Below are 288,358 nucleotides of genomic sequence, written 5' to 3'. Positions count from 1 at the left end.
ATTCACCCTGCTGATGGGGTACAACTTTACTTGTTTCGGAAACACATCTAACACTACAAAAATATATGTACAACCACCTCTGGATACTGGGAGAGGTCCAAACAAGTCCCACTAATACCAAAAACGATCTACACATCCTGAGAAACAATAACAGTCTATACCGACAACTGACAATAGAAGAAAATTACTAGATACAAAAGCCTAAAAAATGTAATAAACGAAAACACAACACTTTGCAACAACACACTCTTCACCGCTCTGAGAAAACTGACCAAGGACACATAACAGGAAGCACACACAATCAAAAGAACCACTTCCGCATCACACGCAGAGACATAAATAAGGAACAGAAGTAGTCGTAATTCGCGCTACAATTTTCATAGCCTGTCTCGCCACATGCGACGCACAGGAATAGCAAGAGGGCGTAATATTCTTGATCAGAAATAAAGTGCGAAAGTTTTGTTTTTCTGTGTATAAAAGCAGCTACATACCATCCAACAAATGTGAGTACACTAATAGATAAGTAACGTTTTTTGACTAAAGTTCAGTCTTGATCACATCATGTATGTTTTAATGATATAGGTAACCGGTTTCGGTTCTTTCTACAAAACCATCATCAGACCCATGGCTCCCTTAGGATGGTAGGCGGAGCTCTCCTCGCTGCGTAGCGCTGCGTAGCAGCGAGGAGAGCTCCGCCTACCATCCTAAGGGAGCCATGGGTCTGATGATGGTTTTGTAGAAAGAACCGAAACCGGTTACCTATATCATTAAAACATACATGATGTGATCAAGACTGAACTTTAATCAAAATATAACAATTAATTGATCACCACTTTCCAAAAATGTTTACCAAAATTGTAGATAAGTAACAGCTCAGTACACACCAAATAACTGGATTCCACAACACTACCACAACCCCAAGTGTACATTGCTGACATACGAAGTTCACCTTTTAGTATTTTGTTTACTAACAGCTGCTCACACGGTTCCAGATGACATGATGTTCGCTGAGTGAAAAACGGCAACAGAAAAAAAGCCCACAGAAAAAACATGCTGTAACATACAATGAATAAGGTAGTATGAAAGTATCCACGGAAAACTATATTTCAAAAAAGCAAGTAGTAAAAATGTAATAATGTGCTAATGTGTTTGTATAACCATGCTATTTTCTGCATGTTTTAGACTAAAAAAAAACACTTATGATGATGATATTTGTAGCCGAAGCTAGTTTGGGAGAATAAAGAAATAAACGATTAACAAGGTGTTTTGCATCAAGGCAGACTCAATTTCTGACCCCCTGTCTCTTAACAAAGGGGACTACTAGTTTTCTACCTCCTACTTGGAATCTCAACTCACATTCTTCAAAAATTTGTTCACCTTTGAACGCATTCAGGAAATCCACGCCGACAAATAGCTCTACATCCAACCTGCGAATGAGAAGAAAGGAATGTTCTACCATTACTCCCCTAACTGCACTGGCATCACTACTTGCTGTCGAATAGCCTTTGACAACTTTGCAGTAGCACCAAATATTTGCACTGGGGACACTTGCCAGATTGCCATATCTTCTTTTTCTGGCAAACTCGGAAAGTACTCTTCCTTAATTCCGGAAATTTCCGATCAGCTGTCCACTAACACCTGACTTACCACTCCTCCAAGCTGTACCTCGACAGTAGGCTCACTATTTGCGACTAAGGGAATGGATTCCTCCTGTGCTTTCAAATCGTCAATTAACTGTCGTTGGCCAAATTCTGGAACAGCTCTTACATTTTCGGATTGAAATTTACCAACCTGCCAATCCGAAGAACCTTCAAGCAATCTGTCGTGAAGCGACAGTTCGCACATATGCTCAACTTCTGCTCATTCAGAGCGAGATTTGAGGAGCTCAATTTCTCCGTCATTTAACGTTAAGGGTTGTCCACATAGCATACCTCCATCAAACATTAGCTCAAAAACAGCGTCGTTCTCTCGTTCTTCACTGCTGGCATCTCCCTCTAATGCTTCCGCAATTGCAACATTAACATTACTGTCCGTACTGCCAGATTCCATATTTACTCTTGGACGCTATTGTTCCCACACCCTTTGACTAAACGAGATGTTACTATTTTTATTGCCATCAGGTCTGGGTGCTGTCTCTTAAAACATGGCCGTAGCCACGACTACATAGTGATGGTTTCCTCGCGCTATCGATTTGTTGGTTTATTATTTCGAATACTGAAGCGATTTCTCCTGCATTGAAGGAACGACATACAACGCAGAGAAGGCATTTTCGTGAGATATTTAAATACGTGTGCGGCATTTTTCTCCGTTTTGCTATAATTGATGCGTGATACGAAGTACATACAATGGTTGTTATGGGTGGGGAATGGGAAGCAATTGTTTATATATTCATTTCACAAGCTATAACCTCTAAGACGATGTGTCAGTTGTTACAGATACCATTTGAAAAAAAATTATTGTTGATAACTTAAGTAAGCAGTATTGCAGTCTTACGAAATGGTGACTATAGCAATGGTCATTGGAAATAATTTAGTTTCGTGGCCAAAACACCACTGAACCCTTTTTACCCATCATAAAATTACATTTTACCCCTCAGGGGTAATTAACCCCTGCTTGGTAAGGTGTGAGCTATAAGAGTCAGACTGGAGACTGCGCCAGACTGTCTATGCGGCAGACGTTTTCACCTGCGAGAGATCAGGCAGCTAGAGCCTCTCAATATGGACGTGTACTATTTTCCATGAAAATTCTTTTGTAATGAGTAGCCTCTGTTCCTCTATGAATCAATGGTGTGCCTACAATCACTAACACTAATGTGTTCAATAATCCAGTTAGATGACTACTTAACCCTTTCAGGGGAAGTGGTTCCGTTTGAAGCCATCTACAATTTTCTCATTTTGTGGCAAAAGGGCAGTGGCTACATTTGGGGACATCATTCAGCAGCCTAGTTGGTGCTGCCCTCTAGCGGCTGTCACTGGAACCACTTCAAAATCTGTAAATATTAACAAGTAGTGAGGCGAGTCGGATAGCCATTTTTGTACGCTGTGCGCGGACGTCTTTGTTCTCAAATTGTGACTGTATTCTTCTGTATTAGGTAACTTTTATGCATGTATTAAATGCAGAATACTGTTCTGTTTACATTAATACTATATGTACTGCAATAGTAACCAAAATAAGGCATTTATTTCCGTGAATGTAGTGGTGGTTCCATTTGAAATCACTGCTCCTGTAACGGCAGCATTAGTAGGGGTCAAAGCTGATAAGCTTGGATATATTTGTGGTTTTCAGATGTATACTGGAAAAGTTGAAGGCATAGTGGGAAAATCCTTAGGAGAGAGAATTGTGAGAGACATGTGTAAAGGCTTGGAAGGAAAGAGATACCACATATACTTTGACAATTTTTTTTACCAGTGTCAGACTTTTACAGAAGCTGAAAGATGACGGACTTTTTCCCTGTGGAACAATTAGATCACACAGGAAAGGACTTCCTACGCTAAAAACAGACAAAGAGCTGCAAAGAGGAGAGTTTGACTGGTCAGTTCGTTTTGATGGCATTTCCAGCGTCAAATGGAAATACAAACGTGTAGTGATGTTTTTGTCTACAACTGATTCGTCTGTATGTATTGAAGAAGTCAGCCATAAAGAAAATGATGGAAAAATCACAAAGGTACCTTGACCAAAAATAGTGAAATCATATAACGCAAATACGGGATGTGTCGATAAGGCAGATAAGATGAACAGTTTTTTATGCAATAGACAGGAAATCACGAAGGTGGTGGCTAAGATTATTTTGGTATATAGTTGACATTTCTATTGGAAATGCATTTATTCGGTTTAGATTATGTAATCCAACAGCGAAGCAAGTGCTAAAGGATATTCGAAGACGTGTTGCCACAGGCCTGGTAAGCAGTAATGTCTTCAAAGACAGTCCTGGCCATCCCAGTACACCGTCAGAACCATCTGCAAAAAAATTCAAAACTGTTGTTCCCCATGAGAGACGTATATCGGAAGCAAAACATCTGCCAAAACATGGAACCTCAAGGCGCTGTGTGCACTGCTGCACAAAGAAAGAACCCCACAGAAGCGGATGGACATGTAGTCACTGCCAGGTAGCCTTATGCTTATCTGCAGAAAGGAATTGCTTTTTACTGTATTATCAAAAGTGATGACATTTAGCTGGCAGTGGCTCCATTTGAAACCACCCTGTATGTGTTCAGTTTATGTATAGTTCATTTAATTTTTACATTTTTCTGTCTCACTGTATGAAAATTAATACAATAAAAACAAGGAAAAATTATTTTTTTTAATTTTGCTCCAGAAAGGGTTAACCCGCAAACAGAATAATTACACTTTTTAAATATTTTATTGTCCTAAAAGTTTCCATCCGTGTGTTTACCTTGCTCTATCACAGGTAGAATTTTTTTCGCTATAAATTTCGAAGATTCTCACATCTGCGATTTATTTTCATGCCCTACTTTCTAAGAAAATCAGCAGAATATCCACAACAATGCAAGACAGTCTTATGTTACAAAAACATAACTACGAAGTATGTAGCGAACGAAGTGCACAGAAGAACTGAAGTAAATGGTACTCTCTGTTTTGGCGGCAAGCGTGGTGTTATGCTGTTAGTAACTGCAGCAATATTTTAAAACTGCTTGATGTCTAAAGTATGATAAAGAGAATTTACGCTTGCAAACCGTTTTGGATCTCTCTCAAAAACACGATGCCGAGATTTAGCAATCACGTAGACCCATTTATCAGGCTCAGACATTAGTTCACTTGCCGTGCACAATGCTACAGCTGCAGACCAAGCCGAGATTAATAATAGGTATAATTGTTCCATCATGTGACGTATTGTTTGGCTTTGCTAACCACGTGGTGGAACAAAATTCATATTTGTGGACCACCGTCTCACTAAGCTTCGTCAATTTGTAAACTGCTGTAAAGCGTGTGTACACGCAAGCGAAATTGTCGCACATCCACTTCAATTCCTGGAGTAAATTTCGGCGTATCAAGTAACCAATGGCAGAAAATAAGAGTGTAAGAGGTCCAGTATTTTCAATAGATTTACAGTCAATATTATTTCAGACTTACGTGCAAATACACAAATATGCACACACGGAAAAATAATCGCGATACCAAAACATAATTAATGTAGAGCAATGAAATTTCGGGACTACATTTGTCTAGATAGAATATTACTGATCATCACCATCATGAAATTGGCGATCGAGGACCCTGTAGATCATGCGCCGACCTCGCAGTGCTCCTCCATACAGGACGATCTGGTGCACTTTGGATCCAGTTGTCACTGACTTTTTAGCTGGCTAAGATCTTTCTGTAGCTCGACCTCCCATCGCTTCCTGGGTTTTGGACGGGTACCATCAGGTCTTCCCATAAGCCGGTCGTGGTGGCCGAGCGGTTCTAGACACTACAGTCTGGAACCGCACAACCGCTGGGGTCGCACGTTCGAATCCTGCCTCGGGCATGGATGTGTATGATGTCCTTAGGTTAGTTAGGTTTAACTAGTTCTAAGTTCTAGGGGACTGATGACCTCAGCAGTTAAGTCCCATAGTGCGCAATGGGGTCTGCCAAGCTTATTCTCCACGCTTTCAGTTTTTGAACGATGTTCGGTTGCCTCATCAGATCACACAATTTTTGGCAGTTTCTGCGTCTGCACGAGCTACCTTCCTGGAAGGGTTTTAACTGATTTAACTGATTAACTGATTAAAATTAACATGACAAAATCACAGGTAATCATAAACGCAATTTAATCCACTGTAATCGTGAGGGAGACGAAAATTTAATAGTCATGGGTGACTGGAATTCGTCAGTAGGAAAAGGGAGAGAAGGAAACATAGTAGGTGAATATGGATTGGGGGAAGAAATGAAAGAACAGGCCGCCTTGTAGAATTTTGCACAGAGCAGAACTTAATCATAGCTAACATTTGGTTCAAGAATCATAAAAGAAGGTTGTATACCTGAAAGAATCCTGGAGATACTAAAAGGTATCAGATAGATTATATAATGGTAAGACAGAGATTTAGGAACCAGGTTTTAAATTGTAAGACATTTCCAGGGGCAGATGTGGATTCTGTCCACAATCTATTGGTTATAAACTGCAGATTGAAACTGAAGAAACTCCAAAAAGGTGGCAATTTAAGGAGATGGGACCTGGATAAACTGAAAGAACCAGAGGTTGTAGAGAGTTTCAGGGAGAGCATAAGGGAATAATTGACAGGAATGGGGGAAAGAAATACAGTAGAAGAAGAATGGGTAGCTCTGAGGGATGAAGTAGTGAAGGCAGCAGACGATCAAGTAGGTAAAAAGACGAGGGCTAATAGAAATCCTTGGGTAACAGAAGAGATATTGAATTTAATTGATGAAAGGAAAAAATATAAAAATGCAGTAAATGAAGCAGGCAAAAAGGAATACAAACGTCTCAAAAATGATATCGACAGGAAGTGCAAAATGGCTAAGCAGGGATGGCTAGAGGACAAATGTAAGGATGTAGAGGCTTGTCTCACTAGGGGTAAGATAGATACTGCCTACAGGAAAATTAAAGAGACCTTTGGAGAGAAGACAACCACGTGTATGAATATCAAGAGCTCAGATGGCAACCCAGTTCTAAGCAAAGAAGGGAAGGCAGAAAGGTGGAAGGAGTATATAGAGGGTTTATACAAGGGCGATGTACTTGAGGACAATATTATGGAAATGGAAGAAGATGTAGATGAAGACGAAATGGGAGATATTATACTGCGTGAAGAGTTTGACAGAGCAGTGAAAGACCTGAGTCGAAACAAGGCCCCGAGAGTAGACAACATTCCATTAGAACTACTGATGGCCTTGGGAGAGCCAGTCATGACAAAACTCTACCATCTGGTGAGCAAGATGTATGAGACAGGCGAAATACCCTCAGACTTCAGGAAGAATATAATAATTCCAATCCCAAAGAAAGCAGGTGTTGACAGATGTGAAAATTACCGAACTATCAGTTTAATAAGTCACAGCTGCAAAATAGTAACGCGAATTCTTTACAGACGAATGGAAAAACTGGTAGAAGCGGACCTCGGGGAAGATCAGTTTGGATTCCGTAGAAATGTTGGAACACGTGAGGCAATACTAACCTTACGACTTATCTTAGAAGAAAGATTAAGAAAAGGCAAACCTACGTTTCTAGCATTTGTAGACTTAGAGAAAGCTTTTGACAATGTTAACAGGAATACTCACTTTCAAATTCTGAAGGTGGCAGGGGTAAAATACAGGGACCGAAAGGCTATTTACAATTTGTACAGAAATCAGATGGCAGTTATAAGAGTCGAGGGGCATGAAAGGGAAGCAGTGGTTGGGAAAGGAGTGAGACAGGGTTGTAGCCTCTCCCTGATGTTATTCAATCTGTATATTGAGCAAGCAGTGAAGGAAACAAAAGAAAAATTCGGAGTAGGTATTAAAATTTATGGAGAAGAAGTAAAAAGGTTAAGGTTTGCCGATGACATTGTAATTCTGTCAGAGACAGCAAAGGACTTGGAAGAGCAGTTGAACGGAATGGACAGGGTCTTGAAAGGAGGATATAAGATGAACATCAATAAAAGCAAAACGAGGATAATGGAATGTAGTCAAATTAAGTCGGGTGATGCTGAGGGAATTAGATTAGGAAATGAGACACTTAAAGTAGTAAAGGAGTTTTGCTATTTAGGGAGTAAAATAACTGAATATGGTCGATGCAGAGAGTATATAAAATGTAGACTGTCAATGGCAAGGAAAGCGTTCCCGAAGAAGAGAAATTTGTAACATCGAGTATAGATTTAAGTGTCAGGAAGTTGTTTCTGAAAGTATTTGTATGGAGTGTAGCCATGTATGGAAGTGAAACATGGACGATAACTAGTTTGGAGAAGAAGAGAATAGAAGCTTTCGAAATGTGGTGGTACAGAAGAATGCTGAAGATAAGGTGGGTAGATAACGTAACTAATGAGGAGGTATTGAATAGGATTGGGGAGAAGAGAAGTTTGTGGCACAACTTGGCTAGAAGAAGGGATCGGTTGGTAGGACATGTTTTGAGGCATCAAGGGATCACAAATTTAGCATTGGAGGGCACCGTGGAGGGTAAAAATCGTAAAGGGAGACGAAGAGATGAATACACTAAGCAGATTCAGAAGGATGTAGGTTGCAGTAGCTACTGGGAGATGAAGAAGCTTGCACAGGATAGAGTAGCACGGAGAGCTGCATCAAACCAGTCTCAGGACTGAAGACCACAACAACACAATCGTGAGCCGCGAGGGACTAGCCGAGCGGTCTAAGGCGTTGCAGTCATGGACTGTGCGGCTGATCCCGGCGGAGGTTCGAGTCCTCCCTCGGGCATGGGTGTGTGTGTTTGTCCTTAGGATAATTTAGGTTAAGTAGTGTGTAAACTTAGGGACTGATTACCTTAGCAGTTAAGTCCCATAAAATTTCACACCCATTGGCACACCCATTTTTTTGTAATCGTGAAATCCTGGTATCTTAATAATCGGTGTAAGCGCGTGAGTGTTTAATGCAAGCACACGAAAGTGCTCGACTGGAGACAAATCTGGTTATCCAGCAGGCCAAGCCATCACGTCGACATTCTATAGAGCATGTTGGGCGAGCGTTATTCTGTTGAAAATCACTCCCTTGAATGCCGTTCGTGAATGGCAGCACAACAGGTCGAATCACCAGACTGGAATACAAATTTGCATTCAGTGCGCGTGGGAAGCTACGAAAGTGCTCCTGCTGTCATATGAAATCACGCCTCAGACCATAATTCCAGGTGTAGGTCTAGTGTGTCTAGCATGCAGACAGGTTGACTGCAAGTCCTCAATTGGCCTCCTTCTTACCAACACACGGCCGTCGCTAGCACCGAGACAGAACCAGCTCCCATCAGGAAACACAACAGAACGTCTCCCTACCCTTCAATAAGCTCTCACTTGACACCAACTAAGTCCCAAAGGGCACTGTTTTTGGCTGGTTAAATGCGGGCTATACCGTGTCTGGCTTGGAGCTGGCGCTGAAGTAACTGGTTGTCAACAGCTCGTTGTATCGCTGTGGTGCCAACTGCCGCTCACATTGCTGCTGCAGATGCAGTCAGAGCCATACACCAGACGTGATGGTCTCCCTCGTGGACGTCCGAAGAGTGGTGTTCTTGTTACCATACATTCTCGTGGTCACCGCTGACAGCAAACGTGTACAGTGAAACCATTCCTGCCAAGTCTTTCTGCAGTATTGCAGAAGGAACATCCAGCTTCTCGTAGCCCGGTTATATGACCTCTTTGAAACTCAGTGGGCTCTTGGTAGCCTTACAGGCATTCTTGACTAACACAAACTCACCACTCCAAATCTGAAAGGTAATTAACTCTCCTGGTCTTTACAGGGCTCGTTTAAAGCAAACATTTTTTGCATCCTCATAGTGGTGCCACCAGTGCCAGATTAAGCAACGGCAGCGAAATTGTGGTAGACATCATCTTTGAAATGTAGAAATATGCCTACCACTTTTCGTTTATGTCACACAACTGCTTCTTGGTGCTGCGATTTTTTTCCGTCATTGTATTTTAATAAATTCAGGAAATCAAAATTCCGCTAACGAAAATAAGGACAGAATTTCTTATTTGTATCACATACTTAAGAGCCAAAGAAACTGGCACACCTGCCTAACATCGTCTAGGACCCCCGTCAGCACGCAGAAATGACGCAGCACGACGTGGCATGGACTCGACTAAAGTCTGAAGTAGTGCTGGAGGGAATTGACAACATGAATGCTCCGGGCCTTTCATAGATCCGCAAGAGTACGAGGGGGTGCAGATCTCTTCTGAACAGCACGTTGAAAGCCATCCTAGATATGCTCAATAAAGTTTGTGTCTGGGGAGTCTGGTGGCCAGCGGAGTGTTTAGACTCAGATGTAAATGTCAGGATGTGGCAGAGGTGGAAGTGGGGTTAAAAAACAACAAGTGTTAATTTTTCAACTCCGATCGGCAAACTGCCTCCCGTTTATTGAAATAAAAACATTTACTGATGACCTAGCCGGGGTACATTGTGGGAGTTTAGCGGCCCTGAGGCGCAAACAGATTGAGCCAGGGCTCGAAAAGTGCACGGAGGCAACCGTCCAATGGGTCTGATCTTGTCGGGGGCCCGTCAGTAAAAGAGAGCGATCCACACGCCTCGTTCGCGCAGCTCGGCGCGGTGGGCGCTCATACGTGATCTCCTGGACCTTTCTGATTGGCTGCTGTAGGAGCTCTGCGTAGGCAAGCGACGCTTCCCTAAGCGTCACTCCGTCAGCAGAAAGGTTGTTTGTTCGTCGAGCACGTGAACAAGCCGTGGGATAGAGGCACATGCTGGATAAATCTGATGTGTCGCCAACCCAGGGCCCGTGCACGGCTTTGTGAAGATGCGCTGCCATCCATAGCTCACGCATTTAGGAAAAATGTTCCCTTTTCTTTTATTGAAAATAAAGGACTCCAGTACTCAGTCTGTCAGCACCTGTACACAGAAGAGTGTTCCTGGAACCGTTCTGTAGCAGTTCTGTTTATATGAGGTGTCGCATTGTTCTGCTGGAATTGCCCAGGTCCGTCGGGATGCACAATGGATGCGAATGGATGCAGGGATCAGACACGGTGCTTACGTACGTGTCATCTGCCAGAATCGTATCTAAACGTATCAGGAGTTACATATCACTTCAACCGCTCACGCTCCACACCATTATAGAGCCTCCACCAGCTTGAACAGTTACCTGTTGACGTGCGGAGTCCATGGCTTCATGGGTTGTCTCTATACCCGTACAGCTCCATCCACTCAATGCAACATAACACGAGACTTTTCCGACGAGGCGACAAGTTCCCAGTCATCAACAGTCCGATGTCGATGTTAATGGGCCCAGTGAGGCGTAAAGCTTCGTGTGGTGCAGTCATCAAGTGTACATGAGTCGACCTTTGGCTCCGAAGGCCCATGTCGATGATGTTTTGGTTCGTTCGCTGACAGCTGCTAATGGTTCAGCATTGAAATCTGCAGCAATCTGCACTTCCGTCACGCTGAATGATTCTCTTCACCCGTCGTTGGTCCAGTTCTTGCAGGACCTTTTTCCGACCGCAGTGATGTCAGAGATTTGATGTTTTATCGGATTCCTTATATTCACGGTACATTTGTGAAATGGTCGTACGGGGAAATCCCCACTTAATCGTTGCCTCGGAGATGCAGTGTCCCATCGGTCGTGCGCCAACTATAACATCACATTCAAACTCATTTAAGTCTCGATAACCTGCCATTGTAGCAACAGTAACCGATCTAACAACTGCACCAGACACTTATTGCCAACCACAGTGCCGTATTCTGCCTGTTTACTGTTTGAATATGCATACCTATACCAGCTTCATTGGCGCTTCGTTATATCATCCTGCTATGCGGATTTGTTCGTTCATTGTCATGGCTTTCCAACCACGTTAGATGTCAGAATTCTTTAAACCAATATCATAAGACGGCATGTAATTCCCTGTCATGATATTTACATAAGGGGCAGTCAAATGAAAACGAGACAGATAGAAAGGAACTATGTAAACTATTCTTCTTCTTTCTTTCTTCGTTTGGGTCATCTAAGGACCACCTGCCAATTTCAGTGCTTCCGTCTTGGTTGTTCTTTATTTTTCCTCCAGTATTCTTTCATCTTTCCAGTCTGTACCCTTTTTCTCTCCTCAGATCATTTTGAGCCTGTCTTCTTCTCCCTCCCGCCTTGGAACCCTTCCTTTTTTAACACTTTCCTCTTGAAAATCTCTCTTTGTGTTGCATCTTTTCACTTACGTTGCTTTTTGCCAAATATTTCCTAACTTCTTGAATCCAGGCTATTGTTGACTTCTTACCCCAAAGATACTTAAAAATCTGTTTCGTTAACCTGTAGCTCTTCATTCTGTATAAGAGGGCCAAAAATAACAGTCGCCTCTTTCGTAGTGTTTCATCTATGTTTTGTATGTTACGATGAACTTCTTCATTGTTTCTTAATTTCCATACCTCTTTTTTTTTGTTGGCCCAAGTATTTATCGAAAGATTTTTCTTTCTATGACTTCAAGTCTGTGTAATTTGTAGTTCAATACTAAACATTCACTTGCTTAAAGACATTCCGGTTTTACTACTGTGTTGTACTGCTGTATCTTCAAATTTTAGTCAGACAGCTTTTGTTGCAGTCATTCCTAGTTATTCCATAAGCTCTCTCCATTATATGTACTCTTTCTTCTACAGAGTATTTCTCTGAGCCCTTTCCTTGCATAATTTCTCCCAAATATTTAAAATTATTTACCCTATTAATCTGGTCAATATCTGTTGCTAGGGATTCCGGAGCCTTTTTTATATTTGTCATAAATTTTGTTTTTTCTACAGGTATTCTTAAATCTGTTTTGTTGGCAATTTCTTGTAAGAGATTGATTTGTATTCCAGCATTTGTTAGGTTTTCAGAAAGAATGGCAAAATCATCCGCAAATGCTATACAGTGAATTTCAATACCTTTGTTTTTAATTCCAAGTCCTATTGGTGATAGATTCTGTTATCTTAGTTTTTATTTCCATTCACTTACTGTTTTCTCTAGTATGGAGTTAAAGAGGAGTGAAGACAGTCCATCATCTTGCCTTACACCTGTTTTTATATTCAATGCTCTCGATATTTCACCCCGAAACTTTACTTTTGATTTTTTGTCTTTGAGCGTTTCAGGAATAAGGTTTGCTAATTTAGATTTGATGTTAAATTCCCTGACCACTTCATCTAGTGTTTCCCTATCAAACGAGTCAAATGCCTTTTTAAAATCTATAAGTGTTACAACTATATATTCGGAGTTTGTAGGTCTGTGACGAATTATGGACTTCAGGTTGAAAATCTGTTCTGAGCAGGATCTGCCGGCCGTGGTGGCCGAGCGGTTCTAATCGCTACAGTCTGGAACCGAGCGACCGCCACGGTCGCAGGTTCCAATCCTGCCTCTGGCATGGATGTGTGTGATGTTTTTAGGTTAGTTAGGATTAAGTAGTTCTAAGTTCTAGGGGACAGATGACCACAGCAGTTAAGTCCCAATGTGCTCAGAGCCATTTGAACCATTTTTTCTATGGGACTGATCACCCAAGCAGTTAAGTCCCATAGTGCTCAGAGCCATTTGAGCAGGATCTTCTCTTTCTACATCCACTCTGATATTCTCACAAAAAAAGGCTACCAAGTGTCTACTTTGTTAAGTAGTATTGTTGAAAATATTTAAAACACACTGGCAACAAAGATAAACCTGTGCAGTTATTTACATTCATCTTATTACCTTTCGGTGCAAGGGATGGATGAGAGCCACTTTCCAGTCTTTTGGTATCTTTTCAATTTCCAGTATTTCTTCAAATGTGAGCTGAAGGTTAGTTACAAGTTTTGGTTGAGATAATTTAATAAGTTAAGTTGTAGTAGAGTCTTCTCCACTAGCCTTGTTGTTTTTCAGGGTACTTATTGCTTTTTTTTATTTCATCAGCTGTAGGTTGTGGATCTGCTTCTGAATTTTCACGGAAATCTGGAAATTCTAGTTTACAGTTTGGTTTTTTACAGTTCAACAACTTTTCAAAGTACTTTCTTAGTATTTCACAATTGTAGCTGTCGCTTAGACCTACTTTACCATTTTCACCTGTGAAGCAAATCCTTGGAGCTTGGTAGCCCTTTAGACGATTTTTAAACATATGATAGAAATTCCGGGAGTTATTTTTTTACAAAGATGTTTCGTGTGTCAAGACGTTGTGATGTCTCAAAAGATCATTTAGCACTGTTTATTATTCTTGCTCTATCTTTCCTTTGCATTCAAAATTCATCAAAGTGTTCAGGCTTCCCAGAACGTTTCCCTTTCTTGCACTGTTTTGTTCTTTCTGTAACTACTTCTTTACAGATTTCACTCCACCAGACATTCTTCTTTATTTTTGTTGTTCCAATTACATTTTTCGTTGCCCTGTTGATTTCTTTTCATATTTCCTCCTACTTCCCTAATTTAGTTACTTTAATCTCTTCCTGAAAATTTTTTATTACCTCTATGGTGATGTCGAGTCTGTGTGTATTATATTTAATTATTTTTTGCGGTCTTTTTTGGTTACTATTGGGAATAAGTTTCAGTTTAATTTTAGTCAGGTAGTGATCAGAATTAAATTCCCTGTTTCTTGCTACCTTTACATTCATGGTTTCTTTAAAATTGCATTTAGAAGTAGCCACGTGATCTAACTGGAACTTTGCTAGCATTGGATTCGGTGAGATCCATGTTTTTGCCTTTCTTGGTAATTTTTTGAAGAAGGTTGACATTACCTTCAACTGAAATGTTCTACAAAGACTGATTACTCTTGTGCCATTTTATTTGTTCTTTTATGGGCTAGATAATATCCTATTATTTTCTGAAACGATTTTGCCCTTCCTATTTATGCATTAAAATCTCCTGTTACTATAACAACATTTGATTTTGGTATTTTTTATATTTCATCTTCTAGAAGTTCCCAGAATGCTTCTACTTTACTCGGATTCTTCTTATTGTCATCGCTGATTGGAGCATGACAATTAACAAAGGTATACTGTTTATTGTTGCATTTTACTTTGAGAACAGATAGTCTTTCGGAACTGGATTTGAATTCTGTAATGTTATCTACTATATTGTTATGAACATAGAAAGCAGGACTAAATATTGGTATGCTTTTCATGATTTTTATTGCTGGGTTACCCTTAAAAATTCTGTGGTTTTTAGTTTCTGTAACATTTTCATCCAAAAATCTTGTTTCTTGAACGACTAAAATTTGTATTTCATGCTTATCTATGACACTTTCAAGTTCTTTTTGTTTACTAATTTTTGGTAATGAGTTTACGTTCAAGGTGACAGCAAAGAACTTCCTTTTGAACTTGAATTTGGAAGGATACCAAGGATGCTCCGACTCTTCCTTAATGCAGATGTTGGGACTCTCCAGGAGAACCCTAGGACCCGATGCATTGCATAAAGCAATGGTGGATTTCTCTTTCGAATTACCACCTGGGGTAGTGTTTTCTTCTAGCGGACTTTTCGTTCTGCAATTGAAATTGTACATTGTGCATGGTAGGAAATAAATTCCAAGGTAACACCGGATTTTTAGTCCCAAATTATTATTTTTCGTGGTTTTCTCCATTAGGGTATTCCGCTTTTTCTGCCGTTGGGAGTTAGGATTCCTCTTCCGCCTTTGGGACCACTGACCTGGCTTCACCTGTAGCCCTATTCAGGGGCCCCTCACAGGGTGTTACCATCCGGAGCGAGATGGACCCAGGTTTTGTTTATGAGGTGTTGCGCCTCCTTCTCTTCCTTCCTCGTCACTTGCGAGATGAGGACCCGGGCTTGGGACTGTAGTAAACTATTTATTACCTTTAAAGTATAGGCCATGACTGTTAATATATCTATCTCACTATAAGATAAGGCGGTCAATGCCTTTGTAAGAAAATGTTTGCTGTTGCCTACGGAACCATGACTTTACCCAAGTGTACACCACCTTCCGAAGCTAATCGACGTTCACGGACGTCTTTCTTCATGTTTCCAAAGATATAGAATTCGCATGGGGAGAGTGTGTAGGGAGCTTTCAGCGAAACATCTGCAGCGTAGTCGAAAAAACCTTGGCAAAACATAGGTGTGCATTACATTGCAGCAGAATGATGTCGTCCTTCAACATCCCTGGTCATTTGAACTTGATGGCATGGTTATATTGTTGCAGTGTGACCACGTACCATTGTGGTTTGCTTGTGAGCTGTGTTCCAGAAAGCCAATGTGCATCAGGCCCTCGCATTCACAGCAAAGTGTTATCGTAAATTTTCCGGGGCTGACGTGCACGGCTTTCAATTTATTCTGTTGGAATGAATCCATGCGCATCTATAGCTGGCTCCCACGATTCCTCCCTGGCTCAAAATGATGACACCATATTTCATCTCCCAGGACATTATGGGACAGATAACGATATAATTCATCATGACACTGTTCAAGCTGCTGCGGTGATGACGATACTCTGTTCAACTTCTACTCCTCCACCAGGCTGTGGGGAACAGTCTGCGTATAGATGTTTTGTGATGATGTCGTGAGCAGTACCGTGAGTCCTTCCCAAGACGACTGCGTGCCTTTCACCATCCGCCGCAGGTCATTGCTGACGGTAGCCTTCACCGCAGCAGCGGCAGAACGGGAAATGACACGAAGAGCCTGTCCTGACGAACTGCTGTTTTTCAGTGACACCCAACCTTTTCTAAATCGTTTGTTCCATACCAAGTGGTAGTATGGACCAAAATAAGAAAACAAATGTTCAGAAAACATGCACTCTAAAACACATATCTTAAAAGTTACGAGCACTTGGTCATTAGAAGAGTTGTGTTTCAAAATAGCAAAGATGAAAAAGTGCTCATAGCTGTTAAGGAATGCATTTTAGAGCACATGTTTACTCGGCTTTTTTCCTTGTTTTTGTCCATACTACTAGTTCCCAAAATATGGGAAGCAAAGAACTTGCAGTAGAAGAGACTTGTTCCACAGTTAACGAAGTTGAAAAATTGCTCGTACCTCTTAAGATATGCATTTTCGACTGTATGTTTACTGAGACTTTTTGCTTCTAGTATGGTGTACTTTCTACTGAATGCTTTTACGCCATTAATTATGATACATCCTGTATAGAAAGCTACAGGGTACATCCAATCATTGGTGAAGAAACCTAAAAGGTGCACCCTATCAGTAATGGCAGTGACATAAACGTCTTGAAGAAGCAGAAGGACGCAGTAAGAAGAAAGAACTATGTTAAAATGCCTCAGTTTCTACCAATATCTAAGACAACTGGTGGATTTAGATCAGTTCTAATTACAGCACTAGTGGTCCTGTGGGCAGTTGTGTCATTAGACGGAAATGCCGCTACCATAACCCGACCAGTAAAGAATTCTCGAAACGACAGGAGAATCTACAGGAATCTAAAAGGCGTAATGGATGATATATGCTGTCACTGTTGGTAAAGAAATATATTTGAAACCATGTAAGTAAGAATACGCACTGTTTATTAAAACAAGTTTCTTAACCATACTACGAGACAGACCATTTACCAATAAAGATCTGCTCAAATTCAACAAAGAAACTCAAAATCCCAATATTTCATGACGATGTGTAAAAGAAATGTGGGATCGTAAATGTAGATTTTGGAAGAGGACCTAAAACACACTGAATTTCATATGTTGGCAACTAAAAAAAATGGAGTAACGTGTTTCGCTTTGAATTGCATGGGAATTTATGGCAGCCACAAGTATTGTACCGGTAGCAACGCTGAATTCTACGATTTTTGATGCCATCACGACTTTGCTTCATCTGCTTCTGTGGTCATTTCTGTGCAATGTGTCTCCTGACGAATACATAAAGACAAGCAGTGTGTTCACAGCCACATCAGTAGAGGTCTGGCTGTGACGACGTTAAAAGAGTGCTCGTCTGTATTCAGAGCAAATGACTTCCCCAACACATCTTGCAAGAGTGACTGGAGTATTGCATTAATTAGTCTCGAAACCTATAATAGCATTCCAAATATCACAGACGCGAACAGTAAACTTCATCTAGGAAATGACAAAGTTGTAGACATTCTTCCTGACTGTACGATATTGATGATCCGAATGCAATTACAAAACTATCTGTTAGAGTATTTGGCTTATGTGCAACCACTGATACATTTAAAACAAAGGCACAAAGGAAAAAAACCGATAATAGACTTTAACCAGGAATGTTCAAAAGAATCAGTAATGAGCTTCTCAAGGAGTCATTGCCAAGTAGAGTGACATACCTAACAGTGACTGCTCAGACACAAGACCATCTCGAGTTGAATATTGTTGACCAGGACAGGTTCTCGTTTACTTTTGAGGAGACAGAATCATGCTGATTTTCATCTGAAGCAGCAGTTTTCTCATAAAGTGTAAAAAAAAGCAAACACCCCAGTCAGTACATCACTCTGCAACAGAAGGGTAACATGGTAACGGTTTAGAATTTCAAGTTCATCAAGGACTGAAACCTTGCAATGATGTCACTTCATAAAACAGACCCTATTCGATATAATGAACGAATCATTTATCCAGAATATATCTCCCACACACCTCCTGGTTCAGCAACATTCAATAATAGCGAGAAGATAAGTATTCTGATTCAACATCAGGACGATTTAACAGATGTGAACAGCCATTTCCCATGCTTATAAGATATATTTATGAAGATGATGGAAGCATTTCAGCAGAAATGTCGCTACTCACACATAATACATTGCTCTTTCTCTTACAATAAATGCAGTATGAGCTCAATGGCAACGAAGTATACAACACAGAAAATACCGGAATCACATCAACACTCCAACCTTACGAATCTATATCAAATTCAGAGATATAATCTACACAAAATGCGGGATGATTCATAGACAGATCTAGAAGTAATCACTTCAGTAAGTGTATACCTCCCAAAATGTTTATCGGATTATTTAAGTGTGATAAACCCGTCATTATGAACGCCAAAAAGGAACTGGTTGTCGTTCGTAGTGCTGCAGGCTATACTGCATACAATCAAGAGGCATGAACAGCAGAAAATAAAATTGTTTTAGATAAACTGGTGTTGAAATATTGCACGTAGCCATATCAGACGACTCGTTGAAAATTTTACGTGTTCTAAATTCTGGATTGCACTGGCCCTTAAGTTCTCATTCATGGGAACTCAACGAGTATTCTGTTCTACGGACGACATCAAGATATAGTTGGACAATAAAAACAATTGTTCAATTAGAAACGCCTTTATTCATTATTCTCTCACTGCATGTGGATTTCACTTGCCCTTAAGTTCTCATTCATGGGAACTCAAAGAGTATCCTGTTCTACGGACGACATTAAGATATAATTGTTTAATTAGAAACGCCTTTATTCATTATTCTCTCACTGCAGATAGACATGAGAGGGCTTGTGAATAAGGTTTCCAGCACATTCAACAAACGTAACCCAACCAATGCAAAAGTGATACTGAATTCGGTATATTCCTTATATGATAATCTACAACTTGATTGGAGCAGTGAAATTATCGGTCTACTATTCAGTATATACTCGAGGTTTCACCCTTCTTACTATGCTCACCCTACACAATTTTAAGGAATTTGTGGTGCCACTTACCATGATTGATTTCTAAAAAAAAAAAAAAAAAAAAAAAAAAAAAAAAAAAAAAAAAAAAAAAAGACAGACCCTACAGACATCCTCCAAGCACTAAGGCATACACATTGTTGCACTATCAAGTTATTAGTAACTCGTTTCTCACTGAAGTTTTACTCCGCTTAGTATAAATGCAGCAGTATTGCTCCAAACTAGAGGCATCAACAAAGTGCAAAAACCGTCATCTATGTACATGGCTTTTACAAGGTTTGTGCACAGTTTATGTCTAAGGACGTTGCATTAGTTGATGTCGCAAACGCTGGACGAAAAAAGAAAATGGTTCTAATGGCTCTGAGCACTATGGAATTCGAACCAGCGACCGTAGCAGCAGCGCCGCGGTTCCGGACTGAAGGGTCTAGAACCGCTCGGCCACAGCGGCCGGCAAACGCTGGACACATACTGACGATCATCACCACTATTATTGCTTCACCCAAACTGTTTAGAGCAGTACAGACTGCTAACACTCTACAGAAAGCTGCATGGTTGACTCGCGGTCACCAAGGAAGGTGCTGGGACAATGACTGAGAGGGGTGCGAAGAAATGGCGACATCACTCTGGATCTACGATCATAGTAACGGCATAGCTAGGTCAAAGGCTATGAATAAGTGCTGTGGCCCCATGGGTTTTCAAAAGTGCTTCAACAAACAACCTTGAAAATTATAACTGCCCAGCTATTCAGAGACTCTGGAAAAAATATGTTGGACGGATAAGTGATTATAAGTCTTCTTCATAACATGTACAAATAATAGTTTTAAGTTGAATTAACAATAAATATTTTCTTTTTCTAAAACCGTATTTTTTATTCACATCTTCGTCTTAAAGGGTTACTAACATTCATTATAAGCAGTCCGCACAGTTCACTGATGATCGGAGTTATAATTTTAGAAAGATCCTCAATATGTTTCTGGAAGTACCTACTGTTCATTGCCAACTGTATCCAAGGGCCCATAAGGACAGTTATTATATACAGCCATCTCTCTTGTCCATTGGACAGTTTTCTACTGGTAACCGGTAGCCTTACATTTTGGTCGAAGAAAATTCATCACCAGATGTGCTGCAGCTCACGTGTGACCTCTGAAATGACATAAAGCACATCACTGAAATGTAAGAACACTGACATGATAGTGCTACCATTAATTGGGAGATACAAAGTATCGGAAAAAATCAATTTATTATCATAGGTTGTGGTGACATTCAAAGGCCACCCCACACACCAGTGTGTCAGCGTAGATGCTCCACCTCGAGTGTGCCTAAATATAAATTTTCCAACCTGTCTATGTGGCGATAAGCGTACTCGATTCCTGTTGGCTGAAATAAGCAATCGAATGTGGCTGTCGCCTATAAAAATAGTGCCACTTCGGTGTGAACAGTCATTTCCGTGTGAGTGCTGGCAGGAGTTATTTACCTTCAGGCCTCAGAGTAGACAGACCAGAGTACTGTCTGTTGCTTGCTTCTCAGTAGCCATCCCAGCATTCTCTTTCTTCCTGTATTGAACAGACCGACTAGAACAGATTTCAAGTGCTTCTCACTATCAACCATCCCATCCTTGATTCCTATTGTCTTACTATAGTATTCATTAGTGCTTCTCAGTAGGATATTATTCCCCTGTTTCTTTCTTTACTTCGCAGACCTTGTCGGCATTCTGCGTTGCTGTGGGTGGACATGTCTCAATCTAGCCCATCTACGATGATGATATCCCACAAATGGACTCACCCACATTGTGGCACAGTATTACAAATCCGACCATAGTTTTCTGTGGTCTGGGCCATGTTACATGCAACGTGAACCATGTTCAGTCCACTGAGCATAACCATGACATCGCTCTAGTCCTAGCAGCGGCAGCAGTCCTACCTGCTCTGTTACTGATCACTAAGTCAGTCCTGCACCTGTGCTGGACTACTCTGTGGTTGCTGGAACATTTGTGGGTGGAATCTCACAAGCCTGCATTGATAACACAAATGTGGATTACCGATACTGTTCTCTTGATACTTGTGAAGCCGTTTTACAAAGGGAGCTCCACAGACTTGTCATCGTCCTGCGTTTCCCCACCATTAAGTGCAAAGCGGATCTGTACTGTGAACTGATGCGTCCTCCGAAAGAGGGCAGTGATGCAGATATTGAGGAGAAGAGTATCTTCGAAATCTGGGAGAGAAATGGCATGATATCCGACACATCGGAAGGTAAGGCAATCATTGAGTGGTCAGGAACTTTTATCAAGAATGTTTTACTCGGCCATTTTTCCAAAATGCAGGAAAATGTGTTTGGTAAGGTGCTCAACTACATATTCCAACTCAGTATCTGCTTACACATCTTCGATTCACTTGGGGCGGGGGATCCAGTTTCATACCTCTTCCGGTAGATATTTCTACCACAAAATCATGCATTAATGTTCAGAATATCGATGAGAGGGATGAATATTTCTTTGCGTGGTGACTTCTGGCTTGCGATAGAAATTCCCCTAAAGATGAATATGTTACAGATATATATCAAACATTTGACGCTCATCGGCATTAATATTTCGAACGCACCTCATTTCCCATAAAAGTTCAGAACCTTCAAAAATTCGAAAGGCAAACCTTGAATATTCAATTCACATATGCATCTTGGCTGTTGATTACAGTAAGCAAGAAGAAGAGGGCAATAACCGTGAGCATACTGCAGAATAGAGAATTTAGGCATGAAGTAGTGAGACCCATCCACTTTTCGAAATTATCTGCTCAGAGCCCCAAACACATCAATTTGTGGCTATTCTCTGAGAATGAGAAGCAACACTATGTGTGGATCCAAAGTATCTCCCAACTACATCCCGCCCAACTGGCAAAAATTAAAGGGGCAAGGTATTTTTGTAGTAGATGTGTCAACTGTTGCACCAAGAGCGCGCGTATCTTGATAGACACCTCATTGACTGCTTGAGCCAGAAACGGGTCCGTGTGCGAATGTCAACCGAGAATAAAACATTATCAAAGTATCAGAATGCCCACCACCAGGAGTGATGTCCCTCCATTACGACTACATCCCACTCTACCTTTTTTAGAACGCCACGTATCGTGTGTTGTATTGTAACAAGTTGTATGCTTGTATGATTCCAGCAGCAACAAATGCGAATCACGTCGGCGATCACCCTACGAGATAGTTCCTCTCTGAACTCAAAAAACCTGCGTGGGAAGTTGATAGGATTTGCTGAAACAACATTCCCATGACTGACTCAGGAGAATGATGCCTTATATCAACAATTAGCTGACTGTCACTACTGTAGGATACTTTATCCAAAGTTTTGTTTAGATTTCCTATAGGTGGCATCTACACTACCCACATTGGTGCTACTGTTCTATAATTGTCCCCCCACCATTCTTGCTTTGAGATTTTGCAGCTTATGTCAGCTTTATTGTGTTGTGTATATACTTGTGGTTTCTTTTGCCCGCGTTATTTGCTGCCTGTTTGTATTGTCTTCTTTTACCGGTTAAATTATCTATTTTTTGCATTGTCTCAGGATTTCTCCTACGTAATGTTCTTCTGCCCCAACAGTTCTATCCGTCGAAGCTACCCTTTCGTCATCTATTGTGTTCGTTTCCCCTGTTTCATTATGTAGCTGCATAGTTCTCCCTTTTAAACTCTCAATGTCCAGTGATTCTTCCAAATTATTCACGTCACATGACCTTAATTTCCTAAATTTCTTTAAATTCTGCATGTAATAATCTGGTGTGTAGTAAATTCTGTTATGGTTGGCAGTATGTGATGTTGTTAACGTCGTCATCAGGCCTAAGACAGGTTTGATGCAGCTCTTAATGCTTTTCAGCTGGGCGCAAGCTTCTTCATCTCTCTATAACTACCAAAACCCACATAAATTCCAACCACCTTACTGTCTTCAAACCTCTGTCTCTTTCTACTTCCCTCACGAACTGGAAATTTCTTGACTTCCTCAGCATATACCCTATCAGCTGATGGCTTCCTTTAGTTAAACTCTGCTATACATTTACTTTTTCCCCAGTTATGTTCAGTACCTTTAGATTTGTTACTTGATCTACACAGATGTAACTCATTGTTCTTTCCACCGCCACATTTTCAAAGCTTCTCCTCTCTTCTTGTCTGAAGTATTTATTAGCAGTGTTTCATTTGCCTACAAGGATGCCCTGCAGACAAATACTTTCAGAAAAGGTGTCATGACATTTAAACTTACGTTACATGTTAACAGATTGCTGTTTTTCAGAAATGATTTTCTTGCTGTTGCTAATCTGCGTTTTATGTCCCATATTCTTCGACCATTATGTTACTCTGCTGCCTAAGTAATAAAACTCCCCTCCTACTCTTGTTCTCTCGTTTCTTAATCTAATTCCGCAAGCATAATCTGATTTAATTCGACTACACTCCATTAATCTTGTTTTGCTTTTGTTAGTATTCATGTTAATATTTTATTTTTCAAGACGCTATCCATTTCATTCACTTGCACTTCCGAGTCCTTTTCCGTCCCTGTCAGAATTTTAGAGTCATCAGGAAAACTTTCCAAATTTCTCCTTGGTTTCTTCCACAGCTTGCTCAATGTACAAATTGAATAACATTGGATGTAGGATGCTACCCTGCCTCATTACCGACTCACAACTTCACGTCCCTTATTTCATGAAACTGGCGTCTGGTTTCTGTACCGCTTTAACACAGCAGTTCACTGCATGCATTTTACCCCTATTACCTTCAGAATTTCAAGTAGTGTATTTCACCCAATATTGTCAATTGATCGTTCCTTACGTCTTCTACCACAAGTGGTAGGCTCAGAATTTCCTGATCACTTCCTACATTTCTCCAGATGCTGCTACCTGTCCTTTCCATTTTTCTGTAAAGAATTCGTGTTAATATTTTGCTATCATGACTTTTTAAACTAATTGTTTGCTACTATTCATAACCCCCAGCACCTACTTTATTTGGAATTTCAAGAACTACTTTCTTTTTGAAGTCTGATGTCTCATATATGTTGCACAGCTGTTATAATAAATTTGTGATGGTAGCGTGTCCCAAGAATTTCAATAATTCTGGGGGCATGTTGTATACTCTAGGGGGTTTGTTAGCACTTACATGATACACTGCTACATTAAATTCTACTCGCAGTATTATGTCTCACATCACATCTGCTCTTACTTCTCTTTCTATAATATTGTTCTCAAGCTAGTTTTCTTTGTATAGACAATCCATATATTCCTCCCATCATTGAAACTTTCCTTCTTTACTTGGAAATCTATCGCCATCTGACTTCTTGATAGCTACTCCTCTTTCCATCGAAAATCTCTTTAATATTATTGTAGGTTACATCTGTCTTTCATCTAGTTATGTACGATTCTACAGCCTAATATTTGTCTGATTTGCATACGGAATAATTTACCCAAGAGGATACCTTACCAATGATCCTGAATGCTCCTGAGAGTAAAAACAACAGCTATCGTTTCCCCCTTGCTTTCAGCTGTTCACAGTACCAAGACAACCCAGCCATGTTGACTGATTTTAAAAGGCCAGTTCAGTCAACAATGGAAACAGTCGCCTAAGCAACTACAGAAAAGACTGTTTGCCTGGTTTTTCCACAGATACTTCTCCACTGTGGTTACTCATAAAATACAGCTGTCTGTATCAATGCGCACACCAGCCACTCAAATTCGGAGAGGCAAGTGGGTCTTGTTGGGAGATGGGGGAAGTTGAATGTATACAACACACAACAGAAGACATTGAGTAAATACAACCACCGTATGAAAAATTTGCGCTAGAATTACCTGATCTCCTGACTGCAGCCCTTTGAGCTGAGTGGGTTGCCATACAATGGCTGTGCACCTTGAACCAAGCTGTCGCTAATCTCCATGAATGTGAACGATGATTGTCTCGTCATGGAACAATGAATCTCAAAACAAGTTGTGTCTCATGGTGTCCACGCCCGAATACATCTTTCCTGTTATTTTACGAAAGAATTTGTAACTTGTATACAGTATTAGACATGTGCCTGTAATTTCCTTGCAGGCACGTTTAATCAGTTAATAAGTTGTGTTGGCTCCCTTCAGGAATATTCGTGTGAAAATCTGGTTATTACACTGCTAGCCATTAAAAGTGTAACTGTCTGAAAAAAATGTCAAAGTGGCATGAAGTGCACTACACGTTTCTGTATGTGAATCATAAGCTTTTCTGCACAACCACCACACAGATAGGAGTACCGAATATACATCTGTATAAAAGTATAGAAGCTTCAGCAAGTTTCTCATTTGGAAACCGAATTTCATTGTAGGTTGGTTGTGAGATGATTTTTTTATGCCTCGTGTAAAATGGAGAAACGTCTGCCACAATGTGGCAGCGACTGTATTAGGTCTATGGAGACTGCAGTTTGTTCAAATGGTTGAAATGGCTCTGAGCACTATGGGACTTAACATCTGTGGTCATCAGTCCCCTAGAACTTAGAACTACTTAAACCTAACTAACCTAAGGACATCTCACACATCCATGCCCGAAGCCGGATTCGAACCTGCGACCGTAGCGTTCACGCGGTTCCAGACCGAAGCGCCTAGAACCGCACGGCCACTGCAGTTTGTTGTTCCGTGATATAGCTCCTCAAACTTGTCAGGATCCCACAACTGACTTACGAACATTTAGTCTACGGTTTAAGAGGGTCATTCTAAACGCCATATTGGCACTCAAAAGCCCCAAGCCACTAGCACCTGAGGGGACAAACAAATTTTTCGCTCAGCTGTGCAGTTTCGTATGACTCATTATGTAACTTTATTCAGGAAATGGACTAGTTAGTTGCTAGGCAAGTATCCACATGGAGACTGTGCAGACTGCGACGATGTTTCGAGCACCACAGACCGTAATCAAGCGACCATTCTTGCTGCCTCCATAGATGCATCAGTTGAGTCTCGCTAACCGTGGTGTACCCATCGACAACACCGGACACATGAGTGCCACCAAATAATCTTTCCAGACGAGTGCTGTGTACAGCATCACGATGGAAATATCCGTGTGCAGAGACTGCAAAGTGAACTAACATATCAAAATCACATTCGTATTCGTCATAAAGGCATAGCACTTTGCGTAAATGTTTGGATGCTATCGAGTACACAACATGATCACCTCTGGTTGACAAAATTTGACAATTTTGACAGCAGCCGTAACATGTGTGATGCATCAAGACAGGAGCCAGTGGGCTATCTTCTAAGTATCCTTGACATTATCTTTCAACAAGAAAGTGCAACACAGCATGTTGCCCATGCTGTCCAGAGATACATGATACAAAAGGTGTGCCCTGGCTTGCGCGTTCTCCCCATTATTTATGAACTCTGCCATTGAGCTGAAGCACTCCATATCTGTCGTCCCTGAGTAGCTCGACTCACTGTCCAGTCGAGTTTGTTGTGTGTCCAAAATCAGTAAAATTTTGTTAATGGTATCGTTACTGCTATTGTAATTTTGTTGGGCTGCCGTGCAGACAGTGTCTCAGTAAGCTCGCTCAAAAAATTTAGTATCTACTTAAAAGTGAAAAAAATGTAACAGAACGATAAATAATTCACTAAGCTGGTTGAAGGTAAAGAATAAGTTTTTTTAATTAACATAGCGCCGACAGTGACTTCTTTCTACTCAGGACAATTATTTCAATTAGACAAGGGTGGTGACAGAAGGGGCTCATACCTATTTCAGATAATATCCTGGCGTGTGAACGATGTATTTAGGGAATTGAGAGCACATCAGATTAAGATGATGGGATATGAATTTGAATCCCATTGCTCTCGACTATCATCCAGTATTCGTAGTTGTCCAGCAAAAGGTTCTATAATTCTAACAGGAATCCGTGAATGTGATCCGACTACTCAATTAGTCATAATGTAAACTAATATTTTGAAGAAAGGTAGTTGTATTATTTCATTCTAAGCAGAAACTGCAAATGAAAATAGTATTTGTAATTAACACGGCAAATACAGGAATCACATGCCGAATATAGGCCCTTCACGAACTATAACAGAACAAGGTACATCCAGTGGATGGGAAATTTTCTTCCAGCTTTTGACGATCTTTTGAGTATAGAAGTTTTTGGGGCGCGGAGGTTATATAATATATTGGCAGTTTGAAAATTTCCAATCTAAGATAAGACGTGGTATTGATATCAATGAGTTTCCATTCTTTGTTATATTATGGCAAAAACCACTATAACAGATAGCAAGCAAGTTGCCACATGCTATGCGGAACTGTTTTACATGTGGGAATTCTTGAGGCAGGTATCTTATGTGGCTTTCGTCTAAACAGCTAAAATGAAATGCCACACTGTATGACACCACAGTGAAATTTATTATGACTTCTTTATCTCTAACAGAAAATCAATAAATGTTGGTGAAAATTTTCAAAGGCTGATATCTTTCATTTTCTCTAGTTAAGTAACACGTAGCCAAATACAAATATAAATAGGTATCAGTCCCTTGATCCACGGGAAGGGCATTTGAACGCTGCTATTACACGCGAAAACATTAAGGAAGTGCCTAATGTTGTATTATACTGGTATAACTTGAGTGGTCTTAGCTGATACTAACTAATAACTATAATAAATCTGTGTGCAATATTATCTTTTAAGTGACAAAAATCAAGTACATCAACAAATTTGTCCATTATTTGAGCTATAATTCAGCTGCCTGTCTCCATTGCTCCAGAAAAGGAAAGAAACGTGCACAAAAATAGATGACTGAAGCTAGCCATGCTGTATCAAACACAGAGGAGTAAGGCAGATCGTTTGGAAAGTTTATGACCAGTGTTTATTGACATGTAGGACACATTCCTTGAGCTGACTTCCTTGAAAAGGTTAAAACAATAACTGATGAATTCTACACAACCCTTTTTGTCCATTTGGATGACAAAACACGGCCAATTTTAATGAATTTCAATGCAAAAAAATGTCTGTACTACATTACAAAGACAGGTTGTCGTTGAACGTCAATATGGGCCGTTAATGGTCTCACGGCAGCGTTCTCGCTTCCCGAGCACGGGGTTCCGGAATCATCCCCAGTGGGATTAGGGATTTTCACCTCCCCCGAGATGTCTGGGTGTTGTTGTGTCGTCTTCATCATCATCATTCATCCCCATTACGGTCGGAGGAAGGCAATGGCAAACCACCACCATTAGGACCTTGTCTAGTATGGCGGTGTGGGTCTCCCACATCGTTCCCCTACGCTCTACCTAGAATCATGGGATATATAGGGTGGTCCATTGATAGTGACTGGTCCAAATATCTCACGAAATAAGCATCAAACGAAAAAACTACAAAGCACGAAACTCGTCTAGCTTGAAGGGGAAAACGAGGTGGCGCTATCGTTCGCCCGCTACATGGCGCTGCCATAGGTCAAACGGATATCAACAGCGTTTTTTAAAAAGAGGAACCCCCATTTTTTATTACATATTCGTGTAGTACGTAAAGAAATATGAATGTTTTAGTTGGACAACTTTTTCCGCTTTGTGACAGATGGCACTGTAATAGTCACAAACTTATAAGTACGTGGTATCACGTAGCATTCCGCGAGTGCGGACGGTATTTGCTTCGTGATACATTACCCGTGTTAAAAAGGACCGTTGACTAATTGCGGAAAAGGTCGATATCGTGTTGATGTATGGCTATTGTGATAAAAATCCCCATGTATGCTGCTCGGTATCCTGGACGACATCATCCAAGTGTCTGGACCGTTCGACGGATGCTTACGTTATTTAAGGAAACGGGAAGTGTTCAGTCACATGTGAAACGTCAACCACGACCTGCAAAAAAATGTAGATGTCCAAGTAGGTGTTTTAGCTGCTGTCGCGGCTAATCCGCCCATCAGTAGCAGACAAATTGCGCGAGAATAGGGAATCTCTAAAACGCTGGTGTTGAGAATGCTACGTCAACATCGATTGCACCCGGACCATATTTCTGTGCACCAGCAATTGCATGGCGAGGACTTTGAACGTCGTGTACAGTTCTGCCACTGGGCACAAGAGAAATTACGGGACGATGACAGATTTTTTGCACGCGTTCTATTTAGCGACGATGCGTCATTCACCAACAGCGGTAACGTAAACCGGCATAATATGCACTACCGGGCAACGGAAAATCCACGATGGCTGCGACAAGTGGAACATCAGCGACCTTGGCGGTTTAATGTATGATGCGGCATTACGGGAGGAAGGATAATTGGCCCCCATTTTATCGATGGCAATCTAAATGGTTCAATGTATGCTGATTTCCTACGTAATGTTCTACCGATGTTACTGCAAGATGTTTCACTGCATGACAGAATGGCGATGTACTTCCAACATGATAGATGTCCGGCTCATAGCTCTCGTGCGGTTGAAGCGGTATTGAATAGCATATTTCGTGACAGGTGGATTGGTCGTCAAAGCACCATACCATGGCCCGCAAGTTCACCGGGTCGGATTTCTTTCTGTGGGGAAAGTTGATGGATATTTGTTATCACGATCCACCAATAACGCCTGACAATATGCGTCAGCGCAATGTAAATGCATGTGCGAGCATTACGGATGGCGATCTACTCGCTGTTGAGATGAATGTCGGTACACGTATTGCCAAATGCACTGAGGTTGACGGACATTGTTTTGAGCATGTGTTGCATTAATGTGGTATTTACTGGTAATCATGCTGTAAGAGCATGCGTTTTCAGAAATGATAGGTTCACAAAGGTACATGTATTACATTGGAACTATCGAAATAAAATGTTCAAACGTACCTACGTCCTGTATTTTAATTTTAAAAACCAACGTGTTACCAACTGTTCGTCTAAAATTGTGAGTCATATGATTGTGACTATTACAGCGCCATCTGTCACAAAGCGAAAAAAGTGGTCCAACTAAAACATTCATATTTCTTTACGTACTACACGAATACGTAATAAGAAATGGGGGTTCCTATTTAAAAAAAAAAAAAAGCAGTTGATAGCCGTTTGACCTATGGCACCGCCATCTTCCTCGCAGTCCGTTTTCACAAAAAGAATCTGAATTAGCACTGACAATAAAAAACGCTCAAGGTCAGAGTGAGGGGGAGAATTAGGTAGTTAGAGGGCGGAAGTAAATGATATATGGAACGGAGGGAGATTATGAGCAGCGATAGTAGGAAGAGATGGACAGAAGTAGTAGGAGGAGGAGGAGACTAGGAAATATCTCGTATTCCCAGACATATTTAGCAACTGCAAAACATTGTCAGATTCGCTAGTAGTTTGTATGAACACTCGACGAACTCACATAACTGCTTTGAGAAGAGAAAAACTGAGAGATTCTAGGTACTGATAGAATGTACAGCCTTCCCGATACCTAAGTACTTCTACAGACACATGTAGCTGAAAAACATTTCTAATTTACTGGAAACAATATGAAAGTAACTAGATGAGTACGGTGCAGATGTTCCACAGTCACATTTTCAGGGATAGGATGCCCGTCTGCGAATATATTCAACAAAGTACGCTGACTGAAAGAAAACTATATTAGAAGGTGAGTGTACTGTTCACTATTAAACAGAGAAATCAATTTCGTTAACGAAATCCACAAGTGAGTGAGCGTGAGGATACAGTAAATTTCACACATTAGGAAACTGGCCCGTATTTTCCAGCTGAACCTGTTATGAGGTGGCTGGAGAAAAGCTGTTGCTGTACTCACGAGACCCAAGATACCACACGACGACGCGAGTAACGTTAAATGTGGCGACCGTGACAGGGAGCCGTGGCTTATTTACGGCGGCGACGGCGGTTGCGGCCTTAATGCGCCAGCGCGTGTAATTTGTGGCGTAATTACGGGGCTGGGAGGTGCGACGAGTGCTGTGGCGACCACCCCCAGTAATTCCAGCCGATGACGAATCTCGCAATTACTCTGGCGCCGCCCTAACTTACCTGCGCCGTGGGATCTGCTGCTGTGTCTTGGGGGGAAGCAAAGGAGCTTACGGCAAGCCCTTCCTAGCGTCCTCGTATAACTTACAGCGCTTGTCTTGCGATGCTGCGCTTCAGCATTCTATATCACAGCCGATAGTACGATCTAAACTTCTTGCACGTAGACTTAAGCACCAAAGGAACTGCTGGTATAGGCATGCGTATTAAAATACAGAGATATGTGAACATGCAGAATACGGCGCTGCCGTCTGCAACGCCTATATAAGGCAACAAGTGCCTGGCGTAGTTGTTTGATGGGTCACTGCTGCTACAATGTCAGGTAGTCGAGATTTAAGTGAGTTTGAATGTGATGTTATAGTCGGCCCACGAACGATGGTGCACAGAATCTTTCAGGTAGCGACAAAGTGGGGATTTCCCTGTACCAATATTTCACGAGTGTAACGTGATTATAAGGGATCCGGGAAAACATCAAATCTCCGACATCGTGGCGGTCGGAAAAAGGTCCTGCAAGTACTGGACCAACGACGACTGAAGTGAATCTTTCAACGTGACGGAAATGGAGATTGCTGCTGATTTCAATGCTGAACCGTTAACTACGTCTGAATAAGACAATCAGAGCACTTCCGTTCGACAACTCGAAAGTCGAAGACGGGAGGTGAACAGTGCGATCCAACGAAGTCATTAAGTCGTTCGTTCAGGGGAGAACATTGGAAGCACAATCGTCTGTCTAGCTTCCGGTGTATGTCTATGAGTTAACAAACATTATCTTTAAATGAGAATGTTTCAATTTAGGTTTTACGGAGACTCTTAATGATGTAGACTGAAACTACAAGTTCACTGCCACCAGTCACAAATTATTTTTTAAAATTAATTCTTATATCTTACTATAATGGAAATGACGTGTGGCTAGGGCCTACCGTCGGGTGTACCGTTCACCTGGTGCAAGTCGTTTGATCTGACGCCACTTCGGCAACTTGCGTGTCGATGGGGATGAAATGATGATAAGGAGAAAACAACACCCAGTCCCTGAGTGGAGAAAATCTATCACCCACCCGGGAATCGAATCCGGGCCGTTAGGTATGACATTCCGTCGCGCTGACCACTCAGCTACCAGGGGCGTACGTATCTTACTACTGTATAATATCCATATTGACTGATGTATTTATTTTGCATGTACTTCAAAATATTCATAAAAATCAAACAATTTAATGTAATATGAAGTACGTTAATGAGTTATCCTCAGTACAATCTCTTCTTATAATATATACTGAAGCAACAAAGAAACTGAAATACGCATGTGTATTGAAATACAGGATACAGAAAAGAGGCAGATAGGTAACGCCTATTTAAGGCAAGAAGTGGCTGGCGCAGTTGTTAGGTCGGTTACTGCTGCTAAAATGGCAGGTTATCAAGATTTAAATGTGTTTGAACTAGGTGATATAGTCGACGCACGAGCGATGGGACACAGCATCACCGAGGTGGCGATTAAGTAGCATTTTCCCGTACGACCATTTCACGAGTGTACCGTGAATGTCAGGAATTCGGTAAAACACGAAATCTCCGACATCGCTACGGGCGGAAAAAGATCCTGCAAGAACGGAGGCAACGACGAGTGAAGAGAATTGTTCAGTGTGACATAAGAGCAACGCTTCCACAAATTGCTGCTGATCTCAATGCTGGGCCATCAACAAGTGTCACCGCGCTTAGCATTTAACTAAAAATCATAGTTATGAGCTTTCGCAGCCGAAGGCCCACTCGTGTACCCTTGATGACTGCATGACACAAAGCTTTACACCTCGCCTGGGCCCGTTAACACCGACATTCGACTGCCGATGACTGGAAACATGTTGCCAGGTCGGACGACTCTCGTTTCAAATTGCATTGAGCGGATGGACGTGTACTGGTATGCAGATATACCTCATGAATCCATGGACCCTGCATGTCAGGAGGGGACTGTTCAAGCAGGTGGACGCTCTATAATAGTGTGGGACGTGTGCAGTTGGAGTGATAAGGGACCTCTGATACATCTAGATACAGGTGACACGTACGTAAGAATCCTGTGTGTTCACTTGCTTCCATTCATGTTCATTGTGCATTCCGACAGTCTTGGGCAATTCCAGCAGGACAATGCGACACCCCACAAGTCTGGAATTGCTCTAGAGTGGCTCCAGGAACGCTCTTATGAGTTCAAACACTTCCGCTGGCCACCAATCTCCTTAGACATGAAAATTATTCAGCATATCTGGGATGCCTGGCAACATGCTGTTCAGAAGACATCTCCACCCCCTTGCACTCTTACGGATTTATGGACAGCCCGGCAGGATTCATGGTGTCAGTTCTCTCCGGCACTACTTCAGACATTAGTCGAGTCCATGCTACATCATGCTGCGGCACTTCTGCGTGCTCGCAGGACCCTACACGATATTAGACAAGTGGCCAGTTTCTTTGGTTCTTCAGTGTATTTGTTACTATTTTATGTGTGTCGACAGGAATTCTAATGTTTTTGCCATCATATGCAATTGATGATGTAATTATAAGTTTTTTGTGTCTTATGATGTTGTCTTACTTGATGTATCCTATGTTTACCTAACAGTGTAGTGTGCTGTGTCCTCCTATAGGCATATCAGCCTCAACGTCAGGTATTTTAGGTACACGTCTTTCTCTATGATTGTGTGAACCTCACCTTAAAGATTATATCACTAGTTACCAAACTTAAGCCTCTATTATTTTCGATGCAAGGTTTACGTGTGTTGTTGAGTCTTGTCTTTTGAGAGGAATGATAGCAAAATATATTGTTATATATCACTCTTACAAACTAGGTATTGTAGTACTAAACATACAGTTGAAAACACTTGTCGATTAAGAGCAGCGTTTTTAGGTACTTTTGCCGCGGAGGGCAGCCGAGCAATATAGGGCGCCTTGTCACGGTTAGCGCGGCTCCCCCTGTAGGAGACTCGAGTCCTCCCTCGGGCACGGCTGTGTGTTTTCCTTAGCGTAAGTTAGTTTAAGTTACATTAAATACTGTGTAAGCTTAGCAACGGATGACTTCAGCAGTTTGGTGCCATAGAACGTAAAGCTTATTTCCAAATTTAATAGAGACTTTTATTCAAGGTATCGGTCATTTGCTACGGTATTCAACCTTCGCATCACCTCTAACCCTAGGTCTAGGTGTCACGTATTTAACCTCACGATTTGGTTATTCGGTACCTGCGAAGATATTATCCTTTGCCTGAGAACTATGTTCCACGCAATATTTAAACACCACCCAGAAGATTCAAGGTATATATCGTACATCATCCATTACTTGAGGTATGGGTTTCATGTCGTCTGTCACTCGAGATCCTAATCTTACAATTATGTCATCTGCTTATTAGAATGTATGGAACATATCAACTAAGGTCGTTAATTTGTCTGTACATTAAAAGATTTATGTTCTTTGTGGTTACATTCATTTTTGTTTTTTACTGAAATTCTCTGCTAACGAATAAATTTGTAGATCTAGATCCACAGGGCATAGCAGATGATTACAACGAATAACCACTCGATTCTAACACTCTGAAGTAAAATAAGAATTAACCATGCGAGCATACGTAAACCAATATCTGAACATGGTTAAGTCATCAGACCAACTGCTTCTCAAAGATACTGTTGCCCTGGAGCCAAGTCGACCGCCAGCGATGTTACCCCGCCAAGCAGTGTTTCCACGTCTTCTACTGGTGAGATTGCGGTGGCTCGAGTGTAGCACGGTTTGTGAAAGAAATGAGGTTCCGAGCGAATCACAAAGTAAATTGTTTGACACACTGCATTATTCGGCGTTGTTACACACTAGCGTAGCACTGTCCAAGAGAAAGCAACTGTCACCTTCTGTCACTGGAGTTGCATACAGGGTGTTATCTATAGCGGCTACAGGAATGCTGCTACCAGCGAAAACTGCGCAGCAAAATGTGGGCGCGCTGACAGCATAGTCGTTGTGCAGTAGTGAGATGTGTTGAGTTTATACGCGATCGCGGTCGTCAGGAGTCAACAATGTGGATTCATAGATTATAGGAGGTCATTACTGAAAGGTCTCTGTTGGATTCCTTTCATTTTTAATTTCTTAAATCTGTTGTCATTTACGGCGTAAATTCCTCTTCTAAATTTACTGTGGCGTTTCTGACTATCTGGGAGGAGACCGAGTAGTGGAACGTGTTAACAGTCTTATACGGAACCTACATCTGCTTTCTTTTATATACTGTATATGATAAGATACTGTCATCCCCCTCCCCTTCTGTGTGAGAGGATTAATGAGCAAATGTGTTTCTAGTTGCATGCTTGAGGGTAGCAGACAAGCCTGTCTGCTAGAGAACAGTAGGACCAACGTCGGAACAGGTAGCTACGCTTTCTAAAGGCAGAGAGGTTTCCATTCTTAGCATGGTCCTGGCCGTCCGTTGTCATGTTGGTATAGGAAGCTGCCCCTCTGGCCACTTCCGTTTGTATCTGAGAGCCACCCTCAGGAAGCACGCTCGGTAGGAGCGCAGGCAGTCTGTCCGTGGCGAGCGTCTGAAGTGGTTAGATCTCCGGCTAAGCCCGTGTCTGCTAAGTCCGTAGGACAATGAATTTCTTAAGTTCAGCCTAACTGAAAATTTAATCACCTTTATTTCAGGTTTAGCTCTAAAATATCTAATGTTATCTTAAATTGCAGTGCAGTGTAATTCTCGTGTGAAGTGCAGATTATTTGCTGGTAGTTGCTTTGTCAATACTTTATGAGTAAAGTGGAACCACGTGTTGATCAGTAACTCTAACTAAGATCAATCTTAAATGCGAATACTTGTGTGATTATAGCGTCTCGTCTTGACAATATTTCTCAACATAGCAACTTTTCTTTATGTTCAACCCACGTGGGGTGTACTTTGCGAGACCAGTACCACGTGCTTATATAACTGTTTGATCCATCAGGTTAACAGTAAGACGTTAATAACCAGTTAGAGGTTTTTCCTTTGTAAATTGCTTTTCGATCTAATTTATTTTAATTATCAAAATTATTGTGGAGTTACACTCTTTGTGTAAACCAAGTTGACCACGTGAAGCATGTGGTGTAATCATCAAAGTACCCCTCAGCTATTCTTTTCGCGAAGATTTCACAAAGAGTTAATATGAATTTAGTATACCAGTGTGTGGTAATTACATGACGGACAGGATTGTGCTACGAACGTAATTTCTTTCGGTGAAAATTTGAATCTGTTGGTAGTGGTTAATTTTCTGTTGCATATGTTTCAATGTTCTTTGTGTGTTGTTTTATGAATGCAGTGTTGTATGCAGACTCCCAATCTTGGCTCTATATTTGATGTGTTCCGTAAGATTACAAACTCACATTTTCACAGTCCTAAACAAGGCACCAGCTCAGTTATAACTCACGTTTAATATGCTGAAATTTCAATCATCAATCTTAAAATAAATTTTCCAAATATAAACTGATTTCTTTCTTTTTATTTAAATTCTCTTTTATATATATATATATATATATATATATATATATATATATATATATATTACCGGTTGTTATATGACTATTAAGAGATTATAATTAATGTTAGTCTGTTTGGGAATTTGGTAAACCAAGACTAGATACCTGGTGAAACAGTTTCTTAGTAATGCAAGATTAACTTCCCCAGACAGCTCACAGCTTTTAACCCGCTTTTATTGTCCATCAGTAACGCTTTCATCATAGCAAATTAAAGTATCAATCTTACATTACGACGAATACTCACGTGTTGCTACTGCTCTGCAGATGGTATATTTGTTAAACAAACGAGCGTACACAAAAGTAATCTGAACACAGTGAAGCCATCAGATGGAAGATCGAATGCTTGTCGAAGAGTCTTATGTGTCAGAGCTAAGTCGATCAGAAGCGATGTTACCTCGCGGAGCAGAGTTCTCATGAACAGATTGCTTATGCTGCCTTCAGAGTCCCTTATATAAACCAATATTTTCATAATTAGATATATTCATTGGTACGGACACAAGTCTACATGTTATAAACCGATGTTTTTTTGGGTCTGTTGGCGTACATTATTGACTCGCACACGAAATAAATATGATGTTACTACTAATAGTAACTCACTTTAACGTAATATTAAGGAAGAACAAGTGTAGGCCTACTGTTCGTTACAAATGAATGTTCTCTACGCCTATTTTCAGCGTTTCTCAAACTTTATTGCTTCTGTCGATCTACATACACTAGTAAACTCATCTACAATTTGTCACACGGTATTATATTTCGAAAACTCCTACCTCATTACGATCATCTAAATTGACCCCTTTCACAGTCTATAGTTTAGATAAATACCTCGTATTTAATTTCTACAGTACTAACATCGACGTACCGCATTATATCAGTTTATATACCTATGTAGTTCTGCAGAGAATTGACTCCTTGTCGTTACCATATTTTTGTTAATGAAAGTTTTGATTAGAACAAAGAACATACGTTACCTTTTAGGTATTTACACTTTGTATTCGTTCCAAATGATCAGTCTGACGATCAAAAAGTAACTGTACCTTTGAAAATTATGTGTTGGGTACTATGTGTGAAGTTCTCACCAGGTATAAGTCACTGTAATTGTGATAATGCACTGATGGATTATGTTCAGACACATTCTTATGGCAGTTATGCATATCTAGATTTTGTTGTTTCATATTTAACGATTTGATCCACTGATATAAACTGTGTAGCTGTTACAGTTTTAAAACCTTTTCTAATCTCACCAGTTCTCTATTCTACTTGTACATATTTCATGTTCGTCTTTCATTTGTATTTTACAGGTTTCTACTGTGAATGTGGGTGTTATAACTGAAAAAGCTGGATAATAAATACACAGTTGTACAGCTGGTGGAGAAAGTGTACAAAAAGCTACCTTTCTGAATAGGATATCGGATTAGTGCAACTATTATCGTTTGTAATCACTTGTAGCATGACTTTTATTACAGGGAACGTACGTAGTGCCATAAAATTCGGTACTGAGTAAAAAATGCCACCACGTTTGTCTTTCCTTAGCTTCCTAAGGACACGGGAGTTATGAAACGGTACATCACAGGGCAGTTTACTTACGATTCTCTTGAAACACTCAGATATTTACGAAGAGTGTCACACTCCTTTAGGGAAAAAATGGCTTGTAAAACTAGAGAAGGCCTAAACATTTGCAGTAAGAGATCGTGTATATACTCAAAAACGTGAAGTTTCTTCACTACACCTCCAGTCTAATCAGTGAACGTGGAACGTATGTAAGGCAATACCCACATTATTTAACATATCAAATAAACCACCAGAACTGTAGCTGAGAGGAAACCTACACACACGTGGAAATTAATCGTGAAAAACAAGAAATTGGTTTCCCAACACAGACGAAACAAAATCCACTTATTATTGCTGCAGATGAGTCTCAAAATGGCAAGAACATTTCTCACATTCGCTTTTGAATGAAAAAGTAATTAGATTGAGATTCATGTATTTGAAAGTCAAGTGAAGTGTGAAAATGTGCGATATACTCCATAAAAAACTTACCTGTCAAGAAAAGTGCGTATCATAATAAGAACAGAGAACTACATGAATATATGCTTCTCATGCATGTAATATGAGTGTATATTTTCTTGCTTTTATCGGAGTAAGCTTCTGTTTAGGCATGTTCGAAAGTATTTATTCATCAATAATTTGCAACTTACGTCACTAAATCAGTGAAGTTCGGCTGTTTTTAGATTTATTCCATGATAATTCATGCGTGTCGATCATCTAATATTGCATAGAAAGCAAAAATTTAGTAACTGTTTCATTAACAAAGCACAAAATCAATTAAAGCAAACATCAATCTTATGGATGCCTTTCTCGCTGCTGGGAGCGTTAGTGTAACTCCAACTGCCAGAGAGTAAAGATTTTCACAGCAGCGATTGACGGAGCTATACGTGTTAGACTGATAAAGGTGCACACAAAAAGAAATGATGGTACTTTAACTGTTTCTACATAGATTAAGTTGGTAGGTCGTTTGAGAACAAATTGAAGGAATTTACGGTACTAAGAATCAAAAATTGTCATACATCAGCACTAACCATCCACCTTTGTGAAACTAAACACTATGCAGTTAACTTAAGAACCAACACCATACGTACATTTACATCGGAAAGATTTAAAAAAAAAAAAAAACTAGACATCTTGCTATACTACAAAAAAACCTGAATGCATTCGTTCTCGTGAGTACGAACATAATGTAACGGACTCATAATGGTTAAATTAATACATAAATTCTTGTTGGCAATATAACTCTATCATATGTCCTTTTCACTTCTTTTCTCATTCGACATAATATCCATCATATTTTCTTGATAGTTCCTAAATAGAACCCAACAGGTCTATCCCCACAAAAAAACGTCTACCTTCTATCAGCTTAACATTGTACTTACCTGGTCGTATAATTTAAAACTTGATTCGTTCGTGACTCTACCACTTCTGTAATACGGCATGAAATAAGTTTAAAGATCGAGAGCTCTGTCATAATCAGAACTGTGTTTCTCTCTTTTTCTTTCTTTCTCTTTCTCTCTCTCTTTCTCTCTCCTCTGTCTATCGCTCCTTTTTATCCCCTATCTCACAATCCCTGTTCTCCTGCAGACTACATGCTCGCACACGCACTATACATCCATTTGCCACTTTCGGTAACGTAAGTATTCTGTATACTCGTATCTATATGTTCTTTCTAGTTCACGCTTTTAGTATGGTAACGTGAGGAGAGGGGCTAGTGTAAATGTTTAATACAAACCATACAAAACTGCATGGAAGTATGTTTTTTAACACAAACCTACGTTTTTTAAAATGGAACCACGTTAGTTTTGTTAGCACATCTGAACATATAAACAAATACGTAATAAGTGCCGTTTGTTACATTGTAAAATGTTAATTACATCCGAAGATATTGTAACCTAAAGTTGACGCTTGAGTACCACTCCTCCGCTGTTCGATCGTGTGTATCGGAGAGCACCGAATTACGTAGGGATCCAAAGGGAACGGTGATGGACCTTAGGTACAGAAGAGACTGGAACAGCACATTACTTCCACAGCACAGATTTATTTATTTATTTTTTTTTTTTTGCACCTGAACGAGTGCTTGTTAGAAATGCTTAATGAGATACAGCAGTATCCGTTTGGGAAACAGTTTCAGGAATCAGCAAAAGCTGAAACTTAAAATTCCGATGGGTTACTTTCCAAAATGAAGCAAGAAAAACATTACATCACCCCGCAAAAAACTGGCTCAACGATAACATTGGTAAGTTTAGTGCAATTTTTGCTCATTGCCGAATATCCTGCCTGGCACCTCGACTATCCTGTGGCATAGGAAGAGCATAGAATATCACCGCCACACTGGCAACTGTGCGTTGACGACAAAAAAGGAGCACTACTTGTATCAAGTGGGTTATGATCAAGAACTTTCCAAAAGTAAACGGCTAGAGCACAGCACTGCATCAAACAGAAGCTGGGGCCACAGAGAAATAAGAAGAAAAAATTGGAGTTATTTGTACTGATGGACTACAGAACAACGTAAAATTTTAAGAGAATCTATAACTGCCGAACTGAAAATGTGCTACAAAGAGATTGTGCGGAAAACGGATTAACGGGCCACGTGTTACTGGGTACATTTGATACATATGAGAAAGGAAAATTGAAAGAATGCTGTGGCTGATTTTCAGACTGCTTAAGATATAGAAAGGAGGATACCCGGTGTAACAGACGTCCAGAGACAAAACAGCTGCACCAAACTGAAAGTTCCCAAGTGAACTGGTGCGGTATTAAACTCTGGACTCGCTTTCAGGAGAACGTGTTCCAATGCCCGTTCGACAATCCAGATTGTACAGTGAACAAAAACACAGCCGGCGTCACTTAGTACATTTTATTAGGATAACCGTTTTCAACCTTATCATCAGGGCGATAATTCGATTAAAAATACGGAATCTTCGCCCAGCTAAGGAACAGCGATTCGCATTAATTATCTATTTGGATCTGAGGATAACTCAGATTTATGGTGGAAACAGGTTATCCTAAGAAGACATTTGGAGCCACTTTTCCTCAATGCTGAAAGTGGTCTGTCACATATTGGCGATGTAATGACTTGTACCTTCTTAAATTTAAGGCTATTGGAAAGCAGAAAGGTCACTCAAAGGTAGGAAATGAGAGACACAATGCAGAAACCAGGTAAAGTTAGTTAGCTTATCAGAGTTAAATACTAACACTAGAGGCTAGCGAAATTCAGACAGTCTGGGCAGTTATACGAGGGGAGATGTTTCACTTCTGAGAATTAATTGGTAACTTCATCCAGAGCCTGTACTTTGTTGTGAGGCGTCACTCTAGAAGATGGTGGCAAAAACGCACGCCCAAACAGTGACAGCAAACTTGATACTTTCCCCTGAGAACTTCAAGATCAGAGCCTTTAGACAGGTTAGAATGCTACAACAGCTGACCCCATCCAAGAGAGCCCTCAGGGCAGGCCCAAGTGACGTAAGCAATGTTGTTGCTAACCGTAAGAGGAAGCGCAGTGACGTCTGGCTTTCAGCTTAACGCTGTTGCTACCAAACTTCGAGGCATCCCAACCTACAGAGTAGGAGAAAGTGAGGAATTTGAATGTGGTTCGGCAGAGGCGCCATATATGTCCATAGCCTCCCGTTAGATTGGCCGAAGCCTGTAAAGTGCCGCTGGAATGGTGAGCCGGCCAAAGTCCTTTAAAAAACCGTGTTCTTGTGGGCAGACCGAGTTGTTAATTAAAGCATTGGAGCGCCAACTCCATGTCGCTCATTGCCAGCCTTGGTAAGGTCTGGCAAGTCTGTTTTTCGCACCCTGAGTGCTGCTCTCTGAATTTGCAATTCGAATACTGATATTGTTCGCTACTTCTGTTAGCGCTCACCCCACGGATCGAAAAGCTAACTTATGTCCCGCAACTAGCTGCCTCCTATTCTTTCTCTGATGTTTAGAATTAGCCTTCAGTGCAGTAGCTAGTCTGATTACAAATAAATAATGTTAATGAGACTCTGTGTACCCTTGAAATCCCCACTCCTAAGGTTAAAAAAGTCACAGCACAATTTTCTTGTCATATTTTCCAACAAACCAATTCACAAGCAAGACACAATTACAGAAGATGTACTTTTTGATGATTAATGAGGTATAAATAGAAGTCCGTGTGGACCTCGGTCCTCACTTATCGGGAAAACGTACTAGCCCTTTTTTTTCAAAGCACCTTTTTTTTCCCACACGTGTTTCAGCACCTCTGTGCCATCGCGGCCACTCCGCACTCCACGTGGCTCATCGTCAGCGCATTTTGTTTATTTGACAACTGTAAAAGTGAACATATTTTAGGTTATAGCTTATCTAGGAAAATAACGCGTGAAGACAGTTTACTTTCGTTTGTGTTCTTACCGTGATTTTACATTATATGGTTTTGCAAGACCATCTGTATGGTGTCCTTCAGTTATAACTTGTCATCTGCTAACCAGACGATGTAAATGTGAATTTTGTCACCGAGATAACCTATCCCTTGATTTTTTTAAAAAGGTGACTTTTGTGTGGCAACATGTTTTGTGTTCACATTTGTTATTAGTCACGTTTGGTTGTGACTGATCCTTCCTCTTTCTCGTTCCGAGGGCACTGTACACACATATTAAATGTGCTTCGCGTATTTTCGGTTTTACAGCAGCATCGTGTACACCGCGTTTACGAAGTGAAAAGTTTACTGCAAAACCGGACCATGTTTAAGTAACAAAAAAACAGTGTTTTGCAAAAAAAGAAAAAAAAAGTGAAACATGTATCCCATAATTTAAATGCAAACACGGTAGAAGTACAAGAGCTGCGAAGCCAAAAGATGAAACGTACTAGCCTTTGCTTTTTATTTTCACTTCCTGTTACAATATCGTTTTTTTTTAAATGGTCAGCTACACGTGCTAACTTACACAGAAAAAAGGTTTCTTGATGTCAAGATTTTCGAAATACATAATTTCCATTACAGGTTGATAATTTACTGCTGCCAGTAAAAAAAAATATTTATTATTCAGTGTAAGCTCCAAAACAATTGTTTTCGACAGTACGTAAATTAAGTCCATATCTGACGAAGATCACTCCTGTCTTGGACCTGCAGCTAGGTTTTCTGCATCTTGAAAGATTCTTTGCATTAGGAAATTTTGGCAGATACTCTATATTGTGAAACATAGTTTCTGCTACTGGTTGCAAAAGATTTCTTCTTGGCTATTTATTCAGATATTCTATATCAGCTACATCTTCACTGACACAGAAATTCACGGTATAAGAATGTCTTCTTCTCCTAGCAACGAGAGTGACATACTTGTGATTAACTGTAACTTTATCAGTATGTATTTTGCAGTCAAGCACTGACAGTCTTTTTTGTTTCGGTACTTGACTGAACACAGTCTGTCGTTCCTCAGGCATTCAGATTGTTTTATAAAATGATTAAAACTCCGTACCCTCCATTTTCGCATGAATATGTAACATCTGTAATATGATTAAAACTTGTCACAAAGATCAACATCTCCTATATTTTCGTTGTAGAGGTGCGCTGTCATTGGTTGTGGAACGTCTAACATCCTTCCTCTTATCTGCATTATGATCTGAGTTCCAAGTACAAGGACGCTCAGAAAGTGGTTATTTCTTAGTTATCAACTGAATTTATGCAGGTGTGAACTAGTACTCACCATCAAGAAGAGTTAGCGAACTTTAGATAAAACGCACAGATTCTCAGCCATAACAATTTCCAGCATGGCATCAACTCTAAAGTAGCACACGAATCGTGCTTTGCAGGATGATATATTCCAGTGTTAAAACTAAGAAATAGAAAGTCTACACTTACGCATCATAGTTCTACAAGCGGAAAAATCAGCGTATTTATGGAAAAAGAAGTAATGAACGAAGCTCCACACTTGTGGACCGACAAAACGAAGAGGCTAAGTCTGCTGTGCGAGCGTCGTATCGAGTCTTACAATTCTCATCTTTCGTATATGCCCAGTGACAGCGTTTGGTGCTGATCCATACAGACAACCTGTGTTGACTGGAAGTTTGTCTTTCTGCTTTTGCTTCTAATCACTCGGAAATTGCAGACTGACCTTCAACGCCTTGTCGTCGCACTATTCTGCGTTGGGACATGAGAGGTCACGTTTCCCTGACACATCAGATCACTCAATACGAAATCCAGAGTTTATCGTTTACATTTTTACCCCAAGGCAAGTGCCGTGATGATTTTTTTTCAAGAGGGCGCGAACGTTATCTTTTCCCACTCTTCCCCAAGCCAATGTTGTGCTCCGTCTCTGTTGCCGCCGACAGGGCGTAAAACCCCAACCATCCTTTCTGCTTCCTCTACCTACCTCTCCCCTGCCTGCTATTTGAAAGCGGTGTAAGATGTCTTCAGTACCTACAATACTATTAATAAACCAAAAAGTAAAATAAAATAACCGTTACTCTGATAGGCATGCGCGCCTTGATCACCTGCGAAACTCTAAACGCTTAACAACATACTCGATAATCGCATTGTTCCTAATTGATCATATCGGCCGAAAAGTTTATATAGTAATCTCTCAGGATAATATGAAGACATCTGCATTGCTGTAGCACTTCACTATATTAATGTAGATCATAAACTCCAGAAATTGGAACTACCGCTATTAAAGTAGAGAATATGGAAATGCGTGTTGCTTCGGCAAAGATGGCGAGTAGGAAACTCGTCGAAAGGTTGCGACAACATGACGCCACGGCTTGGTTAGTAGTCCGAGAAGACGTCATTAAAGCTGTGAATGTCACACTATGGGTCAGAATTATTGTTCCGTCTTCGCCGGACGGTGGCACTCTGTTTGGAAGTAAGCTGGCTTACAGTCCACCTAAGCAAGGGTTCGTAAAGTTTACTTCTAAAGAACCGTAGGACAGTGATGTTCGACGACACACAATCACTTCTTATTTAATGTTTATTTATTGAGTTTAAAGGTTTAAACTACAATTCAAATATGGTGGCACACGGAGAGGACGAGAGGCTGACACTATAAGTGTCATCAGGGTGAGTGATGGAAAATGCGCTAGGTGGTTTTTAAATCCTTTAAATGCCTGGACAAAGTAGTCACCAAACTTTGTTCACCATCACTAAAAACAGTCTAACAAGTGCAGGCCACGACGTTTTACGGATTTACTTAAAACTTTGAATACTTTTGGTATCCACTAGAGCTACATAATGTGCAAGTAGTAAGGCGTATTACTTAGGGGATTTCGAGACAATCACAAGAGGAGTTTCATGTGTCAGTGGCGTACCGGTGCGTTGCGACATTGAGTAAGAGATGGCGGCCGGCATGTGGGGGCCGTTCAAGCTACTTAACCAGTGGATCGCCGGATGGAGCTCCACTTATTTTTTTTTTAAATTATGCTTTTGACACTAGTCATATTATTTCACACCCGTTACATTTGCAAGGTAACATGATGAAAAAAAATTGTATACGCATGAACATTTACTGTGTTTCGTATATTATTTGGTTGTTTGGTAGTTTTCTCGCATGCGCAAGAAATCGTCAAAGCTTCTATGGAAAAACAAGCTCCTTGACACTTGAAAAATCGCTCTTTCTCCCGACAGAGACCAGAAAACCAAGCGTAACGCAACATTTTCGTAAATATCAGTGTCGAAAACTGACGGTGTACAATTGAATGTAAAGCATCTTTACGAGAAACACTTTCTCTCTCTTTGACAATCAAATATAAACAAGCCTGAAGACACTTGGTCAAGTTTGTAGCTTCCTATAAAAATAGAAGTTGTATAATATTCGTAATAATAATAAATGTTTGTAAATAACTAAATAACATTGGAATTCAAGTAAAAGTGTGTGTTCGTGCAAATAGACGTGTTTTTTCATCATATTACCTCTCCAGTATAAAATGGTCGAAATAGTATGACTCGCGTTAAGAAAACTGTAAATTGAAATGTAACAAAAATGTGAATGGCACTCAATCCAGCTCTGCACAACCTACGAAACTTGCACATTAATCGTATGACCACCACCAGCTCGCACGCTGGATCCCAACGCACCGGTATATCACTGACGGGTATGACTTATTTTCTGAGTTTCTAGAAATCGCCTAAGTAGTAGCCGGCCGGTGTGGCCGAGCAGTTCTAGGCTCTACAGTCTGGAGCCGCGCGACCGCTACGGTCGCAGGTTCGATTTCTGTCTCGGGCATGGATGTGTGTGATGTCCTTAGGTTAGTTAGGTTTAAGTAGTCTTACGTTCTAGGGGCCTTATGACCTCAGCGGTTAAGTCCCATAGTGCTCAGAGCCATTTGAACCATTTGAACCTAAGTAGTACGCCTTACTGTTAGCGAATTGTGTTGTCCTAATGGACTATTAAAAGCATACAAAGTCTGAACTAAATACGTGATCCGAACGTCGTTACCTCCCTTGGTAAAATCCGAACAAGCGCAGTACACTAAAATTCAACACAGTTCCCTTAACGTCGTCACATAGTTTCACAAATGCTCATTGTCAAGGTTCCGATCGACTACGTTGGGCCACAACAAGGAAGGATCGCCACATAGAGTACCAAGCACATCATAATCCCTACCATACAATAACAAGTGATAGATTTCATGCAACCCGGCCGGTGTGGCCGAGTGGTTCTAGGCGCTGCAGTCTGGAACCACGTGACTGCTACGGTAGCAGATTCGAATTATGCCTCGGGCATGGATCTGGGTGCTGTCCTTAGGTTAGTTAGGTTTAAGTAGTTCTATGTTCTAGGGGACTGCTGACCTTAGATGTTAATTCCCATAGTACTCAGAGCCATTTGAACCATTTGAACCATTTCTTGCGACGTTCTGTGCCATCCTGCACCATTAGTCGGGGACTAACAGCAGTCGCTACCTTCAACACCACAACACAAGTGGCTCCGTTTCGAGTAGTGCCATGACTGGGGAGCATGGTCTCCTGAAGAGGGGCATCGCTTTCCGTTCAGTGACGAATTCGGCCTTGCACTACCCCAGATGACCATCAACGGCGAGCATGGCGGAAACCTGCGAAGAAATATCATTCTTCTGAACTTCTGGACACGCACAGCGGTGTTACACAGCGGTGTTACTGCTGTCGTCGTGATGTGGAGAAACATCGATTTGTGGTCACGTCTGGCAATACTAACTTCTTGGTGCCATTTTTCAACTCGACGATGTTCTCCCACACATGTCACGTGGCTCTATACTGTTTGCGTGATGTCGAGGTACTCCTGCGGCGAGGAAGGTCCCCAGATCTGTACCAGATAGAACATGTATTGAGCAACTCGAACGTCAGTTCAGGATATGAAGAATCAGTTACAAAAGTAGAACTTTACATCGGGAGAGGAAACAACTGCTTTGTGAAACCATTCCAAACCGAATCAGTGTGTTCATCCAGGTCAGGAGTGTGTGTGTGGGGGTGGGGGGGGGGGGGGGGGCGTACAACGTCATGCTGATAACTGAGCTTATACTGCCGAGTTCTTTCTTTGCAAAATTTGGCTCAACTTTGTAATCAATGAATTACGTAACTACCATCTCAACCTGTTACGTTTAATATCGCGTCTTCCTTCCCATTTTCGAATTTCACTTTTTTGTCTGATGGTGTACTACCCTTAGTTTTCAGTGTTCCTATACCACTACATAGTGAAAACATCGGGATTCAGAAATATGTTTGCCGAAATGTTACAAGTTCCGCTGTCTTCATGTTGCCAGATTTGTAAATCTGATAACGTCCGCGCTACGATATTCTCCAATCTTAACAGATTCTCACCCGTTAAGGACTCGAAAATGTATTGTCTAGGATTCATGCACGGCCACTTCATTACATTATTACGGGACCGGTTCAGAAATAATAAAAAATATAATCTAAAACACTAAAAGTTACAGTTTTTGAGTCACTGTGACCATCAATGGCTTAAAAAGATGATCATCCTGCGCCCTGTACAATGAAACTTACAACAGATCTGATCTCTTCTGTTGATAATAGCTTATAGTATGAACTGGGGAAATAAATCTCACTTTGCGATGAATACACATGACACAAATAAAACGTTATAATACATAATGGTCATATAAGGTATCAAGCTGATTCTCGCAAAGAAGAAAACAGCTACTAGCAGCTCTTAATGGTACTATCTGTGTAAATAAACAACAATATTAATAGCGGCTGGTCGTTTTTTTCTTCTTTGCAAGAATCATCTTGTATTTTGTACACAGCCACATTCGCAAAATGTCAGTTTTACACAAAATAACACGAGAGATACCACGTAAAAAGGATTTTTTATCTTTTTGTCACAGACGTACACTGTCACACGATGTTTGCATGTTATTACGTTAATTACTTTCCCGAGTTTAAAAGTTAATCAACTAAATATTATCTGTTAAAATGCGAGGGAAAAAGGCTGTTACATTACTAATCTTGTCTTTTTCTGCAGCATATTGCTACGGTCTTGTGTTTATTTACGTGATGAAAGAGGTCATTAAATTCCTTAAGTGTCTGTCACACCTATCAGCAAATGAGACATGTATATGATTATAATTATCTGTTCTGGTACCCATTCCACGCACTATTCAGTGACAGCAACAAAGTGACGCAACTATTTTTTCGTGGTGGTTATTAACTGTCATATATTTACCATATTTATCCATCTTTAACCTGCAGTATTTTCTAAAATGTTGCGTACATTGAGAAGGCTATATTTCCAGTTATACCAGCGTTGAATTTTATATTTGTTGGTGTACGGGGAGTTTTTCAATGCCCGTTGACTCTCTGACTTTCAGTACACATTCATGAGCCAAAACATTATGAGCGCTACCCACTGCGGGATTAGATGCCAGCTCGGTTGCGCTGCGTGCGCGTAACAAAGTAAGGAAAGCAAATAAGTGAAGCAGAGTCGAATAGGGAATCATTGTAGCGACGGCATGGTCTCAAAACTTGGATCCCAGTGACGTAAGTGCTTTTACAAAACGGCAGAATGTTAGAAGTCGGCACCTGGATACGGGTGAAAATGGTCGGCTGTCCACGCGCAACAGTCTTGAACGTCTATGGAATGCTGGTGAAGGACAGTGATACCAGACGCAGGCTGCAAACTGCTGGACGTTCACCCCACATCACAGACCGTAGAGGTGAGGAGCCTTCTTGCTCAGTATCGCTGGAAAGGCGGCAGACCCTACGACATAGCACAATTCTGGACTCAGGAACAACTGATCACAGAATGAAGGCATTCACAACCGGATGACATAGCTGCTGGGAGACCTTTCGGGATGTGAGGTAGTGGTCTTGCCGACAAGCCTCGGCGGAAGAGCGCCTCTGTAGATGTGCAGCGCAGTCCTGGACTACACGTCAGAAACGGAAGACTTTCTTGGACCACGATCTCACATCCCGAAAGCTTTACCTGTTTCGGAGCACATCGTTCAGCGCACGTTGTTGAACACGGAGCTCCACAGCTGGCACCGTTTACGTGTTCCCATGGTAATGTTACGAAATCAACAGTACCGGTTGCAGTGGGCACGGAACCATCAAGTTTGGCCAGTGGACCACAGGAAACGTGTCACCTCGTTGGGCGGATCACGTTTTTTGTTGCACCTGGTCGTTGATCGTGTAAGATGCGCCGTCACTCAAGGGCGCGGCCTTTGAAGACATGCATGCGTCACGGCCGTAGGCAGGTCGGGACAGTACTGAGTTAGGCTTCAGGTGCACCTGAGCTTGCATGGTCCCATTAGTAGTAATAGTCGACACTGTGATAGTTGTGAACAGAGAAAACATTATTGCCAATCATCTGCATCTATTCACGTTTGATGTCTTCCATGTGGGCGATGTCAATCGCCTATGGAATAACTGTTCATGACACAGGGCCAGCATGGTGCTGTAATGGTTTGAGAAGCATAATGGCGAACTGAAGTAGATGCCTTAGTCAACCCGATGCAAAACTCTCCCTGTGTACGTGTGGGTATTGTCTTGCTGAAATGTAAGCACAGATTGGCTTGCCAAGTAGGACAACAAAACTGGGATCTGTGATGAAAGGTCGCCATGGTTGATAGCCAAAGGGGTCCTGCTATGAAACGAAATGGCACTTCAGTTGATCACTCCAAGATTGTCAGGCAATATGAGCGGCGACAGTCAGGCAGGCATCCGACCGCTGTCTTCGACGTAGAAACTCCTTGACTTGAGTAGAACTGTCTTCGGTGATTAGCCCCGCTTTGAACAGAGCCCCGATGACCAACGAAGACGTGTTTGGAGACACCCCGAACAGTGGTGCGGCACCAGTCAGACTCTCTCTCGCCATACAGGGCGACAACAAGGAGCGGTAGCCGAGGCTGCCGTTTCTTTTCATATCAGGAGATCTTTATGTTGTTATCTGTACCATCCTCACAGCACAGTCCGCAGCTCGTGGTCTTGCCGTAGCGTTCTCGCTTCCCGCGCACAGTGTCCCGGGTTCGATTCCCGGCGGGGTCAGGGATTTTCCCTGCCTCGAGATGGCTGGGCGTTGTTGTGTTGTCATCATCATCATCATCATCATCATCATCATTCATCTCCATTACGGTCGGAGGAAGGGTATGGCAAACCCTAGCCTAGTCGACGGTGCGGGTCTCCCGCATCGTTCCCTACGCTCCTCGGAGTATGGGACCCCACCATCATCATTACAGCACAGTGGTACGCCGACAATATTCTACGCCCCTGTTTGTTCTCTTTCACGATAATCTACCGTCGGCATACATTTCAGCAAGATAATGCCCGCTGGCATGAGGCTAGAGTTTCTATTGTTTGTCTTTGTGTTTGCCAACCCCTACCTTGGCCAGCAAGTTACGTGATATCTGCCTGCTTGAGAACCTTTGGAGCATTATGGGCGGATCCGGCAACCAGCTCGGGATTTTACCGATATAACACTTCAGTTGGACATAATTTGGTACGATATCCAACAGAAGGACATCCAACAACTATCTCAATCAATGTGAAGCCGAATAACTGCTTGCATAATGGCCAGAGGTGGATCAACGATTTATTGACTCTCTTAATTGCGGAGCTCTTTCTCTTGAATGAGTCATCCAATTTTTCTGAAGTTATAATCATTCCATCGATGTGTGTGTGTTTATTTCCTTTTTTGTCTTAGGATGTAATACCTATATAAAGCAGTGAATGCTTTCAACAAACAATCACAGACACACACATAAACACACAATAAGACTTGCATTACTTCACTCTAGAATCACTAAATTCCCGTAAACAACGTGTAAGATTCAAACATTTGCAACTAATGTGAAAATTTCATTTTGGAACTGTAATAGACTTTATTAGTGGTCAAAGGCAAGTCCGTTGTAAATTTTCTTGACAGAGGTCGCATTATGAATTTGTCACAATCCACAGAACTGAAAGAATAGGAAAAATGTTGTTCAGATGTTACAAAACATATACCTTTATCTCTTCACAAAGAAGTCGGCAAATAGTATCGTTTCATTTTATCGTTTAATTTTCGGATTCAGTACTAGTGGTGCTTTGCTTGACACAGTCACGTCGATTAAATATCCAGGCGTAACGCTGGAAAGCGGTATGAAATGGAACGGGCTTGTAAAGACGGCAATGGAGAGGGAGAATGGCCTACGTAGATTTATTAGGAGAATTTTAGGAAAGTGTAGCTCATAAAGGCCTATAAAGAAGACCCCACATAGAACACTAGTGACCCATTGTTGAATACTGCTCGAGTGTTTGAGTTTGCAACCAAATGGAATTGAAGAAAGACATCGCATCAACTCAAAGGCGAGCCGCTAGACTTGTTACCGGTATGTCCGTTCAACATGCGAGTGTTACGGAGATGCTTCGTTAACTCAATTCGGAGTTACTGGAGGGAAGACGACGTTCCTTTTGCGGATCACTGATGAGGAAATTTCGAAATTTGGCATTTGCATCTGACTGCCGCCAACGTATATTTTGCGTAAGCAAGAAGACGGCAACGTATGAGAAATTAGGGGTCGTACGGTGGCATATAGGTATTCGTTCTCACTCGCTCCATTTGCCAGTGCCAGTGGAAACGGAAAGAAAAGTGACTAGTACAGTGTACCCTCCGTCATGCACCATAAGGTGGCTCGCGGAGTATGTACAGTACATAGGTGAAGATTAGAAATACTCTTGGCTGTCATTTTCGAATTTAAATCCACACTTTTGAACAAAGCAAGTTAATATCCCTCCTGTGTAGTAAAGGATTACCTCTCGTATACAAATATTTCTGTATATGCTGCAGCTAGTGTTGTAATTGAAGCTAAAGATATCATTTGATTACGACTTTTTTGCGACGCGAGCTCAGTTCGTTGGAACCTCAATAAATGAGTTTGTCAACAGAGCTGCGGTTGGCTGATCACACACATACGCATTTAGTACGAAGGGCATATTTTAACCGTAATTTATTTACCACTGTTTACGTTGAGGAGGTCGACAGGCTGCGTGATATAAAATATTTTATCGCTGCTGGTTCATTTACGGTCGGCTTTAAACTGGTCGATATGCTAAATCCCACGCGCCGTACTGGATTAAAAGGCACGAACGGAGGGAGAGCGGGTCGGCGGTATTTCGGACGGCGGACACGACCGCAAGCCGTGTCGGACCGGGTTGCGTCGGCCACCGGCTGTCGGGTTAGCCATACTTGCATCAGGCGGGCGCGCTGCTCAAACACCGTCCGCTGAATTATGCCTTGTCACGAAACACCTGCTGCGCCTGGCCTCGCAGCATTTCAGAGGCGTGCACCCTTTCCAATAGCAGAGCGCTGGCAGAAACCACAACGTAGCCGAACATACATTGTTAGGTAATATTCAGAATATCTAGTTATTCCCAGAATCTAGCCAGTGAACATTGTGGTAAGATGTAGTGCAGACTCCTACTAGTTATGTAAAGATGATCTGACAACTAATCTTAGGAAAAACAGCAGCAACTAAGTTCCAACTCCAGCACTGAATGTGACTAGACAGCAGAAACTTTTCCCGTGTATTCGAGAGTCCTAGCCCACAATGTGAGAATCCCAGGCAGGGCATAGTACATTACTTAGCATGACACGGCTGACATCTATTTTAGCTAGCAGTTTCAACAACAAAGACAACGATACCTGTCAGTGTGCTGATACGAGATTAGTGAATCAGTCGATGCTAACAAAACACTACACAAACGTTTAGGCAAGTAAGATTGGTGAACGGCTGGAGACAACGTAACTAAACCTGTTTTCCCGGAATGACACTGTACGACAGTGACAAATTCCCTTTCACCCTGCAGGGTGTTACCAAAGAATATTGGTTCCGAGTATGAAATGCTACGGATTGTATGTACTGTTGTGGCTGTGAATGCGAATGTCATGTTAGAGAATGTGCGTCTACAGTCAAGATCAGAACACCACACGAAGGATGCCCGAAGTTCGTGGTCTAGTGGCTAGCGTTGCTACCTCTGTATTGTGGCGTCCCAGGTTCGAATCCCAACCAAGTTGGAGTTTTTCTCTGCCCGGGTACTCGTATTTTTGTTGTCCTCATCATTCCATCATCATTCGTGCAAGCCGCTAGGTTGGACTGTGTTCAAATTGGGAATCTGTATGGGCGTGGATGACCGCGCAGTGGAGCGCCCCACAAACCAAACATCATGATCACACGAGGGGTAAACCACAGTACCATATCAGTCCGAGATCAATAGATCATGCGCACACACAAACACACACACACACACACACACACACACACACACACACACACTTCTTTACTGTAACTGCTCCTGTCTGCAGTCTGCCCTTAGCCCACCCTGTTAGGACCTTAATACCGAAAGTCTAGTAATAGTCTGTTTTTAATCTTTTATTTTTCTGTGTTTAGCCAGTACATCTGCGTATATTCTCTCAATTAGTATTTCCACTAATACATAATATCCTTTACCATGACTTAACCGTTATTGGTATTATTATTGTCCTTACTTCTATTGCTAATATCATTATACTGTACTAATACTATTCTGAGTGACAATTAAGTGTAGCAACTTCTAAAAATTGTTAAGCCGGCCGGTGTGGCCGAGCGGTTCTAGACGCTTCAGTCTGGAAACGCTCGACCGCGACGGTTTCAGGTTCGAATCCTGCTCGGGCATGGATGTGTGTGATGTCCTTAGGTTAGTTAGGTTTAAGTAGTTCTAAGTTCTAGGGGACTGATGACCTCAGACGTTAAGTCCCATAGTGCTCAGAGCCATTTGAACAGTGTGCTGATCACATGCCCATCCACATCCGAATCCATTGATGCTTAAAGGCTGAGGAAGAGACGGCTGACGGTCGACAGTGTATCAATATATGTGTCCGCATCTGTAACCGAGTGGTCAAAGTGACAGACTGCCGTGCAGGGCCCTGGGTTCGTACATTCAGACGCCAACTGAGGAGCTGTTTGATTGAGAATTAGTAGCTCCAAGATCTAAAAGTGGGCTGTGCCCTGCCTCCCTGTACCGCATCCGATGATTAATGACTGAGGATGGCGTGGCAGTTGGTTGATTTGCGTGCGGAGCTAGCGACGAATTATATTCTGTATGGCTTCATGGCCAACACATAGGATGTACGCCATCCGCATTGCAGCGTGTCTGGCTGTCACAACTCGACTTCATTGTTCCGCAAACTACACTCCTCTCTACCGACTGCTGCTAGATTGTCGCACTCTCAGTACCGTTGTCCATCGCGTGCACACACGTATCTAACACAGAGTGACTCTGCCCCCTGTTTTCGTTCGCCAACATTACGTTACTAACACTAACCGTAAACCTAAGGCATGCACCAGTAAATTTGCGACAATGATTACAAAACGTAATACAAAAAACGTTTTCCATTCCAATAATTAACACAAAATAAATTTTCACAAGAATTATTTTATTGCCATTAATCAAACGAATAAGAAATCTGTCTGTACTTGTGTAAATACATGTAGCATGTATTGTAGTGTAATATGATGGACGAAGTTTTTAGGGCAGTTAATACCAATAAACCACCACTACTTCAAACAATCGAACTCCCACTGTTTTTTTGAGAAGTACCCTGTAATGTTCTTTATAAAATTTGTATATTCTTTATAAAATTTTTAAGTTCCTGATAAATGAATTACGCTCTTTACAAAAGTGTAACATTCTTTAAAAAAGTTGTGTGTTTGTTTGCCAATGAATATGAAATGCCTAACGTTTGTGTTGTTTAAGATTTACTCTTTTGATGCCTTGCTAAGCAAATGGCGCGCTTAATCAGTTTTACTGTAATCCAAAAAAATTAAACAACTTAATTTGGATTTCCGCACAGTCACTACCATTCTCCATCGCGCGCATACACGTATCTAACACAGAATGACTTTGCTACTGGTCTTCGTTCGCTAAGCATTCCGTTACTAACAATAACCATAAACCTAAGGGATGCACCAGTAGATTTCCAACAATGTTTACAAAACGTAATACAAAAAACTTATTCCATTCCAATAATTAACACAAAATAAACTTTTCACGAGAATTATTTTACTGACATTAATCAAACGAATAAGAATCGGTCTGTACTAGTGTGAAAACATGCGACATACATGGTGGTCTAATATAATGGAAAACCTTTTTGGGGCAGTTAATACCAATAAGCCGCAGATACTTCACAGAAGCGAACTCCCATTGTTTTTGGAGAAATACCTTTCAACGTTCTGTAAGGAATTTATAACCTTCCTGAAATGCGGACCTTGCAGTTGGGGGCGTCCTTGCGTGCCTCAGCGATACAGTTGGCCGTACCGTAGGTGCAGCCACAACGGAGGGATATCTGTTGAGAGGCCAGAGAAATGTGTGGTTCCTGAAGAGGGGCAGCAGCCTTTTCAGTAGTTGTAGGGCAACAGACTGGATGACTGACCGATCTGGCCTTACAACATTAACCAAAACGGCCTTGCTGCGCTGGTACTATGAACGGCTGAAAGCAAGGGGAAACTACAGCTGTAATTTTTCCCGAGGGCATGCAGCTTTACTGTATGGTTAAATGATAATGGCGTCCTCTTGGGTAAAATATTCCGGAGGTAAAATAGTCCCCCATTCGGATCTCCGGGCTGGAACTTCTCAGGGGGCGTCGTTATCGGCAGAAACAAAACTTTCGTTCTACAGATCGGATCGTGGAACGTTAGGTCGCTTAATCGCGTAGGTATGTTAGAAAATTTAAAAAGGGAAATGGATAGGTTAATGTTAGATATTGTGAAGTCTGGTGGCAGCAGGAACAAGACTTCTGGTCAGGTGAATATAGGGTTATAAATACAAAATCAAATAGGGGTAATGCAGTAGTAGATTTAACAATGAATAAAAATAAGGAGCGCGGGTAAGCTACTACAGCATAGTGCACACATTACTGTAGCCAAGATAGGCACAAAGCCCATGCCTACTGCTACGGTCGCAGGTTCGAATCCTGCCTCGGGTATGGATGTGTGTGTTGTCCTTAGGTTAGTTAGGTTTAAGTAGTTCTAAGTTCTAGGGGACTGATGACCTCAGATGTTAAGTCCCATAGTGCTCAGAGCCATTTGAACCCATGCCTACCACAGTTGTTCAAGTTTGTATGCCAACTAGCTCCGCAGATGACGAAGACGTTGATGAAATGTATGATGAGATAAAAGAGATTATTCAGATAATGAAGGGAGAAGAAAATTTAATAGTCATGGGGAATTGGAATTCGAAAGTGAGAAAAGGAAGAGGAGGAAAAGTAGTAGGTAAATATGGAACGGGGGTAAGGAATGAAAGAGGAAGCCGCCTGGTAGAATTCTGCACAGAGCATAACCTAATTATAGCTACCATTTACTTTAAGAATCATGAGAATAGGTTGTATACGTGGAAGAAGCCTGGAGACACTGGAAGGTTTCAGGTAGATTATATAATTGTAAGACAGAGCTTTAGGAACCAGGTTTTAAACTGTAAGACATTTCCAAGGGCAGATGAGGACTTTGACCACAACCTGTTGGTTTTGAACTGTTGATTAAAACTGAAGAAACTGCAAAAAGCAAAGGTTGTTCAGAGTTCCAGAGAGAGCACTAGGGAACGATTGACAAGAACGGCGGAAAGAAATACACTAGAATAAAAACTGGTGGCCTTGAGAGATGAAATTGTGAAGGCAGTACATGATCAAATAGGTAAAAAGAGAAGGGCTAGTAGGAATCCTTGGCTAACAGAAGAGAAAATATAAAAACGCAGTAAATGAAGCAGTCAAAAGGGAATACAAACGTCATGAGATCGATAGCAAGTGCAAAATGTATAAGCAGGGATCGCTAGAGGACAAATGTAAGGATACAGAGGCATATATCACCAGGGGTAATACAGATACTGCCTACATGAAAATTAAAGAGACCTTTGGAAAAAAGAGAACCACTTGCGTGAATGTCAAGAGCTCAGATAGAAAACCAGTTCAAGCACGGAAGGGAAAGCAGAATGATGGAAAGAGTGCATAGAATGTCTATAAAAGGGCGATGTTCTTGAGAGCAGTGTTATGGAAATAGAAGAGGACTTAAATGAAGATGAAATGGGAGATATTATACTGCCTGAAGAATCTGATAGAACACTGAAAGACCTAAATCGAAACGAGGTCCAGGGAGTGAACACAACATTAAATTAGAACTTCTGATAGCCTTGGGAAAGCCAGCCCTGACGAAACTCTACCATCTGGTGAGCAACATGTGTGAGACGGGAGATATACCCTCAGACTTCAAGAGGAATATAATAATTCCAATCCCAAAGAAAGCAGGTGTTACAAGGCGACCTTGGGGAAGATCAGTTAGGATTCCGTAGAAATGTAAGAACACATGAGACAATACTGACTACGACTTATCTCAGAAGATAGATTACGGGAAGGCTAAACTACGTTTCTAGCATTTGTAGACATAGAGAAAGCTTCTGACAATGTTGACTGGAATACTCTCTTTTAAAGTCTGAAGGTGGCAGGGGTCAAATACAAGGAACGAAAGGTTATTTACAATTTGTACAGAAACCAGATGGCAGTTATAAGAGTCGAGGGGCATGAAAGGGAAGCAGTGGTTGGGAAGTGAGTGAGACGGGGTTATATCCTATCCTCCATGTTATGCAATCTGTATACCGAGCAAGCGGCAAAGGAAACAAAAGAAAATATGGAGCATGAATTAAAATACATGGAGAAGATATAAAAATTATGAAGTTTGCTGATGACATTGTAATTCTGTCAGAGATGGAGGACGTTGAAGAGCAGTTGAATGGAATGGACAAAGGAGGATATAACACGAACATCAACAAAAGCAAAACGAGGATAATGGAATGTAGTCGAATTAAATGGGGTGATGCTGAGAGAATTCGATTAGGAAACGAGACAGATAAAATAGTAGATGAGCTTTGCTATCTGAGGAGCAAAACAACTGATGATGGTCGAAGTAGGGAGGATATAAAATGTAGACTGGCTATGGAAAAGAAAGTATTTCTGAAGAAGAGATTTAAGTGTCGTGAAGTCTTTTCTGAAAGTATTTGTGTGGAGTGTAACCGTGTATGAAAGCGATACATGGACGACAAATAGTTTAGACAAGAAGAGAATAGAAGCTTTCGAAATGTGGTGCTACAGAAGAATACTGAAGATTAGATGGGTAGATCACGTAACGAATGAGGAACTGCTGAACAGAATTGGGGAGAAGAGGAATTAGTGGCACATCTTGACCAAGGGATCTACAATAAGCTGATTCAGAAGTAAGTAGGTTGGAGTAGTTACTTGAAGATGAAGAATCTAGCCAGGATAGGGTAGCATTGAGAGTTGCAGCAGACCAGTCCCTGGACTGAAGACCACAACAACAACAACAACGTTCCTTATACGGTAAATGTGTAACATTCTTTAAAAAAGTGTAACGTTCTTTAAAAAATTTACGTGTTTGTAATTAATATGAAAAGCGTACTCTTTGATGTGTTGTTGAGCAAATGGTGTGCTTAATCATTTCTATTGTAATCCAAACAAAATTAAACAACTTACTCTGGAAAACCAGTACGCAATGTCCATAATGAAATCAGTGAGACTTCAAAGAACTTGACTTCTAGTGCAGCCGACAATTCCTTACTCATTTTCTCATTATTTTCTTGACAACTACAGTTACGATTTACTCTTAATTTCACTAATATTATGCATGTTGTAGCAACATGAATGTAGAACATTTTGTGTATGACATGATCACACTTTAAATTTGCTACTTATGCACCAAAGAACCAGTTTGCTCAAGAGATCAGTGATCTGTACAGTTATACGTCGTCGCATGCTCACATATCTCTTTCTATGGCCATAGGATTATATTGTGATGCTTATGTAATGCCAGATATTCATACTCTAAATACTGATGTAAAAATTACCCCTTTATTTGCTGTCCAGTGTCCAGTGCACCCTCGCCGGAGGGTTATGTGAGGGGACCACTTGGAGCTCGATTTTGTAATATAATTCATGAAAAATTGCATGAAGCGGTTGTGACATATAGAAGAGATTCCATCTTTCACACCACAGTTTCGAAGATGATGCCCGAGTGGCAGAATGGACTGTAAGTAGGAGCGCGCGGAGCGCTGGAACAATTGCCGTTGAACTCTCTTATAGGAAGCATGTACGACTTAAAGTCAATGGGTGGTTGTGAGAATTTAGTTATTGGTCTATGGACGGAGCATAATACCGTTTTCGTAAAATGAAGTGATGAAAGGCATTGTTTGTGCTCACAGAATTAATGTAATTTAATTTAGTGTAATATTTTGTGAATACAGTAATATTATTTAACCTTGTATTTCATTTACGTTGCAAGCTATTGTTCCAATGAAACTGTGTCTTGGCATGGTTAAAGGTTCAGTATTATAAATCTTATGAGTGGTCCAACACGAGCGAATGATTTGGAATTATTCAAACTACGATGTCCGATAAATAAATATATTTAGAAGAGTCACTCACGGTCAAACTTACAATGAACGGACTTAGGCAAAAACCATTATAAGGCGCCCAAAATTTGTATTACGCACCGTTAAAAGCTTATGCTCTGATCACATACTACTATCATTAGCTATTATTTGTCTGTTCTCTTATATTATGAAACCAGACCGGAAAAGAGGATAAATCAAACTGGCGACTTCGTGTCTGGACCGTTTATTGTATTTGCTACATTGTTGTTCTGTGTTGCATGGAGAATGGGATTATATCTGACGAGCCGTTGCCATTGAATGTTTTTAAAGACCAAACAAAAAGACGAACCATTTGAATTGTTGATGAAACCAGGAATCTACACTCCATACTTGGATCCAAGGCCTTACTTTTGCACTTTAGTCCCAGCGCTTTCAGTAATTGTAGCTTGCTTCCTAGCTTTGTCAAAATTTTTTGAAATCGTAGCTATCATTCTTGCGCGAGATCACAAGTTCCAAATTATTTTTAGCACACAGTTTATTATTACACTACAACCATACCATTTTACAAAATGGCTGAATTTTGTCATATGCAACGTAAAATGGCAAGCAGCCATTAATGTTAATTATTTCACTATTAATGGTAATTCTTGGTCGGTAAAACCAATATTGTTGCCACACGAAATTAATTTCATGAATTCATTCTGAAACGTGTTTAAGAATTTTTCTTGGAATATGCATGATGTGTAACATGGTGGTAACATGTGAACAATTAGCAAATACGGAACACGACAGGCAACAGACGCAAACCGAATCCGATTTGGACAATGAACAAAACGTGGACAATGACTCCAGAGTTGACTGCAATAGTAACGACCAATCGGTAGATAACATCCCTGGTGACGGAAATTTCGTAATTATGCCGACCACTAGTCAAATAACTAAATCCAGATCAGAGCCCATTCTTGTCCGTGACGACATGTCAAACGACGTGTCGGGGCTGAACAGTTTCAATTGACAAATATTGCCAGTGTGACTGACGCTATTATCAAGCAAATGACTGAAAACAAAAATCATATCACATCAATACAAAACTCTGATGACCGAAGCCAAAAAAGACGTTGACGAACACATGACAGTTTTAAAAATGCGACATGATGACATTAAGGGTGAACTAATAGTACTAAAAACTTGTAATGACACTTTGTGTGAAAGAATAGACGACATTAACAAGAGACTGAGCGGACAAGTGTCCGAACTTGACTAAAATTTTCCGAATTGACCTTACAGCTGGAAAAAATCACAAGAGACTTAAAAGATATTCAGACTGAGTTCAAACATTTAAACGCTACATGCGAAGCTGTTGCCACTGAAGTCAAATTTTATCCGTCGTTTCATGACTCACTAGAAACTCGCATTACTATAATTGAAGGCAAAGTTAATGCTATGGATAAACAACTGCCAGTCAAACTGCAATTAGACTTTGACAACCATTTCGCCAAAATAAATATAGTATTTACCGACGGTTGTGCAAGACACCTTAGCCGAATTTGTCAAAAATAATAAACATGTCTTAGCTGAGGGAGCACGATACAACATAGCGTAGCAGAAACAACTAAACGATAACATACGACTGCAGTGTATTAATGCTAATAATCAAAATGCTCACTTTGGTAATGAAAAGAGATATATGTATGACGCGTATCCTCTGTATACAACACAAACCTCACACCAACAACAGCACACACCATTATGCACAACACCTAATTACAATCGTGACATTTATGGGCAGTTCATTCCTTTCCATTCATCAGCCGATCACTACAATAATTAAAGTGAAAGCAATCGACATTACAGTGCCAAAGAAGAAGAAAGTCTGATTAAACATTGTCAATTTCTACCTATCGTCCCAGAAAAACGTACTGTACATGGTATAATTTTTCTGAAAGATTTTAGAAATGAGTTCCCAGGAGCCTAGAGTGACCGAAAGAGAATATCTTACGTTGTAGGTTACATCCAGGGTGACTCAGCTGTCTGGGCATATAATGAAGCCGACAGATGAGTGACATATGACCAATTTGAAAGAGCTTTCTTGGCCAAATTTTTGTCGCAATCGGTACAAGGTGGTCTTAGGAAACAGATTGTGGGACCAGAGCTTTCCCTACTAAACATGCCAATTTGCGACGACATTTTGAGACACAGTAACAAACAGAATCGTAGATTATCGTATTGGGCTTTATCTCTGCAGAATTACTCATTTGACATTGTATGTATTAAAGGTAAAGACACCATCATTGTTGATGCTTTGTCTCGTCTCACAAGGTTTGAATGATTGTAACACTGATCTTGAAATTGTGAACCGCTGTAGAATACTCATAATGCAGGATAAACAATATTACCCTGATTTGTGTAGAAATGAGGCAGCTTTACAAAAATCTGATCCGCACAGAAACGAGGTAAGAACTTTAATTATAGATCAACCTGACCATCGACTGTCAAGCCGTTACTGATACATAATGGTGTGTTATTCTATCGTCGTCATCCTGTTGATTCTAACTGGTGTGTATGTATTTACAAGGACTCTGAATGCAGCTTCAAAGACAGATCTACCTTTCATACTACCCAGAAAAACCTCTGAAGACTGCAGGTACGGACATAAGTGGTCCACATCCAACAATTAGTGGTGGTGTGAAGTATATTTTAGCATTTTATGACATACTTTCTAAACATGTTAAGCTGTACGCCATAAAATCTGCAACTGCTAACGCAATCATCAGATTATTCTCACCTGACTACAAACCTTACTTGGGAAAACTCAGGGCAATTTTATCTGACAACGCCACGTACTACGCAGCGAACAAATGGCTTAAATTCTTAAAGGACAATAGCATTAAGAGCACCTTTAGCTCGAAGTTTAACCCACAATCTAATCCCACTGGGCATTTTTTCAGAGAACTGAACGATTTCATGAGGACATATACACCTACATAGCATTCTAATTGGGTAAGATATTTGTCACTATTTGAAGAAGTTCACACCAAGCTGAATGTAAATGACACAACCTGTACACATAAAGCGCTTGCGTTCGACCCCAAACAATCAAATGAGTGGAGCGAACCGTTGCCAAAGTTTTCATCTCAGCAGCTATCGCAAGATGAGAAGGTAAGAAAAATACTAACCACCATGACGTAGCATGCTAATGCAAGAAACAGATACTACTCTAGTGCTATTAATGGAAAGCAGGAGTTCAAGGTAGGCATGCACGTACTATTGCATACTTTCCACAAATCTTCTGCACTTAATCGGCGCAGCGCGAAGTGGCGGCTCGTGTACGAAGGTCAGTTTGTAATTTTCAACAAACCGCATACTGGTGCATACATGTTGCAGAACCCAAAAGCAAATAAAATTATTGGACTTTCCGCTCATCGAGGCTTAAGAGTATTTCATTCTAAGCGCAAACATCTATAAGTAATGAGTATGTAAACTGTATATTTATAAAACATATGTACCTCGCAGTACTATTGCAAGGAAATTAGGTAGCATAAGAAATTTTATTTCAGCTGATCCAGCCTTCCGCAGAAGAAGAAAGAAGAGATTTCGACTTCGCCGAACGTACATATACAACATCAGCCTAAATTTAATCGCCAATGTTATGACGATATTTACGCAAGTACGATGAAAATATTTTTGAGAGAACATGATTGATTAACTGTAGCGCCGATCAAGGACTATTCAGGACTGATTGACATGTACAAAAGACGACTCGACAACCAAACATACCACCTAGTAACGGATTAGATGCACTTCATACTGTATAACACATGTTTATCTGAAACCAAGACCAATATACACACTCTACACACACTCGTAACGCGAGAATTCTCTAGGTTTGTTTTTAGTGCGTTGCTTTAGGAGTTTGTCCATTACTATATGTGCGATTCGGCTTGTTTGCTTTTGTATCCAGATGTTGGGTCTAATCTTTCCAATTTCAGGTGACATCATTCGCGAATGCAAAATTTGGTAAAAAAATCGGTAATGTTTGTAAGATCATGTAAATACTTGTAATCCATGTAAAGAAATAATATAATGTATTTATGTGTAATTATCTCTATTGATGTAAGGCAAAATGTAATATTTTTATACGTAAATGTGATCAGAAATTGTAATATGTTCAAAATGTGCAGAATAACTAGATTTATGTGAAAGAGACTGCTTTGAAGACAATCTACATACATCGCAGGCCTGTAACCGAGGTGAAGTACCTGTGCATAATTAGTAAAAACTACTCTTCATACATCGCTATGATAATGATCGTGATGAAACATTTATGTAAAAACTTGTTAACTAACATTCGTGGTAGACCACCAGATAAACCGTGAGCACGATTGAACTGTGTATGCAAAGTGCAATAACATTTGTAGTGAATCGCGAAGTGATATTTACCACGGTGCAACTGTGCTAAATAAGGAACTGGTAAACAACTGGACCTATGGTCACGACGTATACAAGCACTGAGGACAACTCCACAGGTGGAGTGATTTAAAATGGGACTTCAAGGAATGTAATGGTCTCGGAATACGACGGCCACTCTCACCTGGATAAATCGAGGTTCGATGCCGACATTTTTCCGTCTTAAGTCTTGCATCCGTGCCTTCACGAAACTTATGTTGTGGAATGGAAATCCACTGGTCTTCAATCACGTGACGCATCACCTAGGAGAAACAGTGGTTTCAGAGAAAATAAACAGTGGAACGTGTTAACATACCCATATATCGGTTGTCAAAACTGTGAACAATGACGTCGATATGCAATCAGATTTACGTTATGCAAACTAAAAAAAGAACGCTTACCTTTGCGTTATTATTGTACGTATTATGAATATCAATGGCAAACGACGACACATCGTGCAATGACAGTTAATCTGCAACAGAAAGACATTTTAAATGCAATACTGTCCATGAGAGGCAATGACCAATAACGAAATCTATTTTGCTTCAACATACGTAGTAGTTTTAAGATTATTGTACCTGTTTTAGATGTTAGTGCATAACTTTTGTAAAATGTTCATGGAGTGTCCTGTCACAGTGATGTCTAGCGCACACGCACGTACAAACTGTATGTAAACTGTGATCATTTTGTCGTGAATTCAACTAACACTCTAACGGCTATGCCTCAATAAAATACACGCGAATGTGCATGCACTGCAGCCGCGATACCAACATTCACGCGCCTCATTACACTATCGTATGCCATGAATTGTATTTTAATATATATGAAAATATTGTAAAAAAATGTGCTGTAGTGTGAATTGCTCGCCTGCAGGTGCGTCCTTTCACCTCGCAATTCAGGGGGCAATTTAAGGGCACATGTTCAGGATGGGCGTTGGTATATTGCAAAAACGTAGACATAACTTCAGAATATAAATAAAGAATTACATAAGATACTAGTTAGTATAAGTGGTTGTATCGATCGTGGTGTGAAACCGCTGAAACATTAGAATAATTATGAAGTTCAGTTGTCTTTCCGAGAAGACGGCACCTTTTTTTTTCTTGTTGCAGTCCAGATCGGACAGACATCTTCCATCGTCACAGATAATTATTTGGCACACCACCATTATTACTATTTTATTGATAAGCAATCTCACTAGGCGTTCTCATAGTTACATAGCAACAGAATTAATGTAAGTGTCTATGTAATTTAATTTAGTGTAATATTTTGTGAATACAGTGATATTATTTAATCTTGTGTTTCATTTACGTTGCAAGCTATTGTTCCAACTGAACTGCGTCTTGGCATGGCTAGAGATTCCGTGTTATAAATTTTATGAATGGTCCAGCACGAGCCAATGCTTTGGAATTATTCAATCTACGAAGCCCGATAAATAATTATTGTGAGAAGATTCACTCACGCTAAAACTTACAATGAACGGACCTTAGGCAAAAGGCCATTGTTTAGCGCCCAAAATTTGTATTAAGCACCTTTAGAAATGTATACTCTGATCACACACTACTGTGATTATGAATTATTATTTGTCTGTTGGCTGATATAAACAGACCAGGTCGGAAAAGCCGATAAATTAAATGAATTTGGGCTGTAACTGAAAGAGAAAGCAACTGGAACAAATTTTTAAGTTAATGAAATTTTGCATACTTATTTTTAAGTATGTAGCAATGCTATAAGTGAGTTTGGATAAATTTTGCAGTACTAACCCTTTAGCGTAGGAACCAAGTTTTTCCATTATATTTAACGTTTAGGGTGATTAGGTATACTCGATTTGTAATGTTTTGTGTGTTTTGTAATCTTGATACATAGTAACTAAATTTTGGAATGTGTTTTGTCAAACAATGCAAACATTTTCTCATGTAATAGTGAAAGTATTTTTAATTACTAGAGTAAGTGAGACTTGTAGAACAGTTCACTGATTTTGAGGTTAGTGTAAAGTGTTTGATATGAGATTCTGTGACAGTGAAACTGTTTTTAATACAATTTTCAAACTGAATCATTCGGCCTTAGCATATCCCCTTATCAATATCTCATTCTCTAGCACGTTGTGTTTATTTAAATCCAATGAATATTTTTCTAAAAGAAATCAGTTTTCAGTCAGAATCAGAAAAATATTAATGTGCCAGAATCAGGAAAGTATTAATGTTCGTAACAAAGTCAACGCGGGCAGCATTACAAAGCACCGAGCTAATATCCAATATTTTCACTGAACAGTTTCGAAGTTATTCATTTATCAGCCTTTGACCGATATCATTTGTATGAACCTATTTTACGGCCAGCATTACACTTCGCTCTGCCAAGATTGAATATTTTCTACGCCTACAGTGGAGAGAACAGAGTACGAAGTACGTTGCGACTCTAGAGCTGAGGAAAAGTTCATTTCATTGTTTATTTGCACAGGGAAATTTGTCAGTTTATTGTACAGGGCAATAGAGATCGATGCTCACGAGACGTTATAAATGTCAGAGGAACTGATTTGATTATGGGCATTGCGTATTGGTTTTCCAGATTAAGTTGATTAATTTTTTTTTGATTACAGTAAAACTGATTAAGCACACCATTTACACAACAACACATGAAACAGTAAATTTGAATAACACAAACACTACGCGTTTCAAATTTATTGGCAACCAAACACATAAATTAAAAAAAAAAACGCTAATCTTTTATAAAGGACGTTACATAGTTAGAAATAACGTTATAAATTTTATAAAGAAGATACAAATTTTATTAAAGAGATACAAATTTAATAAAGGAAGTTCCAACCTGTGGGCTGATACTTCCATGATTTTGTCATTAAATTACGTTGCATTAAATACTGACGTTTATAGATTCAAACTTCACGGAAGAGCAACCAAGGTTTTCAGCGGTCTGCGGAGGCTGCTAGTAGTCTGTAGATGCACCACAAACACATACATTTACACTGAAGTGACAAAAGCCACGTGATAGCGATACGCGCATATAGCGATAGCGGTAATATCACCTAGACAAGACATAAAAATGTGGCTTGGCAGGCGAGCCATTTGTATTATAGCGGCAGCATGGCTCAATATTTCTGCAGGAGACCCCAACGACTTGTTCAGTCCATGCCACGTCGAGTTGCTGAACTACGCCGGTTTGAAGGGGGTCCGACACGATACTGGGAGGTATCCCATAGTATCACTTGATAAAATTGGCGTTTCCTTACTAAGACCTATATCTAACATTTATTCACATTAGAGGTTATTCCGTTCAAGAATGATCCATTACACAAAGAGCATTCACTTGAAGATGGCTGGACGGTAGCCAGTGGGAATATTGTGGCAAGAAGTTAAGACGAACCGGCTGCAATCCCGATACCTCTTAGAATGTTCAGTACGCCGGGAAAACTTCAAGAGTCACAATGACCCATTATTTCATGTAACATTACAGTACTAATCAGCAAGGGACATGATTCTACTAATCAACAGAATGGACATACGCAATATACAGGTTTCTAAAGTCATGATACCCGAAAGGAAACCGACAAAGGGAAATGACACGCAACAACGTGAATCATGGCACAGAAAATACAAATAATTTTTCGACTTAAGTTAGTGGACAACCTACAGTATCTGGCATACTCATGTGATGAACACGAGAAAGTAACTCATCATCCTTAATACAGAATTAAGTACACGAATTACCTCAAGATTCCAATATGTAAGGCTTCTGATAGTATTTTAACATGAATCTTCACGCAAAAATAATTTAATGTGCATTCTACAAGAGTGTCATCTAAGAAACAACTCAGTGGACAGTTTCTTGCAGATATCCTTCAATAGACTGATATTTGAATGTGTAGTAATGTATAGAATTATAATTATTTTTTAAATGTGTTTCATTTCTGTTATTATGTCAAATTGTTAAATGCGAAATAAATACTTTAATAGACATTCCCTTTAGGATGTAAAGCTGTGAGAACGGGTAGTGAGGCGCACCCTCCGATGACAAACGTCTCGAGTTCGATGTTGTGTCTGGTAGATAATTTTTATCTGCCATGAAGTTTCATTGCTTAAACTGTTTATAAATTTCCCCTTTTATTAATTTCTTTTTTCTGTTGTTTTAATACCTCAAAATATCATATTTACGAGTATATATATGTACATTTACGGTCTTGTCAGTTACATTATGTTATTTGTGTTGAAATGTACTAATCAAAATAGAAGAAATACGAAAGAGAGACGTCGAAAAATACATAGTAAATGATCGGTTGTTGACATCTCAACGAAGGCGAACAAAGACGTTGGTAATGAACATCAAGTCGTACATTTATCCAAGCCTCAAACCCACTGGAGCCGACCGAAATGGCCCAGGAAATACAAATGTTTCAAAGCTGAAGTACACATCGAAGAAACTTATCAATAAATGTGGAAAGTGAGTCCAAATGCACACGGAAATCTGCCTTGTGCTAGCCCAACAACTGAAAGAAATGAAATGGGAGATGTGAAACATGAAGAGGTTTCCGAACAACATGTTGTTGGCGGTGGCCTCGAGGTAGTTTTGTTGTCCTAAACTTAGCTATTTCACTTGTCTGGTTCTCTTTTTCAAGAATCATATTAAGACATTCAGAACCGATCTGTAGCATAGTTTTGAAACCGGCTGCGATGGAACACATTACAGTTGGTGCACTGACTCGATGTACTCCGTTAATCCTATCTGGTAAAGGTCCCACATCATGCAGCAGAATTCCAAAACAGGACGGACAAGCGTAGTGTAGGCAGTCTCTTTAGTCGATCTGTTGAACCTTCTAGGTTTTCTGCCATTAAATCGCAGTATTTGGTTCGCCTTCCCCATAACATTTTCTATGTGTGCCTTCAAATTTAAGTTGTTCATACTTGTAATTCCTAGATGTTTCAAATTTTGACCTTTCGATTGATTGATTTACCGTATAACTCAAGATTAACATATTCCTTTTAGCACTCGTGTGGATGACCTCACACATTTTATTTCTTAGGGTCAATTGCCAATTTTCGCACCATAAAGACATATTTCCTAATTTGTTTGGCAATTTGTTTTGATCTTCTGAAGGCTTTACTAGATGTTACGTAAGATGTCAACATCTCATGATGGAAACACGTTAGTCATCGGCGTAAGCTCTGCAAGTGAGCCGTTCATTTCGTATTGAAACTCTTTGACACTCACAACATATCATACAGAGAGGAGCATCTAGGGTTACTGCATATGACGGCATAGATAACGGACAAACTTTTCTGACTGATGTTTTGATGAGATATTTCTTTCTTAATCTACCGTAATAATGACTTGTGACACACAGCTGCCCAAAATATTGCGACCTTGGTGCCATAATCCATTACAATAATGACTGTCTCCAGTTATTATTAATGACTGACCCTATTGAAAGAATTTTTAGAGTCATTTAATAAAATCTATGCTTTTTTGATACGTTGATTTTTTTGTACGAAATACAATCTCTGTATGCTAATAAGGAGTTATATACTTTTCTGTCCGGAACGTCATTCATTTGATACGGGCTAATCACTTGTTTCTTTGATTACATTAATCTCCCAGCAAGCCGGCCGCGGTGGCCGTGCGGTTCTAGGCGCTACAGTCCGGAACCGCGGGACTGCTACGGTCGCAGGTTCGAATCCTGCCTCGGCCATGGATGTGTGTGATGTCCTTAGGTTAGTTAGGTTTAATTAGTTCTAGGTTCTAGGGGACTAATGATCTAAGATGTTAAGTCCCATAGTGCTCAGAGCCATTTGAACCATTTTTCTCCCAGTAAAGCACAAAGCGTTAAGTTTATAGTCGAGTAATGTGATCGGATGTATATTCCATAAATTTGGTGTGTCTTCAATTTCTGGTATCAATCTGATGCATTCTCTTAGCAATTCTTTGTGTATATCGACATCGTTACGGATTTCATTAGTAATTTTTGGTAAAACTTCCCCTAAATTATTAAAGTATTTCGGATAAAACTCAACAGAAGCCTCATCCATTACTGCAGATTTTCCTTTAAAACTAGTTTTTATGGCTTGCACAATTTCGTCTAGATTGAAAGGCTCGTTAAGGTGTGTCCAATAATATTCCGTAAGTACGTGAGTCGTTCTTTCGAAAGAAAAAATCATTATTGTGGATAGGCTGATGTCACTTTTTCTGAAGAGTTGGGAAAAGGGGTGGGTAGAGAGACCAATTTTGATTCCATTCTCATCAGCATTTTTCTACCCGCTATGTCTTTTCCATTCTCTTATTAAACAATTTTCATCTCTCTTCCACTTCCTGTCTAAGAGGTAGAAAGAAATACGTTTTATTGCATTGTCATTTATGGGTTGAATCCTTATAAGTGGTACCTTCAGTTTTCTTCCGAGGCTCACTAAAAGTTTGACCTTAATTTGTCTAAACCTCGGTAGTGGGGTCGGCTAAACAGTCTTTTTACTAAGAAGAGCTTTCGGACAGAACAGAGCTTTCCAATAGAACTGTGAGTTTCATCGGAGCCAAAGGGCTTTCTCGGTACAATATATTTCGAATAACAGGCTTAGCTTGTGTGAACCATCATTCCAACGTGCTATCAACGTGACACTGCTTGTTGAGTACCTCTTGCCATGTGTAGATCTTGTATTTACATGTGATTCCCCAAATGGCTTAAGTCAGGCCTCCCAAAGGCCTCTCTTATGAGGAAAATGTGTTTTCGGGAATTTAATTCGGCGGATGAAACTGCAATGATACGAATATTTGTTTAGTTTTGTTTTGATGTTGTCTGCTTGTGCTTGAATTAAAGATAACACGTATATCCTATCAAGTCTGCTATGTCTATTTGCCCACAAATATTTGTACTCGGATTTGTTTGGGTTGAAAATTCGCCAAGTGTCTTCAAGATGGCAACTGTCAACCAGTGATTTAAGTTCATTAAGGGATGGAGCGTAAGAGTTCACAAGAGCTACGTCGATAATGGTACAAACGGTTGCACGTCCATTGGATAAGAATTCTACATTCTAAATTTCAATGTCACCATGTATTATAATCGCGGTATCCAGTCTCAGTCTCTGGGTCAATGCTAGAAATTACTGTGAAGGTGACAATGTGGTTAACTACATCGCTTGTGAGGTCTTGTATGACATTTGATCTCCAGTAAGAAGTTGTTAAAAGCAACTATCTCCATAATATAGGATGCCTTATTTATGTTTATATGGAAAATGTTCCAGAGACTACGTCTGTGCGCCATTTATTGTTCGAATATGCAGACACCCCATCGTTTATATCGTCTACCAATATCATTGTTTTTACACTTCCTTCATCACTGGAACCCTATGTTCTTTTACCTAATAAAGATCTTTATTCTTTCGTTTGCCTGACAGAATTTGACCTGATCCTTTATAAGGCTGCTTGTGGATGTCATCTTAAGTAGTGGGGCAAAGCTATAGCTAGTGCATTTCGTTTGTGCAGATTGCAAATACATTCAGGGGCAAGCATACATTCATGGAAAATTATCACCCACCCCTCCCCTTAACCTATTGTTAGGGTAATTGCTTTATGGTCCCCTGAGTGTTTATTTACGACTCCCTGGGGATAATCCCTCCTTTTTAGAAACTTCCACCCCTCCTCTTCCCATCCTCCTACCACCACTATGCGAAAAGGATCGTTTTTTTATTATCACCCTTGCCCAGTTCAGTTCAGAGCCGCTTTTCCCCTCCTGGACACTCCTCTAGCCTTCCACTCCACACTCCCACTTCACCTCTTCCCTCCACACTCCCCTTTCACCTCTTCCCTCCACACTTTCCTACCTTTGTAGAAAAAAATTTGCGAAAAAATCAGGCCGTCTGTACAGAGCTGTTGGTATGGAAGGTACAAGTATTACCCTGTCTAGCAACTACATGCCCTAATTATGTAATTACTCTGCTTCAGATTGGATATGTTGTCTTGTTGTGTTTGTTCTCACCTTGATGTGCATAGGTCGACTGAGAATGTGTACAATGTTACCTGCACAGCATGTCCCATGTCCCACCCCCGCTCTTGCCTCCTCTGTCTCCATCCCTCCCAGAAAAGACTGGAGGGAAAAATCGCTCAATCTATGACGAGATGGTGGACTGGAAGGATCCCCAACAGGAAATTCAAGTACATGGGTGAGGGCATAATAATATACCGTTAATTTATAAAATTCGATTTGAATACCAAGTTGCATTGGTTGGATTTCTTTATTTGGTGGGAAAAGCTCATCGTCCTCTGCTGGGTATTTAATTTAGGAAGATGCAGGTCTTGTAAAATACATGGAAAAGAAATATCTAAATATGTAAATAGATCGCTTTTTTCCAGTATCAGAAAGAATACCACCATAAAATTGTCATCAACGTAAAACACTTACTCCACATAAATACACTGCTACAGATCACGTTAAAAACACCTGCAAAAATCCTTGTGATCTTGATATCGCGTACACATCACCGCACCACACGCGCTGGCCCACTGGAAAATGCTTGCATTCTGAGTGCTGGAAAGGGAGGCGCCAGTTGCTTGCAGCGGATGTCAGCTGCCTTTGAAATTTGATTCCCAAACACACACTTTCCATACGAGCTGAATGAAACCAGCTGCTTTATGTGTTCATCCTGCTGTGCAAATACTGACTGAGTTAGTTCACAATACCATCAGTAGAGGACGCTGTCAGAAGCAACCTGCCCACCCTGCCTACCTGAAATCCCCTCTCCCTCCCCCCCCCCCCCCCCCTCCCAGCCCCCAACAAGTCACCAGTTACTTTCTATGAGACAAAGCAACAGATGTCGGCAACTCTTTGATAATGATACCTGGGAAATTGTACTGGGCGAGATGGCGCTCTGGTTGTCACACTGGGCTTGCATTGGGGAGGACAACAATTCAAACTCGCATCCAGCCACCCAGATTTAGGTTTCCCGTTAGTTCCCTAAATCGCTTCTGGCAATTGCTGGAATCCTTCCTTTGAAAGGACATGGCCGACTTTCTTCCCAGTCCCTCCTTAATCCGAGTTTGTGCTCTGTCTCTGATGACCTCATTGTCATGGGACATTAAACACTAATCTCCTCCTCCTCCTTCTGGATATTCCTGTAAAAACACATGCTCTCTCTCTCTCTCTCTCTCTCTCTCTCTCTCTCTCCCCCCCTCTCTCTCTCTCTCTCTGAAGTGTCACTTCTTATCAGCAAGCATCTGTCATATGCCACCAGAAGCCACGCTTACCTCTCTTTTGTCCTGAACAAAGTAGTGGGTATCTGGTAAATTTCAGCCCTCCCCAAAATGCTGAGCTGCACATTTGTTAGAAATACTCCATAGGCACACAATGGCCGACCGCTGTGGCCCAGTGGTTCTAGGTCCTTCGGTCTGGAACCGCGTAACCGCTACAGTCGCAGGTTCGAATACTGCCTCGGGATGGATGTGTGTGGTGTCCTCAGTTTAAGTGGTTCTAAGTTATAGGAGACTGATGACCTCAGTTGTTAAGTCTCGTGGTGTCCAGAGCCATTGGAGCCATTTCTTGCAGTCAGTGTAATCGACTGACCAATTAATTAAATTAGTACCCTCTGCGTGGAAGAATTTTTCCTTACGTCCTATCTCTGGATACTAGGAACGGCATACTTGGTGGGATATACTGGGGCTATTTGAAATTCGATACCACAAACGTCCAGTTTCCAAACACTACTATTCCCGTTTCCAAATTTTCTGTGTTTTTTTATTGGAGGAAGCTGGCCCTTTTAGATCGTTTGGCGGAAATACATTACGCTGTAGGCAGCTGAAAATGACGATGAGAATTCAAAATTTTAACTCAGTTGCGCAATGTCCTTAAACAATTAACAGGAGACAGGGCAGGGGTTTGACTGGAGTGTGCTTGCAATACCATTATCGGAAACAATAAACTTTTCCAATAGGGAATTTGACTTCTCGATTTTGAGCGGAGCTTTGTAAAATGATACTTGTAGTTTGCAATTTCGACAGGATTATATGGCATCACGACTGTTTAATTTCTGAGCAGCTACACGTGTGCTAAGTGTATTTCTTAAAACACTAACGAATTCTCAAGTTGGTTCTCTCTGCTACAACATGAAGAAAAAAGAGGGGAAACTGTCTGCAACGTACAGGATAATGACAATCACAAATCCACCTTTAGTTAAACAATTACCACTCCACCTTTCCGCTGCAAGACAGAGTACATAGTGATTTACTGAAGAGCAGGCAATGGCACCCACAGTAGCTGTCACCACATTGACAAGGCACTTTCTAAACTTACAATCCATTTGGCAGTAACTGTCTTGGTTAGATGTCGGAGATCGCGGGAACTTCCATAAGACCCATGCGCCGCTACCGCATGTTGGTCACACAGACAGCTGCACGACCATCTCCTGGCATTAACACGCCAACCGTACTGGACCCTTGGAGGTCAGAGCGAGTGCCACCGTGACTGCCCGGACATCAATCGATTAATTTATATGGGCGGAGGGGGGGGGGGGGGGCGGAGAGGGGTGATGTTTGATTTGTGGGACGCTTAACTGCGCGGTCATCAGCGCCAGTACAATGACCCAATTTTTACGCAGTCCTAATGGGCGGAGGGCAATAATCATACAGTGCAAAACACTCGCCGTATTCAATCTCCCCAAATTTCCACGTAAAAGTTAGAGATACTCGTAACACATTCAATCGCGAAAGCTGCCCAACACATTCTGACTATTACTTTGGTATTCACCACCAGAGGGCGACTTGGTTAAGTCAACTGCACCCTCGCACCGCATCTGACCAGTTAGGGAAGCTCATCTACGACTCGCGTCTTCAGCCGGAGACAACCATTCGTTCTGGCCACTGGCTACTTCCACCACCCACCTGGACCACAATCAGAATTGTCCTACGAAACCAGCCACATATTTAATACTGCTGTTATAATCAAAGATTACGATCGCAATGCCAATTTGTTGACATTCGTCAATGAGCGAAGTATCGAAAATATCTCCTCATTATGACTGTGGTATTGAAATATCAATTTCCCATGTAAACCAATATCCTCCTTATGACTGGACATAATTTTTCAAGCAAAATATTCCATATCCCTACGGCTGGACTTCAGTCAAATTTTCCACACTGTTCATTCCCCCCCCCCCCCCCCCCCCCCCCCCGTATCATTTTCTTTGCGTAAATCGGAACACTAATTCTTGTCACAGTAACTTTACACCCTAACAGATACCCATTTCAGACAAGCAGTGCAAAAATTGTGGTTTGTCCACACTCACACTGGATAAGTGGCCCGATTCTACTCAGTTTTAGGTTTTCCGACCAATCAGATTCGAGAAGAGACTGCGTGTGTTTTCAGTCAGCGCTTCCACAAGATGCTGCACCCTTCCGAGAATCCCTCAAACAGATGTTGCAACGCATAGGCGTCTAGCATGATTTGATAATCAACAGCGCTTCTTCAGACGAAAGAATTGGAAAAACATCAACGAGATGAGTTAAGTGTTGCAGTAATAAGCACCATAGTGGATAGTGCGATGTGCCAACGGTATTGCCTCCACTGTTTGTTCGAATGGTTCAAACTGCTCTGAGCAGTATGGGACTTAACTGCTAAGGTCATCAGTCCCTTAGAACTTAGAACTACTTAAACCTAACTAACCTAAGATCATCACAGACATCCATGCCGAGGCAGGATTCGAACCTGCGACCGTAGCGTTCGCGCGGTTCCAGACTGAAGCGGCTAGAGCCGCTCGACCACTCCGGCAGGCTCACTGTTTGTACACGATGGCAGATCCACTTGAACCCTTGCATTCGTATATTGTACAGGTGTTTACGAAATGAGTCTGCCATCTTTTATGCACGGATATACTCGTCAATGCATTGAAAACACAATTACCCAAGTCAAATTTGTTCTCCCATTATGACTAGACATATGTAATTTTTTTACAGGATAGTTGTCTGATCACTTTCCACACACGTTTTGTGATATATAGGAACACTACCCACAGTAACTTTACGTTCCAACAGTATAACACTGCCGACAAGTGACGTGACTTCCATTTGTCAATCTATAGCGTCGAAAAAGTTATGGTATCTCCACATTCACACCAGCTCACTGTAGTTCACATGGGCTAACATAGCTTCCCAGTAGCAAAACCCTCCAGTAACATCAACATTAACGATATTTGTCAAAGAATAAAGGGTGTAGTTACAATGAAAAGCGCCCTTATGGTTTATTAATATTACATACATAACTACACGATAGTCAGCGTTTTGACGAAGCAGGAAGAAATGTAGAAGAGTCCAGCTAACTTCTACGAAAAAATCACCTCAGCAATTCCGAAAGTCTCATCCATGTCTCGGTATCGTCACATCCACGAAATGATTAAATCACGTAGGTCTTCCAGATAGTCAGAATCTAGAACAGATTGTAGGCATTCTGCTCTTGGGATGTCAAAATTAAATGGATCAGTCTCCAAATTTCATCATGAGTGCAGCACCATCATACAATGATGTAACAGATAGTGGCTATTGCTATATTCCCATCGCCACTCTGTCCTTGAAATTTCGCTGGAATGATCACCGGTTCTGTGGATGTTGCGTATGCCTGGTAGTGACCTGCACCCTGCTGTTTGAAACTGTCGGTGTAATTCTGCTACTTCGAGCCACCACACAGAGAGAGGAAGAGAATAGAATTAGCTTCATATAACCAAACGAACTTGCAACTACCCTCATTCATCCACATTTTTGTTGCACTTTTCCTCAGTTTTACGTTTTTTCCATCAATTTCGAAATTCCATCAGGTTTCGCTGCAATTTCAAGGTATTTTACCAAATTAACAGATCTCGATGACTTCTCACGTCAAAAAAACATCTCTTCGCTATGGCATAGTGATGCCATGAGCCAATGACACTGCAGCATGGTTCCCAATTTCTGTATCATACGAAACAACCATTTCCATTACTTTGCGAGTGGTACATACATCTAGATATATCGTGATCCCTGATAACAAATACCTTTTAGTAGTGTGAGAAATAACAAGCAGAAGAGAGGAGGCGCTAAAACTACGTTCTTTAGCCGAAGCACTTTATAAATACGGTAAGATTTTATTACAATTGACCAACTCCCAATATGTGGAAGGGAATCACAGAGTATTATCGCGTTTGTGAATAAAGACAGATATATAAAGATCTCATCAACAGCTTTGATGATTAGCACCTCAACAATTCGAAACGAGCAGCCCCTTCGTTGAATCTATTAGCTAAGGAACCTGAGAAAAACTCTAGATGATCTCTCTCCATGCATCTCGAAACTCTTCCTCAGTCATTAATCAACTCTTCCTCCGACATTGTGTCCGGTTTCATTTGGAACTGAGCTGAAGCAAAAGGTTGCTACATCTGCTACATTCGACATCTTGTGAAGCAACAGAACGAGCTGAGTTCCACGTTATCAGTACACTTCGATATTTTATATTCGGAAGGGGTACAACACGTGCTCCAAACTTGTATAGTTGATCAACGCTAGAGATGTAGACCGGATTTCTCATTCCGATATTCTACGAAGATTCCTATATTCTACGAAGATTCTTACGTACCAGTCTTACTCACATCACTCTTCCCATTACACACGATCTCTGTAGATGCGTGCATGCTCAGAAAGTTAGCACTCCCTAATAGTGTAGATTAGTTACAATGCAGGTACATGCCCCACCGTTGTGATAACAGTTAAGTGAAGAAGTATGGTTTATGTATGGAGCTCCACAAGGAACGAGTTTGAAACATTTAACATAAATCACTTGTGCTATGTGTTCTGTAGTATTGTTGTAGTGTTTGAGTTCCATCCCAAGAAGGCAGTGGAAAGAGAGAAATGACTGCAGGACGCAAACACACACCCCTACGGCTACATGGTTCTGCACTTGAGCATGCTATGACGTTAAAACAGTATGGTTTACGATACATTAGTCACTTGGAATGCAACGCTGTTAATATTCCAATGCAGAAAATATATTTCTAACACCTGAAATACATTTCCTGTCCGACTCACTGTGGTGAGAAACTTTAACATGATAAAACTACTACCTTCTACACTAGAGAAAAAAACCAAAAACATTTATTCTTTGTGAAAAGTGCAATATATATCTTTCTTGATGTGTAAAGCGCCCGTTGTTCACGTCCGTTTACGATTCAGAAGTTATGTTATGCTCGCATCAGTACTATAAAATGATCGTCAGCGGCCAAAATGCATGAAACAACGAAATATTGTGAGGAAATAGACAAATGCATAGCAGTAGTGTCTGACATGTGAAATTACACATCATTTTGCAGCAACTCCGTGAATAGAGCAACGTCTCTTCCACATACAAGTTATGTCAAACAGATGTATACACAGTGGTTGCTGTACCTGACAAAACCTTGTCACTGCCTTTGAATCACTGCAGTTACGAAACTGGAGACTCGGTTTATTTCCAATATATAGTAGGGAAATGAAGTACTTCTGATACATATTCGTTTGTCCAGAGGCGGGTGCCGTAATAGCTTTCCCATCGGTTTGGTGCACGTGATTCATCACACATATGTTGGAATTCCTCTGCTTACTGTGGTATGGAGAGGTTTGTGTTAATCATTGCAGGTAGGTAGCGCTCTAAGTCACACACAGAACGCGCAATTGTATGTGAGTCGAATGCACGCTTAATTATACAACTGATACAGCTTGAGAGAACAACGGAAAAAATGGTTAAAGATGCAATAAATGAACTGCGACATCATATCCCTCTCTCTGCACTGCATCATCATCATCATCATCATCAGTCTACTATTAAATTCTGCTTCATTACAACCCATTTCAACCGGCTACTCCACCTACTTTCTATTATCCTTTAAGGCAGATCTATGTCAATTTAGAGGGTGATGGTTTTGTTTTCTAGTAAAGCATCGAAGACGTAATTTTGCATGTATTACTATTACATCAGTAGACATACAGCAGAATGTTTTAAAAACCCTGCAGCGACTGTTCTGCAAGTTATTTGTTATCTGAGACCATATGGTTTCATTGATAGAGACTACAGAGATGCACATTGTAAATACGGTTTTTTAAAGTTTAAAACACTTAAACAGTGTAGTATAGGGTCAAACACGCCATCCATTCGGTCGTTGTACATCGCAGCCCCCAAGCTGGTAATATTGTGGGCTTTAGCTTAGGAAGTCGTAAGATCCATTGTAAACACGTCTCTAGACGGTGTAAATACTTTCTGTTAGAGTGTAAAACAAACAGTCTTGCACAGGATCAAACACGCCATCCATTCTGTAGTTGTATAGTACATTCGCCAAGCTGGTAATACAATGCTCTTTAGCTAAGGAGGACGTGAAGTTTGTAGAAGTCCCAAGTCATGGGATTTATCTCTAGGGTGGTTGATGATGAATTTGTAATCTGATACATGATTTGTTACTGTACATTTGGTGGTCGGTCATCCAAGTTAAAAAAATCTGTTCGAACCATATTATTGCGAGTGACGAGAAATTACTATTACCCTGGCCCCCAGTACCTCCACACCGACTTCTTGTCGTATTCTTCTTGCTGTCGTACACGCATTCTAATGTACAAGAATTTTCCAGCACCAAGCAGACATGTAAGCAGTCTCTTATTCAACCTCAGTTCTCCCACATTTTGGAATGTTTTCCCTCTTTTTACATATATTTTCCATCAATTTTCGTAATTTTCCCGAATTTATGTCACCTCTGCTTATATCATCAACACCTAACTTGCGGCCACATATTCTAAAATTGTTGGTAGATGTAGCACAACCTAGACGTTTGTGTGTGTGTGTGTGTGTGTGTGTGTGTGTGTGTGTGTCAGTTTCCCGCAGGGTGCCCCCGGACCCTACTCTGACCTACTACCGGTAAAGCCACCTTCAGACAATGTCCCGAGCATATCGCGGATCGATCCACTTTAAACCCTATCCTTGCGGTAGCGCGTGGCGGATGCACCTTCGAACCCCATCCTGGCCATAACGAATTGTGGACCCACCTTCAAACCCTATTCCAGCTGTAACATGTGGCAGATCCACCTCGAACGCTATTCTGGCCATTATGCATGGTGGATCCATCTACGAGCTCTATCTAGATCCGATCTGGAACCTACCCTGTGCCATGGGGGCCCTCTACGTGAAACCAATACACCCCCCCTCCCCCTCGCACACACACACACACACACACACACACACACACACACATACACAGAAAAATAGCGAAGTGGTGGTAGGTGTTAGCAACTTTGCTAAATTGACAAAGAATTTTAGAACACATGGGCAGAAAAGTGAGGTCATGATCACATTACCAGAGGTGATATAAAATCGGTAAAGTTGTGAAAGTTGGTGGAAGATAACATATAAATTGAGGGAAAATACAGAAAATGCAGGAAAATTAAGAATGAAACAAGGAGTACTTACATGACTCCTTGGTGCAGGAAAGTTCTTTACGTGGGAACGAGTGTGTGACTGCAAGAGAAATATGACAAGAAGTGGACATGGAAGTACAATGGAGCAGGTAAACATTAAGTTTTTGTGGAGCGTGATAAGATGGCTGGGACAGACTGTTCATCGTTGATGACCCCCCCAAATGCAGAGTAATAAATTTATGTATGTCGGATGACAAGCCCTGGTGTGACCCCAAAGGCATCATCGACCACCTTATAAATTCTTATAAAGTTTCAGGACATGTGTCCTCCTTAGCTACAGAGCATTGTATGACCTGCTTGGGGAGTGTAATATACAACTACAGAATGGGTCACACCTCTGACCTTGTGCGACATTCCTTAAGTGCTTTAAACTTCAACAAACATTATTTACAGTATGCACCTCTGTAGTCTCTACCAATCACAACCATTCGGTGTCTGCTAACAAGTGCCTTACAGAACACTTGCCGCATCATCTTCAACAACATTCTGCTGGATGTCTACTGTGGTAATAGTAGTACATGAAAAATTACTGCTGTTTTCCATTTGACACGAATCTGCGTTAAAGGATAATAGAAAGTAGGCGGATTAATCAATGGAAGATAATTGTGACGAAGGAGAATTTAATGATAGACTGATGACACATTCTAGAGAGGGGGATAAGTTGTGGCAGATCATTTATCGCACATTTAACAATATTTTTCTTTCATTCTCTCAGGCTGTATCAGTTGTGTGTTTTAACGTATGTTTGACTCATATACAACTGCGTGGTCTGTGTGTGACTTTCAGCGCTACCTACCTGCGATGGTTAACAGCAAAGCTCCCTATATCACAGGTGTTGGTAATATATTTCCTGCTTCGGAGTATTAACAGCGCAGAAACCACACTTATTTAACATTATTGCATTTTAAAGTGCATAACTGTGTAGCTTAAGGAGCGTGCGTTTATGTTATACGACTAGATGTTTCCCAGGATCCTTAGCCAATAGTTTCAACGAAGGGGAAGCTCGTACTGCTATGCATATGGTTCGTTTGCTGGGGTGGTAATCATCAAATGCTTTCGTGAGATCTATCTCCAGCCTTATTCTACGAATGCGGGAATACTTTTTGATTCCCTTCTACGTAGGTGGAGCTGTTCAATCGTAACAACGTCTTACCGAATTAATAAAGTGATTTGGCTAAGAAACATAGTTTTCTGCACCTTCTCTCTTTCGCTTGCTATTTCCCACGCTACAAAACAGTATCTGTGTCATGTGACGTAGGCAGTGTTGCAGGGGTCACGATATTTCCACATGTATATAACACTCGCAAAGTGATGAACTTGGTGGTTTAGCAACGATACAGAAATTGAGAACCAGGCTAGTAGCACCATGAGATTGTCATTGGCTAATAGCATCATTGGCTAATAGTATCATGAGATTGGAACGATAATACATTTTGTTGATGTGACGGATCGTCAAGAGCAGTGGATTTGAACTCGAGTTCAAATGCGTTGAATTTATGGAAAACCTGGTGAAATTGCGAAAGTGGTGGAAAATACTTAAATTTGAGGAAAAGTACTACAACAATGATGTATGAGGATAGTTACATGTTCGTTTGGGTATATGAAATCTGTCTATGCCATTCCTCTCTCTGTTGTGGTGCCTCCGAGTAACAAAAGTGCGCCCACGTCTTTAGACGACATGGTGTGGGTCAATAACGGACACCGACATACGCACCATTCGTTGACCTGTCGATCATTTCAGCGATACCGCAAGCATTGAGTTTGGATGGAAATATAGAAATTACTATTACGTATCACATCAATTTATGATGAAGCAACAAAAAATGGTTCAAATGGCTCTGAGCACTATGGGAATTAACATCTGCGGTCATCAGTCCCCTAGAAGTTAGAACTACTTAAACTTAAGTAACCTAAGGACATCACACACATCTATGCCCGAGGCGGGATTCGAACCTGCAACCGCAGCAGTCGCGTGGTTCCGGACTGAAGCGCCTAGAACCGCTTGGCCACCGCGGCCGGCGATGAAGCAACACTCAAGGTCAAATCCGGACACTAATCCACGTATTTACATCCGAAGAGCAGATCACCTACAGTCTCGATTCTAATTGACTGAAGACATATACGTTAAATCATTTATTGGAAGTGGCGAAATCGCATTATCTCGTGGGAATGAGACATTCGTGGGGCTGAGGTGGTGTTTTCATAGAAGTCAGCTGGACATTTCAAAGCTACTCTTCAACATAAAGTGTGTCAGTCCTTTACGCTGAGAGTACGCTGACTATCATGCTGGAATGAACTAAACATAAACACAATTTGTGACGGCTTTTTAATTGTAATTACGGCCTTTATTCCTCGACAAATGTGTGATAACGATGAGTCTTCGGGAGTGTTTTGCTACTTGGAAACTAAGGTAGGCAGTGCCAAACGACACCTAGCTGGCGTGACTGTCGACATACCATAATTGTTGGCGTGCTTTACACCTATAAATGATAATCACACTACTTGTCCGGAATATTGTACTATTGCAAAGTAAAGTTACCGCGGTTAGTGTTCCCACATGTCACCAAACGTGTGTGGGAAGTAATCAGACCACTATTCCTGTAAAAAAATTACGTACATCTAGTCATGAGGGAAGGATACATTTGAGGTGGGTAATTGTGATTTTAACACTACATTAAGTCTATCCGGCCTTGAAGGTTCACAGATTCATTTCGTAAACAGCTACACAATATACCAAAGCAGGAGAGCAACTGGATCTCTTATAGTCCACAAACAGTGGAGGCAATACGGTTGGAGCATCATGGATACACAGAACGTCGTTTCATCGGCCCCACAGACCAGATACTCACATGTTCTTTTTAGCACTGTCGACTGTGATGTTAATAATAGTTCACTACCTGAAATCAGCGATGTCTTCCCAAACCTTCGTCCGAAGGAGCCCTGTTAATTATCACGTTATGCCAGATGGCCAGCTGCCTGTGCTTTAGAGCACCTGTTAGAGAGATTCTTGACAGGATGCAGCCTCTTGTTGAAGCGTTAACTGACGATACCCGCAATCTCTTCTAGAATTGAGGATATTCGGGACACTTAGCTGGTCTGTTGTGGACATACCATAATTTTTTCGGACGCTACAGCCATATAAACGATAACTGCACTACTTGTCTGAAATGTGTGACTGTTGGAGTGTAAAGTTACTGTGGTCATAATCAGTCTTGCGAGATGTTCAGACAGATTGATGTGGGTGGGAAGTGAAGAGACTAGGTCTGCATTTTACGGACAATGTTGCGAATTGAGCACATGTGTGGGCGTAGGCGTATGAAAGATTTTACGTCAAAAATTATCCAGTCATAAGGGGGATACAGATTTACATGGGAAACTGACACATCTTGAAATATTGTCGACATGAGAGGCTACTTCCTATACATCGTTCTTTGCCAAGTGTCACCAAACTGGACTGTACTTGTAAAATAAAGTTAATTGTAATTACACCGATAAATATGTGACAGGTTTCGTAGGAGGGGATCGTTTGGTGACTGGGCGCTTGGCCGAGGCAGTCGGTGGCCAGAACGAATGGACATTCCAAGCTTAAGTTGCGAGTCGCCACTGAGCCTCCCGAGCAGGTCAGGTCGGGGTACAAGTGTGGAGTTCACCTAAGCGTGTCTTCCTCTGGGCAGGTGGGTAGCAATCTAATACTCAGTATGTGCTGTGCAGCTTTCCGATCATATGTGTTGCGAGTACTCTCCGATTGTTACGTGGAGATTGGATAAGGCTGAATATGGCGCGTTGTTGTGCTATACGAGTACTCCCACTCCCACGTAATTTTATAGGTTTGTCGCTGGGAGGTCACGGTAAAAGTCTCTCCGATTTCTCAACCTTGTATGGCATACGGAAGTTTCCACGATCTTCTACATCCTACCATGATAACTACAACGGATTGGACCGTGATTTAAGTGTATATGTTTACAAACTTCCCTGTCGATGTGGCGACAGCTGCCATGTGAGGCGTTGAGTGCTGCTCAGTATATCCCACTTGGCTTTGTTTTGCAGCAGAAAGGTGGAGTAGTACTTGTTTAAATTAGTTTGGGTTTTTTGTTGTTAGTGTCCTATCACGTAGTAGACCCTTTCCCTTCCTTTTTCTTCCTGGTATGGCAGAGAGAACCCACTTGGGATTCCTATAGTTCTTTAAAAAGTACCCTTAGCAGACCTGTAGGTGGTTGAAAACTACGCGACAGTGACGGCATAAATTCCCGCATAAATTTGAAGTTACAACTATGATTTCATACAGCACCGCTTCCGATTACGACGTCAAATTCCCTGTTAATCAATTTTTTTTGTTTTGGGTAGTGGTACTGCGTGTACTTTGCAGTCAAACCCCTGCCCTGTTTTCTGTAAACTGTTTGAGAACATTGCGCAATTGAGCTGAAGTTAGAAATTCTCACTTCCATTTTCAGCTAACTCAGACGTAATGGATTTTTCGATAAACTGCCTAGCTGTGCCAGTATCCACCAATAAGAAGCAACGAAAATCCAGAAGGTGTAAGAGCAAGGTTTATAACCCGGCAGTTATTGGAATGAATCTGGGATAGCCCAAGAATTTCCTGCCAAATGGGCCAGTCCTGGTACCCACCAACAGGAAGCAAGTAAAAGCCGTCCCACACAGAGGGTATGGCATTAACCAACTAGAAAATCAATTTTATTGAGTGGGGTAGTGCAAATTGACTACTTCCTAGAAATACACATGTCAGCAATTTGCGGAGAACTGGGGATTTACTAGGTATCTGCTACTTTCTTCTGACAAAAGAGGGGTTAGTGTGATTTCTGATGGTATGCAACAGAATTTCCTCTACTACTTATATTGTGAACTACCTCACACAATATGTGCACAGCAGGGAGAGCACTTAGAGCAGCTACTTCCACTGACCTTGTACGGAAGGTGTGAGTTCGGGAACAAATCATGTAATGAATCTGATATCAAAATTCAAAGGTAGCTGACATCTGGTATCATGCATTCCTCCGCAAGCGACAGGTGCCTCTCAGTTCTGCACTCAGGATACAAAAGGTTACTGGTGATCCAGCGCCTGTGGTGTGGTGCAGTGACAATGAAACACGATTGGGAGATTTCTTTCAGATATGTTTAGCAGTATCCTTAATAGTTTGCTTATGTGGGGAGTGTGTTCTATGTTGATGTCAATTTCCTGGCGGTATTCCTTGAGTTGTCAGAAAAAATTGTTGTGTTTATGTATTCAATTACTTCTTTTCGATGCATTTTACAAGACTTGCATCTTCCAAAGTTAAATAAACAGCAGGGAAGAATGAGTTTTTCCCACCAAATGAAGAGATCCAACCTCTAGAAATATGTATGCTTATTGAATTTCATAAATAAACAACACATTGTTCTGCCCTTTACCAACTTGTTGAATTTCTTGTCAGGGATCCTCCCTGTGTACCAGCTCTGGGCGATTTTTTGTGCCTATTTTTTCTGGGATGAGTGGGCAGGGAGAGAACGAGGTGTGGGGAGCCTCTTGTGAGGCGTGAAAGGCCTGTTCTGAAGTTCTCTGCTGGTGACACTGTGCGCTAGGTCACTCAATTCCTGCGCAAGATCAGCATACTCACAAAAATTTTCCAACAAGACAACATCTCCATCTGCAGCAGTGTGACCATGTAGCTACAACATGTAGTTACTGGACAGGGCAATATCTACACCTTCCCCAACAACAGTGCTGCACAGACTGAGCATTTTTCCTACAGTCTTTTTCAAAAAGTAATAAGGATGTGGGGTTGTGGAGGGGGAAGTGGGGGAGGGGAGTACTGGGGGATAGGCTAGGTGGGGAGAGGGTCTGAACTGACCTGGGGAGAGGTGACAAAAAAGTGTCCTTTCTGCTGCCTGGGGTGGTGGAGGGTGGGGATGGGAATGGTGAAGGGGAAGGGTGGGAGGTTTCTCAGAAGGAGGGATTATCCAAAGGGGGTCATAAATCAACCTACAAGTGACTATAAAGCAATTAGCATATTAATAGGTTAAGGGGAGGGAGATGGCAATAATCTGCCACAGAATATACACTTACCCCTGAATGGATTCAACCCACACAGGAAAGTGCATTGATATCAGCTATGCCCACTACCATCTTTGACTGATTCTCTCTACTATCTTTAATCTGATGTAATTCTGTAAGAGGCTTTTCGGAGGTATCATCTTTTACTTCAGAGGCTACAGGTTCCTTGTCCACCCAGTCCAGTTTTTTCTGCACAGTCTGTCTGCTTTATTACCGAAGGAGTAGTCATCTGTGACACACCAGTTTCGGTGGTAACACAACTTTGCATCTATGGCAATGGGTCGTCACCTATCTCACTTTCCATAATTTTTTCCACTTTCTTTTCAACTTTTGGATCTGATTTTGTTTCATTGGATGTATATTTTCTGGCTTTGAAGTGACTTTCTGTATCGTTTGCAACTACACATGGGTGGTCTGTGGAGGGTCATGTGATTTGTTCACTTCCTGCAACTAGTTTCTGAATTTTGTTTACCATTTCCTATGCATTTTCTGATGTCCCACGTTACAGGTACAGTTGTGGTTACTGGTGGCAGTGAAGTGTATGCCTCTAGTTGTTAGCGACTTCTGCATCACTATTCGGGAAGTCCCATGTATCTATTGAAGTATTCCATGGGGAGCTGCAGTGGTACTCGTCCAGCTCAATTAGTACACAGATAGTCAGCAGAATTACAAATTGAACATGTCAGTGATCGCTCACCATATGTTATTGTTGTGATCTCGAGAAATTATTTTGTGACATCAGACACCACGAAAATTACGGGGCGCCAAAGATGTTGTGAACTGAAATTTCCTTCTCTCTGCTGTCAGACATGAATTGACGAGTAGTTCACTAATGAAATTACTTGACATTAGGTGCCAACTATTACTTGATTTTAATAATGAAATTAAACACAAATGGTTAGCAATTTAGGAGTTCATGTATGAATGTAAAATATTACTTATATGATCAAAACATGAATAAAACAAAATTACAAAACTCAGATCCGATTTCACTGGGCGTGGACACGACTGAATTGTTAAGGGGAAGGAGGAGGGGACGAATCGTCTCACCATTATTCGTTATCGTTTGTCGTGTACTGCTGTCGACGGCAGGCGCTGCGTCGGTTCGGGGCGTCGCCTCGGAGCTGTGAAGTACGAGTCGGCTGCCTTCGTCGACAATCGCAGCTTTGTGGCGGGGGCCGTGTACGATCTCCGCGTTGTTTCACAGTTGCTGGTCACGTGGCTGAAGCTGTGCTGTCACAGTGCCTGAAGACGGATGTTGGCGATGGAAGGAAGAGCGGTCAAGTCCTCTCGCTTCCGTGGTGTCTCCACAACTCCCCATTATCGTTCTCTTCCATCTCTCAGCACAATTCCTCTTCGAAATATTCTTCCTTACTGCGTAGTTATTGGCAGACAAAATTTTCAATGCAGCCCAATGACGGATGTCCATTTCATAGCCACGGTCCTCTGTGCGGGGTGGAAGTTTCCTATCTGGCGTGGGCTCGCGTGCCTCATGAATCGGCGTCTTTCTCACGATTTCACATTCTTACGATGTTTTCCTGCATACCGAGGCCGTTGGGAGAGCAGCTACACAACACTTCTTTATAACCGATCTCTCTGTATGAGGCCTAGACAGGCTCATGCATGTTTGGGCTCCGTCTCAAAATCTGCCGCCGTCCGTGATTTATAAGCAATGCCTCACTGTTGAGAAAAACATCTTCGAGCGCTGACTTCTTTCACAAATCTGCCTACGACAATTCCACACTTTTTGTGTATGCTCCTCGCTGTTCCTGTGGGGTGCTGTAATTGTCGTCACATTGCTGCTATCTAAGGCAGGTAAAATGACTGCCGCCAGACCAGAAGAACTTTGATGCTTTCGCGAGTACATTCTTTGCGTTCCATCCTAATGGCTGCAGGTATCCATCAGTTCTTGGCACGCTTCTCGTTGTCAGATAGGCCCTTCACCACGTCTCCCTCCTTGAGCGAGGCGAGGACGACTGCCCGGATTCCTGCTGTGTGCCTGGAGAATGACTGCAGTGTCCCCTCCTCGGCGGCTCACCGACGTATTATGTTATAAATGTTCTGTTTTCAGCAACTGATGCGTAGAATGAAATGTGTCTTTTTACTTCCATCCTAATGTTTCGTACACCACTTTCGATTTGATGTCGGAAAGTACCAGACCATTAATCATCTTCAAGATTCAAATCTGTGCTATACAGTTTAAAATACCGCTCTGTCACCTAATTTTATCATTCAAAACATACATTATAAATTTTTACACTCTGGATTCCATAGTCTGCATACCGTGCAGTAATATTACTAACAGATCTGTAAAGGTGTTTGAATCTCCAAGCAGTGCCGCCTACAGTCACGAGTGTGTCACAATTTCCGGCATCTTTGAATTTTATAAACATAGAAATATGAATGAAATTCAATTCCAGATCTAATTGTTACAGATCAACTCACGAATTTCAAATGGTGACGGCTGATCAGCATTCCTATCACAAATATACTGTTGATGACTGTTATTTTACAAAAAAAATTTTCCCAGAAGCTTTTAAAGACACCGAGAGTGCAAACGGCCGGCTGCATACACCAAGCACTGTCGCCCCACTCGTTAGCCGGAGCGCTGCGCAGGGACGTGTTGACTCCACAACCCTGTGGCTACACAATCGAGAGGTGAACTGATACTAAATTCGCTTTATTTTCATGTTATTTCGGGAACTACACGAAAACTGATGGTTGGTGAGGTTGCTGACTAGTAAACATGGGCTTTAAAGCGCAAATCTTAAGAGCAATGCTCACTCGGTCAGTATAAGGGAAGTGCTTTACATAGCAAAGGTATGCATTTTGGAGTCCATGTTCACTACTCAGTTTTTTATTCTTTCGCCACCCGGATTATGAAAAGCTTGCAGTAGCATAGACCCGCTGTCAGAGATATCAGAATGATTTTCGATTATGTCATTCGACTCTGTCATTTCCGGACTAGGCTCCCTTGCCTCCTCACATTGATACATTTACCCTTGTCCATCCTCCACGCAAGTTTGTAACATCATCACAAAATGTTCCTGTACACGGTGGTCATATGCCAGTATGTCCGCTGAAAGTACTCGCTGTTAGGTTCTTCAATAAATATTCAGACAAGTGTTGTTTGTTTGAAGCAGCCGCATCCCTTGCACCCACGGCCCGAACTATAATAACTACAAAATTATGTACAGAACACGTGACCATTACTTAGAAGTAGGAGACGTAGTTTCAATAGCTGGTACTATTGGAAACTACAAAATCTTGAGTTTAAATCAAAGTAGCATCTTGTAATACTAATAAATGGCAAACACTTTCAACTCTATTTCTTTCATACAAATAATTGCTCGTTCCACCGTCTGTGTTTTTGGGTGCTGTCATGACCGACAGAGTGTCAGTAGTACAAGCCGAAAGTCGAGGTACAGTGTGAAACAGGGACATCTGTATGGTACAAATGGCGGAGATGCAGCTGGAATGGAAAACTTTGGTTTTAAGGACACCAGCGACAAAGGTTGTGCAGTGGCCAGCAGAGCAACACTATCAAGTAAATAAGGTAGCAGCCTCTGTTCGAAGATCATGAATTAGATTTTATGTAGTTTCTCAGAATCGCTTCCGTGAATACTGCTTTCGTTGCCTCAGCAAGGCCACAGTTAATATTTTTCCTTTTCTTTATCAGAGTAGGTGCCCCAACTGTAATGTGTTCCATCGCAGCCAGTTGAGAAACTATGATGCAGATCGGTTCTGAATGTGTCAACACGATTCTTAAGAAGGAGAGCCAGGCAAGTGAAAAAGCAAAGCTTAGGACAACAAAACTACCTCGAGGCCACCGCTACAACCAGTGCCAACATGTTTTTCGGAAACTTCTTCACAATTAAGGTGTCGAATTTCATTTCTTTCAGTTGTTGGGCTAGTAGAAGGCAGATTTAAGTGTCTAGTTGGACTCACTTTCTACATTTCTTGCTACGTTTGTTCGGTGTGTACTTCAGCTTTGAAACATTCGTAGTTCCTGGGCCTTTTCGGTCGGTTCCAGGGGTATGATGACTGATTGATGTACGACTTGATATTTATTACCAAAATTTTCGTTCGCCTTCGTTGAGATGCGAACAACCGATTATTTACTATGTATTGCCTGCTATCTCTCTTTGTATTTCTTCTATCTTGATTATTACATTTGAACAAAAATAACATAATATAACTGTTATATATGGATGTATAAAATCGATATATGTTCGCCAATATTATGAGGTAGAAATACAACAGAAAAAGAAGTTTATGGCTTGAGGAGTTCAATAATACTTTAAATAATGCAACTTACTGGTAGATTAAAACTGTTCGTTGGACTGAACCTCGAACTCTAGACGTTCACTTTTCCCGGGCAAGAGCTGTACGAACTCAGCTACTCTAGTGCGAGCCGTGACTCGTCCTAACAGCTTTTCTTCCTAAAGGGAAATCGTTATGACGTAGCTGCTTTGGACGTTAAAATTGTTCAGCAGCTGCAACTGAAAATTTGTGAGCTAACAGGGGCTCGAACGCAAATACTCGTCTTCTCTTAAACGGTTGCGTTAAACACCGTTTTTTTTTCATTTTTTTAACTATTTTTCTCATCATTTGGCCTAGGCAGACGTCATTTGACACCCCTTCAAGCTCATCGGTGAAAACGCCACTCAGTTTCTTATTACAGAGGGCAGTCACCACTTTGAACGACCACGCTGAGCTACGGTGTCAGCTTTCCAGCTTTCACCCCAGCCACGTGAACACGTTTACCGCCTGACACTAATTCTCTAGTGATGCACACTGCTGATGTTGCGATCCAGTTCATCCCCCCCCCCCGCCCCCCTATATTCCTGCAAGAGTATGGACGATGGTATACACCCGCATTGAAATTGTCGTATGCCCGTCGAAGCGTATCTATTCAATTACATATGTGGGTCCGTTATTTCGGACGTCATGTTTATTCCTGACAAAATACACTTCTGTTCCCTTGCCTTTTATATATACCGAATGATACTAATCTGCTCCACAATTTGGACATCTTTTTAAATTCATAGAACTCGTTTTATCGAATTATCAAGAGAGCAGTTACAGAAGATCTCTTGCATTCCAGATCACTAACCACAAGGGGCCATCTTTTCCCCTTTTCATCCTGAAAGTCACAACATAAGGAATGGGCGCACAATACAGAACTTTAACAAAATTCGCCCTCACAGGGAGCCTACGCTGTTATCTATGGTGTACTGAGTACTCGAAAAGTATTTGAATATATGCTACAACAAGATGGCTGCAGCAAATGAGATGCCAGCCGACAATAATGTTAAACTTGTATGAAATGTTGACGACGATCTGAGCAAGGCTTTTCTGAATCTAGGTGCTCTGATAAAACGAAAATAAAAAGCTGGTATGTGGACCGTAGGATCAGGTAACGGATAAAGATACAGACTTCTTTTTTTGTTACTGGCGGTTTTATGGAATCCATTGCCTTTTAATCAAAAACGGGATGCTTTCTACAAAATTTATTTCAGAACTTACTTCATATTAGTTTCGCTACCTCTTAGATAAGAACACAGCTAAAATAACTTACATTTATTACTAAAACACCGCAGAAATCAAATACTAATATTTAAACGCTAGTGGCAGAAGCGAAAAAATGAAATTCCCCTCACCAGCTCGCTGGTTATGCTGCGTTCTAGAAATGACTTCAGGTCAGCTCAGACCTAAGCCCCGGTCTTTTCCTGGGATTGACTGCAGTGCTTACATATGTTGTTTGTACAAATACATGTACCGACACTCATTCATTCTGCCAAATATGTGGAAACCTCTGTTGGTTTCTGCAGCAAATTACGATTGTAAATACCACTGATATATTGTGAATTACCAAACAAGCTATAATGAATAAGTACTATCTTAAAAACACTGCTGTTTAGTTACTGATTAAAATATATGTAAACTTGCAGATGACACCCGCTAGAATCACTGTGGCTGTATAAATCAACAGTGGTGTTCATTGCAACGCTTCTGGGGAACGGTAACAATAACCACCTTAAATTTATATACGGCTCGTCTGTACAGAAGTGGCTCGGTCATGCATCGTTGGTTTAAGCCCTTGTAGAACGTCGGTCTATCATGAAGCACATTAGTTTAGTGAAGACTTATTAATGAAATTTTAAAAACTCAAGTTAATAAATGGATTAATAGAATAAAGGAGGTCCAGTAAATGCATGATACCATAGAATAGTGATGTAGCCTAGAATTAAAGGATTATTGTTGACTATCAGTTTATTCAAATCAGACACAATGTTATCCATAAGTATGGTCTCTCTCAGTGTTTTGTTAGAACAAAGTGAGGAAACAAGAAATCAAATAATTCTACTAGCAGAGCAATCGGATCGTTCGCTTGCAGTAACAAATGTAAACCATAGGCATGTAACCTTGCACCAAATCATTTAAACTGAATTAAAATTCGTACAGTTCACTAGATTCGTTAAAGACTTTATACAATAACAAAATTTATCTTGGCAGAAGTTCAGCCATAGATAGCTTTATTGGCATTCAGAGCTACAGAATACATCTATGTTCAGAACTGGTACACACCGAAACATAATCGACCAACATTTAAGCCCATGTGGCTCTGTGGCCACACGTATTACATCTTTTACATGCTTCAGACATAAATTATAAATTTTTGTAGCTAACTTCCAGTTTGTTATTGCTCTATTAAATGCTGGATATCTCTGAGTGATTGGGGTTTATCAAAATTTTATTCGCCGTAAACAGAAGGGCGAGACAATTGTAAAGGTTTTCAGCATGGTGCTGCGGTTGTATGGTACTCATATGGTCATCTTACTAAATACTCATCAAATAAACATAAAAATTGAGATAACATAACAAATTGGTCACACTGACGGTAATTATTAATGTACATGTGGAGGAATCTTTATTTCTCCATTATTTTACGATATATTCAATAATTTGTTCATAAAATTTGTGTATTTGTTAACAGTACTGGAGACATGATACTTCTCTAGTTGATAGTAAGCCCTGTCCAGTGGTTGGTCATACACATACATATGGCGTTTCTGTAACATTTGATATAGACTTGATAAACAATTATAATGTAACTTTAATAACTTTGTTAATGTTGACTTCATGCATATGGTAACAGATTTAGTGGGCTCGTCTCACTGTCTCGAGTTCAACGCTTGCTTTAAGTTTTCTGTAGTATATCTGGAAGTTACTGTCCTGTTGCCCACAATTATTCTTAGTTTCAGGTTCTAATTTAGTTCCTGGAATCCTTCAAGAACTGTGAGGCTCACATGCGGTTCGTCTTCGTCGAAATATCTTGGCTCAAACTCGTCTAGGCATTGAAACGCACGTGCTGCATTACACGCCCTAAATATCTTAGGACCCTTTGGTTAAATTGTCTGGCTGATGGCAAGTTCGGAAAATACCAATTTAATATAACATACCATAACAGTAATAATAATATCTGGAACTAAATTAACGACCCATGAATGATGTAGGCCACACAGTTGCGATCTGATTACAATAATGTTTTTTTTTTCAGAAAGAAAACTAATATCGAAAGTGATCATATTTAGAACTACTATTACAATCGACCGCATATCCATTTGACACAGTTCGATCATTCACAATCTCATCGCGAATTACAAGTCTATTACTCAACCCCGTTAACTACGTGAAAAGTTAGAGTTCACACCAGGCGCGTGGCTGATCACTATTAGGCACTAAACTTTACAACAAATATTCTATTACCTAATGATTCAATAAGGTGTCATGCTGTCGTCGTTCAATGTGTTTTGTGTGGAGGAAATAATGATCTGATGTTTAACCGGAAATATTGATAATTGAAATTGACTATATCTTTGAAACTCTTAAAGTTACAGAGCTGATATTTACAACGTTTGTCACTCTAATGATGCGCTTCTACATGAAATGTCGATCTTTAAGGTCGACCAAAGCGTTCAGATTTTAGCATTCGGAACTTTCTTACAAAACTTGTTAATTTCACTTTAACATTAAATCCTAAACTATTATAGATATGATCAATATACAAGTTTTATTTGGATCACAATCAAATTTTATGAATGATGGTACATTAAAATAACTATGGCTTCATTTCCTGCACTACTACAGAATTAAATAGTTTTCATAAATGTTTCCCTTTATGACCGATCGTAGGTCCGCCGTATTTAACACTGCTATGTCTCTTTGGCCACAAACTGCTTCTACTGGGTTTCCCTATGACGTAGGTTCTCGTCTGTCTCACTTGTACACTACAAAGCTTAGGCCTCAATAGGTAATAGACACCTGTGAGTTTCCCCATCTCGTGGTGAATCTGCGCCCCTTGTGGCACGTGGTCCTGGACGACAGGGTTCGTTTCATAATTCTTATAGGCTGACTCTTTGGGTCATGTATTTAAATAAGAGTGCAGTGCTCGTTAACTCACAGAGGCATCACCCTTCCTCATACTTCAGGGTTTCCCAAGACGTAAGGCCACTTGGGCCTCACCAGCGCTCCCCACCTTAGATCAAGTCTCATCGCAACTACTTGAGGTCCACTACCCAGCGTCCGTTCGCCTAGCTGGCCCGGCCACCATACTGCCACTTGTCAGCCGCATATCGCTTAACCAAATCTGCTGTGTCAGAATACTCACAACTCGTAACAACGTCAGATCACAACGACTCATAACACCACATAACCTCGATGTGTATGACCAATGCGAAGGTGATGTGGTGTAATCCGATGCACGGTCTGAGTTTTGTAATGTTTCACTAACAGATTCGTCAGTGGCGTGACTCACAATTTCAATTTTATTTTCACTGAAGCTCACTCTACGTGTGTTGCACTTTCTAAACCTTCTTTCCACATTGCATTGAATCCTGATGAAGAATTCACTGTACAGATGACATACGCTATGCTGTAATCATCTCTAACATCTCTGGGTCTTTAACCTTTAGTTCTTTTCATTTTCTCTGCTCTCCGTAAGTTGTAAAAAGGACACTGGAATACAGCGTGTTAAATGAACCAACCATTCTGCAATCACATACTCCCTCCTGTTGGCGTTGGTGTTGTCCACGAGGGCCCTGGCCGGCCGGTGTGGCCGTGCGGTTCTAAGCGCTTCAGTTTGGAACCGCGAGACCGCTACGGTCGCAGGTTCGAATCCTGCCTCGGGCATGGATGTGTGTGATGTCCTTAGGTTAGTTAGGTTTAAGAAGTTCTAAGTTCTAGGGGACTGAAGACCTCAGTAGTTAAGTCCCATAGTGCTCAGAGCCATTTGAACCATTTTGAACCACGAGGGCCCTGCCCATTCTACAGGTTAAATGTGCCTCGACTGGGAGCGTTGCGATGCTACTTTAACTTTTTGTAAATGTGTAGAGAAATTTCGTAGCGTCACCGACCCCTATGAGATGGATCTGAGTCCTATACGTCTTAAAAAGTGCCCACCCACAACCGCCTTAGTTGGGCGCTGTTGCATATTTCGTTAATGATTAACAAATGGGTTTTGTCCAAATCACCCTTTTTGAACCAATATGGGCATCAAGATGCCTGGCGGTAAAATGTACTGAAGTCATGCTTATAATCGCTTGGAGTAAATCTAGTGGATTAGTTCGAAATGTTCCGGTATGCCTTACTAATAAAGCCCCACGCGCCATCGGAAAGATATTCCAATATTCAGCGTAGCAGAGTTGACGTGGCCACACTCTGGCCGCGAAGCTGATGCTGGCTGTATATATAACATTGTGGTGCATTTCGATTGCTAGTAGCTGCAGTCTGTAAGAGGAGGTGGCTGCATATTTGTTGATAACTTACTCATCGCTTAAGACGCCTGTAAGGCCGCATTGATAATGTGGTGTTGGAATGGAAATTTTTCATCTAGTTATACGTCTGTACAGAAAGGAACTTTGGCTTTGCAACGGAGTGTGTACGCGCGCGCTCCGCAACAGCCTTGAAATTTAATAGTTTTAATATGCCAGGAAGGCTCATACACAACAGCCTTTTTACAGCCTACAAACAGCCTTTTTAGAGATAGCGCCTTAGAGTGAGGTTTTTATTAGTGGAAATTTTACCTTTGACTAGTATGTAGTCTTTTTTACTGCTACTGACAGTTCACTCTCCTTGCCCTACAGCTGAATTTGTTCAAAGACCCTATTTGCCCTCTCCTCCACAGGTGCCCTGTACTCAGCTGAATCCACTACGACCGAGTCTTCCGCGAATGCCATCGCACCTTCAGTTAAATCTTTCTTTTTGGTCATCAGTCTTCTGAATGGTTTGATGCGGCGCGCCACAAATTCCTCTCGTGTGGTAACCTCTTCATCTGAGAGTAGCACTTGCATCCTACGCACTCAATTATTTGCTGAATGTATTCCAGTCTCTGTCTTCCTCTACAGTTTTGTTTTCCACGTATTCCTTTCCGATTCTGCGCGATACCTTATCAGTCCACCTAATTTCCAACATTAGTCTGTAGCACCACATCTCAACGCTTCGATTCTCTTTTGTTCCGGTTTTTCCACTGTCTATATTTCACTACCATACAATGCTGTACTCCAGACGTACATTCTCAGAAATTTATTCCTCAAAATAAGGCCGATATTTGACATTAGTAGATATCTCTTGGCCAGGAATGCACTTCTTGCCATTGCTAGTCTGCTTTTGATGTCCTCCTTGCACCGCCCGACATTGGTTGTTTTACTGTCTAGGTAGCAGAATTCCTTAACTTCATCTACATCGTGAGCATCATTCCTAATGTTAAGCTTCTCGCTCTTCTCATTTCTACTACATCTCATTAATTTCGTCTTTATCCTATTTACTCTAAATCCATGCTCTGTAATCATTAGACTGTTCATACCTTTCAGCAGATCATTTAATTCTTCTTCACTTTCACTCAGGATAGCAATGTCATCAGCGAATCGTATCACTGATATCCTTTCACCTTGAATTTTAATTTCACTCCTGAACCTTTCTTTTGTTTCCATCTTTCCTTCTTCGATGTACAGATTGAATACTAGTACTGAAATACTACAAACTTGTCTTACACCTTTTTTAATTCAAGTATTTCGTTCATGGAGGTCCACTCTTTTTATTCCGTCTCGGTTCTTGTACGTATTGTATATTACTCGTCCTCCACATAACTTGCCCCTTTTATCTCTTAATTTAGAAGATCTACACCTTTTCTAGGTCGAAGAATCCTATGAACGTCTCTGGATTTTTCTTTAGTCTTGCTTCCATTATGAACCGCAACGTCAGAACTGCTTCTCTCTTGCCTTTACCTTTCCTAAAGCCAAACTGATCGTCATCTAGCGCACCCTCAATTTTATTAAACATTCTTCAGTATATTATTCTTGTAAGCAGCTTCGATGCATAAGCTGTTAAGCTGATTGTGCGATAATTCTCGCGCTTGTCAGCTCTTGCCGTCTTCGGAATTGTGTGGATGATGCTTTTCCGAAAGTCAGATGGTATATCGCCAGACTCATATATTCTACACACCAACGTGAATAGTTGTTTTGCTGCCACTTCCCCCAATGATCTTAGAAATTCTAATGGAATGTTATCTATTCCTTCCACCTTATTTGATCTTAAGTCCACGAAAGCTCTGTTAAATTTTGATTCTAATACTTGATCCCATATCTCTTCTAAATCGACTACTGTTTCTTCTTTATCTCATCAGACAACTCTTCCCCCTCATGGAGGCTTTCAGTGTACTCTTCCCACCTACCAGATTTCACCTCTGAATTTAACAGTGGAATTTCCGTTGCATTCTGAATGTTATCGCCCTTGCTTTTAATGTCACCAAAGGTTGTTTTGACTTTCCTGTGTGCTGAGTCTGTCCTTCCGACAATCATTTCTTTATTGATGTCTTCACATTTTTCCTGCAGCCATTTCGTCTTAGCTTCCCTGCACTTCCTATTTATTTCGCTCCTCAGCAACTTGTATTTCTGTATCTCTGACTTTCCCGGTACATATTTGTAATTCCTGCTTTCATCGATCAATTGAAGTATTTATTCTGTTACCCATGGTTTCTTCGCAATTACTTTGTTTGTACCTATGTTTTCCCTCCAAACTTTCTTGATGGCCCTTATTAGAGATGTCTATTCCTCTCCAACTGTACTGCCTACTGAGCTATTCTTAGTGCTGTATCTATAGCCTTATAGACCTTCAACCGTATCTCGTCATTCCTTAGTACTTCCGTATCCCTCTTTTTTGCGTATTGATCCTTCCTGACTAATGTCTTAAACTTAAGCCTACTCTTCACCACTACTGTATTGTGATCTGAGTACGTCTGCTCCTGGGCACGCCTTACAATCCAGTATCTGATTTCGGAATCTCTTTCTGACCATGATGTAATCTAACTGGAACCTTCCCGTATCACCCGACCTTTTTCAAGTATGCCTCCTCCTCTTGTGATTCTTGAACAGAGTATTCGCTATTACTAGCTGAATCTTGTTATAGAACTTTCTCATTCCTTGTTCCAAACCAATATTCTCCTGCAATCTTTCCTTATACTCCTTCCCCTGCAACTGCATTCCAGTGTCCCATGACTAATAGATTTTCATATGCCTTTACATAGCGTATTACTCTTTCAATATCCTCAGACACTTTTTCTATGTCTTCATCTTCAGCTTGAGACGTCGCCATGTATACTTGATCTATCGTTGTCGGTGTTGGTTAGCTGTCGATTCTGATAAGAACAATCCTATTACTGAGATGTTGTCAGTAACACACTCTCCGCCCTACCTTCCTATTCATAAAGAATCCTACTGACGAGGCAAATAGGTCTGGAGACTTACAATCCGCTGTCTTCGTAATCACATCGGCCTTCTTAATCACCAGGATTCTTGAAATACTACGATATTGCAACACTCCTGATATCTTCCAAGTCACAAATAGCAGTTGAATAAGAAAGGGGATGATATGTGGAACTGCTTCGCGCAAAAGTTTGGGTGAACACCGTGGGGGTCTTGGATCTTCTTAAAATTTTGCCAACGTCACCGCAACAGTTTGTTAAATGTGGAAGTGCTTTCACTTAATTGTAAACATCTTCCAGATTTGGTTTTAGGCTACGATATAGTGGCTCGCGTGTGCATTGTTCATCATCAGGAGGATCTTGCCTAGTAGAAATTCTCCTGTATGTCTCCATCCCTGAGTCATACTTCTAGTGTCCCCTGCAGACGTTAACAAAACTGTAGGTTATTTTAAACCCTCCCGACAAAAGAAGATTTAGCCTCAAAGATATAGCCAAACTGTAGGTAAAGATAGTTTTCCCTCTTCCTGCCGTATCCGAAACAGTTCTGCTTTAAGAGCGGCTCTGTTCACGGTTGCGCTGCAACAGAATGTTGTGTTCCCTGACAGGTAACTTATCTGAAATAAAGGTCTTGGAATTTTTGTCCATGTCTGCACGATTACCCAGACTGATGTAAACACAAATATCTTTCCCGTTGTGCCGTCTGCAGTAGTTTAGTTAACACGTATTCTGAGTTATCAGTTTTTCTTGAGGAAGGTCACAGCACATAGAGTTCTTTACATCTATCAATATTTCCATTAAATTGGACTGCGTTCACTGGATGTAAACGAATCCTGCAGTATCCAGCTGCATATTTTCGGAAACGACCTTCCATCTGCAACAGAGATGTCTATGTCACTGCGTTATCACTTGTTCCTCTGGTGTAAGTGAGGTAAGTTTGGATTGGTCACAATGTGAAGATCCTGCCCCTCTAATAATTCCTGTTGCAAATGCTTTCCCCTCGTCCCAATCCGTCTCTCTCCCTCCCTCCCTCTCTCTCTCTCTCTCCCCCTCGTCTATAAGTGCACTTTGCCAAGAGACCGAGTACGTGTCGATATCAGCCGGTATTATGAGGCTTCTGTCTGGAGTAACAGGCCGCCTCCCTGATCACCCCTGTTTATGGCTAAATCTAGTGGGAATATTGGCGACCACGTAGAGCAACGAGTCCACTATTCTTCTCCACAATGATCCTCTACTGTCACCATCTCCTGTAAATTGAATTGACTACTTTTTCTGCTACAGAAATGTGGTGCTACAGAAGAATGCTGAAGGTTAGATGGGTAGATCACATAACTAATGAGGAAGTATTGAATAGGATTGGGGAGAAGAGAAGTTTGTGGCACAACTTGACTAGAAGAAGGGATCGGTTGGTAGGACATGTTCTGAGGCATCAAGGGATCACCAATTTAGTATTGGAGGGCAGCGTGGAGGGTAAAAATCGTAGAGGGAGACCAATAGATGAATACACTAAGCAGATTCAGAAGGATGTAGGTTGCAGTAGGTACTGGGAGATGAAAAAGCTTGCACAGGATAGAGTAGCATGGAGAGCTGCATCAAACCAGTCTCAGTACTGAAGACCACAACAACAACAACAACTTTTTCTGACCGCGTACTGTTTGTTCATGATTATGATCACTGACTCTTGATTGATGTATCCGGTTTTAATTTCGGGATGTGAAGTGAGGCATTCGATTTTGGTTTACGTGTGGCTCTTCTTGACGCACAGTGTCTCTCCGACGCTCCTCCACTGCTCTTTGTTATTCAGCAGTGGAAGTCTAATCGCTAGGGGAACCTGGTACAAACGAAACATGTAGGTGCGTGCTGCGGGTAGCCTATGTACACTCTACCAACAGCATTTAGCAACTCCGTTTATAACTTCTTCAGCTCAAATATCTCGATACTACGAGAATATGCGTACCCAATCAAGTTAGAGCGAGTTTTGAAGTTGGTAGAGAAATTATACGAGTTGTCTAATAGTCCCGTTCTCGAGTTCGTAATGCATACCCCATGGAAAACACCCAACGAGAAAGCAACCTTACCGCTGGCTGAAAAAACAGGTGTTACATTTCACTCAATAAGTTGTAAGTTATACCCAATGCCTGAGTGCACATTTGTACTGGTAACACACGCTTGATTTTAGTTGACGGCAGCTTTGGTCAGACTAAGATTAATCTTTTCTTCTGTTCACTGCTACAGTGTTTAGCAGAGCTTCCAGTACGTTAACACGTATCACTGATATAACATCCACATTTACATGAACTGTTTCCTTCTCTGGATTTACTTTCTGATTGTTTGTTGTTAACAGCAATTTCCTTCACCAGGTTTCGCGCTCTATCCTCGATTAAAATTTTGACAGATACGGAAGGGATTGGTTTTACTTATATTATGTTTTTAGATACGTCGTAGTTTATAGCTGTCTTTGGCGATACGTTTTCGCAAGGAAGGGGTGTGCTACGAAGCTACTTCGTGAGGTTGTCTAGGTGGGGGAGGACTAGGCTCAAGTAACGGCTGAACATCATTCGCGACCAAAATTTTTAACATTTTGTGCTTAATGGATCACTGAAACCTGTTACTTGTAAGCATTCAACAATTAATAAAGCAACACGTTAGGAACAGCTACAAGTTTCAAGAGACTTTCATAAGTATCTTTTGCCCAATGTGTGCTGTATGTTATCTTGGCACTGAAGTAAGAATTTAATACGCTGTCACACCGACCCACATTATACTGTTAAAAACAAAAGAAACACAAAATATGGTATATGCTCATGAAAATATCTATGTTCAAGGGCAACATATGGTATAAGTTTGCACTTAACTATCGCAGTTATGGGAGTCAATACTTTCAACAACGTGTGTCACACAGTCAAAGAAACTTTGTTGCAGGTCTTCGAGAATTAGTAGTTACTAAGTTTTAATTCCTATAATGAGACACCACGTAATTATTAGGAACCAAAACTTTTTAGCAAGAACAAAAATTTTAAACAGTGCTTCAACACGGAACCTACAACAAGACTAATATTTGTGACATTTTAACAGTTCAGGCTTAACGCATTTTCTGACAGCCACTTTACTGGTTTACAATTTGTTTGGTGTCAGAGAATGTTCCACAACAGCACTCACAAAAGAAATGAAAACTTACTAAAACAACGACCTTAAAATTTATATTCAGTTCCCAAAAGGATACATACACACACACACTTAAATCGAAGACAGGTTCAAGGTTGCGTCAAGCAACATTTTTTTTTTCTTTTTCGCCATTGTGAGTACTCAATAGGCAACGCAACCGGCGACTTCAGAATCCAAAGGAGTGCCCCCAGGTAGTTAGTCAGCGTAAATCAGATGAAGACAACTCCGGGGCAATCTAGACAATTCAGCACATGATGCTAGTAACTGCTTGTATTACCTATCAAGAAAATGGATCTTTAAGTTCAACAAATAATTAAATCATAAATGGTCTTTAACCCTTCAATCATGAAACTGAACACAATGTGTCTAAGAGCGAAATTACACAACTATACCAGTAAAAAGGCAGAAACCAAGCTCTCAATTATTAATAGCACAGGACCTGTTAAAGAACACACATCCTAATCTCAACAAGGAGGTAAGATTCGACCGCCAACCGCAATTAAGTTTCGAAGCAATGCCCGATGGCGTAACGGTAGCGAGGGCCCGCCACGCGGGACGGAAAACCAACAAGATTAGAATATGTACACGGTTGGCAAACGAACGTCAATTACGTTAGTAGACAGTACCTGAAATAGCAAGCAACTGGCATGAATCCTTTCCTCAGAGGATTAACGAGTTAACTAGTAAGCATCAATGGTGGAGGAGGAGGAGATTAGTTCTTAACGTCACGTCGACGACGCGGTTATTAGAGACGGAGCACAAGCTCGGATGAGGGAACAATGGGGAAGGAAATCGGCCGTGTCCTTTCAAAGGAAACCTAAATCTGGATGTCCGGACACGTGATTGAACAGTCGTCCTCCCGAATAAGAGTCCTGTGTGCTAACCACTGCGCCACCCCGCTCGGTCAAGCATCAGTGCCATTCACAGCAATAGAAGAGGTAACTTAAACCAAACTCCACACAGCTATCATATATAAGATGGTAAAAACACAGTACGTCTTAGTTACAGAAACTCATAACTTTGCTGGTGGTACTATAAGCAGTTGGCACAAACACGTGCGGGCCTCTTCAACTTGCACTCAACGTACCGACGACCGCAGCTTAACCAGGGAGAAAGATTGGCCCGGTATTTTTAGAGTTCTAACATCCGTGAAGGTGGATAACGTGCATAAGCAGCCATTGACGCACTGGGGAAGACAAAAGAAAGGAACACTAGGCGAACTTCACGCTGTCCCTAAATTCACTCAAAAGAGATAAGTTGCCTCATTATAGTTCTAAGACGCCAGGCGTCCATCTTCACCAAGGCATGACAACCACGGACTTCCTCAGCGGGAATAACTTCAGCCGCCTCGTGTGCTCTGGACACTCGGCCCCATGCGGAATACTGAAGTCCATTCGTCCGACAGAGAAATCGCACGTCTCAAATGACAACACGCCGTGCCTGAAGAGCACTTCCTGCACCGCTGCCTGTCATCGTCCGGCTCACTTCCCACATTGTTACTTGTTTACATCAAAACGGCTCGCCCTCCGCTAGAAGCAACGATGGCATGCGGAAGACGTACCGCGACCTATCACCACGGTACGGCTCAAGTTGTTTACGAGTAAGTGGAAGAGGCATGTTTTACTCCTGTCTGCGTCAGTAAAGTGTTCCACTGGTTTTGCGAGCAAGTGAAAGTATCATCGAAACACTTAAAAATTATGGCGCCAAAATATCATCGTATGGCGTCAGTGGCCGGGAGTTCCCAGTCGGGTAGTTCGGCCGCCAACTACAGGTTTTAGTGAGTGCGACACCACATTTGGCGACCTGCACGTCGACAATGGGGATGAAATGATGATGGGGACAGCACAATACCCAGTCCCTGAGGGGAGAAAATCTCCTTCCCCAGCCGGATATCGAACCCGGGCACCCGTGAGTGACAATCCTACGCGCTGATCATTCAGCTAATAATGGGGCGGACTAACATGTGCAATTGTGAGGTATTGCCGCGTGGGATTGTCCGAAACAAACTGACGACCACGTATGTCTTCCTATAGGACTCCGAACACATTGGGAGGGATCGAGATTGTATCGAATATGAGTAAAGAATTCCCAGAGAAACTGCTGTAGCGTATTCGAAACAATCATGGTGACATGTGGGTGGGAATAATTCCGCAGCGGTGCGATGCCATTCTATGCGTCTGAACCTGATGGGCGCGTCAAAATGTGCGTTTACCGCTGTGCGTTAATTTTCTCGCCGTGTTCTAGAAAGTCAATGTGCAGCAAGGCCTTGTAGTCAAGGAAAAACGTCATCATGATATTAACGTTGTTGCCGTGCATGTTGCTTAGAGTACATTGCAGACGTTTCGCCGGGAAGCCATTATACACCCTCTTTTCAGTCGCGATCTCTCCCTATCTGATTTCCAAGTTTTTGGAGCCCTGAAGATAGACGTTTGTGGCCATTGAATGGCTTCAGTAGAAGGTGTGCACGCCTGGATATAATCTTGGGTCCGTCGGTATTTTTCCATGAACAGACTCGTCTCACAGGGGGATAAATGTATTAACCGTTATGGTTGTTACTTTTGAAATAATACGCAGTTTACTTATTTTTCCCCGTTTGTCTCGTGTTCCTTTGACTGCCTTTCATAGTTACCGAGCAACGAAGATATGTAATTAAGATACTTGACCTCTTTTTATTAGAGGCACTGTGCAAATCTCCGTAAGTCAAATTTTATTTCGGCTTATTAAGGTGTACTTGACTCAAGTGCTCTAAGGTACGAATTAGAAACAGGTGGTGTGTCAAATGAGCATTAATTATCTAGCTATGAAGACACAAACAAGCAACGAAGTAAAAAGCCCAGTGATAAAGGCTGTGACGGATGGCTGCAAAATAGTGTATGTGAAACCAAATTTATGACAACTGAGGGGAAAATAAAAATGTTTTAAGCAATGGTGCGTACTGTTATGATATTATACAATAAAAACTAGAGCGGAAACATTCAAGGTACAGATCCAAGAGGTAACCGTGTGGGACAAGGAAATATGTATATCGATGAGTGAACAGTGTGTAATACAAGATGCAAATAAACTGACGAATACAAGGAAAAGGAAGTGGAAGGACCATGTGGAAAGTTTGGATTCCACAAGACTCGTTAAACACAAAAGACTCAGGGGAAACGACAACCTGGACGACCGCCCAAGAGATTGGATGACAGATTTTTAGATTACAGGGCCTCGGGAACTTGCAGAAAATGCTTCAGTTTTAAAAGCTGCAGGACGAACACAGGAAGATGGTAGACACAGGAACAACAACATTGTAGTTGTAAACCGATGTAACTGTATCAGAACAGAACCAGATCTCCAAGCGCTTACAGAAACTACTAAATCTCAAATCGTTATAAGTTCGGAAAGCTGCCTAAAGCCGAAAATAATTTCATTTGAAATTTTTAACAAAGACCTAACCATGTCCAGAAAGGATAGATTAAATAAAGCTTGTGGTGGAGTGTTCATTCCTGTCAGAATTATTATACCATGTAGTGAAATTGAAGTAGACAGTTCCCGTGAGTTAGTATGGGTAGAAGTTATATTTGACAAACGGAATAATTAATAATTGGTTTCTTTTATCGACCCACGGAATCAGATGATACAATTGCTGAACACTTTTAACAAAACTTGAATGTAATTTCAAATAGATACCCGACTCATATAAATTATAGTTGGTGGTGACTTCAAACTATTCTCGATATGTTGGTGAAAATATATGTTTGAAGTTTGTGGTAGAGATAAAACGTCGTCCCCAATTATACTGAACACCTTTTCAAAAAATTATTTTGAACATCTAGTTCAGAAGCCCACTGGGAGTGTGAATGGTTGCCAAAACATACTTGACCTCGTAGCATAAGAATAATCTTGAGAAATAACGAACATCAAAAAGGGGCACAGGGATTAGCAACCACAAAGTTACTGTAGCTGGACTGAATACTGTAATATCCATATTCACGAAAAAAACGCAAATTACTTTTACTTCAAAAAGCAGATAAAAATTCGCTTGACACCTTCCAGAGAGAGAGTCTCCACTCCTCCCAATCAACCCATGTAACGTAAATCATATATGGTTTAAATTCGAAGCAATAGTATTGGCGGCCGTTGAGAGATATATACCAAATAAATTCATAAGATTGTTACTGATCCGTCGTGGTACACAGTAAAGGTCAGAACACTTTAGTACAAGCAACAAAAATGGCACGGCAATTTTAAAAGAACGCAAAATCTCCATGGTTAGCTAAGTTTTACAGAAGCTCGAAATTTAGTCAGAGCTTCAATGTGTGATGCTTTTAATAGTTTCCACAACGAAGCTCTGCCTCGAAATCTGGCAGAAAACCCGAAGAGATTCTCGTCATATGTTAAGTACACCAGTGGCAAGACGTAATCAATACCTTCACTGCGCGATAACAATGATGATGTTGTTAATGACAGAGCCACTAAAGTAAAGTCACTAAAAACTGTTTTCCGAATTGGCTTCACAAAGGAAGACGAAGTAAAAATTCCAGAATCGAATTGCCGGCCTGAGTGGCAAAGCCGTTCTAGGCGCTACAGTCTGGAATCGCGTGACCACTACGGTCGCAGGTTCGAATCCTGCCTCGGGCATGGATGTGTGAGATGTCCTTAGGGTAGTTAGGTTTAAGTAGTTCTAGGGGACTCATGACCTCAGAAGTTAAGTCCCATAGTGCTCAGAGCCATTTGAACCAGAATCGAATCAAGAATAAAAATGGTTCAAATGGCTATGAGCACTATGGGACTTAACTTCTGAGGTCATGAATCCCCTAGAACTTAGAACTACTTAAAGATGGAAAGATTTACGTGTTCGTTTTCGCCGCACTTTGTTCTAAAGTGGAACGATACAAACGTAGTTTAAAGGTGGTTTAGATTAAAGCTGGTTCGATGAACTATCTGTCAAGCGCTTAATAGTGAACTTTAATGTAATTATGGAGATGTAGATGTAATACAATACACTCACGGAACGAGGCTAAGAAACGGGGGAACCCTAGTCAGTGGAAGAAGAAGAAGAAAATATGCGATGATTGTAAGTGGGAATCGAACATGGTCACTTTCACTTGTTGATGATCCGACGTCCACGGGTTGATTAATTTTTCTTTTATCTAGGCAAAAGAAAAGAAGTTGGCTATAGAATGGTTACTGGGGGGGGGGGGGGGTAATGGTTTTTTATTTACGTGGCCATTATGGCACTCCAACCCCAGTTCTCGATACCAGTAATATCGTGCTACTTTTCTGCGAAGTAACAGACATATTTTTGTGACAATATTCACATTTGGTTTTATTAATATACAGGTACTCCTATGTATCGATATACTACAGTGATATGGTTCTTGTGTGTATTCATTTCCGCGAAACTGTTGTTGTGACCGTTTTGGCGTGATTGCGCACAGAGCAGTCTTTGTTTCACTTTGCAGAAGTTAAGTTGTTATTTCGCTTTGCAAAAGAAAAGTCAAGTCTTGTGTTTGGTTAAAAGTGGAAATTAAATATATGAAGGTTGATACAAAACTGTTTTCTTGATGATGTGACAATTAAGAAGAAGTATATGTGAATTTACAAGAAGTTTAATAAAAATGTGGATCGTGAACACCAAGTCAAAAACTATTTCTACCATACCATTGTTCTAATCTGGGATTGTTTGATCATTAAGAAATTCCTCAAAAACGCATTTGTTAGTTCTTCAAATATTTTAAAATACAGATCTGGACCTTCTAGCAGTCAAAGTGGAATCACCCTTGAGTCAACAAGATGAGCCATAACAATTTCGACGAAATCTACGTGGGAATCCATTCAAGATAAGTGACAAAATTAATGACTTTTTTACAGTGAGTTCATTATTTCCATTCTGGCGATACCATCCACAGTCAAGAACTTTGTTGTTGCCCGATTAAGCGAACATATGCTGCGTGAGCTCCGTTATTAACCTGATTTCTAACCTACTTTGCAAGTGGTGGTATTGTTAGAAGGGGAACTATTGTGTCGCAGTGAGTAAACAGAATATGCAGAATGGATTATAGACAATACTGGAAGTGGACGAAAGGATACTCACAACGGGAATAAAATTAGAGTGGAATAGAAATAACAAAAGCCACTTTCCTTTTATATGATAAAAAGGAACATACATATTAGGGCATTATCAAAAGCCACGTTTACTTATTTGAATTACGAATACGAAGGAATTGTAGTGTGACACGCAACCTGTGTAGCAGCGTCTACAACGGAAAAGTTGATATGTGGGACGTCTATATTGACAGAGGCAGAAGCCTATCCACTGCACTCAACTATAATCACATTATTTTTTCTTTATTATATCTCGCTATTTATCTTTCCGCCAGACGTTCACCAAGCTGTATCTGAAACACATTCCACCAGTGCGGGAAGCCAGCACAGCTGCCTCAAGAGGTCCATACGGTTCCCAGCGCACGAAAACTGCATCGCAGGATCCAATGACGTATAAATGCCATACATATGTAACAGATAGGCGAAGCGGCGAAAATAAGAAATGGCCTACGTTCGGCGAATAAAACAGAGGACCGCAGATACGGGGTAGTGGCAGGGTGGTGGCTGAGAGTGTCTGTGGGAGGGGGGGGGGTATAGGGGGGCAGTGAAGGGGTGACAAGGTTCAGAGAAGGCCCAGTAGCCGCCTGGAAGGCAGCCAGCAGCGCAGAAAGTGAATATGAGCCCCGCGCGGCGGTGGCGACGGCGGGATAGAGATGAGATGGAATCTTTATGGCGGTATAAAGAAGAGACGCGGGACGGTGGAGGAAGCGGGGGCGGCGGCGGGGGCGGGCGTGAGGCACCGAGTGGCGACAGCTCCTGAGATTGAGCTCTGTGGGCCGTGCCGCGATTCCGGGACCGCTCGCAGTACATCCCGCAGTAGTTCGCCTCATCACTTGCACCCCTGGGAGTCTCGTGTTATGCAGCTCCGCACGACGTGGCCGCAGTCTGCCAGACATTCGTCCTCAGATACGGCAAGTGGCTGTTATGGAAGGCGCGGGTTAAGAGGCGGTAAGGCGGTGATAAGACTAGAGCAGCATGACATGCTGACGACAGCTTCATAGAACCTCGAGTTTACAACGGCAGACTCATGCTCTCACGTGAAGCATGAAAATTTTACATGACAGCTTTCAAACGAGACTTTATCTTTTCAATTTTCAGATTGTCCGTACTTAACTCGTCAGCTCTTTGGCTTGCATGCTGTGTCTCTTTTCTAGTTTTTCTTGTGATCTTTTTGTTTACATGAAGGTACTACAACATTTGCATATTAAATTGTCCTGTCTAAGTATAAAACTAGTTAAGTATGCAAATAGCACTGTGACATACGTCGTTGTAGTAGTACGCATCAGTCACTGATATTACAACAATCTCTTTTCGAGATTAATTGACTGTGATCTTAACACTAAAGGATAAAAGAAAAGAGATTGTCAATTTCGTTTCCTGACATAGCGAAGTACGAGTATTATACACTACTGGTTTTTAAAATTGCTACACTTAGAAGAAATGCAGATAATAAACGGGTATTCATTGAACAAATATATTATGCTAGAACTGACATGTGATTACATTTTCACGCCGTTGGGATCCAGCATGGCGTTCCGTATTACCCTTCTGAACCCACGGATTCCACATTCTGCTAACAGTCATTGTATCTCGACCAACGCGAGCAGCAATGTCGCGATACGATAAACCGCAATCGCGATAGGCTACAATCCGACCTTTATCATAGTCGGAAACGTGATGCTACGCATTTCTCCTCCTTACACAAGGCATCACAATAACGTTTCACCAGGTAACGCCGGTCAACTGCTGTTTGTGTATGAGAAATCGATTGGAAACGTTCTTCATGTCAGCACGTTGTAGGTGTCGCCACCGGCGCCAACCTTGTGTGAATGCTCTGAAAAGCTAATCATTTGCATATCAGAGCATCTTCTTCCTGTCGGTTAAATGTCACGTCTGTAGCTCATCATCTTCGTGGTGTAGCAATTTTAATGGCCAGGAGTGTATAACTAATAAACCATTAATGGAATATGAACTGAGGCCCTTAGCAAACAGTAACAGCAAGTGGCAAAGTAAACATAAACAGTCGCAATGCAAAAACGGGAAAATTATTCCAGAACAAATACTGATGACTTCCGCACTTCTAGAAAGGAAACTAAGCTTTTAACTCAATTTGTTTTATGAGTGTAAAAAAATTGGAATACATTACCAGCATCAAACATACAATACAACCATAAGCTTTTCTCCCCTGAATCATGGAAAATGGAATAAATATTTTCATACTTACAATTACAGGTTGACAAGTGAAACTACTTTTCCGTTCTTCAATGAGCAGTAACTGAATAATGACGACCTCTGTGTCTAGCATATAGCGACCCCAAAATCAGTTATGATGTACCGCTGTACCCTTAACCAATCTCTTACTAATATACAAATATATCGCACGTGATCGTAGTATTCTTTAATGAAAATTAACTGATTATTAATGTAAACAATGTGTAAAGCATGGGGACGCTTGAACTGTTATGTTTCCCAATTCTACATTAACAAGCATGTTTATTATGCAACAACTTGCAGAGTACAAAAACGATAATCTTCATTAAAAGTTAACTGGTTACTGACATATACTGTGAAAGACATGGGAACCGAAAAAATGTTATAGGAGTAAATAAAACTTTTATAAGTAATTTTAGTGTTCACATTTTTGGATAAATGGATCACATACTTCTGAATGTAATTTGATTGATTGTGACTACACAATTCTTAGAACATAATGTCCTTATATCGTTATATCATATTCCTCATTTTTGAATCACTTTTCCAGTCCCAAAGCCGGCCGAAGTGGCCGAGCGGTTCTAGGCGCTACAGTCTGGAACCGTGCGACCTCTACGGTCGCAGGTTCGAATCCTGTCTCGGGCCTGGATGTGTGTCATGTCCTTAGGTTAGTTAGGTTTAAGTAGTTCTAAGTTCTAGGGGACTGATGACCTCAGAAGTTAAGTCCCATAGTGCTCAGAGCCATTTTTTCTAGTCCCAAAATTACGTAGTAATATACATGGACTAGGAATAGAAACATTGTAATAAATCAGCACCACAAAAAGCACGACTAACAGTAGACTATGCTCATTTCATTAACCTTACTGATTATTTCGTCTCGCCCTACATTCCAGTTGCTTCCACATCAATGGCTGGCCATAGACTATAAAATATTCCACATATGGCAGGCTAACTTCTTGACCATGCGCCTTTTCCACTGGCGGTTCCCTTCCAGGCATAGAGGAACTTCTCTCCATCTTTACAATTCTAAGATCTCTATACATGGACCAGATAAGTCACGTAGTCATTTCATACACTGAATATACTGAAATAAATTTCGTAACACCAGTCAATAATAAGTTAAACGAACTCTAAAACGTACAAATTTAATAATACACTGATATTTACAAACATAATATGAAGTTCGTTTAGTTACAAATCGAGTCACGGACGTCAGATGTTTATCAGAGTATTAATATCGATCAACGGTAGAGTTGTAAAACAATGGTACGCTAGCATAAGTAAGAGTAGACTACAGTTGTTTTCTTAGTGTCTGTAGTAAGTCAGGATCGTAACGACGCTACATGTGTGTTAGGTGTGTTGAATACCTATCTGGCAAAAGCTCATTTCCATCGCTTTATTTGCAGATGCGATCAGTGTCTTATTAGATTTCCCTAGAAACCAGAACCGGTGAACCGCCTAGAAAATGTGTACACATATATAGAGGGCCCTGTAAACTACGGAATGTTTCTGTGCTACATCGTTATTCTCCTGTACTTTACTTAAAAGTAAACAGGACTTACGACAGAATTGAAATAGTCATTGTTTAGTTCAAATTTACTCGAAAATTGCTGATCTGTAAAGTGAAACGAAAGGATCTTGTGGTATAAACTAAAATAAAAGTACAGATTTATGAAATACCGTAAGAAGACGCATTTTCATCAAATGGGGTAACATAAAAACATGAAAAAAAACAACAACATACCAAACATCGCTACAATATTTCGTCAAGATTTCTGTTACAGTTTAACAACTTTCGTACTTTTCAGCTATAACAGAAAACTCTTTCCTTCGGTCATAACGAGGACTGCTCTATTGCGTTTAAAATAACAATAATTATGTAGATTTTTTGGTTTGTGTATTTCAAATGTATTTGCATCAAAAAAGATTGTTTTGGTTACGTATAATCATAGAAGTTCTGAGAGCAGCTAAGTTTTTCACTTATAAAAAGCAATAAATATTTTATAAGAATGCAAAATACACAATGGAATAACACTGAACGACGTGCTCGACTAATTATGTGCAAAACAAACGAACAAATAACCACAAAACATAGACAAGTCATCGGCTCCCAGTGTCCCTCTCTCACATTCTTTCATGTTTCTTTCCCTACCAGTGCTATTAAGACTACCGGTAATCCTATCATTCACTACGTCTAGTATACCAAAACTACCGGATCGCAGTTTTGGTAGAGACTCTTCAGGAGTTAGTAAATGCAGTACAGTGTACTACATCTAATCGGGTCTTCAGATGGTCATCGAAAATAATAAATGCAGTACAGTGTACTACATCTAATCGGGTCTTCAGATGGTCATCGAAAATAATTACCTGATTAATATACAGTGGTTTTCCGTGACTGGATTTGTAATAAAATAAATAATTCCTCTATCACTGGAGAACCTTACTGCGAATATGTCGCAACTTGTGACAGATGAAGTGTCAGTAATATTACATCATAGATATCCAGTGTAGTTGTTACACAAGTAGAACATGTGCCATCCAACACATTAAAAATCACGGTTCGTTCAGCCTGTTATCATCCTAAGTGATAGTGTGTCAGAGCTTTTCCGAAATGGAAGTAAATGGGAGCGGACTTATCACTTCCACATTTATCTGACAACCAAGTGAAGTTGAAGTAAAGTTCCACGTTCTTGTCCTAGGCAGGCCAATAGGGTGAGACCGAGCGCCGTATCACCCTCTGCCATTTGTCTCTTTCGCCGCAGTGTGGAGGGACTTGTGTTAAGCACACCGCTCTCGCGTTCGTTGTCGGGTTGCTTGACCACGCAACGGGTAACAATCGATCGAGTAGGTCCCCGGTTGACATCGCGAGGCTGAGTTCACCACATACCAGTCCTCCCACCAAAGAGAAAACACCTGGAAGACATGAAATGAAACCCCGGTCCTCTGCATGGCACTCAGCCGCGCTGAATACTCAACTACATAGGAGGATGGCAATCAAGAAATAACTTCCAGAAACCTTGGTCGGAACCGGAGGCTGGTGGGGGAGGGGGTGGGGGAGGAAGGGTGATGCATGGAACTATTTTTAATTATTTCTTTGTCAATATTCTCCACTTTTCTACCCCAAGGAGCTGATCGGGCCGTTTGAGATGCGGCCCTGTAGAGAGTCACAGTTCTTTACATCCAAATGTCACAGCAGACTTTGATTGGTGCAGATGGAATCCCAGCTAGGAATATTTGGCAGCGGAATTCCAATTCCATCATTCGTCTAATAATTAAGGTAAACCTCCCCCAAAACCTGGTCAGGTAGGGGGATTGGGAATATTTTTAATTTATAAATGGGAATATTAATTTATAATTGGGAATATTTTTAATTTATAAATGAGGCAATGTTATCGATCTTCCCAGACAAAAATTAGAAGTAACCGTGTGTGTACATGTGTATACCGCTCTGACTTAAAAGAGATTCCGAAGAGAGAATCCCCTGAAGTGAAGAACTTAAATGACTCAATAAAGGTGACAGCACCAGTGCAAATTTCAACACATATATAAAACACAGTTCTGTCTTCAAACATCTCGAATATTTGTTTGTCAAATTAACAAACAGTATGATTTCCGCCTTTAATATCAAAGACAGCCTGAAATAATAGTATTTTTTGTGAATGAAAAGTTTTAGAAATGCTTTAAAAAAGAAAAAAATTTATGTGGTTACGGAAGGAAAATAAAAAATATGCCGCATACAGTTTCACATAAGTTAATTTTGTAGACTAATATAGATAAGAGGCATTTGTTATTAATAATTATGTCACCTTCAAAAAGAAAAAGTGAAAACAAGGTTCTGTTTTGTATTTTATCTTCAAAATTACAGGATAAGTAATTTTCGTAGCACAACACAGAAATACCTAAAATTATTATTACTTAATGGACCGATTTTGAAAAACAAACAACTGTGACAGAATGTTAATGGATTGCGTAATCACGGAGAAACACGAATCGGATTCTTGGTATCCGAAAATTGGCAGAAACATTACTGAAAATAAAACGGTATCGCAACTTTCCGTAATCTCTAGAAGTTACCGTAAATCTTGATCCAGATTAACTGTGATTTGATACAGTAGCATATAGAAACCAGAGAGGTCCATTATAAATCCTTATTCCATCTTATACCTCTTCATTTAGTGCTATATCGATTGAATTTTGTATAACGTTTTATATAACCTCCTTTCAGATAGGACTCGTTTCTTCGTTTTCTTTTTATCAATGTAACTCCGACTCTATTCTACATATATTGCTTCCTTAATATCGTTTGCGGGTATCAGAGTAGTAGAACCGCTTTCTTGAAAAAATGTTAGATTTTTCTAACAATCTCCTCCAGGTACCTTCCTGACAGGGAAGTCATTTATGTCATCGTCTACTCTTTTCCCTCCTATTCGTGTACGCTATGTGATCGAAAGTATCCGGACACCTATTAGTGGACATTAATATGAGGTGAGTCCACACTTCATCCTTAAAAGAGTGTTTGAATTCTACGGAGACACACTTCAGTTAGTTGCCTGAATGACCGTGGGGACAGCCGAAACCAGAGAAAGTGGAGATGTTAGTTGCTGAGGTCTGGAGCGAAGTCGGCGACTGAACTCACCCCGAAAGAGTTCCATCGAGTTCTGGTTAGGGCTCTGGGTAGGCTAGTCCGTTTCAGGAATGTTACTGTCTACAAACGATTGCCTCACGGATGCTGCTTTATGAGAGTGTTATGCTGATACGATCATCATCTCCAAACTTTTCCTCTACTGTACACAGGACACAGTTCTGTAAAATGTGTTCATATCCTTCGGCATTTAGCATTTCTCTAAGTGCGATAAGAGGACCACGCCCCGAAAGCGAAAAACACCCTTGTACCGTAACACAACCTCCTCTGTACTGCACTGCTGCCACTAGACACGAAGATTCATGAAACCCAAACCCTTCCTTCAGATTTGCGCAGTGCATAGTGTGATCATCACTCGCAGCAACTCGCTTTAGGCTATCCACTGCCCAGTGGCGTCGCTGTTTGCACCACCTCAAGTATCACTTAGCATAACTACAGGACTGTGTGGTTTATAAGGAGCTGCTTGAACTTTATACCCTGTTAATTTCCTACAGATTGGCATGGCGGTGGCTGCGCTGCTGGCACCACTTTGGAAGTCACGAATGATTCATTCCGCTTATTTCATGAGATTTTCTACAACAGCCCTCGATATGCTCAACTCACCATGTCCGTCACTACATGAGGTCTGTCTGGTTACTGTTTAGATGTGGTTCTTCCTTTGCGTTTACACTTCACAATCATATCATCAGCAATCCGCTTGGACTGCTTTGGAAGCAGTCAGATATCTCTGAAGGATTTGTTACTCGACTGACATTAATGGCTAGTCCACGTTTGAAGTCACTGATCTCTCCCGATTCTGCTGTTACTGCTTGTCTGCTGACGACGTAGTACTCCCCGCATACTTTTATAACAAAGGATTCGTCTTTTGTGGCATCTGTCGGCCCTTCCGCACTGCTTATGGACTTATTTTAATAAACCGTGGCCGAGCGGAGTAGCCACGTGGTTTGAGGCGCCATGTCACAGACTGCGTGGTCACTCCCGCCAGAGGTTCGAGTCCTCCCTCTGGCAAGGGTGTGTGTGTGTTGTTCTTAGAATAAGTTAGTTTAAGTTACTTTAAGTAGTGTGTAAGTCTAGGGACAGATGACATAAGCAGTATTGATCCCTTAGGGATTCACACACATTAAACATTAATGAACCGTGTCAGGAAACGTACACCACGGTTCACAGATAATTTTAGTCTGATATTATTAGCGTCACCAGTTTTATAGAAACAGATGTTACAAAAAATATATATATTTTAAATGCTGTGTTACCAATATTTATCCACCTCACAGGCTTCATGGATGGCTGTCATCAGTTCTTTTAGGGAGCATGTAGTTGAACAAAGCTTACAGATTTATGGAATATTCAATGGTTTGCTCTTCTCTGCATTCGGACAGGTTAGAGTCACAAGAAAATCTCCACTCCTTCGGCTTGGTCTGATACTTTCCGAGTCCAGATCGTATCCTATTAAGCGTTATCCATTACTAAAAGCTTTCTTCATCGCCAGAAGGTAAGTTCTCACATGGTATCACCCATTAAGTGATGTTGCGATCACGGTTACGCCAGGAATTTATTCTGAATGGTTAAGTTTGTTCGGTGAGGGGTTCTGTAGTATGGAAACTTTGTCTCGATTTTTGTCGGGCAGCTGCTGGTGAGTGCCCGAACGGAGAAGGGAGTCTAGATGTATTCCTTTATTTCTAGTCGGGCGGTAGATTCACGTCCGACTTCCGGCAGTGAGGGATCTGTATTTTCTGCACAGTAGTGTCTGAATACAATAATTAGATTTTTGTACAATAATTAGATTGTTGAATAAGTAGATTGTTACAGACATAAAATCTTCAACTATTCGACGTTCAGTGCTTGATAATGATATTCCCGTTTTCTGACAAGCTCATCCCTGTCGAATTCACATGGCTTCAGTTCTCTACCAACCTTCAACTGTGGTGTATTATAGGTATTCTCTTGTCTCGGATCTAGCAAAAAATTCCCTTGTACATCTACTATCTGTTTAGTGGTAATACGTCTTGACCATCCATAAGTAATTTTCATTTCAGCGACAATTTGCGTAATTCACTCCAGTTTTCCTCTGAAAAACTTGTTTTTCTTCCTTTCTTTCTCAGTAATTCGCTCTAAAAATCTTTCCATAACTCTTCATAGGAATGATTTTCATATTTAAAGTCTCTGCCTCACGGTTGTAAGTCAGAACTGGTAATACGCACTGGTTATAGACTCTCTTTTTAATACACGTAGGAGACCTGGCTTCGACCCTCTGCTTGATTACACAAACGATGACTGTAAGGTCACTTTTATTGCCCAGTTTATTTGTATATGTTTATGTACATCCAGGCTATCCCTCTTACTGTACTAAAAACCAAATCTTATTAGTCGTTCTGTAACATCAGTGTCAACTAGAACATCTCTTATCGTTCTGTTAGATTGTTCCTAAACTTAAATATCTCACATGTATATAAATTAGCTCTGTTTAACACTTCAGGTCGCTTTCAAGGTACATCTACAGATGCTATGCTGTCTTAGAAACGAATGTAGTTCGGATATGCTCTACTAACACATATTATTTGTTCCATTTCCCCATTTAAGTATGTGATAACGGCCAATAAGGTTGTTGAGAATGACTGTGATGATGCTGGCAACTCTGACTCCACCTTCAATTATGAATTTTTCTTCCCCCACACAGCATCTCATTGGATGCTTTAGCAATAAGTTAAATTGAACAGTGTGCTGACATAGACTAAATTACTGTCTTACATTTCAAAGATTCCTGACTGAACCACTGCCATATTTTTCAAACGTTACATTGATGACAAAAAATCCAAATCCTGTAACACATATGAGTTCCATGAAAAGTTGAGATCCGTATTCATTGGTCATTTCTGTTGTTCCGCACAGAAGTAGTAAGTGAAAAACTATTGCGTATATACTTCGAAATCCAGTTTATTCTTTAGTGTGATTAGAAATATTTTTTTAAATTTTCTGTCATTTTTGTGAATACCTTACACTTTTTAGGAACAAATATGCAAGTATTCGGTTTTTGTCTACAGTCAGTTTCCTTTTCTTTTCAAGTGGAACAGTTGTAGTGTGGCTCTATAGTTCAGTATATTTCTTTGTCCATGGACATCCTGTAATACTTTTTGTAATTTTCTTTTGAATCTTCATTGACTCATCTGTGTGTTATTGGTGATACACTGTATTTTATATGAAATACGTGAAACACTTTTTATCTTGTTTCATACAACTTTATTATTATTGTACAGCCTATTTTTGGGATTGTAAGCGCATGTTTCAGTACACGACTGATTCGAAAGTTAGCATCGAAACAAATCTACACACGTCAACTTCTTCATTGATCACTTTCACTTACTAATAGTTCAGCAAACCCATTTGGACTCTTTACCACAAAGTATCCAAGAAACAAAACAAAAAATGCCGTATACTGTTAAGTTTTGTAACTGCATTTTGCACAAAAAACTAAAACGGAGTTATTTTTTATTAATTCGAGTTACACTGCAGAGCAGTTGAAGCGCAGTGAGGAGGTGAAATGTGCTCCCTGTTACAGTTCTCAGGGGTAAAACAAGTTACGAAGTATATCCTCATATGTACTCTGCAACTGTGAAGCATCTCCAGATTTTCTAGTACTCTATAAAAATTATACTACTGTCTGTACGTTTCTAGCATTTGTAGAGGAAGCTTTTGACAATGTTGACTGGAATACTCTCTTTCAAATTCTAAAGGTGGCAGGGGTAAAATACAGGGAGCGAAAGGCTATTTACAATTTGTACAGAAACCAGATGGCAGTTATAAGACTCGAGGGACATGAAAGGGAAGCAGTGGTTGGGAAGGGAGTAAGACATGGCTGTAGCCTCTCCCCGATGTTATTCAATCTGTATATTGAGCAAGCAGTAAAGGAAACAAAAGAAAAATTCGGAGTAGGTATTAAAATCCATGGAGAAGAAATAAAAACTTTGAGATTCGCCGATGACATTGTAATTCTGTCAGAGACAGCAAAGGACTTGGAAGAGCAATTGAATGGAATGGACAGTGTCTTGAAGGGAGGATATAAGATGAACATCAACAAAAGCAAAACGAGGATAGTGGAATGTAGTCGAGTTAAGTCGGGTGATGCTGAGGGAATTAGATTAGGAAATGAGACACTTAAAGTAGTAAAGGAGTTTTGCTATTTGGGGAGCAAAATAACTGATGATGGTCGAAGTAGAGAGGATATAAAATGTAGACTGGCAATGGCAACACATGCAACACATGGGGTTTATGTGATGTGGTTACCTTCCATCCCCCATTGATGAAAAAGGTTTGGTATGGAACTGCAGGGGTTGGGTTTGGAAATATGGGTTTCAAATGAGGGGATCATAATCAGTGGACTTCTTATGGAAGATGTTGAAGCAGTTTGGAATCGAGTAGAAAGTGGATAAGACTGACATTAATGTTCTTCCATGAAAGTTCAAGAATGTCAGGAATATTGTAGAAAGTTCTAAATTGTTATTGGATCTTAGAGAAAGTTATAATAATTCTAAATCTTTGAGGTAATTTGAAAATAAGGGAAGATGCTTTACTTACATAGTGTGAACATATTCAACCAACAGTTGCAGTTATTTAAAAATCTTCTCCAGCAAATGAAATCAACACATGTTAGAAGATATCATTTTCTTATGCTTAAGAGTGGGAAGTGCAGTTAAAACCATATATGAGAGTTCAAGTTTCCAGTGATGTTGAAGTGTTACATTCAGTCAAAAAAGGCTAACACCTTAGTGAAGACACCCATGCAGTTGATTGCATAACTTACCAAACTGAACCTGCAATTGATTTATATAACACTGTCAACAGCCCAAATGATTTAACAGATAAAGTCACTCTGAACATCATTCAAAATTACCCTAGTTATTCAACTGAAAAAGCTTTTTCAGCGGTAAGAAATGAAGTTGTTGGTAGTATCAATTTAACAAGTTGAAAGAATTAACGATCATGAACAATTATCAAACAATATAATTGAGGCAAACATAATATCAGGAAAATATAAAGGGAAATCAGTGTTAATCCCAGGATTCTAATCTACCAAACTGCCACTTGGCTTCAAAAGAGTGTAACATTCTGTAACTTTAGCGATTATCATCGTTGCAAACAAGGAACGAACAGAGAAGTGTTAAGATGCTGTGGTATTAATTTCTCTCATGATCAGTATACATAGATTCCTCTAGGGTTGATAAAACTGTAGCATTTGTGTATCTAATCACGAAATATGAAGATGACAAATGTACTTCATAACCAAGTATAGAAGTGTGGTGGTAGAATAAATTAACTGAGTGCGAAATATAGTGAAAATAAAGTAAAGTTTCCTTTCTGTACGTTAAATAGAGGTGTAATTAGAGTATGATGTTGTATTTATAGGGTGATTCCAACATCTTCCAACTCTTTTGCATCAATGTATATTTCAAAGAAAAATGTTTGATGTTTATCTATGTTGTCGAGCTTTTATGAATACTTTCGAACATTAACAGATGTTTTAATATGATCTTCAATGTCCTAGATTTTAGCGCATTATAGAAAGTTCTCGATTTTGTAACCTTTCTTGAATGTTTTGGAATGTTCTGAGTGTTTTATAAAGAAGTGAGTGGGAGAGCACTTTATTTCAAATTAGGATACTGGTGGGTACTTCTGCGGATTTAAGAGTACTGGAGAGCATTTTTGAGCATTAGAGATAACTTTTTAGCATGGCACACTAATATTTTTACAATTTTTTGAACTTTTTCTACGTTGTTTAACATTGTCGAGTAACCTGGAATAAAAACTGAAACAATGAAAAGTTATTCTCTTTCTGCTAGTTAACGCAATAACTGCTTTTGTATTCTAATACAGCAAAGAATTTAGTTCAGAGTCTTACTGTGTGTCAACAGTATCAGTTAAGGAAAGAAAATACATTTGTTTGAAGGAATTAGTGTCTTTAAATGCGCCATCATGAAGAAGAGGTACATCATCGGTGAGCTTCTTTTCGCTAAATGCAGCGTTTATAGTTTCCACTAAGGAGTTTAAGCGACTCTGAGAACTATCCACGTGTGGCGAGCGTCACCGTCCTTTCGCGGACCGTCTGCGGACTCGCGCTAGAAGTGCTGGAGAGCCCCCCCGCCGCGCTGGAAGACGTCCCCCTCCGGGCGCGCATAGTGCCGCAGCAGGTGTTTTAATTTCGGGCGGAAGTTAGCAGCGCGCCGCGCGCCGCCGTAAGCAGATTAGCCCTGTGAGCCGGCACGTGCTGGCCCCATCTGCAGCTTCCCCTGCCTGCCTCAGGCTACACCTGGCGCAATTTTCCCGACCTCACAGGCCGCTCAGCCTCGGGCACAACTTCTCTACTCTAAGCTGCTCGTACTAGGGTACAGGAAATTTTTTCTGGAGATTGTATCAGAAGAAAAGGGTTTCTCCTTTCTACCCAATTAAGCGGCGCGTGTTATCGTACTGTGATCTTCCTCTGGCGAAAGCGTGAACATCAGCGCTGCTACAATTCTGTGTAAATTTTCTGTTTCCTGTTGCTGAGTACAAATGACTCATTGAGATGTAGTCACTGGGGATGCATACTATCATGTGAAACAGTTGCGTACGGTGTATCGATTCAGCTCAATAGACGCAGCCGTCATGCCACGGTAGGTCAGATTGGATTAGTCACAATTCCTCAAGCAATTATGACAATATTTTTTATGGAATCGTTGTTGTGCACGACGATCCCACTATACCTGAGGCAGTTTTGCATCTCGTAGCATTTCTTAATATACAGATTTCAGATAAACAGCCAACGACATAACTTTGTGATGTGGACTACTATCATATCAAACCTTTAAAACATGATGTATCGGTAGTGTCTGAAATTTTCTAGTTCCCAAATCCACACATGTTATAAAAGCGGGTGTGGGTAAGTATGTATGAACATTCCACATCTCCTAAACAGGTCGGTAGATTTCAACCAGGCTTGATCCACATGTCATTCACTATCTGGAAAGAATCACTGTGGAGATCAGTACCAGCTCCCTCTCAAGGTGGAGAAGATAGAGATAGGAGGAGGAGATGGACAGAAAGAGGTGTAGGAGGAATTGTGCAGATAAACGGAAGGATATGGACAAGGAGATAGGGAAGAGGAGACAGAGATAGAAAACAGGAGAATATCAAAGAGATGGGGGAGGAGCAGATGTAAAGGGAGTGTGGCAGGAGGGAATGGACAGAGAGAGGAGGTGGTGCAGATCAACAGTGAGAGGGCGAGAAGAAAATGGAAAGAGTATGGAGTTGGAGGAAATGACTGAGAAATGGGACAGAGAGAAGGAAGAGCAGGATATGGACAGAGAGAGAAGGAAGAGGAGATAGACAGGGACATGGGAGACGAGGAGGTGGGATATGAGGGTTTGAGGTGGCAGGAAGAGACAGTGCTAGAGAGGAAGGATGAGTTGGATAGGATGGGAAGGAGCAGGTGGACAGAGGCGGAGGAGCAAATGGGATGAGAAAGGGGGAGGAGCAGATGAACAGAGAGAGAGACAGGAGGAGATGGAAAGCGAGTGAAATTAGAGGAAGTGGGCAAAGAGGGAGAGAGGGCGAGGAGGAGGAGATGGACAGAGAGAGGGGGAGAAGGGGAGACGAATAGAGACAGGATAAAGGAGGAAATGGAGAGAATGAAATAAAAACATTTGCGTGAAAAACTGGGTACTTAGCTTCTTAGAGTATAAAATGACATTTTAGAAGTTATAGAGAAATTTCACTGTTTGGCAGTTAAATAATTGTTGACAGTCGATGTTAAGGGTACGAAAGTATTTAAGCTGATAATAGCAGTTAAAGCTATGCTAAAAATTTGAAATATGTTAACATGGAATTAGAGCCTTAAGAAGTCTTCCCTGAATGTTATTATCACGAGCGTACATTATTCTGAAATGAGGTATTGCAAAAAATCTGTGGACAGAACGAGGGAAGAACTTATTGGAATACGATGTTACAGTAAAATGCTGCAGATTTCACAACTAGATGAGTAAGTAACGAAGTTGTACTGCTTTGCATTGTGGACAATTTTAATGTAAGGGACAGCGTGACGAAACAAGGGGTGCGGCTGACACAATATGACCAGAGCCATCAAAGAATTGCTAATTTCGTAATAGAGGGAAGTGTGAGGGGTAAAAATAGTTGGGCACCAACGTTTGAATACAGTAAACAGTTTGTTCTGGATTTATGCTGTAGGAGTCATGAAGGATGAAAACGCTTGCACGCGACAAACTGGCTAGAAAGCAGCATAGAAGCAGTCTTCGAAATAAAGACGACTATAGCAACAACTAGCAGCATAGTCAACAAATATAACGACATATTTTCCTTGAACAGAGTTGCTTGAGGATTCTTGATTGTCACATTGATATTGACACGTAATTATTTTTTCAACTGCAATATCAATGTTTCCCGGCAATTTGGAGGAAAGAGGCTATATTTTCTGTCATTATTCCCATAAAAAACTGCGCGAAAGAATGTGACTAAATGACACAATTAGAAGGGCATGTAAGCAAAATATTTGTAACTAAATTGGAAAACTGTCGAAGAACGTAATCATACTACCAATGTACAGCGTCTTTGAGAACCACTATCACACACTTCTTGATATATTTATTTATTTATGCATTTATTTTACCTGGCAAGATTAGGGCCTTCAGACCCTCTCTTACACCTAACCAGGCATACTCAGATTGAACAAATTTCAGTTTCTACAGGACATCAAGGACATATAACATGTTATGCAGTATTAATGTTAAAGAAAAAAATAGAGATTATAACAGTAGTACAATGATAATTATAACAATCAAAAAATAATTATAACAATCAAGAATAATAATAATAATAATAGTAATGACTATGTATATGAAAGTAAACATATTTTTCTTTTATGAATGTCAGCCATATTGCTAGCTGGGAATTTTCTCGTTATATTCTTGCAGCTTGTGAGTTATTCTCATCGAGCAGAGACATAAGACGATAGAATGGGGTGAAAGAGATATAGAAGAGGTAGATAGGTTAGAGGAAGAGAAATAGAACGGTAAAATTCGAAGCTATGATGGAGAGGAGATAGAAAGAGATGAGAGAGGCACAACAATGGTGGCTATACCGTCCCTAATATGTAAGTTTTGAGTTCCCTCTTGAATGATGATTGGTTCTGGATAAGACGCAGATCACAGGGGAGCACGTTCCATAGTCGTATGGCTGAGATGCAGAATGACACGGAGAAAGATTTTGTGTTATGTAAAGGTACAGCCAAGATGCTAGACGTTTCCAATCTGGTATTACGGTTGTGGAATGATGATAGGTGTTTAATGTGAGAAGATAAGTATTGGGGGCACCAGTGGCTAAGAAATCGATGAAGTAAGCACATCGTGTGGAGATCGCGTGACTTATGTGGGCGTATCCAACCTAGCTGGGAGTATGAAGGACTGATATGATCATACAACCGTATATTGCACACGTATCGAACGCAGGCATTCATAACTAGCTCGAGGCATCTCGAATTTTCACTATTTGTGCCGTGTTGAACTACAGCACAGTAGTAAAGATTAGGCAAGACTAGTGTTTGGACTAATTTTTGTTTAACATGGGTTGGAAATATTTTTCTAAATTTTTGAATTGCATGTAGGGAGGAGAGCGATTTCCGGCAAGCTGTGACTGTTTGTTCTTCCCAGTTTAGGTGTTCATCCAAGATTATTCCAAGATCTTTTACTGTTTTTTGGTATGGTAGTTGGGTACCATTGAGGAGTATTTGAGGGACTGTTTCGCGAAAGTAACGGCTGATTACCTTTGGATGAGATATAAGTATGACCTGTGATTTCTTGGGGTTTAGTTTCAGACCTAGGTTCTGTGCCCATCGAGAAACAGAGTAAAGATCTGCGTTCATACTCGCTACTGCGTCAGCAATGTTCTTGGGGCTTGCACTTATGTACAGTTGGATGTCATCGGCATATAGATGGTAGTTGCAGGAGTGAATCACTGAAGAAATATCATTAATGAACAGTGAGAAGAGTAATGGACCAAGGACGGAGCCTTGGGGAACTCCAGAGCGCACGTTTTTCCATGATGACTTTTCCGACCCACAAATGACTTGTTGACTTCTGTTTTTGAGGTAGCTGTCGAACCGGTGTATTGCGCTATTTGAGAAATTCAGTTGTTTCATTTAAATTAGTAATATATCAAAGTCAACTGTATCAAAAGCCTTGCTAAAGTCAAGCAGTGTTAGGATGGTAGCTTCACGTCTGTCCATAGCATGTTTAATGTCATCAGTTACTTTGATTAATGCAGTTGCTGTACTATGGCGCTTTGGAAAGCCTGACTGATATTTGTCACGGATATTATGAGTTTTGAGGTAATCCGTCAGCTGTTCATGGACGATGTATTCTAGGGCTTTAGATACTGCAGGTAGTATGCTGATCGGCCTGTAGTCACCTGGCGACTTAGGGTTGTCAGTCTTGGGTATAGGTTGAATTAAACTTTGCTTCCATCTGTAGGATATGTACTACTGACAAGAGACAGGTTACAGATGTCTGTGATAACTGGAATAATAGTGACTACGACGTTCTTAATCATGCCAATGCTCACTCCATCATTTCCTACTGCCTCGGAAGAGATTCTCATTATTGCCTTGTGTACTGTGCCGGTAGTGACATGTTTTAGGAAAAACTTGTCTCTCGAGAGATTGATATCCTGGGGCTGGTAATTTGTCGCTGCGTGGCAGTTTACAGCTGTTGAGAAGAAATCGTTTAATTCTTCTGCAGACGCTTGATAAACAGCGTCAGATCTTTTCTTCCCTATACCGAAACTGCGCAGATTTTTCCACAGTCCACCAGGTTTTGATATGCCGCATACGACAGAGCGGGCATGTCTGATTTTGGCATTCCTCACGCCTTGTTTGGTTCTGTTTCGGAGTTTCCTATAAGCTTCGTACGCCTCGGGAGTTGGGTTACGCTTGAAGGGCCTATGTGCAGCATCACGTATATTCATTAACTGATGTAATGCAGTGGTGAGCCACGGAGCGGGAGCTCTCTTTACCTTGACAGTGCGTTGAGGAGCATGTTTATTATACAGTGCAATAATTTTGCGACATAAATCCCGAATTTTTCCGTCTAAAGTCGGTTCATTGCGTATATCATGCCAAGGCATGTCTGAGCAATCCTTTTGAAGAGCGTCATGGTTAAAATTTTTTAGGTTTCTGTAGGTTACCAGGTGAGATTTTTCTTTGGTAGTATGCACTGAGTAATTTAAGAATATCACGTCATGAGCAGAGAGTCCTGGAGCGGATGTCTGATTGGCGCGAATTATTTTATCTGGTCGCTTTGTTGCTATTATATCTATGAGTGTATGGCTGTGTGGCGTGTGATGAGTTGGGTCCAGCGGTGTTAAACTCATATCATTGGAGTGGAACAGTCTCCTTAGTTTTTCTGCAGAGGGAGATTTTAACTGTAAGTCGATGTTTGTGTCGCCCATAATGATTATGTGTTCATACAGTGTCACGAGCGAGGACAGGGCAGACTGAAAGGAGGACATAGCACCGACGTTTGGAGGTTTATAGATTACTCCAATTAGCAGTTTCTGATTTGATGTATTTATTTCGAAAAACAAGAACTCCTCCTTCGCCCTTTGCATCCGATGTACATAGTATAGTAAGCGTCAGATCAGACCGAACATAGGCACCCACACCACCCCCGCGTCGTGTTTCACGATCTGCCCTTAGGAGAGAGTAACCAGTGATTCGGATAGCGTCGGAAGAAATCTTTGGTTTCAACCAAGTTTCAGAGACGAGGATAATATGGAACAGCGATTGGCAGAACAGGTCACAGAATTCGTCGAAGTGAGCCGTTAGCGACTGCGCGTTCGCGTGGGCCACAAAGAGCCCGCCGCCGGAACCGGTCCGTCCCATTGTGGCCGCCTGTAGGACCGAGCGCGCTCCGTTTACCTGCTGACCGGAAGATGGACAAAAGCTGGAATTCGCGGGGGAAGACATATTTACAGGTTTCCAGAATGAGGTGTCCACTCTGCAGCGGAGTGTGCGCTGATATGAAACTTCCTGGCAGATTAAAACTGTGTGCCCGACCGAGACTCGAACTCGGGACCTTTGCCTTTCGCGGGCAAGTGCTCTACCATCTGAGCTACCGAAGCACGACTCACGCCCGGTACTCACAGCCTTACTTCTGCCAGTATCTCGTCTCCTACCTTCCAAACTTCACAGAAGCTCTCCTGCGAAACTTGCAGAACTAGCACTCCTGAAAGAAAGGATATAGCGGAGACATGGCTTAGCCACAGCCTGGGGGAAGTTTCCAGAAAGGCAAAGGTCCCGAGTTCGAGTCTCGGTCGGGCACACAGTTTTAATCTGCCAGGAAGTTTCATATTTACAGGTGTGCCCAAGATCGTGACCGACTCAAGGGTCTGTGGGCTAAAGGTGAAAGACAGGCTGGTGGTATCGGAGAAAGGAGCGAAAATAAAGATGGAAAGTGGCAGTAGTGGTTACGAAAAAGATAATAGTAGTAGTAGTGGTAGTGACGAGGATGAAAATAACAGATATAGAAACGCGGTTTTAAGGAGATTCCTGTTAATGGAGATTGTTAATTACCGTTTGACTGACAATATGAATACACATGAGGATAGACAAATAAAGAAGCAATATTAATGTGAAACAAAGGACTGATTTTAAATAGAGTACTTATGGTACTTATGGAAATAACGAAGCAATGATTACGTTAAAAATGAAAGGAAAGATAAAAATTAACTTGTTTTAGACAGAGTACAGTATGAGACTTTGTGTCTCGCGAGATTTCGCTGTCTTTCAGTTCGGACATGTTCGTCATCGTTTTCCTCCCTCCTTACGTCTTGACTACGATCCTGCCATCCTGGGTCCATACATTTTGAAGGCCGAACTGTGTGATCGCAGCGTTCAAAACTTTTAGTCTTTCGCGCGTCAGATCTTCTCTCAGGGTAACCCCACTCTTGGCGAGTTTTCTTTTCTGAGCAAATACTTCAGCTTTTTTCCGGTATGACACAAATTTAATTATTATGGGCCTGGGTTTCATGGCACCTGGTATCCTGCGCCCAACACGGTGGCTTCTGTCAATATCGGCCACGTCGATCTGCACGCCAAGTTTCTCACGCACGAGGCTAATGGCCAGATCGTCGGTGTTTCCACGATCGTTTTCAGCTACCCCGAACAAGCGCAAGCTGTTCCTTCGCTGATACTGCTCAATTTCGTCGGTGGCCGCAGGCAGTTTAGCTTCTAGGTCGGCGGCTTTTTACTCTTGTGCGGCCAGGGACTTTCTAAGAGACTGGATTGCGGTGCTGTTGCGCCCGACAGACTCTTGCAGTTTGTCCATGACCGCGGCCGTCACAGAGTCCGTGATGAATTGCACGATTACGTCTAGCGTGTCTTTACTGTGCAGCGCCGCACTCACCTGGGACCGGACGAGCTCCCCGATGTTGGGAAAGCGGGGCCTCACCTGCCGCTAGAGACCGGGCGCTCTCGCTGCCTGCGCCCCTGTAGCCTCGCCTGCTGCCGCTTACTCGTGCACTTCCCATTTTTCACTCACTTATCACTTATCACTTGTGGTAATCAACGGATAACAATACACCACGGCAAGTAACACTTGTTTAGTCGGATGCACACGTTGTGGACTGCCGCACTTCTCTGCAACACCTTCAATGAGCGGAAAAACTCGCGAGCCAAAGAAATGCGCGTCACTCAGTGGCCGCCATCTTACACTTATGCATTATATCGTATTACATACGATTACAAAATCGGAAAAAAGTCCGTTTCAGAGGTTCTAAGGAAAACGAAATGGACTCACTGTCCAACCCACGAGTTGATATTAAAGTTTCTTGCGTAATTAACTACAAAAAGTACTCGTTACTGCCAACATGTAGTTCTCTGCCTACAATAAATCTGCACTTATAATTTCCGATAAGAATCTGTCGAAAGTGCATTGCTGCTGCACATCCACATCTACATCTCCATCTGGATGTTAACAGGCGTTCCGCAGTCCTCCGTACGGTGCGTCGCAGTGGGTATTCTGTACCACTGCTAGTCATTTCCTTTCCTGTTCCACTCGAAAAAAGTGCACGTGAGAAAGACTATATGCATTTGTATGAGCAGTGATTTCTCGTATCGTATCCTCGTGGTCCTTACGCACAATGTATGTAGGAAGTTGTAGAATCATTCTGCAGTCAGCTTGAAATGCCGGTTCTCTAAATTTTCTCAATATTGCTCCTCGGAAAGAATGTCACCTTTCCTCGAGAAGTTCCCAATTGAGTTTCCAAAGCATGTCCATAACAACTGCGTGTTGTTCACACCTACCAGTAAAAAACGTAGCAGCCCGAGTCTGAATTTTTTCGATGTCTTTCTTTAATCCGATTTGGTACGGATCCCAAATACTCGAGCAGTACTCAAGAAGTGGTCGCACTAGCGTTATATGCGGCCTTCATTACAGATGACCCACACTTTCCTAGTATTCTCCCAATTAATCAAACTCGACCATTCGACTTCTCCACCACAATCCTCAAATGTTTCTTCTAATTTATATCGGTTTGCAACGTCATGTCCAGAGATTAAACTACATGGCTGCGTCAAGCAGGAAACTACTAATGCTGTATCCGAATAATACGGTTTTTTTTCCTACTGATTAATATTAAATTACAGTTTCCTACATACAAGGCTAGCTGCCATTCATCATACCAACTAGAAATTTTGTCTAAGTCATCTTGTATACTTCGACTGTCAATCAACTTCCACACCTTAGCGTACACCATATCATTGGCAAACTGTCCAGTGAACCATCACCCCGGCCAGACCTTGGGCACTCCTGACGAACACTCGTCATCGAGCACAACGTACTGAGTTTTATAATATAAGAAGTCTTCGAGATATTCACGTATCTTTGAGCCTATTCCGTACGCTCGCTCCTTCTTAGAAAACCTGTATTGTGGGAACGTGTCAAAAGCTTTCTGGAAATCTAGAATTGTAGAATCTACCTGTTGCCTTTCACCCATAGTTCACACTACATCACGAGAGAAAAGGGCAAGCTGAGTTCCTTACGAATGATGTTTTTATCGCCATGCTGATTCGTGGATGTAAGTTTCTCGGTCTCAAGAAAATTTATTACACTCAGACTGAGAGTGTGTTCAATGATTGTGCTGCAAATTAATGTTAGGGATATTGGTCTGTAATTTTGCGTATCTGTACTATTGATATTCTTATATAGAGGAGTCACCTCCGCTTTTTTCAATTCGTTTGGGACTTTATGTTGGGAGAGAGATTCATGCTAAATGTAAGCTACGAAAGGGACAAATGCTGTAGGGTGCTCTTTGAAAAACCGAATTGGAATTCCATCATCCAACATGGTGACTTATTTGTTTTCAACTATTTCAGTTGTTTCTCTGAGCTACGGATACCTATTGCTATGTCGTCCATAAGGCAAGCAGTTCGATGGTGAAAAATAGTATGTTTGTACGATTCTCCTGGGTGAACAATTTATCGAAGTGAAACTTAAAACTTCGCTTTCGTTTTGCTATCTTCAGCTGCTACTCTACCCTGGTCAACAAGTTACTGGATGGTTGCCTTACACTCAATTACGATTTTACATAGGGCCAGAATTTTCTCGGTTTCACTACTAGATATTTTGCTAAGTTCATCCTCTGACGGGTAAAAGTCTCGTACTTTTCTTGTATCGTCACAAGAAAAAGAGCGAAGAAGTCATATACGGGTACTTCGGTAGCCCTTCCTTTTTGTCGGAGTTGACCCACCCACCTCCTACGCATTCTTGCCTTTAGATTAGTGGTTTCCAACCTTTCTGGGACCAGTACCATAAACAATGTTTGCGATTTAGTTTAAAAAAAAAAGAGTGTTCCAATTTTTAAAATGACAATTTATTTGTAATACTGTGTTGTTGCTGAAACAACTGAAACCTACGCGTTTTCTACGATTTCCTCATAATAAGAAAATAATGAACCAAGCCGTGTTTGGTACGGCTTATTTCTAACAATTGTTCTTTTGTATTCCGTCATTGCACATCGGAAGTGATGTACGGAGTTCATTCAATTTTTCCCTTTTGTTTTCATTGTTCCAGAATACTGTACTTTGGCTGTAATTTCACTAACTGACAATGTTCCTTCTTCCACTGAAACTGATCTTTATTAATGGTGACAAGGGATTACTGCCACAAGAGGTTGTCTGGACAGTAACCAGGAAGATGTATGGTAGATACGAAGTTCTATGTGCGTTCCGCAGAAACGTTGATTCCTTTGACTGAAGATCGCACTACAAGAAAATATTTGGAGGAAGCTTTTATCCAGCTGTAGATGTCAAATGGCTGCTGCTGATGATAATGATATATTATTTCTATTTGAGAGCATCGACATTTTTATATGTGAGATTATTTCCAACAAAATAATTTATAGTAGTCACTACATCTTCATCGAATTAATTTTGTTTTTACTCCTCAGAAATTTTTATATTATCCTCCAGGAGGGTAATTACACCCTGGGTGGCCGGCCGGAGTGGCCGTGCGGTTCTGGGAGTTACAGTCTGGAGCTGAGCGACCGCTACGGTCGCAGGTTCGAATCCTGCCTCGGGCATGGATGTGTGTGATGTCCTTAGTTTAGTTAGGTTTAATTAGTTCTAAGTTCTAGGCCTCTGATGACCTCAGAAGTTAAGCCGCATAGTGCTCAGAGCAATCTGAACCATTTGAACACCCTGGGTGGGAGCCACTGGTCCTGATTGTCTCGGAACCGCACTGTAAAATGTGTTACCACTTTGAGGTTCTGTAATTTTATTTCTTCACCTGTAAATCTTACAAACCACTCCTACAGTATTTCTGGCATAAAAATCAGAAACTTTTGATACATCAGATGAGCAAGGGGGAAGTACATCCCAGTCAAACTAACAAGCAGAGTCCGCCACTTCTCATAAAGTGATCGAGACTCACCCATATAAAAGGAGGTCACTGTGGTCTTCAGTAGAAAACCAGTAACAACAGAATGGATGCGTCAGAAGAAGACAGTGACTAAGAATATGCATCGTTGGGTGCCACCTGAGTAACAGATTCATGAGATACGTTTCCACCCTTGTAAAGTCGACTGTTATGATGATATTCTGAAGAGTAAATGAGAAGGAACATTCAGAACTGAACCAAGACCAGGCGAACCTTATGCACTGACCGACAGGGATCATCGAGCATTGCGTACGGTTTAAAAAAGTCGCTTGAAATCATCGGAACGAGTGACTCATAAATTCCAAAGTGCTGCCAGCAGTCCAGCTAGCACAATGACTTCGTGTTGGGAGTTAAAAACAATGGGGTGTGATTGCCGAGTAGATCTTCATATTGATAAGTGACGCTTGAGGCGGCGTTAATAGCGACGTCGCTGGACAGTTGACGACTAGAGACGAGTGATTAAGCAGGTCATATCCTGTGGCAAACATGTGAAAAAGTATGAATTTGCCGAATGCCTGGTTAATATTATCTGCCATCATGTATAGTGCCAACTGCGAAGTCCGGAGAAACTGATGTTACGGTGTGGGCTGCTTTTCGTTGGTAGTGTGTAGTGAAACAAGTGCTGTATCGTTTGTGAGATACAGAGGCGAACGAGTGTGCCGGGACATATCCCAGTTCACTGCTAGTAGCGCCACATCACCATAAAGCGTCTGCGCGTAGCGCACAAGTATTGCACCATAATTATGAATAAAATTAAAAGTTAAAATTGCTTTTTCAAACTTTGTCAACACACACTTTAATGTAATGATGTTTTAAATATTCAAGTGTTACAGTGATTCATGAATACACCGTTTTAATGAAAAAAGTAAGTGGTGCTAAATAATAAAGCTAGAAAGCCAGAAATTGATCATAAAGTGCCAAGGTATGTTTAAATTAACTGGTGCAAGTTTCAACATGATAAATTAAAAATTGTGGTCGGAATCCACGTTTCTAAGAAAAATTGAAGGTGCTAAATATTAGACTTAGAAATGTAAAAATTTGTATGATGCTTCAGTTCAACCTAAAAATAACAACTGAGTGACCACATTAAGCTACCTCTCATAGTTTTGGAGTAATTTAATGAAAACTAAATTTGAAACTAAAACATCCCCATTTGTATCAGACTAAGTATCTGTAATTTTAATGCTAGAAAATTTTGGCTACAGCACATGATAAAACCCATTAAATAATAGAGCTATAACAAGTTTTAGGACCATACTTTTAACAGCAACCGATACATGGTCCCTTAAAGTTATAGTTCAGAGGTAACGATCGATCTACTATCAGTTTCACTCTAAAAATTCTAGAAGGCAAACTTTTATGGAAAGTAGCTGAAACTTTTTCTGTGATTTCAATCAACTTACCTACACGCAAATAAAAGTTAAGAACATTCCTAATTAATTCATAAGTTGGTTATTAAATATAGTGTGTACGAGAAAGCGGATGTTTGGAGACTGCTGCCGTGTGCATAAGTTGGATGACAGCAGGTGTTCTCTTGGCCGTCCGCTGCGCCACATATATAAATACAGCCCGAGATGCAAGACGAGGTTTTCACTTCGCACCCAACCACTGTAAGATCCGCGTCTGCAAACGCCGGAGTGCGCGCTGCCTCATATGACGTGAGAGACAGACTGTGACAAAACGTGTATTTTCTGCAATAACTGATAGTGGACTCGCGAGGACTATACACTGTCCTGGATCACTTAGGTTTTCGATAAATTATCTGTAGTGTGCAGTCCGCGATATTTACAAATCCGAATGGCTAGTCAGGACAATTATTTTCCACTTTTCTGGCAAGCATTTCCTTAGAGCATTTATTTTGAGTATCAGTAGTCAGGGTGGAAGACAATTTGATAGGAACTTACCGTAGAGGTCGCCTCTGAACTGCTAATAGTGCTGTTTAGGATAGAAAGATTTACTGCCAGTATGAACGTAGAGACTTTGACAATTTACGCGTGTGAAACTTTACTAAATATATGTATGAATTAGAACTCTAAATCTTCATTTATATTTATAGTCGTGATCCCGCTAACAAAAAGAGAATAGAAGCATTTCTTTCAGTGGGCTGGACAAGAATGAGGACGTGCAAACTGGAAAGTATGGTCAGTATTTTGTCCATTGCTTTCTGGCTGACCTCAAAAGTAGTTGCCAGGCCCTCGTTAAAAATTGCGTCAATTCAATTCTGATTACTGCAAATCAAACCCGCCGCCCCACAAGTGTTCTCAGTGTGCGGTCCCCTTTCTCCGCTTAGTGTGAAACTAAGTCAACACATTTTATAGCATTGTGTACGGCATAGAGCAGAGGAACAGTTCAGATACGAAGATTGTATCAACATGATAACACACCTCGTCATAGAGCAGCATCTATATGGCAGTGGTTTCTCGACAATAACTTTCCAGAAATGGACTGTTCTGTCCAGTGCCCCAACATGAACCCAATTGTGAACCTCTGTGATGTGTCAGAACATCGACTTCGCTGTAGATACTAGCGTTTTGCATCGCAACCTTTTCTGGCTTCGGCTCTTGAGGTAGAATGGGCCGCCATTCCTCCATAGACATTTATACACTTCATCGAAGCAGTTCTAAGGCGGGAAGCTTGACTTCTTACCCGTTAAGTTCGAACACGCAAGTGTTATGGAGATGCATCAGGAATTGAAATGGGAATCCCTTACAGGAAGGCGATGTTCTTTTCGAGGAACTCAGCTGAGAAAATTTAGAGAAACGGCATTAACAGCTGACTGCAGAACAATTCGAATGCCGCCAACACAGGTTTTGCGTAAGGACCGTAAAAATAAGATACAAGAAATCCGGGCTTATACGGCGGCATATAGACAATCGTTTTTCACTCGCTCTGTTTGCGTGGGTAACAGGAGAGATATGACTATCAGTGGTTCAGGGTACCCTCCGCCACGCACCGCACGGTGGTTTGCGGATAATGTATGTACACGGAGATAATGTTCCCAGCAGAGCTAAGGCCATCATAAAGGAGAAGGGTGGAAACGCCCTATCTTAAAGCTCACTAATACAGGTCAGTATATTTTAGATTAGATAGTGTACTGTGAAAACAATATTTTTAACACGAGAGTTTGAAACACGGTTCGATTTCCTTGTAACATGGAAACACAACGTTTCGTAACATATGTTACTTTATAGAATTGTACTTGCTAATTTTCTTATATTCTCTCACATAGCGAGCGAGGTGGCGTAGTGGTTAACACAGTGGACCCGCATTCGGGAGGACGACGGTTCAATCACGCGTCCGGTCATCCTGATGTAGGTTTTCCGTGATTTCCCCAGATCGCTTCAGGAAAAAGCCTGGATGGTTCCTTTGAAAGGGCACGGCCAACTTCCTTCCCCATCTTTCCCTAAACCGATGAGACCGATGACTTCGCAGATTGGTCTCCACCCGGCAAATCAACCCAACCCTCTCTTATATACACTCCTGGAAATGGAAAAAAGAACATATTGACACCGGTGTGTCAGACCCACCATACTTGCTCCGGACACTGCGAGAGGGCTGTACAAGCAATGATCACACGCACGGCACAGCGGACACACCAGGAACCGCGGTGTTGGCCGTCGAATGGCGATAGCTGCGCAGCATTTGTGCACCGCCGCCGTCAGTGTCAGCCAGTTTGCCGTGGCATACGGAGCTCCATCGCAGTCTTTAACACTGGTAGCATGCCGCGACAGCGTGGACGTGAACCGTATGTGCAGTTGACGGACTTTGAGCGAGGGCGTATAGTGGGCATGCGGGAGGCCGGGTGGACGTACCGCCGAATTGCTCAACACGTGGGGCGTGAGGTCTCCACAGTACATCGATGTTGTCGCCAGTGGTCGGCAGAAGGTGCACGTGCCCGTCGACCTGGGACCGGACCGCAGCGACGCACGGATGCACGCCAAGACCGTAGGATCCTACGCAGTGCCGTAGGGGACCGCACCGCCACTTCCCAGCAAATTAGGGACACTGTTGCTCCTGGGGTATCGGCGAGGACCATTCGCAACCGTCTCCATGAAGCTGGGCTACGGTCCCGCACACCGTTAGGCCGTCTTCCGCTCACGCCCCAACATCGTGCAGCCCGCCTCCAGTGGTGTCGCGACAGGCGTGAATGGAGGGACGAATGGAGACGTGTCGTCTTCAGCGATGAGAGTCGCTTCTGCCTTGGTGCCAATGATGGTCGTATGCGTGTTTGGTGCCGTGCAGGTGAGCGCCACAATCAGGACTGCATACGACCGAGGCACACAGGGCCAACACCCGGCATCATGGTGTGGGGAGCGATCTCCTACACTGGCCGTACACCACTGGTGATCGTCGAGGGGACACTGAATAGTGCACGGTACATCTAAACCGTCATCAAACCCATCGTTCTACCATTCCTAGACCGGCAAGGGAACTTGCTGTTCCAACAGGACAATGCACGTCCGCATGTATCCCGTGCCACCCAACGTGCTCTAGAAGGTGTAAGTCAACTACCCTGGCCAGCAAGATCTCCGGATCTGTCCCCCATTGAGCATGTTTGGGACTGGATGAAGCGTCGTCTCACGCGGTCTGCACGTCCAGCACGAACGCTGGTCCAACTGAGGCGCCAGGTGGAAATGGCATGGCAAGCCGTTCCACAGGACTACATCGAGCATCTCTACGATCGTCTCCATGGGAGAATAGCAGCCTGCATTGCTGCGAAAGGTGGATATACACTGTACTAGTGCCGACATTGTGCATGCTCTGTTGCCTGTGTCTATGTGCCTGTGGTTCTGTCAGTGTGATCATGTGATGTATCTGACCCCAGGAATGTGTCAATAAAGTTTCCCCTTCCTGGGACAATGAATTCACGGTGTTCTTATTTCAATTTCCAGGAGTGTATTTTCTGTGAAAATACGATAACATTTGTAAAATGATTTACATACCGGAACGTAGGTCTTTTTATTGTAAAACTATGTCTCAAGGCGAAACAAACCAATTTTGATTCACAGAAAGATAAAGCACAAAATTCTTCCTTCCTTTATCACGTCCTTTAGCGTCATTTTCTTTCTCAGCCCGTATTACATTTGTACTATAGAGTTCACCAGAGAATAAATTCTGTTTCACTTTATTCTAAAGACGGTGTTCATAAAGAAGAAGTTCAGTTAATTTCCGGCTGCATGGTAAAGGACAAACCTTCAGTTCCAAGAGCTGCCAGAGATTTTTCCTTGAAGGGGCGAGATGACATCGCGTTTGGTCGTCACTGAATGCTCTCTCAGGGCCGAAAAATAGAAGTGGAAAAAAATAACTCCAGCGAATACAGAAAATGTGATCAATCAGTCAGCTAATCGATAAATGTGTTTCCATAAATATATAAAAGTCAAGTATAGTCGTTTCAACTAGTCTCAAATTATTGTCTTTGGTCGCAGTGCAAGAATGGCTGCACAGACTTATAAACTTACTGTTTGAACTTACTCTGTCCTACTTTACTAAAACCAAAAAGTTGCTGTTTATACGACCGATAAACGGCGAAAACTCTCCAGTTCATTCTTACTGAAGACGACTGATTCATTTGATCATTCGCCACTATGAGGTGCTCAGCTTCTCAGACCTTGTTTGGTCTGATTTACATTTTAAGAGTCTTTCACCACAAAAAAAGGTAGACTCCACACTGAAACGCAAACGCTACACGACCCATTTCGTTAGAGCCGTCGTAAAACCGGAACCGCTCCACCACCTTTACGACTAAAGTGTCCTGTTTTAGTGGCCACCTCGGGACGCTGTATCGTTAGCTAACGACGCTGCATTTACAGCCATCTGATTAAGCGGGGACAGCTGACGACCTGCAGGCGCGCATATTTAGGATGACACCGACAGGCGACGACGACGCCTCTTCGGTACTGTAAACAGTGCTCCTGTGGCACATGCCACTCTCTCTAATTGCCATACGAATATAAAGCATAACCTGCAGGCGGTTTAACTGTGAGATTCAAACGCAGTACAGCGGAAATGAACCAATTTTTGTGATCCGCGGACCTGACACACGTTTGCCTACCACCTCGCCACGTAATGCCTCAGAAGCACTCCTAGGGCGTCAACTCTGTAGCGTCTATGAAGTTACTCCTTATAGGGTAACGCACCGATATAAATGACACTCATTTCCTGACAAGTGAAGCCAACAAATGAAAGTACCTTCAATATTTGTTTTCCTCAGCTTTAGGTGTTTTTATTTACTTACCAGTCATGAACATTGTTTATTTACTTATGACGTTTTGAAACACCTGTCTTAAAAACTCTCGTTGCGAAATTCATCAGTGCCGTTAGTAAGGAAACAATGTTCACGAAACGTAAATAAATACTAGCATTTGAAATGGGATGAAACTTCAAATATCGTCACGGAAAAACAAACGGATATAAGAGCAACTAGTTGTGGCTAATTCATTATAAATTACATTCAGTTCAAACAGTTGCAGTGCCCTAAAACATCGACAACAGACAATAATTATTATAATAATAATACCAGAATGATTCTACACATATTATAAAAATGGACTAAGTGTTTGTGCGCGTACGTACGTTCTTGTTTGTGCGTGTGCTTGTGTCTCTCTCTCTCTCTCTCTCTCTCTCTCTCTGTGTGTGTGTGTGTGTGTGTGTGTGTGTCTTTGCACCGATATAAACCAAACTTGGTACACATATCCCCTACTGTCTACCAACAATCACTGTCGGGTTACTATGCCACTGACTGTACCTATTCAAATATATCATTGTGCGATACATAGTTCTAGGGAAATGACGTCATAAACACTGAGACACGTGAAAAAATGCCGTATCATGCATAAAGCTTACATACATTTATTCTTTACTACCGAGGCACTCTACAGTCTAGTCAACTTATAAGAATCCCTGATACCTGGCAGTGCTGTTGACAGGGCTCAAGTGCGAAGAGCAAACGGCTGTAGGCGAAAACAGTTACCCTTCCAGAGGTATGAAGAGACATTCCCATAGAGACATTTACAAAATCTCATTGTAGGCATGTGAAACAGTACCGCCCAGCGTACGGAAAGTGTCCGGTATATTATACAACAAACACTCTGTGTTTTTTGTTTTCGTTTGAAATAGAAAGTTGGCAAAATAAATACCGGCAAATGCCGAGTTCCTCAACTAGCAGAAAATAAAATGTAGCCAAAATATACGCTGTCGCAGTTGACAAGGAGTAGATCTGTGAAATTTAACCACAGATAGGTCATTCTACGGTTTAAAGTTTAGTGTGATAATACCCAGAAACGCTAATAGGAACCATTTTTTAATTATTTGTCAAAAACCCTTTTTTGTATGATTGCTTATGCTTGTTTGTGTAAACCTGAATGACTTATGCTATCATTTCCTTATTAATTTTAACAAGTTTAAACGTCTAACTCGCTAGAAATTAGCGTATGTCGGGAGTATGATTTAGATGCCAAACAAGAAAAATATGAAAAACAGAATGGTGACTTGTTAAACTGATAACATTCGCATTCACACGCTCCGTACGTATTGGCAGTACTGACGGTATTTTGGTGGGCATCAATATTGTTCAACACTATCTGTATCATTGCACTCGCCCACTGACGGTCATTATATTCACGTACTGAACGTATGAGGGTCCATAACTTCCGTATGACTTTTTACCAGTATAGATGATAGGCACGAATCCTGTGTTGTGGGCCCTGTATGAAATGGCTCGAACCCATGACAACAGGGCTCACTGAAACATTTACAGACAGCATGGCCATGTGAAGGTATAGTATCCGTGACGTTAATTCTTGTGGATGATAATATACTTCAGACGGGCTCTAAGCTGTCCGATGTGCCATCGCAACGAATTCTTCCTCAAAATACGCCCTCTCTCAGACGAAGTTCTTCCGCGGGTTGATTGAAAGCAATCGCTGATCGGCAGGACCTGCTGTAGAGGCTTTATGATTCTAGGACTATTTTTTACTAATTCTAAAAATAAATTTAACTATCGAAATATGGTTTAGTGCAAAAGTTAAGAAATAAGTTACTGTACGACCCAATGAATCAAACTATTCAGCATACGGAAAGCTCCCAACACGGGGAATGATGTATCCATGTCATATCGCGGGGAAGAAGAGATGACAATGATGACGATGTTTGGTTTGTGGGCGGTCAACTGCGCGGTTATCAGCGTCCGTACAAAGTCCCAATTTTTACACAGTCCATTTTCTCTTCTAGTTACTCTCACAAATAATGAAGATGATGAAATGATGACATCAACACAAATACCCAGTCCCCAGGCAGAGAAAATCCACAACCTGGCCGGGAATCGAACACGGGACCCCGTGATCCAGAGGCAACAACGCCAGTCCCTCGACCACGAGCTGCGGACACGAGGACACGAAAGAGACGCACCAAAAAGAGTCTATTATTGGTGTCAGGACATATAGTGCAATCCAGTTTATTCCAAATCCCTTTGATTGCGATAAATGTTGGCAGTGACACGGACTATACAAACTGCAGCGTCACTGAGTATCCTGTTAGAAAACTGATACACTTTCCAAAGGTTGTAAGTGAAGACGGTACTGCCTGAGTCTGTTCTTTGAGAAACTCGACGTAAAGAATTTAGAGAAAAGTTGTCAGTAACATGGATTACTATGTCGGCGATTTCTGCACAAACACTTTGTCCACTACCACGCAAACATAGGGGTTACATTCATTCGTTTTGTGTGAGACGTTCCCGGGGGGGGGGGGGGGGGGGAGGGGGTGTTCCACTGGCGGCCGAAGGGGAACCGCCGAACCGCACAACAACCCTGGGTTCGGTGTGAGGCGGTGGTGGGGTGAGTGGACTGCTGTAGCCTGTTATGGGGTTGTGAACCACTGAGGTCTACAGCGGGGACGAATCTTCTCCAACGCTTCTAGGTCCCCAGTTCCATACAATACAATACAACATGAACTACGTCAGTTAAAGTATTCCTGTGTCTTTCTGTTCCGCAAACCACATATGCTTTATTTTCAGAGGGTTGTCATTGGAGATATTAGGTATTTTCAGTATTTTCTTTTTCTGACAACCTTAATGTATTACGCATGTTGTAATCTTCTGGTTCTGTATTTCTTGTAATCCTGTATGTATATTTTGTTACTGGCCTGCATCAAGGCATTTCTGAGTGCTTGAACGAAACGTTTCATTTTCACAATTCATGTAAATATTGGATATCTAGAATTTGGATAAATACTATAACTTCCATGGATAAGTTTGTCAAACATGGACACATGAAAATGTACATTGTTTTAGAGTGTTAAGAAATGCATTGCTGAGTAACATAGCGTGCGGTAGGCACAACAGCAGTAGCGGCTAGAGCCTACCGTCGTCGAGTCTCGAGCGGCATGTGACGGTGATCGGCTGGGTTCGCTGAGGAGCTCTGGCAGGAGCAAGTGGTTCCCTTTTGAAGATGAGAAATTTTGAGCGGTGGGGAATAGCTAAAAATGGAATATTATTGGAGGAAATTTTTTTGGAAGCTCATTTTGACGCAGAAATGACTCAGCATCCAAAAGGTATTTGTCACACTGATTTGTGTGTATTTTGCGATTTTTGTAGTTTGTTAATTTTCGTTGTTCAGTGGTTTCGGGCGTTAGGTAAAGGTGACGATTTATCAGTCATGTGCCCAAGATGTTACCAACTTCCATCCACTTTAGGTTAGTTAAAAACGAGTTTTGATTTAATATTTTATAAGTAAAACTAATAGTAATATTACACTTCAGTAACACTCGGTGTCTATATATGGCTAAAAAGAATGGGTAATTTCATGAAAAGGATTTTAAATGTTGGATATGAAATTTTGAGGAAATGACACGTGTTAATACATTTTAAATGCAATGAGTACTAATAACATTGTTAGTAAATGAACAGAACGATGAGGGGATAGAGTGTTGATTTTCTTACAAAGGTAAATTACAGCACGCAGAGCAGCTCTTATCTCTTTCATTTTATTATGTCGCAACAACATCGTCGTTGACAGCTACGATGATACGGAACAGAACCGTGAGACCGTTGTAGGTAATACTTCATCAGATCCTAATTACAGAACTCATTTGGAAGGAGATTTTCTCGTTGCATGCAGCGAAATAAATTAGATCTGTGCACAATCTCAGCATGTAATGTGTGACCACTGTGAGGGAATATTTCGGCGACAAGATTAGTTTTATTTAATACTGACAGTATTCAAAGTTCCTTTCATTAGAAACTTCCAAATTAAATAAATTTCTTTTTATTACTTTCCGAAATTTCCAGACATTAAATAATTTTAATTAGATAGTTTCAATCCTTCTTCTTGTTTCTATGATTTCTGCATTAGTTTTTCTCTCATCAAGCGTAACTCGTCACGTTATATGTAACAAAGCGACAGTTTGTCATTCACGTGCATACAATAATTGGAAATCATAAAATATTTATAAAAACGTTAAAAATTTCCTGTCACGGTAGTCAGCGTAATGTATCCTTTGTGCAACGGTAAACCGAAAATACAAAATGTCAGAGATAATTAAATCTGCTCAACTGTATGCATTGCATATATTACAGCTTTGCCATCGACGAGACACATCATTAAAATGATAACATGACGTGACAAACTTAAATTCAAAATTCTGAAAGTATTTATTATCCATCTGTATACTATGTTAACTTCCTGAAAAGAAAAGAAAATGACTATCATTTATTGATCGATGAGTATATCAGGTCTTGGGTGCTAATGAAGAGTCCATAGTTCACTACGTAGATTGACTATGAAAATCTAATTCAGTTCCCACCTTAAACAGTAGTAGTAGGACTGATTCGTACTTCCCATTAAAAATATACTTTCCATTAAAAATATGCATGATCTTTTTGAAATGAAAATACTTAAACTGCTAGAGATGATATGTGATAGGTCTGTTGGCTTTTGAATAATGTGCATTACCCTTGGCGATGCATTTTCTCTAGAACAGACAATACACGTTATGAAAACTTATATGGAAAATCTACTGAGCACTACATTAATTCCAAATACCTTTCTAAAGATGTAACTAGTTATTATTCAGAATATACCATACCACAAGATTGACCACTTAGTGAGTACAAGCACAGCTGGAGGCGAAGAGAAATGTGAGTGAAACGTAATGAGCCTCTTCCCTCAGAAGATTTCTACAGTCTGTTTTTCAACATGTGGTAACAGAACCTTGTTACACATCGATATCACTATCGAAAATGTTACATTAACGAAATGCATCCTTGGTTTCACTTACCTACGAGTTTATAAACACTACTACTTTATGTCAGCACAGATATATCAGAATTTGAGAGCAAGAACAAAAATATCAGAGGAAAACATAATTTTATTTAATTTCTACGCTACATTACCAACGGCTCACAGTTACGTTTAGGTATGCGACCAGTCGTTAAAAATAATTTAGGACACTCTGGCTGCTGTGTGAGCACCTAGATGAAGATCACGAAGAGAGTGGGCGTTATTCAGCTACTCTGAACGATCGGTCCTCTGTCTCATCGCCACAAGCTGAAGTGCACAGAATAAGATGTTGATTTAATTATAGCTTATTATTCCTCTTCCTCTACATAAGAAAGCGATTATTCACGAAACACGCCAGTTATGTTATATTGCTACACATTTCAGCCTCTGCAAGGTACACCATGGATTTATTATACCTCACTCCAGAACGGTCACTGATCAGCGCTTCTATCGCCAGATTCTCAGAAAACACTTTATTAGGCTTTCCTTTCACGACCGTCTCCGTGTTTACTTGCGAGATTCTGATCTAACGGGCGCGAAAATGAAAGTAAAATGGGCACCACAGAAACTACGATATTTCTTTAAGAAAAGGAAAGACAACCTTTAAAAGCATAATGAGTCAAAACAACTCTTGATAACGAAAAGAGTAAATCTTCACGATCTTCAGTTCAACCTTCATGTCTTGTATGTAACTGCATCGACTAATAGGCAACCCATCATTTACTTATATATTTATTTATTTTGTAATCAGGCTGAGCAGATTATGGCATTAAGTCGAGTTCTTACACTGGGCCAGTAACAAATCACAAAATATTACAAGACATTCTCAGTTTCTATGAGTACTTCTAGTTCAGTTATATAGTATGAGAGTTTATCATAAGAACGATTACAGTTACCGATAAAAATTGCAACAGGGAATAAAAATACCTGGTGTCCATAGTAACCATGAAGGGCATTAAGAATAACTAACATATTGATTAGTTTTGCACATTTGAAGCGGTGTTTACTATTATCAGAAACACGAGGGGTAAAGAAAAGGAGGAAAAAATTGGAGTGACACTGACAATGCGAGAGGACTTAAAGCGTGGGACTCCGAGGACAATGCAGCGAGACAACTGAGTGGGAAATTGTGAAGTTGACAAGAGTTAGTTGCAGACAAGTACATGAAAGAGATATCTATTGTGACGGAATGTGGGTCCTTACGTGTTTTCAGTTTGAAGGTTGAGCGATTCTAAAATGTTCTACAGTAGAAAACTGCCCAACTCTAATCTATAGCAGAATATTTATGTCACTGCTCTGGCAAATTTTCATGTGTTTTTGGCACATGAGTTCGTTTCAACAGAGTTCTGTATATTTATACATCTTTTTGCATAAGTAAAACTACTTTTCAGCACGCCCACTAACTTCTGTAACTTCTCTCGAAAAATCTAGTTATCCGGCTTACCAGCATTCTCGCGTTAACGAATTAACTTCCGAAGCGGACCATAACAGTTATCGATGAAGCACCGCCCACCATATGCTAGTATAGGCATCACCTCTTCGGATGCCACCGCTCTCCTATCAAGGTTAGCGTTTTCCGTTATAGCTGACAGACCAAATCCCCAACGCGATAAAGCGGTGTGGATAATATGATGGACCATGGGGTTCTCCCTGTGTCAGTGCACACACGATAAATCGCTGCTAGTTATGTCTCATACAAGGGGTGGATGTGTGACGCTCCGCTGCCAGATCTATCTCTCGGCCGGTCGGGTCGTGTTGACAAGGGGCAAACTGCTGCCCCGCTACAAAACGCCTTCTCCGTCAATGTTTCCACACACGTGCTCCCCCTTCCCGTCGTCTGATGAAGGGACGACTGCCACGTTAGTCCTACCTCACAGTGTACCGACATAAATGACGCAGTCCTTCTTCAGTGCCATTTGCTATTCTAGCGAGGATAATAAGGAGCTAAGTCAACTGAGATGTATGGTATCAAACGTCAACGATGGAGAGGCTGTACGAAGAGAGAAAGCTTACGTTATGAAAGACGTGCCTTCGCTCTTTCGAGAACTTAATCAACACAAGTAACTGTTATCATAGCCCCGCACTGTGATATTTAAAAGCAGTCAACTGGAGTGGAAGACAGCTTTTAACCAAGGGCAACCGCAGCTAAATTGCTTACAAATAGTTTACAGAATTCCCAAGCAGTAAAATGCAGATGATAAAATGGGTAAAGCTGATGAATTTTATCTGAATGAAAGCTCGTTAATCAACTATTGCTGTATTTATTGAAGTCCTTGTACACTCGCACTACCGGTTTCGCAACATCTTAAGTTGCATCTTCCACCACATCTTTGTGTAACAGTTAACAATCCTAATATAAAAGCGAATAAGCAGCTACATAGTTCGAATAAATTATTTGTTGACTGACAGATTAAGAACATGAAGTTCGACATGGATTAACCAGAGTACCAATCTGCTTAATGTTAAACGTAAACTGGTTGAAATACATAACTCTGTAAAGGGCTACCATTGGATATTGGTTTTGAACATATAGTGGCTTGCTGCGGACTTACTTAGATTATTGTTACATGTTGCTATTGTAAGTTACGATTAACAAGGTGTAACGTTCCACGCCTATCCGCAATACTCTCAGCAGTTACGAAAATTAAAACTTGCATAACCATCTTTGGTGTGCGTCATACTGCCCGGAATAACTCCAAACGTAATAAGACTGACTTAAGAAAATTAGTTAAACTAACCTGGAAACCAATACCGTTGAATACAAAATGTATTTTAAAATCAACTGGCAAAACTAGGCTACTTCATAGACTCATAATGCAACCACTTTACTGTTACACATTAAGCAGATTGGTGTCTTGGTTGATCTCTGTCCAGATTCGTGTTTTTTTTTTTTTTTTTAAGATTAGTCAGTCCACGTATTATTTATTCAGAATATGTACTTATTCGCTGTTGCAATAGTACTGGTAGTTTTTGAACAGAAAAGCAGCAGAAGACACAATCAAAATGTTGCAGACCGGTGGTGCTAGTCTACAAGGACTTCAATAAATACAGTTGATTAACGAGCTTTCATTTGGCTATACACTGATTGGGCAGAACATTGATATCCGACCTGCTATGATACAAACCCGTCGACGGGATCGCAGCATCACCTGGCTAGGAACGACTTTTAATCAGACACGGGGCGCGCGCGATCTTTCTTAGTTTGAGCAGGGGTAGACCGTGATGGCGCGGAGGCTCGGCAACACTCGCAGGGAACTGCACGACTTGTCGGGTGTCAGAAAGTGTACCACTTGTAGGGTGTTCGAGGAGTGCTGCGGTGAGTGTCTTCAACACGTGGCGAAACCAAGGTGGAACCACTGCCAGACGTCGTGCGGTTGGGCGGCCACCCGTCATTAAGATGTCGTAAGTCTTAGGCTGGCAGAATAGAAAAATAGGTCAGGCGGCGAACTGGGCGGAACTAACACCAGACTTTAGCGCTGGGCAGAGTAGAAATGTGTCTGATCACATTGTGCACCGATAGCTCCTAACGATGCACCTCTGCAGCCGTCGACCCATGCGTGTGCCAGTGTTAACACCACGACATAGGCAACTACGACTGAAATGGACAAGTGACAGTCGGCGCTGGCCTTTGGCGCAGTGGCAGAGCGTCGTAAGGTCTGATGCACCCCCCCGTACCTTCTTCATCATGTCGATGGTAGGGCGCGAATTCGTCGTCTTCCAGGGGAACAGCTCCTTGACACCTGCACTGCGGGACGGATACAAGATAGCGACGTCTTCATTGTGCTCTGAGGAACATTCACGTGGGCATCCATAGGTCCAGTGGAGGTCGTGCAGGGCACCACGACGGCCAAGGAGTGTCGTACACTGGTTGCTGACCAAGTACACCCCTTAATGATCGTCGCGTTTCTCGACAGCAGGGGCATTTTTCACTAGATACAGCGTCATGAAGGAACACAGTGGCAAGTTTCAATCGATGTGCTGATCCCCCACCTCGCCAGATCTCTATCCGATCGAACACATCTGGGATGTGATTGAATTAGTTGAATTATGTGTACAGATGTGGTGTGAACTCCGTCCAGCGGCCTTGGTAGGACCCAGATTCCGTGTCACGACGCGTCGTCGACGTTATCCTTGCCAAAGGTGGATATACCGGCTATTACTGCTTGAAACATCTGTAAAGAACGTGAAGAGGAAGAGCCACAGCAAATATGCCGACATTAATACTATTTGCGTCGTTCTTTTGTTATTTGCACAAATTTTATAAATGAAATTTCTCTCCGAATTTCCTTGCTTCATGGGGTTAAAGGAATTGCATTTTGAAGAAAGAAATAAGCAACGGTTCATCTTGTCATGAACCGAAAACGTTATGTTAATGTGGAACATACAACGGATTAGCAGGCACACGAGCCCATTCGCTGAGCATCTTATTTACTAGTAAACAGTAATACCTCTACATACGAGAGCAACACAAAATATCAGTTCTGTGCACGTCATTAACTACTTGCAGTGCGGATATATACGTATTTTAGTCAAACAAAAATCAAAGACTGTCCAAATCTTACGTTAGGATATTGTGCAATAAAAGTAATAAAACTGACATCAGCGGAAAAAAATCAATGAACTCGAGGGCAGACAAACTACAGCAATTTAAATACGACTTTAAACAACATTGTTACATTCAGGGTGATCATTCAGTTCTTGGAATCTGTATGAATTACAGTATTCTCCTAGACAATAAAAGTGTTATGGGGTTGTTGGTACAGCCAACCAATGTATAATGTCATACCTGACGAAAAAGATGCTTAAGTGGTACTTAGTAACTCAACCAACGTAGTCTGGGGCCATTAGTCTGTCTGCGCAGAAATCACATATGCTGTTCCCCAAGGCTCAATCTGGGGTCCGCTATTGCTGCTCCTATATGTTAATTCTCTTCCATCTAATTTACAACAAGAAGAACAAGTTCTTTTTGCGGGTGGTGATCATTTTCAGCCATTCATGTACCTCATTTTCTAAAACGACGGCGAAAGTTTTACGTATGACAAGGCGCCGTCTCATCGGCCCAAAATTGTTCGCAATTGGTATGAACAACTTGCCAAATAGTTCAAGCGAATGATCTGACCACCCATCGCACATATATGGCACATAATCGAGAGTTCAGTTCAAGCACAAAATCCAGCACCGGCAACACATTCGCAATTATGGCCGGCTATTCAGGAAGTGTTGCTCAGTATTTCTGCAGGGGACTTCCAACGAGTTGTTGAGTCCATGCGACGTCGAACAGCTTCACTACGTCGGGGAAATGAGGTCCGACACGATATTCGGAGGTATGCCATGACGCCGGCCGCGGTGGTCTAGCGGTTCTAGGCGCACAGTCCGGAGCCGCGCGACTGCTACGGTCGCAGGTTCGAATCCTGCCTCGGGCATGGATGTGTGTGATGTCCTTAGGTTAGTTAGGTTTAAGTAGTTCTAAGTTCTAGGGGACTGATGACCATAGATGTTAAGTCCCATAGTGCTCAGAGCCATTTGAACCATTTGAATTTTGGTATGCCATGACTTGCCACCTCAGTATATTTATCCTCCACTGACAGTGCTGTTACCTGCCGTCTGTGAGTACTTACTGCACGTTGATGTCGAACATAGGCGGTACTCACATTATTGTGACTGGCGGTATATCTTTCTGTAAAGAGGCCTACATCTCACTTACATCAGCATTACATCTGAATGCTTACTATGAAATTCACAATTAAGTGCTTAATGGAGGGTTCATCGAACGATCCTCAAGCTATTTCTCTACCGTTATGCTGTAAAAGAGCGCACGGGGGAAATGAACATTTGAATGTTTTTGTGCGAACTCTGCTTTGTCTTATTTTATCATGATGAACGTATCAGATAGGTTGGTGCCAAAAAACTATTATCACATTCGGAGGAGAAATCTGGTGATTGAAATTTCATGAGAGGGTCCTGCAGCAACGAAAAATGCTGTTTTTGTAGTGACTATTGCACCAATTCTATTCTCGTAATATTTCTATCTAAGTATTCAGCGTTATCTGTGATTCTTCAACATCTACACTGGTACCACTGCTCTCCTGTTGTCAGTAATGCCAAACGTTATGTAACAGATGTGTGACATTAGTTCAGTAGGAGCTTCATAGATGAATATCGTTGATCGAATTAGACATTTACATTAGTAACCGATCAGTTTTGATTGTCATATTTCTAGGTCGTACTCGAAAGCGCAAGTGACGCCTGTATAGAAGAAGAGAAGAAGGACGGATCCTCAAAATTATAGACCAATATCCTTAACATCGGTTTGTTGCAGGATTCTCGAACACATTCTCAGTTCGAATATAATGAATTTACTTGAGACAGAGAAGTTGCTGTCCATGCATCAGCACGGCTTTGGAAAGCATCGCTCCTGCGAAAGGCAACTCGTCCTTTTTCCACATGATATCTTGTGAACCATGGATGAAGGGTATCAGACGCATGCGATATTCCTTGACTTCCGGAAAGCGTTTGACTCGGTGCCCCACTGCAGACTCCTAACCAAGGTACGAGCGTATGGGATTGGTTCCAAAGTATGTGAGTGGCTCGAAGACTTCTTAAGTAATAAAACCCAGTACGCTGTCCTCGATGGTGAGTGTTCATCGGAGGTGAGGGTATCATCTGGAGTGCCCAAGAGAAGTGTGGTAGGTCCGCTGTTGTTTTCTATCTACATAAATGATCTTTTGGATACGGTGGATAGCAATGTGCGGCTGTTTGCTGATGATGCTTTGGTGTACGGGAAGGTGTCGTCGTTGAGTGACTGTAGGAGGATACAAGATTACTTGGACAGGATTTGTGACTGGTGTAAAGAATGGCAGCTAACTCTAAATATAGATAAATGTAAATTAATGCAGATGAATAGGAAAAGGAATCCTGTATTGTTTGAATACTCCATTAGTAGTGTAGCGCTTGACACAGTCACGTCGATTTGGGCGTAACATTGCAGAGCGATATGAAGTGCGACAAGCATGTAATGGCAGTTGTGGGGAAGGTATGCGATTCAGAGGCGGGCTGCTAGATTTGTTACTGGTAAGTTTGATCGTCACGCGAGTGTTACGGAAATGCTTCAGGAACTCGGGTGGGAGTCTTCGATTCATTGGTAGAATTTTGGGAATATGTGGTTCATCTGTAAATGAGACCGCTTATAAAACACTAATACGACCTATTCTCTACTGCTCGAGCGTTTGGGATCCCTACCAGGTCGGATTAAGGGAGGACACAGAAGCGATTCAGAGGCGGGCTGCTAGATTAGTTACTGTTAGGTTTGATCATCACGCGAGCGTTATGGAAATGCTTCAGGAACTCGGGTGGGAGTCTTCGGTTCAATGGTAGAATTTTGGAAATATGTGGTTCGTCTGTAAATGAGACCGCTTATAAAACACTAATAAGACCTATTCACTACTGCTCGAGCGTTTGGGATCCCTATCAGGTCGGATTGAGGGAGGACATAGAAGCGATTCAGAGGCGGGCTGCTAGATTAGTTACTGTTAGGTTTCATCATCACGCGAGTGTTACGGAAATGCTTCAGGAACTCGGGTGGGAGTCTCTGGAGGAAAAGAGGCGTTCTTTTCGTTAATCGCTACTGAGGAAATTTAGAGAACCAGCATTTGAGGCTCACTGCAGTAACATTTTACTGCTGCCAAGTTACATTTCGCGGAAAGACCACTAAGATAAGATAAGAGAGATTAGGGCTCGTACAGAGGCATATAGGCCGTCATTTTCCCCTCGTTCTGTTTGGGAGTGGAACAGGGAGAGAAGATGTTAAAAAATGGTTCAAATGGCTCTGAGCACTATGGGACTTAACTTCTGAGGTCATCAGTCCCCTAAAACCTTGAACTTCGTAAACCTAACTAACCTAAGGACATCACACAGATCCATGCCCGAGGCAGGATTCGTACCTGCGACCGGAGCGGTCGCGCGTTTCCAGACTGTAGTGCCTAGAACCGCTCGGCCAGTTCGGCCGGCAGAAGATGTTAGTTGTGGTACGAAGTACCCTCCGCCAAGCACCGTATGGTGGACTGCGGAGTATGTATGTAGATGTAGATGTAGAAAGGTTTTCGGAAAATGTCCTATTACGTTAAAACACAGCTAGGGTGTATCAGATAAATTGTGTTAGTCTATTGTAAAGACTGTGTTTTCGCAATTTCATAAAAGGCGATGCTGATACATAAAAGAGTACAAATGACTCGGCACATCCTAGGGAACTCATGAAACGCACTTTACCTCCATTAAGGGGAAGCAGGGTTTCGAGTGATGAAGAGCGCCGACGCGCGCAGTGTGCTGCATATATTACGGCAGAGGTACAAGGCGCGGTGGGACGGGCGCCCCCATCAGAGCAGACAATTTGGCGCTGAGTGACAGAAGCTCTCCCCCGGGGAGCCGAATAATTAAAGTGAGCGCCGTCCCCCTGCTTTTGCACCGACCGGCAAAATTAAGGCAATCAGCCTGAGGAGCCAGCGAGCTGGCGAGCCGGCGGATTTGGGGCGGCGCACCTCGGAATTGGCAGCGTTAACCGTGCAGTGTGTGGGTGTGGTGGAGGGGGTGCGGTAGTGCTGAGGGAGGGAGGGTGCAGAGGCGGCGTCTACTATTATTGCCATGGCAGCAGCCAGGTGCTGCTGGGAAGTGACGGTGGGAGGTGGGGGAGGGGTCTGGAAGGGACAGAAGGGACTCCGCGTAAAAAGCAAAGCGCTGCCAGGCGCTCTTTTTATTAGAGTGAGCAGCCAAGTATGAGAATAAGCGATGCGCCAGAGCGGAGGGTGACTCGCTCGAGCAGAAAAGAACATTGTGGCGGCTGGGTAACCCTTGGTTTCACGCTGCCGACTTCTGACCTCTGCCTTCATGAGTTGAAGGACTCGGCTGTAAACAATATTACGGATCTTGTTGGTAAGTTCTGAGAAATTGTGCAGTACGGCTTAAGAAAAATTTCATCAATAACATGTTCCAATCGTATTCATTGTGACTTTTTTAATCCACACAAGTCTTTATTTTGAAATATTTCTAAACTACCGACATATTTTTAAAATACTTATTTCTGTTTTTAATTTTATTCTTAAAATGCATCAAGGGGTACTAAGCAGGCGAGGAAAGTCATACAATAGCGGAACGCACATATAGAGACAGCGATATACACATACAGAGGGGATCCAAAAAATGTATCCACGGTTTAAAAGTTCTTAACTTGCAAACTAATTGACGGAGTTGTCTCATTTCTGTGAAATTGTAGCTTAAAGTCCAACTGAAAGATATCACTGTAGGTGTTCGAAATGGTCCACGCACAAACAATGCCACCGAACTGCAGCACGAACTACTGACTGCATCGTTTTCAGTTGGAAATTTGCACATGAATGTACGATGGATTCTCGAAGTTCATCCAATGTGCGTGGCTTTTGTCGATAAACGACGTCCTTTACTTTTCCCCACAGGTAAAAGTCCAGAGGAGTTAGGTCTAGGGAACGTGATGGATACCCCACAGCACCTCTACGGCCTATCCATCTTCCTGGTAGATTTCGTCGAGATACGCGTTAACACGATTTTGGTAGTGGGCTGGGGCACCATCTTGTTGAAAGTAAACTCTTCCGTCTCCATACAGGTATCGGATGTCAGGTAAAATGGATGTCTGAATCTTCTGAAGGTACACCTAACCGGTAACTGTGCCGTCAAAGAAGACTGGGCCAATCAAGCCCCGGTAAGACAACTCACACCACACATTTATTCCTGGTAAATTCACGGCTTTGTCTACATGGGCGTTCGGCGGCCGCGTAGATGCAATTGTGGTGATTTACTGTACCATTGAGTTTGAACTGTGCCTCATCAGACCGCACAATCATCTCTGCAAACTCTTCATCGTTGCGCACCGTGTTAGTAAACCAGTAGCAGTACTCCATTAGTTAAACGTGTCGGTGGCTCTGTTTGATACTCATTTCACCATTGGCGTTGAACCTCATTAATGTTTTCGTACTTTAAAATACCACTTCAAAACTGACTTCCTTTAATCGAATGTAAGCCTTGCGACAGCCATGTTTACTCGAGTAACTAGGTGCAACTAAGAACAAAACACTATCTGGCGACTGTCATCGGGCAAAACAAAACAACGTTTGTGTGGCGATTGCCGGAACTGCAAACTATTACACTACCAAAGATGAGACAACTCCGTTAATCAGCTTGCCAGTTATGGACTTTTAAACAGTGGATACATTATTTTGGACCCCTCTGTATATAGATAGCGGCAGTATCGCGTACACAATGCATAAAAGGGCAACACATTGGCGAAGCTTTCATTTGTACTCAGGTGATTCATGTGGAAAGGTTTCGGACGTGATTATTGCCACACGACAGGAATTAACAGACTCTTAACACGGTATGGTAGTTGGACACATGCGACACTCCATTTCGGAAATCGTTAGGGAATTCAGTATTCCGACATTCACAGTGTCACGAGTGTGCGGAGAATACCAAATTTCCGCTGTTATCTCTCGCCACAGACAACATAGTGGCCGCTGGCCTTCACTTAACTACCGAGAGCTGCTGCGTATGCTTATAGTTGTCAGTGCTCACAGACAGGTTACACTGGGTGAAGTAATCACAGAAATCAAAGTGTAACGTACGACGGACGTATCATTTAGGACAGTGCGCCGAAATTTGGCGTTAATGCGCTGTGGCAGCAGACAACCGACGCAGATGCCTTTACTAACAACACTACATCACTTGACGACTGGAAAACCGCGGACTGGTCAAATGAGTCCAGATTTCAATTGGTAAGAGTAATGGTAGGTTTGGACTGTGGTCCAACCCTCACATAGCCATGGACGCAAGTAGTCAACAAGGCACTGTGCAAGCTTGTGGTGGTTTCGTAATAGCGTGGGTTGTGTTCCACGGAATGGACCGGGTCCTCTGGTCAAACTGAACCGTTCATTGGTTGGAAATGGTTATGTTCGGCTACTTTGAGACCATTTTCAGCCATTCATGGACTTCATTTTCCCAAACAACTATAGAATTCTTGTGGATAACAATGGGTAGCGTGACGGAGCCACAAGCGTTTGAGACAGATTTGAAGAACATTCTAGACAGTTGGAGTTGAAGTTTGGTCTACTCAGATCGCCCGCACTTATGGGACATGATCGAAAGGTCAGTTCGTGCACAAAATCCTCCGGCGGCAATACTTCCGAATTCATGGACGGTTATAGAGGCAGCATGGCTCAGTATTTCTGCAGGGCACTTCCAGCGATTTGTTGAGTCCATACCACGTCGAGCTGCTGCACTACGCCGGACAAAAGGAGTTCCCACACGATGTTGGGAGTTATTTCAGGACTTTTCTCATATCAGCGCAACATTGGTTACTTGCAAAGTGAGTGCTTTTAACCTGGTTAGCATGAAATGACTACAGTTTATTTGCTGGTAGAGTTAACGGAATATCAGTGTGAGATCTCTCAAAATACAAAATAATATTAAACGTCGAAATTCTTCCAGTTTGTAGTACTAAGATTTGCATTACAAATTTCTGCAATAGGAAAATATAACAGACTCATTAATTAAGCTACTAGGGCTTGCTGAAAAGGAGTACCTATGATTTTTTTATAACAAAGCTCTTAAAACTCTCTGAATAAAAAAAAAAAACGAACGGGCGCGTCATTTTTCATAATACGAGTGAGCTCTAGGCGCAATTTGTACTAATCTGAAGAACATCTATCTTTATGTTACAAACATAACACATATGAGCAAGGTGACTCTTTAATCATCGTTTAACTGAACAAAGATATTATAAACTTACATTATATCCGCTAAATCGCTGTTTAATTATACAGTAATAAAATAAACTTTTCATTATACACACATCAAAAAAAGTTTTCAATCAGCTCGGTTCCGACAGTTCCGGAACCTGTACTTCCGCCATTTTTATTGGTCATGAAAACCACACATTGCATGTTGTACCACTATACAGCAAGCTATCAGTGTTGGTGGTCCAGATTGCTGTACACACCGGTATCTCTAATACCCACTGGCACACCCTTTTGCATTGATGCATGCTTGTATTCGTCGTGGCAAACTATCCACAAGTTCATCAAGACACTGTTGGTCCAGACTGTCATATTCCTCAATGGCGATTCAGTGTAGATCCCTCAGAGTGGTTGGTGGGTCACGTCGTTAATAAGCAGGCCTTTTCAATCTATCCGAGGCATGTTCAATAGGGTTCATTTCTAGACAACATGCTGGCCACTATAGTCGCACGATGTCGTTACCCTGAAGGAAGTCATTCACAAAATGTGCACGATGGGGGCGCGAATTGTTGTGAATGAATACGAGTGCCTCGCCAATATGCTGCCGATATGGTTGCACTGTGAGAGTATGGCATTCACGTATCGCACAGCCATTACAGCGCCTTACACGACCATGAGCTGCGTACGCCGACCCCACATAATGCCACCCCAAAACATGAGGGAACCCCCACCTTGATGCACTCGCTGGACAGTGTGTCTGAGGCGTTCAGCCTGACCGCGTTGTCTTCAGACAGGTCTCCGACGATTGTCTGATCGAAAGCATATGCGGCACTCATCGGTGAAGACAACGTGATGCTAATCCTCAGCGGTCCATTCGGTAATGCTGTTGGGCCCATCTGTACTGCACTGCGTGGTGTTGTGGTTGCAATGATGGACCTCGCCATGGATGTCGGGAGTGAAATTGCGCATCATGCAGCCTATTGCGCACAGTCTAGTTTTGTTGAGAGCCATTCCTGGCACATTGTAACAATGCGGACGCGATCGAACCGCGGTATTGACAGTCTAGGCATCGCTGAACTACAGACAACATCAGCCTTGTACCTTCTTTCTGATGGAATGACTGAAACTGATCGGCTGTCGGACCCCCTCCGTCTAATAGGCCCTGCTCGTGCATGGTTGTTTACATCTTTAGGTGGGTTTAGTGACATCTCTGAACAGTCAAAGGGACTGTGTCCTTGGTACAATATCCACAGTCAACATCTGTCTTCAGGAGTTCTGGGAACCGGGGTGATGAAAAACTTTGTTTGATGTGTGTATTACTCTGTGGCTGCATACAAGAATGACCCCGAAATGACCCACTCGAAGCATTAAACAGTGCAGCTGCTTCACATCCCTGCCAGCTGCTTATCTGGTTACTAATCACATCGTGAATAACTGCCTCTTTGTGCGATTGTGCTGACAGATCGGTCTCTTGGTCATTTCCTTGCAAATATCGTAAATTTTTCTCACCTAGACCGTTGTATATTTTATACCACTGCTGTTCCCTTGGACAAATGACAACACTAGCTATTACTGTGTTAGTTGAAGCGTTAGTGAAGGAACAGGTACGGGCTTGCAGTTGTAAAACAACAGTGGACTGATACAAGTCAATGTCATTTCCGATTGGCGGGCTTCATACATAGTCAAAATGGCTCTGAGCACTATGGGACTTAACAGCTGTGGTCATCAGTCCCCTAGAACTTAGAACTACTTAAACCTAACTAACCTAAGGACATCACACACATCCATGCCCGAGGCAGGATTCGAACCTGCGACCGTAGCAGTCGCACGGTTCCGGACTGCGCGCCTAGAACCACGAGACCACCGCGGCCGGCATACATAGTCGCACCCGCTCGACGGTTATTCAGATGTAATTGTATTTTCCAGAGACACATTAAGTCTCAACCCCACCTATGGTAATGAGTATAGGCTGAAGCAATGAAGTCTGGGATTCGAAACTGGTTCTCCAGCTCCCAGCATTGGTACATATTTTAATTCATTGCTTCGACCTATAATCACAACCATAGATAAAGTTAACACGTCTCTGGAAGATATAATTTCACCTGACTAATGTATCACCTACGCTGGATGTACAGGGAGGATTATGTTACTCCGATGTTGGAGAGCCTCTTTAGGACTGATTTGAGGTAAGGAAGGGAATTCAGTATGGGATGAGTTTGATCAGGGAGGGAGATGTACTAGGTAAATCCGTGCAGATTTCTTAGTCGCAGTGCTTGGGTCGCGCAGTGGTAGTTTATCTGCATACAGGACAAGAGACCCGAGTTTAAATTTTTGCCTTGATACAAAGTTTAATTCCTTACTTCGGCAAATGTTCATTATAAATAAACCTCATTGATAAACTTCATTGACATACTATATTTTTATCTTCATGTCTACATATTTATTTCTCAACGTATTAAACCAGGCAACGAAAACATTTCTCCCAATTAGAGACCAGTTTGTCGATACTGCCATTGTAAAATGTTTGACTATGTTGACGGAGTCACAACGTCACATCTGACTGCACCGCTTCATCAACTTATCTTTAAGGTTTGGAAACAGATGAAAATCGAATAGGTGCAATTCGGGATTGTGCGAAGGATGATAGATGACAGTGAACACCAGACGTCGAGTTATTGGACACGTCGCATCGCTCTGGCATATCATGCTGAAGGAGAGGCTGCCGCATTTGTGGACGAACTCGTCGAATTCGAAACTCAGTTGCAACATGCTCTTTCTCACACACAGACATAGCTACGTTACAAGCCACCATGTCACACGCTACAATACGGAGACCTCTAGCGGCAGAAGACTCACAACACGTAAAACTGAAGAATAAAGATGTAGAATGTTGGTAATGTTAGTTTTATTTAGGTAAAACCTTAAGAGTCGTCACATCAAAAATTCAGTGGGATTATTTTACTTCACGCCCTTTGCTGCAGCGCGGTTCTTTCCATCCCTTTACGACGAACCTGCACCTACCTGTGAACATTGTCTCAGCAGATCATCAGTAGGGAAGCCGAGAGAAAACTACTGTACTTCGACGTGAACCAGGCTGCAATTAAAGTCACTAATCTACGTTTCTGGAGAAACGTTTCATATGAAATGAAAGGTTGGAAATTTTGTCCTCAATTAATATATTCTGACACTTGGTCGAACAAGAATCACTGCCAGGCCCCTGCTAGTCTTAACACAGTCACTCACAATCCCTTTGACTCACGTTAGCAAGTTTATGGTGTTGCATTTCCCGAAAACGTAATAGCTACAAAAATTCTGATTGTTTTATGTCGATAATGCTCGCAAAATATTAAGTCTGTCGGTACCAAATGCAGTGACAGCTTTTAGCCACCGACCTGCTCAATACGCCACGCGGAATATATGTCTTTTCTCGTCACAAAATTCACTTAAAAATTCCGAAATTGCTACACACACATCGGAATAATTATGCCGTCACTTTCCAACACTTTTTGTGTGTGAAACACTGCTAGATCCGGCAACTTATCATTTCCTTCGGAACTACTACCGGACACGTCCGATCTCTTTCATGGATAGGCTTCGACTCCTCTCTAGAGCACTGTAAGTCTCCTCTACCAGTTGAGAAAAGCGCACAAAGAAATTGCTTTACCATTGGTCAGTTTACTCAACAGCCAATAGTAAAACAACATTCTCCCGCGTCAGTCCGCGCTTTTCATCGATAACCAATGGCAAAATAGTAAACCTAACGACTGCACCTTTTACCGACGTAATTATCCATTATGCTGAAGTTTTGTTAATGCATAAAGTTATTTACTATTGTTATTTATACCTGAATTAACTTTCCCTTTACCATAAACTTACTTTACAAATCTGTTCTACAGAAATCCCCTTTGCTCATATCGATACTTCTTCGAAATGTTCCCACACTAAATCCTACTACATAACTTGTTAAACAATTATCTTCATATTAACATTAATCCACACTCACGCATCATTCATACTGCTAAAACACATTTATAACATTTACATACACATAAAGACATAATAACACCTTATGAAAATACTAGAACAGTTTATGAAAAACATTCTATTACTTTATTGCACTTTAGTGGGCACAATCGAAACTAAAATCACAATCCCCCTATCCAATATTGTCCTCTGTCGGCCGATACATAAACTACGTGTGCGTCCAGTCTCGCGTCACCATCTGCCACTATCCAGCTCTGAGACACATCTGCCACTTAACCGCCTCCAAGGCACTATCGTTATACGGCGCTACGCCTCACCTTGGGCAACTTACTATAGCCTCACTGCTGGCCACAAACCATGTTAAGGAAGGTCCATAACGGTTCTTACTATTCATGTAAACAAGAGGCACAACTTAACGATGTTTACTTGCTTATGTAATTATTCACATTTACCTGATGAGCAACTACTTTTGAAGTTCGTTTCCAGTCAGGAACTAATTTTTCATCTTTACCTTTAGCTGCACCCATCATATTCGGATTTATACAAATCGTTCTCGAGAAGCATTTTCTTGGAACACGGCAATACTACTGGGTGCCGGGTTTTTGGCACTCACCACTGTTTGCATGCACACAGCCTGACAAAGCTGTCTTTAGTGAGAATTTTAAATTAGAGATACTGCTGCATTTCTCTGTTTGTTGTGGTACTATCAATAAATATTAAAAAAGTACATCACCTATCGAGTTTTACAACAATACCTTTGTTTCTCATTGAATGCCCCTTACCACTCTCTACATTCGATAGCTTCATTTCATTTTCGTCCGCCCTCGGTAGCTGAATGGCCAGCGTGACGGATTGTCAATGCTCTGGGCCCGGGTTCGAATCCCAGCTAGGTCGGGGAATTTTCTCTGCTCAGGGACTGGGTGTTGTGCTGACTTCATTATCATCCTTTTCGACTGCAGGTCGCCGAAGCGGCGTCAAATTGAAAAACCGGCACCCGGCAAACGGCCTGCCCGACGGGGGTCCTAGCCATACGATAAAATTAAGAAAATAAAAATTCATTTCTAATAATTAGGATAAATTTTGCAGCAGTATTAGACTGCAGAGTGTAGTTGACTGCATTTTCGGAGGCCCAAACATATTTTCCAAATAACACAACTCCAATACAAAACAAACTGAATGTGACCAGAACACCTTTACACACAATAAATGTGATTGGGATTACGAAACAGCAGTAATGAAATAAAAGTAAAATACGCCCAAGGGCTAAAATTCGGACAGCAAGAAGTCTTAAAAAAATTAGAAGTGACGGGTTCGGAAAATAAATTCAACAGGAAATATGACGCAAGGCACTGAAAAATGCAATAAATGAACTAAAGTACGTAATCATTCCACATTAAGCACTTCTGGATGGCACCTACGGCCAGGTCAATATAAATTTCGAAAAATCAGTCTACCGTCTACCAAATATCAGTGTTTCACTCAGCGAATCTCCGTCGTAGGGCACGCAACGCAAGGTACAGGCGCTACACAGGCACACTAACGTCAAAATACTGCGGGTACCAGGAAAAGAAAAAAAGATACCTGAACAGTTCTGGAAGGTCTCTTCCGTTCCGTGAACGCTGCTGTTCCTATGTTGTCCTCACAACTGGATGTTTACCGTGACAGTCCGCTGCTCCCTCGTAGTCCCGCTAAAGCCGCATTTTCCTGTGAGCAGGAATTTTGCACAGTGTCGTACGTAATGCGCCTGTCGTAGAGCATCCACCCCTATGATAATTAGTGAAGGTGTTTTCGACAGAACGCAAACCGAAGTGCACCAGAGCCTTACTTTAAACGTGACAGGCCCGCTGGTTGTGGACGAGTCTAAACCGTTGTGTGATGCGATCTCGTGAAGCAGCTGTACAAATCAGGTTACGTTCCTGTACAGAGTGGCTACGAACGTTGCTAAACGCTACAGTGCGTTTCTGTGTCTGGGAAGATAAAATATCACGAGAACATATTGCTTCCAGTTTTTCTGAGCTTCACGTAAGTCAGGAGCAAACAATCCTTCATCGACCGTTATACAGTCAAATTAATGTGATCACGTGTCACAGGCCTGAATAACCAGCTATTGCAACGCCAACCACTGCGAGACGTGCAGGAAGAGGGCCACCGAACTTCTGGAAGGTACCGACAGGCATAGGGAGCCGTGTCCACTCCAGCACCGTGGACAGCTGTGCTAAGTTTCTCAGCTGAGGGTCTGTAGTGTCCCTTTTGTAATATTCACCATTATCGAGGTGAAACATAAATAAAAATGACTGTATGTGACTCAAAATGAATTGCAAACATTGATTTAACTGTAAAAATATACAATATACATCGATAAATGCAGAAAAGACATTATTTTTAGTGTATGAGATTGTAATGTGTAAGTAATTAATCTCTGTAAGAGTATAAAACAAAATGCAATGTTCATTCTTCTGTCTAGTTTGTTTTGTTCTGTTCGTTCTGATGTTAACTGGAATAAGGTACGCAAGCTATTGTGCTGCGCTAGCATTTATTTCTGTCGTAACGTAATTGCAAATATTTAATGGTGTAAACTGTGTCCTAGTAAGAATATATTAGTATAAAGTGATCTCCGTGTGTTATTTCAAGAACCCACGCCACATTTATCTTATGAAAAGAATATTTAATGAAAATTATTTAGCATGTTTCCAGCTGCTGCGGAGCGAGTAACAGTGATCTCTGACTGTTAACAATTAGCCACCATTACGCGGTACATTTAAAAATATTTTTTCACAGCACAACGTCTGATAGCCGGAGCGGAAGAAATACTGTAAAAATATTCAGTGACATTAATTGAAGTAATCCAGTGAAATAATTTTATTAAAACTTGTCTATTTTCTATGATAGTGAACTGGAGCTGAGTAATACTACGCTATTGCATTTACAGTAATTTGTAGGGAGCCTGGCGCTCGATAAAACCAGATATAATACGTAATTGGCAACCTACGAAATTCATTATTTTGCTTATTATATCTCTTTTGTATTTTTTTGAAAGCTAAAAGTAAAAACTAACTCCACTAAAAATCAGTAACAGATCACGATAAATCAAAGGACAAACAAATTTACTAGGAGAGTGTTTCCTCTAAATAAATAGTTACATTACCTTTTTTAAGAGATATAATAGGTCCAAGGCCGGCCGGCCGGGGTGTCCGGGCGGTTCTAGGCGCTACAGTCTGGAACCGCGCGACCGCTACGGTCGCAGGTTCGAATCTTGCCTCGGGCATTGGTGTATGTGATGTCCTTAGGTTAGTTAGGTTTAAGTAGTTCTAAGTTCTAGGGGACTGATGACCTCAGATGTTAAGTCCCCTAGTTCTCAGAGCCATTTGAACCATTTTTTTAATCCAAGGCGTAAACAACCCATTATAGATGGTCCACAGATGCTTCATGGTGTTCAAATATTGGGAGTTTGGTGGCCACAGGAGTATGACTATCTCATGTTGGTGCTCTTCGAACCGTGCACGTAAACTGCGAGCTCTGTGACTCGTAGGATTGTCCTGCTGGTAGCTGCTATCCTGCCGTGGAGAAACGAACCTTCATGTAGGAGTGGATATGATAATCAAGGATAGCTGCATGTATGTGCTAATCTATTATGCCTTCCAGATGACGAGATTACCCAGGGAATTTTAGAAACATTCCTCAGCCCATATCGCTCACTCCTCCGGCATGGAGACTCTCAACGGTTGTTTCATCTTCTTTGCTCTCAGCCGTTTCAGACCTAAGGAGTAAACAACGTGATTCATCTGAAAAGGTCATCTGTCGCATTTCAGTGGACTTCCATTGGCGGTATGGGCGTGCAAATTCTAGCTTTCGTCACGGATGAACAGCAGTCCGCATGGGCCCATGAACCAGACTCCTGTTGCGGAGGCCCATACGCAGCGACGTTCGCTGTACGGTTTTTTGGGCACAGTGTCGGTAGCCTCTTGGTTCACATGGGCAGTCATTTGCTCTACAGTTGCACGTCCGTTCGTTCCTACTTATCTCCGGAGCCTCTACCATTTATGGTCCGTAATGCACCACAGTTGTGTCAGTGCTGGTTTTAGATAGCGCCGTTTTGCCATGGACGGTATATTTTAACCACTGCGGCATTCGAAGAATTTACAGACTTAACCATTTTGTAAATGCTTCCACTGTTCACTTGGGAGCCAATGATCATGCCCTTTTGGAAGGCCAAATAAATGGCTCTGATTCAGTATTACCGATACGAGTGAACTGCTATCTGCGTCCTCCTAGACACGCTTCACAGCCGGCAACTGTGGCCGAGCGGCTATAGGTGCTTCAGTTCTGAACAGCGCTGCTGCTACGGTCGCAGTTTGCAATCCTGCCTCGGACATGGATGTGTGTGGTGTCCTTAGGTTAGATAGGTTTAGGTAGTTCTAAGTCTAGAGAACTGGTGACTTCAGATGTTATGTCCCATAGTGCTTAGAGCCATTTGAACCAGTTGAATACGCTTCATAAGCAAGTTTGTTTGTGTGGCCATCGTCCACAGCAAGCACAGATATGTTTGTTTTGTAAATAAAAGCGTCTTTTCTTGCTGCAACCTAATTAATTTTCTCCAGAAGGTTTTCGTCTTTTTCTTGCTGCAAGGCGACATCAGTGGGATCTATAACGATGCATTTTTGTTATTTTTAGATTATCAAACAGTTCACGTCTCGATTCTTTACCCTCCACTGCTAGTGTTACCAACTGCCGTCTGTGAGTGGTTATTGCACTTTGGTGTCGAAGGTAGGCGGTAGTGTGACTGGACCGTCTGCGTTTTGCTCTCAGCAAATCGAGGAGTTCCATTTCCCTTCCTCGCTCCTAATACATCGTTTGGGTTGGTTCAAATGGCTCTGAGCACTATGGGACTTAACATCTGAGGTCATCAGTCCCCTAGGACTTAGAACTACTTAAACCTAACTAACCTAAGAACATCACACATATCCATGCCCGAGGCAGGATTCGAACCTGCGACCGTAGCGGTTGCGTGTTTCCAGACTAAAGCGCCTAGAACCGCTCGGTCACCCCGGCTGGCGAGCAATTATCACTGCACAGAAACTCTCTTCTTCTTCCATGACACCTTATGGAAGAGTGCCAGTGAAGTGAGCTGTTGGTATTTTGATCGAAAGGAACTATGGAAGCCGTCAAGCTTCCTAGGTTCTAACATACTGTCAACGACATTAATATAAGTCGAGCTAAAGCTCAGCTTGTAAATGACACCGAAGGACAGGTAAGGAAGGACGGTAGTCGGTCGTGTACTTTTCAAGCTAACAGGCCCATAACTTGCCTCGGGAAAAACCATAGAATGACTGGTCAGAAATTTGTACTGCCTCTCTCCTGAATGCGTGTATCTCTTCTTACAACAGCACCTTGTCATTCGGTACATTCCGATGTAGAGGCACCATCTTGTCCTACAATTACCCCCTGAAAGCAATATGCGTGGTAGACCCCGGGCGTTTCTCAAATCGGGCGTAAAACACAAATGCTCTGCAAAAATTAAGCACAAGACAGATAAAGTAGCCTAATATATAAACAGCTTGGTTGAAAAGAATGAAAGCGCCGAGAGTCTTGCTAAAGGTGTCCCAGTTGTGCATAACTAGCTTGCCGTTACAGGGCATGAGGTCGGCTTGACTACAGTGCCAAATGGGCCGGCCCCACAGAAAGAGGTAAGGCGGTAGACGGGGGAACAGGAAAAGACCATATATGAGTGTGTGTATGGTGTCTGTGTGTGCTTGTGTGTTTGTGTGTGTGTGTGTGTGTGTGTGTGTGTGTGTGTGTGTGTGTGCCAATCAGTGAGCAGTTACACTGTAGTGGTGTTCTTCATTGCATCGTAGCCCGGATATAACATTAGGACGACAACATCTAACGAAGACTTACCGGGAAATTGGAAGAAGAACGAAGTGTAACAAGTGCGGGCTAGGAGTTTGATACAGCTCAGAGCATTGTTCCATATGCGTAGGGAGCGTTCCGGACGGCAGACACTGCTACCGGATATAGAGGAGGCGGTGGTCCTCCACGGACAACTTTAGCAGCAGATGATCGCAACAGGCAGTAATGCACGCAAGCCAAACAACGGATGCATTTGCAACCACATTTAATAGGCGTGCAAGGCACGCAGTCACATGCTCCACAGTGGCACAACAATTGATTGGGGTGGTCTCTTCGCCCGACGACCAGTGTGTTGTGTTCCGTTGCCCCCCTACATCGGCGGCATCATATGCGATAGTGCCAAGCACGTAGGAGGTGGGCCAATGAACTCTCCGATGAGAGTAAATTCCGTGTTGGTAGTGATTCTAGATGACACAACAGTGTAGAAATAACATAACGGTCAGCGTTGAAAGTTCCTTGAGGCCGTTCACCGGTAAAGCTGTTGTACATAGAAACGTCACAACCTAGAAAACAGTTGCGAAATACAGAGACATTTGCAAAGAATCGACATTTGGTGCTGCACTGGCAGCTGAGACTTACCTTAAACAAATCTGACATATTGCACACAATCAGGCGAAAATATCAGCTGTTGTCTCATTACAAGACTACCTAATAATTTCTGGAAACACTCACATCCATTAAGTACTTGGAATAACTTAAAGTGGAGCGACCATATGAAACAATCCATAGGACTGAGATTCATAGCAAGAATGCTCAGAAAGTGTACTCCACCAACGAAGTGGTATCTTAGAAAGCCAATGTTCGATTAATACCAGAGCGCTGCTCGTCAGTGTCGGATCATTACGGGATATTACAGATGAATTTAAAGAGATGAAATAAAGTTTGCTCACAAGTTGCTTTACAAGGCGTGCAGGCGTCAGGCACATCCCCATACGAATTCAGCTGCAGAAGGTAGAACAGGGGCGCCGTGCATCACGATGTCGGTTACTGTTAAAGTTCCGTGAGCGCACTTCCCTGGAAGAGTCACCCAGCTTATTACTTTATCCCATGTACCATATATCTCATGTGGATACTGTGTCCGTACACAGAAAGAAGGTTACAGATACATCTACCAAAAATCTTTCTTCCAAAGTACCATTCGCGACTAGAACAAGGAAGTGTAGAGGTGACAGTGTTACATAGGTTACCGTCAACCACGCGCCGTAGGTTGGCTTCCAGAATATAGATGTTGATGTAAATAGAGCCATGAGTACTATACAACTAGTTTTATTTCTTTTAAGTACATAAAATACACATGAGGACATAAAGATGCCAGGTTTGCCTCAGTGAACCCTGTTATTCGGAAAAAAAGTACAAGGAGTCATCGATGGCAAAGCGGGTGGTATGATTACCATAAGCGGGCAGGTATTAAATTTTTTTAACTTACCTAATAAACGTTTCGGTAAACATAGCTCTTCATATCAACTTGCACGAGGGCATCAACGTTCCCACTCAGTCACTTCATAGCTTTCTCCCACTGTTCACATCATAGTCAGTATGATCTGCTGTCTTCTGTTCAAGACAGGAAATACTGGAATTTGACGAATCACGTAGTTTGTCAACCTGCAGGTGTTATTGATTGGAATACTGATTCCCACAGTGGATGGAGAGTCTCAGCTTCCTCGTAAATTGGTAACCGCTTGCATGACATACGAGCAGATAAAATGTTTTTTTTCTCTTCCCGCCATTCACGCTTCAAATCTCATGGACATCGGGAGTGAAGTTGTGCATCATGCAGCCTATTGCACACAGTTTGAGTCGTAACACGACGTCCTCTGGCTGCAGAGAAAGCTTTATTCCACATGGTGGTGTTCCTGTCAGAGTTCCTCTGAGCAAAAATCCGTAGGTAGTGGTCATCCACTGCAGTAGTAGCCCATGGGCGGCCTGCACGAGGCATGTCATCGACAGTGCCTGTCTCTCTGTATCTCCTCCATGTCCGAACAACATCGCTTTCCTTCACTCCGAGACGCCTGGACACTTCCCTTGTTGAGAGCTCTTCCTGGCACGGAGTAACAATGACTGGAACTGATCTGCTATCGGACCCCCTTCGTATAATAGGCGCTGCTCCTACATGGTTGTTCACGTATTTGGGCGGGTTTAGTTACATCTCTGAATAGTCAAATGGACTTTTTCTATGATACAATATCCACAATCAACGTCTATCTTCAGGAGTTCTGGAGACAGGGGTGATGAAAAACATTTTTTGATGTTTATGAATCGTCGATCTTTGGTGTTCTTGTGAACAATGCACGTAGTATAATTACGTGAGCGCTATCTGATAAAATGAGTCGCCTAAACTGAAACTGTATAGCTGCATTTTTAATTAATTTTGCCGAAGTGATTATAAAACGTAACTGTACACGAAATAATCTGTCCTGTGAAATTCTATTGTACAGAACAGCGAAGTGCTCCAGTACATGACATAACAGTACGTGACTACAATACCAATGCACAGGCCAACGAAATACGTAACATACCAATCGAATTTTGAAAGGGAAAATGTCCAATATATTTGTATAAATATGTTCTGTAAATTTATGTTGTCAAATATGAGTAACAAATTACCAAACACTGAATAATACACAATCGTATGTAAGTCAGCACCGTGGGAATAACTGTCTGACAAAAAATGTAATCCCAACTGAAGTTTACTTACGTTTACCCTGGTAATAAATTTGGAAAGCTACACCTAACTATGAATGATTTCACTTGGCCTAACTGTATTGTGTATGGCACTAAGAAATTTTTGTGACCTACCTGTGGCAACGATAACTCTCTGCTGCTCAAAGTAATGAAAAAAAAGGACGAGCAACTATTCTAAGTAGATCATGGTTCAACATTTAAGAAACCGTGTTCTATTCTGTGCAGTGCGGTGACACACCTAATCAGAAAATATGTTCTTTCTTGAGATGTCGGTGTTGGAATCTGAAAGTGCACAATAATTAAATGGAAACAAACCTTTGTCAAACTGGACTGCAAAAACTGAAAGTCACTGTGTGACTAATTCGATCATCTGTACAAAATTTATCCTTTACAACATGTAATAGTTAAGTCGAGTGATGCTGAGGGAATTAGATTAGGAAATGAGACACTTAAAGTACTAAAGGAGTTTTACTGTGTGGGGAGCAAAATAACTGATGATGGTCGAAGTAGAGAAGATATAAAATGTAGACTGGCAATGGCAAGGAAAGTGTTTCTGACGAAGAGAAATTTGTTAACATCGAGTATAGATTTAAGTGTCAGGGAGTCGTTTCTGAAAGTATTTGTATGGAGTTTAGCCATGTATGGAAGTGCAACACGGACGATAAATAGTTTGGACAAGAAGAGAATAGAAGCTTTCGAAGTGTGGTGCTACACAAGAATGCTGAAGATTAGATGGGTAGATCACATAACAAATGAGGAGGTATTGAATAGAATTGGGGAGAAGAGGAGTCTGAGGCACAACTTGACAAAAAGAAGGGACCGGTTGGTAGGACATCTTCTGATGCATTAAGGGATCACAAATTTGGCATTTGAGGGCAGCGTGGGGGGTTAAAATCGTAGACCAAGAGATGGATACACTAAGCGGATTCAGAAGGATGTTGGATGCAGTAAGTACTAGGAGATGAAGAAGCTTGCACAGGATAGGGTAGCATGGAGAGCTGCATCAAACCAGTCTCAGGACTGAAGACCACAACAACAACAACATCAACATATAATAAGAAGTAATTAATTTATGAAAATGGTAAACGAGTGATGAAGTCTACAGTGTGGGGCCCTAAGGAGTGAGTGCGATTGGACGTGAATTAGAGGCAGTATTAACTGAGGATGAAAAGACTTACAGCTACTTCCAACAGGATGCAGCAATTCCCCATGCTTCTGGGCTCACCTTGTAGCACATTTACGCATTCTTCTTGCCTGACAGAGTTGTCAGTCTAGGTCAGTCTGGTCGCGGTCGCAGCTGGCCACGAGGTCAACTGCACTGTCAGTATGCGATTACTTTATGTGTGGTGCCCTCATGTTTCAGGTGTATCGCAACAACCTTCATAGTCTTCAAAAACTGCATCAGAACATTTTTGTTGGGACTGCAGCAATTCCAGCAGGCCAGCTTCGATCCGCCTTCCACAACTTGTTGACCAGGGCCCAAAAGCTCCGAGAGAGGATTGGTCATCGTTTTCAACCTCTGGTACAGTCAGGTTAATACCGTATTTCCTTTCATCTTCTGTGTTCATTAGTAACCTGGTACTCTGTTATCCTGGAGACTTTTATTTGCCCCACCCTGTGTAACCTCTGAGTGCAGGCCATGTGAACTGATAACTTTATACTCTCACGTCTGAACAATAAAGCTAATTAACCCATACCAAAAAAGAAAATTTGCAATAAAGCCTTTTTTTATTGAAACACATCACAACTATGCTGAAGCACGCAGTGCATCACCTAACAGTCTTCGCTTCTGTAATAAATCTTTACCAAGTCGCAATTCACTCTTCATCCTTCTCTGTATCTTCATCTCTGCACTCTACAACCTATTTCCATCTGCTCAGTACCGCAGCCAACTCCCGTTTCTCTCATTAGCTTAGATTAGAATGCTTCCTGCAACGGCAATGCTACCAGCAACCAAAGAACACACTGCCTGTACTCGTGACCTCAGTGGCGTAATATATTGACTATCGGAAACTACTGTTTGAAAATTGTTTAGATTACAAATATGAAATATGACACATCCAATGAAATTGTGAAGTTCACACCACATTCCTTGAATACCAGATTTGAATGGGAACTTCCATCATAACCCTGCATGCGTAGATATTAACTATTCGTCCATCGTAGTGATAAGACTTTTTATATCTCTTTATAACTTGAGACCAGCTTGTGCATTCCCAGAGACTTAACATGCTGCGTAAATCTTCGCACAAAATTTGTCTGATTACAGGGTTCTCTGATAAAGAATTATTCTTGATGGATGTTCTTCAAGAATCCATTAAATTTTCTGGGCTATACAGATTCTACTTTCCTTCTTATTCTCAAATTGCTCACGAGAAAGTATTGTATATTATTTAACCCAAATAACAATTCTGGCACACCAGGATACTACATTCACTGGACTAGAAGTACTCCCACTTGTTTCTCTGATATGTTAATTGCATATAACCATGCAATGAGAGGAAAAGGAAGGAAAAAAAACGAATGTTTGCAGACGGAATATTGTTCTGCATAACGTGCGGGAGGGGGTACGAGGAAGACTGAATATCCCCTCATTTCAGTACCATCAAAGACAAACTTTTTGAGCAGCGAACATTTACGTTTTCGGCAATACGCGTGTCCTTGTACATCCATCAAGCACATTCCCACAAATAGCTATGTATAATATTTACGAAACGGAGCCTGGGCTCCTCATGTGTCCTACGCCGTGGTGTATACTTCCTCCTGCTACCAAGAGCGTGCAGGTAAGCCGTCTTGGCAGAGAGCAAGTGCTGCGGCGTCTTCTGCAGAATGTCGTAACGACCTTCGGATTTTCTTCCCCATCCCCGGGCTCGGAACTCTGTCTTGCAAGCTTCGTCGGCAGCTTTCGTAGTTCTCGCGCGTAATCCCCCGCTCGTAGCGTTCAATTTTCTCGTCTCTCTAATCCGAATTCGCTCTCAGGCACGACCACCAGCAGGTAAGTGGAACTACACGAGAGCTGTCTTTCCAGTCTTTGTTTCAACGAAGTTACTGTTCCGATAAATTGGATTGCTATTGGTTGTTAAACGCGGCAAGCCACTAGCTTCACTGCTGTTCGACATATACTCCAGGAAAAAGTCTGCGTTTTGGAGGGGTCATGGATAAGTCTCATGAATAAGTGAAACATCTTTCCAATTGCCAGGGTCAAACATTCAACAGATGTATCTAAACGCCACGACAAACGTCAGTACAAATCCTCCATCACTATGATACTCTATGACCGAGTATTGGATACACCTTGTCAATAGGCTGTTTATGTTTTCTTATTGGCAACGTTACGTAGCGCTCTGTATGAAAATCACTGGCTGTGCTGTGTGCAGTCTGTGGCTAGTTAGCATTGTTGTCTGCCATTGTAGTGTTAGGCAGCTGGATGTGAACAGCGCGTACCCTTGCGCAGCTGGAGGTGAGCCGCCAGCAGTGGTGGATGTGGGGAGAGAAATGGCGGAGTTTTGAAATTTGTAAGACTGGATGTCATGAACTGCTATGTATATTATGACCTTTGAACACTATTAAGGTAAATACATTGTTTCTTCTCTATCAAAATCTTTCATTTGCTAACTATGCCTATCAGTAGTTAGTGCCTTCCGTAGTTTGATTCTTTTATTTAGCTGACAGTAGTGGCGCTCGCTGTATTGCAGTAGCTTGAGTAACGAAGATTTTTGTGAGGTAAGTGATTTCTGAAAGGTATAAGTTAATGTTAGTCAGGGACGTTCTTTTGTTGGGATTTCTGAAAGTCAGATTGCGTTGCGCAAAAAAAATATTGTGTGTCAGTTTAAGCACAGTCATGTATAATTTTTCTAAGGGGACGTTTCATATGTCGACCCTTAGCCGAGGATACCTCACTGGAATCTTTTGATTTTTTCCTTGTAGTTTGTGTAATTAGTGTAGCCTTTGTTTATTGCTAGCGCGTAATCATAGAGAGAATTTCCTTTGTAATTATAGTTTTTCATTGTTGTACAGTAAAACAGTTGTGACATGCATGTAGATTTGCACCAAGTATTTCGCAGCTGCGCTTGCAATTAAGTAGACATTATTTCCATTGCTATGTTATCTTATTTTGCTCTTCAAATTGTGCTTTTCTGTGTTATCGTGTGAAATATTGTGACAATTATGGTGTGTGAAAAACGTAATACTAGGCACCAAAGTAAATTGAGAAATGACAGTGAAGACGAAAGCAGTGTGTTAGCGCCACCGTGTAATGAATTAACTAATGTTCAACATAGTAATTTGGTAATTGTGCATAGGGAAATGGAGCGGGTGGCAAACAATGGCGTAGGCAGTGAAACAATTAGTGAACAGGGAAGCATTATTGATCGATCGCTCGGCAACAGCTCGCCTCAGGAATCCGATATGACAGGACACAATTTTGCAAATACTGCAGATTCAGGTTTTGCGTCCTCACCATTTTCTCAAATAAGTCAAGACACATTTTCTGCTTGTCAAAATGATAATGTTGCCGGTGCAAATGCACTGCCGAAAAGCGTAGTGGAACAGATTCCAGACACTAATGCACTGTTATTACAGCTAATGCAACAAATGGAACAAAATCAGAGACAAACACAGCAAAAGCTTCAAATGTTAGACACAATGGAATAACACCAGAGACGAACACAGCAACAGTTAGACACAATGGAACAAATTCAGAGACAAACACAGCAAAAGCTTTAAAAGTTAGACACAATGGAACAAAATCAGAGACAAACACAGCAAAAGCTTCAAAAGTTAGACACCTCACTTGAACAAACACGTGGAAATTTAACTACTGAGTTACATAACATTGAATCGAAATGTCAAAAAGTCTGTAATGAAGTAAAAACACAAATTTGTGAGCATTTTCAACCTATTTTTTCGCGGCATGAAAATGCATTACAGAATCACGAAGCAGCCATAAAAGAACTGCAAACCATTGTTCATGAAAATCACGACACCTTGCAAGCTAAATTTGACTCAATTGGATCTACCGATTCGGTTACGCAACGTGCAAAATCTCAGGAAAACTTAAAGGACACAGTAGATACTCTGAAACTTGGTTCAGAAAAACACACTGAGGAAATAAGTACACTATCGGAGAAAGTAGCCGAACTTTCGGATCAGTTCACTAACTTATCTACAAAGGTAGATGATGATCTGAATGACACAAGACCTGTTGCCATCACTGACACAGAAGAGTATGACCAAATTAAGAAATTCAAACAAAATCAGAATCAAATTAATACGCAACACAAAAGAGAAATCCGGGAAGTACAAGATCAGTTGGCACAAGTAATACAAAAATTACATATTTCAGAGGACACTCGCACTCCAACACGGGAAGAGGGACTTAGAAATACGGAACAACCACAAAATAATAACACAGGACACTTCGGAAATTATGAAAGAAATTGGCAAGGCACACCGAATTTTGAGATGGAACCGCCGAAACGACGTAGCAATGACCGACATGCGATTCGCCAACATGATGATTTTGACTATAAGCTGTTCATTACTACACGTAAATTCAAAACATTTAAGAATTCTGGCAGCGACATTCATCCACAAGCGTGGCTCCATCAATTCTCTCATTGTTTTCCTCCCAACTGGTCATTAGAACACATATTAGAATTTGTGTGTGGCTACTTGGAGAATGAACCAGCAGTAAGAATGCGATCGGTCATTCACGATTGCCACAGTGAAGGAGAATTTTAGCATATCTTCCTCTCAGTATATTGGTCTCAAGCCACACAAGACCAAGTAAAACATGGCATCATAATGATGAAACATTTCGAACAATCTGAATTTTCCAGTCTTGTGAAATATTTTGAAGACATGTTGCATAAGAATCAATATCTTTGAAACCCATACAGCCCTTCAGAACTCATCCGCATTTGCTTAATGAAATTGCCTGAACATTTAAGAAATATTATTTTGGCAGGACGTTGCAAAGACGACATTGAAGCTTTTCAGGGACACTTACAAGAATTAGAAATTGACACTGACAATCGCGGAACGCAAAAACAGGAACACAACAAATGCAGGTCACATCCGTCGCAATTCCGCGATGAAAGAAATAATAACTGGACATGACAAGGCTATTCTCACAACACAAATCGTGACCAAAACAGACACCACCCGTATGACAACTGTTGGCAGAGTAGTAATAATTACTGGGAAAGATCACCTCTCCGCGGTAGTGACTATCACAGAGACAATCAGAGAAACAGACAATTTGGGAACCAAAATAATTATTATCAAGGGAGACAGAATAACTTCAGACGCAACAGTCCACCACGCAGTTACGATTCCGGGAGAAATTCTCCACCACATGACCGACAAACAAGAAACTATGTAAACTACCGACAAAACGACAGACCTGAATTCCTTCAGAACTGGCGAGCTTGAAACAGGGCAGCGCCTTCTCGTTAAGGTGAATTTGTAGAAGTTAGACCTCCAAATCCCAATAACGACGCGCGCCAACAAAGAGACAGACAATGACTTGCACCGCAGGCAGCCACGTGTGTCCACTGGCTCAGGGAATAATAACATAGACGCTAACCTTGAGAAAAATTCCAGTATTCTTTACCGACGTATACCACATGAAAATAGCGTTAAAGTTGAAACTCTGCATACGAGGAAGAGCAAAGGGTTACACCACATTTCACATGTAAAACCGTTCATTTAAAAGATAATCTGCTTTTTAACTTTGTCTTTGCCATATAACTTTTCACATTACATTACTAGTATGCTTGTCAGACTTAGAATCTGTTAACATGCAACAATGTTTGAAGTTAAATATCCAGTCAAGAACCAAGAGAACTTATTGAAACAGAAATATCGAATGCATTGTTATAGTGAACAGACGTCACAGTGTTATTGTGTGTGTAGATTCTTGCTTGTTAGTTGCACGATTACGTAACGATGATAAGGCTTACATACTTGGAACATATACTGGTACTGCTAATGAGATTTTAATGCAACATTTTGGTTTACTTGAAAATACATTCTGGATTTAAAGTACTTTCAGTGAGATACCAGATGACACAGTGATTAGTTTATGTGACAGCTACACGATTTTATCACTACGCTACTAATGAGTGACAATATACAATGTTGCTTTTGCAGTGTTTCTTTTTTATATCTGCACAGTTTTTCTGTATTATTCTGAAAAGTAATACATGTTTTAGTAGTAACTTTTGTGGTATAACTACAATGAGACTGCCTTTTCTGTACCACAACAATACGTCACAGCACAGTACTTTGTTCATCACGGCAATAAGCGTAATAACGAAGATATCCATACGCAAAGCATTTCACTTTCGTTTATGATGAGGTAAGTATATTGATTTCAGCAGAACTTTGCTTACAGAGGACGATAACTACGACACTTCCACAGAATTATCTTACAGCAAGACGCACATTTAGCGCTACAGGACACGCATTTGAGAGATTAATGTTGTACTTAAGCCATTTATTTTTCAAGATTTTTGAATTACAAAGAAAGTTTTCCATTATATATTTCATTCCATTGCTGTAATCCGTAACACCTGCGGGTATTATTACATTAATCCTCAGGGGGATACACGCTTACTTTGTGTACCATGTGTTTGACAAGCACAAGGAGCCCTAGCTAATATGGTATTTGCTTATACAACTTTACACATCAGTACCATATTTCTGTAACAGAATTACACAGATATCTGATTATTTGACAGAGAAATAAACATATCTTTACTATGTCAGTGACAAATGTTTACGCAATTACACCGTTGGATAACTTCACACTTATGAAATTGTATTTTGTCTGTACTTTGTGAACTGTTCATATCTTTTCAGAACCATTGTGATACTTTGAGAGCTTTGAATGATGTATTTGGTAAGGGAGCATGATTTTAAAGTACGTTTGAGGTAGATGACACTATTGAAATGAGCAGAGAATTTTTTTTAAGTTTTGAAATTATTGCAGAAAGCTACGAGGTTTTTGGGATTTGACTGGGGTGTTATGACATTATTACGACGACGATGTGTATTATGCTGTTGAGGTATGTTTATGATCAATAAGATGATGCTACCGTAAATGAGGAATTTGATTATGCTACATATTTATTATGATGAAATATTGAAGAAGTGTCGACGAATATGTATATGTGTAATAAGGTAAGGAATAATGAGCAGTGGTTAGGGACTCTGACTTGTGAAAAAGTATGTTGGAAACCAAGAATCATACTTTAAGAGTTATGAAATGTGTCTAAATGCGTGAATGTATCACAATGCCAATGAATATTTTTTGGACACAGTTATATTTATAGGATTTTGTTTCTACACATTTGTAACGCAAATTCTCAACCCGTGAATTTTTTTATATGAGACTGCCACTGTAGTGGAAACTGCTGTCATAATTTTTTCAGTCAGAAAGGTAAGTGACCTCGACGTAATGCGTTTTGGGCGCCCAGCTGAGAGGTAGTCGTCTGACAAAAGAAAGCCATTAGGTGGAGAAAAAAAAAGAGGCCATTATCCTCGCTATTGACATTCCCTTGCAGAAAGCATCGCAAATACGACACGCTGATTGTTTGGAAAGATACTTACATCTGCACACCTGATTATGACAAGCATCATTCCATATGAATTGAGAGAATTTCTACTAACTTATGAAATGCCACATGACTATTGAATGCTATTTTTATACTTTGTACATAGTTGCTTATTTCATTTAATATCTGTTTTCCAGCTGTTTTGCAGCATTGGTTTCATAAAATAAAATTAAATGCATTTGCTAATGTGAACACTTTCTGTCAACAGATCTATTAAATAATTATTTTATGATCCACATTCTTTGAAAAAGGAGCTCTTTGAATGGAAAGAACAATAAGAAGGGATTAATAACAGTAGGTGCATGTATAATTTTCTTTTCAAGTACTTAGTAATTTTTTGTAGAATTAGTTTTGTGGTGCACCACTTTAATTATATAGACATTAAGATGTGAATATACATTTCCCTTATGTGCATTATTGTCTTTAGTGTACTATTTTTTTTTTTTTTGAGCTATGTCATGTTTAGATATAAGTTATTGCATTTGCTGCTGCTGTTTGCCAGGCATAGTGCTACTAAATTTCACTTTACATTACTCTGTTAAGCCAGTTTTACTACTGATTTATTTTTCTTGTTGCTGCACATTGGCTCATATTAGTTGTAATTTTGCATTTTATTTGTTAATTTAGATTTACTGCTGCTTGCTTTGCACTCTGCATTTTTTTGTCATTGCTATTTGTGTTAATTGTTTTGTGCTGCTACATTGCCTCGTCCCTTAGTTTAGCATCTGAGCTCAGTAGATTTAAGTTAGCTTAAGATGGGGTACGCTATATGTGAGAACGAGTTGTGATGAATTGGAATAAATGCATTGAGAAGCTATAAGAAAATGGTTTCGCCAAAAAAGAATTTTGAAAGAGGATGTGAACAGAATATAGAAAGCATGCTTGGATAGGATTCTTTGGTGGAAACAAATGTTGAAATAAGAGGAAAGATCTACAGAATGAAGTTTTGGGTTGGACTGCAGTACCAAATGTCACACTGAAAACGAACCCTGTCTTTCCTTTTGTATTATTTCGCTATGTTTTTGTGTACCCTTGTGTATTTGTGTTCTTCCTGTCTTTATGTGTTTAGCTAATAAGATTTATGTTGTAGAATTTCTCTAATACTCAGCTACATTAACTCTCATGAGGAATACTGTTATCCTCAAATATAATTTGCATTTATAATATGTTATTTTCTTTGTAAAGATATTTAGACATTATTAATTCTGTTCTGTTTCAATTATCATGTGTGAAATTAATGTTTCGAAAACTATTCTCATTATTTTATTTATTTACTTATTTCATAATTCCTGTAACACTGCTGTATATGTTTATTTTTATTCTTTTGTAAAGTCTGTGTTACTACAAATGTTATCTGTACTGTTATGTTCTTTAATGATGTATTTTGTACCTTCGTAATTGTATTCTTATGTTGTAATTGTATAGACACCAGTTCTTCAAATTAAGTTACATTTCACTGCAAATGTTTCTGTTGGTCATAGTAATGCACAATATGTGAGAAGTAGGGATTGTTAGTGTTTGCACATGTGTTACTAATTCAGCAAGGGACTGGATAACAGCATTGCTGGTTCTAAGGACAATTCCAAAAACTTTGTGCAGGGAAAAAGGTCGTATAAACATGTGTCCAGAAATGGACGGAGTGCGTGCAGTGACAACATATCGTCCCGGAACAAAATACAGAGTTTTAGTACTGAACCGTGATTTATTTACAAAGAATATTCTTCAGACTTTATTTTATTACTAGCGATTCATCAAGAACATTAAGACATTTAATCTCACTATGTAAGCATGGAAGTAGTTGCCAGGGAGTAACTGATGAAATCATAACCCAATTACTTTTAACAAATGGGAATTTTATTCACTTTAGTAGTACCTAAAAGTATTTTTTAAAGAAACAGATTAAAAACTATATTCAGAAAGCACCCTCTAAATACCAAAGCTACAATTTATTCAGAGGCAGAACGAAACAAGTTTTGACCATATGAGCTTTCGGGCAGAGAACCTTGCCACTCCCTTTTGACACGGGCGTATTTACGACCGCTCACAAAAATGGCTCAAATGGCTCTGAGCACTATGGGACTCAACTGCTGAGGTCATAAGTCCCCTAGAACTTAGAACTACTTAAACCTAACTAACCTAAGGACATCACACACATCCATGTCCGAGGCAGGATTCGAACCTGCGACCAGTGCGGTCACACGGTTCCAGACTGTTATGGACTTGCTATATTATCTGCAAGACTCTTCAATGGTGATTGTGCACCTGCACAGTCACAACAGATGGCTGCTGGCCATCTCCACAAGGACTACAGTGGGTCTGCATCTTTGATGACCCACTAATACCATTATTTCTACAAGGACTACAGTGGGTCTACACCTTTGGTGACTCACCAGTACCATTACTTCTACAAGGACTGCAGTGGGGCTGCACCTCTGGTGGCCCACCAATACCACAATCTCTACCAGGACTACAGTGGGTCTGCACCTCTGGTGGCCCACCAATACCATAATCTCCACCAGGACTACAGTGGGTCTGCTCTGTGATGACCTACCTACCAATAGTCTTCAAAACTTCGAATGACTCTGTTGTGGGTTTGCTCCATTGTGGCCCCTTATCTGTCTGCATGTCAAGAGTCAGCACTGTCTTTTCGTTGGAAGGACAACACTACTTCTTCAAGACTGCAAGGAAATCCACTACTTCCGTGTGCATTTTCTTCTACTGCTCAGACTTCGAGAAAAACACTGCTATTTTACTGTGATGAATGATCAGGACTGTCTTTATGGACTGTGAGAAAATTTTAGCTTTTGACCAACATTGTATCAATAAGTGTGTGCATTTGATATCTTTGTTATTGTAATTATGAAAAATTTTATCAAATCGTTATTGGCCACTGCCCAAAACAAATTGTAAATTTTTTGTGGGGACCATGGGGGCTACGTAAGTAGGCAGGTTATGTTTTCTTATTGGCAACGTTATGTAGCGCTCTGTATGAAAATCACTGGCTGTGCTGTGTGCAGTCTGTGGCTAGTTTGCATTGTTGTCTGCCATTGTAGTGTTGGGCAGCTGGATGTGAACAGCGCATAGCGTTGCGCAGTTGGAGGTGAGCTGCCAGCAGTGGTGGATGTGGGGAAGAAATGGCAGAGTTTTGAAATTTGTAAGACTGGACGTCATGAACTGCTATATACACTCCTGGAAATGGAAAAAAGAACACATTGACACCGGTGTGTCAGACCCATCATACTTGCTCCGGACACTGCGAGAGGGCTGTACAAGCAATGATCACACGCACGGCACAGCGGACACACCAGGAACCGCGGTGTTGGCCGTCGAATGGCGCTAGCTGCGCAGCATTTGTGCACCGCCGCCGTCAGTGTGAGCCAGTTTGCCGCGGCATACGTAGCATGCCGCGACAGCGTGGACGTGAACCGTATGTGCAGTTGACGGACTATGAGCGAGGGCGTATAGTGGGCATGCGGGAGGCCGGGTGGATTTACCGCCGAATTGCTCAACACGTGGGGCGTGAGGTCTCCACAGTACATCGATGTTGTCGCCAGTGGTTGGCGGAAGGTGCACGTGCCCGTCGACCTGGGACCGGACCGCAGCGACGCACGGATGCACGCCAAGACCGTAGGGTCCAACGCAGTGCCGTAGGGGACCGCACCGCCACTTCCCAGCAAATTAGGGACACTGTTGCTCCTGGGGTATCGGCGAGGACCATTCGCAACCGTCTCCATGAAGCTGGGCTACGGTCCCGCACACCGTTAGGCCGTCTTCCGCTCAAGCCCCAACATCGTGCAGCCCGCCTCCAGTGGTGCCGCGACAGGCGTGAATGGAGGGACGAATGGAGACGTGTCGTCTTCAGCGATGAGAGTCGCTTCTGCCTTGGTGCAAATGATGGTCGTATGCGTGTTTGGCGCCGTGCAGGTGAGCGCCACAATCAGGACTGCATACGACCGAGGCACACAGGGCCAACACCCGGCATCATGGTGTGGGGAGCGATCTCCTACACTGGCCGTACACCACTGGTGATCGTCGAGGGGACACTGTATAGTGCACGGTACATCCAAACCGTCATCGAACCCATCGTTCTACCATTCCTAGACCGGCAAGGGAACTTGCTGTTCCAACAGGACAATGCACTTCCGCATGGATCCCGTGCCACCCAACGTGCTCTAGAAGGTGTAAGTCAACTACCCTGGCCAGCAAGATCTCCGGATCTGTCCCCCATTGAGCATGTTTGGGACTGGATGAAGCGTCGTCTCACGCGGTCTGCACGTCCAGCACGAACGCTGGTCCAACTGAGGCGCCAGGTGGAAATGGCATGACAAGCCGTTCCACGGGACTACATCCAGCATCTCTACGATCGTTTCCATGGGAGAATAGCAGCCTGCATTGCTGCGAAAGGTGGATATACACTGTACTAGTGCCGACATTGTGCATGCTCTGTTGCCTGTGTCTATGTGCCTGTGGTTCTGTCAGTGTGATCATGTGATGTATCTGACCGCAGGAATGTGTCAATAAAGTTTTCCCTTCCTGGGACAATGAATTGACGGTGTTCTTATTTCAATTTCCAGGAGTGTATATTATGACCTTTGAACACTATTAAGGTAAATACATTGTTTCTTCTCTATCAAAATCTTTCATTTGCTAACTATGCCTATCAGTAGTTAGTGCCTTCCATAGCTTGAATCTATTATTTAGCTGACAGTAGTGGCGCCCGCTGTATTGCAGTAGCTTGAGTAACGAAGATTTTTGTGAGGTATGTGATTTGTGAAAGGTATAGGTTAATGTTAGTCAGGGCCATTCTTTTGTAGGGATTTCTGAAAGTCAGATTGCGTTGCGCTAAAAAAATATTGTGTGTCAGTTTAAGCACAGTCATGTATAATTTTTCTAAGGGGAAGTTTCAACCTTATATGCATTCATGGTGAACATTAATAAAAGCGACAAACTGCACGGATGGATTCCTGACAGGAAGTGCAGGGAAAAAGGTCGTATAAACATGTGTCCAGAAATGGACGGAGTGCGTGCAGTGACAAAATATCGTCCCGGAACACAATACAGAGTTTTAGTACTGAACCGTGATTTATTTTCAAAGAATATTCTTCAGACTTTATTTTATTACTAGCGATTCATCAATAACATTAAGACATTTAATCTCACTATGTAAGCATGGAAGTAGTTGCCAGGGAGTAACTGATGAAATCATAACCCAATTACTTTTAACAAATGGGAATTTTATTCACTTTAGTAGTACCTAAAAGTATTTTTTAAAGAAACAGATTAAAAACTATATTCAGAAAGCACCCTCTAAATACCAAAGCTACAATTTATTCAGAGGCAGAACGAAACAAGTTTTGACCATATGAGCTTTCGGGCAGAGAACCTTGCCACTCCCTTTTGACACGGGCGTATTTACGACCGCTCACAAAAATGGCTCAAATGGCTCTGAGCACTATGGGACTCAACTGCTGAGGTCATAAGTCCCCTAGAACTTAGAACTACTTAAACCTAACTAACCTAAGGACATCACACACATCCATGTCCGAGGCAGGATTCGAACCTGCGACCAGTGCGGTCACACGGTTCCAGACTGTTATGGACTTGCTATATTATCTGCAAGACTCTTCAATGGTGATTGTGCACCTGCACAGTCACAACAGATGGCTGCTGGCCATCTCTACAAGGACTACAGTGGGTCTGCATCTTTGATGACCCACTAATACCATTATTTCTACAAGGACTACAGTGGGTCTACACCTTTGGTGACTCACCAGTACCATTACTTCTACAAGGACTGCAGTGGGGCTGCACCTCTGGTGGCCCACCAATACCACAATCTCTACCAGGACTACAGTGGGTCTGCACCTCTGGTGGCCCACCAATACCATAATCTCCACCAGGACTACAGTGGGTCTGCTCTGTGATGACCTACCTACCAATAGTCTTCAAAACTTCGAATGACTCTGTTGTGGGTTTGCTCCATTGTGGCCCCTTATCTGTCTGCATGTCAAGAGTCAGCACTGTCTTTTCGTTGGAAGGACAACACTACTTCTTCAAGACTGCAAGGAAATCCACTACTTCCGTGTGCATTTTCTTCTACTGCTCAGACTTCGAGAAAAACACTGCTATTTTACTGTGATGAATGATCAGGACTGTCTTTATGGACTGTGAGAAAATTTTAGCTTTTGACCAACATTGTATCAATAAGTGTGTGCATTTGATATCTTTGTTATTGTAATTATGAAAAATTTTATCAAATCGTTATTGGCCACTGCCCAAAACAAATTGTAAATTTTTTGTGGGGACCATGGGGGCTACGTAAGTAGGCAGGTTATGTTTTCTTATTGGCAACGTTATGTAGCGCTCTGTATGAAAATCACTGGCTGTGCTGTGTGCAGTCTGTGGCTAGTTTGCATTGTTGTCTGCCATTGTAGTGTTGGGCAGCTGGATGTGAACAGCGCATAGCGTTGCGCAGTTGGAGGTGAGCTGCCAGCAGTGGTGGATGTGGGGAAGAAATGGCAGAGTTTTGAAATTTGTAAGACTGGACGTCATGAACTGCTATATACACTCCTGGAAATGGAAAAAAGAACACATTGACACCGGTGTGTCAGACCCATCATACTTGCTCCGGACACTGCGAGAGGGCTGTACAAGCAATGATCACACGCACGGCACAGCGGACACACCAGGAACCGCGGTGTTGGCCGTCGAATGGCGCTAGCTGCGCAGCATTTGTGCACCGCCGCCGTCAGTGTGAGCCAGTTTGCCGCGGCATACGGAGCTCCATCGCAGTCTTTAACTCTGGTAGCATGCCGCGACAGCGTGGACGTGAACCGTATGTGCAGTTGACGGACTATGAGCGAGGGCGTATAGTGGGCATGCGGGAGGCCGGGTGGATTTACCGCCGAATTGCTCAACACGTGGGGCGTGAGGTCTCCACAGTACATCGATGTTGTCGCCAGTGGTTGGCGGAAGGTGCACGTGCCCGTCGACCTGGGACCGGACCGCAGCGACGCACGGATGCACGCCAAGACCGTAGGGTCCAACGCAGTGCCGTAGGGGACCGCACCGCCACTTCCCAGCAAATTAGGGACACTGTTGCTCCTGGGGTATCGGCGAGGACCATTCGCAACCGTCTCCATGAAGCTGGGCTACGGTCCCGCACACCGTTAGGCCGTCTTCCGCTCAAGCCCCAACATCGTGCAGCCCGCCTCCAGTGGTGCCGCGACAGGCGTGAATGGAGGGACGAATGGAGACGTGTCGTCTTCAGCGATGAGAGTCGCTTCTGCCTTGGTGCAAATGATGGTCGTATGCGTGTTTGGCGCCGTGCAGGTGAGCGCCACAATCAGGACTGCATACGACCGAGGCACACAGGGCCAACACCCGGCATCATGGTGTGGGGAGCGATCTCCTACACTGGCCGTACACCACTGGTGATCGTCGAGGGGACACTGTATAGTGCACGGTACATCCAAACCGTCATCGAACCCATCGTTCTACCATTCCTAGACCGGCAAGGGAACTTGCTGTTCCAACAGGACAATGCACTTCCGCATGGATCCCGTGCCACCCAACGTGCTCTAGAAGGTGTAAGTCAACTACCCTGGCCAGCAAGATCTCCGGATCTGTCCCCCATTGAGCATGTTTGGGACTGGATGGAGCGTCGTCTCACGCGGTGCAGTCCAGCACGAACGCTGGTCCAACTGAGGCGCCAGGTGGAAATGGCATGGCAAGCCGTTCCACGGGACTACATCCAGCATCTCTACGATCGTTTCCATGGGAGAATAGCAGCCTGCATTGCTGCGAAAGGTGGATATACACTGTACTAGTGCCGACATTGTGCATGCTCTGTTGCCTGTGTCTATGTGCCTGTGGTTCTGTCAGTGTGATCATGTGATGTATCTGACCGCAGGAATGTGTCAATAAAGTTTTCCCTTCCTGGGACAATGAATTGACGGTGTTCTTATTTCAATTTCCAGGAGTGTATATTATGACCTTTGAACACTATTAAGGTAAATACATTGTTTCTTCTCTATCAAAATCTTTCATTTGCTAACTATGCCTATCAGTAGTTAGTGCCTTCCATAGCTTGAATCTATTATTTAGCTGACAGTAGTGGCGCCCGCTGTATTGCAGTAGCTTGAGTAACGAAGATTTTTGTGAGGTATGTGATTTGTGAAAGGTATAGGTTAATGTTAGTCAGGGCCATTCTTTTGTAGGGATTTCTGAAAGTCAGATTGCGTTGCGCTAAAAAAATATTGTGTGTCAGTTTAAGCACAGTCATGTATAATTTTTCTAAGGGGATGTTTCAACCTTATATGCATTCATGGTGAACATTAATAAAAGCGACAAACTGCACGGATGGATTCCTGACAGGAAGTGCAGGGAAAAAGGTCGTATAAACATGTGTCCAGAAATGGACGGAGTGCGTGCAGTGACAAAATATCGTCCCGGAACACAATACAGAGTTTTAGTACTGAACCGTGATTTATTTTCAAAGAATATTCTTCAGACTTTATTTTATTACTAGCGATTCATCAATAACATTAAGACATTTAATCTCACTATGTAAGCATGGAAGTAGTTGCCAGGGAGTAACTGATGAAATCATAACCCAATTACTTTTAACAAATGGGAATTTTATTCACTTTAGTAGTACCTAAAAGTATTTTTTAAAGAAACAGATTAAAAACTATATTCAGAAAGCACCCTCTAAATACCAAAGTTACAATTTATTCAGAGGCAGAACGAAACAAGTTTTGACCATATGAGCTTTCGGGCAGAGAACCTTGCCACTCCCTTTTGACACGGGCGTATTTACGACCGCTCACAAAAATGGCTCAAATGGCTCTGAGCACTATGGGACTCAACTGCTGAGGTCATAAGTCCCCTAGAACTTAGAACTACTTAAACCTAACTAACCTAAGGACATCACACACATCCATGTCCGAGGCAGGATTCGAACCTGCGACCAGTGCGGTCACACAGTTCCAGACTGTAGCGCCTAGAACCGCTCGGCCACTTCGTTCGGCCGATCGCTCACAACAGCCTCTGAAAGACTACACTGATGCAAATCTGCAACATAGCAGATAACTTTAAACTAAGACTTTTAACAATTTACACAAGCACACAAACTATGCACCCCGCGTAGGAGTTATGGAGATGGTACAAAACACTAACAGTTAAAATATTAACCTTGCCACCAAAGGTGCACCTTGATTTTAACTTCTAAGAAAAGTCTGACGGTGAAAGGGTGGCAAAGTTTACATATTAAACTGATCATTTAAATAAAAGCAAATGAAATGCAATCTTATATAATATATATATATATATATATATATATATATATATATATATATATATATATATATATATATATATATATAGACAGTTGGCCAAACAATAGTTAAGATGCTCTACAGTAAACAGATAGCCAGATAGCGCCTCTCAAGCTCATAGGGAATAATATCAAAATTTCCAAAGATCATAACATATTTCAGGTATTAGGTCGTTAAGCTCCAAGCAATAAATTTGTTAACACATCAAATAAGACACTCATGACAGAGGCACCTACTAACGTATAGCAGATTGATAGAGAGATTACCGAACAACCCGAACTGCAGGTTGCTGTAACCCGCCCCTACTCCACAAGGGAAAAACGGACCATCCAATTTATAAACAACCACCTTCCCGCGGGTGGGCAAACAGAGAAGAATGGTGTGACGACTCCCAAGCAAAATGGCTCGTGACCTCACCAAGAAAACGAGTAGAGTTTAACAAGAGTAAATCAAACAACATATCACCAATCACTTAACTTCTAATAAATTGCGATTTCTCGTGAAGACCTGGAGCACCACCCCCAAATCGCTCTCCCGAACCGTCCGCTGCCAGCCGCTTCAATGGACGCAGAAAGGCGCGCTGATCTCCCGTCTCACTGCGTTGCAGCTCGCACCTGCCAGACTGATGTCGCGGGTTGACTCCTGTTGCTCTCATGTCGACCGCGAAGTCACTACCCCTCGCTATACGCCGCGGCCCATTGAACTCACATGGCGATCTCACATGCGCCCACGCTCAAGATGGACAAGTCATCTTGTGTCTCAGTGCGCGACCGACCAAACGATCGATCCAACCGCCAATGACCATTGCCTGAGCAAACTCGTGAAACTGGCGACCTAATGCACAGACTTAGATGCAGGAACTAAGCCCCGACCGGGCGACCACTCGCTGAGTTCTCTTACTGGGTGGAAAGACTCTCATTTTGCCGGCTTTAAAGATTGATACGAACGACAGACATACTAACACTCCGAACGAAAGACAGACACTAACTGCCGAACAAATGTGGATGATAGACAGACTAGCAAGTTGGGGACGAGAGACTGACCCAGACTGACCCCTGGCTAGCTCATAGCGTCCCTTAAATGCACGTGAACAGGCAACCTTTCCCATTTCCCACCAGAGGGAGACACCAAAGCTGTGATTGCCACAGTGGCGCCACCACCAGAAATGGAGGGCGACTGCTTCACACTACGTGCTGCGGCGCGCTCTTCAAAACAGCAATTTTTACCTCCGCTCAAGTACATCTACGTCACAACCGATGTTCAACGTGGCTATGGTATCAATGAACGCATTCACACGTTGCATCATTCATTGCTGAACTCTTCCTCATGTTCCGGACTCTTCAAAATGGTTCAAATGGCTCTGAGCACTATGGGACTTAACTTCTAAGGTCATCAGTCCCTTGAACTTAGAACTACTTAAACCTAACTAACCTAAGGACATCACACACATCCATGCCAGAGGTAGGATTCGAACCTGAGACCTTAGCGGTCTCCGGCCTCTCTCCGAATGGCGTCATAGTTGTCATGTATTGAAGGGACTTCCCATGAGGAAATTGGTTTGGGATGAACAGTACTTTTCACATGTTACCAGAAATATAAATGCATAGGGCTTAAGACTTTTGCTTACACCCTTTTGGAGGCCACTTCCCCGTAGCTTATACTAGCTTTCACCTCAACATCCTGTAGAACCTGGTCCTCCAGATCTGATGTACGCATAGTCCACCACCTCACTGCAAGTTTGTCTCTCTCAAACGACCCATTATCACACAAATGCCCAGAATGGACTTGAACTGTTGTGTGATGTAGTTGGTGTCTATAAGGGCACTTTTTTTGGTATAACAGTGCTTCCTCTCTACCGTTTCCATCTACTTGGCCATACATAAACACAATCCCAGTTAAAAACTTCCTGGCGGATTAAAACTGTGTGCCGGACCGAAACTCGGGACCTTTCCCTTTCGCGGGCAAGTGCTCTACCAACTGAGTTACCCAGGCACGACTCACGCCCCCTCCTCACAGCTTTACTTCTGCCAGTATCTCGTCTCCTACCTTCCAAACTTTACAGAAGCTCTGCTGCGAACCCTGCAGAACTAGCACTCCTGAAAGAAAGGATACTGCGGAGACATGGCTTAGCCACAGCCTGAGGGATGTTTCCAGAATGAGATTTTCACTCTGCAGCGCAGTGTGCGCTGATATGAAACTTCCTGGCAAATTAAAACTGTGTGCCGGCCGAGACTCGAACTCGGGACCTTTGCCGTATCCCACTCTGGAAGCATCCTTCAGGCTGTGGCTAAGCCATGTCTGCGCAGTATCCTTTCTTTCAGGAGTGCTAGTTCTGCAGGGTTCGCTGGAGAGCATCTGTAAAGTCTGGAAGGTAGAAGACGAGATACTGGCAGTAGTAAAGCTGTGAGGACGGGGCGTGAGTCGTGCCTGGGTAGCTCAGTTGGTAGAGCACTTGCCCGCGAAAGGCAAAGGTCCCGAGTTCAAGTCTCGGTCCAGCACACAATTTTGATCTGCCAGGAAGTTTCATATAAGGGCACACTCCGCTGCAGAGTGAAAATCTCATTCTGGATCTCATACCATCTCAGTTTTTTCCCAACATGAATACCGGACCATTCTGCTGCTTACAGTACGCTTCGTCAATCACACAGCCTCCGACACACAGGAACACACACAGCACATGGTCAAATGTGTGTGTTTGAATTCCCTAAGGGACCAAACTGCTGAGGTCATCAGTCCCTAGACTTACACACTACTTAAACAAACTTAAACTAACTTTTGTTAAGAATAACACACACACCCATGCCGTAGGGAGGACTCGAACCTCCGGCGGGAGGGTCTGTGAAATCCATTACATGACGTCTCAAACCGAACAGCCACTCTGCACGGCGCATATGGTCAAAGGAACTTTCATACCTCAGAGCCATCTACCGTGTCAATGACTCATTTCCGGACACATGTTCATACGATCTTTTTCCCCAATTTCCAGTAAGACATCAGCCCCTGCGGTTTTTCGGTTTTATTAACGTTCACCATATATATGCCCGTATCACAGGTTATTCATCTGTTTTCATGTTCGCCTGCCATGTACTAATCCTGTAGATTTGCATCTCAAGATATGTCATCCTGGAAACATCTTCGATAAACTATTCGCGCACTTTCATGTTCGTCAGTTCGTACAAGTTCTTCACTTGTCAAATGAAAACGAGACAGATGGAAACAATAAGTAAACTATTTATTATTTTAAAACTAATCGCCATAGCTGTTAATACATTTATCTCACTGCGCGACAGGACGTTCAGTCCCTTCATGGAAAAATGTTAACGGTTGTATACACGAACATTATTGTTCCCAGGCGTGCTCAAAAATGGCTCTGAGCACTATGGGACTTCTGAGGTCATCAGTCCCCTAGAACTTAGAAATACTTAAACCTAACTAACCTAAGGACATCACACACATCCATGCCCGAGGCAGGAGTCGAACCTGCGACCGTAGCGGTCCCGCGGTTCCAGACTGAAGCGCCAGAACCGCTCGGCCACTCCGGCCAGCCCAGGCGTGCTCCTCTTCGTCTGAAGCAAATCAAAGACCATAACTATCTTTCTTCAGGGGTACAAAATTATTGAAATCGCAAATGGAAACACCGGGGCCGTATGCAGGACGTATTAGGTCTCCTCAGTAAAACTTCTGCAGTGTAGTTGTAACAACCGTGCCAGCGTGTGCGCCCACATGAGAATTCTGCACGGATGTATGTGGTATAGAAAATAGATTACAGACGGATATTTGCAATTATATTTTGAGCTTTACCAACCGCAATGTGTGCATTGTGAGTTGATCACGTATTATGACTTCACTTCAAGTAGTGATTCGCAAAATCAGAACTCTTCCTGACAATACTGTCAATTGGCCCTAAATAATGAAAAGCTTGAGGTCATCCACATGAATGTTAAAAGGAATCAATCAATTGATAGACGATAAATCAATTAAATTTAATAAGGCCAGAAATTCAACGAAGTACCTAGCAATTACAATTACGAACCACTTAAGCGGTCGCGCGGTTCCAGACTGTAGCGCCTAGAACCGCTCGACCACTCCAGCCGGCCTGACCCCAGGTACTTTGGATGTGGCTGATATCGCAGTTGACTGTTATTCATACGAACTTTCAGCTCATATCCCGCCATTCTGTTGTTCAAATGAAAACAGCTGACTTCAGTCTTGGTGGGATTTGGTATTGGCCTCCGATTGGTGAAATACTCATGCTTTTTGATTAGATCAGTTGTGCGGATGTTTTCAGTGTCTTCAAACTGCTTGCTTTGGATAGCTAGGGCCATATCATCAGCATAGCTGACCTTCCTTGAGATAGTTTCAGGCAATACGACAATATTTTGTTGACGCCGACCTATATAGAGAGAAGCGATTATCATAATACAATGAGAGAAATGATTGCTCTCACGAAAAGATACATGTGTTCGTTTTCTCTTTCGGGCGCTAATCGAAAGTGGAATAACAGAGAACTCTTACGAAGGTGATATTATAAACCGTCCGCCGGGCACTGAAGTCTGATTTACAGAGTAGCCATGTAGGTGTATATGTAAATACCGGAGAAATCGCATTACGCCATCGAATGGATGCTCCCGCTCCATTCACCTAATGCTACAAATGATCACAGAGGTTGTGAAAATGTCTTTCAGAGGCACCATTGTCGAAATACTGTCGCAAAAAACCTACAACTACCTGTCGTTATCAACCTAATCTATAATTATTTATCACTTGTATACCACGTTTAGGGAAATAATTGGAATTTTCAATTGCGTTTTTTGTGGTGTGTAGCATAGAAACGTACATAAAGTTACCATTATTACTCATCAGCCAGATAGTTATATCGTAATGGGTTTATAGACAATGGTCTAAGGTATAGTAGTCACGCAACGTACCCGTAATCGGCTGATTTTCGCGAGAACTACGTTGTTACTCTTCCATGGCAACCTACTTTACTGCAAAGTTGGGAAACCAGTTCAGGGGTTACATATGCATATGTCCGAGCGACTGTCCGACTGAAGCGCGAAAAATAAACACATGCCAATTCGGCACAGGAGCCACAGATTCTTCACTATTTTTTTTAAATGTCTATGTAAGCATTTACAATTCTGGTCTGAACTCTAGGTCACTTTAGGCTTGTAAGCTGGTCACGTGATCATGAAGTTTCTTCTTGTTATTGTTACGCAATGAAGTCAATTGCGGGCACGCCAGCCGCTGTGAGAAGAAGCCAGCTAATCGCACGCTGACCGGACTTCCTTAAAGGACGACAACGCGACAGCAGCGGCCCCTTTGTGAGGAGGCCATAAGCGGCGCTCCGACTGGTTGCAGAGCAGTTGGTCAATGTTCGCTACTCGGCTTGTACACTCTATGTAACACAGACTTGGGAATTGTTATACTGAAGAGATTGCTTATCTTGTATGTCGCCCTTTGCTCGCGACACATCTGTGTAAGTGTCGAAGTCAACTATTTTGATTTACTTTTTTGTATTAAAACTCATTAATACCATTTGGCCGGCCAGGGTGGCCGAGCGGTTCTAGGCGCTACAGTCTGAAACCACGCGGACGCGACGGTCGCAGGTTCGAATCCTGCCTCGGGCATGGATGTGTGTGATGTCCTTAGGTTGGTTAGGTTTAAGTAGTTCTAAATTCTAGGGGACTGATGACCTCAGAAGTTAAGTCCCATAGTGCTGAGAGCCATTTTAACCATAATACCATTTGTTTGAATTCAAATGGTTCAAATGGCTCTGAGCACTATGGGACTTAATATCAGAGGTCATCAGTCCCCTAGAACTTAGAACTACTTGAACCTAAATAACCTAAGGACATCACAAACATCCATGCCCGAGGCAGGATTCGAACCTGCGACCGTAGCGGTCGCGTGGTTCCAGACTGATGCGCCTAGAACCGATCGGCCACATCGGCCGGCTGTTTGAATTGCTTTTCTAGCTAACTACTACATACGATTCCTAGATTCCACATATTTCCCGACGAGCATAGACACATACTAGTTAAGACTGCTAAACTTATAGAACACATCAACTTCTACGTACATACTCCGAAAACCACGGTATGGTGCATGATGGAGCATACCTCATACCTCTCACAAAAGAGAGCGAGGGGAAAAAATGTGTGTCTTTATGCCTCTGTCCGAGCCGTAAATTCCTTTATCTTCGTTGTCTTTATGAGAAATGTACGTTGGTGGTATTACAGTCATTCTGCAAGCAGCTAAAATTTGCAGTTTTTAAAATTATCTGTATGACGTATTCATGCATGGATTCCAATTTTAAGTTCACGAAGCATACCCGTAATATTCACTTGTTAATCGAAACTATTTCTAACAAATCTATCTGAAATAGCATTACGTGGATGATTTAGACGAACCTTATACAAAGTCAGCAAGTAAGTCACCAGTTCCTAAAGAGTATGTTACAACATTTTCACATTTACAAAAGCATTAAAATATTTACTTCTACCGAACGCTTTCCAAAGTGCAGGTTAGAGAAGTATGTCAGCAAGCTTAGAAACCCAAAATAACATAATTACGTAAAGTGTAAGTCTTGAAGGATAACATAATGAATGTCAACAAAATAATCACCGAGGGCATAAACGTTTCCAACTTCGTAGACTATAATATTCGTCTGGCACTCCGATGTTAGAGAGATTTCTAATATAGAACATAATAATGTTTTTAACACAGCCTGCACTTTACTCTTCTGCAACATGCTTCAACTTGTGGCACACTGACTACCTAATCAAACCCCTATTTCTGATGGTTAGTTTCTACCCGTGGTCTAGGGGTGGCGTCTTTGATTCAAAATCAAAACGTTTTCGGTCCCGGGTTCGATCCCCGCCGCTGCCTTAATTTCGATAAATAATCAGCAATGGCGGCCGAAGACTTCCGGCATAAGAAGTCAGCCTCATTCTGCCAACGGCCTTGTCAAAGAGGGCGGAGGAGAGGATAGAGGTTCAGGGCACTCTCTTGTCCTAGGGGTGGGAAATTGCCCCTAAAGGCGGAAGAATCAGCAATGATCAACGACATGAGGATGCAGAAGGCAATGGAAACCAATGCATTAAAGACACGTAACGTGTATCCACATGACATGTGGCCTGTAATTGAAGAAGTGTCATGATGATCTCTCCATTGGCAAAAGATTCCGGAATAGTCCCCCATTCGGATCTCTGGGAGAGGACTGCCAAGGGGGAGGTTACCATGAGAAAAAGATTGAATAATCAACGAGAGGATAACGTTCTATGAGTCGGGGCGTGGAATGTCAGAAGCTTGAACGTGATAGGGAAACTAGAAAATCTGAAAAGGGAAATGAAAAGGCTCAATCTAGTTATAGTAGGGGTCAGTGAAGTGAAGTGGAAGGAAGACAAGGATTTCTGGTCAGATGAGTATCGGGTAATATCAACAGCAGCAGAAAATGGTATAACAGGTGTAGGATTCGTTATGAATAGGAAGGTAGGGCAGAGGGTGTGTTACTGTGAACAGTTCAGTGACCGGGTTGTTCTAATCAGAATCGACAGCAGACCAACACCGACAACGATAGTTCAGGTATACGTGCCGACGTCGCAAGCTGAAGATGAACAGATAGAGAAAGTGTATGAGGATATTGAAAGGGTAATGCAGTATGTAAAGGGGGACGAAAATCTAATAGTCATGGGCGACTGGAATGCAGTTGTAGGGGAAGGAGTAGAAGAAAAGGTTATAGAAGGGCTTGGGACAAGGAATGAAAGAGGAGAAAGACTAATTGAGTTCTGTAACAAGTTTCAGCTAGTAATAGCGAATACCCAGTTCAAGAATCACAAGAGGAGGAGGTATACTTGGAAAAGGCCGGGAGATACAGGAAGATTTCAATTAGATTACATCATGGTCAGACAGAGATTCTGAAATCAGATACTGGATTGTAAGGCGTACGCAGGAGCAGATACAGACTCAGATCACAATATAGTAGTGATGAAGAGTAGGCTGAGGTTCAACACATTAGTCAGGAAGAATCAATACGCAAAGAAGTGGGATACGGAAGTACTAAGTAATGATGAGATACCTTTGAAGTTCTTTAACGCGATAGATACAGCAATAAGGAATAGCGCAGTAGGCAGTACAGTTGGAGAGGAATGGACATCTCTAAAAAGGGCCATCACAGAAGTTGGGAAGGAAGACATAGGAACAAAGAAGGTAGCTGCGAAGAAACCATGGGTAACAGAAGAAATACTTCAGTTGATTGATGAAAGGAGGAAGTACAAACATGTTCCGGGAAAATACAGAAATACAAGTCGCTGACGAATGAAATAAATAGGAAATGCAGGGAAGCTAAGACGAAATGGCTGCAGGAAAAATGTGAAGACATCGAAAAAGATATGATTGTCGGAAGGACAGACTCAGCATACAGGAAATTCAAAACAACGGTGATAACATTAAGAGTGCAACGGGAATTCCACTGTTAAATGCAGAGGAGAGAGCAGATAGGTGGAAAGAATACACTGAAAGCCTCTATGAGGGTGAAGATTTATCTGATGTGATAGAAGAAGAAACAAGAGTCGATTTAGAAGCGATAGGGGATCCAGTATTAGTATCGGAATTTAAAAGAGCTTTGGAGGACTTACGGGCAGAAGGGATAGATAACATTCCATCAGAATTTCTAAAATCATTGGGGGAAGTGGTAACAAAACGACTATTCACGTTAATGTGTAGAATATATGAGTCTGGCGATACAACATCTGACTTTCCGAAAAGCATGTACCACACAATTCCGAAGACGGCAAGAGCTGACAAGTGCGAGAATTATCGCACAATCAGCTTAACAGCTCATGCATCGAAGCTGCTTACAAGAATAATATACAGAAGAATGGAAAAGAAAATTGAGAATGCGCTAGGTGACGATCAGTTTGGCTTTAGGAAAAGTAAAGGGACGAGAGAGGCAATTCTGACGTTACGGCTAATAATGGAAGCAAGGCTAAAGAAAAATGAAGTCACTTTCATAGGATTTGTCGACCTGGAAAAAGCGTTCGACAATATAAAATGGTGCAAGCTATTCGAGATTCTGAAAAAAGTAGGGGTAAGCTCTAGGGAAACACGGGTCATATACAATATGTACAACAACCAAGAGGGAATAATAAGAGCGGACGATCAAGAACGAAGTGCTCGTATTAAGAAGGGTGTAAGACGAGGCTGTAGCCTTTCGCCCCTACTCTTCAATCTGTACATCGAGGAAGCAATGATGGAAATAAAAGAAAGGTTCAGGAGTGGAATTAAAATACAAGGTGAAAGTTTATCAATGATACGATTCGCTGATGACATTGCTATCCTGAGTGAAAGTGAAGAAGAATTAAATGATCTGCTGAACGGAATGAACAGTCTAATGAGTACACAGTATGGTTTGAGAGTAAATCGGAGAAAGACGAAGGTAATGAGAGGTAGTAGAAATGAGAACAACGAGAAACTTAACATCAGGATTGATGGTCACGAAGTCAATGAAGTTAAGAAATTCTGCTACCTAGGCAGTAAAATAACCAATGACGGACTGGGTAAAGAGGACATCAAAAGCAGACTCTCTATGGCAAAAAAGGCATTTCTGGCCAAGAGAAGTCTACTAATATCAAATACCGGCCTTAATTTGCGGAAGAAATTTCTGAGGATGTACGTCTGGAGTACAGCATTGTATGGTAGTGAAACATGGACTGTGGGAAAACCGGAACAGAAGAGAATCGAAGCATTTGAGATGTGGTGCTATAGACGAATGTTGAAAATTAGGTGGACTGATAAGGTAAGGAATGAGGAGGTTCTACGCAGAATCGGAGAGGAAAGGAATATGTGGAAAACACTGATAAGGAGAAGGGACTGGATGATAGGACATCTGCTAAGACATGGGGGAATGACTTCCATGGTACTAGAGGTACTGTAGAGGGCAAAAACTGTAGAAGACAGAGATTGGAATACGTCAAGCAAATAATTGAGGACGTAGGGTGCAAGTGCTACTCTGAGATGTAGAGGTTAGCATAGGAAAGGAATTCGTGGCGGGCCGCATCAAACCAGTCAGTAGACTGTAGCGGTTACTGGCAGACACTGGCTGGCAGAGGCAGCGTGTTCACCACTCAGTTACTAGCTACGATGCACCAGATATGATTACACACGTGTCTCTAGTTACATTTTTAATATAGTGCTTGCCTATTCCATTCCCGCCCTATGTTTATGAGTAAAGAGTTACGGTGTGAATTTAGAAATGTGTTGTTGGACTGCATATTCGGATTTTTTCTGTGTTTATTTATCTGCACACTACACTGAAGCGCCAAAGAAACTGGTACAGCCGTGCGTATTCAAATACGGAGACATGTAAAGAGGCAGAAAAAGCCGCTGCAGTCGGCAGCGCCTAAATTACACTACTGTCTGGCGCAATTGTTAGATCGGTTACTGCTGAGAAAATGGCAGGTTATCAAGACTTAAGTACGTTTGAACGTGGTGGTCCATGTAGGAGCGACGGGACACAGCATCTCCGACGTAGCGATGAAGTAGAATTTTCCCGTACAACCATTTCACGAGTGTACCGTGAATGTCAGGAATCCGATAAAACATGAAATATCCGACATCGCTGCGGTCGGATAAAGATCCTGTAATAATGGGGCCAACGACGAGTGAAGAGAAACGTTCAACGTGACAGAAATGCAACCTTTCCGCAAATTGCTGCAGATTTCAGTGCTGGGCCATCAACAAGTGTCACCATGAGAAGCATTTAAAGAAAAATCATCGTTATGAGCTTTTCAAGCCGAAGGCCCACTCGTGTACCCTTGTTGACTGCACGACACAAAGCTTTACACGTCCCCTGGGGCCGTCAACACCGACATTGGACTGTTGATGACTGGAAGGATGTTGCCCTGTCGGACGAGTGTCGTTTCAAATTGTATCGAGCTGGTGGACGTGTACCGGTATGGAAACAACCTCATGAATCCATGCATGCCAGCAGGGGACTGTACAAGCTGGAGGAGGCTTTGTAATGGTGTGGGGCATGGGACCATTGATACGTCTAGACACGACTCTGACAGCTGACACGGACGTAAGCATCCTGTCTGATCACCTGAATCGATTCGTATTCATTGTACATTCTGACTGACTTGGGCAATTGCAGCAGGACAATGCGACATCTCACACACCCAGAATTGCTACGGAATGTCTCCAGGAACACTCGTCGGAATTTAAACACTCTGGCTGGCCACAAAACTTCCCAGACATGAACATTTTTTAGCATACCTGGGGCACCTTGCAACGTGCTGTTCAGAAGAGATCTCCATCCTCTCGTAATCTTACGGATTCATGGATAGCCCTACAGTATTTATGGTATCAGTTCCCTCCAGCACTACTTCAATTCGTAGAGTCATTGATTGGCGACTCCATAGTGTCCTGTGCACTACGACCAGATAATGGGTATACTTGGAAGGAGAGACAGCATTGGTCGTATATTTTTGTTTATTATCGCAAAATCGATTTTCTGTCACTTAGTGACCATCTTCAGAGCTGTAATTGTAACTTAAATTAGTAAGCACTGGTGTCAATAAGCTTACGGCGATCACATAGACTCAGCACTGAAGATGGTCACTAAGTGACAGGAAGTCGATTTTGCGATAATAAACAAAAATATACGACCAATGCTGTCTCTCCTTCCAAGTATATTCATAGAGTCCATACTACGTCGTCTTGCGGCACTTCTACGTGCTCGCGGGGGTCCTACCTGATATAACGCAGGTGTACCAGTTTCTTTGTCTCTTCAGTATAGAATACTACAGCGTCACAGTTTTGTAAGGTATCCTATTCGTGATGTTGTTGTTTTCCTTTCTAACAAAATATGAAGTATGTTTTATGCTGGTGGTGAGATCAATTGTTTTTATAATGTTATTGTGGCGATTTGTGGTGAATATACATACTCTGACTTTCCTGTGGTTGTTAATTATGATTATTGTAGTGCTGCAACACACTTATAATGCAGATGTGATGTACATTTGGTATCTAGCAAGAGATTTTTCCTTTAAATATTGTGCTATTGTAGGTTAATTATATTTACATGCTTTCCAACTTTTTTATTCCTCCTCTGTGGGGGCAGAGGGGCGCTAGCTGATCCCCGCTTACTGGTAGCAAACAGAAAAAGTCGTCAGACTCTCATAGTAATAAAAGTGGGAGTCGGAGCATATCTCTTATTGGTCTTGACCGAGAAGGAAAGCGGGAGGGGAGGATTCTCGTGGATTGTAGGGGTCGGCCAGAACGCTTCAGATGGTGGCGGACTCTTGTTGACGGTCCGTGATACCTTTAAACAGTAATGGAGCCATGTGATCATTCGTCATTGTGCTTGCAGAAGGTGTAAGCAGGGGTGTGTGTGTTGGTAAATAAATGAAGTGCGTATATCTGTCATTCTTATCGTATGATGGAAAGATGGGTGGGCAGATGTACGTCGTATGTGACGCAGAGTCAGTGGCGCCGCGAAGGTGACCAGCATTGATTACCAAACGGATATCTCATTTGTGTTTCGACTCACAGCACCAGTCATTGCCATCCGTGATACCGGTGTTTGCCTGTACTGGTGGTGGATGCCTGCAAGGTGGCACGTGAGCGCTGGGACGCTGTCTCAAATTCTACTGTGTTCTGTGTTGCCAGTGGTGGTGGTGGTATTTGTTTAAAGTGTAACTGTAGTAATGCCTAGGTTTCTTGCATCAGTATTTTACAAGTCTATATCTAATCCACGCCCTCGTAAGACAACTTTATAGTGATGTCACACACTAATAACGCAGGGGCAAGTCCATAATAATATAATATGTATTCAGATAGAATTTACTACGGCGTCATTAAATTATATATATATATATATATATATATATATATATATATATATATATATATATATATATACTATAAATTACTGTTGACACAACATATTCTACAAAAGCTCGGTAAATAAGGACAAAATTATGTTGTACTACAATGTGTGACTGACTTGTTGTAATTTAATGACGCCGAGCGGTCTAAGGCGCTGCAGTCATGGCCTGTGCGGCTGATCCCGGTGGAGGTTCGAGTCCTCCCTCGGGCATGGGTGTGTGTGTTTGTCTTTAGGATCATTTAGGTTAAGTAATGTATAAGCTTAGAGACTGATGACCTTAGCAGTTAAGTCCCATAAGATTTCACACACACACACACACACACACACACACACACACACACATATATATATATATATATATATATATATATATATATATATGTGTGTGTGTGTGTGTGTGTGTGTGTGTGTGAAATCTTATGGGACTTAACTGCTAAGGTCATCAGTCTCTAAGCTTATACATTACTTAACCTAAATGATCCTAAAGACAAACACACACACCCATGCCCGAGGGAGGACTCGAACCTCCACCGGGATCAGCCGCACAGGCCATGACTGCAGCGCCTTAGACCGCTCGGCGTCATTAAATTACAACAAGTCAGTCACACATTGTAGTACAACATAATTTTGTCCTTATTTACCGAGCTTTTGTAGAATATGTTGTGTCAACAGTAATTTATAGTAACTCAGCCATGGAATAGTCACGCCGTGCATTGTTAAATTTACTTATATCATAATTTTTGTTAATATTCACCAAGATTTGGCTGAATGTGCTGCGATGCCATTAAATTATAGTAACTCAGACGCAGTACAATCACATGCTGTGTTGTTAAAATGTCTTGTGTCGTAAATTTTGTTAATATTTACCGAGAATTGCCGAATGTGCCATGACATCATTACATTACAGTACTTCTATTAATAGGTGAACATGCGCGGTTTAACATTCACACTGTGATGTCACGCACAGTACTATTGTTTCGATGACACGGATTTGCTGTATATTTTTATATTGTACTGAGGTATTTGTTTCAGATTTTCAAGTCTGATCTGTAGCGTATGTGTCGTTACCAATATATTACGAAACTTATTTACACAAGTTTATTTGTTAAATGTTTAATGTCTCACCAAGAGCATGTTTATTCTTAAACTGTGCATTGTGGAAATTATTTGACTTGGGATATCTATGCAGTTTGTTATATAATGTATTGCAGTTGCTGTTTAACTTAGCATATCGAAGTAATTTTGATAAGGAAAGTGCTGCAGTAATTGTTTCACATTGTATTTACAAATTTCTTAAGATGGATATGTAGGTATTTGGGAAATCCGTAAGAATGCAGCAAATAAGATACAAATCGTGAGAAGTAGGGTTCAATTGTACAGGGTGCCCCAAGTAAAACCGGCCGTCTTAAGCAACGACAACGTTCCAGTGCGTGCGCTTTGGTCAATAATAATGGAAAATGAGAAACACTGTCCAAACAGTCTCCCATGAACTAAGCATTTTCTCTGACGTACCAACACTGCTGCACCCGCAGCCAGTGAAACGTGTCGAAAACACTTGAGAAGGGGACATCTTTTGTGAAGCAGCGTTAGTATGGGCGTACGATAATGCCGTATTCGTTATCCTAGCGTTCTGCCATTGTTGAAGCGTTCATTTACACGGGATATTTTGTGGAAACAAAGAATTAATTTCAGCAGGAATTTCCAGGACGTTCTGTGCCAGCAGAAAGCACCATACTGGATTTGACTGAAAAGTGGTGACGTACAGGATGAATTCAAAATGCTCCCAAGAACAAATTACCACCTTCCTGCACACCTGAATTAAAGAGGCAGGTGCAAGAGATAATGACAAAAGGTCCTCATAAGTCAGGCAGGACACTGTGTGAACAACTGAGGCGAGTGAGAGAAGGTGGAGACGTGTTTACTGGGGACTGAAGTTATAACCGGATTAGTGTTGCGAAAGAACCGAAAGAGCCTGATCTGCACAAGACAGAGCATTTCTGTTCATGGCTATTGATAAAAGTTGCCAGTGACATTTTGGACCCTCTCAGGCTCATCATGAGTGACGAGGTGTGATTCAACCTGTCTGCGTATATAAATTCCCAAAACAACCAGTACTGGACGACGAAAAATCCATGACACAAGATCAACCAGGTACCCTTATATGACGAGAAGATTGGTGTTTGGTGTGCCATTTTCGCCACACGCGTTCTGGGGGCTTTATCCTTTGAGACGGCAGTTAACAGTGACGTGTATTTGGGCATCCTTGAGCACTTTTATTCAAACTTCACAGAAGAGGAGCGCCATTTATGTTACTTTAAGCGGGAAAGTGCAACATGCCACACTTTACGGGCCGGATATGCGTGCCACACCCTGTACTTACGAGTACTCTTACATGTATTCTCGTGCACGTACTCGTACATGTATTCTTATTCTGGTTGTGCGGAGGGTCGTTGGTGGCTGAACTCTGCTGCAGTTGCATGACGATCCTTCCACCGCAGTGCACAGACATTGAAAGATACATTACATACATTTCCTCTATTACTAAAGAATGAGAAGGACGAGAGGGAATTTGAAGCTTATCGTTCCGTTGGAGAGGTGAGGGAGGTGACCTGAACGTACCACAGCTTAGGACATGGTCTTTGATCCTAAAAGACTTATCAGTGGATTGAACCAGCTATAACCGGTCTGGTCGTAATGCCTAAGGTGCATGAGTGGGCCTGGGTAGGAGGGAAGCGTGGGGGAGGGGTGGGGGGGGGGAGGATGGAGGGGGGGGGGTGATAGTTATAACACATGCAAATGCCTCAGGTGAAACAAACAACTGCCTCAGGTGTAACATGATGCCCTCTAATGATGTTGTTGTTGTTGTGGTCTTCAGTACTGAGACTGGTTTGATGCAGCTCTCCATGCTACTCTATCCTGTGCAAGCTTTTTCATCTCCCAGTACCTACTGCAACCTACATCCTTCTGAATCTGCTCAGTGTATTCATCTCTTGGTCTCCCTCTACGATTTTTACCCTCCACGCTGCCCTCCAATACTAAATTGGTGATCCCTTCATGCCTCAGAACATGTCCTACCAACCGATCCCTTCTTCTGGTCAAGTTGTGCCACAAACTTCTCTTCTCCCCAATCCTATTCAATACTTCCTCATTAGTTATGTGATCTACCCATCAAATCTTCAGCATTCTTCTGTAGCACCACATTTAGAAAGCTTCTATTCTCTTCTTGTCCAAACTATTTATCGTCCGTGTTTCACTTCCATACATGGCTACACTCCATACGAATACTTTCAGAAATGACTTCCTGACACTTAAATCTATACTCGATGTTAACAAATTTCTCTTCTTCAGAAACGCTTTCCTTGCCATTGCCAGCCTACATTTTATATCCTCTCTACTTCGACCATCATCAGTTATTTTGCTCCCCAAATAGCAAAACTCCTTTACTACTTAAAGTGCCTCATTTCCTAATCTAATTCCCTCAGCATCAGCCGACTTAATTAGACTACATTCCATTATCCTTGTTTTGCTTTTGTTGATGTTCATCTTATATCCTCCTTTCAAGACACTGTCCATTCCGTTCAACTGCTCTTCCAAGTCCTTTGCTGTCTCTGACAGAATTACACTGTCATCGGCGAACCTCAAAGTTTTTATTTCTTCTCCATGAATTTTAATACCTACTCCGAATTTTTCTTTTGTTTCCTTTACTGCTTGCTCAATATACAGATTGAATAACATCGGGGAGAGGCTACAACCCTGTCTTACTCCCTTCCCAACCACTGCTTCCCTTTCATGTCCCTCGACTCTTATAACTGCCGTGTGGTTTCTGTATAAATTGTAAATAGCCTTTCGCTCCCTGTATTTTACCCCTGCCACCTTCAGAATTTGAAAGAGAGTATTCCAGTCAACATTGTCAAAAGCTTTCTCTAAGTCTACAAATGCTAGAAACGTAGGTTTGCCTTTCCTTAATCTTTCTTCTAAGATAAGTCGTAAGGTCAGTATTGCCTCACGTGTTCCTCTAATGATACCCTCGGTAAAAGTGAAGTGTAACCTGACACGGAAATGTACCTGAGACTCTATTATCTTACCAATTCATGGAGTTAACCAATCAAAAATTTCGTTTATGAATATGCTTTCACGTATCTGAAACAATATGTTCCTCTTGATCTGTAACGGCCGGCCGGTGTGGCCGTGCGGTTCTAGGCGCTTCAGTCTGGAACCGCGTGGCCGCTACGGTCGCAGGTTCGAATCCTGCCTCGGGCATGGGTGTGTGTGATGTCCTTAGGTTAGTTAGGCCTAATTAGTTCTAAGTTATAGGCGACTGATGACCTCATAAGTAAGTCGCATAGTGCTCAGAGCCATTTGAACCATTTTTGATCTGTAACCCAGTCTTTCTGGGGTTGTCTAGAGAATACAGACGTCAGGTGAGGCATAATACAGGACACATTCAGATATTTGTACTTGTAACGTTTGTACTTGCAACTTGTACTTGTACTTCTAACGTTTAGATGATAGCTGTCAGATTCATTAAGAATGGACAATAATGCTGAATATTAATGAGAAACACAGTGGAGTGGCAGTCAGAGTGTCAGGTGACGAGTATGCCAGAAGTATGCAAGAGTGTCTGTTACACTAGATGGATTAAAAGGCGTCATTGAAATTCTGTCTTCAAAGACTGTTTATCAGAGACAGACAGCAATGTGACTCGTTTTCAATTATACACTTTGCCATGGTGTGCGAAGTGCTACATAGCCATAGTATCAGAACAAGCTCTACAAAACAGATCACGTAAGGATTATCAAGCATAGAAACCTAATTAAAAAGTACGTGCTTTTCATAAGACAAACATCTGAAAGCAAGTGATTACTATATCACTGGAGCACAGTTATCGTGCAAATTGTTACGGGCAAGGTACAAAAATCTAACGAATTATTTCCAAAAACAAATAAATATTACAACATTTATTATAGTTGGAAAGGAAGACCTAAGATTCGTTTCCTCTTGTCCAAAGAAAACCTTTCTTGTTTAATATCTTTTAAAGACAGGGGGGAGGGCGCGGGATGGAATAGTTCGGGAACGAACCATACTCTTATTAACATATTCGTCACACCACGTGCGGAAGGACAATGGTTTTTAAAGTGAAGAATATTATATGACTGGATGACCAGTTTCTAATTATAGTAACAGAAATGATCACATGAAAACTGAATAACGCTGTAGTATATTAACATGACAAATGAAAAATCTTAATACTGGGCCGTGTAGCATCAGAGGCGCAATTTTCAATTTGAGGATATGTAGTGTGCAATATGAAAAAAAATATGTGGACATCTGCCCCACAGAAACCGAAATGAAACTGAAAATTACAGTGCGGTGACGCTTTGGCGAAAACAGTGGAAACGAATTGGGAGTCAATGCGGTACAAATTTGTATCCACCCATCCCGAAGTAGATTTGCCGTGTCTCCTAGATCATATCTTCCAGTATAACAGGATCCATACATTGAACTATTCGTTTAAATTCAGATATGCTTCTTCTAATATGACAGAACAGAGTGTCAAATATGATCCTCCCTTCCATTCCCGTTGGATAGTTGTGGAGTGATTACGTCTCACATCATATTACTAGCTTGCACCCCTCTATAGTTCATGGTACAGGTTTGTATTCTTATTCACTGTTTACCTCGCTGTATCTCCTATACGAAGTTGACTATGTTGACACTGATGCTCTCCATGATCTGCCTTCGAAACCCTTGATCAAACTATCAGCGCTCAAAGAACTCTAAGTTACCGAATATAAGCCAGGCTTCTGGACTCGTCCCAGTTATCATATGAGAGTGCGTAATATTCTGTCTACAATAGTGCAGATTATTTCATGGAGTTTTAGTAGCTTTTGTGTGGCTGATGTGTTGAAAATCAGAAGTGAAGGAGATAAAAGCGTTTAGATGTAATGCTACAGAATGCAGAAGGTAAGCGCACTGGTAAGAAAAGACGTAAGGAGTCCCCGCAGAATCGTCACGGGTAGGGATATGCGCTGAAAGCGAGAGGAAGAAAGAAGGAGATAAGACTTGTGTTACGATATTCGGAGGTAGTTTCAGTTGCACTAGTGCAGCAGTCGGCAAACCACGGGTCGCAGGCTGGAAGCGACTTGCGTCACTTCTCCTTGCTGTCCACGACTGTTTTGTAAGTAAATGTCGTATAACCAGGAACTTTTCTCATTTCCATCGAAACTGAAATCCGAATAGCAATGACGACCGAATGAAATGCCGGCCGCGTCGAGAATTACCGTCCACGCGCCACCAGTGTCCGCCAGTCGAACGAAGCGATTTATGGTGCGTCCACGGCGGTGAACGAAGCTAACAACTATCTTGTTATATATTTAGACAATTGTGAGTTTTTTTTGACATACACTTAAGTCTACAAAAATGTGTAACTTTTGTGTCACGCAGTAGTACTTTGGTTTTTGCTGCTGTTAGTCCGTGTTGAGGGCTTAATAACTTTAATTGATGATTCCTTCTATTTTTTTTTATTACTGGAAGAACATGTAGTGAGTAACGAAACATGGACAGTTTTATACTTTTTTACTGAGTATAAAGGAAAGTTTCTATGGTTACCGTGCCAATAAAATACTGCTGTTAAGAAAAATGAAATCTCAAACATCATTGTGATATCGAGCATACAGCAAAATTTTAAAACCTTCCTAGTGATTTACGAAAAAGTAAAATTAACGCACTCGTAACGTCAGTAAAGTGCCAACAAAACGATTTTAAGATAAACTTCAAAGGAACGAGGAGCGTGTACGTACGAGTTTAAGGGTAGCGGAAATAGTTACGAGTGAGGACTGGCCAGCCATTTACTGACAGGAAAGTAGTAAAACTACCTGCTTCATTTGTCGCTGAGGAGGTGTGTCCAAATCTACAACAAAATTGAAAATATTTGCCAGTCTGCCACAACGTGTCCCCAGCGTATTAAATATTTGGGCAGTAATTTGTGCGAGCAACTTCATGAACGGTGCTGTTATTTCAATGGTTCTCTTTAGCTGTCGATGAAACTGATGACGTATCAGATACTGAACCGCTACTAATATCTGTTCGCAGAATTGATCCTACTTTGAAGTGTTTTAGGAACTTTTTCATCTCTGCAATGTGAAAGGAATGACTACAGGGGAAGTTTTATTTCGCAACACACAACATGCATTAGCATCAATGCAACTAACATGGCCAAACTTGGTAAGCGTTACAACTGATGCAGGCAGAAATGAAACAAGGTTCTGTTGCGTAGAACTGAAACCAAACTGACACACATTGGTTGCAATTTCCCGTTATTTTCCCATTCTATTGTTCGACAAGAAATATCGTGCTGCAAAGTTCTTGCATGGAATGGAGTAATGGATAACGTGATATCCACTGAAAACTTGATCAGAAAAAATGGGCTGATACATCGCTACCTACCCTAGCTTTCGTCGGATACGGGAGTAGATCACCGGGATGTCCTATATTATTTTGAAGGGAGATAGTTAAGTATAGATGCAGTACTGATAAGATTTTTTGACCTAAGAAAAAAATCGGTGTATTTATGACAGAGAGAGGCAAATAACAGAACTGACAGACCCTCAATTGTTAACATATCTTCACGTTTTGAAAAAATAGTTGAGACTTCAAAGGAAAATAGCGGTAAATATCCATGAATAAAATAAATTAATATCTGATATTTACAAGGACGTGAAAGCATTAGAGAAGAAAAAGAAGCTCTTCATAAGACACATTGACGAGAATATCCCGGACCACTTCCGACATTGCACAAAAAAATTGTCCACGAAGTTGGAATCAATTCTCATTTGTAAAGTGATAAAAATTAAGTGCAATTTAATATAACTATAAAATCCTTTTAACTAGAGATTTTGTAATTTCGAGAAGGTTTCTGGTAAAGTGAAAATCGTTCTTCATGTGATACTGGTGACGTAACAAGTCATTTACAAGTGAATAAGATTCATTTAATAACAGTCTAATGACAGTCTAAAACTCATTCTATGGAATCAATCATCTTGTTAAATTTTATGGCAGTTTGCCATTTAATTTTGAAAAACAGAACAGATTTGCTTTGCGGTTAATTACAGTCTTTGGAGGCTCTTACTCACATGACCAAACATTTACAGTTCACAGAAACTTATGGCTACAATATCTGTTTATGTCAATATGTGATTTTACGACACCATTTTCCTTCTGAGGAAGACGATTCACAATTGTAGAAACCATAGCAAAGGGTTACTAAACCCTCAGTTCTGCAACTGCATAGCTGTTATTTTCTAATCCTGTCAAGTTTCTACGTGCACAGTTGCTGAAGCGCAGAACTTTTTAAAATTTTAAAGAGTTCAGATCATGCTTCTACGACCCGGGTGAGTTTTTTATACACCTAATGACCTGTATACGAAAGCTTTGTTACTAAGTGTTGCCTCTGCAACTTGTGCCTCTCCTGAGATATCCTAGTCGACTTTTGCAAGCGCAGAGCAACACCAAGACTCCGTCGGCACGTTTCTGTCCCTCTCGCCTATGTTTGGCGCTTAGAGCCGGAGCCCGAGCACTTCAAAGGAGATCAATAGTGTGCTGCAACTCCACTTGCATACAAAGCTCAAGTCAACACAGCTCAATAACATTATCACAGGGGACAGACCTAAGCTGTAGCCCCCCCCCCGCCCCCCCCTCCTGCCCCCCTCCTCCCCCCCCCCCCCCGATAGATATACGGGGTGTTCGGGAATTCCCGCTACAGACTTCTAGGTATTGTAGAGGGGAGTAAGTACATAATATTTTGAATAGGAATGCGACAGTTTCATTCCAGATGTGTAACGCATCCATGTCTACTGAGTGAAAAAGGAAAGTCTCAGCGTTGCTTATCATGGCGTGCAATAGGGTACACAGGATGACGTCTTGTAGGGTCATATGCAAAGTTCAATTTACGAGACTCCTGTAGAGACAGAGTAAGATCTGCTGGCACTAGTTCTGGCAGCTGCAATAGAAAATGAAGAGACACCAAGTGGGATGGAGAGTGTATACAAGAACACACTTCGTAGGTGCAATGTCTGCAACAACGTCGGTGGTGGCGACATTGAGGCGCTGTTGTAATGCATCATTACGCTTCTGTGTGTACAGTATTTTGGGTTCCCTTTTGTTTTGAAATAACGTAAACATGTAATATTTAAATGTTAATACAAACAAATGTGTTTAAATGATAAAGGGATGTTTCATTAGGTTTCCCCTTCAAATTGTTACCTAACAGCCGTACTGCGTCAGGCCTAGTGCAATTCGTCAAACAGAATTAGATGAGTTAAACATCCGAAACTGAAACGTCAAAAACGGAAACGGTACGTTTCCGAACATGGGTCTCTGTTCAGAGTATCGTGGACTCACTTTCCTCTACAAGTTATAGTATTTTGTAATGAGAATACCGCCCTCTCTGTAGTTGTCGGTACACAAGCGCGGTCCACCTTAATTTCAGGTTGCCAGTATATGGCCATTACCTGCTGAGAGGTTGGCAACCACTGAAGGTCAGGGAGCCGTGATGACAAACACTGCACAGTAGACAAATATTGCAATACGGCTAACAAATAATTTGCGATGTTGGAAGCAAGGTCTATTTGAAACGAAGAGGTTTGAACATCAGAGGAAGTCGTTGTCTGGTGCGTAGTATCCCAGTCAGGAGATCGATGAACGATGAAAAAAGAGGAAGAAGTCTCTTGAAAACGTAACCTGTGGAATTTCTGGTAGTTAATGATTCTGAAATATTTTACCGGCACCAGTAGCATGCTCAACGAGAGGATTGTTTTAAAAGTTTTGAAAGTCGAAGGTGGGAACGATTTGGAGTGCGGAAACTGGCGCCAGTGTGCAGCAGACCTGTAGCCGGGAGCGGGCCGCGCAACTAGGTGACCGTGGCCGGCGGCTGGTGCTACCCCCCACCCCTCCCCTCCCCCCAGATATATTATTTTAATTAAATTAGTGCCGCCCCCAGTAAATCCCCCGACGGGATATTGGAGGCCTCCGGCGAGACTGCGGCGGGCGAGGCGGTCGTAGCACGCAGCAGTGGGAGGCGACCCGAAGGCGGGAGTTCGCGGGTAGTTGCACAGCCACTGCAGCATATGTCCACCAAAGGCCAATCGATCACTTAGCGTCTTGTATTACCCCGCTAGCGAGCTTTAGAGGTTTACTCGCTCTGTCTTCTCGTAAAGTTCCTATTTCAGGCTTCTGTGTACACAATAATTCCATGCTACAGTTACGTACTGCACTCGAATACCAAGTGTTCTGGTAACACGATACCAAGATACATTCATTAGAATCTGTTATATCTGTCCTAAGAATATGTGATAGATATAACCTATTTAGTGAAGTCCGTACAGTCGCAACCAAGAATCCAAGAATTTAAAAAAAAATGTTCAAATGGCTTTAAGCACTATGGGATTAGACAGCAGAGGTCATCAGTCCCCTAGACTTAGAACTACTTAAACCCAACTAATCTAAGTACATTACACACATCCATGCCCGGGGCAGGATTCGGACCTGCGACCGTAGCAGCAGCGCGGTTCCGAACTGAAGCGCCTAGACCCAAGAATTTCATAATTCGACTTTGTACAGTATGAGGAAAAATCTGATCGCCGTATAGCAGTGTTGGTTGTGTAAAAAGCCTATTCCCAAAACTTATCAAACCATTTCATCAGCGAGATGCAGTTTATTCGGACTAATACCCCACCAACAGTCTCAGACTGTCTACATTGACTTACGCACACACTACAGAGTGGCCCAAAAGATGCACTATTACAAAATATATGAAAAATGATTCGTCACGATGGAATTATCAGAATGGGGCGGAAATCAGTACATATGACGTACATGTAAAGAAAGAATCACTTAATTACAAATTCGGAAAACTTGGATGATTTATTCAAGAGAAAGAACTTACAGTTGAAGAAGCCAATATCGCGATAGTCCACCTCTGGCCCTTATGTAAGTAGCTATTCGACTTGGCATTGATGAAGATGCTGCATACCGTCCAGGGGATATCGTACTAAATATTGTCCGAATCGCGAGTTAGAGCGTCAGAATCCCCCCCTGGTTAGAATGCCATGTTCATAATGCTCCAAACGGGCTAATTTGGGAGGCATCCGGTGACCTTGCTGGCCGAGGTAAGGTGTGGCAAACACGAAGACCAGCAGTACAACCTCTGGCCGTGTGCGGGCGTGCATTATCTTGCTGAAATGTAAGCCCAAGAGGATTTGCCATGAAGGGTAACAGAACGAGGCGTACAGTAGAATATCGCTGACGTACCGTTGTGATGAACGGATGTCGCAGATGACAAACAAAGGGGCCTGCTATGAAATGTCGTGTGACTAGGGCCTCCCGTCGGGTAGACCGTTCGTCTGGTGCAAGTCTTTCGAGTTGACGCCACTTCGGCAACTTGCTCGTCGATGGGGATGAAATGATGATAATTAGGACAACACCACACTCAGTCCGTAGGCGGAGAAAATCTCCGGCCCAGCCGGGAATCGAACCCGGGCCCATAGGATTGACATTCTGTCGCGCTGACCACTCAGCTACCGGGGGCGGACTGCTATGAAATGAAATGTCACCTAAGACCATCATTCCTGGCTCTTGGGCCGTATGGCGGGTGAAAGTCAGGTTGATGTCCCACTGCTGTCAGGGATGCCTCTAGAAATGTCTTCGCTGGTCATCGGCATTCATTTCGAAGCGGGACTAATCACTGAAGATAATTATACTCCAGTCAATGACGTTCCAGGCCGAATAGGTAGGACTTCACTATAAACGAACTAACTACTGTACAGAGGTCAATGGTAGTCGGTGGAAGGGACGCTGCAAGCTCATTCCCGTTTCCGTAAGCGGATTGAAGCACCAGTTGCAATTCGGGTCGGTGATAATGATGAATCTGGGGCTGTCAGTGCCTCTCTGACTGTTGCTTCGTCCCTTCGATCTGTCGTCCCTCGAGGTCAACCGCTTCCTTCTTGACACTGTGTTCGGCTGTGGTTCACCCTTTCCTGCCAGCACCGTCGATAATTGTCTCGCTCCTATTCAGTGTCGAGCGATTCACCGATTACACCAATCAGCTTCTTTGAGTCCAACTACACGTTCTCTCTCGATTCCCGACGTCTGCATATATTGTTCACGCGCCTGTCTGCGAAATATAATTACTATACAAGTGAGCTCACGAAATGAAGACTTTATGATCTGGTGTCGAAACTTCCCTTGTTCTTTATTCTTGCCAATTGTGCTATGAAATTGACTGCAGCGTCACAGATTCGCCCTTCAGCCACTAAAGTTTGCAATATTTCATTTTCTGCCGCGAGCAATTTTCATTAATCCGTTGTAGGGCTTCGATTTTTTCGGTGGAAGTGTACATTAATGTTCAAGTTGTTATCAGTGTAGGTGTTCAGAGTGGCCCCATTAACACCCATAACAGTTAATGACCCCGAACCACTACACCAACCAGTGATTGCAACGACTCCAGCTGAATATACGCAGAGTATTGTTTCATGAATTCTCGAAGTTCATCCACTGTGCTTGGTTTCTGCCGATAAGACGTCCTTTACTGTTACCCATAAGTAAAAATCCTGAGGCGTTAAGTCTGGAGAACCAGCTTTCATCAGAAAACACAACAACCTCCACTCTTCCTTCCGAAGAGCTCCCGCTCAAATGAAATAGCAAATGGGTTTGATTTGGAGTCAGTGGAATGCACACTACATGGCGCCTGCCTCGGAGCTGTTCTTGAAGTAACCATTTCGTAACAGTTCTTTGTGTCACTGTGATGCAAACTGCTTATCATATTGCTGCTGCAGATGCAATACGATGCGCCAAAGCCATATGCCGGAAGTTTTCCCTATCGGTAGTGCTACATGGCAGTCAGCAGCCCGGTCTTCTGGCAGCCGTATATTCTCGTGACCACCGCTCTCAGCAATCGTGGAAAGTGGTTACATTCCTGACAAATCTTTCTGTAGTTTTACAGAGGGAACATTCAGCTCGTCGTAGTCTCTTTAAATGACCTCGTTCGAACTCGGTGAGGTCTTGTAATGGTATCTTCCTCGCCTTAAAGACATTCCTGACTGACATTAATTCACCACGCCCAATATCAGAGTTAATTTCAAATGGTTCAAATGGCTCTGAGCACTGTGGGACTTAACAACTTAGAACTACTTAAACCTAACTAACCTAAGGACATCACACACATCCATGCCCGAGGCAGGATTCGAACCTGCGACCGTAGCAGTCGCGCGATTTCTGACTGAGCGCCTAGAACCGCTAGACCACCGCGGCCGGCCAGAGTTAACTAATGATCACGACTGTTACAGCTTGTATTTAAAGCAAACCTGATTTGCTTCTTTATAGTGGCGTTACTAGCACTACTCTTACGGGACTGGCGCGTAATCTGAGCAGACATCATATTTCAGAAGTGGAAACACACTTACCAACTATCGTTTGTGTCGCACAACTCCTTCTTGGCGTTGCGATTATTTCAGTCACTGTATATTCATTTGGTATCAAAAATGGGCCTTAAATTGAGGACGAAATTTCCGAGAAAGTACTTTTGGAGCTCGACGTTGTATGGTAGCAAATCATGAGCAGTGGCAGATCCGAGGCCTATCTGCCATGCGAGTAATTTCTATTAATGTACTCCTTCACACGATTATAAAAGCAAGGTGGGGCACTGTTGAAAGTAAGACCATTCGTTCCCACACAGCTCACGTATGGGAGGTAAAATGTATGTCTCAAGCTTCTCTAGGTACACCTCACCGGTGAATGTGTCGTCAAAGAGTAGCGGCCCAATCAGACACTGATAAGATAACTCACAACACACAACAACTCTCAGTAAAATCCCTACTCTGTCCTCATTGATGCGGCGAACCAGCAAAACAAAATCTTGCGAGTTACAATGCCATTGAATTTAAATTGTGCTTCTGCAGACCATACTATCATCTCCGACAGCGCTTCATTGTTGCCCATGACACCATTAAACCATTCGCAGCACTCCATTCTACAATGTAGTTCATGCTGGTCCGTTATTTGCATGTAGAAAACCTGTGAAGTAGCCTTCAAAATGCTGTGATCGATGGAGCGACTCATCAAGGTATGATGGGCACACTGCATCGGCCCCACTTCGCGACTCGTGGCTGCTGCATCGCGGTCGCGAAGTGGGGCGGAGCCAATTCCAGGTAAGTTTTATAGTCTGACGACAATTTATGGATTTGTAGTTTTAGGTTGACGATGTACACTATGGACAAACTGTAGTTACGGTTATTCTGAAGCAGGTTGGGTTATCCCGACTGAAACCTAGGTAAATTCTAGGTAAACGGTGCAACTCAGGCTGTTGATAATTAAAATTAAGCCTTTCTCTTAGATTGAGAGTGTACCGAGTATGATCTCGGGACCACCAACAGAGCCTCCACTGGACCCACGCTCTAAAGACTTATTAGGTGTCAGAATGATGTGTTGACATGGTCTAGCTGCATCCTGATGTTGTCTGTAATACATTGTGACGATACCACAACTATTAGTCATAATACTGGTTGCGATATGACTAACGTGCTTAAAAAGGTGAAGGTCAATACCTAATGTGGTCATCACCCAAACCATCTATATATGACACCATGGATTTAGGGATGTACTGCACCTTATTCGTTGCTGTCCTTAGTTGGTTACACGAGCATCAGGCTCCAGAACGTTTAATACCGGATTGCTACGCTACTTAGCTGATGATTTGTTGTTGCCTGAGGTGATGACTACAAGGTTTACTGCATACACAGTGATCCAGTGAGCTCTGCGTTAGGATCAAACACTTTCATGGTTAGCCCTCTTAATACATCCCAAAGAATGGGATGATATAACTTGCTAATGCATCTTGTGAGTGTCACAGAAGTAACATACGATCCCTGAAGTATTACACGAAGCTTACAAAGCGCCACAAGGGCGTTCTTGATTGATGTAGCACAGCATACAAGGATGCTCACTACAAACTGATAAATATATATTATAAAAGTACCAGCACAATGTGCGTGCCGTTGAAACTCAGAAACGTGTCCCTGTGCGATCAAGGGAACTATATGGTAGCCCTCTATCGCCTATCCATGAAGAAGGTTTCCGTTTTTACCTGAAGGGCAGGTTTTTGAAGATATAAGGGCTAGTACGTTTCGCCCTCCAGAAATTTCTGGACCATTCCAGAACATTCGAGAGTATTGGAGAACATTCCGGAATATTCGAGGATATTCGTCGAAAGTATACCAAAATATTCCAAAATGTTCCGGGATGTTCTATAATGTTCGAGAATAGTCTGGAACTTTCGGCAAGATTGCAGAATGTTTTGGAGCATCCCTAAACATCCCAGATCATTGTAAAACATTTCAGAACACTGTCGAATGTTGTGGAATGTTCTGGAACATTGTGGACGATTCTGAGACTTTCTGGTTTGGTAGGGAATTAGCAACTGCTGAGGCTACTCTTTGTTATGGGTGCATAATGTAAGACCCGCCGTTGTTCGAACGTCAGTTTCAGTGACGAATGGAGGAACCGGAAAAGTAGTGCAGTGAATGAATAAAAGCAAACGGTGAAGTGAGAGTAGCCAAAGTGATAGAGTGACTGAATATAAATCGAAAATAAAGTGTGAATAGTGTACAAAGCGCACCTAGTGCACGTTTAAGTTCCCAACGAACCAGAATAAGCACCGTCAGAAGCAGTGGAACCGAAGAACAAAGAAATGAACGGATTGAAGAATTAAGATCTGCGACACAATTAAAATATTGCGCCATCAAACTCAAAGACTCCTGATCCCTCACTGTAAACTGCACGTAGCTTGCTGTAGAGTAGGAGATTCGAAAAATTTATATATATTTACCCTAGGTAACGAAATGAAAAATTTTGTTTATAAGCAAGTCTTTTAAATAGTTAGAATATGTTGTCAATAAAATTTTTAACCTCTTATTCTTCGAAATTTATCCTTGTATTCCAGCTGCCACAAAATCTCGTATCAACTCCTTGAGCGAAGCTGGGTACCAAAGCTGGTACAATCTGCATTATAGTCAGTTGCCTAGGGAATTCATCTCTGTAGTTCCTGAAAGGTCTACATGTACCTGATTGTAGGCCTCTGACCCATTTAAATCCTAGCTGACACTGGCTCAGTTCCAGATTCCTTTACGATAAAGTACAGGCGTCTATAAGGAGGGTGCTGTTTAATCTTGCACAATGTATTTGGGCGCTAAATCGAATGGCTGGTGTTAACCTTTCTTGGATCGAAGCCCTCTGCATTACTTACGGTGGTTAAGTTAGCCTTTTTCCACATACCCTGTATGACTGTGTAGTTGTTGGTATTGTAACACTTTACCTTGTCATTCAGCTAGTCTAGCAGCTCGCCTGTTCTGAAAGTAAAAATTGGTGGCACGAACCTGTTCCTGTGCGAAAGCACTTGCTACGCTATTACCTCAATATTCTTAAATCATACACTGCTAAACGTACTAGTGAATAGTACACTATGAATAAGCAAACGCATGCATCGTGAAGATTACAGGTGCTTCAGCGGAACAGAAAACAGGAATGTAATGCATTGTCAAGAATAAAGTTACTTCCGCCGTACAGAAAGCTGGAACATATTACTCAGGCACATAGGTTCTCAAAAGAGAAGCCTTACACTGAGTCAGGAAAATGGGTTTATTTCGTAGAAAGCTCCCCGAATGTACACTGCCTGCCATAGAAGTGAGGAGGAAACGAAATCAAACTGAACAGATTGGGAGTACATCTGAACTTATTTCAGTGATTACATCCCTGGGCTAACCTGTTCATCTCAGAGGAGCTCTTGCAAACCACATGATCAATTTTTGATGCATGTATAATAGTTCCTGCTTTCCCCTCAGTTTTAACACTCTACAGATCCCTCCAGTACAGTGGGTGTTGTTCCCTGATGTCTTGACGAATGTCATTTCTTTCTATCCCTTTTTCCTGTCGATGATTTCCTTATATTCCTTTCTTCGCCCATTCCGCAAAGAACTCTCCGACACTTCATTTTATCAGGTAACCCAGTTTTCGACATTCTCCTGTATCGTCATATCTAAAATGCTTCAATTCTCCTTGGCCTCGGATCTGCCACTGCTCATGATTTGCTACCATACAACGTCGAGCTCCAAAAGTACTTTCTCGGAAATTTCGTCCTCAATTTAAGGCCCATTTTTGATACCAAATGAATATACAGTGACTGAAAAGAATCGCAACGCCAAGAAGGAGTTGTGCGACACAAACGATAGTTGGTAGGTGTGTTTCCACTTCTGAAATATGATGTCTGCTCAGATTACGCGCCAGTCCCGTAAGAGTAGTGCTAGTAACGCCACTATAAAGAAGCAAATCAGGTTTGCTTTAAATACAAGCTGTAACAGTCGTGATCATTAGTTAACTCTGGCCGGCCGCGGTGGTCTAGCGGTTCTAGGCGCTCAGTCAGGAATCGCGCGACTGCTACGGTCGCAGGTTCGAATCCTGCCTCGGGCATGGATGCGTGTGATGTCCGTAGGTTAGTTAGGTTTAAGTAGTTCTAAGTTGTTAAGTCCCATAGTGCTCAGAGCCATTTGAACCATTTGAAGTTAACTCTGATATTGGGCGTGGTGAATTAATGTCAGTCAGGAATGTCTTTAAGGCGAGGAAGATACCATTACAAGACCTCACCGAGTTCGAACGAGGTCATTTAAAGAGACTACGACGAGCTGAATGTTCCCTCTGCAAAACTACAGAAAGATTTGTCAGGAATGTAACCACTTTCCACAATTGCTGAGAGCGGTGGTCACGAGAATATACGGCTGCCAGAAGACCGGGCTGCTGACTGCCATGTAGCACTACCGATAGGGAAAACTTCCGGCATATGGCTTTGGCGCATCGTATTGCATCTGCAGCAGCAATATGATAAGCAGTTTGCATCACAGTGACACAAAGAACTGTTGCAAAAAGGTTACTTCAAGAACAGCTCCGAGGCAGGCACCATGTAGTGTGCATTCCACTGACTCCAAATCACCCCCATTTGCTATTTCATTTGAGCGGGAGCTCTTCGGAAGGAAGAGTGGAGGTTGTTGTGTTTTCTGATGAAAGCTGGTTCTGCCTCGATGCCTGGGTGTTGATTAATAATAATAATGGCCTGGTGCTTTCTGCTGGAACATTCAAGTGGCATCTCAGAGACATTTTCGCTGGTGGATCAGAAGCCCGATACGAGAGCGGACTTAGAGCCCACAAGCGTGGAAAATACCAGGATTATTGGGAAAGTAAGGAACGATCAGTAGCGAAATGGAAAATACAGTGGATATCTGATGAAGCTTTGCACGGACGCGTTGGGCACTGAGTCTAGTGCGCCCGTCGATCGCATCATGTCGCTCTTTTCAGTTCTGAGCTCAAAGTGAGAACGTAAATATGGCTAGAAATTAGCGTCTCCCGCCATGTATGAGGGCCTGGTGAAAGATTTCGCCTGAAGCTATGCAATCCACATAGCATAACTGTCATGTGGTTCGTTCTACACGCCAATTTTTGGCCCTGTAGAGTTTTCTATGGGAAGTGTTTGGTCACCCATAATACAGCCCGTAATTGGCTACCCCTGGGGTTCATCCCTGCGCAAATGAACCGCTGGCCATAAAGACAATACTTTGACACAGACAATGAGCTGCAGTCCAGAGCACAAAATTGTGAAAAGCACTGGCGGCTGTCTTCTATAACGAGGGAATTGAAAAGTTGGAACAACGCTACGACAGATGTCTAAGTCTGAGCAGCGACTGTGTAGGGAAGTAGCTGGAAGGTGTAGCTACCCGTTGCAAATAAAACAGGTTTCATTTTCACTGTAGTTTCCATTTAGTGACGTATCGTTCCTTACTTTCCTAATAGCCCTCGTATGAGTTACTCCAGCAGGAGGGTTGGTCTAAAGCTCATGTCTGCGTGATCGTTTTGCAGCTAAGTTGTTGAGTCATACTTGGTCGTGGATCTTGCTTCCAGCTGCAGTCAGTTTCTTCAATCTGCTGCGATCGTTAGCGAGTTGCTCCCACTGGCCACAGTCACTAATAAGTGCGCATGTTTCACGCTTGACGCAATCCCTACAGCGTAGTGAAGGTCTTCCACGAGGTCTCTTTGCTCCTGCTATTTCACTGAGTAATGTCCGCCGGGGTACACAGGAGTGGTCCATACGATTTAGATGACCTAACCACCGCAGGCGACGTTGCTTGAGAGTGGCAGTGGTACTCTGTTGTTTTGCAATTTTCAGAACCATACCATTTGTCACAAGTTCCTTCCTTGAAATTCCCAAGATGCTCCGTAAGCACCGCTCGTGAAAGGCGTTGAGCTTTCGTTCCTGTTTGGCATACGACGTCCAAGTCTCAACTCCATCCAGGAGAGTACTCAGCACCCATGATTGATAGGTAAATATTTTGGTCGACAGTGTAAGATGTTTCTTGTTACATGCTCGTGTACGGAGCCACGTGTAACCTCCCCTTCACTTATCGACCTTAATGACAGTTAAAATTAAACCGCCTGTACCTAATGGAAATTTGGGAAAAGCAATCGTCACCGAAGTTAATCTTTCGGTAAAGAGGGAGGAAAGGGTTACATCTAAATGAAAGGAAAAATGCAAATGAAACTGGTGGAAATTAATTTTGAAAAGGGGTAAAGTTAATAAAGAAAGTAAATGTGCGGTCGTTACGTTAACAATTAACTCTCGTTAATTAGATATTTGAGATTTGGGGAAAATTATGGTCGCCAGTCCTATTGACAACTACTATAATAACTGAAAATGAAAGATTAATGCACATATAAATAGCACTAAAAGCGTGTCAACTGAAGGTTGACACATGTTGTGTGAAAACTGAATGTTTGTCAGAAGTAATAAATTTCGCTACACTCTGACTTAATTTAGAAAAAGGATTAATAAAACCGAAAAATTGAAAGTGAATTTAGTGACTGAAATTAATAGTGAACTTTGTTTCTGAAGCACTACGAAATTCAATAAAATAAGGTTAGTTTTGGGCTACCTCAACGATCATTTCAAAAGCTACCTGAATCTACGAAATTTAGAAATAAGAGATTTAACTTTGAACTTGAATTAAATGATTCTGAACAATTAACAATAGTAAAATTTAGTACGTACCAAGCTGAGCTGCAGCCACAGGTAAGCTAAAATATGATAACAAAACTCGCACTCTTAATTTCTACTTGTGTAACCGAAATACTGTAGCCAGCTATGAACTTTGAAATTAAAGCAGTGAAATGGATTGATATTACTTTAATGCTGGCGTATGAATTTCAACGACACTCGGGTTCATTTCGGAAAAGGAAGGGACCCTGCTTGGTAATGCAATTGGGACAATGAGCAACAAAGGTTCAAGCTAAGTTGCTGTAATTTTGTGATGCAACAGTTTGAAAGGCTGAGGTCTGCTATACAGTTCTAAAACTTTACGTGCTTTTAGTCTTCCTTGTCGCTTGATTGAAGGTTTGCAGTCGTCGATCGAGGAGGTGGTGACAGTCACTCATTGTCGGCCGTCGCTGTTGCAGAAGCTGGATGTTGGCGCGCCTTCTTCTCGACACGGTCACCAGGCAAAACGGGCTCTTGATGTGCGCCAGCTAATGCTTCCTGTCCGCGACACTGTGTTAGGAACTATCACAGCAACTCGAGCGCAATTACATGCTGCCAAACCCCGAAAGCGTGGCAACTCGCGGGAGCGTCACACAACACACCTGCTCCACCGCCCTACTCCAGCCAGACTCTGCTCTGCCCGCACTCCATGCGGCAGAGTTAACACTACCAAAGATCCTAAACACTTTGGTTCTCCACATGACCTATCGATATAATCGTTCGATAGCATAGTTTTCCCTAGGCCAGACTCAGCGTAAAAATACAAATAATATTTATAAAACAAACCAATTATACATAGACATAAATGGAAAAATATATATTTATAAAAATACTAAAACAATTACAATATATAAAGACACAGAAATGTCATTTCCTCAGGTAACAAATTAAGGAAAAAAAATTATAGTACAATAAATGGAAATAGGAGGATATGCATTACCGTCGTTACACGTGCCCCACATTGTCTGAGCATGTTTGTGTAACCTAAACAGACTCAGAAGATGCCCCAAAAAGGAAACGAAAAACTGCGGAAATGCTTATGCTCAAAACATCAAGAAAATTTAGCATTAGGCTAATTAACCATAAACCAATTTTTGGACCATAATAATTGAGTGGAGACACTCCTAACCTTATTCCATTCAGCCATCTTACACAAAAGAAAAGAGATTGACAATATATTAAAATTCATAGAAAACATAGAAAATGGTTTAGCTATTCTAAAATCAGCAAAATTCTTAACAGTATCAAGAAATGGAATACTATTTACAAAATTAATCAGAGTGCATGGTCATAAAAAACAGGTATATCAAAATGCGCAAATTAATAATTAATTACATAGAATACACACTTTTTTATAACCTTTTCATAATTAATATTCCCGTCATGAGAGTCCACTTAACGCTAAAGAAGAAAATAATATACAGCAAATCGAAAAAAAATACAGACAGCAGAATTTTTTCACATCAGCTGTCCGGGAAGAAAAACAGCTCCGCCTTCCGTACCCTCAAGTACAAAGAACGCCGAGAGCGGCACAAGGGCCGACAGCGGCTCCGCCTCGCCAGTATTGTTGCGTCTGCCAGTGCGGCACGCTTGACCTCACTCGCCTGTGTAACGGCACTTCCAGAATGTCCGTTTCACTGAATTCTTTCGGAAAAACTCACTCCCGAGTAATCTCAAGGAGTCCATTAATACTATCACAGTGGATAACTCAACGCTGTCCATCATCACACGCATGTACTAGCCTGAAACTTAAAACAGCGTCTATGACGGCAATGACTAGTAAATCACATATTTATGAAATCTTACAGCTGGTTACAAAGTCATACTTACATTCCTTAATCTACTGTAACTCAGCTGGAAACTTAAACTAGCAGCTTGGATTTTTCAATTGATTAATAATCAGTTACTCTTAAATCATTTAGTCAAAATTAATTACTTATTAATTACAACTTCTTTAATGTCCTCTTGGTCAGGCAAAAGCATGGAAATCTAGCAAATAGTTAAATCTTACCCTCTATATTTACATACTGTACAAATTACCCATTCTGTGGTATTAATTAATCCTAGGTTGGTACAATTTCAAGTCTACAATGTTCCGTATACCTAATAGTTTTCCAGAGCTTGGATACTCTAAGCAGTAAGCATTTGTATGAGGTATACCAATGACTTTATATGGTGCATTATAAACAAACATAAATTTATAGATTTCATTGTCTATTTCGTTCGATTTCTCATGAGATTTTACAAGTACTAAGTCTCCGATTGCAAACTTAGCAAAACGCCCTTTAGCGTCTTGACGACGTATGCGAGCATCGGCTTCTAGCTTCATTATTTCTCGCAAACGATCTTTTTTCACACCAATAATAATGTCTTCCACTAAACTTTTACTTCTGTCATCTAACAGGCTTCCCTCACATTACAGTAACTGAAATTCATGCCTACGTCAATGGCATCCAGCCAGTTAACAATGTGTATAGGCTGGTATCGCCTACGCACACCGTCTCCTGCCTCGTCAAAATTAACTACTATTGTTTTATCTTGTGACGTACATGTCCAAGTTTTGCTTTCGCAATTAATCACTGCACGGTACTTTAATAGCCAATCTAACCCGATAATTACTTCCGTAGTTAAATCCGGCGCGACGAAAAACCCTTGTTCAAATCGTTCCCCACATATCTCGAAGTTGACAAAAATCCGTTTTGTGACCGGTTTACTGGCCTCCCCAATAGTACCGATAATTTTCACTCCTGTTACTGGCATAACTACGATACCAGGTCTGTCTTTCAGTAACCGAAATATTTTCCCAGAAACGGCACTCAATTCTGCACCGATGTCAATCAACACGTTTAGTTGTAGGCCGTGCATATTAACAGACACTACTATCTATCTACAATTTTCCTCGACTGTTTCTTTATTTTCCCACAATAAATCTTCGTCTGTATCCAGGTAATTCCTGAAACAACCATCCGGCTTTGATCCTAAATCCGGCTTATCTGGCGGCTTTTTCAGCCTCTGTTCAAATACAGTTTTAATTTCATTACGTTTGTCCTGAGGCTTAGTCTGTAGCTTCGCCTCCAATACCGAAACCTTTTCCTGTATCTCGTCAACTAGTGAGTGTTGGTTTGCTATCAATTCACTAATTGTCACCATCGTTGATTCCTCTTTGGTCAGATTGATCTCATCTGCCAATCTACGTGGAGGAATGTGCCCAGTAGTATCTGCAATTACTTCCTCTGGATCTGCGCAACCCACACTGCTACCGTCCGACCGTATAACATCAGCTCTAACCTCATACACGCTGTAATCTACGTGCTTTCCTACCAATCATGTCCGGCTATCACTAAAATTTTTGTAATGTTTCTCCTTAATACTCTCGCAATGTTTAAACTGGAGTGTTGCGTCGGATGGGTTGGCTACTTCTACCACTATAACTTTTGGTAAGGTCTGCCGGTTAGGGCCAGAACTTTCAGTTACTACTTGAACATCCAACTCCTGCTGGACAAAACACGACGAATCTTGCTCGCGCTCCCCATTAACATCAACTATTTTTGGTAAAGTCTGCCGGTTAGGGCCAGAACTTTCTATCACTTCACAAACACTATCTTCCTGCGGGACGAGACGCGGCAAATCCTGCTCGCGCTCCCCATAAAAACTTCTCCCGTACAAGCCCCTATAATCTCTTAGTTCGTCGCATAAGCGACCGAACTGCCTTAACCAGACCTCATCCCTCTCTGCATCCCCTCGCTTGATGACGGACGTGTTATCTGACATCCGATCTTCTCTCAACAATTGCGAATCATTCTTAAACTCAATCTCCAGTTCCGCTGTGGGTGTTACAGCTGCCACTTCATTATCGATTTCCGGAACACTACTTAAATTGTTCTCACTGACAGTGAATGTATTTTCTACTGCCGTGTCTACAGCTGATCTACTACTTGTGGGCGCACTCCTTTCTCTTAACACTGGCACACTCTCCCGCCGTTGATTATTCCATACGGAATTCCCATAACGACGACACCTGGGTTTTCTCCTGTTATAGGGCCGCCAAAACTTCTCGACGCCCGGTCGGCCCCTCACCGGCGCGGCTGATGGTTTCCCTGCCTCGTCCCAGCAGATCTGCTCCCCGGATGCTGCTGAGGCGGATTATCACACCCTCTGGCGTTATTACTATTGTGTGAAGCCCGTATCACGTTAGTATGATACTGGTTTCCGTCATTTCTGTTATTATTTGCATTGTACCGATTGTTATTACGGTCCGAACCATTATTGTTATTGCTGCCATGGTTGCGGTATGCATTATTCCCATGGTTATCGTTGTTGTGGTTATTGTGATACCCGTTGTTGTCACCACGGCCTCTACCACTGTCGCGATTATTGCGCCAATTGTCCTCGTCCTCAATTCTTTCCAGGAAATCATTGTTTGTTTTGTAATTGCTTCTTACGTAGCGTTTTGTATCATCTGGAAGCTTCTTGTAGAGTTCCCAGACTATTTCGGATCCCGCGCGGCGATCACGCAAATATTCCAACTTACGGATCCAGCCCCCACAAAACTCCTTCATCGAGCCAAGCGAATTCTCATCGAAAGGCCTCGATACGAAAAATTCGCACCAGTTACTTTGTTCTTTTTGCTCTGACCAGTATTTGGCCAGAAACAAATTTTTAAACTCGTCAAAAGTCAAGTTCGTAATGTTGAGGTTTAAGCTCCAACGCTTGGCATCACCAGCCAACACGTCAATAACTGCATTAATTTTTCTCTCATTAGTCCGTGATCTGGGTAAAACTCTTTCACAATTTTTAATGAAATCCGTCGGGTGTATGCCGCCTTTTTTCAAGGGGTTGAACCGCTCCTCTTTCGTCAATAATTCCGAACTATGTGCACAGATTGGCACATAGCTCTGTTTTTCATCAGGTTTCTTTTCTAATTCCGACACCCTCGTAATTACTTGTCACAAACGTTTCCACTTCCCTCTTTTTCTCTTTGCAGTTGTTAGCCTCCTTCCTCACTTTAGTATCTACCTCGGATACAAAAGCCTTTAAAGTTTCTACCTTCTGTTGATCCTCTTTTTTTCACTAATTGAATTTGTTCCGTCACCTTATTCTCGATTATCGGAGCAACTGCTTCTCCTACACTTTTCTCGATTCTGCTAATTTCTGAATCAAAACGAGTATTTATGCTCGCAATTTGCGCCTGAACGCCGATCATATCCTGTTTAAGATTACCGATTTCGATATTAATTACAACAATATCTTCTTTGATTTTATCAACTTTTGTGTTAACAACTCCAACAGTGCTGTTAACAACATTAATAACTTTGTTCTGATTGTCTAGTTTCCTGTCAATTTTTTCAGACTGAGCTTCTTGCTTGGCCGAGTGAGCTTCTTGCTTGGCAGACTGAGCTTTAATTTCTGCCGATTGAGTTTCTATCTTGCTAGACTGAGCCTTGATTTCGTTAATCGAAACATTCAATATATCAGTTAAATTCCGGAAAACCAGCGGTTTTACTTCCATAGCGGGTGCCTCTTTAATTGTCCCCCCGTATTCGTCATCAAGGGGTTCAGATTTTATTTTCACTTCTGATTCCGAAACATTTTCTGAAGTTTGGAATTCCATTTCTGTTCTTTGTTGCGATTCGGCGGTAGCGTCTTTCATGCTAGCCGCCTGCCCCTGAACAATGGGTTCCGCGGTGCGCTTTTCCCACTTTTCGACCTATTGTTGCCTTCACTCATTTTAATAATTTTCAATATAAATGCCAAATCTCAAATATAATTAGGATTCCTTCCATTATTTATTCTCGCTGACGTAGGGACCTGTTCGTAACCAGTACTTTGTTACGAGATTTGCACAATGCAAAATTCGTGTCCAGAACTACCTCAAATCCGAAGATTGTCCTGTCACGAGGTCGCCACGTGTAACCTCCCCCTCACTTATCGACGTTAATGACAGTGAAAAAGTGCTGGCAGCCTTTCTTATTCGTGCGTTTATCTCGTCATCCAGGGAGAGATCTTCTGTCATTATTGAACCAAGATAGCAGATGTTAGGGACTACCTTCATCACGAAGCCGTCCAGTATGATGACAGGCCGATCTGTGTATTCTTGAGCCACGACAACCAGGTTCTTTACGTTTATAGACATGGAGAAGAGGTTGCATGCAGAAGGGGATTTATCCAAAAGCTCTTGCAGATCGTCTTGAGTATGCGCTACAACTGCAGCATCGTCAGCAAACAAAAGGCTATGTACAAGCAAGTCTTCTCGGAAGCGCTTGGATCTGATTAGAGAAATATTGTAGAGGTTCCCATCAGCTCTGGTATACTGATGAATGCCCAGGTTAGTTTCACCAAAAGCAACTTCGAGGAGTTCTGAGAAAAACAATATTGAATAGAACAATACGCAACCTTGACGAACCCCTCTTTTCACAGCAAACGGCTCAGACGTGATTCTGTCGAAGACCATAGCATCGTCCACATCTTCGTGAAAAGCTATGATCATCTTTAATAGATTTGGAAGACACCCTATCTTCAAAAAATCTGCATACATTCCTTTTCTAGTGACTGTGTCGAAAGCTTTGTTTAGGTCGATAAAGGCAATGAACAGAGGGATTTTCTGCTCGCGGCACTTTTCCTGAATTTGCCGGAGTGTGAAGATCATATCACTGCAGATCGTTGGGGACGAAACCCGCATTGTTCCTCAGGAAACATGCGCTCGGCAAGCTTCTGAAATCTGTCCGACACCACACGGGCATATATTTTCCAGGTATATTCAGAAGTGAGATTCCACGGTGACAGCTGCAATCGCCGCGATCACCTTTAGCCCCGTATAAAGTAACAAAGCACATGTCTTGCGGCACTGTACCCTCAGCCCAACTTTTCAGTAAGAAGTTGAAAAGCAGCGGAAAATTGGCTTACGTTTTACAGCTTCCGTGGAGATATCTTGGCTAGGGCAATTCCCACATATAAGCTGTGCAATCGCTCTCTGAAGCTCCTCCATAGTAGACATGACATATAAGTCATCTGAGGAATTTCATCAATTGCGTTTCGACTAATGTTGATGGGATGTGAGAAGAGGCTGGAGTAATGTTCTACTCAGCGGTGCAATTGACGATTTCGATCTGTGATGACTTTTTCAACTAATTCCTTGAGTGGTACGCTCTTCTTTGGAATGGGTCTAATGGCCCGTTAGATGTTCGAGTAGACACCACCAATTTCACCAGCATTGAAACACTCCTGTATGCCAGTGAAAAGTTGCTCCCAATGGGAATTGATACACTTTCGGACAGTACGTTGAACAGCTGCCTTTGCTTAGCTCCCTGCTTGTAGAATTGCATGGGTTTGTATGTCAGGTGACAGTGGACTCACTCTTCGCCTCAGGGAGAGGTTTCAGGACATCTACGTTCTCGATGAACCAATCGTGGGATTTGGCTTCCGGATTACCGAACACATTTCCAGCAGTAACGGTAAAAAGTATTTTATCTCCTGCCAGTCTTCAGAAATAGGAGCGGCTGCGTCCCAGGGATAGACCTCTTTTCGTATCTCGTCACTAAATATTTCTACTGCAGCAGTGTTTCTTGTTTGGCAAATATATTTTTTTATTTTGCAAGGTGTTCTGGCAGAGTGAAACTTTTTAGTCACGAAGCGCACTTTTGTCGCTACTAGTCCATAATCCGTGTCACAGTCTGTACTAAGACAAGAACGTGTATGAAGGAAGTAATGCTCATCTTCCCTTTTAGTTAGAATCAGATCTAATTGGTCAATGTTTTGAAGGGGGTGCATCCAGGAAATCTAGTGGTTCAGTTTGGCTTTAAAGTATGTATTGGTGATACACAATTGATAATTTGCACAGAATTCAAGCAACCGTAGACCATTTCCATTCATCTTTCCCACTCCGTGTTTTCCTAGGCAGAGGCAAATTCACTACCAATAAGAGCGTTGAAATCACTAAGGACGCATAGCTGGCCCCAGAGTGCACTCCTTGTACCACATCACAGAGTAGTTCCGAAAACTAATCCTTGGCATCTGTAGCTGAGGTAAGTATTGATGCATAAAGGATAGGAGCGTGAGTGGTCCACTATTTGTTGTGAAACGCAGAGTCATAATGCGCTCTGAGATCCCAATCGGATTTTCGGTACAACACAATAAGTCATTGCGGACGGCAAAACCGATTCCGACTGTCTGTGGCTAGCAAAATCTTTGCCATTCCTCAAACCGATGCGTAATTCTTTACTTTTTATTTTATTTCTATTTTTTATTTCTGTAGCAGCGGGTGTCGATTTTATGGTTCAATGGTTCAAATGGCTCTGAGCACTATGCGACTTAACTTCTGAGGTCATCAGTCACCTAGAACTTAGAACTAATTAAACCTAGCTAACCTAAGGACATGACACAGATCCACACCCGAGGCAGGACTCGAACCTGCGACCGTAGCGGTCGCTCGGTTCCAGGCTGTAGCGCCTAGAATCGCAGGGCACTCCGGCCGGCGTCGATTTTATGGAGACATAGCAGTGCTAGTGTTCCATACACCCAATGAAACGATCGGCACCAGGACGGGCCAGCACGTAAGAGACTAGGGGCTGGCCAGCTTGAAGCGGCCGGTGACTGGCCAGTGGACCTACGATGGGCCCTCTCACTGTCAATAGCGATCCCTGGCGCCCGATCCTACGCCCTTTAGAGGGAGCTTACGACCGGTAACTGCCGCTATCCGTGTTGTTTTCACATAGATGGAGTATCCTGCTACTGCACCTGGGACGCGGATTTTAGGTGACGGTGAGCTTGCCCACTACTGATGGCTCCCTCTCGGCCTAGCTGACTGGTTCCACAGGAGTGAAAACACGCGACGTGTGGAGTCAGGTTGGCTGCAGGCCATTGCCGCTCATTTCCTTTTGGACCGTACTTGTGGTCCCTCTCCCATACGGATGGCATGCCATTGCTAAAGAAGTACGTATCTCCGAAGACAAGAGATATGATGGGATGAGAGGAAAGAAATGGCGTTGTCAGACACACTTTGTCTGGCTCCTCTGCAGAGGCGTTTCCAGCTTGGGAGGCCCTGCCGGTAGCTACGCTACCGCCGGCATTGCCCTCTGCTTCCCTGGAGCACGCAAACCCTATCACCCGCACGGACATTGCTACTCTAAGGTGGTGTCTCCTGAGAGGGGTGTTAATTAGAAGGCGATCAATTGAGGGCCTCCTACCTCTCTGTCTGAGTACTAGACACATTGGACCTAAACCTTGAGCTATGATCTGGAGTGCGATTTCCTATAACAGCAGGAGGACTCGCGTGATTATCCCACAAACTCTGACTGCAAATCTGCGCGTCGGCCTCGTGATTCGACCAGTTGTGCTGCCATTCATGAACAGCTCTCCAGGGAGTCTTTTCCAACAAGATAACGCTCGACCACATACCGCTGTTGTAACCCAACATGCTCTATAGGGTGCTGACATCTTATCTTGGCCTGCTTGATAACCAAATCTGTCTCCAATCGAGCATATACGGGACATTATCGGATAATCAGCTTCATCAAGAACAGCCCCTCTACTGACAGACTAAGTGCAACAGCCATGGAACTCCATCGCACAAGCTGACATGTGACACCTGTAGAACACTATGCAAGAACTTTGGCCTAGTTATAATCAATATTATAGGGGGTATACCGGTTATTAATATACTAGCATGTCATATTTGTGATGACTTATCTTTCTCTTACGTTAGCTTGTGATCTTGCAGCGTTGATCACTTACGCTACTTAGACCAATGTATTCCCGAAATTTCATTTCCCGGCATTAATTACTTTTTGGTGTTACAATTGTTTTCTGGAAGTATAATTGTGACAAAAGCGTGATAACCTAACTACACTCCTGGAAATGGAAAAAAGAACACATTGACACCGGTGTGTCAGACCCACCATACTTGCTCCGGACACTGCGAGAGGGCTGTACAAGCAATGATCACACGCACGGCACAGCGGACACACCAGGAACCGCGGTGTTGGCCGTCGAATGGCGCTAGCTGCGCAGCATTTGTGCACCGCCGCCGTCAGTGTCAGCCAGTTTGCCGTGGCATACGGAGCTCCATCGCAGTCTTTAACACTGGTAGCATGCCGCGACAGCGTGGACGTGAACCGTATGTGCAGTTGACGGACTTTGAGCGAGGGCGTATAGTGGGCATGCGGGAGGCCGGGTGGACGTACCGCCGAATTGCTCAACACGTGGGGCGTGAGGTCTCCACAGTACATCGATGTTGTCGCCAGTGGTCGGCGGAAGGTGCACGTGCCCGTCGACCTGGGACCGGACCGCAGCGACGCACGGATGCACGCCAAGACCGTAGGATCCTACGCAGTGCCGTAGGGGACCGCACCGCCACTTCCCAGCAAATTAGGGACACTGTTGCTCCTGGGGTATCGGCGAGGACCATTCGCAACCGTCTCCATGAAGCTGGGCTACGGTTCCACACACCGTTAGGCCGTCTTCCCCTCACGCCCCAACATCGTGCAGCCCGCCTAAAGTGGTGTCGCGACAGGCGTGAGTGGAGGGACGAATGGAGACGTGTCGTCTTCAGCGATGAGAGTCGCTTCTGCCTTGGTGCCAATGATGGTCATATGGGTGTTTGGCGCCGTGCAAGTGAGCGCCACGATCAGGACTGCATACGACCGAGGCACACAGGGCCAACACCCGGCATCATGGTGTGGGGAGCGATCTCCTACACTGGCCGTACACCACTGGTGATCGTCGAGGGGACACTGAATAGTGCACGGTACATCCAAACCGTCATCGAACCCATCGTTCTACCATTCCTAGACCGGCAAGGGAATTTGCTGTTCCAACAGGACAATGCACGTCCGCATGTATTCCGTGCCACCCAACGTGCTCTAGAAGGTGTAAGTCAACTACCCTGGCCAGCAAGATCTCCGGATCTGTCCCCCATTGAGCATGTTTGGGACTGGATGAAGCGTCGTCTCACGCGGTCTGCACGTCCAGCACGAACGCTGGTCCAACTGAGGCGCCAGGTGGAAATGGCATGGCAAGCCGTTCCACAGGACTACATCCAGCATCTCTACGATCGTCTCCATGGGAGAATAGCAGCCTGCATTGCTGCGAAAGGTGGATATACACTGTACTAGTGCCGACATTGTGCATGCTCTGTTGCCTGTGTCTATGTGCCTGTGGTTCTGTCAGTGTGATCATGTGATGTATCTGACCCCAGGAATGTGTCAATAAAGTTTCCCCTTCCTGGGACAATGAATTCACGGTGTTCTTATTTCAATTTCCAGGAGTGTAATTAACGACGAAGAGGAATCAATTTTCATTTTCACGCGGAACCATGCTCTCTTTAGCCTTCAGGATAATGGATTCTGACGACGTATGTGCATTTAGTGTCCGCCCCCGGTAACTGAGTGGTCAGCGCGACAGAATGTCAATCCTAAGGGCCCGGGTTCCATTCCCGGTTGAGTCGGAGATTTTCTCCCCTCAGGGACTGGGTGTTGTGTTGTCCTAATCATCATCATTTCATCCCCATCGACACGCAAGTCGCCGACGTGGCATCAAACCGAAAGACTTGCACCAGGCGAACGGTCTACCCTATGGGAGGCCCTAATGACACGACATTATTATTATTAGCGCATTTAGTCGAGGTGGGTGTTTGAAAACCGGTAGAGGCTTGGCGGGGAAGCGTCCCCATGGGTGACTTGTTAAGTACTGACTGACATCAGCTGTTAACTTAGCGAGAGCGATTGAAACACTCACATATCTTTCAGCTTGTACAAGAATTATGTGTCTTAGTACAAAGAATAACCAACCACAGTTGTAAATTTAACTTTCTTTATACACTCGATGACTAATTTCGGACAGAGACCCATTTTCAAGTAATTGTAACAGATGGTCAAAATGCTATGTCAGAAAGTGCATGGGCTAAAACTGTTATTTTGCACTTCCTAATACATATAAAGTCTTGGCATGGTATTTGCATTTTTGAAAATACCATTTTGACTCTGTTACGATCATTTGAAATGGGTCGCGGCCCGAAATTACTCATCGAGTGAATAAAAAGAAGTGAAATTTGCAACCTTGGTTGGTTTTTCGTTGTAATCACTAACAGAAGTGCTGCCTGTACTAGCTCCAGTGCGGTGTAAGTTCTTATTATTTGTGTAACTGGAAGCATGCATGTACGTTAATGGACTATTTGAATTTATAACTAAAACCGTAACAAACGCCGGCTGGGGTGGCCGTGCGGTTCTAGGCGCTTCAGTCTGGAACCGCGTGACCGCTAAGGTCGCAGGTTCGAATCCAGCCTCGGGCATGGATGTGTGCAATGTCCTTAGGTTACTTAGGTTTAAGTAGTTCTAAGTTCTAGAGGACTGATGACCTCAGATGTTAAGTCCCATAGTGCTGAGAGCCATTTGAACCGTAACAAACACAAGTGACTTTACTAAATTTTTTGAACGTTTACTTTTAGATTTGTTACAAAACCACTTTAACTGCCTAAGACCATTGACGTTAAAGGGACTATCTATCACATACACGTTTGGTGTCACTTCCAGGAGCTCCCACAACCACTTACCTGAAAAGCAAAACCGCAGCCGAAATGCAGCGCAGGATGGAAAATTGAAATAATGAAAACTCAGACGTAATTTCCAGTGTAAGAAGGGATTACGAGTGAGAGGGAGAGAGAGATAAGGAATTAAAGGTGGAGGGGAGGCTCTGATGAAACTAGGGAGAGCAATATGTTTGATTAAAGTTAATGCAGGAAAATAGGATTACACTTCGGTTTAGGTTATATGTTCGGATTAAGCAAAGCCGGGTAACTCGGACCAGGGGCTGGGAGAGTCGCGAGGGGTGGATTTGAAATATTCCCTCTGAGATATTAAGAACGCAATTATAAAGGGAGGCGGCAGCCGAGTTAATAAATTTCACATTAGCGAGCTTTAAGAGAGCAGCCGGAGGCTCTGCAGGAAAACATTTGCGGCCTACCGTAGGAAAAATACTACACAGCACAGATTCTGCTGGGGTCGCGCAGATGCAGCGAGGGCGGCACATTGCTTCGCGAAAAAAACTTCGCTTTTCCTTCTTTTCCGGAAGTTTTAATTCTCATTAAATGCGCTTCAGGCATGTCCCCTAAGCCGATTCATTGAAATATTTTCTATCTATGAAACTGTTTGCCAGAAGATGTATTGCCTGACGCTTGTAATAATTCATTCAGTTTTAATTTGTGTAGTAGTCTATGATAAACGTAGAGATTTGAATGAAACAAGTTTTGTGCTAAGCAACATAATATCACTACGGCACTTCACAGTACAGTATATATACAACGCTTTTTTTGTTTTTTGACTTTACACATTTTAATAGTCCATTTTTTTCTTTCTATGACCATGTACCATTCTTATCCGTTCAATGCTACTCATTCGAAGATTGACAGGAAATCAGATGGCATTCCTAGCTTTTCATGTTGCTTTATTCATATTATAAATCAAAATTACGTACGCCACATGCCATGCGTTACAGGGCGCACTGTATAATCTTCGTGTTACAGTATGGTAAATAAATACGTCAGATATACCCAGGCTGACCGATGTACAATAATACCAAATATTAATCCAGGAGGAAGGTTTGATCAGGGGATAGTTGACCTCCATATCCAGTAAATAACTAGGCTGCAGGATAACATTTAGATCAAATCAAGGATGACTAGGAAACCAGATGACATTCCAGACACTTCATCTTACTTTATCTATATTCTAAAGCAAACTTACGTACGTCGAAACTGTTAAAGGGTGTATTGTTTAGTCCTTGTCTTACAGAATAGTGAGTCAGCTATACCCAGGCTGACAGATGTACGGAGACACCGAACACTAATCCAGTGAGAAGGTTGGACCATGAATGGTAGTCCTCCAAATACTGTGATTACAGGTTAGCGTTTAGAGCGTATCAGAAATGTTTCAAATTCTGCAATATAGAAACATAAGAATGCCTGATTTCTTGAATAATAAGAAGCAGTTGATAATCGAAACATAAATGATATTAGTAGTCATAGTGTTGCATATTAGACGTATATTTTTTGTAATTCGGTAGCTCTTACACACAGCATCAGCAGCAGCTGTGGCTTACCTCTTACCAGTAACTGTCTTGTGTTTACACCTATTTTCCTGCTGAGTCATCAACTGTCGGCTTTCTAGAACAACTACGATTTGTTACGACAGGTTCAAACTTGTAGCAACAATCAAAAGCAGTTCGCAAGTTTTATTGTAGCATCAGAGGACTGAAATAGGCGTTTTGTGTGCTAAAATTTGCTCAGAATAATGACGATAAATGGTGTTTTAATTAAAGTATCTTCCAGTTAGGTTAGCACAGCGTCAATGTTTTTGTTCCCGTTGTATTGTTACCATCATCACTGCTCGTTGGTTGCAGAGAGATTGGACAGCTTTTAGTTGCACACCTCTCACTACAGTGGCCAAACTAACAGCTAACCTGTTCGCGTCTGAGTGGTAATTATGCTCGGAGTGGCCCTAGTAACACAGTGACATTAACGTAATTAGACGGATCCGCATTAAGCAGCTACCAGCTCCGGTGATCCAGTTCTGAATACAAATTGGTAGCATCAGCATCTCAGACGAAACACAGATCGGTATGTGGCTTCTTCCGAAACAGAGCCATCAAATTTGTGGGAACACCCACTTGTTGGGCCTGGCTCTTGAGCATTCATCGCTTTCTGTTCAGTATTAAGTATACAAGCTGCCCGTAGAATAATGCCAGACTCTCATTTCTGTCCTGAGGCTAGACTAGATTTACACAAATACTCCAAGAGCAACCATGCAGCGTGCGGTGTAGGGTACATCGCACCACAGTTAGTGATTCCATTTCCTGCTTTGCTCGGAAATGGATGAAGGAAAAACAAATGTGTTTATGCATTCACGAGAGCTGTTATTTATCTTGTCTGTGAGGTCTTTACGTGAGACGGTACGTTGCTGGCAGTAGTACCGCTCTCCAATCGGCTTAAAATAACGGTTCTCCAAACTTTCTCATTAGCGTATCGCGGAAAGAACGTCTTTTTCCCTACAGGATTGACATTTGATTTCTCGTAGCATTTCCGCGATACTAGCGTGTTGGTCAAACCTACCAGCAACAAATTTATTAGCACGCCATTGAATTTCTTCGATGTTTCCTGTTAAACAAGCGTTTTTCGTTGTGATGGAATCTCCTCACGAAATTCCAATCTCCAACTTTCTTCTCCGAATGCGAGAATATTTCGTTGACACCGACCTACATAGGGAGGAACGATTACCACGATAAAATAGGGGAAATCAGAGCTTGTACGGAAAGATATAGGTGTTCATTCTTTCCGCGCGCTATACGGGATTGGAATAACAGAGAATTGTGAAGGTGGTTCGATGAACCCTCTGCCAGGCACATAAATGTGATTTTCAGAGAATCCACGTAGATGTAGATGTAGATGCAGAAATCTGACAAGTGGGGTTGCAAACCAGTCAAGTGGTTCTCAGGAATCACTCAAGTGTACTTTGCGCATTCTCCTTTGTACGAAGGCCGTTAGGTAAGTAATGCCCCACATTTTTTTCTCAGAACATATTTATTGTTAAGACTCAGAATTTGGTGACAATATACACCAATATGTCCTGTCCATGTCCTATTTTTCTACGTAGTCTTCATCACGTTCTGTGGCCGTACGCCAACGTTGTGGAAGAGCATGTATTTCCTCCTGGTTAAAGCTCTTGTCCGGTAGGCGTAGCGATGTTTTCACTGCATGACTGACACTCTCGTCATGTTCAAAGTGTGTTTCCCGTAGAGAATGTTTAAAGGGCCCAAAGAGTTGGAAGTCCCAGGGTGTCAGGTCTGGATTGTAGGATGGATGAGGAACCCATTGTGAGAACCTCTTTGAATATCCAAGAGTCTCGATCATTGCAGACGGACTTCCAAAGCTGACCGACAACTGTAGAGCCAATCGTCGAGTGGTGATGCGCCGGTCGGCACGAATAATGCCATCCGCACGATTCAGCATGTCTGGGGCGGTGGCTGTGACAGAACGTCCCAAGCGTGGCTGATCATGAAGATCTGTTTCTGCATTCCCTGAGGCTGTACCTTTCTTTACTCAATGCCCAACTGTATTCCTACCAACTGCATCATCGCCATACACTGTGCACAGACGTTTATCGATGTTCACCACGATTTCTTTTTCTGCCCACAAGAATTCAATAACAGAACGCTACTTGTAACGTGAGTCGTATGTAGACATTTTGACGATGTACTACTGCTCTGCCATCTGCCAGAACGGTTCGAAACTTCAACGGCGCACAGAACAAACATCAAATGTGAAACACCAATAAGGCGATTTTCTATGTAGATTAATGACTTGTTTTAAAGAAAGTGGGGCATTACTTATTGACCGACCCTCGTAGATGATCTATACTTGCAGAGAATTCACCAGGCAAATCGAAATCGAGTGTTGCTGTTTGCTACAACAGAACTTTATCCTCGTTCCATTCTCTGTTATTTTTCTGCCGCATCTGTGTACAGGGATATTTAACCCATGTGACTGTCTCAAACAGCACACCACAAAATTGTATGTGCACATTATCTGACTTTTTATCCTACTTACAATCTGCTACATTTAGAGCAAGACGCCCATTACCATACCAAATGAAATTCTGTCTGCTCGTATCATCTTAAAGTCACTTAAGGATGAAACTTTCCCACAGACTACAGCTTGCTGGTTCCTACTCACCCTATCAGTCCGTTCGTTTCTTCATACAGGGCTTTTCTTCTAAGAAAGGTCTGGGGTAATTTCGCTGACCTTACTACTGATATCTGCTCGGTCCGGCTCACATTTTTAAGCTGACAGGAAGTTTAAAATCAGCACACACTCCGCTGCAGAGTGAAAATTTCATTTTGGAAACATCTTCTAGACTGTGCCTAAGCCATGCCTCCGCAATACCCTTTCTTCCGGCACTGCTAGTCCTTTAAGATTCGCTGGAGAACTTCTGTGAAGTTTTTAAGGTAGGAGACGAGGTACCGGCGCAAATACAATTGTGAGGACGTGTGAGCTGTGCTCGTGTAGCTTAGTTGGTAGAGCACTTGCCCAATAAAGGCAAAAGTCTCGGTTCGGCACACAGTTTTAATCTGCCAGGAAGTTTCAAATCAGCAAAAATCCCACTGCAGAGTGAAAATTTCATTCTGATCTGCATTTTAATCTGTACGATGTGTCACTAGAGTCAGTCTGGCTAGAGTCAGCCCAAAAAACTACTCCTCATCCAGTCTTTAATGCTATGCACATTGTCGACGGATTGAGTCGTTCTGTTTCCCGCTAGAAAAGAAGTGGTTCTTTAGAGCGAAATTTTAGAAGCCCGGTGGGTAGAGGAGTCCCATATGTGTCTAGTGCGATATTAGGTTTAGTGAAATGTATTAACGTGGACAACAGGACACCAAGAACATCCAGTACTCTAGCAGGACTGAGGAAAGATGCCGCAAGGAGGCAGCAGTCAGCGCACTCCAGAGCGGTACTGCCGAGCTGCAGTACTGGTTATTGTTCGTAGCTTACTGTCTCTGCTACATACACAGAGGTGACAAAAGCCGTGGAGTACCTCCTAATATCGGTCGGACCTTCTTTTGCCCGACGTACTGCATCATCTCTACGAGTCAACAAGTCACTGGAAGTCCCAAGCAGCAGGCTGTTGTGGCCGAGCGGTTCTAGGCGCTTCAGTCGGGAACCGCGCGACTGATACGGTCGCAGGTTCGAATCTAGCCTCGGGCATGGATGTGTGTGATGTGCTTAAGTTAGTTAGGTTTAAGTAGTTCTAAGTTCAAGGGAACTGATGACCTCAGATGTTAAGCCCCATAGTGCTCAGAGCCATTTGAAGTCCGGTGCAGAAATATTGAGCCCTGCTGCCTCTATAGTCGACTATAACTGCGAAAGTGTTGCCACTGCAGGAATTTGTTTATAAACTGACTAGTCGATCATGTCCCACAAATTTTCGATGAGGTTCATGTCGGACGATCTGGGCAGGCAAACCATTCACTCGAACTGTCCAGAAAGTTCTTCAAACCAGTCGCGAACTACTGTGGCCCCGTCACATTGCGTAGTGCCATCCACACAAATTCCATCCTTGTCTGGGAACATGACGTCTATAAATGGCTGAAAATGGTCTCCAAGTAGCCGAACATCCAGAGGACCCGTCCGTTCTATGTAAACACGACCCACAGTATTACTTAGCCACCACCAGCATGCACGGCGCCCTGATGACAACCTGGATGCCTGGTTTCATGGGGTTTGTGCCACCATCGAAATTTATCATCAGCTCTTACTAATCGAAATAGAGACTCATGTAACAAGGCCACGGTTTTACAGGCGCCTCGGGTCGAATAATATGGTAACGAGCCTAGGAAAGGTGCAGTTGGCGATGTCGTGCTGTTAGCAAATGCACAGGATTTGGTCGTTTGCTGCCGTAGCCCAAAAACGCCAGATTTCGCCGCACTGTCCTAACGGATATGTTCGTCGTACGCTCCACATTAATTTCTACTGTTATTTCACGGACTATTGCTTGCTTGCTAGCGCTGGCTACTATACTCAACCGCCACTGCTCTGAGTTTTAAGTAAAGGCGGTCGGCCTCTGCTTTATCCGTTGTCAGTGGTACTGCTTAAAATTTCGTATTCTCGGCACACTCATGACACTGTGGATCTCGGAACTTTAATATCCCTAACGTTTTCCGAAGTGGAATACCCCATGCGTCTAGCTCCAACTAACATTCCGCGTTCAAAGATATTTCATTCCCGTCGTGCGGCTAACATCACGTTGGAAACCTGTTCAAATGAATCACACCAGTACAAACGACAGCTCCACCGATGCACTGCCCTTTCATTCCTCGTGCACGCATCTACCACCATCTGTATATGTGCCTATGGCTGCCCCGTGACGTTTGTGAACGCAGTGTACATGTTGTTGTTGTGATCTTCAGTCCAGAGACTGGTTTGATGCAATTCTCCATGATACTTTATCCTGTGCAAATTCTTCAAGTTCCAACTGCAAGCTACTTCCTTCTGAATCTGCTTAGTGTATTCATTCCTTGGTCTCCCTCTACGATTTTTATCGTTCACGCTGTAAATAGGTGATCGCTTGATGCCTAGCAACAGATCTCCTCTTCTTGTCAAGTTGTGCCACAAATTCCTAGTCTCTCCAATTCTATTTAATACCTCCTCATTAGTCATCAAGATCTACTCATCTAATCTTCAGCATTCTTCTGGAGCACCATATTTCGAAACCTCCTTTCAAGACACTGTCCATTCCGTTCAACTGCTCTTCCAGGTCCTTTGCTGTCCTTGACAGAAATACATTGTCATAGGCAACCCTCGAAGTTTTTATTTCTTCTCCATGGATTTTAATTCCTATTCCAAATTATCCTTTTGTTTCTTTTACTGATTTCTCAATATATAGATTATATGACATCGGTGATGGGCTACAACCCTCTCTCACTCCCTTCCCCACCATTGCTTCTCTTTCATGCCCCGCGACTCTTACAACTGTCATCTGGTTTCTGTAAAAATTGTAAATAGCCTTTTGCTCCCTGTATTAGACCCATCCCACCTTCAGAATTTGAAAGAGAGTGTTCCAGTCAACACTGGCAAAAGGTTTCTCTAAGACAACAAATGCTAGAAACATAGGTTTGGCTTTCCTTAATCTATCTTCTACGATAAATCGTAGGTTCAGTATTGCCTCCCGTGTTCCAACATTTCTACTGCATCTAAGCTGATCTTCCCAGAAGTCGGCTTCTAATAGTTTTTCCATTTGTCTCTAAAAAATCGTATATTATTTTGCGGCCGTGACATTAAAATGATTGTACGGTAATTTTCACACCTGTCAACACCTGATTTCTTTGTGATTGGAATTATTATATTCTTCTTGAAATCGGAGGGTATTTCGCCTGACGTATACATCTTGCTCACGAGGTGGTAGAGTTTTGTCATGGATGGCTCTCCCAATGCTATCATCAGTTTTAATGGAATGTAATCTACTCTCGGGGCCTTGTGTACATACTGACAAAATATTTGTCGCACTTGACTAATGGGATGGGCACGTAAAATTCAATTTTAATACGATTTTGTTTATAACGGTGATATGTGTGGAGCGGCTCGGCTATTTTTCCCGTCATCGTGGATCATGTTCTTGGGTGTGTGGTAGCGATGCCGCCAGAGGCCAGCCGTTGCAGGACACACGAACGCTGCGAGCGTCGCTGCGGGAGAGCTTGGAGAGAGGTCGGTGAGTGACGGGATTTGTTGGAGAGACACCAAGGAAAACAGTTCTGCTGGAAGCCAAATTCAAGACCCGCACTGTGTTGGCGTGCTCACGGGGTGAACACGGTTAGAATCACCAGCGCTGACACGTGGACAAAGACCTGTTGGAGCGGGCGACATTTTCTCTCGTCGCACACATGCCATTTCCATGAATGCGGGGAACACCTTCAGCATATTGCAAGGATCCCAGTGAGAGTGTTCAGATTGAGTAACGGTGTCAAAAAATGTTCAAATGTGTGTGAAATGTTATGGGACTTAATTGCTAAGGTCTTCAGTCCCTAAGCTTACACACTACTTAACCTAAATTATCCTAAGGACAAACACACATACCCATGCCCGAGGGAGGACTCGAACCTCCGCCGGGACCAGCCACACGTCACGGTGTCTGGAAGCTATTCAGAAATTGCGGCTATAACTCGTGGACAAATGAAACTGTATGGTTCCCTTGACCTTTTCAAGTCTCTTACATCTATGACGTATACATGCAGACTGAAGCGACTAACGAAAATTTGTACCAAGGCCGGTATTGGAATCCGGGTCTCCTGTCTACTAGACGGATGAGGTAGCCACTACGCCAGCCTGGCACAGTGATTCTGTACAACCGCACGGACTACCGTAGGAGGAGACCTGGACTCGAATTCTGGCGTTGGTACAAATTTTCATTCGTTGTTATAGTCTGCATTTATACTCAACAGAAACAACCATAGAGTTTCATTTGACTAAAGCAACTACGCCTGGGTTCCAGGCAATATCTCCTGTTTTATTCGATACTGAAGTGCTATTCCTATAACGCTGGAGAGACTTTGCAGTGTTGTTCAAGCTTAGGCGGAATACTAAGTAGGCTGAAGTGTCAGGAAGGGGCCATGCAAAACCACTGTGCCAGGGTGGCGTAGTGGTTAGCGCATCTGCCTAGTGACCAGTCTCGGTAAATATTTCCACTCGTTGCTTCAGTCTGCATGTGTACACACTGCATTTGGGCCGTGCTACGTGAATAGTGTGTACTGGACGCGGAACGTGCTAAAATAAATATTGTGTCACAAAGTAAGCTGATTCATATCAGTATGAGCAGTGGGCGTGGATGAACGACAGTTAAGCGTAATTTAATATCTTGTTACAGCAGTGGATCTCTTCCATAATCTGTGGTTTATCTGTTGATTCGGTACGGAACTTGTAATTGTACCTGTGGTTTATTCTTATATACAGAAACTGCTACATTCTCTGACATGGATGCATTGTTAATGTATGCAAATGGTGTACTGATCACGAAGTGTGGATAGCTGAATAGTACATTGGTGCTGTACTGGTGTTTGGAGGTAGCTAGTAGAAGCCAAGCAAGAAGTAACTAATCATAAGTGATTATTTTCTCGAATAACAAGTTACTGTTGAAAGCAGAAACCGTATTTTGTTAAGTGTTACATCGATATTTAGGTTGTCCATGTGGGACCATACTGAATCAAGGAATCTTTTGCCTGTATATAGAATTTTTTATCTTATTACACTGGCCTTTGCGCGGTAAATAAGGTGGTAGTACAAATTCTGACCTCCACTTCTGCGAAACCCCAATCACCAACCCCACTCGACTTGAATCCAGTGCTAGAACGGGTTCGTCGAATCTGTGTATCGAATGGAAGACGTGATGAGCAGATTTCTTGGGAATGACTTCAGCTACACATTGCAAAAATGAAACTGTGAATATCTACGAAGACATCAGAGAAAATGAACCTGACGACTCTTAGGAAAGACATTCCATATCGAGACCAATAGCGATCCTGTCATATATCCCTGGGACACGCCTAACGATACCTATGTCTCTGATGAACACTCGCTGTTCAGGACAACTTATTGGGTTGTATTAAGTCTTCGAGCTAGACACATACCTGAAACCCATTCGGTACGGTCGATCTTTCGTTAACTGCCTGCCAAGTGTAATTGTGTCAAACACTTTCTGGAGGTCAAAGAATATGGTCTCCACTTATTGCCCTTCTTTCAAGATTCGAAGGATATTGTGCAAGAAAGGGAAATCTTAGTTTCGCGTGTTCGATGCTTTCTAGCTCCATGCCGATTTGGGAAAGAAGTCTTTACTTATTCAAGAAAATTTATTGCATGCCAATTTTGGGTGTAATAGAAAATTCTGCTACAAGTAAAGGATATTGATCTGTTATTTCGGGAGTCCGTCCTCCTATACACCGGAATCATCTGGTCCTTTATCCAATCGCTTAGGGATTTGTGCTGCGCGACTGATTCGCAAAACATGGAACCTAGTTAAGGGACCAGTGGCGAAGAGCACTACTCCCTGCACACCGAACTGGGATTCCATCAAGACCTGGGTACTCACGATCAGCAGTAGTAGTCTCTTTCAGCATCTTGTGCAGATTTTTCTTACTCGTCGGAAGACACAAAAACATGAAACGGCCGCTATACTAACACACAATCAGTGTCATAAGAAAATGAACCAACTGTATTAATCCTTGTTGGTGCATCTACAGCGGGTAGGTGAACAGCAGAATTTTATACGCTCACAGTGTTACTGCTAGTCTAACTCCCTCCCATATAGTTCGTGACAGCACTCTTAGCAAGCATCGACCTAGGTTAACTGTAGTTCATCACATGTCATAGTGATCTGAACTTGAATCATCGGCACGATGGACAGTTACCGCTGATTCGTCAGCGGTGAGTTAGATGTGACAAAAGTGCGCCATTACTTAAAATCTGTCGATTAAAGGGCAGTGTCACCGTCTCCAGGTTGTGCTGCACTGTTACAGAAAAATAGAAATAAACCAGTTAGGACTGTAGTTAGATATCCCCCTTAATTTCATTTCAAGTAAACTATGACATTTTGTAGATAGTAAGTCCGGTAGTAGTGGTAGTTATTGTAGTGACGTTTTGCAAAGTGTAGAGACAGGTCCAAAGTCTTGAAGCAAGTGTCTCAGTTTTCACACCTTCTCTCCAACGGCATGTGCCTAAACAAGAAGTTCGCGCCAAGAGATGATCACATAGGTCATAAAAACAGGACGTGAATTTTTCAAATATGTAGTATAAAAGGACAAACAACAGTCTACAGTCCTTGTAATTATATATCAACAATAAGATTTTTTGTAGTGCCTTCGTCCATAGTGACAAAAATATTTGTCTAGACTTTTTAAGTGGCTTTGTTTTTCTAATTCAGAATTAACTTAACAACATGCGAAGGAGTGTTCCTTTTAGCCACTTGGAGGCTTTATTTGAGGAAAACTTATTTATGTTAATCTTATGTCAGTTCTGTACAAAACATTGAAGCTCACACATCATTTAACGCAAATCTACCTCCCGATATTTCCTCTGAAGTCCTTTACCCTGTCATGTGAAGAAAATAATAGAATTTAAACTCGAACGTTTAGTGACTGGTGTATCGTGACACAAACTGTACCGCCCAATCTAATGAATTTATCATTCACCAGAAAAAAACTACTGCTTAAGTTGTAAAAAACTTGTTTCATTCGAAGATAGAGTGAGCTGACGCGTACCTGTGATGCGGAATGAAAATGGTTTAAGGAAAGTAATACGCATCTGAGTCTGTAAATATGATAAACTACCTCTTGGTTTTAAGAATGCACTAAAAGTATCGAAAGAAAATTGTAGAGCAGCTCATAAAGGGAAGGGCAAATTATACAGACGGCTTTTTAAAATAACTATTTTTAGGCATCTGTTTACTATTTTATTATTTTACAGTCTGCTCTTCATGACAAGATATTAATTTCCCTGCTGCCTGGCTGAGATGTATATTTGTGTTCCTTCGGTATTCAGTCTCGATTTGATGTTTACACACATGAAGTGCACACTCCCGTGAGCTCTGTTTTTCCTGCAGTAACGTGGCTTTCAGGAAGACACACGTGCCGTGTACGCATATAGCTGTTACTGTGACGCTGTCCGTACCAGCAGTACACATGGCATTCTATTTTAATTTATTTTTTCAGTTGACGATGATGTGCAAGTAGATTTATTGCCCAGTCCACGAAGGAAAATTAGGGGAAACATCGAATAGTTTCAGATTTGTGGAAGGTGTTGCAAGGTATTGCTATACATACATACTAATATACATGACTAGTGGGGACTGGTTTCTAGGTAATTTTTTACATTATTTCTCGAATAACACCAAGATCACGGCTTCTAGCGAATATGTTCCCCACAACAAAATTAAACTACATTCAATGTCATAGGAAAGAGGTCCTTTTATTTTTTTCTCTGGGATGGAAAGATCACAGATTATTAAAATATTGATCTAACAGTAAAAAATTAATATTTATTTTTAAGTAAATTGGGTTAAGAGGAGTATTAAATGCTTGTACCATCTTAAGTGCAGTAGAGCCGTATTATAGGATAAACTGTGTTCAGTGGGTGAGACAAGGTGGGCGGGGGGGGGGGGGGGGGAGATGTGTTGGCTAGAAGAGCGAGGGAAAGTAGATCACCATATTGTCTTCATAGTCTTCCCCCATTCTTAGGTCTGCGTACTGAGGGTCGGGTAAAGTGATTCCCCCCCCACTTTACCTACCCCATTACATCATACGAAGAAATTACAGGGTGTTTCGAAAAGTTATAAGCGCCCTCCATATCGCTTATTATGAATCACTTGTGACGCAGTATGCAGACCTTCCTGGAGAATGTTTATTTTGCACCAAGTGTTTTAACACTAGACGGACTGCAGATGTGAGTTACTAATAACAGTCAAGCAGGTGACAGATGCGGACGGAATTTACGTACATCTCTGCACACGGTTCTAGACTGTTATAGGAGAAACTGATTCTTAGACGACCTGAACAGCAGCTGTAGTGTTCTTCAGGCTAACGCCATTTTTACCATCATGAGGGCTGCTCCATTTTCGACAGACTATACGTCCCCAGCATTTCATATCCAGCTACCTTACGTGAGTACTTCACTGTGCTCGTGCTTATACAGGGTGAGTCACCTAACATTACCGCTGGATATATTTCGTAAACCAAATCAAATACTGACGAATCGATTCCACAAACCGAACGTGAGGAGAGGGGCTAGTGTAATTGGTTAATACAAACCATAAAAAAAATGCACGGAAGTACGTTTTTTAACACAAACCTACGTTTTTTTAAATGGAACCCCGTTAGTTTTGTTAGCACATCTGAACATATAAACAAATACGTAATCAGTGCCGTTTGTTGCATTGTAAAATGTTAATTACATCCGGAGATATTGTAACTTAAATTTGACGCTTGAGTACCACTCCTCCGCTGTTCGATCGTGTGTATCGGAGAGCACCGAATTACGTAGGGATCCAAAGGGAACGGTGATGGACCTTAGGTACAGAATAGTCTGGAACAGCGCGTTACGTCCACATGCTAACACCCTTTTATTGGTCTTTTTCACGGACGCACATGTACATTACCATGGGGGGTGAGGTACACGTACACACGTGGTTTCCGTTTTCAATTACGGAGTGGTATAGAGTGTGTCCCGACATGTCAGGCTAATAGATGTTCAATGTGATGGCCATCATTTGCTGCACACAATTTCAATCTCCGCCGTAATGAATGTCGTACACGCCGCAGTACATCTGGTGTAATGTCGCCGCAGGCTGCCACAATACGTTGTTTCATATCCTCTGGGGTTGTAGGCACATCACGGTACACATTCTCCTTTAACGTACCCCACAGAAAGAAGTCCAGAGGTGTAAGATCAGGAGAACGGGCTGGCCAATTTATGCCCGTGTTTGTTACAACACGCAACTGAACGTCGGAGGTTTCATGCGTCAACTTTAGGTTACAATATCTCCGGATGTAATTAACATTTTACAATGCAACAAACGACACTGATTACGTATTTGTTTATATGTTCAGAAGTGCTAACAAAACTAACGTGGTTCCATTTAAAAAAACGTATGTTTGTGTTAAAAAACATACTTCCGTGCATTTTTATATGGTTTGTATTAAACAATTACACTAGCCCGTCTCCTCACGTTCGGTCGGTGGAATCGGTCCGTTAGTATTTGATGCGGTTTACGAAATATATCCAGCGGTAACGTTAGGTGACTCACCCTGTATAGTAAGGTAATTTCCTGTTTACAAGCAATAACTTATTTACAGCTTTTATGTGAGTTGTTCTCTAAGAAAGCTCAACAGTTGGTGCTGTCAGTGTCTACCACACTGAAGACTGTGCCCCAAGTGTAACACGTTTTCATTATGCTTTCAATAATGGCGACTTCATTGTCCCCACTCTGTCTGGAATACTTTTTTTCAAGATGAGGGCTATAAAACGCATCGTCCCAGCCTCGGCTCTCCCAGAATCCGAAGAGGCCCAGATGCTTCAACTGTCTCTTCATATATTCTAATTTAAGTCAAGCAGTGCATTACAGCAGATAACTGTTCCACATCTGAACGTAGTCATTCCCATTCCATCACACTTATTCATAACCATCTTGGAAAATATACTGTGGATGTGTGGTAAGTGGATCCACTCAGTACAGACCACTCTATAGGTGCCAGCAGTTTGTGAATCCAAACGTTTTATGCAGTCTATCAGTAACACAACTTATGTTAGAGAAATGTAGTAACTCTCTGGTCATTTATTAATTCACCACGAACTGAATAAAAGTAGCACAAGCTACTGCACATATATGTATGTCGCGGGAGATTTACAGTATTTTCTCATTCTCTTTGAGTAAACTCTCAGTGTTCTGAAAGGTATGATGCAGCTCGACACTAACTGCTCTCCTGTACTTATTTTTTCATCTCAGAGTAGCACATGCGCCTTATGTCCTCAATTAGTTGTTGGATGTATTCCAATCTCTGTCGTTCTTTACTGTTTTAACCTCTACAGCTACCTCTAGTACCACAGCAGTCATTTCCTGATGTTGTAACAGATGTTGTATCATCCTATCCCTTCTTCATGACAGTGTTCTCCATATATTCTCTTCCTGTCCGATTCTGTGGAGAAACTACTCATTACTCTACCTTTTCAATCCATGTAATTTCTAGCATTCTTCTACAGCACCACATTACAAATGCTTCGATTCTCTTTTTTCCGGTTTTCCCACAGTCCACCCTTCACTACCATTCAACGCTGTTCTCCAAACGTACATTCTCAGAAATTTCTTCTTGAAATTATGTACTATGTTTGATACTGTTGTTAGTCCTAGACAATAAAGGACTAGAACCCTATGTAGGAAATTTAAAGTAGTTGATATTGTACTGGGATACGTTTCCAGAAGAGAGCATGGTTTCCGAATTATTAATGAAAGACACACAAAACAGGTCTTCAAACGTATCCCCAATCCCACACCAATCCCCCTCTAGAACCGATTTCTAGTCTACTCGCTACTTTATATATAAGTGAACCACAGCCGAAATATTCCATGATTTGCATAAGATAGACTGCTGCGGCCAATTAGAATTCTTTATTGGAGACCTCGGTCGGTTTTGCAAGTTAAATTTGCATCTTCAGATGCTTCACTATACACAAGGGGATAAAAGAACTCATTAGAAATTGAACCATGCCAAGAAACGGACAAATAAAAGCAATGAGGTCTACATCTGCTTACAGTCAAAAGATTGAAGGTTCTATTTAATCTGGATGAAGCCATTCCCAGAGTTTATATACAGGTATTTCAAACTTCTGACTCACGAAAGTGCAATCATCTACGAGGAGCATTCAAGTTCTAAGGCCTCCGATTTTTTTCTCCGGACTGGAAAGAGGTAGAAACATGCGCATTGTTTTAAAATGAGGCCGCGTTTATTGTCAATACGTCCCAGAGATGGCAGCACCGTACGGTAAATGGAATTTTACAGCCAGCGGCGAGAATGAGAACTGTTTTAAATACTTAAAATGGCGACGTATTCCTTACTTGAACAGTGTGCAATCATTCGTTTTCTGAATTTGCGAGGTGTGAAACCAATTGAAATTCATCGACAGTTGAAGGAGACATGTGGTGATGGAGTTATGGATGTGTCGAAAGTGCGTTCGTGGGTGCGACAGTTTAATGAAGGCAGAACATCGTGTGACAACAAACCGAAACAACCTCGGGCTCGCAGAAGCCGGTCTGACGACATGATCGAGAAAGTGGAGAGATTTGTTTTGGGGGATCGCCGAATGACTGTTCAACAGATCGCCTCCAGAGTTGGCATTTCTGTGGGTTCTGTGCACACAATCCTGCATGACGACCTGAAAATGCGAAAAGTGTCATCCAGGTGGGTGCCACGAATGCTGACGGACGACCACATGGCTGTCGATGTGGCATGTTGCCAAGCAATGTTGACGCGCAACGACAGCATGAATGGAACTTTCTTTTCGTCGGTTGTGACACTGGATGAGACGTGGATGCCATTTTTCAATCCAGAAACAAAGCGCCAGTCAGCTCAATGGAAGCACACAGATTCACCGCCACCAAAAAAATTTCGGGTAACCGCCAGTGCTGAAAAAATGATGGTGTCCATGTTCTGGGACAGCGAGGGCGTAATCCTTGCCCATTGCGTTCCAAAGGGCATTACGGTAACAGGTGCATCCTACGAAAATGTTTTGAAGAACAAATTCCTTCCTGCACTGCAACAACAACGTCCGGGAAGGGCTGCGCGTGTGCTGTTTCACCAAGACAACGCACCCGCACATCGAGCTAAGGTTACGCAACAGTTTCTTCGTGATAACAACTTTGAAGTGATTCCTCATGCTCCCTACTCACCTGACCTGGCTCCTAGTGATTTTTGGCTTTTTCCAACAATGAAAGACACTCTCCGTGGCCGCACATTCACCAGCCATGCTGCTATTGCCTCAGCGATTTTCCAGTGGTCAAAACAGACTCCTAAAGAAGCCTTCGCCGCTGCCATGGAATCATGGCGTCAGCGTTGTGAAAAATGTGTACGTCTGCAGGGCGATTACGTCGAGAAGTAACGTCAGTGTCATCGATTTCGGGTGAGTAGTTGATTAGAAAAACAATCGGAGGCCTTATAACTTGAATGCGCCTCGTACGATAAAATGTATTGTGGGATAAGGCCATACTGAAACTAAAAAAGGACCCAGTAAAATTTTCAAAGTAAGAACGTTGAAGCTATTAAAGTAATTTATATTAATAAATAATTAAATTGCTTAGCAAAACCGACGGGTTTCTAGCATTATAAGAGAAATAGTTGTCAACAGTGTCACACGTTACATCCATTGTAGACCGGCTAGGGAGGAAGCGTTGATGTTGCCGGAGCCGCTGTCTGTAGCGAGGCCTGCTAGGAAAGCCACGCATGCTCAGTATCGCAAACATCAAATAACCACATACCTCGACTGAGATGTTGGGGGCTTGCTGCACATTTTAAGTTACCAGACTGTAATAATCAGAAACAATACACTTTTTTTATGAGTTGCATTAGTCAGAATTACTATTAACAGCTAATTTTAAAGGGCTTCCTGATACTTTTACGGTCCTATATGCTAGCACTAACCGTGCGGTGTCCTTATTGTCAAGAAAATTGTTTTCAGAATAGCCTTTTACATTAACAAACGGTAAGACTGGAAAACGTCATTCAGTTAAACAATAAATAATTGACATTTGCTAGGACGTGTCTGTGATGTAAATCGATCTGGAAGTTGAGGGTACTTTCCAGGGCTCTTTTCAATGCTCAAAAAATCTCTAATTATTCTAAAACATTTAGAACATTACGCTCTTTGTCTCGGTGAAGTATCTGAAGATTGGTGGCAACATCCGAGACTGTGAACCTCGTCTCCAGCGAGTGAGCGCTCAGAGCTGACTTTGTACTTGAATTAGCAGAATGCGCCCTGAATCCTACGCTAAAATATCACCCCATTTGGCCTATGTATTTTACAGGGCAGCTGTCACAAAAAATACTGTACATCTCCGGAGCTTCAAATAATTCCCTTCTTGATTCCCCTCTGTGTGTAAATTCTTGGTTGCTATTTTTATTCTAAATTATTTTAATAGCTCCTATGTTCTTACTTTGACGTTTCTACTGGGTTCTTTTTTACTTTTGGATCGCCTTAACCCAAAAACCTTTTATCGTAGACGCTCCCACATTCGTGAGTCGGAAGTTTTAAATACCTGGATATAAATGTTGGGAATGGCTTTATCCGGGTTAAATATAACCTTTAATCTTTTGACTCTAAGTAGACAGTGTCCTTATCGCTTTTATTTGTCCTTTTCTTGGGATGGTTAAATTGCTGATGAGCTCTTTTATCCCATTGTGTAGAGTGACGCAGCTGAAGATGCAAATTTAATATGTGAAACCTATCGGGTTCCCCAATAAAGAATTGTAACAGTCGCAGCGGCCTCGCTTATTCAAGACATAGTTATCTAGAATGTTGTTCATGGCACTCCCTCATAACAATGTACAAAAATATACGATGACAGAACTGAAGAAACGGCAAACCAAAATGACTTTAAATGACAAAATGAAAATTGAATAAAGTATTGTTAATATGTATACCTGAGGATTGCATTTGATTGGTATGTTAGAAATCTGAAATTAATTTGCTCAGAGCAAACTATCTTGAGAGATATAGATGTCTTACACACTTAAGAGTACACTCCTGGAATCCTGGAAATGGAAAAAAGAACACATTGACACCGGTGTGTCAGACCCACCATACTTGCTCCGGACACTGCGAGAGGGCTGTACAAGCAATGATCACACGCACGGCACAGCGGACACACCAGGAACCGCGGTGTTGGCCGTCGAATGGAGCTAGCTGCGCAACATTTGTGAACCGCCGCCGTCAGTGTCAGCCAGTTTGCCGTGGCATACGGAGCTCCATCGCAGTCTTTAACACTGGTAGCATGCCGCGACAGCGTGGACGTGAACCGTATGTGCAGTTGACGGACTTTGAGCGAGGGCGTATAGTGGGCATGCGGGAGGCCGGGTGGACGTACCGCCGAATTGCTCAACACGTGGGGCGTGAGGTCTCCACAGTACATCGATGTTGTCGCCAGTGGTCGGCGGAAGGTGCACGTGCCCGTCGACCTGGGACCGGACCGCAGCGACGCACAGATGCACGCCAAGACCATAGGGTCCAACGCAGTGCCGTAGGGGACCGCACCGCCACTTCCCAGCAAATTAGGGACACTGTTGCTCCTGGGGTATCGGCGAGGACCATTCGCAACCGTCTCCATGAAGCTGAGCTACGGTCCCGCACACCGTTAGGCCGTCTTCCGCTCACGCCCCAACATCGTGCAGCCCGCCTCCAGTGGTGTCGCGACAGGCGTGAATGGAGGGACGAATGGAGACGTGTCGTCTTCAGCGATGAGAGTCGCTTCTGCCTTGGTGCCAAAGATGGTCGTATGCGTGTTTGGCGCCGCGCAGGTCAGCGCCACAATCAGGACTGCATACGACCAAGGCACACAGGGCCAACACCCGGCATCATGGTGTGGGGAGCGATCTCCTACACTGGCCGTACACCACTGGTGATCGTCGAGGGGACACTGAATAGTGCACGGTACATCCAAACCGTCATCGAACCCATCGTTCTACCATTCCTAGACCGGCAAGGGAACTTGCTGTTCCAACAGGACAATGCACGTCCGCACGTATCCCGTGCCACCCAACGTGCTCTAGAAGGTGTAAGTCAACTACCCTGGCCAGCACGATCTCCGGATCTGTCCCCCATTGAGCATGTTTGGGACTGGATGGAGCGTCGTCTCACGCGGTCTGCACGTCCAGCACGAACGCTGGTCCAACTGAGGCGCCAGGTGGAAATGGCATGGCAAGCCGTTCCACAGGACTACATCCAGCATTACGATCGTCTCCATGGAAGAATAGCAGCCTGCATTGCTGCGAAAGGTGGATATACACTGTACTAGTGCCGACATTGTGCATGCTCTGTTGCCTGTGTCTATGTGCCTGTGGTTCTGTCAGTGTGATCATGTGATGTATCTGACCCCAGGAATGTGTCAATAAAGTTTCCCCTTCCTGGGACAATGAATTCACGGTTTTCTTATTTCAATTTCCAGGAGTGTATTTACAACACGAAAATATAATTAGCAGTTTCGAGGTATTTTGACCTCGTACTTCACCCGAGGTCTAGGGGTAGCGCCTTCGATCAGTAATCAAAACGTCCCCAGTCTCAGCTACGATCCCCGCCACTGCTTAATCATGATCATTGGCGGCCAACGTCTTCCGGCATATGAAGTCACCCTCATTCTGCCAGCGTTCTTATCAAAGAGGGTGAAGGATCGGACACAGATACGCGGCATTATCCTGCACTTACGTTATGAAGATGTCCCTAAAATGCGGAAGAATCAGAAATGATCAACGGTATGACGACGCAGAAGGCAATGGAAACCAGAGCGCTATCGCGTTATACACAGGACATGTGGCCTGTAAATGAAAGAGTGTCATGATGATCTCTCCTATTTACGAAATTTCGGACTACTCTCTCATTCGGGTATCCAGGAGGGGACGGCCAAGTAGGAGACGACCATGAGTAAGAGACTGAATAACCAAGGAATGGATAACGAACTACGAGTTGGGGTATGAAATGTTAGAAGTTTGAATGTGGGAGGGTAGCTAGAAAATACGAAAAGGGAAATGCTGAGGCTCAGTCTGCATACAGTGGGCAATAATGAAGCGTAATAGAAAGAAGACAATTTCTGGTCAGACGGGTATAGGGAAGGTAATATCAACACAAGCAGAAAGTGGAACAACGGGAAGAGAATTCATTATGAACATAAAGGTAAGACGGACAGTGAGTTGCTGTGAACGTTTCGTTGATGGCGATTCATCAGAACCGACAGCAAACCAGGACCGACAACAATAGTTCAGTTATAAATACCGAAGATGAAGAAATAGAGAAAGTATATCGGGATAATGTAAGGGTAATTCAGTACATAAAGGGAGATGAAAATTTAATAGTCGTAGGAGACTGGAATGCTGTTGTATGGGGAAGAGTAGAAGAACGAGTTAAGGGAGGTCAGCGGAGAAAGCTAATTGCGCTCTCCAGTAAATTTCAGATAGTAACAGCGAACACTCTTTTCAAAAATCAAAAGAAGATGAGGTACAGTTGGAGAAAGCCCGGAGGCAGAGTTTCCGAAATCAGAAAAGGACTGTAAGTCCTATCCAAGGCGCATATAGACTAAAATCACGATTTGGTATTGATGAAGAGTAAGCTGAGGTTTAAGAGACTTATCAGGAAGAATCATTGCGCAAAGAAATGGCATATTGAAATAGTAAAGACTGAAGACATGCGTTTGAAGTTCTCTCAAGCTGTAGATACTGCCATAATATATAGATCCGCGCAATTCAGTTGAGCACGAATGGACACCCGTAAAACCGGCAATTACAAAAGTTGGAGAGGAAAACATAAGTACAAGAACGATAACTGTGAAGAAGCCATGGGTAATAGAAGAAATACTTCAGTTCATCGACGAATGGAGGGCAAAAATGTTTAGCGAGATTCAGAAAGACAGAAATACAAGTCATTTAGGAATGAAATATGTACGAAGTGCAGGGAAGATAACGCGAAGTGGCTACATGAAAATGCTATCCTCAGTGAAAGTAAAGAATTATAGGAGCCGTTGAATGGAATGATCACTCTAATGTGTATAGAACATGAGCTGAGAGTAAATCGAAGAAAGAGGAAAATAATGAGAAGTAGTAGAAATCAGAATAGCGAGAAGCTTAACGTCACGTTAGTGATTACGCGAGTGGATGAAGTTAAGGAATTCTGCTACCTAGGCAGCAAAATAACCTATTACACAAAGAGCAAGGAGGACATGAAAAACAGATTAGCACTGGCAAAAAGGTCATTCCTGGCCGAGAGAAGTCTGCTAGTATCACACTTAAGTCTTAATTTGAGGAAGACAGCATTGTATGACAGTGGGACATGGACTGTGGGAAAACCAAAACAGAAGAGAGTTGAAGCGTTTGAGATGTCGTGCTACCGAAGTATGTTGAAAATTGGCCCGCCCGGTTAGCCGTGAGGTCTAACGCGCGAACTGCTTTCAGGGCGGAAAGGCGTGCCGGTCCCCGGCACGAATCCCGCCGGCGGATTCGTGTCCAGGTACAGATAGCCCGCCAGTCTGTGGATGGTTTTTAAGGCGGTTTTCCTTCTTACTCGGCGAATGCGGACTGGTTCCCCTTATTCCGCCTCAGTTACAATATGTCGGCGATTGCTGCGCAAACACTTTCTCCACGTACGCGTACACCATAATTACTCTACTTCGCAAACATTGCGATTACACTCGTCTGGTGTGAGACGTTCGCGAGAGGGTCCACTGGGGGCCGAACCGCACAATAAACCTGGGTTCGGTGTGGGGTGGCAGTGGGGTGAGTGGACTGCTGTAGACTGTTGTGGGGTTGTGTATCTCTGTGGGCTACGGTGGGGAGGAAACTTCTCCGTAGTTTCTAGGTTCCCAGTTGAATACAATATAATACAGTGTTGAAAATTAGATGGACTGATAACTTTAGGAATGAGGAAGTTCTCCACAGAACAGGCGAGGAAAGGAAAATCGGGAAAACACTGTCAAGAAGAAGGGAAAGGATGATAGGACGTCTATTAAGGCATTTGGGAGTAACTACCATGCTTCTTGAGTGTGGTGCAGACGATAAAAACTATAGAGGAAGACAGACATTGAGAAACATCCAGTAAATAATTGAGACACAGGTTGCAAGTGCTTCTCGGAGATGAGTATGTTGGCACATAAAGAATTTCTTGATGGGCTGTATTAAACTAGTCGAAATGCTGATAACCGAAAAAAAATGAAAATGAAATAATGATAAAAAGTTCAATTGGGGTATCACATTTGCTACTAAATGCTTTTTTTAAGACAGTCAGAAATGAAAACAGGGCAGTGCTCTCATACCATACCAGCTATCTCTCGCAAATCCGGTTATGTCACTGCGAATAAAAGTTGGTCCTGACCTCCAATAAGTATTATTAACATTGTGTATAATTTCTAAAAAGGAAACCAAAAGTGAAAAACTTACCAACATGATGAGAGATAATAAAGTAAATTTAATTAATAAATCTAATCAAGGACACATCCAAACAATGTTATGTTGTAACTTAAAATGTCTCTTACGCTATATTTGAACAAACAAGTGTGAGGTAAAATTCGCGATGTGATGAACACATAGCCTCCAGTTTCTTAGCATTCGATCAGATAGAGAACGATGCTTACAATCGATCGTAGGTAGAGAAAGTCATCAGAAGCGAGGGGAAAAAAGCGAAGTCTTACATTCAGCATAAGAATGTACGTACATGTGCTAAAATAAACCGAATAGTATTAGAGAATAATTAAATTATGTGTTATATATGGATGGTGATGGAGAAATGTAAACATAGTTGGAAATACGAATGCTAAACTGTATATTGATAAGTATTTGGAATTACACATAGCGTATGGAAAATACATATAAAACAACAGAATAGCCTATATGTTTTCCAGCTTACATTACGCAAGTAGAACACAGTTTATGATGACTCGCATCGGTGGTGACATAGAAACTGACGGAACGAACAGGCGGACCCTGAGGTCAATGGGAACGGTGATCATGAAGTGAACGGATAACCAGAACGATCCTTGAGCGTAGCAAACTCCTCTTAAGTAATAGTCCAGAGGACAATCCTAATCCGAAACGTAAATCGGGCTATTTAAGGACTCTGCTATTCAACTGCACGAAACTAAAAGCTTCAGAGACTAACAAGAGACTGGGTAGCAAGAGCCGGGTTGCGGTGGTTAGCGGTACACACACGTCAGGGAGAAGCGCAATCAGACGAGCCTGCTGCGGCTCAGCCACCTCGTGTGGGGGCAAATTGGAGTCGTCAAATGTTGCCTGAATATCCCTGACATGCCCCCTATCTACCGAATATTCTGGTTAGATATGCCTGAATTAAATGGACAGCCACAATGAAACAAAATACAGTACAAAACGTATAAATAGAATGAAACAGGCCACAGGAAGAATAGTAGAAAGCCAGAATGAGATTTTCACTCTGCAGCGGAGTGTGCGCTGATATGAAACTTCCTGGCAGATTAAAACTTTGGAAGGTAGGAGACGAGGTACTGGCAGAAGTAAAGCTGTGAATACCGGGCGTGAGTCGTGCTTCGGTAGCTCAGTTGGTAGAGCACTTGCCCGCGAAAGGCAAAGGTCCCGAGTTCGAGTCTCGGTCGGGCACACAGTTTTAATCTGCCAGGAAGTTTCAATAGTAGAAATGTTGAGCTTAAGTTAAATTTAGGAGAGGGGGAAGTATTAAGCTGGGCTTGACCAAGGATGTGGGACAGATATTTATTGATCTCCAAGATTTTCTACTGGTTTAATTCTGGCCATTTGTTTCCCAGGAAGAGGCGGAAAGTCAGCATATCGCTACATTCAGCGATAACTGTCCGTGTATGGAACAGTACACCACTTTTGGTTAACACAGCAACTGTTTCTCGTTCACGATTTCGTTTATTAAGACTGCGCTAACGAAATGAATGGCTTAGCTCTTTATCTCTGCTCAGAAATCTTCTTTGCTGACTGGAGCTTACAAGAGTTGGTAAACCTTTTAAGTGAAAGGCTGCATATTTTTGAGCTACAGCAGAAGGGGAGGAGCAGATTAGTGTTTAACTTTCCGTCGACAACAAGGTCATTAGGGACTGACTAATGGGTGTTGAGCGCAAAAAGATAGTACTATGCTTCACGCTGTTGTTTCCATATATGTGATTGTTAATCAAATGTCCGTGTCAAGATCAACGAAACTGTGGATTTGTTGCCAGTCCTCATTATGAACTAAATGTTTTGTTGTTGCTTGTTCATTCTATGAAAGAATACACTGAACTTTCTTCTGCTGCTTCTCAACATAAAAAGTTCATAACAGGTATTTTAAATAGTATTTTCTCCCACTTGTTCTTATTTAAGAAGAAGTTTTCAAAATGGCCCATTAAAATTTCTGTCAGAAGAGAAGTAAAAAGGGACTCGATAGCTAAGTCGTATAACTGTTTACCTAAAGATTCTAGGAAAAAAATGGTTCAAATGGCTCTGAGCACTATGGGACTTAACTGCTGTCGTCATTAGTCCCCTAGAACTTAGAACTATTTAAACCTAACTAACCTAAGGACATCACACACACCCATGCCCGAGGCAGGATTCGAACCTGCGACCGTAGCGGTCGCGCGGTTCTAGACTGTAACGCCTAGAAACGCTCGGCCACTCCGGCCGGCAAAAATTCTAGGAACTAGCAATAATGTTATGATAAGTACTTGTAAGTGACCAGTCTTAAGTCATTTACATCCACAAAATTGAAACTCATGCTAGTATCCCTGCACTGCAAGAGTCCGCCCAGATCGTAACTCTTTATAAAACCTTTCTTGGTCAGCATTAACTTTTGGATGTGGTGACAGACGTTCTTCCTCAATGAGAGACTTGATTTCTCTCTCGAATTGATGAGCTTTTTGTTACATATCGACGTCCATTTCAGCCAACCGCTTACTAACACTGTGGGTCATTTTAAGACAGAAGATCTTATTTTTACATTTTCATTTCCTTACCCACAAGTTGGAAGTTTTGAACTTCAGTAAAGAATTGTGAGGGTCAGTTCTCTTCTTTGTTTTCAGTGCCAAAAGTCTAAACTCGCGGTCATGTAGTATTGCGTTTACCTGTCTCTTTTCTCTAAAATGATCACTTAAATCACGATTTATCATATATTGCAGAATTTTGGGTTTGAAAAATGACGATGTAACCTGTTTTTAATGTTTTGTTACACAGTCTTGTTCTTTATTTTCCTTTTCTGTGCCAACATTGTCGTAATTTTCAAGCGCAGTGCCATATCAGTTGCTAATTCAGGGCAACACATACGGGTAGAACATAAATCACCATTTTTTCACTTCGTAGTTTACCTATATCTTCTGAGCAACAACCAGATATCCTTCTGGAAATTACTTTAATTTTCTTGGAGTTGACGGCTGATGAGATGAAACGCTACTTTCCTTGAAATCTACCACTTGTGACAGCGCTTCATCCTTTACCGTCAAGATACTGTAATTTTTTTTCATGTGATGTATCGTCATCTGATACCTTTCCACTTGATGCATCTTCATTTGTTGCCTCTTCATCGTTAAATGTGCAGTAACCTCTGCTATTAGAGCATCGTCTTCTGTCAACTGTTGTTTTCTTTGATCACAAACAAGACACTCTTCTCCTGAAGGTACATTTTCAGCAGTACCGAAGTACTCCACTAACAGTTTCACAGTTACTGCCTGTCTTATTGTCCACAGTAAAACACTAACTCTGTAAACGCACTTACACACCACAAAGATAATCAGATCTACTCTAAAAGCAAGCACAAACTCGTCTGACGTATTTTGACCTCAGCGCTGCTTGCAGAGCGATACGTAAACGGAGACTTGAGTAGAGAAGGGAAACTTGTTACCGCCCCACATATTCCTCACACTCCTTTCAAAACCGTCGCAACATAGCAGTTAAAACTTTACACGGAGTTTTTCTTTCTTTTTAGTAACAAAACGAAAATAGCTTTGTTTCTCCGCTACAACTCCCGTGTCCTACCCTTGTAAGGACGCAGGTATTACTTTTTTCCGTATTATAATTGTTTTACCGTAAATGATGCAGTATTCAGTCGTCAGAGACTGAGGCAGTTGTGACAAAATTATAAAACTTATAGACAATTGCATTTCCTAGCAAGTACGATTTCAAGCACCAGATCCATTAATTTTTGTAATATTTACCATCACGTAACTCATGGTGAATTTCAAAATACATAATAAATGAAGCAGTATTATACAGTTCTGTTAAGTCGCACTTCCTCCCGTTGTGGCCGAGCGGTTGTAGGCGCTTCAGTCTGGAACCGGAACCGCGCGACTGCTACGGTCGCAGGATCGAATCCTGCCTCGGGCATGGATGTGTGTGATGTCCGTAGGTTAGTTAGGTTTAAGTAGTTGTAAGTTATAGGGGACTGATGACCTCAGATGTTAAGTCCCATAGTGCTCAGAGCCATTTTAACCATTTAAATCGCACTGTTACCCTCGATACAATCCGGTATACGGAACGCGTTATGCTTACAATGTTAAATTGAGCTAAAAGGTAGGAACATTTTCTCATTTGGTATTCGGATGATACTATTGATTTTTTCACAGAACGCAGAGATATATTCTGCTTTTATGCTGAATTATTAACTTTGAAAAAATAATGTATAGTTTTTCAGATATTTTATTTTTTGTAAATGTTAAAAAAAGTTATACATTTTAACAAGTATTTTAAAATTTACATCCATTAATACAAAATAATTCCACATATCTTTTAATTCAAATATATTAGAAGGTCTTAAGGAACAACTACAGAAAATTTCATCTTTCTACTATACGTAGGCCCTGAGAAAATGTACCTTATACACAAAAAAACTAAAGTTACGGGAAATTAGCTTAAAAGTTTTTACTTCACTACAAGCCTGCTCCATAGCTTGTATCATCAGAATCGTCCAACAGCTTCCTCTTGGTGGCTCTGCTATGCTGTCTAGCCATCTTTGAATATACTTTTATGGCATTATCTGAAGACCTGAGCCGTTCCTTGTCCAAACAAAGCATATCTGCGGCAGTTCGTAGTCCTACACAGAGCCCCAAATTCTGCAGAACTTTACACTTTGTTATATTGCCCTGATTGAATGATGAAACAGCATTATAAACGCCAAAGCGAAGTGTGTTCATACCCACAAACACAGTTTTAGGTAGTCTATTCCATATCACATGGTTCACACACTCATTTGGATTTTGAGTCCGGCCATGAAGACATTTCTTTAGTAGACTAATATCTGTGGGGTCTCGGAATATTGGTTTTATTTCATCCATTATGGCAGGTGGCAGGTGACGAGGGTGATTGAATTGTTTCTTAGTTACCTTGCCTCTGTTGTACTTGCACCAACTATCGTCTCCTTTTGGACATAGCCCATGTTGGGGATTCTCATTGTTTGAAGCTTTGAAGCTGTATGAAAAAACAGAGCCCAGACTGCTCTTCTCATTAATTCTGCATCTGCTGTATTCTGTCTTATTGCTAGACCACAGCACTTCTGAATGTGATCTATTCTAGCATCTGTCAGTCTATTTTTCCCATCTAAAGTTTTTCCATCGCTCAATTTCTTGCCTTTCATGCTAGCCTTGAGCCGTCGAAGTCTTGATCCCATCCTTTTCTGAACATGGCCAACACACTCCAGTTTGGAAATTTTCACATCGTTACCATAGGGTCTCAGTTCCTCAATTCCTTTGAAAGCCTTTGAGTCACCATCTCGAAGATAATTTATGTATCTAACGTTGTACCATTTTACTGAGCGTTGATAAATACTTCCTACACCAGCAACTTCCATACCACCACTTGACCCATAGTAATTTGCCATGCACTCCTCTTCATGTTTATTTTTCATTTTCTCCTTGCATCTGCAACGCTTGGAAAGTATTGCCACATCAACTACCTTACCAGTGTCCACACTTACAGCTGTTACTACACCATTCAGAGATGTGTGGCCTCTCTTCTGCCAGCTTCCATCAAAAGCTATGGACAAGTCTCTGCTATTATTATTTTCAACAACTGCTTCCTCAACAGCATCTTTCACGTTTTCCTGTGCCACATCTTCTACAGCAGAGCCTATTGCAATTATCTGTTTGTTAAATTTTGAAGGTGGAAGAGGGAGGTTCATCACACCACACAACATGGCACCTGCAGCCCTGCCCTTTCCTATACACCGTAATCCATAAACCAGTCTAATGTTTATATCGTATAGTTTACCTGTATCTGCAGTAACATGTGAGGAATTGAAGAAAGTAACACTGTGTTTGCAATAACTGCACATCAACTCTAATTCACAAGCAAGTCCTACATGTAAGTTTGTTTCCAATGAAACACCACATTTTCCACAGTGTTTGCAGCACACATTGTTCTCCAAAACGTCTGATAATAAAGAGACGTTAATTACCTCATTCTTTGTAGTCCCAGCATTTAGTTTCTTGTATTCTTCTTCAATTCCAGCTATTTTTCTTCTTGAAGCACTTTCCGGTGTAGTGGCAGCAGCATCACTCAATGTATCACTACCAGTGTTGAGGTTAGTCGCTACTGGGACATCAGATACTGATGAAGATGAATCAGACGAATTTTTAGTACACTTTACTTTCTTGCGCCAATGTACACGCTTTCTAAATACCTTCAGACTAGGTCTTTGCATGTTGAAGGAATGAAAACTCAATGACTTCTCCACATACGACTTTCACAACAATGACACGGATGTACTCACAAAGGAAACAATACAAATGGTGCAGAATCTATTGTCAACTGTATAGCAGTGTAGCCAACAGAAAAGCTAACTCTCTTGTGCTCAATTACATCTCTGGCAAGGCTGTCTATATCAGGTATATTTCGCGTCTCATATACAAGGTGCGGAACATCGTGTGTCGTAATTATTTTAAAAAATTATTTAAAATAGTTCTATTCACGTCATCCAAATATTTTATACATGGTATTAAACGGGAGAGTTTAAATTTTTCGGAAATGCATTTACCAAAAAATCGATTTTTTCATAGAAAAACTCATTCCGTATACCCTTTAGTAGTTCTAACTTATAGGGGACTGATGACCTCAGATGTTAAGTCCCATAGTGCTCAGAGCCATTTGAACCACTTAAGTCGCACTGTTACCCTCGATACAATCCTATCACTTAAGTGGTTAATACACACTGGAACGGTAGTACCAGCGTTTCGATGACTGTCTGAAAGGTACATTATTGTCTGATTAACAAAACTAAAATTGAAATGTTATTCAGTTTGGAAGAGCAAGGCGACCGCAGGAAAATCTATAAAAATGGCTCTCAGCACTATGGGACTTAGCTTCTGTGGCCCTCAGTCCCCTAGAACTTAGAACTACTTAAACCTAATTAACCTAAGGACATCACACACATCCATGGCCGATGCAGGATTCGAACCTGCGACCGTAGCAGTCGCGCGGTTCCAGACTGTAGCGCCTGGAACCGCTCGGCCACCCTGGCCGGCGGAATTTCTATACATCAATATGTTGTAGCCTGATAGCTATCACGTAAATAAAATTATCACTAAAATATCTGGACTCCCATACACAAACGTCAAATGTTCTTTAGCTACTTCGTTGAAATGTTGGGTTAGTTTGTCATGTGATACTAAAAATGATGAAGTGGAAATCAAAACTCGTACAGAAATCCTAACTCAAGCCACGTACAGGGTGACAATTATTGACCCATATGAAAAAAAAATTTTTTTCAACATGTAAACGTCACTGCAGTATTCGGATTTATGTTACTACAGACGAATAGTGAAATTCTGCAGGACCCACTGAAATGTCAGAACATCGATGCTGTCTTATGAATGGCTGTTTCCAGTTCTGCAGGGGTTTTGGGATTATTGCCGTAAACCTTGTCTTTAATATAGCCGCACATAAAGGTGTCACATGTGTTCAGATCCGGAGAATATGATGGCCAATCGAGGCCCATGCCACTGACCTCTGGGCACCCCAGAGCCGGAATGCGGTCCCCAAAGTGCTCCTGCAGGACATCACTCTCCTGCTTCAATGGGTTCGAGCTCTGTCTTACATGAACCACATCTTGCCGAAATCAGGGTCACTTTGGATATTGGAGATGAAATCCTCTACCAAAACCTTTACATACCGTTCCGTAGTCACCGTGCCAGCAAAGAATATCGCACATGATGATTATTCCGTGACTGGACATTGCACACCACACAATCATCCGCTGACGGTGAAGAGATCCTTAAATTCGGATTCTCAGTCCCCCAAACGCACCAATTTTGCTTGTTGACGAATCAGACCAAATGAAAGTGGGCTTCGTCGCTAAGCCAAGTCACATATTCCATACTAATTTCCATCATTCCCCATGGCGAACCGGTCAGTTTGAACGTCCTAAAGCAAACAGTTCAGATTTCATGACAATTTTAATTCATATTGTGTATTGAACCGGCGACCTAAAAACGACGGAGAGGCTTCTTCCTGCCATAGCCCTCAGTGGTTCACATACCCACAACAGGCCACAGCAGTCCACCCATCTCACCGCCGCCTCCACCAGACACAGGGTTGTTGTGTCGTTGGGCCCGCAGTGGACCCCCCCTCCCCCTCCCCCTTGGAAACGTCTCATACCATACGAGTGTACCCCCAAATGTTTCAATAATTGTCACCCTTTATGTCTGCATTGCTCAAGTACTGCTCATTTTAATCAACTGACACCCCACTGATATATACCTACTGAGTATATTAGATGTTGAAATCTACACGTAAACAGTGACAATGCTTTTAAGAAAAATATGCAGCAGCAAGTGCTATTTTTACCACTCTGCTAATACGCAGATGTTGATTAACGTTTTCCAGTGACCGAAAAAATATTTAAGCATTGTTTTCTTCACGCTGAAAAATGAGAATCTTTCCTGCTTCTAGTTGCAAGGTATTTATGGTCTCGAAAATAATCAGCCACCATGTCACTACAGACATGAGTGAAAATGAAAAAAAGTGTACAGAGGAAAAAGAGACACAAAAATGCTTCAGATGGGAATAGGGACGAGTCACTCAGATCCGACAGGTCGCGTCGGGAACCTGTTCCCAGATTTCCATTTCATCACATGAAGCCCTCCCTCTGAAAAAATAAAACGCTTTTTTTGGAACGATCGTTACGTGTGGAATATCATTGTTGTATATGGGTGCATCTGTGTGTGTGTGTGTGTGTGTGTGTGAGTGTGTGCGTGCGTGTGTGTGTGTGTGTGTGTGTGTGTGTGTGTGTGTGTGTGTGTGTGTTTGCGTGTGTGTGTGTGTGTGTGTGTGTGTGTGTGTGTGTGTGTGTGTGTGTGTGTTGGTGAGATTCACCAAACGAGCGTAGGGGCGGCGTTCGCAGCTCTACTGCGAATACTCGTTGACAGGCAGAACATTCGAACCCAGCGGACCACGACAGTCAATTAAAAACTCGGGACAGCATGCGAAGCTGTACGACTTTTGTCGGAAGCCCAGCCTCGTCCGATATGCAGTGAACTGAAGCGGGTAAGTACTACATGGACGCACAGCTACCACTGTCCACCTTAATGACTTTCGATTTCCGCTTTACAGTGGGATACGTTCCTACATATAACTCAACAGCACATACTTCACAGACAGGAATTTGCCGATAATTGCATTATAAGAACCTGTAACCGCTCTTAGAAACGTTGTGCAGCTATATTCCCATTAGCAGAGATGAACGAAACGTACACTATGTGATCACAAATATCCGGACACCTGGCTGAAAATGACTTACAAGTTCGTGGCATCCTGAAGAGGTAATGCTATAATTCAATATGGTGTTGGAACACCCTTAGCCTTGATGACAGCTTCCACTCTCGCAGGCTGTGTGCTGGAAGATTTCTTGGGAATTGCAGCCCATTCTTCACCGAGGAGTGGTATCGATGTCGGTCGGAGAGACCTGGCATAAAGTCAGCGTTCCAAAACAACGCAAAGATATCCAATAGGATTCAGGCCGGGCCTCTATGCAGGCCAGCCCATTACAGGGATGTTATTGTCGTGTAACCACCCCGCCACAGGCCGTGCATGATGAATAGGTGCTCGATCGTGTTGAAAGAAGCAATCGCCAGCCCCGAAATATCAATGTGGGCCAGTGCTGTGATAGTGCCACGCAAAACCACAAGGGGTGAAAGCCCCCTGCATGAAAAACACGATCACAACATGGCACCACTACCTCCGAATTTTACTGCTGAAACTACACACGCTGGCAGACGACGTTCACCGGGCCTTCGCCATACAAACACCATGCCATCGGATCGCCACATCGTGTACCATGATTCGTCATTCCACACAGCGTTTTTCCAACGTTCAATCGTCCAATGTTTACGCTCCTCACACCAAGCGAGAAGTAGTTTGGCATTTTCCGGTGTGATTTGTGGCTTATGAGCAACCGCTCGACCCTGAAATCGAAGTTTTCTCACCTCCCGCCTAACCGTCATAGTACTTGCAACGGATCATGATGCAGCTTGGAATTCCTGTGTGATGGTCTGGATAGATTACACGTTACGAACCTCTTCAACTGTCGGCGGTTGGTCAACAGACGAGGTCGGCCTGTACGCTCTTGTGCTGTATGTGTCTCGCCACGTTTCAACTTCACTATCACATCCGAAACACTGGACCTAGGGATGTTTAAGAGTGTAGAAATCTCGCATACAGATGTATGTCACAAGTGGCACCCAATCACCTGACCACGTTCGCAGTCCGTAAGCGCCCCATTTTGCTCTCTCACGATGTGTAATGACTAGTGAGGTCACTGATATGGACTACTTGGCAGGAGGTGGCACCACAATGCACCTAATATGAGAAACGTATGTTTTTTGGGGTTTCCGGATATTTTTGACCACATATTGTTCGTTTACCAAGAAATGAACCCTGTAGTGCTGCAAGGATATGCGAGGAGTGATCAAGACGTAAGTGCAGTATTGAATGTAAAACAGGTAAAAACACTCCAGGAACAATCATACATTGAATTAAATGTGATTACATGCACAAAGCCGTTTGATAAATTGTTTTCCTGTTTTTCAGCAAATGAATATCCAGATAACCCCAACTACATACATAAACGGCTATGTCCTAAAAATTTTCAACATCTAACTGAAGACTTTAATTTCTGATTTTTTGTTTTTTATTATTTCATCGACCTGATTCCACATGGGTAAGGTGATGCTGTTTTTATTTTAAAACAATTATAATAAAAAGGTAGAACGCAAACAGTAAGAATACATTTAGAACATTTAACACACTATGATCAACACTGATAATAAAAGGAAACACTGTAAGGACCTGCCCTGGGAAAGGTCATCTGTTGTTGGAGTCCGATTAATATTGGGAGACAAGACCAGCGGCGTACTTGGAGGTGTTGGATAGACCATAATTTGAAGTGGAAAATGGGGGTTACGGAAAGAATTGTGGAGGGGGAAAATGGGTATAGAAATATGAGGAGGGAAGGAATGGTTGCGGTGGATTTATAGTTGGTAGAAACGTAGTGTAGCTTGGATTCTCCGTTATATGAATCATCCATGTAAAGTACATATAGATGTGAGGATAAAATCAATATAATGAGCAAACGTATGTCGTACCCTGAAAAGAAAGATAAGGGACATATCCGCTTACTACAGGTAATAAACATACTCATGCTGTATTTGATGAAATCGATTTCATTCTATTTTAAATACACTGCACGTGTGCACTGGATGCAATGCTCTGCTGACAGGTCAGCAAAAGAGTAAGACACGCAGCTATTACTCAGAACATGTGGAGAGCAAAGTACCTTCAAGTAGGGATATGTGAATAGAATCACGTGTTGCATGCTGGTGAGGGCCAAGGATAAATGAGAAGTGAGGAGGACGGAAACAGATCTCGGAAATACCTTTCACGCTTCAACTTTGTCTGTTTTAGGTCCCCTATATCTTGACGGTGTCCCTTAGGGAAAATATTGCGGAGTTATCACAGTCCCCCTCTGGATCTCCGGGCAACGACTGTTCAGGAGGATGTCGTCATCAGGAGAAGCAAAACTAGCGTGGAAGGAAACGATGCGTGGAATGATAGATCCCGTAATAGGGCAGGTGGAGCATAAAGTTTGAGAAGGGAAATGAATAGGCTGAAGTTAGCTATAGTGGACATTAGAGAAGTTTGATGTCAAGAAGACCAAGCGAATACAGTGTTATAAATACAGTGTTATAAACTCAAAATCTCATAGTGGTAAGGAAGGAATAGGTTTAATAATAAATGAGAAAATAGGAATGCGAGTAAGCTACTATGAACGTCGTCGTGAACGCATTAGCGTAAACCAAAATAGACACGATGCCCACACCAACGAAAGTAGTACAAGTTTAAGTGCCAGCGAGCTCCGCAGAAGATGGAGCGATAGAAGAAACGTATTGAGAGATAAAATAAATTATTCAGATAAATAAGAGAGACGAAAATTTAACTGTTAAGGAGGGCTGGAAGGAAAAGTAATAGGCGAAAATGAGATGGGGGAAAGCAATGAAAGAAGAAGTCGCCAGGTGGAATTTGGCACGGAGTATAATTTAATCATCGCAAATGATTGTTTCAAGACCCGTGAAAGAAGGCTGTATACGTGAAAGACACCTGGACACACCGGAATTTTTCAGGTTGATCATATCATGGTAAGACAGAGATATCGGAGCTAGGTTTTAAACTGTGACATATTTACTGGGGCAGATGTGGATTCTGACCACAATTTAAAGGCTATGAACTGTGCTGAGGCTTGCGGAGTATATATGTTGATTTAGATGTACATTAAAACAGAAAAAATTGTAAAAAATCTAGGAAATTAAGGAGATGGGACTTGAATAAATTCAAAGAACCAGAGGTTACCTATAGTTTCAGAGATAACATTAGGCAACGAATAACTAGAACAGTTCTGTTACTACATATCAGACTTTCACAGCAGTGAGTGTCGACACTTATTTTTACAAGGTCTTCGGCCGCCAGCGCATGGCCTGTCGCATGTCAGCCTAAAGATTGTCGGACAAGGTTCTCCACAGTTTGACTAATGTACACATTTTATGTCGCCAGGTTCGAAACCTGCCTCGGGCATGGAAGTGTGTGATGTCCTTAGGTTAGTTAGGTTTAAGTAGTTCTAGGGGTCTGATGACCTCAGATGTTAAGTCCCATAGTGCTCAGAGCCATTTGATTTGAACCAACTTTCGGTAGGCAATAAACGAGGCTTGAGTATCTACATTTCACCACAGACGTATAGCGTGCTTTATTTCCCAACCATAGGCAAAAACTGAACACTAGTTGGATAACACATATAAGACGTGTTTCTTTGTGATACGCACTTCTGCATTAAAGTTGCGTGGGCGTGGAAGGACAGGACACAATAACGACTGGACATCATCTGTATTAAAATTTTTGTTACCACTCCTCAGGAAAAGTAATTTTACCATTTAGGTGAACAGTACCTTGAAGAAAACTGATCAATTAGATAAAAAAGTTTAAGAACAATTACTGATAATGGATGAAACGATCTCTTCAAAAGTTCTTTTCCTTTGGTACGAGGATAAGTAATTAAATGCAAAACCCAAGAACGTCCCAAATACCAGTGCCTTATACTCGTAATACGTAAGACGTGATACAAAACATTCTTCAAAACAGGCAGACAACAAAAATCCTTAGAATGTTTGACTAAAATGTGCTCATTAAAAGGAAAGGAAAACAATTAAAGCTGCTTCATATGATACCACCATGCATCGGGCAATGTGGTCCTGAACAACGGCCACCAAATTACTTAAGTCAGGCCCTATATGCTGCTCACCACCCACATCCTTTTCGAAGCAGCCAGTGGGTAAACGTCCCAAGGCACAACATACAGTACTAGCATGATGAACGGAGAAGTAACTGTTAAGTAAAACGAGTAAAAATTTAAGTCATCAGATTACATGCCGGCAGCACAGGCAAAACAGATATGGTAAGTCACTAAAAGATAGTAAGTGAGTTGGCCACTGTAACGACCCCCCACACTTGATTGTAAAGGAGTTAGGCGGCCAACCAAGATCCAACTTTATATCACGCCACGAGACAGAAACGGTGAATACTTAACCGTCACACAGGTGGAAGGAAGACGCAAAGGCTTGGCCGGTGAAGTATAGCCCGCCTAGATAAATTGTAATACACAAAGGCTTGCGGGCTCCAAATAACTAACGAAAGCGATTTGGAGATTTAGTACACAACGTACCGGAAAAAAATATTTAAATATCACGAATAACTACTCATCCAACATTAAAAGTTACATAACCCCAAACAGTCCAAAACCCCAATAATTTAAAACAAACAGTCCAATTACTACCTTATCACAATTAAGAAATTGAAGCTAGTAATTCTTCCAATGAGCGACACCTTCCTGAAATCGACTGGCCATACACAGGATCAGTGGACGATAACATCAGGAAGCGGAACCGAGTCTGATACAGAAACAGCAAGACACAAATATTCGCAGGAACCGAACCAGTACTATTATCACACATACAGCAGGGAGCAAGATCAGTCTTGACAAATGCCGCGTGGTCCCGCCACCGTAGCAACGAACTAAAAGCAGCTCACTGAGCGTCGAAAGCCGCTGTGCGGTGACAAACAGAGGGAAAGCTTGGAGTCGCCAAGGGATTCGTGGATGAGGACGACCCACCTGCCTCCTCTCGACCTGGTCTGCCAAAGGAATAATGTTTCCACACCCATTTCCGGTGCACGTCCCTTGTGTCCGGCAGATGCTCAGCCAGAGAACCTTGGAAGTCACACGGGAGGTAGAACAAACAGCCCGCCCGTTTCCCCGTGGACTTGCGCTGTCCGTGCTGCTTCGCTCACTCTCTCTCTCTGAAAATGGCCTCAACCCACTCACACAAAATGCGCCATCCACTCCTTTACGCCAAAGGGATCACGCAATGACTCATCTATCGCCCCCTCACCCCCAAGACAGGTACCCTGCAGCGAGCTTGGCTCACAAAGGAGACTTGCTTAGTACTACCTCTCGTGACTTGGCTAAAGGTGCAACCGCAACTCATTCCACTGTCTTCGTTACGGGGCCTAAGGGCGTCTAGAGTAGGTACCTCCAATGCTTTATGTTGGCCCAAAAAACGAGGTGACACTTTTCTGGACGCCTTACTTGTGCTGTCTGTATCCCCAAAATTCATCACGAAGGCTATATCGCCAACGTGAATGTTCCCCAGTCGTCGGCCCTGGCTATTCCGTACTGGTTCCCTTTTATGGTCGCTCTGAATATTTACCCTGCCTCTTCGCCAATTGAACTTTGATTAGCTAAGGACTAACACTACTGGGCAACAAATTGTGTATGGACCAGATAATTGATAAAAGCGAATTAAGAAGAGAGGTTAACATTAGAGAGGCAGGGGTCGTTGTGTCTGGCACTATTAAAGTCTAGGTTCAGCCATGGTAAAGAAAGATCCCATTTTCTTTGAGTGTCAGAGTGGAAAAACACACACACACACACACACACACACACACACACACACACACACACGTTTTACAAATAACGTAATAGGCACATGCGTATTTCTTTATTTTTTGATCAGCTTATCTCGTTTGGGAGATTCGTTCTAAATTGTGGATCGTGCTAAAAGTCTTTGTTTTGCATTGTAATAGTAACGAAACATGTGGAGGTAATATTTCGGGTCATCCTTAGAATAAAAACTGTGACCACTACTAGTAACGGTAAGCGCTACACGCCTCAATTAGTACGACGCTCCACATCTATGGTATTCAGGATCACTTTATTTATACGTGTTTGTATATATTTATTTAGACAGTGGAATCCTTCAGTTTGCAGCTTTCTGCCTCTCAGTGGAAGATGTCTGCACAAAGTTAAGAGTTAGAATACAGATTTCGTTGAAAACAGATCATATGAAACGACTGACACTAACTGACACCCGCTGTCTTATAGGCTTCACGTTGATCGAATACAGTGGGGAATTAAGATACCACGAAGGAAAAACTAATTTTCTTTCTCAGTCACCTGTATTTCTTAATCTAACAAGATTTTTGACGGTTGAATGAGCAGTTCTGTTGTTTCGCTCAGTGCTTACGTATGCGTTCCTAGTTTAGTATTGACTTACGAAAATCAAGTCTGTCACGGGCTCTATCAGGAGATGACATACATTACGCATTTGATTCCTGCATCCTTGGAAGGTGTGTGGAAATCGATCCGTTTAGCCCAGAAATATATTTTTTGTTCCTGCGGAAATAGTCTTTTGCTTCCCCATTACAATATAGGTCGTCATACATACACCAAAACGGATATGATATAGTGGCAAACGGAAATCCGTCGATATCAGCAACTTACAGCCGATCATCAGAGACTCGATGGATACATGGAACTGCTCGAGGAAAATCAGAAATGGCGAAAAACAGAAGAGAAGCCAACATATGATAGAAATATAGCTAGAGTATTTATGAACAACAAAGATCACTTAGATGTATCGCACGGTATTGGACATTGTAGGGTGACGGAAAATATTTCAGATCTATGGAAATTCGTTTTCACGCAAATATAGGCTAGAAAAAGAAAGTAATCGAATATCAGTCATATCGGTTCACAAAGTGCATCAACCGTGGTTTGGTATCAACGTTCGATACCACACTTGTTAGGGGTTGCAGTTATCAAACGCGGTCCGCATTAGTATCGTTGGACCCGCGAGTCGCGACCAGCGCCGTTCCGCGGGTTGTATCAAGTTTGTAGCGAGCTCTCGTCCACTCTTGCTCTGGACGTCAAGTAGTAAAGTAGCATAGCCTTCATCTGATAAGAAGCAACCTCCAGCAAGGCACTTAGTAACGTGTGGCCTAAGTGAGTCCTTAATAGCTTTCTGTGTATAGTGGTATGTATGCAGCCAAGAAGAATCCTGTACAACGAGTTAAGCACAATATATATTCCAGAACGAGATTTTCACTCTGCAGCGGAGTGTGCGCTGATATGAAACTTCCTGGCAGATTAAAACTGTGTGCCCGACCGAGACTCGAACTCGGGACCTTTGCCTTTCGCGGGCAAGTGCTCCCGAGTTCGAGTCTCGGTCGGGCACACAGTTTTAATCTGCCAGGAAGTTTCACAATATATATTATTTTTTACGAACGACTTCTAATTATTTTAGGCGTTGCAGATCAAGACCATGCATCCAGCACCTTATCGACGTTACTGACAAACCTCCTGTGATTTATATGTTTCTATTTAGCAGCCGGCCCTTGTGGCCTAGCGGTACTGGGCGCATCAGTCCAGAACCGCGCAGCTGCTACGGTCGCAGGTTCGAATCCTGCTTCGGGCATGGATGTGTGTGATGTCCTTAGGTTAGTTAGGTTTAAGTAGTTCTAAGTTTACGGGACTGTTGACCTCAGTTGTTAAGTCCCATAGTGCTTAGAGCCATCTGAACAGTTTTATTTAGTATTGGCCACCAGTCAACATTGGCGACGACTCGTTCGTCGTCATCGTATCAGTGGTTGTAAGGACTTAACAATGTCGCTGCTAAAATTACTTAATCAGTTCGTGGAGTAACGAACCTTATATGTAAGCACAACATAGATAAACTTTGAATTAAGTTAATTTCTAGCGTTTACGGATATCCTGTTTCATAGAAAGAAGGATCAGTAGTTTCATGGTTGCTGTTCAAGCATATCTATACGTTTGTTTTCATTGTACTATAATTATAGAAACCAGAGCAGCTGAAATTAACAGAAGAAGAGATTAGCAGTGTCTTTATCTGCCGTTTAGGATGCCGCGGAAAGTGTTCACAGGTTGAGAAATCAAATCTAGCATTTCAGATCAAGGCACACATTACTATTAATATCAAACCCGAAATATTACATCGTCCATGTGACTAATGGATGAAAAGGGGGTGAGACGTGGTGATAATGAGGAGAATAACCTTACTGCTGGTACTTAATTGGAGAGGGTAGTATTAGCCGTTCACTGTTGTTAATTCCTTTTTCTAGCTGCTCCATCTCTTCCCTTTATCCTACATCACCGAGTGAAATATATTAAAATATCTTTTCAATTTTTTCCGTAATAATTCAATCAGTTTTTGTTATACTCAAAGTCTCACACGCAAAAGGAAAATGTGACTCGCCCAAAAATGAAAATAAAAGTCGATGAATTGTAACGTGAAGGGAAGAGACCGGAAGTGCCTACCCTAAGACGCAAGAGCTACCCTCCATCACAGAAAGTCGTTAGACAAGAACGACACAGGCCTCACGCCAAAAGCTTCGAGTGCGGCGGAAATGAGTAAGGAATGAAATTCCGAGGAAACACATTTTCCCGTACCAAGTCGGCACGTAGCTCCGACGCCTGCTGCGTAACAGCCCAAATTTCCCGTCCGCATTTCTCCCACACGCTGAAATCCGGAAATGGAACCTCCCGTGGGTGGAGGGAGACGTAGCTGGATTCTTAGTAAGGGTGAGTTTTTTCCGTGTACAGCTGTACGGTTTTACAGTGTGTAGAACAGAAGCTGGTTGCATCTGCAACAAATATAAAGATTTTCTACAAATCCTTCTATATTTATACGGTATGTCGGTGTTATAAGATACACATAACCTGAAAATATTTTAAGGGTTGAATGTAAGGAGACTAATCCATTTATAATGTGGGTCAGTTCCCGCGTAGTATATCTGAGGTTTTCCCTGTAATGTAATACAGCACCTTCAAAATGTCTCCGTAGAACTTCCATTGCGATAAGACGAAAAATAATTACCAGGCCTTTACAAGAGAATATGAAAGATACACTGAGGTTCACGTCACTATTTTATTGCAAGTGAAAGCGTGGAAAATGATAACATAACAAAAAAGCATTGTAATTTAGTTTCACAGCTACTAACATTGAAATAAGTGATAATTAACGTAGTTTATTCAAGCTCGAACAGGATTAGGTCAAGGTGGTTCGTTTTATTTTGTTGTTAGAATTCGGTGGCAAAGACGGTTTCGCTTTGTATGTAGTGTCGACTGCACAGTTCTGAAGTGTCAGGAACTTGGCTAGAGCCATTCAGGTAATCTGTCTACCAGATTATCCAGGTAAATGACATAATGAGTGCCATCCCCCGAAAAGTAGCTTACATTCTGAAAACATTTAACGTCCGAGTTGCCTTTAAAACGTAAAACCGCTTGTGACGCAGAGTGCTCCACCATCCTAAAAATAATGTGTACAAGGCGAGGCATAAACGTCTGACAGGTGTGGGCATGGTTTACAATTGAATCCGAATGTTCAGAGCTACGTTTCCCGCGATTGTCCTAAATCAGTTCAAGTTAAAGCCTTAGTGGCTACAGTCCTTGACGCATCCTATCCTTATCCTTCTTCAAATGAACTGGTGGTTCATCTTTAACGATCCCACTATCTCTAAATTTCCTTGTTCCTTTTCTGCTCACGTTTCTCTAATGATATCTGCCACAAACTTAGAAAGAGACTGATATCGAGTTTGAGATTTTAATCAGACGTGACGATTTCACTTATTAACCCTTTGAGTCGCAGCAATTTAAGTAAGATTAGTATTAAAGTAGTCCACAAAAGTAACCTTTTTCTTCCGATTAAGCACCGAATAAATGAAAAAAATTGGCAAAAGTAAACAATCAGTTATTTTAAGGAGCGGGTTTTACTTTGGAATATACTTTTAAAATTTTTCATGAAATTAACATTTATTTTTATAGCAAGCAACGAATACAAGAAGAAATGGTCAAAATATAAACAATAAATTGTTTAAAGGAGCTGATTGCACTTTCGGATCACTGGAGCATAAATTTTTGAACAACTAAACATCTCATGCGATATATTCTGAAGCCACTTCGCATTTTCCATCGTCACAGTTCCACATATTGAAGTTTCCATTTACTGACAATGCCTAAAACAAATTATAGTCGTAACAAGAAGCAAACACGGGCCCAAAATTTAATAAATTTATATCAAAAGTACATACTGCTGAAGTGATTTCCTTTCGAAATCACTATAAAAGCGCTAATAAAAAAACAAATTGGCGTTATAACTTTAGATACAATTACTTTCGATGTTAATAATCGCCTCAATACTATCACTATAAAGAAAACCACATGTCATAATCTCGTACAGTCAATTAGCACTATCTCTGCGTCGACTGGTGCTTTGAACACTATGACCGCTACTGAGCACTACATTCGTATGAGTAGCGCAGTGTACCGTTAGATATCTGTTTCTTGCAGTACCATCAGCGGTTTCGTGCTAAAAGCACTGCCGCTTAAAGAAACTGATAAAGTAGTGGTTTCAGGTGGAAACAAATGGTACTTTTTTTTGGTTAAAAAGTCAATGTTACACTCACAGTTACTCTCGAATACTCTCGAAAGCTTAGACCCCGTACTTGCAATAGTTTACAAAGTGCAGCCGGATCCAGTAATGAAAGTAATAACTACTTCAAATAATTGTCTTACAGAAAAGTGTTCCATTTGTATGTCATAAATTTTCCCCGTTTGATTTTCGACTCCTAGTAGGTTGTAATTTTACGCTACGCTTCTATACATATCTTGTATCTCTTTGCTCATAAAGATCAGTGTCACCAAAAAAAAAGAAAAAAAAGAGTCTGGTGTTACACAACTCCCGAGTAGATTGAAACTATGTAATCTCTCTCTCTCCCTGCCTCTCTCACTCTGCGCTTCTTTCACGCTGCTTTAATAAACTTTCAAGTTTCATTTTCTTGGTGTCTGCACTCTTGATGCCTTTCCGCTTGGTGCTGCGACTCCTGAAATGCACTCTCCGACAGCTCTCCGTTCTCAGCCTGAGTCTTTTCTAGTCTGTAATTGAGTTCTCTCAAATATTGAGAGATTAACCTGTCCTCTCGTCCTCAGGCATCAGTTTCTCCGTCAGAATGTTTTAATTAAATTACATTGCGCTCTTACCCTTTTCCGTTCATTTTACTTTACTGTGAGTCTGTTTCCAACTGCAAAGCCGTCTTTCATAGGAAATGCTACCGTCGAGATACTCTTCTGCCCGGACAAAGTTCAATGTAGAATACTTCTACTGCTATTTATTCATGTCTGCGACCAGTTTTCGAAGTCCCTATCTCCCACTGTATGATTAAATGTTCTTCCCTCATTGTTCCGATCACGTGGACCGGGTTGTACTTAATTTTCACCAGAGGCTGACCAACTACCTACGTTCTAGATCCGACCTTCGTGAACTCAGTCCTTCTATATCGCCAACGAAAGTCAGTTAAAAGGCGATATCCAATATTTTTGGCGATGTTGCTTCTTTGTATTTGACCTTTGTTATACTGAAGTGCCTACAGCCACTGTGGTGCAGTCCTGAAAGATAACGACGATATAGCAGCTTGGAGCCCATTTACGTCAACCTGACCACTAACTCGTTAACGAATCTATTATGTGTCTTTCTGATGCACACACGAGATAAATTTTCCATTGAGGCTACGATTTATTTAATACAGGAACCTTCGTTTTATGCTTTCAGATCCCTATACAGGGTGCCCGGAAATTCCCGTTACACACTTCTGACTTACAGATGAGAGTGAGTACACAATATTTTCATTAGGAACCGTTTCCTCTCGACGACGGTTTCAATTCAAATGTGTAACGCATTCAGGTATCTGTTGAGGGAAAGAGAGAAATGACGGAGTTGCAATAGGGTAGACAAGATGACGTTTACTAGGTCAGACGGCCACCTGATCTCACTGAACGTCGAATGCAAAGTTCAATTTGCGAGGCTCCTTTAGAGGCACGTGAAGATCTGCCGGCACGAGTTTTGGCCGTTGCACTAGAAAGTGAAGCGACACCAGGTGGGTTGCAGAGTGTTTATCAGAACGCGCTTCGTTGGTACATTGTCTGTAACAATGTTGGATGTTTCCACATCGAGCCGCTGTTCTAATGCATCCGTTCTGTTCTGTACCTAGAAAATGCTAGGTTCTTTTTGTTTTGGAACAATGTAAATGCGTAATGTTTAAGTGCTAATACAGACAAAATGCCCTAAGTGATAAATGGATGTTTGTTTACGTTTCCTTTCGGATTGTTACCTAATAACTGCACTGCGACGCGCCTAATTCAGTTCCTCAACCAGAAGTGGAAGAGTTAAATATCTTAATTGTAACTGCCGTAGAACAAAAAGAGTAAGCTTCCGGACATGAGTTCGTATTCAATATATTATGTACTCACTCGGCGCTACAACTCCTAGAAGTATGTAACGGGTATCTCGGAAAACCGTATACAGGATGTTGACCTACCTGTAGGTTTAACGTGGGGAAAGGAGGCGCAACTAACAGCCGGAATTTTTTGATGATTTCAGACCATTTGTTGAAATAAATGGACGTATAGCAGCATTTAATATTTATTATTTAACTAAATAAAACGTTGTTATACAATTTAAGATTTATCCAATAACGTTGTTTATGGGTCATATAAGGGCACTTACTTTGGGCACCGATTTGAACAACTGTTAATCAACGATGGATGGTGTTGCCATGTAGAGCATACTGTGACGAACCCGCGAAAAATTCTGAACGGAACTGTACAGGCGACAGACAACATTGTGACTATACGACCCGACTGCTGTGTACATATGAGCGCTGTAACCTCACTGTTTCGTGTCGTACGGCGACTGTCGTCGTTTCACTCTTTTAAAATACATCTGAAGCAAATTATTCTTCAATGCAAATATACTGTCAAAGATACTTCTGAGCTACCGTATTACACTGCGTACCAAATGAAATGAGCAGGATGTAAGTTACAAAAGAACTGAAATGTAAGAGAAAACAGGAAGGGTTGTTAGACATGTTAAGCGAACACAAAAGTGTTTGCAAACACAGGGAGATTCAATTCGCGGTAAGTCTACGGCCGCTCCGACGGTTTTATGGACACTGTTTGTTTGGGCCATGCACGAAATAATTTGTTGTTTGACTCGTTATGATATCATAGGGGTTGGTGAAGCACAATCCTTCTGAAAACTATATATTTATCACGTGTTTGACCCTTAACACTTTTAACTGGGTAGGCAAATTAGCGAATAACATATAAATAAGTGGCATCGAATAGGATTAATGTCGACAAAACCAGAGGTTTGTAGTTTCACCAATTAAATGTTTACTGAATAATATACACACATTTGCTGCGAATTGTTAAATAATAATTTTTAAACAGTAATAATTGTATGTACTGCGAGCATACCATCAATTCAGGAATAGAGGCAACCAAAGCTAACTGAGCTGCGTATTTATTCTCAAAAAATATACTCGAAGTCTGAAAGTGCAGCTTCCCAGAATCAATCGTGACGCAAGATAAGGTTCGTTATCCCGAATAACCATTGCAAAAACATTCAACAAGTCCATTACCAATGTTAGAATTTGTCAATTCGCGCAAAATTAGTCACAGAAAGAACATTTAAATCATCTGCGTCAACTGAAGACTTAAACTAAATCCAACGAAAAGTTAAAATACGAACCTCACACTTGCGAAATTATTCCAACAAAAATTTAAGTACGCAGCCCACGTGGCTGCTTGACCGTACAGACCCCTCGACGGAATCAACAACCACGATCGATCAGAGCACATTGACCACCGACCAGCGAAAGACCACGCATGTTCTGTAAATCACCCTTAAATAATTTCTCTGAGATCTCACATTATGGACACCATGTTAACACTTAATTATTATCAACCGTTTATATATAATGGTAGCTGCACATAAATATAAGATATTAGAATACCGTTAAAATAATTGCGGCCATATTGCGACATTTAATTGAGAAAACAACACATATTACAAAGGTTATTAACAAAATTCTCAGAAATCTCGCCAGGCATCACATTTTACAGTGTGACCTGTCTTGAAGTAGCGTCCAGTAAAACACACAGGTGAATAGAGGCGACAGGTCGATCAGCTGCGAGAAAGATAGATGGTCACCAGACCTATAGAACTGTAGCATGGCCTGTCTTCATTTTTTGTTGATTTGGCTGTTGTAAACTCATACGTGTCGTAACGGAAGGGCAAAAGACAGATCGGTCGTCTTTTCGTCTCCTGGTAGCAACACAACAGACTGAGGGATTTTCAGCCAGAAGAAAGAGTGATACAGTGTCCACTTTCTTCCAACAAAGGGAGGAGTATCTTATGTGGCAGGCCATATGGGGATATTGAATGCAGGCCAACACGTCCCAAAAGACAGAGCTGTTGCAAGGCGTCGGAGATATTGCAGCACAAAATTTAAAGACAAGAGAACAAAAGTTGTTGGCTCTACTTATGATTTACAACGTCCCGCCACGCTTTGGTTTTCTAAGTTTCATGCCGTGTAAGGCTGTATAAGCTATGAGCTTGTAACTTTTCTCCATGCGAAAAAAACGTATTCTAACTGGAAGCAAAAGCGTTCTTGGTAAAATTCAAGATAGTAAAATAAAATGCATGATAGTTAACGGAGTGGAACAAACAAGTAGTTTCTACATACATTTTAATTCAAATACGATGTCTTCCCAAAAAGATAAGTCTTTGAACTGAAACTGTCAGATAATCCTCTTTCCGGCTTCACATCACTGCCTAACCTATGACGTCAAGAGCGAATTACGTATCTCTCAGACACACACTGTCAATCACAAGTTATTTTGTACTTCTCCCTTAGCTACTCTTCAACTCATGATGGTCTCAGGAAATGATTCTTGTCGGCTTCAGGAGCTCGAAGTCACACCTCTGATGAGGTAGAGATGTATGAATCTCGGTTTTAATGAAATAAGTTTTGAGAGATTTCGGCTTTCTGCGAAATCGAACTCATTTCAAACTGACGATGTACTGCCGGCGGCTTTTTTAAGAGTGTTAGCCCTTTTGCCGACAGAAATGAGATTAGTTTCGACCGGGTGCCACTAGGAGTATCTCACGAGAAAACGAACAGTCTTGTTGGCCATTTTCAACTTAATTCACGTCAGCTTTCAACTGAAAATTTCAGCTGAATAATTATGTTTACGTTATTGACTCAAATAATGTGACTCGCCCCACATTATTGACAGAAAGACTTTTCTTCCTTTGAATGTTTGTGGTGCGGACCTGTCGGCTACAGCCTTAATAGCCTGCTCATTATTGTGGTCTTGATTGTCTTCATTACTATAATAAGAAAAAAAAAACATACTGGTATCTATAAATTCAGTCGCCTCCAGGATGTGTGAAATTAATTTTGGAAGTGAAAAGCTAATTTTTTTAAAATTTTTATAGTTTATCTTAGAAATCGCGTTTCAATTGATATTTAACTTTTAAAAAATAAACTAGTATGATAGGTTCATCTAGCACGCGGAACTGCAGGAAACGCCCACAATGTTGCACATCACCACGTTCCCAAAGAAAATGTACTAGTGCATGTTGGTCTTGAAGGTTGGCACTACTACCCTCCAATTTCACCAGAAAAGGTAGGGGAGCTTACTGTCAGAGACCAGACGTTTCTTGGGAAGGTGTTCAGGTTACTGAAACCTGTCCTCCACGTTTCCACGTTTCTCGTGGTCACTCATGATGACTCGCATTCCTAGTGTGAAGTTTCACCTCATCCGTGCATAGGGTGGCGGAAGTGGGTTTACATATTCGACCTCTCCCCATCTGAAACAAGCATCCCGCTGCTGTCTACACTGACTTGTTCACCACTGCGTTGTCCACCTTCTTCTTAGGTGCAGATACTCTCCACAAAGGAAAACGGTCGTGGCTCGCGACGCATATAATGACCTCAGAAACCTGGTAAAGTTGTATCTACGACAAGCCTTTGGTACTGTAACAGCAGTTTAACGGCAGCGACAGATCCTGGGTCACACCTACATATTTCGACTGTGATCAGCGTTGAATTAGTTCACGCCATGCTTTGTTTTTATCGAGGCGGAAAGCGCAAACTTGTTTCTCGCTGGGGTTCTGCGTCACCCTGTGAGCGTAGTAATCGAGGCAGAATACGCCTGAAATAAGTGAGAGTATCTTTTCTACCTCTGTGAGACTTGAACCATGAGGTACCAAAGCTGTATCGTTAGTGTATGTCAAATACCTGGTGTAAATTAATATCGGCAGATCATCTGTGCCGGCCGGTGTGGCCGAGCGGTTCTAGGCGCTTCAGTCCGGAACCGCGCTGCTGCTACGGTCACAGGTTCGAATCCTGTCTTGGGCATGGATGTGTGTGATGTCCTTAGTTAGGTTTAAGTAGTTCTAAGTTCTAGGGGACTGACGACCTCTGCTGTTAAGTCCCATAGTGCTCAGAGCCATTTTTTTTTACACTCCTGGAAATGCAAAAAAGAACACATTGACACCGGTGTGTCAGACCCACCATACTTGCTCCGGACACTGCGAGAGGGCTGTACAAGCAATGATCACACGCACGGCACAGCGGACACACCAGGAACCGCGGTGTTGGCCGTCGAATGGCGCTAGCTGCGCAGCATTTGTGCACCGCCGCCGTCAGTGTCAGCCAGTTTGCCGTGGCATACGGAGCTCCATCGCAGTCTTTAACACTGGTAGCATGCCGCGACAGCGTGGACGTGAACCGTATGTGCAGTTGACGGACTTTGAGCGAGGGCGTATAGTGGGCATGCGGGAGGCCGGGTGGACGTACCGCCGAATTGCTCAACACGTGGGGCGTGAGGTCTCCACAGTACATCGATGTTGTCGCCAGTGGTCGGCGGAAGGTGCACGTGCCCGTCGACCTGGGACCGGACCGCAGCGACGCACGGATGCACGCCAAGACCGTAGGATCCTACGCAGTGCCGTAGGGGACCGCACCGCCACTTCCCAGCAAATTAGGGACACTGTTGCTCCTGGGGTATCGGCGAGGACCATTCGCAACCGTCTCCATGAAGCTGGGCTACGGTCCCGCACACCGTTAGGCCGTCTTCCGCTCACGCCCCAACATCGTGCAGCCCGCCTCCAGTGGTGTCGCGACAGGCGTGAATGGAGGGACGAATGGAGACGTGTCGTCTTCAGCGATGAGAGTCGCTTCTGCCTTGGTGCCAATGATGGTCGTATGCGTGTTTGGCGCCGTGCAGGTGAGCGCCACAATCAGGACTGCATACGACCGAGGCACACAGGGCCAACACCCGGCATCATGGTGTGGGGAGCGATCTCCTACACTGGCCGTACACCACTGGTGATCGTCGAGGGGACACTGAATAGTGCACGGTACATCCAATCCGTCATCGAACCCATCGTTCTACCATTCCTAGACCGGCAAGGAAACTAGCTGTTCCAACAGGACAATGCACGTCCGCATGTATCCCGTGCCACCCAACGTGCTCTAGAAGGTGTAAGTCAACTACCCTGGCCAGCAAGATCTCCGGATCTGTCCCCCATTGAGCATGTTTGGGACTGGATGGAGCGTCGTCTCACGCGGTGCAGTCCAGCACGAACGCTGGTCCAACTGAGGCGCCAGGTGGAAATGGCATGGCAAGCCGTTCCACAGGACTACATCCAGCATCTCTACGATCGTCTCCATGGGAGAATAGCAGCCTGCATTCCTGCGAAAGGTGGATATACACTGTACTAGTGCCGACATTGTGCATGCTCTGTTGCCTGTGTCTATGTGCCTGTGGTTCTGTCAGTGTGATCATGTGATGTATCTGACCCCAGGAATGTGTCAATAAAGTTTCCCCTTCCTGGGACAATGAATTCACGGTGTTCTAATTTCAATTTCCAGGAGTGTAGATCATCTGTGAACCTTTTGCACAATATTGGTCGTATGGTGCCTGTTAAATTGGATGTAATTTAGCTAGTAGCGGTGGACATTATAGTTCCACTTGCTTTGATTAATGATGCTCTCTTCACAAATGAATGAAACTTAAAGAATGTAACGTTACCACGCAATATGACTACCTTCAGGATTGACTCATCACAGATCTTCATATGTAACGTAAAAGGAAGTTCGTTTGGCAACTGAAATGATCTTGCTGTGTCGTCCGAACAAGACGCTGCCAGGGAAATACCATCACAAGCGCAAACATGCGAGCTGGTGCTAATGCCATAGAGACTCGAACCTTGCGCGAGTTCCACCAGCGCGGTGGGCGGCGCTGAGAATGAAGACATCGACTTCGTTTCGGCCAATGGCAAGCCGAGTACAATCCTCGAATGTCCGGACGACAACGGACAGTAGCCTACATGGAAGACAGAGCAGCTCTCGCTCACTTGTTCATAGATCATCATCCACAACTGACTTAGGCAGGAACGTCGTTTAGTGAACTCTTAGAAGTGGACAGACAGTTGTAAATTGCATTTTCTATGTACTGCACTACGTACTGCACTTGGCTATTGAGGGACTTCTTTGCGTTATATTATATACAGTGCTGCAGAATTCATTATTCAACAAGTCACAAAGATAAGTAAACCTTTTTAACTCATTTGCGTAACTTTGTTACTAATTTGTTGGAGTGTTGTAGAACCTTTGTTCTCTTATCCTGGTACTTGACCCCAGACATAGCTGTGTAATAATGGCAGGGAGAAATTGTCTTAATGGTATACTGCACCAGAAACGGTTTCACGAGCTCGCAAACTCGGCCTATCGTAGCAACAGTGGAAACTCGGCCTCCCCAGCACTAGCGACGAGGCCTTTACCAAAAAATCTATATTAATTATGATGCCATAGTAATGTAACATTATCAAAGAGCACAATAACGAGAGGACAAAACAGCTGTTAACCTTGAAACCACGAGGCAAACTTACCTTCAGTATTCTCAAAATAGTTTGGTAAAGCTTGATACTTAAACTAACTGCTCGAAGCAGGTATGGACCCTAACTGAACTATCGATCAAATTAAATTAAGATTCCACTTCCTTAATTACCCCTGCGTAAAGTAGCAATGCAAACCTCGTGGCTGTTCAGTACTACTGTCTTATTACAGCAATTTAATAATTTTTAATTAAATTAATGAAAGGAAAGGATCATAATTAAGGACATGATATTTTCTTTTTGACTTCAGCACTACCTTGCGGTCCCTAAAAGCGCAACGATTCTGAATGGCCGGCCGGAGCGGCCGTGCGGTACTAGGCGCTACAGTCTGGAGCCGACCGACCGCTACGGTCGCAGGTTCGAATCCTGCCTCGGGCATGGATGTGTGTGATGTCCTTAGGTTAGTTAGGTTTAATTAGTTCTAAGTTCTAGGCGACTGATGACCTCAGAAGTTAAGTCGCATAGTGCTCAGAGCCATTTGAAGCCAATTCTGTATGGAACAATCATATTAATCTTAGATGATTTACGATTTTCCGTCGGCAGAATCATGCAAATATCCGCTCCATAATGTGAACTAATATATATATATATATATATATATATATATATATATATATATATATATATATATATGCGCTTCTATTGACTAATGTGTTATGAGAAGCGTATACAGTTCCTTTTCTATGCGTCGATTCTGCAACACAAGGTTATGTGTTTACTTTACGACCTGTCCAGCTATATTTCAACGGTGAGGTTGCTTAGTCAGTGCTGTTGAATGAGTTGCGGAGTGGAACTCGTGATTACGATCAACGTGGAGCAAGAGGCCGTCTTGTTTACTGTATACGCTTCTCATAACACATTAGTCAATAGAAGCGCATTGCTGCTTTCACCCATCGCTCACTCCCTCTCAAAGTTGCTGCAGTCACACTCTTTGCACACCATATCACACACGAGCAAAAGACAAATTCACTCCATGGCAGCCCAGACGGAATAGACTGAAGCAGAACGCTTTGCTTTTCTTCCAAACCGGGAGGCCACGTGCAGCGATAACGCCCTCGCCCCATTTTTTCTGAAGCCACTTTCGCTTCATTGTCCACAGGTATAATACACTCGTGTAGCCTAAGCAGCCGTTTACATGCGGACGTCGATCAATGTGCCACGGATATACGAAGCGCTTTCTACAAGTAACGCATCATTTTTGTTTCTGAAACAAGTTTTTTTTTATTCAGAATTCAAATACACCATATAATTGCCCACTCTTTTGGTTCCAAAACCTTGTTTCCAACAGAATCTCCCTTCAATCCGACTGCCTTACGCCATCTTAATGGAAGGGACTCTATGTCCACATGGTACCACTCTGCTGGCTGACGTCGGAGACAGTGTCTTGCTACATCAATAGCCTCCTAATCATCCACGTATTGCATCCTGCAGATGAAAGTCGGTAGGTGCGAGATCTTGGATGTAGGGTGGCTGAGGGAGAACAGTCCAAAGAAGTTTGGTTAGCTCATCTTGGGTGCACCGACTTAAGTAAAGCCTTGGAGTATTTGTTTGCAATCCGTCGATCACCTCGAATGACTGTGTCCGCCTTTAAGGGTCAAAGCTGCTTGCGGCCGGCCAGCACGTGGGATATCTGACTCGTTTGCACGACGTTGTTGTGATGGTGACATTCACCTCGCCCAGTGACTCATCGTGCTTTTGTTCACTGCCAGGTCACGTAGACACTCTGCAAGCGCGTATGAATATCTTCGATGGTATGCTCTCCCGTCGCAGGAGACCCAATGACAGCTCTCCGCTTAGAACGCACCTCCACTACAGATGCCATTTTGAAGGCAATGTATAGCGTATCTACCAGTCGGAACTTCATGAAATTGTAGGGGTTAAAGCGAAATTGTTCCACGATACCTCACAACATATTCCGCATTTTTTTAACTGAACCTTTTTAAGGAACAAAATGTGTTGCATTACTTACAGAACGCCTCACGTATCTCGAGTATGTGTGTGGAGCGATTAAAAGCGAAACGACAACATAAAGCAAATTGTAGGGAAGTCAGATACCAGAGTGGAATCCAGTGGAAGAATCGGAAGGAAGCGTAGTCTATCCACGAAGGAAGTACGTAGGGAAATAGTTCAAATGAGTGAACAGTCTCTGTTGCAATTAGCAACGGAGACTATTCACTCATTTGAATCATTTACCAACTGTTGCTGTATCTGCTATAATGGAATGGAATATATGACTCCGCTTCACCGAAACTTTATTATTGCTCGTGTCCAAAACTGCAACGTAGTATTGATGTAGAAAACCCAAAGAGAGACTTACGTCTCGTCACTGGTTTGTCTGGTAACATCAAGAACGTGTCTTGTCGGCGGAGTGAGAAAGAGCACGCCAATAGGGCGTAAGTACCAACAGAGACCACATCACGCTCCTGATGCATAATACAAGATGGACCGTAAAATACAGTCAGATAAAGTAATGTAAAACGTACTTCGCAAATATTCGTACTTCTGCATAAAACTTAACGTGCTTCCAGCCGTGTCACGTGGGTAAAATGCCACGAGCTATTCCATTTACGTCTCATCACTAGTTTGTCTGGTAACATCAAGAACGTGTCTTGTCGGCGGGGTGAGAAAGAGCACGCCAATAGGGCGTAAGTACCAACAGAGACCACATCACGCTCCTGATGCATAATACAAGAAGGACCATAAAATACAGTCAGATAAAGTAATGTAAAACGTATTTCGCAAATATTCGTACTTCTGCATAAAACTTAACGTGCTTCCAGCCGTGTCACGTGGGTAAAATGCCACGAGCTATTCCATTTACGTCTCATCACTAGTTTGTCTGGTAACATCAAGAACGTGTCTTGTCAGCGGAGTGAGAAAGAGCACGCCAATAGAGCGTAAGTACCAACAGAGACCACATCACGCTCCTGATGCATAATACAAGAAGGACCATAAAATACAGTCAGATATAGTAATGTAAAACGTATTTCGCAAAGATTCGTACTTCTGCATAAAACTTAACGGGCTTCCAGCCGCGTCAAGTGGGTAAAATGCCACGAGCTTTTCCACTTACGTCTCATCACTAGTTTGTCTGGTAACATCAAGAACGTGTCTTGTCGGCGGAGTGAGAAAGAGCACGCCAATAGGGCGTAAGTACCAACAGAGACCACATCACGCTCCTGGTGCATGATACAAGAAGGACCATAAAATACAGTCGGATAAAGTAATGTAAAACGTATTTCGCAAATATTCGTACTTCTGCATAAAACTTAACGGGCTTCCAGCCGCGTCAAGTGGGTAAAATGCCACGAGCTTTTCCACTTACGTCTCATCACTAGTTTGTCTGGTAACATCAAGAACGTGTCTTGTCGGCGGAGTGAGAAAGAGCACGCCAATAGGGCGTAAGTACCAACAGAGACCACATCACGCTCCTGATGCACGATACAAGAAGGACCATAAAATACAGTCATATAAAGTAATGTAAAACGTATTTCGCAAATATTCGTACTTCTGCATAAAACTTAACGGGCTTCCAGCCGTGTCACGTGGGTAAAATGCTACGAGCTATTCCACTTACGTCTCATCACTAGTTTGTCTGGTAACATCAAGAACGTGTCTTGTCGGCGGAGTGAGAAAGAGCACGCCAATAGGGCGTAAGTACCAACAGAGACCACATCACGCTCCTGATGCATAATACAAGAAGGACCATAAAATACAGTCGGATAAAGTAATGTAAAACGTATTTCGCAAATATTCGTACTTCTGCATAAAACTTAACGGGCTTCCAGCCGTGTCAAGTGGTTAAAATGCCACGAGTTTTTCCACTTACGTCTCATCACTAGTTTGTCTGGTAACATCAAGAACGTGTCTTGTCGGCGGAGTGAGAAAGAGCACGCCAATAGGGCGTAAGTACCAACAGAGACCACATCACGCTCCTGATGCATAATACAAGAAGGACCATAAAATACAGTCGGATAAAGTAATGTAAAACGTATTTCGCAAATATTCGTACTTCTGCATAAAACTTAACGGGCTTCCAGCCGTGTCAAGTGGTTAAAATGCCACGAGTTTTTCCACTTACGTCTCATCACTAGTTTGTCTGGTAACATCAAGAACGTGTCTTGTCGGCGGAGTGAGAAAGAGCACGCCAATAGGGCGTAAGTACCAACAGAGACCACATCACGCTCCTGATGCATAATACAAGAAGGACCATAAAATACAGTCGGATAAAGTAATGTAAAACGTATTTCGCAAATATTCGTACTTCTGCATAAAACTTAACGGGCTTCCAGCCGTGTCAAGTGGTTAAAATGCCACGAGTTTTTCCACTTACGTCTCATCACTAGTTTGTCTGGTAACATCAAGAACGTGTCTTGTCGGCGGAGTGAGAAAGAGCACGCCAATAGGGCGTAAGTACCAACAGAGACCACATCACGCTCCTGATGCATGATACAAGAAGGACCATAAAATACAGTCGGATAAAGTAATGTAAAACGTATTTCGCAAATATTCGTACTTCTGCATAAAACTTAACGGGCTTCCAGCCGTGTCAAGTGGTTAAAATGCCACGAGCTTTTCCACTTACGTCTCATCACTAGTTTGTCTGGTAGCAACAAGAACGTGTCTTGTCGGCGGAGTGAGAAAGAGCACGCCAATAGGGCGTAAGTACCAACAGAGACCACATCACGCTCTTGACGCATAATACAAGAAGGACCATAAAATACAGTCAGATATAGTAATGTAAAACGTATTTCGCAAATATTCGTACTTCTGCATAAAACTTAATGGGCTTCCAGCCGTGTCAGGTAGTTAAAGTGCCACGAGCTTTTCCACAAAGCATTCGCTGGTGAATGTTACATGAATGACTTCTGATGGGCTGTTGGTATGCCATTATACACTGAAAGTGCCGGCTGGGACGTGACTAGTGATCTTGTATCGCACGTGTCACGGCATACGTTTACTCTGCGTTCGATGAAGCTCCAGCCAAGACTGGGGTCGCTGGTTTCAGTGCCATGCCATCTCTATCAATGGTGTAGTCAGTGATTTTTATTTCAGTGGCATTATTTATTACAGTGTTTCAGAAGCAGTCAGTGCAGGCCACAGCAAAGGTTTCATCTGGTTTGATCCAGTGACCGTTTCCTTAGCTCAAGCGAATTTCTCGAGGTAACCTAAGTGATACATCCGCTCATGCTCCTCTCTGAGATTTCCCACAGTGCGCACTGTTTATCCGACTCAGGACTGGCCCCACTCACAATTTATTTTGTAGACAGCAGGTGTTCTGATGCCAGCTTGTCTAGTAATTGTCGCATTTTTGATGGAGACCTGAAGATGAGTTTGATTTTGTTTCTCTCCAGCACTAGGCTTTTCTTAAATGGTGCATAGCCACAGAACAAAAACTCTTTTCTCGTCTGTGGTGCTACTGCGATTTTTAAGATCAGTTCATTTATTTGGTGATCGCTGTAGTGGTTGTTCCTGCTTATGAGGCAGGTTATCGAAGTCAACTGGCAATTGCACTATGTACTACCATTTGCAGTACAGTGGGCTTGTGTGCCGGGTGATGATAGCTGATGGCGTCAAAATACAAATCTATGGATATGGGTTTTCTGTAAATGTAGGCCGAGCGGTTCTAGGCGCATCAGTCTGGAACCGCGCGACCGCTACGGTCGCAGGTTCGAAT

The 288,358-nt window shown here is 42.1% G+C and overlaps 1 non-coding gene across 1 annotated transcript; it reads left to right on the top strand.

Annotated features, from left to right (window-relative positions):
* Positions 1–188,679: 188,679 nt before the first annotated feature.
* Trnas-cga lies at positions 188,680–188,754 on the top strand. The gene has a single exon. It is a non-coding gene; the product is annotated as a tRNA-Ser (tRNA).
* Positions 188,755–288,358: the final 99,604 nt, after the last annotated feature.

This window comes from Schistocerca piceifrons, chromosome 8 (assembly GCF_021461385.2).
Source record: "Schistocerca piceifrons isolate TAMUIC-IGC-003096 chromosome 8, iqSchPice1.1, whole genome shotgun sequence".
Classification (NCBI taxonomy): Eukaryota; Metazoa; Arthropoda; class Insecta; order Orthoptera; family Acrididae; genus Schistocerca; species Schistocerca piceifrons.
This window is presented reverse-complemented; position numbering and strand designations above follow the sequence as displayed.